This window comes from Mus caroli, unplaced genomic scaffold (genome assembly GCF_978045245.1).
Source record: "Mus caroli unplaced genomic scaffold, Mus_caroli_1 scaffold_2, whole genome shotgun sequence".
NCBI classification, from domain to species: domain Eukaryota; kingdom Metazoa; phylum Chordata; class Mammalia; order Rodentia; family Muridae; genus Mus; species Mus caroli.
Window position 1 is genome coordinate 167,228 of NW_028227257.1, and position 267,469 is coordinate 434,696.

A 267,469-nucleotide genomic window follows, 5' to 3' on the forward strand; every position below is an offset into this window, starting at 1 on the left:
AGGGTCATTCTTATTCAAGCCATCATGCATGCATACATAGAAATATATGCACTTATATACATATAAACACCCACATAAGTATAAATACACATAAATATACATGGTAAAGATTATATATAGTTCACATATACTCATTGGTTTTCTTGGGGAAACAAAGAAACATCTATTCACCCCTAACAGAGAGGTCACTAACAGGCCAAAGAAATGACTCCATCCAAGTCCATCCTGGTAAACCAATGAGTTTATGAAGTTTACTTGCAGTAATATGGGTAACTCAAAAGCAGTTATATCACCAAGAAGTCCCCAGGCACCTTATAGGCAGCTACATCATTGAAGATTTTTGTGAGTTTCATGTAGGTGGTCAAAACTGCTCTGGTGTAAGATGGTAATACTCATGTTTAACCCAGAGGAAACCACACACACACACACACACACACACACACACACACAAGTCCTGGGTTTGCTGCAGGAGGCTGGACCTGATGACTGCATATAGTAATAGAATAGTACATTAGATATGCTGGAAGCTAACTGAAGGAGCCATGTTGGAATGTGGTGCTTTAGGAGCCTCAAGCCAAGAATCCTGCATGACCTTCACTACCTGTCCTTACCGCTCATATACCTAGAGCCCTGAAGATGTCTACTCCCAACTACAGACACACACACACACACACACACACACACAGGACCTCTCTGAGACTAGAAAGAAGAGGGAAAGTTGACCAAGCAGACCATTCCAACCCCAGAAGAAAAGACTGGGTATGGGAGAGGCTGCTAAAAGAAGGTCTAGAGCTGGCTGTGAGGGATCACCAGGAAGTTTCACCCAGGATCTAAGCATTCAAAATAGGTCCTTTCTGATCCATAGAACAGTAGTGGTAAACCTGTTTCACAAAGATCACTTGACATTAAAATTTTGTACAGATGAATACTCATTAGACAGCTTCCAGGTTGATAAAAAAAAAAACACAGTAGACACCATGATGTGTTGATGAATATTAGTATAGTCAGGTGATTTCCTCCTGAACTTCACATGTTGCCTGTCTCTGCACACCCCACTCAGAGATAACCCACAGTTCTTCAGGAAAGGCTTTTATATATTCTGGACCTAGGAGTTCTCCATAAACTGCACTAACCTCCCCTGATGAGAAGACCTACTGGGTGGCCCCCACCAACAGACTCCTATAAGTTTCCTACCCTATCCATCAATTGGAATATTCAGGGTCTGAAGGCTCAGACAGTGACTAAACTGAGGATTAAGGTAATAGCACAGCAAAAGAGAGACTCCAACATTACCACCCACCTTTTGTCATTGGTACAGAAATAAAGCAAAAGCCTCAGGGAAGCAGCATGTAATGAAGTCCACATTTAGAGTATCCATTGTTTTACCACCAGTGACTCCTGGACTAACTGCTGGTCATCACAGGAATGAATTGGCAGCTGGTTCCATCAGCACCTATATGCAAACCCCACTAATGCAGAGCTAAACAGAGTAGAGCAGGTTGCTAGAGAAAAGGTACAAGAATAACTTCAAGAATACAGCAGAGGGAATACACAGGACTATGGGAGAAAGGGTAGGCAAACTTCCTTCCACTCTTGCCCTTCTGGTAGTGACTCAGTCATATCGCTAGAGGTCTCAAAATCCCTTGCTATAAAGAAAGAACTTTTGCTTTCAGAAACAGAATGCTTTGAATGTGGACCTGAAGTGGGCTTACAGGCACCACCATGGAGTTCCTGATCTGCATCTACATAAATGCAATGTCTGTTTAGAAATAAGGCATTACCTGCTGGTTTGCAGGAAGTAGTATAATGCATAGTAGTGTAGTGGCATGAAGTGCTTTTTTTGGCTATTACCTAGCCCCTGGAAGGCAACAACCAGGCAATATCCCAACAAATCATCAGTATGTTTCAATGTGGTGACTTGATCTATTGAATGTGGTCAGGTTAGTGGGCTTTTCTGAGACCCCTGGCAATATGACTGAGTCATCACCAGAATCAGGCCCTACCTCTCACTGGTGCATATAATCTCAGGCTCTGATCCACTTCAACCAAAGCACACTTGCAGAATCAAAGATGCTAGATGTCCTGAAACTTTATACCAAGAACATAATGGCCCAAGCCTCCAGTAGAACCCATCCACAGACCCATGGAATTGTGTGGCACACCAGTTCCACATACAGGCCTGAAGCCATACAGCACCCTGGTCAAACAACAGTAGCTCAGATCTGACCTGAGCTACTGTACTCTCCTATGACCATGCTCTTGCTTTGAGCTTCCTCCAGTCTACATGACCTAGAAATTCTAAATCACAAGCTGTAACTGCATTAGACTTCAAATTTAAAAAAAAAAATAGTTTACAAACTTCCACACTCTGCTACCTGTGATCTGAAATTTCAGTGCCTCAGGCTGGCGTTGAACAGACGAAAAGCAGGATAGGACTCTTTTCTCCACCCATAACCACCTCACTTTATTCAGGTAGGGGAAGACCTCTACCTTTCTGGGTAGAACTCGTGGCCTCCTCAACAACCATCCAGGACTTCAAGGACCTCACAACACATCATACTCTTTGCCAAGCTAGCTGCTATCAGCCACATGTGACCAGATACTTTACACTTCCATACACAAGGTGGGCTCTCACTGACCTGTTCCAAGTTCTACTTGTTTCTGGGCTATCAGACCCAAGCCCTCTTTGCATAGTACACAACACAATCAAAAGAGTACCTCTTGATGTTCATGTTTAGTTTTCTTAACTAACACGGGTCCCTGGGAGTTCCTGGAATGTTGACCCTACTCCTGAAATATCTACTGGATGAATGCAGTATCCTGCTGTCTCCTAACACCAACTCTTAATCTCAGGTCACTCTATCCTGCCCACAGAACCTTTACTTAACATTCTCCAGAGCCTGACATCCAGTCTGTTTTCCTCTGTGTACACCAGATCATGGCCCTATTCTTTGATCATTTCTACCAATCAAGGTCAAGTTTCAGCTTTGGTACTCAACCTTTGCTCTCCCATCACCACCAGACATTTATATGTGGCTTTCCCATTAAATGTCTCTGACACCTATTCCTGCCACTCAGTGTGGGGAGGACACTTTATCACTAGTATGACATGGAACATATGGGTTCCATAAAGAACATAAAATCACCCCACCAGGAATGGTGTGTGTCCCTAGCCTCCTGCATTTTGTTCATCAGTGTTCTCCTTTGGGGATCTTGGGGCTTCTGGAATAATGACCATTGGCCACCTGCAGATATGGGAAGCCCTTACTACCTCATTTCCTAAGTACCAATCAGTTTGAAGGTCACACTGTTCTGCCAATTATATTGTGCCCAGTTGCTGTTGTTCTATTCTGCTCCTGGAAACTGTATAAAAACTCACCGAATGAGCAGCCCAGGGTCGCCTCTCTTTTGGGTGCAGGAGAGCTCCAGCACACTGGAACAATAAAATCCTCTTGCCTTGCATCAATCTCTGGCTCCTTCAGATCCACTCTGGGGGTCTCCCAGTTGCTAAGGCTCATCAGAGTCTTACAGTACCACCCCTGAGCTGGTGGAACAGGGATGTATAAGAATGCAGGCTGAGGGGGCTGGAGAGATGGCTCAGCGGTTAAGAGCACTGACTGCTCTTCCAGAGGTCCTGAGTTCAATTCCCAGCAACACCATGGTGGCTCACAACCATCTGTAATGGGATCTGATGCCCTCTTCTGGTGTGTCTGAAGACAGCTACAGTGTACTCATGTAAAATAAATAAATAAATCTAAAAAAAAAAAAAAAAAACAAAGAGAGAGAGAGAAAGCAAACTGAAATCATCATCAGAGAGGCTTCCTCTGGCAGCTGATGGGAGTATATGCAGAGACTCACAGCCAAAATTAGGAGGAGAGAGCCAAAATTGGAGATCTCCATTAGCTCCCTCCCTTCAGAGCTCAGGGAGGCCCTCAGAAGGGATGCGGGAAGAATTGTAGGAGCCAGAGGGGTTGAGGATACCAGGAGAATACATCTCACAGAATCAACTGAGCAGAGCTCATAGGGGCTCACAGAGACTGAATCAACAATCATGAAGCTTATATGAGCCTGTGCTAGGTCCTCTGCATATCTGCTATTGTCATTAGCTTGGTGATTTTGTGGGACTCTTAACAGTGGGAGTGGGGAAGTTCTTTCGCCTGTTCTTAGGACCTTTTCCTCCTATTGGGTTGCCTCCCCAAGCCGTGATATGAGAGGGTTTGTGCTTAGTCTTATAGTAACTTGCTATGCTGTGTTCAGTTGATATCCTCGGGTGCCTGATCTTTTCTGAAGGAGAAATGGAGGAGTGGATATATTGGAGAGAAGAAGTTGAGGAGAAACTAGAAGGAGTGGAGGGAGGGGAAACTGCGTTCAGGATGAGAGGAAATTTTTTTTTTGTAGAGTATTATTTATGATTCACACTTCCTCTATCATAACCTGGGTCAAAAATGGAAACATCACTTGCTTCCTCTTATACATAACAGCTTTATGATAATACAATTTGATTTAACTCACTCACAGAAAGTTAGTTGGAAAAGAATGTGGATAATTATATTATTTTCTTTCAGCTTTTTACACTGTAAAGCATTCCAGAAAGATTTTAAATAAATATTGAAGAAGGAAAATATCATATTTGGTAAAGTAACTGGGAAGAGTTGACAGGTCGAGAGGAAATTTTTGAAAAATGGAAAAAAGAAAAGAAAAAAAGAAAGCAGGTTGTTTAAAATTGATGAGGAACAAGCCAGTAAGCAGCAAATATTCCATGGACTCTGCACCAGTTCCATTCTCCAGGTTCCTGCTCAGTTGGAGTTCCTGCCTTGGCTTCCCTCAGTGAACTGTAACTCTGGATATGTAGGCCAAATAAACCCTTTTGTTACCAAGTTGCTTTTGGTCATGGTGTTTCATCACTGTAAAAGTAACCCCTATTAAGAAATCATCTGCCGGGTGTGGTGGCGCACGCCTTTAATCCCAGCACTCGGGAGGCAGAGGCAGGCAGATTTCTGAGTTCGAGGCCAGCCTGGTCTACAAAGTGAGTGCCAGGACAGCCAGGGCTATACAGAGAAACCCTGTCTCAAAAAACCTAAAAAAAAAAAAAAAAAAAAAAAGAAATCATCTGTCCATCATTGGAACAAATGAGTGGTTAAATCAAAACTGCTCTAGTGCCTTTCATGGCTTCAGACAATATTGGACAAGATCAAAGGAAGGATTTAAAAAAAAAAAAAAAGCACTAAACTCTTCATAAATGAAGAAGACGTCATGCAATGAGAGTGTCTCCAAAGAGACTCAGGAAACAGATCTTTGAAAGTCTAGGGAAGTGAAAAGAGGCCATCCAGAAGTCCCTCACAAAGAGCTTCTTTGCAGAATCAGCAGTGCACCTGCCCTTGCACCTATGTAAGAAACTACCAGAAACCTTTCCTACAGAACAACCTAAGGGGCACTCGTGGAGGGACCCAGGGGCCAGGGTGTGATCTCCCATCCTCAGGCTGGAGATGATACAGTGCAAGAGCTGTCTCAGAGGTCTGAGAGGGGGCAGCAGAGACTGGGCCTCATCATACTTTCTCAGGCATCCTCAGAAGTATGCTATGTGTTCTAGGATTAATCAAGGTGCCTAGAGGCCACAAAACCAAGGGTTAGGCTGTGCACTATTCAGCACTCCAAACTTGTACCTGGTACTCTAACTAGGATTTACTACCAACATCTAACCCTTGCTTCCTCCTCTGATCTGGCCTAAGTCCAAGTCTCAGGTGGAAGCTGGCATACATCCCTGGTCCCTTGCAACATTCCTAGTCTCAGGACTGTCTTTGGGCATCCTTCCTGAACTACCTCATAGAACCCTGTGGTGGTTTGAATAGGTATGTCCCCATAGATTTACGTGTTTGACTGGTTAGTCATAGGGAGTGGCACTATTAGGAGGCGTGGCCTTATTGGGGAGGTGTGTCCTTGTTAGAGGAAGTATGTCATTGTGGAGGTGGGGCGTTGAGGTCTTAAATGCTCATGGTGAAACAGGAAACAGAACTCTCAGCTCCTTCTCTAGAACCATGTCTGCCTGGATGCTGCCGTGCTTCCTACCATGGTAATAATGAACTAAGCCTCTGAAACTGTAAGCTAGCCCCAGTTAAATGCTTTTCTTTATAAGAGTTGCCTTGGCCATAGTGTCTCTTCACAGCAATAAAACCCAAACTAAGACAACCCCTTAGAGAAGATAAGGCCTTGGAAGCACCTGGGGGGTGGAGAACAAAGTGAGTAGAAATAGGATAGATAAGGGGGACATCCCTGGCAGCCCCTTCCAGGATGGAGGGGAACCCAGCTGAGGAAAGAGATGTGGAGAGATGGGGACACGAGTGTAAGTAGCATCTACTTGTTCACCACTCCTCTCTAATTGCTTTAAAACTATACAAATTGAACTGAATGAAAGGGAGGAAGGATTTAAGCTGCCCAACCTCAACCCAATCAAAAGCCAAGGCATAGGGATTCCCCTCTGCCACCTGGAACCTCAATTTAAGTACCTCTGACTTGGCCCAGGACCAGCCCAGCTCCCTGCCAGATTAGGGTTGAGACTGGCAAACACGCTAAAAGGGGGAAAGCTGGCACCATGGTATGATGGTTTAAATATGCTTGCTCCATAGGAAGTGGTACTATTAGGAGTTAGGGTCTTGTTAGAATAGATGTGGCCTTATTGGAGGAAGTGTGTCACTGTGGGCTTTGAAGTCTCCTCGTGCTCAAGCTACCATGTGTCAAATCAATTGGTGCTGGCTCACAGTTTCAGAGGTTTAGTCCATTATTGTCATGGTCGGAAACATGGTAGAGTGAAGGCAGGCATGGTGCTGGAGAAGGAGCTGATAGTTCTACATCTTGATCCAAAGGCAGCAGAAAGAGACTGTGTCACAATGTGCATAGGAGGCCTCAAAGCCCACCCTCAGAATGACACACTTCCTCCAATAAGGCCACACCTCCTACTAGTGCCACTCCCTATGTTCAAGCATTCAAACACATAAATCTATAGGGACATTCCTATTCAAAGCACCTCAACATATATGAATGTACGTGTATATATATATCACACATACAATCATGTCTATGTGCATGTAAATTTGCATTTGTTCATATTCACACAAACATATCACACATACACACACATGAGTGAACAACACATACCATTCATGCATGCATGTACACAATTAATGTACAAATATATTTATAGTACACCTGTGTACATACATGTACATCTACATGAGTGCATAAAACACACACATGAATGCAACACTGTTCAATGCACATACACATGGTGTGATGGTTTGTATATGCTCAGCCTAGGGAGTAGCACTATTAGAAAGTGTGATTTTGTTGAAATAGGTGTGTCACTGTGAGCATGGGCTTTAAGACCTTCATCCTAGCTGCCCGGAAGCCAGTATTCAGATGAAGATATAGAACTCTCAGCTCCTCCTGCACCACACCTGCTTGGAAGCTGCCATCCTCCTGCCTTGATGATAATGAACTGAAACTCTGAACATGTTAGGTAGCCCCAATTAAATGTTGTCCTTATAAGACTTGACTTGGTCATGGTATGGTGTCTGTTCACAGCAACACATACAACATGTATTGCCTGTTCATATCTTTGTGAACCGTTTATTTGCATACATACATACATAATACACATTGCTAATACACATGCATGCTCATGTACATTAACCTAAACTCATGCATGCACACACATACACATTCACACACTGCCTAACAAACTAAAGATTGTTGTTTCACAAGAGCAGACATAAGGTCAAATGAAAAGGTAAGACAAAAGAACAAGAGAATTAGTGAAAACATGGGCTTCACTGGGAAAAAGATCTAATGTCTGTTTACAGGCTGGGTAGTTAGATTCCAGAAAGGCAGAATTGGTAAGGGAACTGATTTTTTTTTTCTTTTTTGTCATTGTTAGGGATAATTAGGGAAATAAGATGAATAGTGGATAAAAGAATGTCAGGTGATAAACATCTTTCATGGTCAACTGTCACTGGGAGTCAGTTGGGCAAAAAGACGAGAATATTTTTTTAAATGAGCTATTTTATTTATGGAAACCAAATTACTTTAGTTTCAATAATTATCACTGTTAAACCAAAATGAGGAAGCTTCACAAAATGGTGTAGCCCTGGCTAACAGCAGCATGCCCTGAAGCCAGTCTGCTACAAGGACATTAGAGAGAAATGCAGAGAGAATGAAGATGTAAAGATTATAGGCTTCTCTCATGAAATTTCCTCCTTGTAGAGTAATGGATGGGAAGACAACAAACAATGGGGGAATGGGGACAGTACAGGTAGTACAGGGAAAGTGAGGCAAGGATACCCAGGGCTGTAAGACTTGGGGGCCAGAGAGCCAAATTCAGAAGAGCCCAACAGGGCATCCTGGGCTAAGCCTGGAGGACACCTGCTGGGAAAGCAAAACAGCAGGAAAGCGAAATGGGAGAGGTAAATGGATAATGAGCTGATTGGCAAACTAGTAAACAGCAATTGCTTGATGAAAAATGTTTGCAGTGCAATTAGCAGCTGTTCCATAAATAAAGTTTCCTGTGTTTGTTGTGAACTGGTTGAGTCACACGAAATGGTTCTCTATGATTGAGCAGCTTCTAATGTTGCTTAAGAATTGTCTCTGATGCATGAGTCAATATCTTTGCTTTGTCTGTTGTCTTAAGATCACTGACACTGTCCTGGCTCTATAACAAAGCCTTGAAGCCTGGGCTGAGGCTCTGAATGCTCTTGGATCACATATGACCTCTGATGACTTACCCAAATATATGTGCCTATGGTGTTTGTTGCTCAGGTGCCTGTTCTCTTGTGGGCTGAGCATTCACAGTTCACCTTTGACTCATCTGCACCCAAATGGACCCAAGTCAGACTACACTGTTTCACTCAGGAGCCAGGAGCCACAATCACACTCCAACAAAAGCCTAATAGAGCTCTAGTATGTCATGACTAAACCACACACTTCTGATTTCCTAATGAACATAAATATATGCATATGTCCATTCATTCATTTATTTTTAAGTTTTTAAAAATTATTTTTGTGAATTCACATGCACCATGGCAAACAGCAGCCCTTGGGGGACATCAAATACTCTAACTCTGGAGTTACAGGCAGTTATTGGCCACCATGTGGGTGCTAGGAATCAAACCTGGGTCCTTTGCAAAGCAGCAACTGCTCCTAACTGATGAGTCAGTTCTCCAGCCCTTCATTCATTCACTTCTCTTTAATCACTGTTCTTCCAAACAATGGTTCATTCTTCCCAGACTAGGTGGTTTGAAAGAAAATGGCTGCATAGACCATAGGAGTGGCCCTGTTAGAAGATGTGACCTTGTTGGAGTAGGAGTGGCCTTGTTACAGGAAGTGTGTCCTGGTCATAGGCTTTGAGGTCCAAAATGCTCAAGCAAGGCCTAGTGTGACTTTATCTTCCTGCTGCCTGCTGATCCAGATATAGAATTCTCAGCTTCTTCTCCAGCATCATGTCTGCCTGTGTGCCACCATGCTTCCTGCCAAGATGATAATGAACTAAACCTCTGAAACTGTAAGCCAGCTCCCACTAAATGTTTTTCTTTATAAGAGTTGTCATGGTCATGGTGTCTCTTCACAGCAATAGAAACCCTAACCAAGACACTGGCCACCTGTATTAAACCACCTGTGACAGTATGGTCACTCTAGAAGACACATCTAAACTTTTGCATTGCAATATAATGCTGTCACCTCCACAGTTCACCCTTAAAAACACACGTTATTGGGTTGGTGAGATGGCTCAGTGGGTAAGAGCACCCGACTGCTCTTCCAAAGGTCCAGAGTTCAAATCCCAGCAACCACATGGTGGCTCACAACCATCCGTAACGAGATCTGGCGCCCTCTTCTGGAGTGTCTGAAGACAGCTACAGTGTACTTACATATAATAAATAAATAAATCTTAAAAAAAAAAAAACACACACGTTATAAAAGAAAATCACCAAAAAATTACAAAATGTTTTAAGTGAGTTTAAACTTTTATGTTGGGCCACATTTCTGTCTATCTTCTATTGCATATAGTCTGTGGGCTTTAAGCTAGACACACCCACAAATCTAAAGTGATCCTATACTCTCACTGTCATGGGTTCAATTTTGTAATTCAACTGCTCAAACCTAAAGAGCACAGTTTTTGAATTTTGGTTTCTTTTTAAAAACAGAAATATTATAAGAATATATTTTCATTTTAATCCCAAGTGTGGGATATGGAGCTGCTTCAGACTATTTACCACAGGTGACTATGATTTGCCTTACGCTCCAATTGGGGTGTGATTTTTGCCAGCTGCAGACAGTTTCTGCAATTGTGTGATGTTTGGCATTCTGCGGACTTTTCAGAGGATATATAAATGATAGGGCCAGGAGAGGTGGGTTGGGTTGTTGGTTGGTGTTGGTCAGTGTGATCAGTGTTAGTTGGAGATTTGTTACGTTGTGTGTGCAAAGAAGAAACAACAAGAAGAAATTAGATATTCTGATGGTGAAAATCAAAATTACCTGAAGGAGCTCGATGCCCTAATTAGCAAGAGGTAGTCTAACAATAACATTGTCCCCTTTCCAAACCCTGACTTTATTCAGGGATCTCTTTTCTTTCCTCTTCATCCTTTTTTTCTCCCCTATCTAGTGTTAGAGGGTTGAAAGGGTAGAAGAAAAGGGCTGGAGAAAGGTGGAAGAAAGAAGAACCCACAAAGTAGCAAAAGACTGACTTCAGACGCCCCCATTTTTTGTCACCTAAGTATATTCTGTCTCCTGATACCAGGTACTCAAACCAAGTCTTCCAGAACTTGATATGGTCATCAAATTGCCATAGCCTGTGTTTATTTTTACTTTTTAATTGGTGTGATAAAACACCAAGACGAAGCCAACTTATAGAAAGTAGGGTTTACTGGGGGCTTATGGTTCCAAAGAGATAGAAGTCTGTCACCATCATGGAAGGGAAGAATGGCAACAAACAAATATGGTAACTAAAGCTAAAAGCTGAGAGCTGAGGGCTCACATCTCAAATCACAAACAGGAAGCAGAGAGCACAAACTCAAAATGGCACAGTCTTTATGCTCTCAAGTCCCACCCCCAATGACATACTTCCCCCAGCAAGACCACACCTCCTAAGGCTCCTCAAACAGTGCCACCAAGAACTTCCAAGGTGAGTGGACAAAGAGCAGGAGATGCTCATTCTGGGCTCTGACTCCCTAGTGGCTCTAGAATATTCTACACGACAGTGGGCCTTGCACTCTTCGACATTCAGAGAAAACTCCCCGAACAATCATAAACACTGGAATTGTCTGCTTCTACATGTAACCTGGCTCCAGAAGGGTCACCTCTTTGAGGAGAGATACACACAGCACATAGGACTCCCTAAATCTTCACTCTATGGAAAACTCATCTTAACCTTCCTGCTCATCTCTGTCTGTTTGGGGTTTTCTCATTTATTGGTGAACATTTTCTCCCTTATTCAGAAACTAGTTTTATGTTAACACATTCAGCTGTGACTTCTCTTTCCTTCTATTGTAACCTTTTTCTACTTAATCTCTGAGCCCTGCTACTCTGACTTGCCCTTCTAGTGGCTCCTGAGTCTTCCTGGGAAACCACTCTTCTTGTGACATCCTCAAAGCACTCAGTTGCTTTACATTTTAAGTGTTTTAAATATTTTCAGAATTTGTTTGTATCATCAAGGAGACAAGGCAGTGTTGCAAACTTAGAAAACAGAAGAATTCCCAGGCCTGGCATTTCACATATCTGTCCACATATCTCTCTGGAAGCTGAAGCACCTATCCACATATGTTTTCTCTCACACCAAGCAGAAGTACTCAAGGCACAGAGAATGGAAAGGAAAGAAGACATAGGGCTCTTTGATCAGATCTCAGTTATGGCAAAGTGAAAAAGACCTTTTAAATTTTTTGTTTTGTTTTGTGAAATTGGGGGTTAAAAGGGAAAGTATCAGCTCAAGACGCCCAAGACCAAGTTCTCAGCACAAAGATTTATTTCCTCAGAGACACAGAGGATACGGAATAAGAAACAAAGACAGGAGATAGAGGATCAAGGAAAGGGGGAAGAGGACAAGGAAGATGGAGGAGGGGTATTTGTCTCCTACTGACAAAGGACTTCCTCTAGATAGAGAGGAAACAGGCACATAAAAGTATAAGGGGAAACCCCATTGTGGTGACTTGAATATGCTTGGCCCAAGAAGTGGCACTATTAGGAGGTGTGGTCTTATTGGAAGAAGTGTGTCACTGTGGGGGTGGCAAAGAGAGCTTCCTCCTAGCTGCCTGAGAGACAATCGTCTCCTGACTACCTTCGGATCAAGATGTAGAACTCTTGGCTCCTTCTCCAACACTGTGCCTGGATGCTGCCATGCTTCCTACCAGGATGATAATAGACTGAACCTCTGAAGCTGTAAGCCAGCCCCAATTAAATGTTGTTCTTTGTAAGAGTTGCTGTGGTCATGGTGTGTCTTCTCAGCAACGGAAACCCTTAACTAAGACACCCATTGATTGGAGATGTTAATTAGGTGAGTCAAAAGGGGCTTTTGATTGCTGGACTTTAATACTTTGATGGCTGGACCTTTGTCTTCAGCCTCAGGAGGAAATGGACAAATAAGAAAATAAACCTTGGTAGCTAGCTTTAAAAATGGAATCTAATGGTTTTTAGCAAGGTAGCAGGAATCTCAGAGAAGGGCAAGGCCTGCCAGAGCCATGCTCACCATGCTGGAGCTGGCCAACATCCCTTCAGCTGTTGAACTTGGGGTCTTTTGTTTTGTTTTTTGTGTATTTGTTCATGTGCTTGTTTTTGAACCTGGGGTCTTATGGGTGCTAGGTAAGTGCTCTACAGCTGAGTTCCAAACCCAACCCTCTTTTTACTTCTTATTCTGAGTCTCATTAAGTTGTTCAGGTTGGCTTTAAGTTCACTCTATAACCCAAGCAGGTTTTTACTTTCAATTTTCCCAAATAACTAGAACCACAGACATACATCCCTAAGCCCTACTCCTTCAGTCTGTTAAATACCACAAATATCTGTTATATATGAAGACCCAAGGACAGTGCTCAGCTGACTTAAAAATAAGTCGAAGCTCAACACTTCTCAGGCCAAGCCACGCCCCTCCCTCGTTTTGTCCACTTCTCTACCTGTTCTCAATCCACAACCAGCTGATAGTCCTCACCCTACCCCACCCCCACTTGTCTTCCTCTTTCCTCTTGCAGTATTTTCTGACTCCCATAAGTAGGTATCTCAAAATAAAACTTTGAGAGAGAAACAAATATTCAAAGTTTACAAATATCTCTGGACAATATGAATGTTTCCTTCCTAGATTACATTTGTAAGTAGGAAAATACACTTTAAAGGTTTTTTACATTAAGAAAAAAAAAGCTATACTTTCTAAGCACAGGGCCACCTTTCTCCCCTCTGCCTAGCATTTTTTGTAGTGCCCTGGATAAGGACAGTAGTTTTAGGAGTCAGGAGGCAGCCACTACCTCCTCATCTGGCCAATTCCTAGGCCCAGCCATGGATTTAAGTCAGGCACCACGTTGGAGGGTCTCCAGGCATGGTGTCCATAGAGCCCTTTAATTTCTTCCTAGGTAAAGTTTCTACCCTGCAAAGCAACATTTTAATTTAAATTTTGATTCTAAGTTCATTCAGGAGTTGCTCCAAGCAGAGATTTCATTAAGACTTTAATACATTTTATTGGAGGTACCCCATCAAGAAAGGTAATGGAACAATTGTACTTTCTCTATTTCCAAGATTTCAACTGAAGCCGAGAAAACCAACCATAAAAATGTAATGCTGTTGTGTTGCAGAGTAAAATTGCCTTACTTGAAGAAATTTGGGACCAGGCTAGAAAGGGGAACCAGAGCTTCTGTTTGCTGTTCTGTCCTCACTCAGCTTCCTGAGTTTGGGTCTTGGAAGGTAGTTTGCACTTTGACTTGGACTCAGAGGGCAACTGCTGGCCTTTTAGGCCCCATTGGGAACAGAAACACATAGCACAGTCACCTACCATGTTGCCAGAGTGAGAACCTAAAAGAAGGTTTGTTATCCAGATAAACCAGGTGGTATCTGCAAGCATGAGATTACATCAGGTCATCTTACCCCAAAGGGCTCTCTAGCCCTGTACATCGTATTCCTATATTCAACTGGCACACTGCACAGCCTGCAGGCCATTCAATACATTGGAGAGTGTCCTTTCTAGGTACCTCAGTTGATCTTAGTCTCTTCCAGGTATCTGGGCTGGTATTTGCTTCTTCCAGGCAGCTGGTCTAGTAGTCAGTCTTTGCAGCTCAGCTTTGTTAGTGTTCTTTGCAGCTTGGCTATCCTTCCTCTGAAAAGGTCTCAGCTTTTATTGCTTACTCTGGTAGGGAGAAGCCTAAGGAATCTGTTCAGTTTCAGAGACTTTCTGAAGCTATTTTGAGTTGTTTACCTTCCTGTTTAAGGAGCTTCTAGAAGGATGGAATATTTCAATCTTGATCAGCGGAAGCTGTTACACAACACATGGACAACATGCAAATTTATAATGTGTTCCATATTTGCAATGACTTATTGTTATACCAATAGATTAGTGCATCTCTCAAAACCCCATCAGAGAAGCTACTTTTTGTCACAGATGACAATTAGCACAGAGACCCACAACATGTCAAATGAAGATTATAACACAGAATGCTCAGCCCTAAATGGACTATATTGCAATCCTTTCCTTCGAAGTCTTAGGGATCATTTAGGAGATCAGGCAGAAAGACTGTAAGCCCAGAGATGGTAGATGACTACAACATCACAGTGTTTTCTGAACACAACAGGGTAGTTGTATATATGAACACACAGCAGTTGTGACAGCTTGCACAAGACCTGCACAAACTCAAGCCAGATAAAACCCCAGTCCATAGAAGGGGAGGTGAGATTACCTTCTACACAACAAATTTCCACTTCTACCTGAGGAATTATTAGCAATTGATAGCTGTTAGGAGAGGTAGGGTCTATTTCCTTTAAAGGTACAACTCCTGTTAGTAGACCATGTTCCAGTAGATGGCCACACACTCAAGAGTATATAATTAGAACAAATTAGGCTCAATAGGTTTAAAAGGAAAAAAAAATGACGACATGAAGTTGGGTGGAAGGGGAAGTAGATCTGGAAGGAGTTGGAAGAGGAGTGAATGATCAAAATACATGGTATAACATTCTCAAATAATTAATTTTTTAAGTTAAAAAATTTGATCAGGGCTGGAGAGGTGGCTCAGCCCTTAAGGGCTAGAACTGTTTTTGCAGATGACCAGTGTTCAACTCCAAGCATCTACACTAAATGACTCAGAACTGTCTGTAACTCCAACCCCAGGAGGTCCAATGTCTTCTTTTGGCCTTGGTGGGCATTGCACTCACGAGCACAAATCTATACACAGACACATATATACACACAATCAAAACATTAAAATTAAAATTAACTGCTGGATAAGTGGTTTAGTAGTTAAGAACACTTGCCTCTTGCAAAAGACCAAGGTTCAGTTCCCAGCTCCAAAAGGTTGCTTACAACAGGCATTGACTCCAATTCCAATGGTCTGGCACCCTCTTCTGGCCTCTACAGGCACCAGGCATGCTTGCAACACACACTCATATACATGTGTCATGGCAAAACACTCTAACACATAAAAATTTAATTTTAACAATTAATTTTGAAACTTATGTTTTGGTGTTGTTTCATGTTGAATTTTATCTAAAGGTATGGCATAAACACTAATGGACAGATAAATAGTTGGTAAATGATAGATGGTAGGTGTGATGTGTGGATGGTGGATGTAATAGATGTTAGACTGATAGATGATAGATAGATAGATAGATGATAGGTAGAGTAGATAGATAGATAGATGTTTCGTTGGATGAATGGATGGATGCATATATGCATGGATGGATGATGGATGCATAGCTGTATGGATATATGGATGCAAGGTTACATGGATGGATTCATGGATAGATATGTGAATGAATAGATGCTTGGGATGATGGTTATTCTTGTTCAAGAACTTGACTACATCTAGAAGTAACTAAAATGCAAATGGAAATTGTTTTTCTTTTTTTTTACATTTTTATTAGATATTTTCTTCATTTACATTTCAAATGCTATCCCAAAAGTCCCCTATACCCTCCCCCTGCCCTGTTCCCCTACCCATCCACTCCCATTTCTTGGCCCTGGTGTTACCCTGTATTGGGGCATATAAAGTTTGCAATACCAAAAGGCTTCTCTTCCCAGGGATAGCCGACTAGGCCATCTTCTGATACATATGCAGCTAGAGACATGAGCTCTGGGGGTACTGGTTAGTTCATATTGTTGTTCCACCTATCGGGTTGCAGACCCCTTCAGCTCCTTGGGTACTTTCTCTAGCTCCACCATAGGGGGCCCTGTGTTCCATCCAATAGGTGACTGTAAGCATCCACTTCTGTATTTGCCAGGCACTGCATAGCCTCACAAGAGACAGCTATATCAGGGTCCTTTCAGCAAAATCTTGCTAGCATATGCAATAGTGTCTGCGTTTGGTGGCTGATTATGGGATGGATCCCCAGGTGGGGCAGTCTCTGGATGGTCCATCCTTTCGTCTCAGCTCCAAACTTTGTCTCTGTAACTCCTTCCATGGGTATTTTGTTCGCTATTCTAAGGAGGAATGAAGTAGCCATGTATTGGTCTTCCTTCTTCTTGATTTTCTAGTGTTTTGCAAATTGTATCTTGGGTATTCTAAGTTTCTAGGCTAATATCCACTTATCAGTGAGTGCATATCAAGTGAGTTCTTTTGTGATTGGGTTACCTCACTCAGGATAATATCCCCCAGATACATCCATTTGCCTAAGAATTTTTCTTTTTTCTTTTCTTTTCTTTTTTGAAACAGGATTTCTGTGTAGTCCTGACTGTTCTGGAACTCACTCTGTAGTAGACCAGGTTGGCATCAAATTCAGAGAGCTTGTCTCTGCCTCAGAATGATAGGATTAAAGGCATAAGCCATCACTTCCCTGTAATCCAGATCTTTTGAAGTAAGAAGATACAGCTTTAATCTGGGCCACATCATTTGATGTGATGACAGCCTATATAAAAGACATGGAAGATAAAAGTTTGCTCTCTCTTTGCCTGCTTGCCTTTGCTCTCACTAGCAAGTCCATTCCTTAACTGGCTTTAGGATCTACTTTGGGATTTCAGCATCTACTGAAGACCAGCTGAGACAAGCTTTGTAGACTGGATGACTACTGAATTCTTGGACCATCCATTGGTAGACAACCATAGTTGAACTAGCTGGACCACAGCCTGTAAGGCATTCTAACAAATCATATTTTTCATTTATTCTATAAGTTTGTTCCTTTAGAAAGCTCTGACTAATATAGATTTTGGTACCAGAAGTGGTTTCTAGAGCAACAGAAATATAAAGGTGAATATTTTAAAATATCTGGAATAGGCATTCCGATTTACCAACACCTATAGTTACTGAAGCCCCTCTTGAAAGCTCAAAGAGTACTGAAAGTCCATGGTGTGGACTATTTTACAAACTGAAGGAGACAAATGCACTGGATTTTCCTGATTCACCAATTATGAGTGGCAATAGATTTAATGATTCTGTATACAAAACTTTCAACAATTTGTGGGGGGAAAAATAAGGGAAATGCAGATGCTGGTTGCTTGTTCCTAGCATCTCTGGATAAACTGACAAAGGAAAAGAATGAGCTCTGTGATAATATTACCCAACATCTAACATCTCAGCATACAGTGGAGGAGAACAATGAATTTAGTGATAAAATTGACTGGCTTCATGTGCACATAAACAGTCTAAAGGTTTCTAAGTGTGCCCTGGAAGAGAGTCTTCTCTCCAGCAGCCACAGAGCCCAAGTTGCAGAAAATCAAATCGAAGTCCTCATTATAAGGTTGGCTGAATTATGACAAAAATTCAAGTCCCAGCCTCAGAGGGTGTCAGTGATTAAAGTAAGGGCATTAATTGGTAGAGTGGGATCCTGTAACTTGGGATAGGGATGCATGGGAGGAACCTACTGAAGCCGAGAACTTTGAACTCTCAGATTCTCAAGGGTTTATCTCACCTGAAGAAGTAGTCTCTGCCCTTCGAAAATGAACTCAGACCTCAACTCCTGGAAAGATTGTCTTTTCCACCTTTAACTGAGGAAATTAATTGTTCATTGTATGCTAAACCAGCAGTGGCTTTGTCTAAAGGAAATGTCAGGCAAGACAATACTGATGTCCCTCAGAGCCACCAATAGCAGTCTCTAAACCTATTAGAGAGTGTGGTCCACAGGGAGGTGGGCTACAATACTAAAGAGTTTAATGAGTTTTCTAATTCATTCAATCAGAAGTCTAGAAAATATGTGTGGGAATGGATTTTAAAGATGTGGGATAATGATGGAAGGACCATAAACCTGAATCAGGCTGAGTCTGTTGATATAGGCTCTTTGAATGAAGACTCTAGGTTTTATATGAAAAGTAGCACAGCTGGGTTTTGGTTTTTTGTTTGTTTGGGGGGGGGCGGTGTTTTTCTCTCTGTATAGCCCTGGCTGTCCTGGAACTCACTCTGTAGACCAGGCTGGCCTCGAACTCAGAAATCCGCCTGCCTTTGCCTCCCAAGTGCTGGGATTAAAGGCGTGCACCACCACGCCTGACTTTTTTTTTTTTTTTTAGGAGTCAAAAGTTTGAATGATTAGCTGAAACATTTGTCAAAAGATGGCCTGCTGACAAAGAGTTGGAGATGCCTGGTATTCCTCGGCTTAGTGTTGATGAAAGGATTTTAAGGCTCAGGGAAATTGCAGTGCTGTGTAAAACCTAATTCTCAACAATGGGAAGGCCCAGGAGTTATGACCTTCATTAACCCTATAAAATGAAAAATGATGAGGAAGGCACCAGCACATTTGAAGACTTTTGTTGTTGCCCTTTTCTTTGTGCCAGACCTTAAAGGTTGGCGCCGCTGCTGCTAAATGCAGTGGGCCAGGTGGCAGCACTAAATTGCCAAAGGCAAGTTAATCATAGTTATCATAATGGGCACCATATACAAAGCCATGTTCATAATGGTCTGACCCATAATGATCAGCACAGGCAAAGTGAATGATATGGTGATCTGACTTGTATGGACCTTTGGTACTGGCTAATTCAATCATGGTGTTTCCAGGCATGAAACAGATAAGAAGCCTAAAGCATTTTTGTTTGATATGTATAAGCAGAAAAAAAAAATCTCAAACAAATAAAAAAAAGAGAGGCTCTATTGGATTGTGGCAGAACAGAATCTCAGTCCATGAACCAATTCCAGTCTTGAGCCAGTTTGCAGACCCAGAAACTTTTGAATGAAGGGCAGCCAGGTTCCCCTGCCACCAGAGGAAGGACCTTAATAAAATACCTAAAAGTTTTACTGTTAGCCTTTCTCCAGTCTTTCCCTAGAGGGACTTACAGCCTCTTACAAGATTAACTGTGTGCTGGAGAAAAAGAAACAATCAGGAGCCGGGCGGTGGTGACGCACGCCTTTAATCCCAGCACTTGGGAGACAGAGACAGGTGGATTTCTGAGTTCGAGTCCAACCTGGTCTACAGAGTGAGTTCCAGGACAGCCAGGGTTGTCTCGAAAAACCAAAAAAAAAGAAACAATCAGACTTTCCAGGGTCTATTGGATACTGGTTCTGAATTGACACTGATTCCAGCAGATCCCAAGAAACATTGTGGACCTCCAGTTTAAGTAGGGGGTTATGTCAGGTGATTAATGGAGTTTTGGCTGAAGTCTGACTCATAGTAGATTTTGTGGGTCCCAAACTCATCCATTTCCTCAATCCCAGAATGTATAGTTGGGATAGTTATTCTTAGAAATTGGCAGAATTATTTTTTTCTTTTCTATTGTTTTGTTTTGTTGTTTTGTTTTGTTTTGAAACTCACTCTGTAGACCAGGCTGGCCTCAAACTCTTAGAGATCTATCTGTTTCAGCACTTAGGAGTGCTGGGATTAAAGGCATGCACCACCCTGGCCCAGCTGGCTGAATTCTGATATTGGTTCCCAGACCTATGGACTAAGAGCTATTGTGTTTGAAAACACTAAATGGATGCCTTTAAAGTTGTCTCTGCAAGAAAAACAGTGAATCAAAAACAGTATCACATCCCTGGAGGAATTGCAGAAATTAGTGCTACCATCAAGGGCTTAAAATATGGTCCCCTTTAACTCTCCTGTCTAGCCAGTGAGATGGCCCATGGAGAATAATGGTTGACTACCAAAAACTCAATCAGGTAGTGACTCTAATTGCAGCTATTCTATCAGATGTGGTGTTCTTACTCCAGCAGATTAACACATCTCCTGGTGCACGGCTTTCAGCTATTAATCTAGTAAATACCTTTATCTTAGTACCCGTCCATAAGGACCCCCAAAAGCAATTTGCTTTCAGTTGGCAAGCCCAGCAGTATACCTTTAAAGTTTTACCTCAAGAATATATTAACTCCTCAGCTCTGTGTCATAACTTAGAAGAGATCTTAATCATGTTTATTCCACAAAATATCACACTGGTGCACTATATTGATGACATTATACTGAATGGACCAAGTAAGCAGGAGGTAGCAACCACTTTGGACTCTTTGATAACACACATGTGCATCAGAGGATAGGAAATAAATCCAATTCAAGGGCCTTCTACCTCAGTGAAATTCTTATGTATAAAGTAGGATGTGCACAGCAGCAATCTATTATCAAATGAAAATGGCATCTATGTGCTTGTGTCCATGCAGGTCTACAAGTACAAGTCAGTTGCATGAAGAAGTTGTGTAAATGTCTCTGCTGTGTCAACTGCCGCCAGGCACACACATGGGAGCGTTCCCTACGATGAGTTGACTCAAGAAGAGAAGATTAGGGCCTTGTTTACTGATGATTTTTTTTCTGCTTGTTTCCCTGGTTACCTCTTTGGGGAGACTGTTAAAGTAGCAATGAAGGCCTATTAAGAAAAAACTCTGGGGCTGAAGACGTAGTTCAGCAGTTTAGAGCACTGGCTGCTCTTCCAATTCCCCCAAACCACATGGTAGTTCACAACCATCTGTAATGGGGTCTGATGTCCTCTTCTGGCACACAGGTGTACGTGCAGATAGAGCACTCATGTGTAAGATAGATAGATAGATAGATCTTTATTAGAAAGAAAGAAAGAAAGAAAGAAAGAAAGAAAGAAGAAAAGAGAAAAAAATTCTTGGTCAAGAGAATAGAATTTATGGCCTGAGTACAGACCTAACATTCCAGTGCAGCTAGGCCAATCTTTTGTCCAAGAGACTAGCACTAGAAAGGTGAGTTCACTTTAGACCATGCTAATGAATTAGATAGAATAATTAATTATTTGTACTTGGGCTTAACTCTGACTTACTGTATCAACTATTACTAAACAGATACTCCCTCACTACTGCAGCTTCTTATCACAGGATAGAACAAAAAAAGAGAGCCAACATCTTAATGATTTTGAAGGAAAAAAAAAGTTTAAAAATAAGAGGAGAGATTTGTAAGAAATATTAAGCATGAGTTTTTTTCTATCAAACACTATAAACTTGTGTTTAGGACAAATAATTCAAATTTTTTGTATTCTCCACCTTGTAAGACTATTTTTATGAAAATGTTTTAATACACCACCACCCCCCAGACACACACACAGAGTAAACCTTTGTTTACACAAAATCCCCTGTTGACTTAGATGGCCTGGAGCAATGAGTCCTCCACCCCTAGTGACCCCTTTTCTCTTCCTTAGCTTCCTATGTGCCAATTCTTGAAGACTAGCCAATCAATTAAGACTGTATGGTCAGACACCAGCCAATGGGGGAAAAACATAGTCACCACCTGAGTTAGAATGAAAACTGGGTACACTTCCTGTCTTGATGTGTTCAGTCTCCCAAGCACACCATTTTGATCAAGAATAAAGTGTTGCTTTGTCCAGATACTTTGAAGTAGTGGTCTTTCTTTGTGGCTCTGAACTTATTTCTAACAGTACTCACCTGCATGTCCACATGCACACTCTGAGCGAAGCCAGACCCTTGAAAATACCTAGCCAGTCCCTGACCACCTTGCCAGTACTGTCCACAGTAATGACCACAACTGCCCCTACCTGTATATAGAATACAATCCTCCAACTCGTCATCTGACTCTACACCAGCTACCCTGACTACCCTTTAGTGTGCATAAAGATCCCCAGGGACATTCCCTACAGCTGAGTGCAGTGGGCAGTCTTCGGTGAAACCCTCCACAGTAAAAAGGTAAAGCCCTGGGAAACAGGCATTAGGCAAAGGTGAGAGCAGCCACCTGCCACTAACCCAAGGTGGGGATCATTTCCTGGCATCTGCCTTGGCTCTGGGCCAGGGTGGGAGGAAATGCCACCGCTGGAAGATTGCGCTGAAAGATTGCCCCTGAGTTGCTGTGCTCATTTCCTCCCACCATTTCTCTCTGATTGGAGGTCTTCAGGCAGGGGAGGGAGGAAGACTGTAAGCACTTACCTTAATTGCATTAAACAATCCTAGCATTGAATATAAGTGCTGAGGCCTGGGGGAGTAATATGCTCCTTCCAGTTAGCACTAAGTCATCCTGGAAGCTTAACAGGCAGATTCCCAGAGCAGGGACTGGCCACCTATACAAGCACACATCAGGGTAGGAAGCAGACAACCACCAGCTTTAATCTCCAGCTTTGATAGAGGAGACCTGAAAACCAGAGAGAGGCCTCAAAGTCCACCAAACCAGGAGGTCTTGCCTCCTGCGTTTTGAACTTGAAGCTGTCCATAGCCTCATGACTCAGGACAAACATCACCCCACCCTCTGGTCTCCCTGTCCTCTTCAATCCCTAAGAAAGGATCCTGCAAAGACTCCTGTTCCTCACTCTTGCCCCATAGAACTTCTGGTCTGAAGCCCTGACAGGAAGCCCCGCCACCCACGGTTCTCCAAAAGCTCTTAATGTGTATATACATAGGAAACTTCTTCTCAACAGACAGTGCCACATAATTCTGTTCCTGTCTCCTACTCAGGGGCGTTCAGCTGCCAACTCTATTTACAGCTTTATTCCTAAGAATTGATGAACTGGTCATCACCCAAGGACCAGCAGAAATCCCTACCCAAATAGCCCATCCCCCCTAGCCCTGAGCTCACAAGACTTAGACCATTGGCACAAAGCATCAAACTACAAGGGGACCCAACCTCTTCCTGGGCAGCTGAGTTCTGGCAGAGTAGAGACTGTGTACATCCCAGAACCTATTCACAAGAAAGGGCTCCCCTGCTCCCCTGCTTTACAAATAGTTTTTCTCAGTTTCCTTAAGAAAATGGCAGCAGGTAGTGGTGGTGGCTCACACCTTTAATCCCAGCACTCGAGAGGCCTCTGCATTCCCACTCAGGTGGATCTCTGAGTTCCAAGCCAGCCTGGTCTACAGAGTGAATTCCAGTACAGCCAGGGCAATGCAGAGAAACCTTGTCTAGAAAAAAAAAAAAAAAATAACAAACAAAACAAAGAGAAAAAGAGACAGACATACAGACAGACACGGGGGCCACACATATGTACGTGATCAAGTATACCTGTACTTGTTAACTTTCAAACCTGATACAAACAGCTGAGGTGCCTGTTCAACATAGCAAAGCAGACCTGTCAGGTTCTCCTAGCATCCTTCAGTCCTTACTTGTTACAGGATATGGTTGGCATATGCTTCCCTCTACCCTGAACTTTCCAGCCCAGGCTGAGCTGCCTGTCCCCCAAGAGGTTCTTCTCTATATAATCAAGACATTTTGGTTATCCACCTCTTTTCTACCTTGCTCTCTTGGCTGTTGTTCCTGATTCCTCTCTCTCCTCCCCTTCCTCTTCTCCCTTTCCTCGGGGTCATGGGCATGACTTTAGGGTCATGACCACTCTGGACTCTCCCAAATGTGTCTGGGACACATGCCTCTGGCTCTGCTCTACTACTTACCTGTAATAAACTTTCTCCTCCACTATACCCCATAGCAGTCATATCCTTCCCTTTCCTTTTTAGTTTTTTATTTTTTAACTACTATAACAGAACAGATTAAAAACTATAGAGAAAAGAAAAATACATTTATAAAGGAAAGACACATTATCTCTACTCCATTTCCCCACGCTCAGAAAATAAAACATTCCTCTACCAACTTCTGCCTTGATTTGCTTCTGTAGAAGTAGTCAGACCTCCAGGGGTCTGGTCACAGTAGATGGAGGTTGACTGCCACATCTACATAAAATGACAATAAGGACAAAGCCCTACAATTGAGCTTTCCTGTTGCTGACTGCTATCTATGTTCCTAGCTTACACAAACAGCCAGGTTGCACACCCTCTTCTTCCTCTTATCCTGGGAAGACTTCTCCTGAGCCCAGAGACAAACATATACACGCATGAGACCCAGATGCAAGCCTACCGTATCCATACCCATAACCCACCATATACCCGACCACCCCATCCTCCCAACCCTGCCCCAGCACTTCCAGAAAGTCTGGTTGTCACTGAAAGGCATTTCCCCACCCCCACCCTGTACAGCTGACACCTGTCTCCCTCCGCGGCCTTTCCCCTCACACCCAACAGGCTGCAAAGACCAATTCATTTCTTAAAGTGAAAATCCTTTCATGAAGCAAAGCTTTCCTCTGGGACAATGCCCTGCCAAGCGGAACAAAGCAGCTCTCTTAGCCCAAGTGTAAAGGCTATACAGACAGCTGCCAAGCTGCAGAGGTCACAGGTGAGGTGTGACTAGAGAGGAAAGGGGCATCTGGGGTCTCCACACATGTGGACCCGTGCCAGGATGACTGGCACCCACAGCAGCCTCGGGCTGTGACAGCTTAGATCCTACATTTTATAACCCTCAATACCCAATCCACATCATTCCCAGCCCCAGCCCTTCTTCTCGTACCACAGGGCCCTCGTGACCATACTTGTTCCTCCTTTTATCCCCACTTCCAAGAGAACAGGCTTGGTGAGGAGCCAGGGCACTCCCTAAGCCAGGCTCAGGAAGAAAGAAGTCTGGGAGGGACTTTTATACTGGGCTGACTACTAGTGAGGTGAAAGAGTTGGCTAATGAGAGTTAGGAGTCTGGTGGAAGATGAGAGAGGGTTCTATACTCTCAAGAATGCATTCTAATACTAGTCCACTCCCCTCCTGGACTAGAGGGAAGATATCCTAGAATAACAAGCTCTGGAAAAGGGTGGGGAGTGAGGTATTTAGTGTGTGTAAAGTTGAGCAAGAAGAGATGTAAAGAACCTCTGCCTTTGCCAGTAATGATGACGACAGGGAGCACTGGCCAGTTCCTTGCTGACAAGATTCACAGGGAGGAAAACTCAGGACACAAACTAGATGACAGAAGATCTAACCACCCCCTTTTGCCAGGGGAAGAATCCAAAATCAGTCAAGCCCGACACAGGTCTGAAACTGTCACATCTCTGGTTTCCTAACTCTGAACAGACCCAATACCTCTGTTTTATCCCACAAGCACTCCCCAACTCATTAAATTCAACTTAATAAAGACTTTCCTCATAGTTGCTAACCATGTCTGTTGGTTGACCTCAGGGGCCTCAGTCTCTGTAAGTGAAATGCTCCTCCAGAAATACCTACTAACCAGTGCTGATCCACCTTTTAGTGCAGTATACACAAGGAAGAATCCATGACTGCTCCCACCTGGTATTCCTTAACATAGTCAGGCTCAGTAACCTCAAAGCACTCAGGGTCATGGTTCATACTCCTATCCTGACCCAGCCCAGAAAAAAACATGGAACAAAAAGACTTGGGAGAGAAACTCACAGAAGAAGCTGACCTGTGGATATGGAGTGATAGCTTTGTACCCCAGAAGGCACTGGGCATATCCTCAATGGACAGTCACATCCCCGGAGGCTAAAAACAAACTACCCCATCTTCCCCAACCAACCACCGTATGTATATGTACAAAGAAAAAAATATCCCAACTCAAACTGGAAGCTCATCTTCAACACAATAACTGCTATAAAAGCACAGCCAGAGAGACAGCCCTGCTGTTTGTGAGTAGGACTGAATGAGCAGTTCCCACTTAGAGAGAAAACAGTCAAGGAGTACAGCAGAGATCTTGGCTTCCAGTAGTTTTCCTGAGTACCACAGAGAAGGGGCCAGGAGCCAGTGTAGGAGCAAGTGCCTTTCTCCGTGGCCTCTCATGGCTGGTAAAAGACAAAAACAAAATAGGTTGTCTATGGTCAACATTTGGCTTCATATGAAGACCAGCAGTCCTCCAGTCCAATATTTATACAAGAATACACACAGACTCCTTTGGATATAGTACAGAGCTACCCTCAGAAACCCCACGCAAGCAGACACATGGGCCCACACATACATGCAATGTACATACCATGTGCATGCTTATAAGTAGGCAGTGGTAGCTTATGTCTTTAATCCCAGCACTAGGGAGGCAGAGGCAGGAATATCTCTCTATTTGAAGCCACCTGGTCTACAGAACAAGTTTTAGGACAGCCAAGGTTATACACAGAGAAACTCTGCCCATTCCCCCCACCCCCAGGGGAAAAAAAAAAGAAGGAGGAGAAGGAGGCATGAGATCCACCAAGATGCACATATAAAGACAAAGGTACACAGGTTCCTAGCGCCTGCAGACAAAATCACAAATACCCTATAGAGCCCAGAAGCCCCTGTGTGTGTCTTCTCAATAGATAGACACACACATGAACAAAAACACATCTCTCAGCTACCCATTTGTGACTTATTTGAGTGATTAATAACAAGCAAAATACTAACATAACACACACACACACACAGGGGATGGTGGAACAGGTACAAAGAGCATGGGAATGGAATCCCAGACCACCAACTGCAGGCACTGTAGTTCAGCACTGGATGGGGAAGGGGGGTGCTTGCTTCCAGGACCTTCAGTCAAGCAGTAGCACCCAGCTTTCTCCACTCCTCTCCCTGCTCATTTGTGTTATAACCAGGCCTACATGGGAAGCCAACAGACTGAGGTACCAAGAATGCAAGTGGGTCTTGGAAACCACCCTCCCAGCTGACCAAGACTGGCTGAAACCTCTTCTGAAAGAAAGGAATCACACCCTTCATCTCACAGCTGCCTATACACTGAGAGCCCACCAAGGCCATCATCTTCCAGCTACAAGGCACTGGACAGAGGACAGGCCAGTGGAATACCTAGGAAAGCAGATTTTTACACAGCACGATGGAGAATGAGAACTTGACTCCTGAAGGGAAGAACGTTTAGATCCAAAGTATCCAGTAAAGCATCTAAAAGGTACATCTACAAATAGGCAACAGCACTGCTTCCTTCCGCTTATTGTACATTGGGGGTGGTAGGTGGGGTTGCTCTGGGTCACTTAGTATCCTAGGGGTGCATCTGCTCTCATATGAGCAGAACCTGGAAATGGGGCTACATCCAGGAAGCTGAAGGAGAACTCTGCCCCACCAGGCTCTCTCCGACCCAAGGGCTAGGGTAGTAGGAATGGCCCCAGAGAACTTGAGGTGGCCACTGTTGTAGCATTTCTGACTGTTTCTTTCCCAGAAACCAACCCAGATATCAGTCTCTAAGCCCTACCATGATGCAGGTTGCTGAGTACCCAGAGTCCTCCAACAGCTAAAGTTACTAACAACTTCCTCACTACCACGAGCACATACTTGTCCAAGGATAATAATACAGCCCAATGCCACCTACTCTGAGCCACTATGTGGAGCCACTGTGCTCCACATGCTCCCGCCAGCTCCTGCCAACATAACCTGCCAATAGATACTCTGTGATCTGTGCTATGGGCCTAATTGTTAAATTGGCTATCATTTATGTGATCCTGAAGTCACCAAAGGTGAAAAGAGTAACTAATGTGTTTGTCCTGAGCCTAACTATTGCCGATGGGCTCTTTGTGCTGACGTTCCCACTAGTATCACTGAGTACCTGCTACAGCACTTTTTGGAGAGCCATTCTGCAAACTGGTGCTGACCACTGACTACTACATCTTCTCCAGCATCTACTTTCTTGTTGGGATGCGTATGGACTGCCACTTAGCGGTACTGGCCACTGTGCAATCTTGCCAATTGCCTAGGCACACCTAGAGGGAGCAAAAGTTGTGACACCCAGTTGTGGGCTAAGTTTCCTGAGACCAGAGTGGGCCTGGTTTCAGGCCAGTCACTCATATACACTGGTTCTTGGCTTTGCAATGCCATTGTGCATCATCTGCATGTCATATGTAGACCTGCCGTGCAGACTTTATACCATGAAACTCCACTCTAGCATGAAAGTTCTAGGCAAAGCCAAGAGGAAGATAACTGTCCTGGTTTCCACTGTTTCCAACTGTGTTGGCCATGTGCTCTCTTTGCTGGATGCCCTTTCACCTGGCCTCTGTGGTAGCCCTGACTACAGGCATGCCCTACATATCCCTGGTTATTGGTATCTCCTATGCTGTCACCAGCCTCAGCTATGTCAACTCATGCTTCGATCCTTTTATGAACTCATTCCTGAATGACAACTTCCACAAGAATTTCTGTACCATAATCCTGCTTCAGGAGGCCTGAGCATTCTTGCCATTTACCACCTCCAAGAGCAGTGGTTGACCAAGCCAGGGAACATTCTGTCTCTTCACACTTATCCCTGTGTTCTCCATACAGATACATATAAACCACCATGGCATTCCCTTTCTGTTCCTCTGCTTCCTACACATCCCTAAGGAAACAATAGCGGGCAATCTGATCCTGGTAGCAAGCACCCTAAGTCTGACCACCCACAGAGGATGGACACAAAGATAGCCCCCCCCCAGGGCTAATACTTTATGTGTCCTGGCACAGGAACCTTTGTAGAACTGACAGGTTATAAAAGGACAGGCACTTCAGCAGTAAAACCAAATATTGTCATGACCCAGAACTCTGACACTTTCATGGCATATGCCATCCTTCTGTCCACCAAGTACTTGAGCTTGACAGAGCACTCGGACCTTCATCTAAGCCAGACGATAATGGCTGTTCATAACTCTAGTCAGCCCTTATGTCATTCTCCCAGTATCTCCCTCAACCTATTGCCTATTGTTGTGCAACAAAAACATAGAAGCTAAGAGATAAGAAGTGTTTAGCTTCTGAGGATCCAAAACTGGGTGGCTTATTCAAGTGCTCCGGCTCAACTTCCCAGGAGACTTCAGGCAGAACACTGGTAAGGTCTAGGTCCTTTGGAAACTAGACAATGGCTGGGGTCTCTTTCGAGAAATCCTGCTCCCACGGCTGCTGGCAAGACACGGATGCTCTCTACAAGCTTCTAGAGTACTCTCACAGGAACCAAAGGATCTGAAAGTCAAGAGGAAAACTTGGCAAAGAGCTGTGTGATCTAGTCTCCAAATCCACTCCCAACCCTGACACAGGCTGAATATTAGAGAGGAATGGTTGAGGACAGCCTAGAATGGGCACTTTCTAAACCACAACCCACACCCACAGCTCTGCTGAGATCAAGCTGTGCCTGCTTCACTGTATAGTCATACTTCAGCAAGGCCTAATTAGTACACACTGCTCCTGAGTAAGAGAACCCCTTCAGGACAAGAGCCCCTTATAAATGGATGCAACAAAACACCTCGCTTTCCAGAACCGTGTTCAGGCCCCAGAGAGTGGCAAAAGCAGGTGTGCTTGGCAAAAAATGTGTGAAGGAGGAACACAGTGAGTGGAAGATGAGTGGGTGTGAAGATCATGAGGGCAACACATTGGTGAGTGAACCAGGCTGTGAAAGAGATAGGCACCCTTGGGATAGCCTATCAGCTATTGTTTGCTAGAGCTGACCACAACAGAGGAGGTACCAGCCAAATTTTCTCTGAAGATTCCAAACTCTTGTCCCCTTCGATGCTCTAGTGGCAAAATCATTTAGTAAGTAGTACTTATACAGACCTTTATTCCCACCCACAGCCCAGCAAAGGGAATGGCCTCCCTCTCCTGTCATTCCTCAAGGCTAGCCAACTAGACCAAGGGTGTTTCTCACCAGGATCCTGTTGGAACTAGCTCTGGTTTTCTCCATGAACTCAGGAGTCTGACTTACTCCACAAAGACCCCACACTCTGTCTCCTGCTGCCAAGGAGATCCTAACCTACCTTAGTATCCAAATCTTCCTGCTGTTTCTCACAGCTGGTCAGGGATCTTGACTGGGCCTACATTAGGGCCACAGTGCCCTCTGGTGGGAAGTGCCTAAAGCAGCTGATGAAGCCTGCCTTTTCTGAGGTAAAAAGACCCTTGGGACCTATCTGATCCTATACATCCTGCCCTTCAAATAACCCCAGGAGGAAGGCTGCACGGTTCCCTTTGCACAGAGAAGGAAAATCAGATTCAGAGAAACGAGACTTGATCAAGCCTGGTAGCAAACAGAAATAGTTAGGGGTGAGGCTGTATTACACAGAATGGGGAGAGAATGGAGAAGGTACATAGTCCTGGAGAGCCAGGGAGGTATATTCATCTCTAAGGCTCCCCTAATGGCCAGCCTCCTTAAAGACAATGGCCAGGGTCAGCAGCCCAGAATCCCACTACCTATCAGAAACATACAATCTCCTAAGGACTATAATTTCATCAAGGAGGGAAATTTTTCCTTGATGCTGAATTTTGTTTGTTTGTTTTTGTTTTTCAAGACAGTGTTTCTCTGTATAGCCCTGGCTGGCCTGGAACTCACTTTGTAGACCAGGCTAGCCTCAAACTCTGATGCTGAATTTCTGTTTGAAACTAATGTGTTTGCTAAGAACTACTGGTGTGCTTGTATAAACACACACACATTCACACTCACATTTTGAAATCCTATCCCCCAATGTGATGGTGTTATGAGGTGACTTTGCTATGGGAATAGGTTGTGAGGTTGAAACCCTACAACCTCATTATTACTATTAATATGACATATGCAGCTCTGAAGTCATCTTTCTATAAAGTAAGGATGCAACAAAAACACAATCTCATAGAATCCAATCCATCACACCTGCATGAACTGTATCTTTTAAGCCTGTGAGAAATTCATATCTATTTCTTATAAACTGAGAGACTAAAACAAAACAAAAAAACAAATGGACAATGTCATTAAAACGTGTATAAAACCAAGCATTGGCTCACTAACCCAGTACTGGAAGCAAGGTTTGGCACATAAGACCCTCTTCAAAGCCCCCCTGACAAGGGCCATCTGCCTGAGAGTCAACTTGAGCCAGATTGGGCCTACACAGACAAGAGCCAGGAGGTAGATCTCTATATTATAGGGTCACTCTGCCACCAGAGAAGGGTTCTCTGCTCTGTTATCACCATCCTTTTATCCTTTTAGATTTGCTCAAATGGCGAGAGTCTGCAAAGAAAAGCTGTGGAAAAAAAAGGCATTTACCCACTGTCCCCGAGGGTAGGAAGAAAAGATGGTCATTGTCTTGGGAGAAGGAAAGGCAGCAGCCTCTGCAACCTAGGAAATAATTTCCCTCCCATAAACTAAGAGGCACCTTAAAGTCCCTCTGCCAAGGGCAGAACAGATTTCAAAACCCATTAGCCTAGTCCTATGCCTCATCCCAGTGCATATCAATACCCAGGAAGTTACTCTTATGTAGCTGGAGTCAGAAAGACTTATTCTACGGGCAGTACTGGTCACTGGTAAGTGTTTATTATGAGCACTCCTTCATTACCCGAGAGGCAGGTTCAGGGCTAGCTACATGCATGGAAATGACATTTGTTGCATTCTTAAATACATAAAGATATACAAATTCACAAAGTTTCTAGCATTAGCAAGAAAACACTAGAGCTAATGGCTCCTGCACAAGTGTCATTGAAAGAACCCTGGTCTCCCCAGAAAGATTGTTAAGGCCAGGTCTCTCTGAGACAGGAACCAGCCTGGGTTCTGCATGGCATGAAACCACCTAACCAAGGTCTCTGTGTAAGATCAGATTCTATCCAAGGTTGCTGGTATTTTTATATCTGACCCATAGAAAGGGCATTTACAAAGCCTCTTCTTCTGTGAACCAACAAATATATCTCCAAGGTATTGACTCTTCTTCCAATGTCCCCAAAACCATAATAGTCCTTGCAGATTGGCTCAAATGAGCCATTTTAGGCTCCAGCTCTCATACCAGCTCTTCATTTGATGCCAAGCCCAGGCCTTGCTCGGATATTTCCTAACCCTATAAATGAAGCAGGTGGTCATTGTGGGTATAGAATAGAATACATCCTGACTCCAGTCTTCCCAGGCTACAAGTGTGCTTCTAGCAGTACAACTGCTGACCTCTACTGTCAAATAAAAGCGCGACTGCTGGAGAGCTGAGGGAGGCTGTGGAGAATAAGGGGAGAGCATAGTCTCGTGCTCTGCCCTGCCCATACTGAGCAGCCAAGACACATACCCAAGACCAGCATGTGGTGCCTCCATGCTGTGAGCAGTCTACAGAGGCCACAGAATTTTCTCCTGATTACTTCCCACAAAGTTAGAAGCAGGGCTTGCCAAGCAGTCTGTAGAATAAGAGTTCACAGTGGTTTTGGAGGGAAAGAGCCTTAGGGAAGCTCTGTGTCTTGACCCCCTGCTAGCCTCTTGCTGAGAAGATGGTCCAGGTTGGTAGAGTAGGCAGTGGCAGTACCAGATGAAGTGTGAAGTCCCCTTCATATACTCCATAGTACAGCATGAAAAGAATTGTCAGGGAACAGTCATCCAAGAACCCACTGATGCTCACCCACCTCAGGTAATCTGAATGCATCAGTGGAGTCAGAACTAGATGCTCCAAGGCAACTCCAAGCTTAAGGGCCAGGCAACACTGGGTATGATCACCAGTTCTGTGAATACACTGATAGGCTGAGGGCAATAGCACACAACAGGTAGTCATAATACTGACTACGTGACAACTACAATACCTCAGGCTGAGCCCACCTAGAGCCAAGGGCAGCAGGGAGAAGCCAGAGAAGAGTCAAGTGAACCATGAATACCTACATGGGTTCACCAGGCATGTCCACTGTGTTGTAGATGTTTCCATGCAGTTCCTTTGGTTCTCTCTGGTCCTATACCAGGGAGGAAACTTAATCTGACAGAGGCCATGGAGGCCACCTTGATGCTTTGACCTGTCCCATGGTGCTAAAAGGTCTTCCTCTAGGACTGAGCATCCTGAACCAAAAGAAAAGCCATTCAAGGCCCCAGACGCTCAAGGTTCAGGGTCAACCTAGAGAGCAGTGACCTGTGTGAGCTCCGTGTTGGGTGTAGATGGGCTCTGTGGGCTGACAGGCACCATGGGCAGGTCCACGCCTAGTCATGCCGGCCGTGGTACTGTCTCAGAGGTCTTGCAACCAAGGCCTACATCCTTAGCAATGCTGCGCACACGATCAGAAACCTGCATCTCCCGGTGCAGGGCAGAAGCACAGCAGAACTTTCTAAAGCAGGCCTTGAAGTTCTCATCCAAGAAAGCATAGAGAATGGGATTGAGACAACTGTTGACATAGCCCAGGGCTGTGCAGAAGCGCAGAATGGCTACTGCAGTCTCACTACCTGGCTGAACACCCAGTCCTTGAACCAGGACAAAGACCTGCACAGGTGTCCAGCAGCCCACAAACACAGCCACAACTACCAGTACCAGTCGTGTGATACGCCGCAGGTTCCGGTCCTTCTCTCGGGAGCCTGAAAGCAGCCGGACACCACGAAGTCGTCGAATCATGAGGCTGTAGCAGACAGAGATGATCAGAACCGGGATGATGAAGGAAAAAAGGAAGATGCAGATGGCAAATACAGGGCCCCAATAGTCCTGAGGGGCAGGGATCTCCACCAGGCACTCGATCTCTGCAGAAGAGAAATGAGGTCAGAGAGGCCGGCAAGAACCACGGGGAACTGATTGGTCAGGGAGGAGGACTGCCCACTGACCTTCATCCTCCACTTGTGCTGAGCCCATGATGGCAACAGGAACACCAACCACCGAAGCCAGGGCCCATATGGCCACATTAACGGCCTGGGCTTTACTGGATGTCCGAACATCAAGGGCACGGATAGGGTGGCAGATAGCTACATATCGGTCTACACTCATGGCAGTCAAAGTGAAAGTGCTGGTAAACATGTTGTAGTAGTCGATAGCAATAACCGTCTTGCACAGTGCATTCCCAAATGGCCAGAAGCCCAGAAGGATGTCTGTGCCCTGGAAGGGCAGTGTCAGCAAGACCAGAGTATCAGCCAGTGCCAGATTAAATATGTAAATGTTGGTAGCAGTCTTCATCTTGGTGTGCCTGTAGAGGACAAGGAGAAGAAACGCTCCATTTGGCCATTTTGTCTAGACTTGGCTGCAAAAGGACCACCAAGAGGGTCATCATCTTTGAATCTCTCAACCCCAGAATCTCCAAAGAAGCTTATTAAATGGCAGATCCTGCACTACACCCAAGGTCCACTGAGCCTAGGACTTTAACAAGCTCCTCCATGTGATTATGACATCTACACGAAGGTTCCAAGTATATGACAGGACTATCCTGGAAAAGTTGGGGGCATGGAAGAGTACCTGAGTACATATCTAACCTGAATGTGAATTTGTGGAAGGAATCAAGAGAGAGAGATGCTGTCTTCTTTCCTTAGTCTCTCTTAAGACTCCTCTCAGAGGTTTTTCAGGGCACTGCCTGTAAAGTTCATCAAAGATCTTCCAAGTGCACAATGTTGTCTAGCAATGAAAACAAAAAAATGATGGGCCAGCCAAATAGCTCAGCTGGTAAGGGCACTTATTACCAATTCTGATGACCTGAGTTCCATTTCCAGGACACATGTGGTAGAAGGAGAAACTTACATAGTAAAAAGAGAAAACCAACTTTCTCATCTGACCTACACATCCAGCAGAAACACTCATACCCATAAATAAACACAATATTTTTTATGCTAATAAAGAAAAAAGGAGATGTGCTAGTTAGGTTTGATTGTATCCAAGCACTGGGAACCATACTAGGAACATTATAAGTAATAAATATTAGTGGAATGAAATAATGTTTATGACAGTGGTAGGGAAGGGTGACTATAGTGATGATGATGAAAGTGATGGTGGTAATGGTGGTGGTTATAGTGGTTAGGGTGGTTATGGCGGTATGGTGGTGGTAGCACTAGAGATAACAGTAGTCCATGATGTTTAGTTGCTATCAGGGAATCTGGGATTAAGTTCTGTTTCTTAGACATTAATCCCAGAGACCTTAATTACAATAAATAACAATGTTAATGATAATGGTAGATATCTGAGCCAAGCTCTTCACATAGATTTTATCTCATTTGAGGTTTACCCAAAAGCAAAAATGCCATTTAATCTCTACGTGTGGAGAAGGAAGCCTAGACTCAGAGGAGCTAAGTAGCTTTCATAAGGCTTAGAACTGCTAAGGTGCAAAATGGGGCTCAGAGCATATTTTTCTGACTCCTGGCACACACCCAACTCAAACATGCCGTGTGTTGTCTCCTGAGCCAGTACAGCCACAGCAGTTCCTGAGACTAGTTCTCTGGGGGTGCTGGTGGAAAAGATGGCGTTCCTTCTCTACTCTACTGCAGTAAATGGCTCAAGAATTTTAATATCCCAAATGCAGAGGACAATATAGGAGAGAAATGCTGATGACAAGGAAAGGCAAGGCTCACAAACTGTCCCTGGTTGCTGCACATCTTGCCAAAGACATATCCTTTTAACCATGAGGCACATGGGTCATAGAATAGTTTCCCACAAGGGTCCTCTGCCAAAAGTCAATACTTGAAATGCTTTTCCAATCACATATCATATATATACACACGTCTGTGCACATGCACCTATATATGACTATATAATCCACATTTCCCATCTAACAAACAGAGAAAACAATTGTTCAGAAATACTAAGAGGACCATAATGAGGCAGGGAATGGACACTGTACTGCCCCTTCCTCCTCCACCAACACCACACCTACCATGATACCATCAAGGGACCCATGACTGCTCTCTTCAGAGTCATCTTTTTGAAAGAGGAAATATCAGTGAAGAACCTTGCTCTAGTTATCCACCACTCAAGGACCTCCCATGTCTTCCCAATGTCCAAAGAATTTGGCATCCCCATTCTGGCATTCAAGTCCTCACCTGCTGTCTCCAGTTCCCCTCAATGCCCTCCCAGCTGGAAAAAAACAGAGACCATCATTGCCACCACACATTTACCAATTGCATACTCCTTGCCCAGCTTTCTTGTCCATAGAACTGTACCTCACACTGCCCTCTTCCCTTCACCGTCGACGCTACCTCAGTCATCCAGTACTGCTGTCTTTGTAGTCCTCCAAATTTTCCCATTTCTGAGCACCAATAGAACATGGGCTCAGCTAAAGACATCCACCATGAGCAGGGATCCTAAAGGCCAATGAACAAGGGCTTCAGGCCCAGCACCAGCCCCTCTTCCTCTCTCTGAGAAATCTTAGGATCCTTTGTACCCATGGTTATTCACATAGACATCATGGCATGGATTTATCTGCAGTACCAAGCCTCCAGGTGGTAACACCTAGTCTGAGACAGATGGGGGCAGAACAGAAGTTGAACTTCAAGGGTGATCATGTCCCTTGAACAGAGAGGGAAGAAATTTGATGGAGCAAGCAGAAAATCCATGCTTGTTCGAATTCATCCAGAACAGCCTCCTGCCTCAGGTTCCCCCTTCACAGATTGATGGGGCCCAGCCTACCTGAGGATGACATACATGACGAGGCAGTTCCCCAGGAGCCCCCCGATGCACACAGCCAAGTAGAGCCCCACGATGGTGACCTTGAGTCCAAGGGGCAGGAAGGCACTGTGGCTAGCATTGAGGAGCAGGTGATGGGGTACGGTCTCATTTAGGAGAGACAGGTTCCCTTGAAAGTGGCTGCCATACAAGACCTCCCAGAATGGGGCAGGAAAGAGAGACTCCATGCTGTCACCCTGCAAAGCCACTCAGTACAGTTCCTGGAACAGGACACAGAAAGAAGTGACCACAGTGCTGGACACAGTCCACAGGCCTTAGAACAGCACAACTACACTAACAGGCACATGAGCACCTTGATGGGCATCCACACACAGACACATGAACACAGACAAAGGCATACACATGGGCACACGATGACACACACAGAGGCATGGGGGCACATTTACTCACAATGTTACCTCATATTAGGGTGATAGACTCCCACAGAAGCAACATGGAGGTAGCTACACAAGCATACATGTCCACCCACCAAGACTCAGGGGCTCAAGCCAGCCGAATACAAAAAAAATGCCCAAACCATCCTAAGGCACACTGGAGCACAAAAGACATGGAATTTACCCAGAAATGCCTAGGGCTCAGGCACTTCCCTACCTCCCAGTGCTCCCCCACCCCCAGCTCTGTCAGCAGCAGCAGGAGCCCTCACTAGAGCCCCTCTTACCTCCAACAGCACACACAACCTCTTCAGAAGCTGGGCCAAAATAGACCCTAATGCTTAGCAGAAAGGCAGGCAGGAGCACAATGAACTGAGTAATGCTTCTCACTCTAGCTTGGGGTCTGCTCCGGCTGGGAATGGCTCCTAGCTCCTGCTCGGAAGATAAGATATTGACTAGACGCAGCAGCCAGTGCGGCAGCCAGAAGGGGGAGGGGCAGAAGGCTGCGGCTGAGAGAAGGAGGGGCTGCGCAGGTTGGAGAAGGAAGCCAAAAAAAAAAAAAAAAAAAAAAAAAGATCGGCTCACACAAGACAGACACACTGAGGATCTGGGACACACAATGGGGACATCTATAAACACAAAAATGGAGACATGAACAGGAATTCAGACACACATACATGCACAGCCTTAGACACAAGAACACACTAAAGATGTATACAGAGAAATGCTCACCTAGAGGCAGATATGAGGAAAATGTTTTGTTTTGTTTTGTTTTGTTTTGTTTTGTTTTGTTTTGTTTTGTTTTGTTTTGTTTTGTTTTGTTTTGTTGGAGGGATGATGGGTTAGAGACAGGATTTCTCTGTGTAGCCTTGGCTGTCCTGGAACTCAAAGATATGTCTGCCTCTGCTTCTTGAGTGCTGGGATTAAGGCGTGCACCACCATCACTGGTAAATGTTGTTTTGTCCAGCTTAGCCCAGACCATATTTTGCCAGCTTTCCTGCCCAGAACTGTCCTCAGCCAGGTGTCCAGTAAAGCAGAGTACCACAGTAATAAACAGCAATACCCTGACCCAACTAATTCTCCAAGGAAAGGCTTTCTTGCAAGTAAGCAAGAGATTGTCTGGACTAAGGACCAAATACTGCCCTGAATCTACTATGTGCTATTTATACCTAATGTACACTAAGCCCAAGACAAAACTGAACCCAGGAACCCCCACTGCATGTAGCCATTACCACCCATATTATCCTCACAAATGAAAGCATCATGTCTCTGAAGTCTGAAGCTGCCTGTCAATATGTCATGGTAAAGGAAAGCCAGGTCTGCTGGTCACTTGGAGTTACACCACAGCTAACTCCCAGAATTAGATCTTAGAAAACACAGAGATAATAAGCTCCTCTTTCTTTGCCAGCACAAGGGTCACAGTCCACTGAGAAAAAAAGCCATAAGTTAAGGTCATGTAGGCTAGAGACCCTATGCTGAGTCTCTAGCCCTCATCAAATCATAGGCTTGCTTTTCCTGTCTGTACTGAATGAGAGCCAGATCTCCCACATACAGCCAGACCCTGCTCTTTCTCTAAAGGATGGGGACCTGGTTGCTAGGCAACTCACAGAAGTGTTGCTAGGATACCTGTCCAACCAGAAAAGGACAGAGCAGACAGACACCCCAGGACTCAGCATCCCAAGCTGTCTCCAAGGACTTGTCTCTCCATTCTCGGGGACACATGGACACTCAAGGAGACACATGAGGACACATTCCTGCAAATAAACAGAACATACACAGAGATACCCAGACAGGCGCAGTATAGAGACACAAGGGATATGTGCTCAGAGATTCACACAAGAATCACATATACAAAACTCACAAAGTGAATGCAGGCACAAAGAGAAAGATACAAACAGGATGTAAACTAGTGTGGGAACAGGCAGGCACAGAGCAAGGCCCCTAGATATATAGTACATAAGTATGCACTCTCTGTTACTGTCTCTGTCTCTCTGTCTCTGTCTGTCTGTCTGTCTGTCTGTCTGTCTGTCTGTCTCTCTCTCTCTCTCTCTCTCTCTCTCTCTCCCTCTCCCTCTTCCCTCCCACTCCACACAACCTCAGAGTTATCAACCAAGTTGTCTTTGTGCCTCTACAGAGCCTCTTTTCCTAATAGTCTTTACCTGCTTTCCAGTCCAGGCTCCAGATTTGGAAAGAGGATGCCATAAGCATTGTTTAAATGTAGGCAGAACAGAGCCACAGAATGTCCCTTCGTCTCATGACCTTGGGTTGGGTCCTGTGTGCTTCACCTTGCCCCACTGAATTGATCCCATACCCAAATCAGCTCTACTCTGACCTATCCTAAGAAGCTTTCCCTGCCACTGCCTCAGTCCCAGGAGTCCTTGGCTTAGCATTATGGCCTCAACTATGAATCAGCTACAATGTTGCCAAGTAAGACTGAGCTCTGGTCTCAACATATATCTGGAATTGTGTACCAATAGAATGTAGCTCAGAGTCCACATGCTCACATGCTGTCTCAGATGGAAGAATAATTTGGTTATTTGACAGGTGACATGGCCACAATGGGGCACTGGTCGTCCAGAGGAAACAGCTCAGGCATCTTGATTCCAAACAGAAACTCAGCAAGGATAAGTGGACTTTCCAGAGGGGAAGAAACAGGACAATACATAACATAAGTGACACAAAAAGTGTCAGCAAGAAACATGAGAGTAATATTGAAGATTCAGGCAACACAAACAACAATATGACTCATGTAGACAGTTCACTGTTGAAGCCACCAATGGCTGCACATGGGTATTAGAAGTGCCTAAGCAAGGTCCAAAACAATATTGTGTAGGTATGGCTGTCCTGTAAATTGTTATGTAGACTAGGCTGCCTGGCCTCAAACTCAGAGATCCACTTGTTTCTGCCTCCCAAGTGCTAGGATAAAAGGCATGTGCTACCAAACCCAGTTCAGTTACATACTTTCTTGCCTCAAGAGGAAAGAATTTGGCACACAGTTACAATAAAATCTGTATGTGTTGGGGTTAGGGGGTTCTATAATCTCCAAACAGTGAAAATAAAAACTTGGCTCATTATTAGGAACTATCTAGGATAGGCTAAAGGCATGCAAGCAATCTTTCTGGAGATGGCCCACTCTATTTGCATGGTCTGTGATCAAGGGCTTCTGGCTAACTTGACAGAGAAAGGAGCTCTAGCAATTAATCCTTTACTTAATTACCTGCTGCTAAACGGTATATGTTAATTTGTCAGATTTTTGCACTTATTTAAACATAAAGCAGTAAGAAAATGTTGACTTTTTAGTACAGAATTTTTAGAGTTAAGAGACCAGCACTTATTCAAGCACAGAGAATTATAAAGTAAGAGTTAAGTTTCCTACAAGGTTGGAGATCATCAGTTTTTTGGTCTTCCCACTTTAACCTGTTCCCCTAAGGCCTGGCAGGCTCCAGAAGTTCATCCTGACTTAGACAAACTGGACCAAACTTTAGGAGTCTGATGCCAGGCAACTTATTGCCAGCATATTCAATTGCAGTACAATTTTGGGACAAGTCTCCTGGTATAATACAATCCCCACTGCACAAGGAGGCATTATTACATTGAATCTCAATTCAAAGTACATGTGATTTCTTCCAGGAAGATGAGTTATAGAGATAAACTGCCTTAAGATCCTAGGGAAGGATTTGGTATGGAGTGGGTCATACAATAGTCTAGAGATCATTTGGCCTATTAGCCACCTCCAGTCCTGGATATGAAGCTTGGGGGCGACCCAAGCTATACAGATAATATAAGGCTCATTTAGACGACTAGCCATTTACTGTCCTGGTTGAGGGAGCTTGATATGACCTTACCTAACAAATAATATAGATCACCAGGCTATTAATCACCTCCAATTCCCAGATTTCTGAGAAGAAAAACAGGTTTTATGTCCTTTCCATTGAAAGGACAATTCTACATGCTTAACATTACTGGTTTGTGAATGAAAGGACCTTCATTCTTACAAGAAAAATCAGAGCTAGACCAAAATCCAACAGTATAAAGAGTTCAATACTTGATGTCTAGAATCCACTCATGACCCCCAAGTTTCCAAAGGATAATAGTACTTCTCTGACTCTGCCACCCACAGTACACACAGCTTATCTCACAGGCTCAGGCTAGCTCCACTCCAAACCTGCTGCTGTCCTTGGTGGTTGCCCCACAATCCTGGCATCTTCAAATGGCCGGAGTCTCTACTAGGCTGAACTCATACATGTAGCCTCTCTTGAGTTCTTTTCAGAGACTTAGCCTTGCCATACGGTATCAAGTCTCAGCCTCTCTCCATGACCCCATCACTGCTACTGAGGCTGTACCTTGTCCAGCACGCAGAGGCAGAGGCAGAGGCAGAGGCAGAGGCAGAGGCAGAGGCAGAGGCAGAGGCAGAGGCAGAGGCAGAGGCAGAGGCAGAGGCAGAGGCAGAGGCAGAGGCAGAGGCAGAGGCAGAGGCAGAGGCAGAGGCAGAGGCAGAGGCAGAGGCAGAGGCAGAGGCAGAGGCAGAGGCAGAGGCAGAGGCAGAGGCAGGCAGATCTCTACGTTTGAGGACAGCCTGGTCTACAGAACAAGTTTCAGGCTCTGTTCTGCCTACATTTAAACAATGCTTATGGCATCCTATTTCCAAATCTGGAGCCTGGACTGGAAAGCAGGTAAAGACTATTAGGAAAAGAGGCTCTGTAGAGGCACAGAGACAACTTGGTTGATAACTCTGAGGTTGTGTGCCAGCTTTGCCTGGAGTGGGAAGGAGGAAAAAGGGAAGGAGGAAGAGGGAGAGAGAGAGAGAAACGGAGGGAGAAAGAGAGAGAGACAGAGAGACAGAGAGACAGAGAGAGAGACTAATTCTAAATGACTCTTCTTAGAACAAGGAGAAAATTAACATCTTAAAGACAGTGTAACTTAATTCTTACACGTTAAAGACAGAGAATCTAACACAATTTTTGATAAGGCATAAGGCTCAACTAGACACCGAGTAAAAACATGAAGTCAACCGGGCAGTGGTAGCACAAGCCTTTAATCCCAGCACTTGGGAGGCAGAAGCAGGCAGATTTCTGAGTTCGAGGTCAGCCTGGTCTACAAAGTGAGTTCCAGGACAGCCAGGGCTACACAGAGAAACCCTGTCTCGAAAAAAACAAAACAAAAAAACAAAAACCAAACAAACAAAAAATCATGAAGTCAAAATGTGAAGACATGTCGTTTAAGAATGGTTACTTCCTGTATGGGAGCAGATAGCAGAGTGGGGAGTTGCCTTTACTGACAATAAGATGGAAGTGTCTTTCTCAATGTGATCTTAGACCAAAGCTTTTTATTCTTTTAGTTAATAGTGAGGCTAAATTATATTTTTCCATGCTGTGAATCTAAGAGAAAGAGAAAAAAGGAAGGAAATAAAAGACTAGATACCTGAGAGAGACACCATCTATCTGCCCAGTGTCAATCCTATCCGGTGTAAAGTTTAAAGGCACAGACACATACAGCAGTTGGGGTTTTTGTTTGTTTTTGTGTTTGTTTGGGTTTTTTTTGTTTTTATTTTGTTTTGTATTTTGAGACAAGGTTTCTGTGTAACCCTGGCTGTCCTGGAACTCATTTTACAGACCAGGGTGGTCTCAAACTCAGAGATCCACCTGCCTCTGCCTTCTGAGTACTGGGATTAAAGGTGGGTTTTTAACCTCTCATGAAATGAAAACGCATTAAGTCTAAATTCACTTATTTTGACCTTAAAAGTTGTAGAAGTTAGCTGAGTGGCAGTGCCGCATGCCTTTAGTCCCAGCACTCAGAAGGCAGAAGCAGGCGGATCTCTGAACTTGAGGCCAGTCTGGTTTATATATCCTGTTCTGTCCCAGAACATCCAGAACTACATAATGGAGAGTCCCTCTCTCAAACAAAATATAATAATAAAAATAACAATGATGTAATATAACATGATACATATGATAAAGGCAAAGACGACAGAAAGAAGAAAAAGAGCAAAAAGCATTTTTAACATTTCAGGGTTCTTTCTGTTCCCAGTGCAGCATGGCTCATGGTCCCAAGAGACATAGCTCTAAAACATTAGCTGCTGAATAAATAAACTGGCATGTTCCTCCTTATCCGTCCACTGGTTCCCACAAGCTAAGAGAATGTCTATCTCTGATCACTTCTGTAAGTGATGTAGATGTAAGTGTGCCTTGACAGGAGAGAAAGTTAAAAAGATTTGCATGCAGCATTTCATTAAGATTGATGGCAAAGCAGGACTGATCTAATCTATCCTGCTGAAGAAGTATTTGTCTAGGGTTAAGAGTCAGGTTTGGGAATGCCAGAGGAGTGATTAAACAGCTAATGAATTTGGTAGTTTGGATGAGAATAACCCCCATAATCTTATATGTTTACTAGTCTGGTTCCCAGTTGATGGTCTGTTTAGGATTGGAAGATATAGTCTAGTTGTAGGAGGAATGATACTGGGGGTGGAAGTTTCAAAAGTCCATGCCAGACCCAGTCTTACTCTTACTGCCTGCAACATGCAGATTAGATGTGTATTCTTAGCCACTATTCCAGCAACATTCCTGCCTGCTACCATGTTCTCTGCCATGATGATCATGAACTAACCCTCAGAAATTATAATTAAACTCCCAATTAAATGCTTTCTTCTATAAGCCACCTCAGTCATTCATGGTGTCTCGTCATAGTTATAGTAGCCCTAGCTAAGACCATGAATTACTAAAATTATACATATATAATTTCAAGTTGAGAGACAGTATAGAAGCAGCAATGCCATTCCTAATGTGTGTTGGACTTAAAACTTACTGCTTTGAGGGAGTAGTTCTCTCACTGTGTCTCAGAGCACCTCAGGGCCTCTAGAGGATCAACCTTTATGATGATGTTCTCTGAAAAAGCCATGAATTGTTCCACCTGAACCAAAAATAAGTTATAGAAAGTCTAGAAAATGTCTATCTGTGACACTTATCAAACATTAAGTGTATCTCTGGCCAGAAAAACAGAAATTAAGAAACTCAAAGTGACATACAAACTATCTGGGACAGATCAGTCGCTGATAGTCTAATGCACTCACCAACAATACTTTAAGATGAACTTCAGCATGAACTCTCAAAATGATAGTGATGAGGAGACAGAAACATGACTCCATACAGTCAGCGTTAGCAACCTGAGGAGTTTCCCTAGACTTCTAGGGATCTCAGCTAAGACCCAACCAGCAGCATTGACTTTAATACTGAAAAGGACTACTCAGTATAATAAAGATATTTTAGCACAAACAGGATTATTAAGGGGGGGGGAGCTGCCGGTAGAGAAAATGAAGAGTTGCTACTTTTGCAGGACCTGAGTTCAGTTCCTAGCACCCGTAGCAAGCCGCTTACATCTAACTATACTTCCAGCTCTAGGGTTTCCAACACCTTCTTCTGGCCTCCAGAGGCCCACAAATACGCGTGGCAAATGGGGTGGGAGGAGATGACAGAAACAGGCAGAGACAGATACAGGCACAGAAATACAGAGAGACACAGAGAAGAGAAAGAAAAAGGAAAGCATAATTTTAAAAACTAAATACAATAGACTTCAAAATTTAAGAAGAGGGGCAGAGAAAGAAAATATACCTAAGGGTGTGTATGGGCTTCCAGAAGGAAAATAGTTTTTACAAATGTAACGTCTTTATTTTTGTGTGTTTGTCTGTGTACCCTGTGTGTCTGGTGCCTACAGAAACCAGAAGAGAGCATTGGATTCCCTATCACTGAAGTTATAGACACTTGTAAGCTACCATATAGATGCTAGGAGCCAAACCTGAGTGTTCTGGAAGAGCAGCCAGTGCTCTTGACCACTAAACCATCTCTCCAGCTCCACAAAGGGAATTTTTTTTACTTTTACTTTTTATTTTTTATTTTTTATTTTTTAGGTTTACTTTTAATTATGATATGTTTGTGTCTGTGTATAGGTATGTATACATGAGTGCAGGTGCTCTCAAAGTCAGAGGCTTCAGATTACCTAAAACTGGAGTTACAGACAGTTGTAAACCATTCAACCTAGGTGATGGGAACCAAACTCAGTTCCTCACATAAAGAAAAGTTTATGTTCTGAAACTCTCAGTCATCTCTCTAGTCCCCAGGAATTTTTTTTTTAAGACAGGGTCTTATTTTGTAGCCCCGGCTGGCCTGGAACTCAGGATCCACCTGCCTCTGCCTCCTAAGTACTGGAGTTAAAGATGTCTGCCACCACACCTAGCAGAAATGGGAATTTTTAATATAACATGGGAGCTCTTTTCTCTCTACCCATAATAATATTTTCCTTAACAGGAAAGGTCAGAGAAAGATATAAGAAAGGAGTTGTTCTAGGAATTTAACTTTAGTTTTGACACAACAAAATTATTTTAAAATTAATTTCTACTTATTTATTTTGGGGCTTCCTGGTGGTGGTGCTGGTGGTGGTGATGCATGTTTGTTTGTTTGTTTGTTTGTTTATTTGTTTGTTTGAAAGTCTCACTATGTAGCCTTGGCTGGCCTAGAACTCCTATGAAAACCAGGCTGGCTTCAAACCCACAGAGATCAGAGTGCCTCTGCCTGCTGAGTTCTGGGATTAAAGTGCCAGTACTGGCCTGCTTTTTCCCCTACACCCTTTTATTAACACTTGCTAGTTCAATTAACATACTTACAAAACATAAAGCCAGTTGGAATCTGGTTTTCTTCAACACTTCCTCCCTTCATTAAACTGATATGGAAGGAGTGTCAAGGGGAAAACAGACTGAATGCTAGCAAATTACCAGAGGTCAGAAAACAAACAAAAAAGTGGTTGGAAACCAAAACGCTTTCAAAGCAAGCAAACAAAATGGGTAGCCTGGAGCAGCAGTTCTCTGCCTTCCTGATGCCGAGGCACCTCCCATATGATTATGTCATTGCTACTTCATAACTGTCATTTTGCTGCTGTTATGAATTGTAATATAACTATCTGATATAGTGGATAAAGGTTGTTGGATGTTGAGAACTTCTGAGTTAACTAGCTGTCACTAAGGAAAAGAGTTGTTTTGGGGCCAGGCAGTGGTGGTGCACGCCTTTAATCCCAGCACTTGGGAGGCAGAGGCAGGTGGATTTCTGAGTTCGAGGCCAGCCTGGTCTACAAAGTGAGTTCCAGGACAGCCAGGGCTACACAGAGAAACCCTGTCTCAAAAAAAAAAAAAAAAAAAAAACCAAAAAAAGTTAGCCAGTAGATGGCAGTACACCCACAGGAACATACTGGCAACACTGAGTGGACTTGGTGAGTTTTAAAAGGAGAGTGAGGAGTTAGAGGAAATAGGAGGTAGATTTATAAAAATTCATTATATGTGTATTAAATTCTCAAAAAATAAAAATGAAAATCTTAAACCAAATGCTTTGAGAAAATCGAACAAGTAAGATCCTAAACAACCAATTCAGGATAAATAATAAATGAATTATTGGCCAAACCAAAGAAGCTCTGAGCCTCAGAAAGAATTCACCAAAATCTACCTGAAGAAATAATGTCAATGGTTTGGACACACAAAGGTTTCCATATTGGTACCTAGTTCTAAAGCAGGTGACTCTTCCCACGAAAAGTGACTCACTCTTGGGGTCCCACATTTGGGTACTGTAACTGTCCATGCAAAAGCACAGCTCTAACCTCAAACAGAATAGGATATAGTTTACACTGTATGAGCGACCAGGACTCAGGAGTACAGATTTGTGTTACCCAAAATTCCATGTCCCAACCAATAACAGTTTCATGAAATTTCTATAGTAACAGAACCAAAACAGGTCATAAATCAGGCACTTTTCAAATGGTAGGAATATCACACAGGCAGTTACAGCAAAACAGGGAAACACCTCAGATGCTATCTTAATGGCAGTCTTAGCTTTTGGGTGGGTGGAAGCTAGTTGTCTGTTGATATTTTCCAAACGGTTTCACCTGTTAGTCACAAAGTTGTTCGGTCAGACACAGAGGTAACAAGGAATGACTATCAAGTTAGCCCAAGAGAACTTATGCTCTTCTATACCTACAACCCAAACCTCTCCGCAGTTGTTGACACTCTCATCAATTAATCAGCAGAAGGATCACTGGAAGGTGCTGGGATTCAAGAGCATTGGCTTACAGTTTTCCAACCCCACAAAGGCAGAGGAAAAGTTGTAGTCCCTTCCTAAAACAGAATTTTCTCTTGCTCCCTGTGTGACCCCATTTCACCCCTCCATGGGAACTGGAAAACCCCTCACACACGTCTCCCTAGCATAGGCCCTGGGAGGGTGAGAAGGTCCAGGACTCTGTCTTAAACGATGAAGCCATAGGAACAGTGGCATTCCCAATTGAGTATTATATATCCAGGAAGTCTGCTCGGAGGAGGTGGCCTTTTGGTGAGCCTCCCCAATTCTGTTTTTTCTGAGACCAGGACCTTCCTCCTAAACAGCTGTCACCCCAAAGACCTACACAGGGAAGAAGGAACCAGAAATGACTTCTTGGGGGTGCTTTGGAATGCAAATGCTTGGGAATTGGAAGAGAATCTTCATCCCACTCAGCTGTGGGGTTGAGAAGGCAAACTTGGGGACTGGGTGTTGTAGAGTCATAAATGGACCTACAACCAAGAGCCAGAGCAAGCTTCCAAAAACAGTGGGAACAGTGAAATCTGGAAACTGATTTCCACAATGGCTATGTTAATTTGCCCACACCAACAGTCAATAAGGATTCTTTTCTCTCCATAGCCCCTCCAACCTTTGTTGTTAGATAAGTTGAAGATAGCCATTCTGACTGGCAGGAAGAGGTATCCCAAGGTAGCTTTATATGCATTTCAATGATGACTAAGAATATTAAATACTTTCTAAAATAGTATTTAAATATTTAAGTATTTAAATAGTTACCAAACATTTGTGTTTATTTTTTTTAACTGTCTATTCAAATCATTTGCCCATTTGTTGACTGATAGTTTTTTCTTTAGCATTTAATGTCTGCTTTTTGTTTTTAGTTTTTTTCCACTGTCCTGAAACTCACTCTGCAGACCAGTCCTGCCTTGAACTAATACAGATCTGCCTGCCTCTGCTGTGATTAGAGGAGGGTACCGCCACTGCCTAGTAATTCTTTATAAATCCTGAGTATCAGCCGCCTGACTTCCTCCTATTCTGTGCGCTGTCTGCTCTGCTGATTTTTTTCCCTTTTCTGTACGGTAACTTTCTATTTTCATGGAGTCTCATCTGTTGATTCTTAAAGTTAGTTCTCATGTTGTTGGTATTCTATTTAGAAAGTTCGTGGTTACCCCAATATTTCAAGTTTTAGATTAAGATCTTTTGTATGAGGTGAAGAACCTTTTTACTCTTCTGTAGGTAGAAATCCAGCTTTGCCAGCACCATTTGTGGGCTAGTCTACTTTCTCTCCAGTGTATGTTTTTGCCTCCTTTGTCAAAAATTAAGTCAGCACAGCTATCTCATTGTATTTCAGGTCCCCTATTCCATTCAATTGATTTGCCTGCATAGTTTTCGTGCCAGTACCAGACTATCCTGATGACTACAATTTGAAGTCAGGTACTATAATACTGCCTATAGTGTCCTTATGCCTTAGAATTGCTTTGTTTATTCGTGGTCTTTGTGGTTCCACATGAGTTCTTGTATTGCTTTTTTCTAAATCTGCAAAATATATCAGAATTTTAATAGGTATCACATTAAATCTGAAATTCATTTTGGTAGTATAGCCATGCTCACATTATTAATTCTATCAATCCAGAAGTGTGGAATGTCTTTCTGTAATCTATTATCTTTCGTGATTTCTCTTTTCTGTTATCTTTTTTTAAATTTATTTTTGTGTATGGTTGTTTTGCTTGCATATATGCCTTTGCACACCACATGCATGTATTGCTTGCTGAGGCCAGAAGAAGTTGTCAGATACCTTGGAACTGAGTTCCATGTGGTTGCTAGGAATTGAACCAAGGACCTCCAGAGGAGCAGTCCATGTCTATCTCAGGGTTTTACTGCTCTAAACAGACACCATGACCAAGGCAAGTCTTATAAGGACAGCATTTAATTGGGGCTGGCTTACAGGTTCAGAGGTTTAGTCCATCAAGGTAGGAGCATGGCATCGTCCTGAGAGTTTTACATCTTCATCTGAAGGCCACTAAGAGAAGACTAGTTTAGGGTCTTAAAGCCCACATCCATGGTGACACACCTACTCCAACAAGGCCACACCCCCTAACAGTGCCACTCCCTAGGCCAAGCCATACAAACCATCACAATGTCCTTAATCACAGAGTCATTTCTCTAGCTCGCTATTTCAATATCTGAACGTATTTGTTGTCGAAGGCTTTACTGCTTTGGCTAGATATATTCCTAAATACTTAACTTTTGGTGTTATTTTGAATGAATTATTTCTCCTGATTTTTTTTCTCTGAGAAAACTCTGGTGATATAAATGCTTTGTTTTATTTTTTATTATTTTGTTATGTATGTGGGTGTTTTGCCTGCATGTATCCCTGTGCACTCTGTGCATGCCTGGTGCCCATGGAAGCCCAAAGAGGGTGTCAGATCCCCTGGAGCTGGAGTTATAGATGGTTATAAATTGCCATGTGTGCTGGGAATTGAACCCAGGTCCCAGGTTCCTTTGGAAAAGCAGCCAGTGCTCTTAACTACTGAGCCATTTCTGTACCCCTACTGCTTTTTGTTTATTTTTTTTATGAGTTTTGTATCCTGCAACTTTATTGTAAGTGTCCAATAGTTTTCCAGCAGACTAAGTGGGATCTTTTAAGTAAAGAATTGTGCCATCTGGATGAACCTAGGCCTCCCCACACATATGTAGCAGATGTGCAGCTTGGTTTTTGTGTGAGTCCCAAACAACTGGAGTGGGGCTATCCTAAAAGCTGTTGCCTATATGTGGGATATATTCTTCTAGCTAGGCTGCCTTGTCTGGCCTTAGTGGAAGAGGAAGAACTCAGCCTTGATGAGACTTTAAGTGCCAAGGCAGGGGGGTGGGGGCCAGGATGTCCCCACCAGCTCAGAGAAGGAGAGGGGAGTGGAGGAAGGATTGTGGGAAGGGATGACCAGGAAGGGGCAGTGAGTGGGATGTAAAGTGAATAAGCAAAACACAAATAAATTATTTTTCAAAGTATTTTTTAATGTGCCCCCACCCCCCAAAAAAGCGGGGTGTGGTGGCGCACTCCTTTAATCCCAGCACTCGGGAGGCAGAGGCAGGCAGATTTCTGAGTTCGAGGCCAGCCTAGTCTACAGAGTGAACAGCCAGGGCTATAGAGAGAAACCCTGTCTCGAAAAACCAAAAAAAAAAAAAATAAAATAAAATAATAAATAAAAAAAATAAAATAAATTTAAAAACTTAAAAAATTGTGCCATCTACAAAAAAAAAAAGGATAGTTTGATTTCTTACTTCCCTATTTTTACCCCCTTTATCTTTCTCTTGTATACTTACTTTAGCTAAGACTTTGAGCACTATATCAAATAAGAAAAGGGGAGTAGTTGGGTAGCAGTGGCTCACACCTTTAATCCCAGCACTCAGGAGGCAGAGGCAGGAAGATCCCACATCTATACACCTCAGTGAACTTCTATACAGTTAGAATAGCCATTTGAAATAGAAACTGTAGCTTCACATTAGATTTTACTCTTTCGATATTGAATATATTTTTATGCATGTATCCACCACCAAACCTGAAAAACAATTAGCTGTATATCCTCTTTTATAACTTGTGTCCCTTACTTGTATTTAGTTCTTTATCTTCTAATATTTAGCCTTTCTTGTTTTCTTTTTTACATATTGTACTATAGCCATAAGTACATCTGTTTACATACATACACACACACACACACACACACAGAGGCCAAATTCTACACATGAAGAAGTGTTTTCTTAAAAATCAGGAAAGACACATGGCTACTCATTTATTCCATCTTTTTTTTTTTCTTCTTCTTTTCGAGACAGGGTTTCTCTGTGTAGCTATGACTGTCCTAGAACTTATTTTGCAGACCAGGCTGGCCTGGAACTCACAGAGATCTTCCTGCCTCTCCCTCCTGAGTGCTGGGATTAAAGGTGTGAGCCACTGCTACCCAACTACTCCCCTTTTCTTATTTGATATAGTGCTCAAAGTCTTAGCTAAAGTAAGTATACAAGAGAAAGATAAAGGGGTAAAAATAGGGAAGTAAGAAATCAAACTATCCTTTTTTTTTTGTAGATGGCACAATTTTTTAAGTTTTTAAATTTATTTTATTTCTTTTATTTATTTATTTATTTATTTTTATTTATTTATTTTTTTTTTTTGGTTTTTCGAGACAGGGTTTCTCTCTATAGCCCTGGCTGTTCACTCTGTAGACTAGGCTGGCCTCGAACTCAGAAATCTGCCTGCCTCTGCCTCCCGAGTGCTGGGATTAAAGGAGTGTGCCACCACGCCCTGCTTTTTTTTGGGGGGGCACAATTAAAAAATACTTTAAAAAATAATTTATTTGTGTTTTGCTTATTCACTTTACATCCCACTCACTGCCCCTTCCTGGTCATCCCTTCCCACAATCCTTCCTCCACTCCCCTCTCCTTCTCTGAGCTGGTGGGGACATCCTGGCCCCCACCCCCCTGCCTTGGCACTTAAAGTCTCATCAAGGCTAAGTTCTTCCTCTTCCACTAAGGCCAGACAAGGCAGCCTAGCTAGAAGAATATATCCCACATATAGGCAACAGCTTTTAGGATAGCCCCACTCCAGTTGTTTGGGACTCACACAAAAACCAAGCTGCACATCTGCTACATATGTGTGGGGAGGCCTAGGTTCATCCAGATGGCACAATTCTTTACTTAAAAGATCCCACTTAGTCTGCTGGAAAACTATTGGATGTAATGAACACTTACAATAAAGTTGCAGGATACAAAACTCATAAAAAAAAAAAACACAAAGCTTTAAAAAAAAAAAAAACTCTTGTGGTTTACAGAGATGTCAGTCTCTGTGGTCTTTGTGAGTGAGAGCCTTTTGGCAGACTCCAACAACGCACACCTTTAATCCCAGCACTCTGGAAGCAGAAGCAGGTAGATCACTGAGTTCAAGGCCAGCTTGGTCTACAGATAGATTTCCAGGATAGCCAAAGCTACACAGAGAAACCCTGTTTCTAAATAAATAAATATTAAACTACTGTAGTTATTTTTTTAAATCACTAAATTGAATGCACTGTAGATTATAGAACTCTAAGGCCTGCCATCCAAGTTTAGAGACAGGGTTTACCAAAACTTAAGTAGCAAGATTTAAGTCTCATTTTGGTAAACCTCTAGACCCCTGAGATCCCAAACTTGCTCCAGAGTTGATGAAAGGGGGTTCTGAGTTCCTACAAGGGCTTATGGTGGGCCTTAGCCACAAAGGTATTTTGTAGGAGCTATGCCCAGAAAGCTAGCTCCAAAGAGCATCTACAGCCAAAACCCAGCCCCCAAAATTGGGACAGTGAATCTGAGACTCAGAGTCACCTGGAAGGAAACATGGGAGAAGACCTGAGGCAGGATACAACACACTCATGACCCTAATCCCTGCACCTTAATGCTTGCATAGGGGCTTATTGGGGAGAGGGCGGGGCTTCAGGTTGCTAGGCAACATAGTCACTAAGCCCAAAGACTTCCCACCGAAACGGCAGAAAGTATGAGGCTGTGAGGACCTGGGATGGGGAGGCCTAAATGTTGAGCTGGTAGGTGGGCAAGTGGTTAGACAAATTTGGGGAAGAGCACTCACTCACAGGAAGTCAGGAGCTTCAACTAGGTTGAGAATGGTTGCTAGGGTTGGTTTCCTTTCCCCCTCTGAGCCATTCCTCTTTTGTCTCTTCTTCCCTGGGTTCTGCCCCCATGTCTTTGCCCATAAGGAGATAGGCCAGGAGAACATAGGCTTGTCTTCCCTGTGCACATATGTACACACAGATCCAAATTCAAATATACCTACAACACCATTCACATACACACTCCGACAGACATGTGTAAACACAAACACAAGATGAGGTTCTCTGCCCAAGGTATCATGAAGGGCCATGCCCTTAACCCTACCCCAACCAAAGACTAGGGATCAGGGAACAGGATCAGACCAGTCTCTGATGCTACAGAGTTAGGGAACGCTGAATGACCCATGACCATAGTGATGTGGATTGTGGAGCAACAATAGTAGGTAGGACAGTCCGTCGTCAGGTTTTATAGTCCTAAATTGGGTATACTCCTAAAACTGGAGAGGATCAGAAAGTCGTGACCTATTGCAGATATACACAGGGTCAGCTACCAGTTTAGGAATATGAGTTAGGTGGCTACAGGAAGTCCCATAGATACAGAGCTGGAGCCATAGTGTTCCCCTAAGTGGCGGGACATCCCCTTTTCTTCCACAGACCGGACCATGACGACCCTGGGAGTAAAGGGTGCACGGGAGCGGGCCAAAAGGAGTGCATATGGAGCTGGAGCTGGAGCTGGAGCTGGAGCTGGAGCTGGAGCTGGAGCTGGAGCTGGAGCTGGAGCTGGAGCTGGAGCTGGAGCTGGAGAGAAGAACAGGAAGGGCCCCAGGACTACAGAGCCTCTGAAGACAGGCTGGGCATTGACTCAGCAGAGGCTGGTAGCCTTGTCCCCTACACTACGCCAAGGCCACCTGCTCTTTGGCGACTTTCTTGACGATATAGGCAAGGTGGCCTCCATGTTTCCACGCGAGTCGGTAGAGTTACCCTACGACATGCCTGACCCGCGCACCTGGTCACAGGCATTAAACCTACCATCTGAGCATCAAAATCGGTTTCTGGGCCTTATTAAGGCCGCGGAAGCCCGGGGCCGAGTCCATGCCCTGCGGTTGCGCTACACCCGAATGCGGGTAGGAAGAAGGGAGAGGACCCAGTGCATCTTCTAAAGAGGGCCCACCCTGCGGGTGGAGGGAGGTACTCCTCTAGCATGCTCGCAGGGTTGCTCAGTAAACTTGGTTCCCAGGCAGAGGAAATCTCTTTGCTGATCCAGAAGCAGAGCTCTGCGCGCGCCGCCATCCGACTGGAACTGTTCCTACCACCCCAACTGAAGCCCACAAAGATCCCTGATCCTCTGGACCGACATGAGGTGTGGGGAACCCCGGAGACGGGTGGGAGGGTTCCGTGCCTCGCCACACATTGGCTCCAGCCTCTCTCTCTGCAGCGGAGGCGTGTTGAGACAATCCTGGAAGAGGAGGTAGATGGCAACATTTTCCCCCGATGACTGAGACCTTGGCGTTCAGAGACCCTACGGTTACAGTGGCTCCCCACCCTCTCATATAAAGTTCTCTTCCAAGGGTTCTCTGGTATTTCCCCCTCTTTTCCCCCTGGGCACCCACAGGAAAAGACAAACATGGATGCTGCCTCTTCTTCAGCGACAGCCACAGAAGCAAGGAGATGTTGGTGGGTGGGCATTCCTTTCTCCCAACAGCCTGCAACTGGTGCCCTTCAGGGCCATTAGATGTGGGAGGTTACTAGTGTGGAAAAGCATAGGGATGAGCCTGCCTAGACACCAGCACCCCCGGAAATCTGGGCTGTCTCCAAAGTTAGGGTCATTCCATCTGAGGACTGGGGTGGCATTCTGGGAGGGGGAAATGAGTGCAAAGCCAAAACTGGCCTTTGGAGAGTCCAGTTGTGCCCAGATGACCAACAGGTTGAAAATGGGGTGCTCTCTCCAAGGTCCCTGGATGGTGGGACAGAAAACTCACCCACTCCCTTTCACCGGAAACAGCCTCCTGTGCCCACTCATCCACCAGACACAGAAAGAAAGCTACCCATCCCATTCTGACCACTGGACTCTGAAAAGCCCCTCATTTCTGGGCAGCTCATCTTCCTCCTCTCCACAGCACTGGTTCTTTGCAGAACCTGTGGCCTCTTGGCCTCTTGGCTCCCAGTACTTGTCCTCCTTTCCAGCCCCTCTCCATCAGGCTGCACAGAGGTGGAAGCTTCAGGGAGATAAACAATTGCCTGCTCCTGCATGGGGGCTCCCACTAGCTCTGCATGAAACAGAGAATAGGAGGGAGGAAGAGATCAAAACTGTGGTCCAGAAGGCTCTTACTTGCTGATGGCCAGTTCTCAGGGCTCTGTTTCCTCAGCTGGTCTTCTCCCCCTGCACATGACCCTTCTCACTCTCTGGCCTGTTGCTGCCCTAGGCCTTGATCCAAGCCCAGACTGCAGCATTCACAAATCAACAGGAGCTCTCAGGAGGAGGGGAGGAGATTTCTGACAGTGGGAAAGACCACAGAGGCAGGGAAATGGTAGGTTTGTACACAGGTATGGACAGGGAAAAGGAGACAGTCTCTTCATCCAGCAATGATGGTTCCTCTCACACACAGATGTAGATCTCTAATGACCATCAATTATACCACATGATAGCCAGTGCTGGGCTCCTCTGGCCAAGCTCTAAACCCCAGAATTTTGTCTCTTAGAGATTTGCAAAGTGAAAATTTTCATCTACTTTGTAAAGTCATACCACTGTTTCACCCCTTCTGACTGTGTTTCTTCCTGAGGGTTACTGGAATGCCTAAGGTCACTGCAGTCAGTGTCCCACACAGCGAGTAATCCACATAAGTACTTCAGAACAGAGGGCTGAGAACAAAGACAAAGCACTCCAATGACACAGGAGTGCCATACCAAATATCAGACCAACTTAAGAGCCCTCTGGATCTGTACACCAGTGAGGGACTAGGTGTACAGCTAGGAAAGCCGGCATAGGATCCCTCTGTCCGAAGGAAATCTTGCAGGAATACAAAACCTGTGCCCCACGCACCATCAGGTGGGGCTTGTGAGGACCTAGGGGCACTGCTCTCAAGCAGAGTTTATTGGGCTCCAGTTCAATCCCCGCTGGCATCGCGTGTTCAGTGCTCCTGCTCTCCTTCCTGGATTTAGAGGCATTCTCTGTGCTTAGGGAAAGATGTTAATTGTGTGGTGAGCAGATGTAAGGTGGCAGAGAACAGGTAGACAGGCAGGTAAAAGGAATTAAGAGGAAAGCATACTGATTTCTACCCACGGTCATGCCCACACCAAACACTGCAGAATCAGGTTTGGTTTGTGGCCTCCATCAGTTACTCATCCATGACTACTGGGCTGCCATGTTCTGATCTGTGTACACCTTAGGAATATTATCTAAACTAAAGTAACTTCCTGTTCAGATGTGCTTAGCCTCTACCTTACTTAGGAAGCTGCCAGCGTGGCAGCCAAAAGGGTTCTGTGGTCAATTCATAAAGCCCCCCTCAGAGCCTGGGAGTCTCTCACCCATTGTTCTCTCTTCATCCTGGACCCCTCAGCATCATGGCAGCATCCTGTCTCCTCACCTTTCACCCCATCCCTTTCTTGCCTGTCTCCCATTCTAATCCACTGCAGTCAGTTCAGTTAGTCTGCCTCTGCCTCTGCCCCACTGCCTGAAGAACTCTCCTTTGCATCCCTGACTTAATATGTATGATGTCGTATGTGAGCATTAACAACTTGTGTGACTGTGTGTCCAGTGCTGGAACCACAAGCCCCAACGGACCACTCTAAACACTGGCCCAAAGCATGCTGGGATAATGAACTAACTCAATTTTGTACCCAATGACAAAGGATCTGAAGAGTTGACCAAAGAGCATGGCCATTTGTGGTAAAGGCTATCTTGGAGCAGTTTGAGAGTTCAGAAGGGACTCAACCAGGCCCCAGAAACATTCGGGGTGATTTGATATAAGAACCTGCTTTAAGCTGCAGTCCCTGAACCTCCCTTTCGGGCAAAGTTCGAATGCAGAGTGACAGACTCTTAATGCTACGTTACAGACTAGCCTCAGAAAGGCGAAGAGTCGGACCAGACGGGGCAGTACCACAGGCCAGTCCTTCCCACGGGCCTCTTCTAATCCAGGCGAGCCAAGTAGCACACAGGGCTCAGCTCTGGTGTCCAACATAAAGGCTGGGAAAACCCAGCTAACAAGAATGGAGCGTCGGCTCAATCCACTCTCTGTACGACTCACCCCTCAGGGTCACCATGCCACGCTACCGCGGGACGACACGCCAGCCGCGGGTGGGGCACAGGAGCGGGCGCGGGGCGGGGCACTGCGGGCGAGCAAGCGCTGGGGCTCGAGGAAGTCCCGGCCCCTCTCTTTGGGGAAGTACCGCGGAGGCGCCTGCGCACTGCGCCCCCTCCCCGGTGACCAGCGGGACTTCGGAGCGCGCGGGCGGCGTGACTCGGGGACGCGGCGGTGAGTGCGGCGCTGGACCGTGGACGGGCCCTGGCGATATAGATGCCGGCTCTGTTCCCGGACTTCAGTGACCGGTCCACGTGGATCTAGGTCGCAGTAGGACCAGAGCCCACCCCTTGCGCGTGGGGGAGGGAGAGCCGCAGCAAGGTTCCCCTTTTTCTTCAGCTCAGAGCGTTGAGAAGTGATTGCTCAAAGGTGGGGGCCGGAAGAACCCAGGTTTCCGCGTCTCCTGCCTGCTAGCTTGGTGGGGAGGGGCCAGACGAGACTCCGATCTGCCACCTTACCCACCCTTCGAGTTGGGTCCGCTAGTCAGTTGGCCCGGCGAGCCATAAGGGTGAATGCTGCATCCTCGGCCCCATCTGAGCGGGGACTCCGTGAGCCTTTCTACCTCAAGAGTGCCCCGGAGTACGTCTTGCTGTCTGACTTAAATCCCTACTGCTTTAGAGCACGCCCCTTCGGCAGCCAGGGTGGGGCCCAGACCGAACCTGGCCCTCCCGCCCCCATCTGCCTTTAGGTCGCTGGTGAGTTGGGCGCCATGGCGAATTCCTTAAGAAAGGGGTGGGGGCGCCAGAGACAGCAAGAGAGACCGTGAAGGGGAGACCAGCCTTCCAGACGACCCCACCTGCAGAAAAGCAGGAACTGGGTGGGGGCCTATCATTCCACAGGTGGGCTTGGGCAGCTGGGTTCGCCATGGTGAGAGGCCGGCCCTGCCATGGAGGTATAGGTAGGACAATGACAGTGTTGGATGGAAGTGAGAACGGATCCTGTCAGCCCTCCTCCCAAAGGTTATGACTTTTTTTTTCTGGAATTTATTTTTTTGGTCTGGGTGGGCTTGGGCATTCTTTTTGCTTCTGTAGGGCAAAATGGGCAGCCATTCACCAGGGAATTTCTATCCCCAGAGACCAGATTTGCTGAATCTGGCCTCTTAGCATAGACTTGGGAGGCCAATACCTGGGAGGCTTGGGGAGGAAAGAAGCCCTCCAATAGCTGCATGTGGGGCAGGACAACCCTGATTCAGACTCTAGGCTCTCCTTGCCGAGAAAGGAGGCAGTAGTGAAGAGCACCCTGGACGACATGGGTAGTCCCAACTGACCTTTGATGAGTGCAAGGAGCTAGGAAAAAGGGCAGGGCACCCAGCGTGCAGGCCCCATGTCCAGTCAGCTGACTGGAGATGGACCCCATGAGGGATGATGATCTCTACAGGGTGACAGGTGAGGGATGATTTTGAACAGCATGGAGACCTCAGGCTACCCCACCCCTTTTCCCTAGAAACTCAACTGCTGGAAAGTACAACCCAAGCTACTTGTGTGTCCTGACTTGCTAGCTTGGAGACTTGAGAACCCATCATCTCAGAAAGCCTCAGGTGGTGAAGCTGCCCAGTATACAGAGATTAGACAGAAAGAGGACTCAAAGGCCTCTTCTGAATGAAGGGCTACAGGAGGGTAAATTTCATTGAGAAAATGTGTGCCCCAGGCTGATGAGAGGAAGGTAGATAAAGCAGAGGCTTAAAGCATGGATGGCTTCCACCTGGACAGAAGTGGGCACAGGTCGAGGAGAGAGGAAACATTCAAAACTGCCTCCAAGGTACTGATTGGATGTTATCTGGGGAACACTGGAATTTGAAGTCAGTTTTCAGTGGCCTAAGAGATTCCTAGAACCCCTATGAAGGTATGGTCCAACATCAAGAATGATAAACCATAGGAAATTCCACTGAAGAGCCCAGGGCTCCAGCTAAGCAGTTTATCCTCCTACAATGCCACACGAGCTTCTTATCCTAGGGAGATAGATGGAAAGCGGGGTGAGAGTGGGAGTGTCTGAGGCAGCTAAGGACCAAAGAAAGAACCTTGTTCCCCAAGTACACACCTCTCATCAGTGCATACCCCATTTCTCACACTTCCAGGAGTCTTGTTCTGAGTCCTGGCCAAGTATTCAGTACTTCAGGCCTAGCACCCTGCAGTCATCTGGGTAGCATCTCTACCCAGCTCCCTAGAGGAAGGGAGTAGTCAGAATATCTGATACCCTCCATACCGACTTGTAGCTCCAGTCCCCTTGGGAGGGGCCAGGAGCCGGAAATCAAGAAAGAGGAACCCAAGTTTCCGGCTTCTCAGGGACTGAACAGATAGGGGTGTCTTAGAACCTTCTATGGAAGGCCCAGCTGCAGTAGCCCTGTCTCTGACTCGGGATTCTCCACATGGTGTAAGTAATCAGGCTTGGGGGAGAAGGCTGGGGCAGGACTCTGACCACGCCCTGAGGTGGGTGCATAGGTTATAAGGTGGGCCAGCATCACAGGCCCTCAGTCAGAATTCCAACCTCCTTCTTAGATCTGCCAGGATCCTATGCTGCGGTGAGGGTCCAGAGCTGGCACCACAGAATCTGGGCAACCCCCTCCACTCACCCATGCCCACCCCACATGAGGCTGAGAAACAGGTAGGCACCACCCACTTCTTGGGTTCCTGGACCCCTGGTGCTCAAGATATAACCTTGGGGACACAGGCAGTTGGGCACACGGGCAGAGACAGAGGGCCCAGTGAATTCTAGAGTGGAGGTTGAGGCAGCCCTCTCTTCCTCAGCACACAGGGCCAGAGGAGGCAGACAGGCCTCCCTCGATGTCCAGCCATGACGCAGCCCCCTCAGGACCTCCCAGTCGCAATCCCTGCTGCTTATGCTGGTGCTGCTGCTGTAGCTGTTCCTGGTATGTGGACCTTGGGGATACAGATTGCCCTGAGAAGACTTCAGGGTATTTGGGAAGGGGAACATGGCTCATGGGGAGCAAAGCCAAAGTATGTAGTCCTGGGGGTACATGGTTCATGAAGCACAGAACGGGTATGTAGTCCTGGGAGCAGCTCATATAGAGAAGTACAGAAGCATGGGTGGCATTTAGGGCTCATTCCTGGTCCCGTTCCCCAGACCTCCAGAGGCATCCAACAAACTACTGAGCCCCTGCCACAGCATCACCCTGCCCAGAGGCTGCTGGGCCTTGTGGGCTCATGGTAGTACCCAGATCCTCTAGGGTGCTTTGCATGGCTCTTACATGTATATTTGCCTGAATATGTCTGTGTGCTGCAGATAGACCTGGTGCCTGAAGAGCCAGAAGAAGGTGTCGGAATGAAATTACAAAGAGTTGAGAGCTAATATGTGGGTCCTGAAAATCCAACCAAGGGCCTAGGGAAGATCAGCCAATACTCTGAGCCGATCTCTCCAGCCCTCTAACGCGCAGTGTGCTGGGGGCATGTTATATTGCAAGAGCAAGCAAGTGGCAATCATATGGTGTCCATGCACTCACCATATGCCTGCTTATGCCACTGAGAGCTGCCCAGATCCTAGACTGTGTGTGTAGTAGGGACACATTTGAGAAGAGATTTAGATAAGGGAACAGCTGGCCCTAGGCAGAAAGGTATTTGAGATCTGGGAATGTCTGCTGGCAGGAATACAGAAGGTGGTAGAAGTTTGACCATCTTACAGCAATCTGGCCCGGCATAGACAGAGGGACCCAAAGTGGGGTCTGTTAAACAGCGAGCCGAGCCACCAGGGCTGTGTATAGATAGGCAAGACACAAGGAATGATGTGAATGGCAGGGCTCGCTGAACGCTTGAGCTGTGTTGTTGCTGAGAGAGAAGCCAGGCCTGGTGGGAACTGAATTCTCACCATAACTTTGGGAATGAGATATACACTCACTGTGCCTGCTGAGCACAGACTGACAGGGAGACGAGTCCCTTGGAAGCAGGGTTCAGGATCCAGGACCACATGGGTACAGACACCCTGGGGAGGCTCTTACATCAGCCAGAGCCATTGTTGATATTAGGTCTGCAGTCTGGATTTTTCAGTGGCCGCAGGAGTGAACTGGAACTAGGTTGAGGAGTATGGTTATACCTACCCAAAGAAAGGGAGGGGTGCCAGGAGCCTGCAGAGTCTGACTGCTGACCAGGAAAGAGGGCACAGTGGTAACCAGAACAGCAATCTGCATAAGCCACTTCAGTGGGGGTGGTGGTGGGGGATGGGACAAGAGGATGTGAAGAAGGTTCACTCTAGGAGCTTCCTTCCTTGTAACAGACTTACTGGTGCTAGGCACCCACATGCAAAAGCATACATATAGCTTAGTGGTAGGTAGAGAACCCAAATGCAGAAGGTAGAGCCACTTTTTCTTTGCACTAGGAACCAAGAACGGCAACGAGCTTGGCAGGTTTCTCGGGAAAGCAAGCTGCAACCCCTCCCCAGCTGTGAAGTCTGGTGAGTACGGCCACCATTGTGTAGGCATGCATGTATGTGTACTTGTGTGCATGTCTCAGGCCTGACATGGTCTGGCCCTAATGCCTGCAGCACTCCACCAAGCCCTGAGGAAGTACAGAGCTGGGCACAGTCCTTTGACAAGTTGATGCATAGCCCCACGGGCCGCAGTGTATTCCGGGCATTCCTGCGCACAGAATACAGTGAAGAGAACATGCTCTTCTGGCTGGCTTGTGAGGAGTTGAAAGCAGAGGCCAACCAACATGTGGTGGATGAGAAGGCGCGACTTATCTATGAGGACTACGTGTCCATCCTGTCCCCCAAGGAGGTGGGCCAGATGCAGGGATGAGTGGGGGTGACCTGGGGAGGGCACCGCCCCTCCCCCCTGACCTTGGTGCCTGCCACACAGGTAAGCCTGGACTCCCGTGTGCGAGAAGGCATCAATAGGAAGATGCAAGAGCCATCGCCACACACATTTGATGATGCACAGCTGCAGATCTACACCCTCATGCACCGGGACTCGTACCCTCGCTTCCTTACCTCCCCCACCTACCGCTCTCTATTACTCCAGGGAGCCCCACAGTCCTCTGAGGCCTAGGTCATTTGTCACACAGATGTTCTACTCCCATGGGCAGCCTAGGGGCTGGCCCTGTCCAACTTGGCTGGAAATAGATTCAGTCCCAGTGGCAACTGCAGGGTTCTACTCTGTCCTACCCTGCTCCTACTGCCCAGGAAATGTTCTCATGGAGAACACCCTTTATGCCCACAGGTTTATAGCAGGAGAACTGTTACTCCCTGAGAACCAGATGTAGGACCTCAGAGTCAGACTCATATGAAGAGCCCATTTATATTTTATATATCAATTAACTTTAAAGTTGGAAATATGTCCTTACTGTATTATCAAAAAAAGAGAGACCTTTCACATTCATGTGTACTCCTCTACATTCCAAAGACATGAAATTGTATTCTGTATTTTTAAAAAACAGAAGCCTCTGTTTATCCCACAACTGGGGTAGGAGGCTGAAGAAAAGGATCACCTACCAAACCTACAGTGTGCAGACTCTACAGTGTGCCACAGGTACTACTGCAGGCCCTGCTCAAGGTATGGCTCTAGGAACCAGCCTCAACTCTACAGTGTGTCAGCATCCAACAAAGGCTTGAGATGCAAGTAAAGATTGTGGGAGCAAAGCTGTTGTTATGGTCTTTCCAAAGAAGCTAGTCACAGTGTCATCTTAATCTTACTGGTCCAATAAAACCAAAGCTCCTACTACTTTGTTCTTCCAAGTTGCTAGAAGCTTCAGCAATTTGAAGCTAGAACTGACCTCAGCTCAGAGACCATCGTCCCCCATGAGTAAGCAAAGTGAAGGCAACTGGGTCCTTAGGCTGCCACGCCTGGTGAGAATGGGTGAACACAGGGCAAGTTCTTGCACCAGCACACATCCAGCATGGTGGGACATATACAAGCATTAGCAATATTCTAGAATCATATGAACAAGTAATCTCTCCAAACATTAGGGAAGCTCTTATCTATAATACTGCCTCACACCAGCTTAGCTCAAGTGTTGTCTGAGCCCAGGGAGGAGAGATCTACAGCAGTGGAAGGACAGGACCCAGCTGAAGCCTTGTGTTTAGCCCATTAGGAGCAAGAAAACATTTAATAATGAGGTAAAGAGGGCAAAAAGTGCACACCAGGTGGGCTGGAACGGGGCGTGCCACCTTCAGGGTATCTCCAGAGAAGCTGTGTCCACCAAGAACATTGAAGGAAGGACAGTGTTAGCCATGGCCAGGGTTACGTCAGAAGGGCTCAGCAGAACTGAAGGAAAGCAGAGAAATGTCTGGCCAAAGCCCCACATGACCCGCTAGGGCAGAAATAGGATAGGCTCCATCCCAGACTCCCAAGCGGCTAGCCGAGTACAGTGCACCACCCCCACCCCCCACCCCTGTTCCTACTTCAGGCCCAATATGCATCAAGACAGGACTGGAAGCAAGCATTCGGGGCCCACCCACCTACCTTCCATCGATTCCCACACTCGTTGCAGACAACATAGGTAGTCATGGGCTCATCGGAGCTACGGGTCTGCACCTGTATAGGGTGGGTGGCTGAATCCCTGGCTTTGCTGCCCTGATCTGGGCAGTACTGGTCTTATACCCCCTGATTTCTATTGATGATTTGAAATTGCCCAGTGACCTACATCAACCTTCTAGAACTAGACCTATGGAGGAGGTGGATTATCATAACAGAGGCCTTTGTGGCCCTGAACAATTGTGCTCAGTAGAGTCTAGAATGTTGGATAAGTGCAGGATTCCCAACAGGAGGGTCTATAAAGTAAAAGGATCAGCAGAGATGCCAGTGGCCTTGGCTATATTGGAGACCCAACAGCAAACATTATTCCACAAGCCCTAGAGTTGTCTACCAGAGAGATCATCTTAATTTAGTCCCTTCTTCCCAAGCCCCCTTAGAGTCCATATAGCATTCCCAGAGTGCCTCAGCTTCCACCTCCATAGCAGGATCTGAAGGTCCCATAGCTACTGACAAACAGTATATTATACTCCTATCCCTACATGCTGGGCATGGCCAAGCTACCTAGCCTTTGCACAGAGCCTCAGACCAAAAGTAGGGACATGGGTGGTATCCAAGAAGAGGATGGGCGGCCCCCAACCTGCGTGTAGGTGCAGTTCTTCTTCCTGCACTTGTTGCAGGTAAACAGGTCGGTCTGCGTGCCACCTGTACGGGCCATCTGGTGCTCACGGATGGCCTCCTTAGTCATGGCCTTTCGGATCTCCTTCAGCTCATCACTGGCCATCTCCTGATAAAAAGGGCAAAGTTTTCAACCGACAGCTCTGCAGAAGCAGTCTGCCCCAGCCCTTCCAGTGGCGCTCACCTCTGACGTCATCACAGCTATCTGCTGGGGTGTGATGGCACCACACAACACATTCCGCCGTAGGCCAGGGTTCTTGGCATCTTTCAGGTTAGAGATTCGGCTCCGCACACGGTTCTTGTACTTCATGTCAGTGTTTCCCACGTCCAGGAAGATGCGTGCAGGTGTTTAAGGACCCACCTGAGGTTTCTGAGCTCCAACCCCCTCCTGGGAGTCATATGGGGAATGTTCTTCCCAGGCTCATGGAGATGAATCTACCCACTCAAGACCTGTGGGGGACCCAAGGGCCTGTGGTGCTCTGCCTTCTCTAGGCCCATTCCTGTTTGAGACCCAGATCTATCTAATAGGTAGTCATAGCCCATTTATGGTCCAGGAAAGGTCAAGGGACCACCCAGAAAGGGCACTGGGTAGCCTACCAGTTGTGTCCAATAGCTACAGGAGACGTACAACTCAGTGGAATGTAGACTCTATCAGAAGCCCTTGACCCTATATACCCTGTACAAAGGATATACTCCTCGATCTGAGATGACAGATGCTCACAGTTCACACCAACGGCCACGTGGTCGTCTGTAAGAGGGAACCCTTACTTGTTTCCCCCACTGTCTTTTTCCATCTGCCACCCCTCGAAGCTAAATAGAACACTTGCATTCCTGGGAGACAGTTCCCAAGACGCAGATGTTGTGGTGACCCCAAAAACCTTAGCCTCTTTGCTAGGTCACCGTGAGCTAAAAAGAAAAGCTGCCTCTCCAGCAGCTCTGAGGCAGACAGAGGCCCAGGCCACCTCGTGGGTCAAAATCCAGATCTTGTAACACTCACGGTCAGTTTGCAGGGCCAAAGTCAGCATCTCTCGGCATTTGTTTCGTACAGCATCACAGGTGATGGGCACTTGGGGAAATGTAGTGATCCTCGGAGTGGATGGGGTCCTAGGTGGGTCTGGCTTCTTGCAGCTAAAGAGACAAAGCCTGCTGGACTCAGATTGAACCTGCTGAGCTCAGTTGCACATCTCCAGTAGCTGATGATACTTCTGGATGGTCCCTGACCTTTCCTAGGCCACAGGTGATCCCCAGAAAAGCAAATATAGATACCATGCTGACCTCCGAAGTCTATTTGCTCTATCCTGACAGACCTCCAACTAGGCTCAGTGACTTCATCTATCCCTAGTTCAGCCTAGAATGCCTGTGTGTTATGTCTCATCAGAGTAGAGCATTGGCCAGAAGGTCTACAGTGAGTACAGATCACTCCCTAAGTGGACGTCAGCTCCTCCACAGTCAGTGTCTGAGCAACACTCCATGCTCAAAATGGGATGAGATATTCTTGCTACCTCCAGAGTGCTTCCTAAGAGGCCCAAGACATGGGCCATGCTGTGAATCTCTCTCTACTAATGGCAGAATTAGGCAGATAATTCTAGTTGCCGGGAGTAAAGATGAGATGGGAGGTCACCCAAAGTCCAGGCTTACTGTTACAGGTAGCCCCACTCAACACAAATGAAATTGGGCAAGATTTCCTCACATCTGGGCCCAACACAAGACTTGCCCAAAATTCATGCTGTGCCCACCAGACTCTTTCCTCACACCACCCCTGGAAATCAGCAGCATCAGGTGACTTTCTGAAGCAAAATCAACTATACTATTCAGCTCAGGATATAACATATCAGGAATGCTACACTGGAGTCCAGAGCTTAGCCTGTCATTGCCTCAGCCCAGGCTAAAGTAGTCTCTCATCTATAGTCTGTTACTACTAGTGCTCCTAGTCTCCATGGTAACTGGGCTGTCCTGACCACCTTTAAAGCAATGGTGTTGCCACAGGAATGTGGAGATGAGAGCTGGGCTCACCTCTAGCTCCAGATAGCATTTGCATAAAGGGACCCATTCACTAGTCCTGATGAGTAGCAAAAAGATAGGGTTTGAGGAAGTAGGCAAGGGGCTCTGGGGCTGGGCCAGCTCTGTTGGATAAGAGCTACTTAATGAAGGTCTCAGTGATGCCAGTGACAGGCAGACACAGCCAGACATCTCAGATGGGCATGAAGGAAACTGAACAGTGGGACAGTATCCAGCATGAAGCTGACAAACCTTGTAAAACTCACCCTGGAGAGGGACCTTCCCTCAGGGCAGTAACCAGGCAAATGCACACCAGCCTCCTCTTCCCAGTGAGGAAACTGAGTCAAGAGGCATAAATGTATGTACCTGCCTTCAGGTTTGCTACCTGAGATCTGTAGTCCTTGAGGCATCCTTTGAGGATGATGTAGGCAAAGGTGTGCCCCTCCCTTGATTCCTGGATTTGCCATCAGAAACATCTGCCATTATCAGAAAACAGATGGTGTAGACTGGTCAGAAGCAGGCAGCCAGGTAAGGGCCCAGCCTCAGCTTGGCCATTATCCTTTTTGCTTAAAGCTACTTGACAGGCAAGGTGCCAAGAGGCTACAGGACCTTCCTACTGGTCCCCAGCAAGTCCACCAGCCTCTTTAGGACAACACCCCCCCAAAAAAAGCAAGCTGCTGTAGGATTCATCAAGGCCCAACCAGGCAAAAAAACAAGCATATGCCTCATACAAGGCTCCTTCTGAAAACATGGGCAGAACTTTGCCCAAAGCCTCAACTAGGTACCAGGGGACCAGGGCATGTGACTGTAAAGAGGAACAGGCCCTGGGTTGTCTCACAGAAGTAGACTGAACACAGAAGACTGCCTTCCTAATCAATAGGACCATCTCTGCAGCCTAGTAGTCCACTGTCCCCAGAAACAGTTGCTGTCTGCCTAGCTACTCTCTTGCATAGGTAGCGGTCCCATTCCCCTCCCCCTTCAGCTGGAGCATCCTGCCTGGACCTCCTTTTCTGTTGGCTTCCTGCAGCCTGAAAACCTCCTCTGCAGCATATACCCTTGTCTCAATGATCATGCCTCCCAGGCCATCACCTCCCCCATCACAACAGATGACATCCATCTTCCATCATCTTCATCCACATCCAGCCCAGGGATGAGTCCTTTCTGATCTATGTCTGTCATATCCCACCATATATAGTTTCAATCAGGGTAGCAGAGCCAGCACTCCTATGCTGTGCTGACCAGCAAGAGCTTCCCTTTACATTCTGAGACTCACCCAAGAGCTTCTTCCAGGACTTGATGAGGGACTTGGCAAGTGCAATGAGCTCCTCGTCTGAACTCTGCTTGCGCAGAGCATTGACAGACATCCCAACACGGGTGGACTGCAAGACAAGTGGCCTGAGTCAGAGGTGGAGGGGCCTGTTCCAGAGGTGGATCCTCACCAAGGACTCTTGACTCCCACAGTGGACAGCTGGGGAATGGCAGGGACAGAAAACATCTCTCCCAATGGCTATTTGGGACCCAGGGACCTACCTCCCACCTCTCTTATCACCAGAGAGAATCAGAAATCCTCTCCTTAGAACAGTTGTTTGTGCCAATTAAGCCATGTGGGAGTTAATATAGGGAGCCCTGTTAGGACAGGAAGTGCTTACCTGGAGCAAGTGCAATGTAATAGGCATATTCTTCAGCTCCCGCAGCAAATCCATAGCTCCCTCCTGAAAGGAAACAGGATGTTCATAAAGGACTTTAAACCTTAGTGGATGCTGGGTAGTGGTGGTACATGTCTTTAACCCCAGGATTCAGGATGCAGAGGCTGGTGAATCTCTGAGTTCAAGGCCAGCCTGGCCTACAGAGTGAGGCCAGGAGTTCCAGGATGGCCAAGATTACACAGAAACCACTTGTCAGGGGGCATAGTGGACAATCCCACTTCTTTGTCATCACAAGGGGGCAACTTACATGTCAGAAAGAAGCCACTCCTCTACCCTGAGATTCCCAGAGCACTGCATACCTGTTCCTACATCACAACAGGGGCTTTTTACTGCTCCTGCCACTAGGGCAGGCATAGAGGCAAACAGCTCAACAGCGCTCTCCTCAAAGATCAGGGGGTTTCTCACCCTGCATCTATGGTGATCTCCAGACATCATGGTAACTAACCACAGGAGGACAATGAACAAACTACAAGAGAAAAAAAATGCCCCAATTCCTGCTCAACATGGAAGGACATTCACAAGTATAGCACAGGTTCTTTAACCTTGGTCCATCTATGCTGTGGTGGGAGAGCAGCCTCTCCTCAAAGTGCCGACCCATCAGGGCAGCACTACTCCTGGGTACTGTAACAGACAACCCTGGCTGCCTTCCTCTGCCCTAGCTTTCCCCCAGCATCTACAGGCAGGCTGCACCTCCAGAGTAGGCAGGCTCTTCCTGTTCCTGCCTTAAAACCTTCTACTTAAACTCTCAGGAATCTCTACTCCAGCCACAGATTTCCAAAGTCACAGCACCATAGCCAACAAGGTTTATCAGAGGCACAATTATTGCTAATTGAAAACTATCAAACCTGGTGACACAGGCCTTATCATCTCAGACACTTAGGAGGCTGGGGCAGGAGGATCAAAAGTTCAAAGCTTACCTGAGTTTCAGAGTGAATTCAAGATTAGCATGAGCATCTTAATGAGACCTTGTCTTAAAACAAAGTAAAGAGAGGTCTGTGTAAACACAGCTGTCATAAAGCACTCACTTGGTAAGTTTAAGGCCCTGGGTTCAATACCCACTATCAAAGGGGTGGGCAGGTGAGTTGACTCATCAGGTAACGTTGCCAACAAGCTGTACAACCTAAGTTCAATCTCCAGAGCCCAAATGGTGGAAGGAGATAACCAATTTCCAGGGGTTGTGCTCATATTTACACACACACCGAGATAACAAATGTAAAATAAGTAATTTAAATATACAAAGGGAAGTTTTTCTTAAAGCCAGCACCTACAAATCCCATAGTCTCACTTTTTATCTCTTTTCCAAACTGGCCACCACCCTCCTCCTAGGTACTGTAACAGAAAACCCTGATTTTCTTCCTCTGCCTAAGCTCTTCAAGGATAGGCAGGCTCCTCTGGTTCCTACCTTAAACCTCTCACTCTGCTTAAGGCTGCTCTTCTCTCTACCACTTCCAGGTTGTATTCAAACACCTCCTTCCTACAACTGAGACAGCCTTTTCTTCTAACACCCAACACTATTGTGTTTGCTGCCCTCCAAGTTTCCACTATGAGCTCATTTGTCTTTATATGCCACAAAGAGGCAGAGAAAAACCAACTCATCCAGCAGTGGTAGGGGCTGGGGCTGACCCTTCAATCTGTGTGACTTATCTGCTCAGGCTGCAGCCTTGTTTCATAGCCCTAAGTTAGTAAGCTGCACACCAATCAGCCCTGAGGTGGCTGACTTTCCTAAGAAGACCTGATCCTTGGAGCCAGGGGCATGCATCCACAACAGCCCTGCACTCCCATAATGAAAACCCAGACAAACCACCAGCTGTTCCAAGGAGCCTCTCAGACTGCTGGAACCTCTGCAGGTTCCCTTCTCAACTGTACAGTCCTATCTGTGGCCTTCCATCCTTACTGGGTCTCCCTATGAATTCCCATCCTATCTCTGCCACCCTCATTTCCAAGTTTGTCATTTGTGCTTTAACACTCTTACCGGAAAGAAGCTCCAGCAAGCCTCTGCAGCCCAGGTGATTGCAAAGTGGGTTCTGTTTCCAGTATAAAGGCTTATGTAGGCACTTAACCTACTTCCTGCTTTAGACCCCAGCCCTCCAACACCTAGAGCAATCCTGCTCATCCCCAAAAGCTGTCCTGCAGCCTTCTACTTCAAGCACAGTCCTGGGGAGGCTGTACAGACTCATGACTCAGCCACTATCTGGGCTGCCCTAGGAGCGGTGCTGCGGATGCTCTGGAGTCACTCAGTCTTAAAGCCACCTCCTAGTCCCTTCCCACCCACGGAAGGCAAGATTGCAGGTGCCATCATCCCCTAAGGATGCTCCTCAAAGGCTACGCGCAGGTGACCATGGTCGGAAGGCAGGCTGGACTGCCAAGCCCACACTGGCCTGGGGTCTCAACGCCACAGGCTCAACTGTCTGCGCAAACCGACTTGCTGTTGCCTGAGGCCTGACTAAGCAGGGTTAAAATTTATTAAGAGAAACCTGGTGCTGAAGGGTGGGGGGCAGACAGGGGAGACAACGGCTGGGCCAGGGACGCCCGCGGCCACCGCTGGGCGACGAACAGAGGGTAGCTTTCGGTCAACGCGGCGTCCATTGCGAAGCGGCAGTCCCAGGACAGGGTGGAGGGCGGGCCTGGGCAAGGGGTCTCGACTGACTGGGCTAGGTATCACTCTGCCCGAGGGTAGGCTCAGACGGTCTCCGCGGAGCGGGGCCCCAGGGTCCTGGCGGCCCGCGCCCCTCACCGCGTTCTTCCTGGTCACCATTTTGTCCAGCCTCCGGGCGATACGAGCAATCTCTTCCTCCTTGCCCATCACTACCTCTGTGGCGGCGGGTTGCGCCGGTTGCGCCGCCCGGCCTCACCTCGGCCACCTCGGCCGCCGCCGCCGTCGCCTAGATCCGCGGTCCAAACCTCCGCCTGGCGGCCGCGTGCCGCAGAATAAAAACGAGTCCCCGCCCCCGGGACCACAACTCCCAGACGACTGCGCGGCCTACGGCCTGCGGCCTGATTGCCCGCTGGAAAAGGTAGTTCCGCAGGTGCCTCCGCCGGACCACGGCCCCAGGAGCCCATCAAATGCCAGGGAGAGGGAGGACCTAGAGGAGGGAGGAGGACAACCCTACTGCGCTCTGGTCTTTATCTCAACCCATCTGAGCCGCTTGCCCTGGCGGCCCGTCGCGCCGTCACTAATGCACTTAGATCGCCTCCACTTCCGAGAGCCTCTCAGCTCACTCCACACACTTCACTTGGTACCAAGCCGAGTTTGGGGGCTTTCTTGCCGCTGCGCAGGTGGCCCGGGACTCTGAAACGGTTTCTCCGCAAGAATTCAGGCTTTAGCCAAGCAATGGAGGCTCATGCCTTTTTAATCCCAGCACTCGAGAGGTAGAGAGTCAAGCAGATCCCTGTGAGTTCAAGGTCGGCCTGGTCTCTACAGAGCTAGTTCCAATACATGCAGGGTTACACAGAGAAACCCTGTCTCGGGGATGGGGGGAACTATTCAGGTTCTGAAGTCAACCTAACGGTATAAATCCCAAGTTCTGCACATTGCTCTACGTCTCAGTCTCCCAACCTGTGAAGTGACAATGACAGAGGCTGCGATCAGGAGCCTACGATTCATATTTTACACTGAGAACAGGGCAGGGTACTGAGGCAATCCGCTACTGAGGCATTACCTCAGGAAGACTCTAACCACGTCCAGGGAAGGGAGAATGGTACTCTGCTCTTCTTCTGTCCTATAGATGGTGGCAGGTGTGCTGGTACTAAAAGTCAATCTGAATTTTTTGTACCCAGGAGGCCAGAGTGCAAATGACATACACAAATGACCTAAGCTGACCGTTTTAATCAGTTATGACATCTTTACCATAAGAAAAAGGCATGGAACTTCTTGAAGGCAACAAAGCTTTTCCAGAGGTGCAGTGATGGCTGAACCCAGCTCTCTAGTTTCATACCACCTCTCATTCTGCCCTTTACTGGGAGCTGTGCCCTTGCTCTAAGCTAAACCCCCCCAAAAAAAAATCTGGGAAAGGGAACCCTGTGCTTGAGTACTGAATTAATGCTTTCAGGACCCTACCCCAAGACAGACAGTAAGAGAACCACAGGGCCTTCAGCCATGCTGTGTTTGGCTGATGACTTGACCCTATCAAGGGACAGCCTACTGAGTAGTCCCAGCTCTGACTGGTCCCAATGATGAGCAACAGCAGCCTGTAGGTGGCAGGAGCCACCCACAGATCTGCTCAAGAACAGGCTCTTTCCTGAGTAAAATCCAGTAGATCACCAGCAGGGGAGCTATGTCACAAGAAGCCAGATCAAAGGTGTGTTCAATCCGGAGGGGTCCTCACTTGTGGGGTTGGTACTCACCAGCCAGATATTTCCACATTTCAGCCTTAGAAAATTCCAACCTTAGAAAGCGCAGTTGATAGTATTTTGTTTAGCATGTAGGAAGCCCTGGGTTCAATCCACCGTACTGCATACAAACCAGGCATCACAGGTACGTGCCTGTTCTCTCAGCACTTGGGTGGTAGAGACAGGAAGGCCAGGAGTTAAAGGTTATCTTCAGATATGTATATGAGAGACATGTTTCAGAAACAAAAAGTCCTGATCCCAGATCCTACAAGAGCTCCAAATCGAACCTTCTGGCCCTTGATCAGAAAAGTCACCTCCCACCCCAGATTCTTCCCCACCCCACCCCACCCCCATACACCTTGCTGACTTTCAGAGCTTTATCTTCAGTGGAACCTCCCCACCAAACATCTAGACCATAGATTCACCCAGGTGTTCGCTCCAGTGTGCTGTTGTCCTCTATCCTAGCCTTCTGAAGGTGGTGGAGGACACACCTGCCTGGGTTTGGAGATAAGTTTCTTGGACAATGTGATACCAGGTGGGAAAGAAGGCTTCTGGGAGACAGCCTTACCTACCTATATTGTCCAATCTACTACTGGGGGCTTTCCCAAGTTCCCAGAACACCTAGATGAGGTATCCTAACAATTCACCAACGGCTTTTGTACCCAGCCTTCCTGGGGCGCACACTCCCAATATTTCTTAAGAGTCTGCCCCTGAAGTGGATCTCCGACTTCAAGAGTCCTCAGTGAGCAACATAGCCCTATCCTAGGGACCCTGGGATAGAGATATCCCAGCTTGAAGGTCTGAAAAGGACAGGCAATGATCTAATGAGATAGGATCATGGGACATCCCCAGGGTCTGCCCCACCAGGCCAACTGCACCTTTGACCCAAAGCCTGCCCTACCCCCTTCCTCAGTTCAGGAAACATCGGAAGCCCAAGCCATTTATTTTTCTATTTGTGATCCCTGCCCCCCATCTATGTCTGCCCAGAGCTGGCCCTGACCCCAGTGGTGGCCTGAATGCTTCCCCTCTGGCCAAGGCAGGGCGGTGGTGGGTGGGAAGACTCACACTGCCAAGCTCACACGGAGCCTAAGCTCCAGGAGGTCCTATATCCTTGTCACCATATGATAGTCCCTCCCCTGCATGCAGTTCTCAGGTCTTCTGCCCATCTTGGGGGTTGCAGATCTTCACCATAGGGCTCTGTGGATCTACAACCACAGCCAATCCCACTTTAGGCCCTCCTTGGACACTGGCTTCTGTGGTCAGACAAGGCAGGGACCAGTGACAGATAAAAGGGTCTCCAGTATTATGAGGTAGAAAGTGGAAGAAAGAAAGAAAGAAAGAAAGAAAGAAAGAAAGAAAGAAAGAAAGAAAGAAAGAAAGAAAGAAAGAAAGAAAGAAAGAAAGAAAGAAAGTGTAGATGGATACGAGCTCTCTGAGCCTCTCAGTCTCCTAGACTACAGAATGGGAAGAGCCATAAGCTTATGGAAATGTCTGCTTGGAAAGTCCCCCACCAGCCCACAGCCTGGCCAGGACCCAGCTTCCTCCCCCAGAGGCAGTGTTAGGGAGGCAGGAGACATCCCCTAGAGGCCAGTGAGGCCTTAGCTGCAGGCTTGCTCTAACAATGTGCTTCCCTGACACAATTCCCAGAAATGCTGCCCCCCTCCCCTGCCAGCCCGCCAGCCTGGCGGCCACTCCACCCTCCTACCCTGAGGAGCCCCAGGCAGCCAGGAGGTCAGAGGCAATGGATGAAGCATAGAGGTCTGACTCAGAGGCAGCAAACCTGTGGAATTGTCCCGCCATCCTGCAAAGACCAGCCTGGACCAAGTCAGTCATAGCTAAGCTGCTGCAGAAGGAAAGCTATGCTGGACCTGTAGGATGCTAAGTCACTGAAAAGTATTCCCAGATCTCATTCAGAGGAGAAAGCAAAATCCTTCCAGGCTCCACTGGGCCTCTTGGCCCTCATGCTTCACTCCTGCCCTTCCATACATACACCTGCTCCCTTTTTTTCTTCAGTGGCTTTAAACAGCTCCCCATCGGTGTAGGTAGCATGCTACTTGGATGGTTTCTTCACGGTTCTTTCAGGTTTGAGCTCAAAAACCACTCATAAAAAAATAGATACTGATATAGCCCCATTTTCATGCCCAGTAGTCTTGATATTGGCTTATTTGAGGATTTATTGATTTTTAACCTTTCTACTTCAGAATGGAAACATCTTACAGCAAGGATTGGGGTTGTTTGTTCTTTTCCAATTTCCTATCTCAGAAGACAATCTGGTGCCAGCAGGGGGCTCAGTACCAAAATAATGAATTCTGTCTCTGAACAAAGGAGAGTGGAAGTCCCTAAACATGGCCAGCTGGGTCCCCACCAAAGCTACTTGTCAACAGTCAGGAAAAGAAAAAGGAGAAAAAACAAAGACGAAAACAAAACATAGGAAGCTGGGTGTGATATTAAACCTACAATCCCACAACTCAGAAGTCAGCCCGAGTTACACAGAAGAGTTCCAGAGTCATCTTAATTTGTTTTCTTTGTTTTTGTTTTTGAAACAAGGCCTCTACATAGTCCTGGCTAACTCACTTCATATACCAGGCAGGCAACCATGCCCAATCCAGTAAACATTTTTTTAAAAAAGAAGGAAAATACCCAGGCAGTGGTGGTGTATGCCTTTAATCCCAGCACTTGAAAGATAGAGGCAGGTGGATCTCTATGAGTATCAGGCCAGCCTGATCTACAGAGCTAGTTCCAGGACAGCCAGAGGTACCCTTTTTCGAAAAACTAAAAAAGAGGAGGAAAAGAAAAAGAAAGGAAGAAAAAGAAGAGAGGGAGAAGAATGGGGAAGGAGAAAAAGGAAATAGATGTTTTTCTCTGCTTTAGTGTCCTTTTATCTTCATTTCCCAATCTGTCAAAGCAGGGAGGGGCCAGCCTAACAGGGCAGGGCATTCGGGATGGATACCTCGCTCCAGTAAACTAAGAGACCCGCGATTGCCTGCAGTTAGCCCACCTTATAGGCAAAGTACCACCAAGGGGACCGACACACTCATGAGAACAAAGACAGTAACATCCACAGACCCAAGCCAGGCACCAAGGGGAGAAAAAAAGTAACTATTTATGTAAAGACCGGCAGTCCTGCGGTGTGGGGGCGGGGCCGTGGGTGAGGCCAACGGAATGGGCGAGAGTACCGGCCAGCAGGGGTTGGGGAAACTGGACAGAATGTCTGGCGCCTCCTCGGCCCAGTAGGTTCTCTCTGGCCCGAAGGCCAGCCTTCCTTCCTGAGCGGCTGTTTCCTGGCTCCGCCCTGTTGTCGCCACGGAAACCCATGAGTAGCCCAGCAGCCCAGCCAGGTTCCCATGGAGTCCCTGCAGAGCAGGAGCCCTGTGTTGCTGCAGAGACCCAGACACTGTAGGTGACTACTTTGAAGGACACAAGTTAACCATGCAGCCATCCTGGACCAGAACACTTCAAAATGTAGAACAGCAGCCCCATCCCTCTCTCTGACAGCCCACCCGGGTCTCATCCAGTCACTCTAAAAGTGGACAGTGCCTGTGATAAGACCCTGAAAACCCACATGCTCACCACAGTATTATAACTCTGAAATTCTGAAATATCCTTCAAAATATATCTGACCTCTGGCCCACCCACAGAAGCTCCTCCGTTGCATATTGGTTGCTCCCAAATCTGCATAGCACTCTGGTCTGCCATTATCCATGGTGACCCTGCAGTAATAGGTTGATTTGCTTCCCCCGTTCCTACTGTTCCCACCCAGCCCTCCTGGCCAAAGGGCACAGAATGAATGAGAGTCAGGCCATCTCTACACAACCACACGAGTGAGCATCATTCTTTAACCTACAACAGCTACCACTTGGGCTGTACATGCCACCCCTCCAATAGCCTAACATTCATCCAACGTTCCCATTCCCACCATGCTCTGGGTGGGACCCTTTGGCTCCATGACTGGGAACTAGACCTGTGAACTTTACCAAGAAACCAACATTTGAAACTGCTTCTACACATTTATGCACCCATTCATATTGCTTGCTGCATGTACCCATAAAACCAAGGCAGCCCCTGTCTCTAAATATGCCCTTTCCCAAAAGAAAGGTTTCAGAAACCTAGCAGAATGCATCATCCTAGGACTGAGAACAAAGAGCTGAAGGATTTGTTAGGCTAGGGCCTAGCTCATCTAAACCAAACCTGAGAGTCACATACTCCTGATAGTCTAAGGCATCAGACTCTGCCAAAGGCTGTGACCCCAGGATAGAAGTAAAGGTTGACCCTAGCTTCATATTCCCCAAAATCCAGCCACCAGAGCCTGGGAGGCCAGAGAGATTTGGAGCCAAGAATGGGGTACAGAAAGGAAGGCCTGAACCAGAAGAAGCAAAGAAGAGCCATCCACCTGGAGCTCCACTGCCCTCAGACAGGGACCCCACCCCACCCTTTGGGAGTGGGAGGGTCCAAGCCCTGCAGGACTATGTAATTGGTCCCAGCCTCACTGTTGTGCTGCAGCCAGAGCTGTCTGGTGGGAGCCTGGGAGGTCTGTGCCCAGTCAGTACTTGGGAGGTCTCACCACCCCCAGGCGGAGCAGAGCCAAGCCAATCCCCCACCATAGCCACCAAGGGGACCTACCCAGAATCCTTTGCAGGCCTCACAGAGACCTGGGGTCCAGGAAGGCTAAGGAAGGGGAGTAGGTATAGGCAGGGAAGATAGGAGCATAGGGTCCACTAAGCTAGCCCCATACTGGCAGGAAAGGTTTGCCCTATGATTCCAACTTTCTGGGGGCTGGGGCTATAGACAAGCTCCTGTCATGAGTAAGTGTCCGTCTGAGCCAAGTAGAGCCAAGCAGACTGAAGTGGAGTTCCAGCAGCAGAATTTCCTTCCTCGCTTTGGTCAAAGCTAGGGCTGCTCATCTAACAAAGAAGCCTTGGGGATCCAACCCTTCCTTGAATGCTGAGGACATTTTTTTTCCTGAGTAGGATTTCCAGTCCTCAACCCCTGAGTTCCTATTCCTTTATAGGAAAGTCCATCGTGTCTAACTCCCAAGGACTTAGCCAGCCTCTAGCACTAGGAACTACCTCACCCCACACCCTGGGAACCTGACACAGACACACATGTAGACCACACACAGACACAGACATTCACATGGAATGTCACTCTGCTAACATAGCTGGCCACACCCACAGCAGCCCTGTACAGCCTTGGGGAATCTCTCCAGCCCTGGGGCTCTAGGGTCAGGGCCACCCTGCTGGCAGACTGAAGTCACCTCCCCCATTGTTGTCCCATCTGGAAGGAGGGTGGGAGTTGCCAGCATCACTGTTGCCAAGCAGTGGGCAGTGAGGGTTAGCCTGACCCTACAGAGAAAAGGGAGCATTCAGCAGGCTCTTGCTCAGCTAGCTCACAGGATATAACAGCCTGACATCTGAGCCACAGCTTGATTGACTAAGAGGAGGGTCATTAGCTGATGCCAGGAGGGGTGACTGCAGGAGTGTCATGGAGGGGAACAATGAGGTAATGCTGAATACTCTGTTTGGAGCAGGAGGCTGATTCTGAGCTATCACAGAACTCCAAGCCCGCCCCAATATTCAGGGCTATGGCAAAAGACTCTGAAGTTCCTTTTCTAGAGCCCCAGTGAGCATCATCTCAAAATAGCTACTTCCCTGGTTAAGTCAGGCTCTGGGGACCTCAGCCTGTACTCACAGCTATGGAGTAAAGGTCATTTTTGATGAAAAGTGATGGAAGTGAGGCTATATCAGTGAGCTCTGGTCCCTTTGTTTGTGGTACTGAAGAAGGAAAATAGGACCTTTTGCATGCCAGACAAGTTCTGTACCACTGACCCATGCTCCAGCCGTTACCTCTAGCTCTTTGTGTCCATTCTCAAGATGAAAATCTTCACATAGCTCTTCATGTCCTCACCATCCTCCTGTACCAGTTGTTCAGACTACCTACCTACCTAGACCTGGCCACTGGCAAGGTCCTGAAAGCATTTCACCTTGGTGTCCACATCACTGCCTGCCTTCTGAGAAATTACTGAGTTGTTCCAATGCTTCCACACTACTCAGAATTCATGCCACTACAGCAGGTACAGGGCCTCTAATGTGCCTTTTATTACCCTATCTACATGACAAAATATCAGGTAGTGATGATATTCCTCATCCTTTAGTCTGAGGAGCTCTGGGGAACACTGGGATCTCTCCATGGCAAGAGTGTTCAGAAACAAAGGGACAACTCAGGAGCAGCACATGGTTCCGTAGGACTTGTATGTGTGAGCATCCCCAGAAGCCACACAGGCTCTCTCCTTCAATGCTCAAGGTGGGCTATCCTGACATGACAGGGAAGGTTGCAGAGTGCTCAGGGTACGTGTAGATGGAGTTTCTGACTTGTCACGAACAGCTGTCAAGGGCGTTGGGTTTTCCTCTATGAAGTTACACTTGGCAGTGCAAAGGGGGCAGCTCTCAGGAGAAAGCCATCAGTTTCCAGGGCCCAGATCCTTCCCTAGTAAAGAGGTTGAACAGATAAAAAGAGAAAATGAATGAGGGCTCCTTTAGAAAACTTCCAGTTTTCCTCTGCCTCACCTGCTCAGGCCCTTGTCTTTTCCTTGTCTGGCCCGGGGAAGGGGAACAGCAGCCCACACACAGATTCTGAGGCACAGGGACTGGCTATGTCCTGTGTCCACCAGTTTACCTTTTCCTTGTGGGCCAGGGCCAGTTCTTCTGCTTTGTCCCAGAGTTTGGGTATGGGAGAGAGAGAAAAGACACATCGTTTCTTCAGCCTCAACGACAAAATTAGGGAAAGGTGTTGGAACTACCTAGCTTAGCTCAGCATCTGGGAGGGTAAACCCACAAGAAGAAGCAAGAACATCGCCAAATCCCATTCCTTTTCCCGAGGTACACAATGAAAGTAACCTCCCTAGAACTTGATGCTAAAATAAATCTTCCTTCATCCAATCTAAAGCCGCTGCCCACGGGTCTGTTTCTGTGGATGGGGTGCCAGAGCGGCTCTGAAACCTGAAAACCCTGGAGGACCACTCCTTCTGAGACCTAGCCCACACCAGCAGTCCTCTCCCACACGGGGGTCTCTTCTTTTGAGACAGTGGGCGCAGATGGGGGGATCTGCGCTGGGGAGGCCTCAGCTGGATCTTGCGGGGAAGAAAAAAGGGAGCCACCGCGGAGGGGGGCAGCCCCGCCCCGGTCCTCCAGCTCTGCTGCGGATTGGCCCGATGTCTCTATATCTGGGATGCCTTCCTGGCACGAAGCTACCACGTCCCCAGTGTCTCCACCCGACGTCCATCAGACCTCCGTACTTGGCTTCGCAGTGCCCGCCACTGTCTCCTGCGCTCCCGCGCCGCGTTCCGCCCAGGCCTTGCCCAGCTGGAATGCAGAGATCGCCGCCCGGCTACGGCGCACAGGACGACCCGCCCTCCCGCCGCGACTGTGCATGGGCCCCCGGACTCGGGGCCGCTGCTGAGGCGCGCGGCCTCCCTGTCACCAACGTCTCGCCCACCTCGCCCGCCTCTCCGTCCAGCCTTCCGCGGAGCCCACCGCGCAGCCCCGAATCAGGGCGCTATGGCTTTGGCCGCGGAGAGCGCCAAACTGCCGACGAGTTGCGCATTCGGCGGCCCATGAACGCCTTCATGGTGTGGGCGAAGGACGAGCGCAAGCGACTGGCGCAACAAAATCCGGATCTGCACAACGCAGTGCTGAGCAAGATGCTGGGTGAGAGCCTCGAATGCTTAGAGGGGCGGCGAGGGAGGGGACTTGGGAGAGGGTCGGAATTCGGGATTTCATGGCTGGTCGCTGGGGTCTATGCCATGTTTCACGCCGCGCGCCCAAGGCGCACGATGGTTTGGCTAGTCGTGCGCCCGACGCTGGTTCACTAACAGGCTCCCTTCGCCTACAGGCAAAGCGTGGAAGGAGCTGAACACGGCGGAGAAGCGGCCCTTCGTGGAAGAGGCCGAACGGCTGCGTGTGCAGCACTTGCGCGACCATCCCAACTACAAGTACCGGCCTCGCCGCAAAAAACAGGCGCGCAAGGTCCGGAGGCTGGAGCCCGGCCTCTTGCTCCCCGGCCTCGTGCAGCCGTCTGCGCCGCCCGAGGCCTTCGCTGCAGCATCAGGGTCAGCTCGCTCCTTCCGCGAGCTACCCACTCTGGGTGCGGAGTTCGATGGCTTGGGGCTACCCACGCCCGAGCGCTCGCCTCTGGACGGCCTGGAGCCTGGCGAGGCCTCCTTCTTCCCACCGCCTTTGGCGCCCGAGGACTGTGCTCTGCGGGCTTTCCGGGCGCCCTATGCCCCTGAGCTGGCACGGGACCCGAGCTTCTGCTACGGGGCGCCCCTGGCTGAAGCGCTCAGGACAGCGCCGCCTGCCGCGCCACTCGCAGGCCTCTACTATGGCACCCTGGGCACTCCGGGCCCGTTTCCCAATCCTCTGTCACCACCACCTGAGGCCCCATCTCTTGAGGGCACAGAGCAACTGGAGCCTACCGCCGACCTTTGGGCCGATGTGGACCTCACCGAATTTGACCAGTATCTCAATTGCAGCCGGACTCGACCGGATGCCACTACACTCCCCTACCACGTGGCACTGGCCAAACTAGGTCCGCGCGCCATGTCCTGTCCAGAGGAGAGCAGCCTCATTTCTGCGCTGTCTGATGCCAGCAGCGCGGTCTATTACAGTGCTTGCATCTCAGGCTAGACACTGTCCTTACCCTCCACCGCTTCTGCATGTGGCCAAGTGGCAGAGTTGCCTGCTCCCTTCCTTTCGCATATGTATGTTAGGGTATGCAACAGCCTTTAGAGCTGGTGGCCTAAAGATGCCACTTCTGTCGCCTCCTCATTTACACACCTCCTTCTGGGGGTTCCTGTGCTTTGGGCCTTCCCTAGGAACCTCAGGCCCTGGACGTGCTAGCTGCCTCTGCCAGGGTTGTTTTTGAATCATCTAATTCTTTTCTGCTATGTATTTTCTAGAATGAGACTGTATTTTTTACTTTGCCTTTATATATATATATACATATATAATACAATATATTTAATTTTTAATTAAACTTTTTTCTTTAAAAGGGTTTCAATGATCACTAGCATCCATGCATAAGGAACGATGTTTCCTGTAAACACAAGCAGAGATTTACTTTGCTTTTGCCTTAGCCACACCACTGCCCTCCATCCTTACAGTGGGGCTCCCAGATATCATCAGCTCCCAGCCCGAGTTGCAGTTTTTCTTCTGCAAACCTAAGCACTGCCCAGGACAGTATTTTTCATTTGGGGAGAACTGTAGGGCTGACACCTGTATAGACAGATACATTACCAGATCCCAGCAGATAGTTGCTAAGAGGGGCAGCACCACGTCACACTTGCTCTGCTTCCCCAGGGGACCCGACTTAAGCATAGGGTTAGTGAACAAGGCAGTGCTCAGACCTCATAAGAATCACATACCTCAAATAGTGATGTGAGGAGAGCTGCACTCGGGGCCCTATTCTCTATAGACAGAGGTCAGAGATGTATAAAAGTCCCCTTAAGTTCCCTAGCTTGAGCTTTATTACAGAGGCAGTGATTGGGCTGCTTCCAGGAGGACTGAGGCCCTCTCTCAGGACCATCTATTTTTCAAAGTCCCTTACTAGACAAACATGCATCTAGAAAGGGATGGCAAACTCACCCTGGAAATAACCCCGGCACACACATACAAACACTGACTATCTAGCTAGTCCCCTTAATCCCACTTCTGAAGGAGGAGTCTGTCCTGCCCTGGATTTCCATATAGTCTTCAATGGCGGCTGATCCCAAGATTCACCCACATGGAGTGCGAAACACCTAGCATAACTATGAAGCTGCAAATATATGGCTTTCCATGAAGGTAGTCATGTATGACTTACCTGCAAAAAACCAAAAACAACAACAACAACAAAAACCTAGGGCTAGATGTTCATGTGGGTCCATGCACAGGAAGCCAGCTTCCCAATATGATTAGGGAGAGGTACACAAGAAGTGGGGATTTCTTAGGAGTGTTCAGCCTCTGAGGCAAGATGATATCATCTCTACACTGACCAATATGAATTACAAACAGAGGTAGAAGATGGGTCTGACCAGGCCTGCTACCTGAATTCATGGGAACAGTCCCCAAGTGTTTAACTATTTAGACTCGGGTATTTTTCTGTCAACTTATGGACATACCAAGAAGTATACGTCAGCTAGCCCAGAGACAACTAAAGCAACATTCTCGGGTCCAGGGCACTTCCTCAGTTCTAGGTTCTATACTATTCTGTACTTACATCCTCTTCTCCCCTTGGTAGGTAGAGTGGAACCCCAACGAGTGTGGGTGTGGTTCCACTCTCTCTATGAAGAGAAGATAGATCAGTGTGCTCTCTAAAAGCCCCCTTTCCCAGTTGTCATGGAAAAAGGCTAGTAAGGGTCCAGTTTGGAGCAAGATCAAATTTACAAGTTCCAAAGGGTGGAGACTACCCCACAGCAGCGTCAGACATGAGAGATCACACCACCAAAGGCAACAGTGGGTTGATAATAGGCTCTGTGTACCTGTGTGTGTTGGGGGAGTTCCTATTATTTTTGCCTGAGAAGACGTTCCTCACCATCCCCCAAGGATGAACCCTCCCACCCTTTCAGGTAGAACCATAGCATAAGGCCACACTCCTAATTCCTCATCCTATCTACCTCTTTCCCAAAAGGTCTGAGCCTCTGTCCCCCACCCCTTTTCATCCTTTCATCAGTCTAGTCTGTCCCTGGAGTGGCATGGGTAATATGCTAAATGATTCCCAGCAGAGAAGCAGGGCTAAGAACAGGTAAGGGTCTCCCCAGCAAATACAATCATTACTTTGAATATTTTTGAGGAAACTGTCATATACCACATAAAGATTCTTGCCCCAATAAGGTCAAGATGGGGCAGGCAGAGGGGTGGGCATGTCCACTTAAGGTCTCAGCCTCCCCAGCTCCCAACTCAGCCGCACTCCAGAAAGCCTTATCACCTAGCACCTCCTAGCTTCTTCTCTGCCCAGGAGTTCCTCCAACTTGAATTTGGTTAAAAAACAAAAACAAAAACGGGGCCCCACTTGCCTTCTGCTCTCACACTTGGAAGAAGAGCACTTAAGAAGCACTCTGCTCTCTCCTACACAAAACCTCCAGTGCAAAGTTCAGTGATTTGCAAATATTCAGAGTTGGGAACCATTACCATGGAATTTCAGAACCTTTCCATCACCCTCACAGATACTTCCCTGCCCCTAGAAACAATAAGCAGGTTTCTATCTTAGGAATTTAGCTATTTAAAAATGTTTAATTTCTTTTAAATTTTGTTTAATTTTATCTTACGGGTACGAGTGTTTTGCCTACATGTATGTATGTATACCATATGCATATAGTGTCTCTGGAGGCCAGAAGAGGGCATCAGATTCCATGAAACTGGAATTAAAGTATCATCATGTGGGAACTAGGAACTGTACCTGAGTCCCCTGCAAGAACAAGAACTCTTAACCACTGAGCAATCCTTCCAGTCCCATTTTATTTATTTATTTTGTGTGCAAGTGTGTAAGTGTGCAGGCATGCACATGCCATGGCATATGTGTGGAGGTCGGAAGAAAGACAGAGTAAGTCAGTTCTCTTCTTTTGCTATATGGATCCTGGGGCTCAAACTTAAGGCCTTCATAAATTTCATACACACTAGTCCTCCCATCTAAAGATTCACCCTTTAAAATTATTTATTTACAATTTTGTGTATGGGTGTTTTGCTTACACACTTGGTGCCTTTGGAGGCCAGAAAAGGGTGTTGGATCTCCTGGAATTGCCGTTACAGATGGTTGTAAGCTGCTATGTGGGTGCTTCCTTTAAAGATTCATTAGTGTGCTGTGGTGTTGGGGGGTCGCTTATGTATGTGTGGGCAGGTACCTATGGACGCCAGAGGCATCAGATCCCCCTTGGAGCTAGAGTTACAGGCAGTTGTAAGCTATCCAGCATGCATGGTGCTGGGAACTGAACTCAGGTCCTCTGTATGAGCAATGTGCTCTCTAATCACCAAGCCAATTCTCCAGCAAAAAAATAATTATTTTAGAAGCCGGGCGTGGTGGTGCACGCCTTTGATCCCAACACTCGGGAGGCAGAGGCAGGAGGATTTCAGTTTGAGACCAGCCTGGTCTACAAAGTGAGTTCCAGGACAGCCAGGGCTATACAGAAAAACCCTGTCTCGAAAAAACAACAACAAAAAAAAAAACCAACAAAAAAAATTTTTTTTTTAAACAGAATTCTCCCTACTCTTAAGGCAGTGGCTACCCAGCAAGTGAAGGCCAGACCCAATGGGAAAAGTATGTAAAAATAAAATCTAATCACAGATGTTTAGTGTCTTATTTAATAAAAGAATTTTTAAAATATTACTTTAAAAGCCAGATATTTTTATTTATTTTTAATTTGTGAACATGTGAGGGGATGTGTGCACATGATTGCAGGTACCCACAGAGACCAGAGGCATCAGATGCACCTGGAGCGGAACTTACAGGCAGTTGTCAGCCACTCAGGGTGGGTTCTGGGAATTGAACTCTGGTCTTCTACAAGAGTGTTATGTATTCTGTTTGTTTGTTTGGTTGGTTGGTTGGTTGGTTGGTTTTTCGAGACAGAGTTTCTCTGTATAGCCCTGGCTTTCCTGGAACTCACTTTGTAGACCAGGCTGGCCTTGAACTCAGAAATCCACCTGCCTCTGCCTCCCGAGTGCTGGGATTAAAGGCGTGCAACACCACGCCCGGTGTGTCATGTATTCTTAACCACTAAGCCATCTCTCTAGCCCCATGAGCCAGTTTTTGTGGTTATTGTTTGTTTTGGTAAATTTAATTAAGAATAGATTAATAGGGCTGGTGAGATGGCTCAGTGGTTAAGAACACTGACTGCTCTTCCGAAGGTCCTGAGTTCAAATCCCAGCAACCACATGGTGGCTCACAACTATCTGTAATGAGATCTGATGCCCTCTTCTGATGTGTCTGAAGACAGCTACTGTGTACTTACATATAACAATAAATAAATCATTAAAAAATAGATTAATAGTTAAGAAAACTCTTATTGTTGTAAACAGAGAACCCAGAATTAATTTTATCTCAGGGTATTAAACTTTATCCTGAAAAAGTTTTACTAACCTTTATCTTATAATCAACTTAGTTATAGCTATGTCTACATCCTTTCATTTTAATTCTCAATTCTACAACATACGTTAGCCTTCTAGCTTTGTTCTTGTCTATTTTCATTTTGGAACAATCTTTACCTTATTATTCAAAATCCTTTCACATCCAAAAGCAGTTCTTCTCTTTTGTCTTCTTTTACTGAAAATATATTTTATGCCTGTAACCTTTATATTTCCTTCACTTGATAATTCTTTAATGTCTCATTATAACAACTGTGAGAATTATAAATTTAGAAATCTCTTTTTAATGAGATAGTTATATTTCCAATTAAAACTAGAAGCTTTACCTAAGACGTATCTTGTATGTGGGGGTGTGATTACTTGCTTGCTTGGAGACTGAAGCTCACTGTATATCCCTGGCTGACTTGGAACTGGCTATGTAAACCAGGTGGTCTTGAACTCAGTGACCTGTTTCTGCTTCCTGAGTGCTGGGATTAAACCACCATGCCCAGTGTGTGTGTGTGTGTGTGTGTGTGTGTGTGTGTGTGTGTGCCACATGTATGTGAGTGCCTATAGAGGACAGAAGTGTCAGACCTCTGGGGCTGGAGTTACTGGCAGTTACAAGTCACCTGAAAGGTGTGCTAGGAATTAAACTTGAGTCCTCTGGAACTGCAGTAAGTGCTCTTAATTTCTGAGCCATCTCTATAGACCAGGATTTACTTTTTAAAAAAAAAATTGTTTATGTATGTATGTATGTATGTATGTATGTATGTATGTATGTATTTAATGTACACTGTAGCTGTCTTCAGACACACCAGAAGAGGGAATCAGATTCCATTACAGATGGTTGTGAGACACCATGTGGTTGCTGGGAACTGAACTCAGGACCTCTGGAAGAGTGGTCTTAACTGCCCCAGGATTTACTTAAAAAAAAAAAAAAAAGAAAAGAAAAGAAAAAGATTTATTTATTTTTATGTGTATGTGTGCATACCTACATGAGTATATGTGTACCAAGTGTATGCATATAGGGACCCTTGGAGGCCAGAGGGTGGCAAATCCCCTGGAGCTGGAGTTACAAGCAGTTGTGAACTGCTTGATGTGGGTGACTGGGAACTGAACCCAGATCCTCTGGAGAGCAGTAAATGCCCTGAACTGCAAAGCCATCTCCCCAGTCCCCAGGATTCACTTCATAATTTTTTTGTTTTGTATTTGTTTTGTTTGTTTGTTTGTTTGTTTGAGACAGGTTTTCTCTGTGTAGCTTTAGTTATCCTAGAACTCATTCAGTTGACCAAGCTGGCCTTGAACTCAGAGATTCACCTTCTGTCCCCTGAATGCTGGGATTAAAGGCTTCTGCCACCTCCACCAGCTAGAAGTATAAATTAAAGACATTTTAATGAAAATGCTCTAATAGAAGTTTATAACATAGTATCTTTTAACCAAGCAATTTCCAGTGCGGCCAAGGCTACACAGAGAAACCCTGTCTCGAAGAACCAACCAACCAACCAACCAAACAAACAAACAAACAAAAGAGTACTTTTAATTTATATTTCTCAACAATAGGTTAAGAAATACACACCCACATGCTACAGCAGCTGCTCGTAACTGGTTCCTTTTGTGTGTTTTCTTGTCTTCTTTCTTTCTCTTCCTTTTGACAGGGTCTCTCTGTCACCTGGCTGTTTTGGAATTTCCTGTGTAGACCAAGCCAGCCTCACACAGAGTTCTGCCTGCTTCTATTTTCCAAGTGCTGGGATTAAGAGCATGTACCAGCATGCCTGGTGCCAAACTAAGATTCTGTGGGGCTTGGTCCTTCAGCCACTACCCAGACTAAAATCTTCTGCTCTAGGATAGGACAGGAACTCACTGAGGAGGGAAGAGTGTACATAGAGGGTAGTTGTTTCTAAGGACCTGAGAGCAGGACCTAGTTGCACACTAGGTCTATAGTGCTTTTCAGGTCTCCTGGCTCCTGTTCCCAGGGGTTCTTCCTCCAGAACCACACAGTTTTTTCACAACCCCCGCTCATGGCTTCATTCCTTCTCTTGGATTTGACCACCTACAACTTTACTTTTTTGTACCACAGACCTGGCTTCTACCACTGTTGCCTCTGGGGATATGCCACACATGACCCTGGCCCCTACAGCTTTACCACATCTCCCAGAAATCTGCTCCCACTTCTCTACCTCATCCTGTATCTATGCCCTGTCCTCCATGACTTCATCCCATCTCCTATAGCCCCCTCCCCTGAAACTCCACCCTCTGTTCCATGACCCTAGCCCCCACCACCTTGTCCAGTCTCCCACACCCCTGTCTGCCCTCCAGAAAACAGGAAGCGTTGGGAGTCGCAGCTCTGGGAGTAAGTGCAGGAAGCTGGGCTTATCTTGCTCTGCAGCCCTGACCCCTGGCCTTGTGCCGGGTAGGGGGCGCCAGGGGCAGTCCAAGGACAGAGCCTGCTCACCTGGCTCCCTCTCTCTTGAGCCATAAACTGTCACAACTGGACTGGTATGCAACAAGGCCTAGCCAGTGTACCATTAAGCTTCCCAGGGTACAACAGACTGATGTGTGCTCCACAGACAGCAGTAGAAATCCCATCTACACAGCAAGGAGGTGACCCAGGTTCTAGGGCCTCAGGATGTCCCACTTCCCCCACAACAGGCACTGCACAGCTGCCAAGGGCCTGACCTTCCCATTTCCACCCAAACAAGAACTCACTTCCCATGGCAGGTGTTACCTCTTTGCTGCTTATTCCAGAGTCTAACAAAGCAGTGTGTGTGTGTGTGTGTGTGTGTGTGTGTGTCTGTGTGTCTGTGTGTGTCTGTGTCTGTGTGTCTGTGTGTTTTTCTCTGAGTTTACAAAGCTAAGTCTTCCTGGGGAGAGGGCAGGGATGTCTTTTGCACCCCCACTCCCAGGTCTTGAAGGCCACTGGCAGGGACAATGGACCTCAACACCTGCCTCACTCTTTCCCCCCACCCCCGCCCCAGTAATATGTGCTTCCTGGAGTAGAGGGCCTTGTTTATTTCCAGTTAGCTGCAGCTGAAACAGGCAGCCTTCTTGAACATCTGCAGGTTTTAGGACCCCACACGCAAGTATCCAGAGGCCCGCAAGGCCAGGCCCTCTCCAGGTCTGGGAGCAGATGTTTCCTCCTCCTTCACAGCCCTGTCCATGGGGCTGCCAAGCCTCCCAGGAGCCCAGCTTTTTGTTTTCCCCCAATAACTCCTTGAGTAGAAGGGGCAATCATTTAATTCCAAGCAGTTGCAAAGCTGAATCTCCCTTTACTTCCACCACAGGATTTAACAGTGTAGTATCTCCCAGTGGAGCGGCCTAAGAATCATAACTTGAACCAGGTCTGGGCCTACTTATTGTCTCCCATTAAAGAATTGTGTGTGATACAGCACTGTTAATTAGGAAAAATATGCAATACTTTATAAATTTATGTGTCTTCTTTGTACAGTGGCCACGCTAATCTTCTGTGTATCATTCCAGTTTTGGTATATGTACTGCCAAAGTGAGCCCAGCTTTAGAAATGTAGCTGAGTTTAGAGCTCTACCTGTTTAGCTGTGGCTCTGTGCTCACAGGACACACAGACACAGAAGACATGTTTATCCTTATTACGCCCTTCACTCAGTTCTGCCACATTTCTAGGCTGATGAGGAAGGTAGCAGGATAGGGATGTAGTGTCCTAACACAGAAGTCACTCACTCCCTGCTGCATCATGGGAGGTGGGGGAGGGTTGTTAACACACAAGTGGCAAACTCAAGATTAACTTAGGGATTTGCAAAGCCAAGAACTAGCTTGTCATTCATAGCTGTTGCCCAAGTTCCAGATGTTCTTTCAAAGGCTCCTAGTCGTGGGAGGCCGTGGTATCCAGTCTCCCTTCAAAGCCTGCCAGGCCCCTTCTTCCAGGATTACATATGGAGGCCTGGCTCCTGGGCTGCAGGAAATTGCACAGGCCTGGCCAGTGCCTTGGGGGTCCCATCTGTAATTCTCACACAGCCCTTCCTTCTGGGCCATAGCCCCACCTCCCTGGAAAGCCAAGCATTGAAAAGGCTTGTGTGGGACAGGATAATAGCAGCAGTCTCCAGCCTCATGTCTGGGCCTCAGCATCTCCAAGGTCTGTTCTAGCTGGTCCGCAGCTAGCAAACAACTGTGGGGCAGCTTCTGTGCTAAGAATATGGTATGTATGCACAAGGATATGCCTTGTCCTCAACTACAAAGCAGCCCAAGAAGCCTCCTTTTAGGTCCCTGGGCTGGTCTCAGTAGCACTTGACTTGCCCTTTAGCTCCAAGCCTTTCTGAGGGCTCTTGAGGACTCCTGTGGGTGTCCTTGTCCTGCAAGAGGACAGTCATTCCTCTGTGGTTGGTGACTACAGGCTGATGCTTTCAGGACTCCTGCAGAGGGTCATGGGTGCAGGATTCAAGTAGTCTCTCATGTGTAGTCTGGTACAGGGCTTAGGCATCAACATTTATTCCCTGAAACTAGGCCCCTGCTTTACCTCCAGTCCCAGGAGGCTGTAGTTTGTTTGATCTTTCCTCAGCTGAGGAGCAGAAGGTGGGAATCAGGACACTCTGTTGGCTATCTCCCTGCCTGCCACCTGCCCCATACCTGATTTCTCTAAACAGTAGGATGGGACAACAAGATGGGGAGTAGTTGTGAGTGGGGAGTAGCTGTGAGTGGGAAGTAGCTGAGGGATACTTACTAGAACTGAAGTAATTTCCCAATAGGATCTAAAGTCGGGGCAAGGATAAGTACAGATTGCTTTGAAAAATGGGTCCATGGGAACTTCATGGAGGGCTGTCCATACTGACATTCAGGGCTCAGTGCCCGGGCTGTTACTAACCTTCTTCAGATCCCACTTGACCACTCTTTAGTTAAAGTTCCGCTGCCCTATGGCTTATATTTCAACAAAATCAGACCTTTTTCTCTACACTGGACATTGGCTATACCCTAGCATACCAATAGAGCTCACCAATATAAGTCCAAGTCCACAGCCATCACCTCTCTTCCACTGGTATTTCCCAGCACAAGATGACCAACCACTCAGGCCCTAGGGCCAGGACCCTGCAATGGCCCAGGCTTCCCTCAACCCCTCACAACAGCTGACATATACATAGTACGCACTATGCACACATGGGGGAGAATCATTTTAGATTTGACTTTGCTGAAGGTCTTTGTACTTAGGCCCTCTCTAGTACACCCCACCTTGTACTTGTCTACACTGCCTCTTACCCCATAAAGAAGAATCAAAATGTTCTATATTTGTGCTCTATCATGGCTTTGAGACCATTCGAAATCTGAATCAAAGAATAGAATGTATACTGATGTCCACAAAGCTCCATTTCCCTCCTGTACACTATACTCTGGGTCTAAACCTGACCCCACTGACCCCAGCTCCTCCAGCACATGATTGTTGTATAATCAAGGAAGGAGCTATGGTCTCTCCATCTCTCAGCTTTCTCAACCGAAAAGAAACAAAAGGTCCCATTGGGCAGATCACACCTGCACCTAGGAATGGAGGCATGAAGAACTTCAGTGCTATTTCTTGCTCTTGTAGATTAGACTGCCTTTTTTGTCCCTTGTTTGTCTGTCTGAAAGGTACAGAGAAAGATAATCTTTGAAGTTTTTGGGATCCATATCCTATTATGAGGCAAGGACGAGGGGGGGATTGGGGGGGTGAGGACATTGCCTCTTTCTGCTCAGGGATAGAATTGTGGCAGAGCAGACACCCAGGTTTATGTAGGTATTGGGGTCGGCCCAGTTAGTTCAACAGACAAGACTAAGGCAGTATGTGGAGTCATCCCACCCCCATCCCACCCTGACCATCCCCCAGTGGCAGCAGGAAATGGCTTAGTCTAGTTTGTGGCCAGGGCAGCAAGGCTGGCTTCCTCTAAGTCCTGTTTCCTTTATCCGGTTGTTTTGCTCTGAATCCACCAAGCTCAGCCTTCCCCTCCTCTCCATTTCCACCCTCTCCTCCGGTCCAGAGTTGGGCAGGACGGATGCATGACGTTTTAAAATCCCTAACCAGGTTGTCGGGTGGGGGCAGGAGGCTTCATTGCCTCCCACACTACTCGAGGACCGAGGACCGTGCCAACGTCCCACCCACGCCCCCTGCTGTATGAGGGAGATACAGCCATTGCCACTGTGAAGTACAAGCCCCACCCTTACTGAAGTGCAGATCCCTGGATAGACCAGGACCCACAACCAGTCAGGCAAAGACAAGAAGCATCAGATCACATCACTAGCTCCATTTATTGGGGCCTCAATGGGTGTATACACATCCTGGACCTTTGAGTGCAGGCAATCTGAGCTGAGAGGGTGCTATCAAATCAGTTTGTTTTCAATCTTCTGTGACAAGTGGGAGTGAGAACAGGGACAGTGCTAGAATTCGCCCGTAGCCATGGCACTTAGCGCAAAGAGCTTTTCCCAGCAGGTGGCGACAGCGTATAGGGCACGTAGCAGGAGCCGCCTCCGACTGCTGCGCAGCTGTACCGCGTGCTTCCTTGGCTGCTGGATCTGCTAGTAGAGACCAGCTGTGAGTCAGTGCATACAGATTCTGCACCCTTGCCTTCATCTCACAGCTCATGTTTAGCCACGAGGGAAGTGGGTTGTCATCAGATCAGTTGGCCCTAATTGAGTCCAAAGCCTCAGGCCATTGGTATACCATAGCTCTTAGGGGAGGGGAGATTGAGGACGCATACCCTGTAGGATGTTCGGCAGTGTCTGCGCATCACTGCCTCGGTGCGCACTGCCACTGTCCATGCCGCTTTCTCTAATGCATTGTGGGGTACTCCAGCCACACTCCCAAGAAGGGTCTGACCCAAGGACTCAATAGACAGTAGGATGCTACTCTCCTGAGTTGGAAAGGAAGGAAAGCCAGAGCAGGGGAGGGACATGGGGGTGGGGCCTGAGGAGTAAACAAATAGTTGTTTGGGGGAACCTTCCCCATACCTTTTGGGCATTACAGGAGGTCCCTGGCTGTCCCTGACCTCCACCAGCTCCAGTCAGGTTTTTCTGAATGAAGCGGTGGTGTCGGGATCCAGGCTCTGTGTGTTGGACACCCAGCCCAGCCCACTGCATTGCAGTCTGCAAATCCTGGAAGATGACGGCTTGGTAGTGGCGGAGTACCTCCTGGACACTGCAAGACTGGGACCCAGGCCAGCCCAGGGCAGATCCAAGAAACGCCAGAAGCAGTGGTAGTATGTAGAAAGCAGGCTTTGGGTGCACCTGGAGAAGACACCAGGTTAGGGCTGAGAGCATAGGCCTCCCTGCACAAGAAGTGGCCCCATAGACACTCGGAGTGACCACAAAGGGTGTTCCCTCATGTTTGAGATGCTGGGAGATAGAAAATCTCATCAGAACCTCTGGCCATGGCTTATGATAAACTTGGGCAGTCCTAGAGAAGGAGACAAACCAAACACATCCATGATACGATAGCCATGTTCTGTGAACATTTGTGGAGTGTGGAGTGGGGCATGGGGAAATTTTCACTGAGCCCCAAAGGGACTAGGAAGGTGACAGAGAACAGGTCCAGAGACAAGGGATGGCATTATGGTCTACATTGGAGAGGAAGAAAAGTGAGCACCTACAGTACCATGGATGTGTAAGAGCTCCCTTATTTTGTACAGGAAGTGGAGTAGGGGAGGGCATACAGCAAGAAGTGATCCCTCATACAGCTTCACCCCTGACCATGCTCAGACCCATACCTACTAGTCATAGCCCACTCCTATCCCCTGGTTTTCAGTCTCTTGGCTGTTCTCTCGTACATACATCTCAAGTCCTTTGGGAGAACAAGAAGGGATCTAGGGGTAAACCACTTTGCTTTTATGCTGTATGAGAACTCCAATCACAACCAGTCACAGAAAGCCAAAACTATGGCAAAAACAATGGCTCAGAACTCCAAAATACGCTCCCAATGAGAAGGGAAGGCTGGGGGCAGGGGGGGGGGCGGCACTCAGAGACAGCAAGAGAAAAAGCAAAGCCTGCCAACAAGTTTCCTCCCACCCTGAATGGAAAGGACTGATGCTGGGGAAAGCTCACAAATTAGGACACTGAAGGTCCCCAGAACCCCAGTTCCTTCAAATGGACTAGTTCCCAAATCTGCCTCTAGGCTCCCAGCTGGAGTTAGGCAGTCTACTTGAGCTGGAAAATTAATCTGGTGAGGCCAGCGAAATGACAGGACTCAGCTTCCCAGCCCTGGCAGGAGAGCTGAACTGAGCATACCACAAACTCCCACATAGAGATGGGTGGGGTTTGGGGCTTCTGCCTGGGATAACAGCAAACCGAAGAACTCTCTTGCAAGTCACTGAGTACCATGGCCAATGGAGGAATATTGAGAACAGCCCATCAGACCACATTAAGAACAAGAGCCAATTAGGCCAGCCAGTGAGACTGCTAGTGTATCTAGCACCAACATGGGACTGGTTGGCTGCTTAGGGAGTCCCTACAACTCAGGTTTAACTCAGTGTAAGAGAAAAAGGGTTCTGGGAAAGTCAGAACATAAGACCTGCAATGGTCATTTTATGGGGTACCATTATAAACATCTGGGGGTTTCCATGAGGCTCAGGGAAAAAGACACATACCCCCCTCTGTTATGCCCACGTCCAGCCCCTTGACCCAAGGCCCCAGATGCTCACCATAGGCCTCTCAGGGTCTGGCCCACCCTTACTCCCTCTAGCAGGCCACACACATTTGATCCTGGGGTCCTCTGGGTCTTTGGGTGGCCAATGAAATAGGCAACTGGCAGCCACAAAAGGTCCTCTACTGGCCGATGGGTCCTCCCTAGATAGAGCTGAGGGGCAGGTGGAGAGGCTTTTGAAGTTGGCTCCTCCAGCAAAGGGAGGGAGCGACAAGGGAGGGTAGGAAAAGTTCAGTAACCCAGCCCGGCCCCTAGCCCCTCCCCAACCCCTCCCCAATCCCAATTAACCTGACCCTGGAGCATAGCAGCTGCTTGTTGCAGCAGATCCAGGGCTTCTCTGGGTCTTAGATTGAGTTTCCAAACCCTCAGAGACCCCTACTCTGTCTCAATGGGCAGAGAGAACAATAGTCTCTCCTGATAGGCAAGCTAGCCCCAATCCATATTCAGACAGACTTGTCCCAGCAAGTTTGGAACTTGGGACTTCCCAGACTTCCATCACTGGCCCCACTTCATCCCTCCAAACCTTGGGGTTATCCAGGAGTAAGAGGCCCAGTCCAGTCCCAGGGCTGCTGTTTCCCTTTAGCATAACAGCAGCCTCTGGAACACAACTCATCTTTGCTGAGCAAAGCTCAACTTCTTCCAGCAGAAGCAAAGCAATGGCGTGGGCTGAGGAGATAGCCCAGCAGGGTAAGGCAGCAAGCTGCCAAGCCTTGTGTGATCCCAGGGGCATCCTCTGACCTCCACAGGCAAATTGTGGCATACATGAACCCAATAAATAAATGTGATACACAAGGAGTTGGGGACCACCTCAGTAACAAAAATATCCTCCATTCTCACAGACAGGAAAGATAACCTTGACACTATAGGCTATCCAGACTTTTTTCACAGCCCTACAGAAAACTTAACCCAAGTATACTCTTCTGTAACTGCTCCACTGCATTCATTCAGTCAAAAGAAGAAACCACTACAGCTTGATGCTGTAGTCAAGTTCTTTGCCCTTCATCTGTGAAGGAACTACTGGGTATGGTCCCTCATCAAAGGAAACCCCATGGATATCTCCATAGAAATGCCCATGCAACTCTCTTAAGATACTCCTCGGTACAGAAGCAAGAAGTACTTCCCCAAATCAGCACACAAGTAGCCTGTTAAGCATCAATCAATCAGCAGGTTCTGCTCCTGTCCTCGACTGCAAAAGAATGAGCTCACACCTTCCAAGTTAAGCAAAGGTGCCTGCCAGTCGCATTTTACCTCAGGTGACTACGAAATAATGGGGACTTCTACAAGCCTTTCAATCTTTTATAGCTTGGTCCCCATGTGACCTTCAGCCTCTTGTATCACAGATCTGTGACAGAGCCCATATTTTCCATATAGCCTGTACTCTTAACATCTCCACAAAAATCTCAGCAAGCCCTCAATACCCAGCTATGCTTTTATCTGGAGCCCATAAGCACTTTCAGGAGGCTCCATCCAAACCAGACTAGACTTGACCATCATTCATGGGGAATAGACGCCAAGGACAAAACAGAAAAACAAGTGAGGCCCTAGCCCCAACATAACTCTATAAAAACCTTTAATGAGTAAAAGACAGTGTAGGGTTTGTGCCCATTGTCCATGTGTTGCTCCTATTGTCACCCCTCCTATCAGAAGGTATTTTTGATGCCGGCGGCCACCAGCACTAGGATTTCCCCAATCTTCCTCTGCCAGTTGGTGATATCCTTGGACACAGCACACCACAGCTCTCCATGTCGGGGCTCTGCATTCTCACAGCGTTTCCTCACCTCCTCCTGTTGCTCCTGGGGAGACAAAAGGGTGCTTTAGGTGGGTTCCTTGTGAGGTTTACGTCTTGTGAGGTACAGGTCTTGCCTGTCTCCTTGTAGATCTGGCCCCAGCAGATTTTAAGCCATCTCCTTCTCTTGTGGAACATGCCCTCAAAGTCAGTGCATCTCTGTGTTGAATCGTGTCATACTCCCTATTTTTTGATTCCCACAAGTTGCCAGGTACACTCTCTGAACTAGGTACTTCCTGGATTCAACGTGGTCTAGCCACTACTTCCAATGAGGACCCCAGGACACCCTGGTCCCCCTGCCTTATAAGCATGGTTCCAATGAAGCTCAACAGGGGAGGGGCTCCTAGTCTTGGCCACTTCCTGCCTCCCCTTCCCCAGGGATTAGATGGAGCTTTCTACTGTCTCAGGAATAGCTAGGGAAGCAGGCAGATTATCACTGCACACCAGTGTGCTAGTGTAGCCTCACCTCAGTTCCATGCTGCAGTTCAAATTTGTAGAAGAAGGCCCAGGCATCCCCCAGATCTGAGTCAATCTTCACAGTGCGATGGAACCACTCCCGAGCCTTGGTGATCTTCCTTTCACTCCAGAACAACCTGTTGTGGGAGAAGTACTTAGAGCAAGGGACATAGAATAGTGTCTACCATGCTTGGGAGTCATTCTATGTAGGTGATCAGCTGTACCCTGCTCCTGGTAAGACCAACAAGCCTAGAAATATGTTATAGAAAAGGTCTGAGTCATGGTTCAGGGCTCCCTGGAGGTCATTCCAGATCCTTCACTGATCCACAGTGTTGTTTAGAACATTTATACACAGTGAGATCTTAATTTCTTCTTTTTATTTTTTGTTTTTTTAAGATAGGGTTTCTCTATGTAACCATCTTGGCTGTCCTGGGATTCATACTATAGACCAGTCTGGTCTGGAAGTCACAGAGATCTGCTTGTCTCTGCTTCCTGAGTGCTGGGGTTAAAGGCATGCACCACCACCTCCACCAGGCTAGATCTTAACTTCTTAAAACTATCTGGGCCAAATGAAATGTGAAACTAACCTTGACAAACATTAATTAAGGCAGATTTAAAAAACAAAACCTGAAAACTCAGACTGCTCCTTAATAAGACACCAACCCTACACTATTAACCTCCCTTGTCTATCCCTCGTAGCAACCTAAGCAAACACAAAGATCAGCTTCCACAGGTCAGTTCTGGGGACCTGGGACACTCAGACCATAGCACATGATTGTTGTACCTGACACTCACAGACACTTGAATAGAAATCCGAAGGTTAAGTCTGGCAGGAAGCCAAGAACTGGACTGTTAGAGACTAACTTAGAAGTGAGGCTTTAATCCCAGCACCCAGGAAGCAAAGACAGGTGGATCTCTGAGTTCAAGGCCTGTCGGTATACATAGAGAAACCCTGTCCCAGAAAAATAAAACAACAACAAAAAAGAAACCAACATAGGGTCGCATGGTACCCCCCCACCCCCACATAGTTACTGTAGTATAGCAGGGTGTACAATGGGGAAGGTGGCATGGAATGCTGTGGGGATCACTCTGGCAGGGCCAGGACTTGGGACTGTATTCACTTGGTCTTAGTGTGGCAGCTGGTGCACAGCTAACCTTTCCACTGCAGGCAGCTGTGTGGGCTGCTTTCAGGACCAAAATTTCATGCTGATAACTTGATTGTTTTTTAAGCCATATAGTACTCTTAATTGCTCATTGTTAGATAAACTGTAATTTAAAGAACATAAACTCAAGATAGGAGGCACATGGAACACTGGCTTGAGAACAGCAATGAGTGAATTATTTACTTTAATAAAGCCCTTTGTACGGTTTATGGCTGCTCTGGCTGAGAGCATACAGAAGTTACTCTGGGAAAGGGAAGCCTAAGCTAGCAAGGCTGGGACCTAAAACCTCGGCCATCTGCTAGGGCTACAGACACTATAGAGGTGTCAGGTAGCAATGTGAAGGTAGCTGCACCAGAATCTGAACACTCAATGCCACTCAAACAAAACCAAATTGGTCTAAGGCTCTGTCTCCACCAGTGGCACAGTCCTGTGCTGGGAGGTGATTAAATCACTTGATGACATTGCAGTTCATATGAACCATGGATAATCATTTCTGTACTCCAGGACAATGGATTACAGCAGGTTATTCCCAGGGTCACTGAGCTGAAAGGGTCTGAGTTCTGCTAACACAATGAAAGTGCAAGCCTCTTGGTTTTCTGGGCAGTGATGGTGATACCTTTAGTCCCACCAGTTCAGAGGCAGAGGCAGGCAGATCTCTGAGTTTGAGACTAGCCTGATCGACAAAGTGAGTTCCAGGACAGTCAGGATACACAGAGAAACCCTGTCTCAACAAACAAACATCCAGCCAACCAACCAAACAAAAACCTCTCAGATAAAGCCCCGTCAGTCAAACGGGCTTGGCTTAATACTTAAATTCTGTGTGGACCAATATCAACAAATCTGTCTTGCATGTAATCCAGGCCCCATGTGGTACTGAAACAAAGGCAACAGTCCCATCAGAAGCCTGGGGCTGAGGATGAGCCAAAGAACCCAGGAGGCTGAGAAGAGGGAGTGACCAGACAGATGTCTAGACAGCACCTCAAGGCCTCTAGCAACAGAGTGCTGCCCAGAACACTGGAGCAGGAGTTCTGGCAGCTGAGGCCCGTGTAGCTCATCCTGTGCAAAAAAGTCAGAATAGCCAGGTAAATAGGCTGTCAAAACTATACCAGAACCCCATGTTATCCCAAAAGAACAATTACTCACTTAGCCACAGCTAAAAGCACATGGGGGTCATGTTCACACTTCTTCAGGGCATCCACACTCTTGGTCTTTCTCTGGGGCCTTGCCTCAAGGAAGACAGCTTCAGACCACAGGATACCTGAAATTCACAAGCAAATATCTACCCCTCAGCCTCACTTCTGGCTTGAGAAATGCACCCTCTTCTTTAGGATTGCCCAAAAAGGGTATACTCAGGGCAACCACAAGGGTCTCAAACATCTACCCAGTAATCTGAATTATACCAGCCTCGCCAGAACAGAATCGGATAGCTTTCATTCTTACTGAGTCAGCAAACAGGCAATGGGCAATGATAATCTGAAAGCACTGTCACATACTGCTGTTAAAAATAAAGAAAGCAGGGGCTGGAGAGATGGCTCAATGGTTAAGAGCATCATACTGCTCCAGAGGTTGTGAGTTCAATTCCCAACAACCACATAGTGGCTCACAACCATCTGTAGTGAGATCTGATGCCCTCTTCTGGTATGTCTGAAGACAGCTACAGCGTACTCATATAAATAAAAATAAATAAATCTTTAAAAAATAAAATAAGCCGGGCGTGGTGGCGCACGCCTTTAGTCCCAGCACTTGGGAGGCAGAGGCAGGCGGATTTCTGAGTTCGAGGCCAGCCTGGTCTACAGAGTGAGTGCCAGGACAGCCAGGGCTACACAGAGAAACCCTGTCTCGAAAAAACCAAAAAAAAAAAAAAATAATAAAAAAAAATAAAAAATAAAATAAAATAAAATAAAGAAAGCAGCCAGGTGGGATGGTGCACACCTTTGATCCCAGCACTTTGAAGACAGAGGCAGGAGGATCTCTATGAGTTTGAGGCCAGCCTGGTCTATAAAGTAAGTTCCAGGACAATACTCAGGACTGTTACACAGAGAAAACCTGTCTCGAGAGAGAGGGGAGAGGGAAGAAGGGACAGGGGAGAGGGGAGAGGGGAGAGGGGAGAGAAGGGGAGAGGAGGAGAGGGGAGGGGAGGGGAGAGGGGAGAAGGTGTACCTGCTAGTTCCCACAGAGGCTAGATGAGGTTATTGGTAAGTCTAGCAAAAAAATCAAAACAAAAACCAAAACAAGAAAACTACCACTACTAGCAGAAGAAAACTTAGCAAGGCAGATGGTAGATGACACTACTGTCTGACTACATTTCTTATATACCATATGTAAGAAAAATAATCAAAGTTAAAACTTGGCTTAAGAGAGTGGAGAGATGACTCCGAAGTTGAGCACACTGACTGCTCTTCCAGAGGTCCCAGCAACCACATGGTGGCTCACAACCATCTGTAATGGGATCCAACGTCATCTTCTGGCACACAGGTGTACATGCAGATAGAGTATACATCTTTTTTTAAAAATAAATTTTTCTAAAGATTTATTTATTATATGTAAGTATACTGTAGCAGTCTTCAGACACACCAGAAGAGGGCATCAGATCCCATTACAGATGGTTGTGAGCCACCATATGGTTGCTGGGATTTGAACTCAGGGCCTTCAGAAGTACAGTCAGTGCTCTTAACCGCTGAGCCATCTCTCCAGCCCCCATTTACATAAATCTTAAAAAAAAAAAAACCACAAGTGCCGGGCGTGGTGGTGCACGCCTTTAATCCCAGCACTTGGGAGGCAGAGGCAGGCGAATTTCTGAGTTCGAGGCCAGCCTGGTCTGCAAAGTGAGTACCAGGACAGCCAGGGCTACACAGAGAAACCCTGTCTCAAAAAACCAAAAAAAAAAAAAAAAAAAAACCACAAAAAACCAAAAAACTTAGAAAAATGGTAGTGCCTCAGAACATGAAATCAAACTGTCCTATACTAGAACTGAGGGTTTAGTCTGAAGTCTTTGTAACCACATCAGCAAAGCTAGACTAAAATGGGACATACAGGATGTGTCTTCCAGGAGTCCCTGAAAGTCAACTGATCCCACCCCACAGAAGATTTCCTCTGTGCCATACGACACGCATGGCCAGGAGTCCTTACCAGAGTTAGGACACTCCTGCAGCGCCTTGGCCATGAGGGTATTGGCAATGTTCTTCAGCCCTGCCCGGTATTCCAGCCGCACTGACTCCAACCTAGGAAAACAGGCCCAGGGATGGGACATCCCCATCTATCATAGCACAACCAACTACTTCAACTGGCCTTCTGCCAGAGAGACCCTTTTAAAAGGCTTTTGCATTTTTACTTTATTATTATTGTCATGCTACCACACATAGGAGGAAATCAGAGGACCACTTTTGGAAACACTGGGTTCCATTAAACTAAACGCAGATTGTCAAGTTTGCTCAGCAAGTGCTTCTTCCCCACTGCCTGTAAAGGAAGGCTCTTGTCTCCTAGAAGGAGGTTAGAATTCCATTCTCTACATGAATGGTAGCACTGGTGTCCACAGTCTGTTAGAAGGCAGCATTCCCATCTAAGATCCCAGACTCCACAGGATTCAGATACAAGTGAAGACAAGGGAACAAACGCAGACCATACATGATCACCACATGGCAGGCACCTAAGAATGACCTCCCCTCCCCCAGCAGTGTCCTCTCTCATCTCTGTCTAACCCCTAGCTGGACTCTGCATCCATTACCCACACCTCATCATGTGGCCCAACCTGGCATAACTCACTAGCCTTCTCCATTGATCTCCCAGGTACTAGGGAATATTAGTACCACCATACTCAGCTCCCTCTGGCAAGTTTCTTCATGTTACTCAAGGCCTTCCTGTTACCTCTTTTATAGTCCACTTTCTCAGTTCCCTTCCCTGACATCTCAGAACATGTCACCAAAAGTGCACTTACCATCTAGACCCAGCTCTCCCAAGCAGGACTATGACCCTCATAAAAGCTGTCACCTATTATTGAGTCCACAGGAGCCTGGGTAAAATGAAGAAGGAGCTGAGGAGCCTCTAAAGGGGGAACTGAGGTGATTACCGAGAACTCACCATAGCCCAGGGTTCTTTGGGTTTTTCAGACGAGATTTCTCTAAAATGGCCCGAGCACGTGTCAGCTGCCCAATCTTTTCCTCTAGTCGGGAAAGCAAGAGCCATAGCGGTGTGGAATGAGGACATTTCTTCAGCTGTGACCAAAAAATTGTACAAAATAAGTGTTCAGAGGGCATCTACAAAAGACTGAGACCTGTGGTCAGCTCCTAGGAGCACTTTAGGGCTGTTAAGACATGTGCTTCATACTTGACATGGCTCTGTAGTGTGCACATGCAAACAGGTATGCATCGGGTTACTGTGTGCAATTGTGTTGTATACAGGTACGGTAAAGGATGCCTGTAGGACTCTGAATATGTGTCATGCACATGCGTACGCAGGATGTGCACTTCGTACACAATGTGCTCACTGTACGACTTTTGATGTACTGAACGAACCCTATACATCCCAAACACAGGGTGTGCAACTTTGTAGGAAAAAAACACAGTACCCACAGTGACAGGAAGAACAAAGGCTCAATTCCAAGCACAAAGTTCTATCCCCGACCACTGGCCCTCCACTTCTTTCCCAGCGTGGGAATGACTGCTGCCATGTCATGCTGCCAGGTTCCCTGGGATACCTTGACAGAGGCTCACCCCCTGGTTGTAGGCCTCCCGGGCCTTCTCCATCAGTTCTCCCTGCTCTTCAATCTGCCCCTTCATCATCCAGAGCTTGGGGAAATCTTCATAGTGCCTCAGAGCCTCTTCACACAGCTCCTGCGCCGCAGAGATGTTCCCCAGAACCCACTCCAGCTTCACAGACTTCATGAATACCTGCAAAGCAGAGCAGCACTGTCACATGAGGGACACTTCCCATCACATGCTTGAAGTCACAGACATCTTCACACATCTGTCCTGGGCCTCATCAGTTTTTGTATTAGCTCTTCTGCAAATACAAAAGGTATAGATAAATAAAGGGATGCATGTTAAAGCCAATACCAAGACAGGGCTGGGGTCTAAGCTGTGCCACTCATCTCTCTCCTTCCAAATGCCATGCGGGAGCCAAGAGGCACCCCGCCAACTCTCCCTAACCCACCAGTCACCACTCACACGGGCAGTGGGTGCACTGCTCCGAGCCTTGGCCAGTAGCCTCCGGGCTCGCTCGTATTCATTGTTCTCTGACTCCAGCTTCACAGCCGCCAGCCAGATCTCTTCGCTGTTGGGGTTGGCCTGGAGAACAAACACAGCTGCATCAGAAAGGCTCAGCACAGAAGTGACCAAGGCTAGATCATGCTTAATCAAAAACAGGCAGCCTCAAAACTGAGCTGGTCCTCTCCCTGATGCAGGACTAGTATTAGTACACTCCTGCATAAGCTACAAACTAGGGGATGAATGTGTAGACCTCAGCCAGGACCCAAGCTTACCTGAAGGGATAACAAAACAAAAACAACAAAAAACCCAAAACTTCACATTTGTTTTTACTCTTGTACAGATGAAGCAACAATGCTAGAGCTGTAGAGCCGCCCTCTCTAGAATCCATCTAAATTCTACATAGCCTCTAAAATGCATGCCTTGTGTCAGGAGCTGCTCTATCTAACTTAATCCCTTCCCCTTGGCTAGCCACACCACGTGGTCAGGGTAGAAAGATGTTCAAGGTGCAGATAATGACGTGTAAAGGGCTCCCAAAGGCATGGGCCAAGCCACAAAAACACACAGTCCAGGAGACATAAAAGTGGTGCACTCAGAACTTGTATCCACCCTCCTCTGGGACTTCTGCTACATGGCCATGGTGCCTACTTTATGGGAAAGGAGAACCAACCATCTTAGAGCTCTGGCATGCAACTAGACGAGAAAACATCAATCACTCTGCACAGCACTACCACTTGCTCCTCTGTCCTTTCCAAGTGACAGCTGGAGCAAAAGATTGACCCAAGTTAGCTCTTTTTCTGGTGTTTCTGTTGTTTCACAAGAACAAACTTTATAATCCCAGCACTTGGAAGGCAGAGGCAGGCGGATTTCTGAGTTCGAGGACAGCCTGGTCTACAAAGTGAGTTCCAGGACAGCCAAGGCTACACAGAGAAACCCTGTCTCGAAAAACCAAAAAAAAAACCAAACTTTACTGTGACCTTAGGCTATGATACTAGACTGATATTTATATAGTCCCCTATAACATTAAAAAAAATCTAACACCTATGTTATGATAAAATATTAGGATTTTTTTTGATAGAAGTATTTTTCAAATGTTACATGTTGACTGGGGAGATATCTCAGTGGGTAAAGTGCTTACTGGGCAATGTCAGTGGTTAAACGTCAGGCATGGCAATGCACATGTGTAACCCCGTGCTGGAGAGTGAAGACAGACAGGTTCTAAAGACAGCTGATGTGAGATAAACCAAACTGGCTCTAAGCTTGGGGCTCAGTGAAGGATCCTGCCCTTAAAATAAACATCAAGAGGAAGGCAATAGAGGAAGACACTCTAGGCTGACCTCTAGTGCGTACACACACACACCCACACACATACACACAGTCACCATGCCTGCCACATACACACGATACATGTTGTAACAGCAGACCTAGTCAGTCCAGGTAAGTATGACTGTTGTAATTTGGTCCCACTCTCAAAGAGGTACTAAATACCCTGGCAGCTTATGTTTTGCCCTTGTACTCTGGAATACTTGGCCTACAGTCATACTAAGTATGACTAAGAGGTCAGTGTTCCTGGTTGGGGTGTTCTTCATGCTTTGACTCCATAGATCAGGCCATGCATATAATTTAGTGTCTCTAGACTAGACCATGGCATATCCTAAAAAATATGTATAAAATAAATTCTGAGGCTACAGTAGCACCAAATCTGAGTTTGTGTTCATGGCCCCTTCCAGGGCAGGTATCCTTCACCTACCTGAAAGGCCAGGGCCAGGATGCTCCTTGCTGCAGGTACATCCCCTGCCAGCCACTTTGACTTGGCACCCATGAGCCATAGCACCTCTGCCTTGGGGCAGTGGGCTACAGCCCTCTGCAAGAGTGCTTCCAGAGATTCCCTGAAAGACAGAGGACATGGTCACTAGAGCCAGGGCCATAAATCAGGGCATACAGCTACTAAGATGCTGAAAAGACAGTTACCACTCCAAAGTTCGGCACTATTAATGATTTACGAGATTTTACGATGGGGAGAGTGTGGGGAAATCTTTCCTTCCAACAAAGAATCTAAAATCAACTACTGAAGAGTGCTCTATAAAGCAAAGCATTGTTTAAACAGCAGAGCCTTTTATAGCCATGTATCCTGGGCACTGATAACTTGGCAGTCTGGTGACAGTGAAGGCCTTTTTATCTTGAAGCTCAGAGGATACCCTGGATACACTAATAAAGATTAAGGTCCCTAACCCTGTCTCCCTCCCCCAAAAAAGGTCTCATTGCGAGTGATTTAAGGATATTACTGAGCTAGAATATTTGTCAGCCTTGGATACTGGGTATGAAGTCTCTGGGTCACTTCTGGCCACCACTACCTGTGGGTCACAGCACCTTCACTGATGAACCCCACATGCCCTCATGTTCACAAGCAAACCAAAGGATATGCAAAACCGTATCATACAGAAACGCCACCATGTTCCCCAGAGCCCTGGGCCCAAGTCTTGATGACTTTCCTCATCAGTCTGAGAGCTAGCCGCAAAGAAAGAATAGGTTGTGGGAGGGAGCTAACCATTGAAACATGTGAGTAAGCAGCAGCATACACTAAGGCCACGAGTCATGACTATACCAAGTGACATTCTACAGAGTGAATCCTAAGGGTCCTTTCAGAAAGTCCTCACATCCCCTAAGGAGTTAACTCAGAAATACCAAGGCAGCTGGCAGAGTAAGGAAAAGGCCCTGTGGAAATTAACATCAAATAACATCAGAAAAAAAACAAGGCTCAAAGTCACAGCTGCAACCTTGGTGAAACCAGCAAGGTCTGTGTCCACCCAAATAGGGAAAAGCTGAGGACCCATAAGAGGATGATATAGGGTACCCAGGGACATGAGCCCAAAACCCTAGAGAGTTACACATTTAAAACAAGAAATTACAATGCCTAATTTAATCAGCATTTACAGCCAATAAGGCAGACCCAAAGATTTTTCCAATTAAAGGGTACAATTAAAGGAAATTGTCAAGGACCTCCTTCTGTGTACAAAAACCAGCCAAACCCCAGAAAGCTAGAGCAACGTAAATGAAAAACAGACTGCATGCCCCTGACACTGTACCGCCCTCTGCTAAAGGCAGTGCCCCAGCATTAACAGCCTGCATTGGAAACTCTTAGACCCAAGGGGCACTAGTAAAGAACAGGCTTCCAAGATGCCTTGGTTTCTCAACTATAAAATAGTGATAATCCAATCACTGAAGGGCTATAAAGAATGAGGCAGTTTCAAAGTCCCAAGGGCCACAAAATTGTAACCTGATCACAACCACAGAGAAACAGACCCAAAATGGTGTCATGCAGGAAAGTGAGGTTTGAATCCAGCACCATGCAAATAGGAAGTGGAAACTGACTACATACCTGGTACCATGATTCTTCTCAAAGTATGCAGCTCGTAACCACACACTTTTCTTGCTGGGGAAGACTTGTAGGGCATAAGCATATATGGCTCGCGCACACTCCAGGGCATTGTGGGCCACACACTAGAGCAGAAAGACACCACGAGGAAGGTTACTCAGGGCTGCCATCAAGCAGATAGAAATACTTTTTCAAGCCTCGTGCAATTCTCAGTAATGCTGTCTGGTGGCAAATATGCTGTGGCACTGATCTAATTAAGCTACAATCTAAGACAGACACCTGGGGGTGGGGACACAAAATGTTGAGAAAGCCCAGAAGGCAGCCTACTGGGCCTGGCATGCAAGGACAGCTGGTAAGAGGAGTACCAGTTCTTACCTGAAGGATAACACATGCCCACAAATGCACATGTGCAGGGCTATGGCTAAGGCTGTGTGTGTATGCACATACACTAGGCTACACTACACACACACAAACACATGTGTGTTGTGTTTATGTTTATGTGTGTATCACATGCTGATTCTTAAGGAATACTATTTATTTTCCACTAAAAAGGTTAAGCTATTCAAAACCTGTATAAGACAAATCAACACAAAGAGGTTAGGAGCCCACCAATCTAGTAGAAATCACAGGAGACACCATTCGGCTCTGCTTCCTTTAGTCTCCCCACCCCCATCCTATCCTCCAACACCAGGATTTAAACCCAATGCTAGGGCCCTGTAATGACAAGCACTCTACCACCAAGCTACATTCTTCACCCTTTGTTATTTTGAAACAGTTTCTCTCAGTTATCAGACTGGCCTTGAAACTGCAATCTCAGGTTTCTAAGGAGCTGTTTAACAGGGCTGCACCATTAGGCCTAGATCCTCTAAATTTTTTTTTCTATGTTCAAGTGATTTTAGGGGTTGGAGAGATGACTCAGTGGTTAAGAGTACTTGCTATTCTTACAGAGGATACAAGTCTGGTTGCCAACACTTAAATCAGGGAGTTCACCAGTAAGTCCAGCTCCAGGGGATTGGTGCCCTCTTCTGGCCTTTGCAGGTATCTGCAAACATGCAGCACATGTACACATACATGTATTTTAGTGGCTTAAATAAAAATGGACTCCATAGGCCCATAGGGAGTGGCACTATTAGGAAATGTGGCATTGTTGGAGTAGGTGTGGCTTTGTTACAGGTGGTATGCCACTAGGGGGTGGGCTTTGAGGTCTCAGAAGCTCAAGCCTGGCCAAGGTATTACTGTTTGTTATTTTCGGCTGCCTGCAGATCCAGATGTACAACTCTCAGCTCTTCCTGTCTGCTACTCAGAGCCATGCTTCCCACCATGACAATAACGGATTAAACCTCAGAAACTATAAGCCAGCCAGGCAGTGGTGGCGCATGGATTTAATCCCAGCACTTGGAAGGCAGAGGCAGTCGGATTTCTGAGTTTGAGGCCAGCCTGGTCTACAGAGCGAGTTCCAGGACAGCCAGGGAGGGCTACACAGAGAAACCCTGTCTCAAAAAAAAAAAAAAAAAAAAAAAAGAAAAGAAAAGAAAAAGAAAAAATAAATAAACTGAACTGAAATGGAGTCTGAGGCAAGAAGATCCTAAGTTTGAGACCAGCCTAGGTTACACAGCAAGATCTTTTCTCAAAAACCCAAATTTAAAACCTGGGGATGTAAAGCCTGTGGCAGAGATCTTGTTGCAGCCGGTCATGGGGTCTTGGGCTCAGTCTTGAACAACACCTAAGAGACACACTGGTTCACACCTGGAACTCTAGCACTTGGGGGGTAAAGGAATGAGGATCAGAAGTCCAAGGTCATCTTCAGTTACACACAAAGTGTAAGACTCCGCCACATGAGAAGTTACTTCAAAAAATAAAAGTGGGACTGCATAGTAATGAAGAACGTTCATCTGGGTGACAATGATTCATCGCTAGCCATGCTGCTTCTTTGTGGAGATCTCTCTCTCTCTCTCTCTCTCTCTCTCTCTCTCTCTCTCTCTCTCTCTCTCTCTCTCTCTCTCGATAGGGTTTGTCAGCAGTTAAGAGCACTGACTGTGCTCAGAGGACTCAGCACAACCTTCTGTAACTCTAGTTTCAGGGGATTTGATGTTCTCTTCTGGCCTCTGTGAGCACTGGAGACACACACGGTTCACATGAAGCTAAACCACTCATTTACATTAAATGCACAAATAAACAAATAAATAAATGTTTTAAAGAGCCCAAAACCAAATCAAAACAGAAAATCACCACTTGGCATATACCATAGAAACAGAGGCTCTTGCCTGTAAACTTTGCACTTGGGAGATTAAAGAAGGATTCCTGTCAGTTTGAGGTCAGCCTGTGCTATACAATGAGACTATCTAAAACAAAGAAATATAGAAAAAAAAAAAAAGAACAAATAACAAAAACAACCATTATTAACAGATCCTTAAACTAGTAAGTTAATGCTTGAAGGATACCAACATAATTTCAAAATGCTTCCTCAAAAAACACTCACAAAGGAAACAACAGTTAGCTTACGATAAAGTCCTAACAGTTGCTGCCTGGGACAGCTGGTCAGAGTGAACACTTCTGTATCTCTGTAGAACACAACAGAGCCAGAACTCAACAAGTGTATATATATATATATATATATATATATACACTTTGTATGAAGGAAGACCTGACACTATACTGCTAAAGATGAACCTCAATCAAGCCACAAGCAAATATAATAAACAGCCAGGTCAAAATGTATTCCATAAAACCATTGGCCCCAAATACTCAAAAATCTAGATTTGGGTAGGAGATGTAGCTTAATGGTAGAGGGCCCGACCAATATACCCAAGTCCCTGGTTCCACAATAGCATCAGATATCAAACCAACTAAATAAATAATAAAAAGGAGATTCATGAAACAAAGACAGATTGAAGCCTTTTTAAGGTCTTTCTCGGGTTAAGGTTGACCTGAGGCTGGCCCTGGCTGTCTTGGGTGCTGGGATTAAAAGGGTGAGCCACCATCATCTGGATTAAATAGACATAATATCTATAATATGTATTATATATTATATACATTTTTAAAAGGAGAACACCTAGGAAGTTGGTAAGATTCAAGAAGATCCACTATGAATGACAATGCTCCAGCCTCACTTCCTGATCCTGACACTGTGTGTGTGCTAAGGAACCCACAGCAGTGGTGTGTAGAGTGTAGGGAAATGATGCAAGTGTGCAAAAGTGTGAAGGGTGATAAGGCACATAGGTAAAGTGTGTAAGTATGAGGAATAAGGATAAAGGGCATATACAAACTCTAATTCTGTAATATTCCTAGGCATTTGATTTTTTTTTTTTTTTTTTTTTTTGAGACAAGGTTTCTCTGTGTACCCCAGGCTGTTGTAGAACATGGTCCATAGATCAGGCTGGCCTCAAACTCAGAGATCCACCTGCCTCTGCCTCCCAATTGAAATTATTTTTATTTTAAAATAAAAAGCCAACTGTGGTGGTATTGCATATGGAAAGATACTACCTACTTTTAAGGCAGAAGCATAATAACCATAGTCTAAAGCTAGCCTGCAATACTGAGGAGGACCTTGTCTCAAAATTAATGAAAAAAAATGAATAAATAAATAAATAAATAAATAAAAAGATGGGCATGGAACCAATACCTTTAATCCAATCACTTAAGAGGAGGAGGCAAGCAGATTTCCCTGAGTTTGAGGCCAGCCTTGTTTACATAGAGAGTTACAAGCCACCAGAGCTACACTGTGAGACCTTGTTTCAAAAACAAACAATTAATAAATAAAAGGTTCAAACTGTTTAACTACTGCTTAGCCTGTTGCTTCTTTGTAATATACTCAATAAATTGTTTTTTTTTTTTTTTTTCCAAAATTACTAGAAAAGGAAGGAAGGAAAGGAAGGAGGGAAGGAGGGAGGGAACGCCATACCTGTTTGAAACAACTTTTTACTTGTTTTGTTATGTTTTGTTTGAGATAAGGTCTACGGAATCCTGGCTGACCTGGAACATGCTATGTAGCCAGATTGGCCTCAAACTCACAAGATCACCTTCTCTGCCTCCTGAGTGCCCTGTTTTTGTTTATTTGTTTTGTGGTTTTTGTTGTTTTGTTTTGTTTTGACTGGCTATCCTGGAACTCATTTTGTACACCAGGTTGGCCTCAAACTCACTCACAGAGATCTGCTTGCCTCCTGTGTGCTGGGTTAGAGTCGTGGGCCAACCACCATTCCTCCTATTTTAATATCCTAAACATGTTTATAAACGTATTCCTATAGTTTCCCTCTGGGAAATGGAAAACTACTTTGAGAACATAATTTCAAAGAGGCAGCAACTCTATGCAAAATGTTTCCTGAAATGCAATCTGTAGAGGAAGCAGAAGTGGGAGAAACCCTGGTGCCAGCTGAGCAGGTTGTGATTGCAGCAGCCACACCCCTGCAATAGCTGCTCCTCCACTTAGTGAGCACTCAGACTTACACTCATGATTATAGAACTCTGCTACCTTTCACTGTAACTCCATCTAAAGTAAGTGCATCAGAACAAGATGTAATCCCAGCAATGAGGAGGATGAAACAGGAAGCTCTCCAGCCTAAGGACAACCTGGGCTACAGAGTGAGGCCCTGTTTCAAAAACAGACAAAAAATACAAATAAAATCAAGCACATCAGAAAAACTTTTAAGAAGACAGAAGAGAAGGAGGGGGAAAAAGATATGGAAAATAACCTACGCATTAATGGGGCCACTGTTCCTGACAAGGCTACAGGCTGGAAAGCAAGCAAGGAAGCTTACACTGTCAGCGTCTTCCATCCAGGTGTGTTTGCGATCTTCCTCCTCAATCCCAATACCAATTACAGCGCGCATGACAGCCTGGCACGTGGCCACACTCCCTGCCCTGTCACACTCCTCAGCATCCTGAAGGAGAAACAGACATTTTGTTTGGATTTTTTTAGTAAAATGAGTGTTATTCCTGAATGGTGACTACATACCTACTATCTTGGGCATATACTCTGGCAAACCTGAATAGCATCTGCCATAGTGTTTCTTCATCGATGCTCCTGTCCCAATTTCTCTGCAGTTAAGTCCTCAATTAATATGCATGACTGAGTGAAACCACATTTATACATACAGTACATTTTAAGCAAGATCCAGTGATACACCACTTGCCTAGAGCCTTATTCAGGGCTCTGGGTTCAATTCCTAAACTGTGGAAAAAATTATTTTAAAGATGTTGGAGGGGGATGGGGGGTGGGGGCTGGTAAGAAGGTAAAGACATTTGCTATGAACTCCTGGTAACCTGAATTTAATCCCTAGGAGAGATCCAACTCCCAAAAGTTGTCTTCTGATTTCTACACTATAGCACATGCCCCAAAAACATTAAAAACAAGGCCGCAAAGTGGCACATACTTTGAGCTAAAGAAACTTTGAAAGGAGTGGGAGTAAAAGACAAGTTAAAAAATATTTATACCCTTTGGACTAGAACTCACAACTTACATTTAAAAAAAAAAAAAAAGAGGAATACTTAGGCCTATATAAGAACTGTTAGTGGGCTGGGCAGTGGTGGGGCACACCTTTGATCCCAGTACTTGCAAGGCTGGGGCAGGCGGATTTCTGAGTTCAAGGCCAGCCTGGTCTACAGAGTGAGTTCCAGGACAGCCAGGGCTACACAGAAAAACCCTGTCTCGAAAAACTAAAAAAACAAAAACAAAAGAAAAAACTGTTAATGGGAGTTCTGCAAGCGAGATTAGGTAAAAACCTGGATTAAAGCAGATGGCCAATCACAGGAAGAGTCCACTGGGACAGGTCAGCATGCAGCAAGGCACTTCTAATTTTAGGAAAGCAGATTTGGGACACAGAGAGAAGACATATCTGTCTTCGGGTTTTACTGCTGTGAAAAGACACTGTGGCCAAGGCAAGTTTTATAAGGGCAACATTTAATTGGAGCTGTAAGTCCATTCTCATCAAGGTGGGAACATGGCAGCAACCAGGCATGGTGAAGGAGGAGTTGAGAGCTCCACATCTTCATCTGAAGGCTGCTAGTGGAAGACTGAATTCCAGGCAGCTAGGATGAAGGTCTTAAAGTCCACACCCACAGCACCACATCTATTCCAAAAAAGGCCACACCTTCTAATAGTGCCACTCCCTGGGCCGAGCATATACAAGCCATTACAATATCTATATCCAATTTTTTCTCCATAAAAAAAAAGTTCTACATGGTAAGACAGAGGAATGTGTTACTAAAAGTTGGGTATAATAAAGTATCTTTCTTGTACATCAATTAGGAATTAAACTAGTGATCCAACAGACAAATGTTGTAAAGGACGAAGACATACAGTTTACCAGAAAACAAAATACAACAAATTTAAATATCTGAAAAGAAACTATAAGCTATTCTCTTCTGTAAGATGCTAAACTGTTTCCAGGGACATTTTCAGATCAGTATGGTATCTGATCCTTTCATTAGACAGCACTGTAATTGCCAAGTGTGAGGAGATTGAGACCGCCAGTGTCAGAGGTTAGAGTTGTACAGGGCAGGAGCTTTGACAATCAGACTCCAGATCCTCCATCCTGTTCAGAATCAAACTGTGAAATTTTGTGTGTATGTATGTAGGCCGGGACCGAAGAGAGGTATCTAACCAAACAGTAGACATAAAATAGTTTTAAAAAGTTAAGAACTAGTCCAGGAATGAGCCAAAGCTTATGGCCAACACATTTAATAATAAGTTAGTAAGTCCCAGAGTCATTGCTCTTGGGAACTAAATGGCCAGGGGGAAGAAGAGTTTATAATTTTTTAACCTATTGAGGACCTGAGTTCAAATTCTCTCCAAGTACCCACATAAAAAGCTAAGCATGTCTGGGCATGTGAGTGCAAGCCTTTAATCTTTAATCTTAGCACTCCAAATGCAGAGGCAGACAGTTCTCTAAATCAGAAGCCAGTCTAGTGTACTCGGTGCTACCAGCATTCAACACACACTTTTCCTTTTTTTTCCCCCCTGATGGCTTTTTGTGTACTCTGGTTTGCTTTAGCCAGGGTAGAAACTTATAAAAGCCATGAGGAGCCAGCCAGTAAGCACCCTTTGAAGGCCTCTGCATCGTTCCCTGCCACCAGGTTTCTGCCCCGTTTGAGTTTCTGCCCTGATTTCTTTTGATGATGAACAGTGATATGAAGTGTAAGCCAAATAAACCCTTTCCTCCCGAGTTGCTTTGGTCATGGTGTTTAATCACAGCAATATTAACTCTAACGACTGCAAAAGGATGCTAGTCATCCATGTCTCATTCAGCACAAGACAACTCAAGGGACTGGCTCTGGCAAGAGCACAGCACATGGAGCTCACTCACAATGAGCCCGTGTGGGAACTCTCCAGTGCTGCCCTGTATCTTATGTAGAAGAGGAAGGAATGACTCGGTAATTAGAAGCACTGGCTACTCTTTAGAGGACCTGGGTTCGACTCCCAACACTTACATGGCAGCGTATCTATCTGTAGCTCTTCTGAGCACAAATATGCAAGCAATCAAACACCTATATAAATAAAATTTCCAAGAATTGTTATTTACTTACTTACTTATTCAAAAGAGTCTTGTCTGGCCTTAAACTTCCAATCCTCCTGCCTTCACTTCCTGAGTGCTGGTACATGTATCCACTACCCAGCCTGACTGTTTAGAACAGAACCCTGAGTGAAAGCTTACCTGGATCCACTGTTCGCGGTTGATCTCTACACCATTGGCCCGAAGGGAGGTGATGGCTCGGTCAATGATCTTTTCCACCATCTGAGTGTTCCCGTTGGCCTCCTCCAGCTTGGCAGCTGTGATCCAGATGTGCCGATCTGTAGGAATGTTCTCACGTGCTTTATTTAAGACCTTGCGAGCATTTTCGTAAGTTTCTAGTCTTGCCAAAGCAAGCCATAGCTACACAAAAAAGAGCCATCAGGGAAAAAAAAAAAAAAAGGAGAATGTGTTGAATGCTGGTGGCACCTAGTGTCTTCTAGAGTGGACAGCAAGGCAGTCTCAATGGCCCACAGCACTTCTGCAAAGTGCTTTCTGAAAGCTTAAGAAGAGCCTATATCATTCATAGGAGCCCTTTTCACTACATCAACTGTGTAGGTATACTTCTGACACTGGTTAACACAAAAGGTTGATGGGACTCTTTAAATGTGCAGGGTGCCAAACTAGGGGCTAGGCCAAAGGTGAGCAAGACAGATTCACAGACAGTTGTATGATGAAACTTAGCCTTCTGGAATTCTCATGCCTCAAAGCTACTGACTGCAACATTCCACCCCTAAAGTGTGCACTCACTCTTTATTTTAGTGTGAGTATGAATGTGCGTGTATGTGTGCCAGAGTATAGTTCATAACATAGTTTTCTGAAGCTATCAGGGATGAGCAAAGAAGACTCGGTTCTGTCTATCTCTGTCTGTCTACCACATGCACTGTGCACCACTCACTTGTACTTTGCACCATGGCAACTGAAGCTACCTGTTACCTTATTTGGCAGCTATTGTAGGACGCCATTTCAGGCTTCATATTGTCCTCTACTGCCAGGAATTATAGTTTAAATAAGCAGCATACATATGCAGTCTTAGTTAGGCACTGGACTTAGGCCTTCTACAGTGGGGTGGTGGGCCTGAGCCCAGCAGACTCACCTCTACACTGGTGGGACAGCACTCTACTGCTCGGCTCAGCATGATTCTAGCATCTTCAGGCTCTTCAAGCTCAACAGCTGCTTTCCACAATCGAACAGAGTTTGGAACATGCTCAAGTGCTGGAAAAGGTCAAATAACAAGAGTGTCAGGAAAGTACTGCCAGATGGATAAGAAATGCCCCCCTCCATGCCCCTACCCCTACCCCCTGATAATCAAGGGCTACAGACATGCCCATTTTGTGAGTTCTTTGATGTTGGGACAGACATAAAGCCAGACAGGAGACATTTTGATGTAGGATAGTTCTGCTATTGTTTGAGAGCTTTGTTCCTCTAAGCCTTTGTGCCACCCAGCAGGGCAGGCAGTCTTTGCAATGTTCCTTCCATTCTCAGAGCCAGAGCAGACCGGCTGCTCCACTGCATACAAACTAAGCCTTAGGTGTACATCACTATGCTGACTAGAGCTAGCAAGTAGGAGCACCATGCACTTGAGATGTACAAGCCAGAAAAATGGGAGACATTCTATACAAACCCAAAGGGCCTACCTTTGGAGGAATTTTATAGGTTCTCAAGGTCTGGGGCACATTAGGACTTCCCTTCTATGATGAACCCAGTACCTCTTTTCAGTAGGTACTTCTACTGAAAGTTAACACCTGGCCTGGAGCAAGTAGAGGTCTTGAGTTTAATTCCCAGCAACCACATGATGGCTCACAACCATCTGTACAGTTACAGTGTACTCATATACATTAGATAATTTAAAAAAAAAAGTTAACAGCTAGTCTCAGAGCCTGAACCCTAGAAGTGTACCCTCGGCCAATTGCTAAGTACTCTAGATTTTGCCACATGGTGAGACCTAAAAGGACAGACAACTCAACCGTGAATCTAGCTTCTTCTGACTCCACAGATCCGACTCCACAGATCCAACACCACTAGAATTAATTGTGCCAATCCTCAGCACAGAAGAAAGCTACACTCTCCTGCCACATCTGCTCACCTACTGAGGAAGATGATCCCAGCAGGGAACTAGGACTGGTTAAGACTGCAAACATACCTGACCATGCCTCAGGAGGGGGCAGATGTAGAGCTTCATCAGGATGGAAACAGAAAAGATGGGGTGGAGCAAAGGCAAGGACAGCATAGATCCCAGTAGGATCCACAGGCAGACACTTCCCACAACTAGAAGCTAATGACTTGTCTGCTACCCTATGAGCAGATATATGGTTCTAGAAAAGCCTTAGGACCGAAGGACTGAGAAGAAAAAAGTCTTGTCCTAGGAGTAAATTCACTGAGTCAACTGAGAGATAGCCCATTAAGACATACAGTGTGGTGGTCTGGATGAAAATGCCCCCATAGATTCATAGAGATTACATTACTGGAGGTATGGCCTTGTTGGAGTTAGTGTTTCACCGGGGGTGGGCTTTGAGGTTTCAGAAGCTCAAGTCAGGCCTAGTAGCTCACAGTCTCTTTCCATTGCCTGCAGATCCAGATGTAGAACTCACAGCTCCTTCTCTAACACCATGTCTGCCTGAATGCCATCGTGCTTCCGTCCATGAAGATAATGGACTAAACTGAACTGTAAGCCAGCCCCAACTAAATGTTTTCCTTTATAAGAGTGGCTGTGATCAGGCAGGGCATGGTGGTATATGCCTTCAATCCCAGCACTCAGAAGGCAGAGGCAAATGCCTGGTCTACAAAAAGTGAGTCCAGGACTGCCAGGGCTCTGTTACACAGAGAAGCTGTGTTTCAGGAGGGAGTTAGGGGGTTGCCATGGTCATGGTGTCTCTTTCTAGCAATAAAACCCTAACTAAGACAGATTCATACAGGACAGGCCTTCTATCTATTTTTCACTTTAGTCAGCCTGGTGGCCAGGCAGAATAGCTGGATAATTTCCCAAAGCTCTTAAGAGCACCAGAAGACAAAAAGGCCTTTAAGTCAAGTGCTCAACCTAACATGAAGTGCCACCACATGCATATGTCAACTTATACAGCAGAGCACACAGGTCTCTGAATGTATAGTGCTGTCTGAGACGTTCCCATAGTCTTCACATCCTACTTTTACTTCTCCAAACCTCACCATCAAAAGGCCTAGTCCAGAAGCAGAAAAATTCAGTCAAGCTGTGAGACCAGCACTGACTCCTGTGGTACAATCAGGTTGTCAACCATACTCTGGGGAGGCCATTTTCCAGGTCAGATGATCTTGAGTCTTAATTTAGCCCTTCTATTTGCAAGGATAAAGTTAAGAACCCACAAGGCAAAAACAAAAAGACTATACATTTGAGACTAGCCTGGGCCACATGTAAGACATAGCTACATGTCTTTAAAAGAGAGAGAACACAAAAGAATGAAGGAAGGGAGGGAGGGAGGGAGGGAGGGGAGGGGAGGGGAGGGGAGGGGAGAAGGAAGGAAGGAAGGAAGGAAGGAAGGAAGGAAGGAAGGAAGGAAGGAAGGAAGGAAGGAAGGGAGGGAGGGAAGGAAGGAAGGAAAGAAGGAAGGAGGGAGAGAGAAAAAGAAAAGAAGGAAGGAAGGAAGGAAGGAAGGAAGGAAGGAAGGAAGGAAGGAGAGAGAGAGAGAGAGAGACTATAGTCAAAAGAAGCAAAAAAGGACCAACTTATCCCAGAACTTGGGGGGCAGAGGCAGGCGAATTTCCGAGTTCAAGGCCAGCCTGGTCTACAAAGTGAGTTCCAGGACAGCCATGGCTACACAGAGAAACCCTGTCTCGAATAAAAACAAAAAACAACCCCCCAAAAAACAAAACAAAACAAAACAAAACAAACAAACAAAAAAAGGTCTAGGTCACTGGATCACTAATCCAGATAGAGAGATAACCCTTGATCCCTACACAAGAGGGAAAAGGAAATCCTAAGTCCAGTATCGTACATTTGCCCCTCGTGTGCATGTGGTAACAGTGGTGTTTCTACCACTTCTTCCTCTTCCTTTGTGCACTTTACAATTCCATTTCCAGAGCACAGGCTATCCTGGAAGGGCCACAGAGTCGCAAACCTGTCCTGAGTAAGGAAAACTTGGATGACAGTGAGTGCTGAGCTCACGCACTATAGAAAGGTAACGCGTGCCCCCCAATCAGCGTGAGATCATCCCTACTAAGAAAGTCCAAGGGCAAAGGCAACCAGCCCAGGGAAAAGGACTAGCACATTTCCAGCTCCTTAACTATGCTCACAAAAAGTCTGAGCAGAGGAGGAGTGAAACTGCTCTCCAAGAGAACAAAACATCAGAAAGCAAGGCCACTACCTCCAAGGGACAGTCTGAGGAGCACCTCCCAGAGACGCTTACCTTTCCGAAGAACACGCTTCTTTGCTCGAATGTCTGTTTCTAGCTCTGCTGCTCTGATGTAAATCCTAACAGACTGCGGGAGATGACGGACAGCTTGTGCCACCACAGCCTTGGCTGTGTCCCCAGGCTGTAACCTAGCTGCTTCTAGCCAGACATCTTCACTCTGGGGGAAAGAGAGCAATAAGAACATGGACAGCTATGCCTGCCTGGGAAGTTCTTCTCATTTGTGCCTAAAGTTCAAACAATTCCACAGAGGGTTTCTTTTATTATCAGAAATTACCTAGTCCACACAGGAAAGCACATACCATTCAGTTGGTTTTATAGCACTTTTTGATCTCATCTTAATCATCCCACACAAAACCTGTGTTTTGTTTTGGATTTACTTATTCTTATTTTATATATACCGGTGTTTTGCTTGGATGCATATCCAGAAGAAGGCATCAGATCCCCCAGAATTGGATTTATAGGCAGTTGTGAGCTGCCATATGGTGTCTGGCAATCAAGTCTAGGCCCTCTAAAAGCGCAGCCAGAGCTCTAAACTGCTGAGCCGTCTGTCCTGAGTCAACATCTAGGTTTTCTATATTATGTGGCCTGAGAAGCTGCCAGGTTTATCACTTTTAGTGATGTTAACCCTGCCATTATAAAGGTAAGTCAGTCTCTGCTCCACACAAAAGCAATCCAGAACTTCCTTTCCCTCTGTTTATAACCTCACACTGGCTCTATTTTTCCAGTGTAGATACCATGCCCGGCAAAAAATAGAGGGTTTCCTGGGAGCATAAATCATGCAGCTGTCCAGAGAAATATGCTACAGCTTCACCTTGGGGCACATCTCTGTCCCTTTCATAATAAGGTTTCGAGCCACTTGTAACTTTCCAGTGACTTCTTCCAGGCGAGCTGATGCAATCCAAGCTGGTGGGTGATGAGGGTTTGTTTCTCGAACAGATTTGAGAAGTAGTCGTGCTTTCTTGATGTCACTGTAAATATTAGAAGGCACAAAACATCAGGCCACACTATCAGAGGTGTGGCAAGAGCCAGGGAGAAGGCTGCTCCACGCATAAATTGTTAAGGAAAACATGCTGAAGTCATAAAATCCAAAACAGCTCTACTCTTTTGGTGGGGGTGGGGAGGGGGACCAAGCAAACAAACTGAGGTCTGACTATCCAGACAGGAAACATGAAACCATTAACAAGCTGCTTTCTAGTTCATCATAGGCATTGACCTTATTATTTATAAAATATTTAAATACATAGTAAAGGAAAATATACTTTTACATTTCTCAGAACATCCATGTCATATTTTGACTGTATATTCTTTTTTTAAAAACTCCACAACAACACAGTAAGCAGAGTTCCCACTTCACCCATCAGTCCTGTGGCACACTCACTTTATGTCCCCGCCATGGGTTGGGATCATGGAATTTAGATCTGTCAGGTAGCCTTTGGGGTCCACAACAGTCTGCCCACTCACTGAGTCAGATACCTGCGAGACAGGTAAAGGTGCGAATCAGCTAGACATCACCAGTAATGTTTAAAACAATAAACTATTAACAACCCCAAAGGCCCTCCCATCATATCTCACCAAGAGTAAGTAGTCAGGAGGAAAACAACCTTCTTGTAACTCAAACAACAGTTAGTGATTAGAAAAATGTCTTCTACATGAAAAGTATAGAAATCGTCTACAAGGATTAATATTGCAATATTAATTTCAGCATCACTGAAAGTGATAAACCAGGCAGCTTGTCAGGCCACATAATATAGAACACCTAGAGGCTGAATCCAGAGAGATGGCTCAGCAGTTCAGAGCATGTAAGAATGACTCCCATAGGCTCATATGCAAATACTTGGTCCCCAGTAGGTGAAACAATTTGGAAAGGTTTAGGGGGTGTGCCCTGTTAGAGGGGATGTATCACTGGAGGTGGGATTTGAGGTTTCAAAAGACTTGGCCACTCTAGTAGTGTGTGTCTCTCTTCTAAGAAATGAAATGAGAAGAGAAAATAAAATAAAAGTAACCAAGACACAGAGAGATCCTAAAAGTCCCAGGGGGAAAGAAAACTCAAGTAAACATTAAAAAAAAAAAAAAAAGAAAAAAAAAAGTCTTTTCAAGATTGACTCAAGTAAAAAGTTGGTAATTTCAACTTTTTTAAAATTTCAATTCAGCAGTTCATTGTACTATTCTTTTTTTCTTTTCTTTTTCTTTTTCTTTTTTTTGAGACAGGATTTCTTTGTGTATCCCTGGTTGTCCTGGGACTCATTCTGTAGCCCAGGCTGGCCTCCACCTGCCTCTGCCTCCCTGAGTGCTGGAATTATTCATTCTACTACTCTAATTGTGAGTTTTTACATTTCCATGATAAGCCATGTCTGACAGCACCAGGCAGTAATCCCAGCTACCTGGCAGGCTGCGGCAGGAATAACCAAAGTTTAAAGCCTATCTGACTACATGATGAGCTCAAGGCCAGCCTAGACTGGGAGCTGCTGAGTATTAGTTCCAAAATTAAAAACCACAAAGAAGCTGGGCATGGTGATGCATGGCTTTAATCCTAGCACTCTGGAGGCAGAAGATAGTGGACCTCTGTTAATTCGAGGCCAGCTTGGTCTACAAAGTGAATTCCAGGAGAGCCAGGGCTATTACACAGAGAAACCCTATCTAAAACAAAAATAAACAAACAAAAAATCTATTAACAGCCAGCCTGGGTACACACCTTTAATACCAGCACTCAAGAGGCAGAGGCAGGCAGAGCTCTAGTCTACACATCAAGTAGTAGCAGCCAACTAGTGAGACTCTGACTCAAAACAAAACAAAAAGTATAAAAAAGGCCTGGAGACTGAAGAGGTGGCTCACAGCAAGCATAAAGACCCAAATTAAGGGCTGGAGAGATGGCTCAGCAGTTAAGAGCACTGATTGCTCTTCTGAAAGGTCCTGAGTTCAATTCCCAGAAACCACATGATGGCTCACAAACATCTGTAATGGAATCTGATGCACTCTTCTGGTGTCTGAAGACAGCTACAGTGTGCTTCTCTAAATAATGATAAATAAATAATATTTTTTTAAAAAGACCCGAATTAAAATCCCCAGTAGTCATGTGTTACAAACAAACAAAACAAAACAAAACCCTATGCATGATCACGGGTATGTGTAATGCAGCACTTGGAGGAATCCTGGGAGTTCGCCAGCCGGTCAGTCTTGCCACAACAGAGAGCTCTCAGGCGTCAGGTGTGAGGCAGGACACCTAACAGCCTCCCTCTGCTCAAGTTTTCCTACTCTAACTCCATGGGTATAGGCTCTTCCCTGAGCACTCTCCCCCCCACCCGCCCCATCTTTGTTTGGGTTTTATTGCTGTGAAGAGACATCATGACCTTATAAGAGTTTATAAGAAACTCTTATAAAGGAAAACATTAATTGAGGCTGGCTTATAGTTTCATATCTTCATGGCAGGGAGCATGGCAGCATGCAGGCAGGCATGGTGCTGGAGAAGGAGCTGACAGTTCTACATCTTGATCCAAGGCAGTAGCAGGAGACTGCATCACACTAGCCAGACTTGAGCTTCACAGACCTCAAAACCTGCCCCCACAATGGCACACTTCCTTCAGCAAGGCCACACCACCTAATAGTGCCACTCCATATGTGCCATTCCTGTTCATATCAGCACCCACCCACCCACCCACCTACACACACACATACACACACACCAAAGGTTTAGTAGTTCAGAAGTAGAATATTTGCCCAACTAGCGTATGCACAGCCCTGTGTTTGATCTCCAGAACTGAAAAAACAGAAACAAACAAAAAGCAATGACAAGTAACAATAAAAGTATAAATAGCTATAATAATTTGATTTTTAAAGTTCTCAGGGTTAGGGATTAGTTTGGCAGGAAAATGTTTGCCCAGTATGTATAAGACATGGATTTAATCCTCAGTACCTTAAAAAAATTGCAAGGAGGACAAGGTGGACATACCTACAATATATCAGCACTTACAAGGCAAAGGCAAGAAGACTATGAGTTCAAGACCACCTGTACTTCATAGTAAGTCCAAAGTCAGTCTGGGCTAACAGTGAGACCTATCTAAAAAAAAACCTCAAAGAGGGATGCAAGGGCAGGACAAATGTAGATCAAACAGTAGAATGCTTGCCTATCAAAAACCTCCCTGGAGGGGCCGGGCGTGGTGGCGCACGCCTTTAATCCCAGCACTTGGGAGGCAGAGGCAGGCGGATTTCTGAGTTCGAGGCCAGCCTGGGCTACAGAGTGAGTTCCAGGACAGCCACGACTACACAGAGAAACCCTGTCTCGAAAAACCAAAAAAAAAAAAAACCTCCCTGGGTTTGATCTCTAGCATCATATAAAGCAAGTTGTAACCTCAGTACTAGGGAGATGGAGACAGGAAGATCCAAAGTACAGGGCCATACTGAACTACACACTGAATTCAAATTTACCCTGGATGAAACCCTGTTTCAAAAGAACAACAACAACAACAAAAACAGGGAGACTGGAGAGAAGGCTCAGTGGTTAAGAGAACTTATTGCTCTCGCAGAGAACCAGGGTTTGGTTTCCAGCATCACATAGTTGCTCATAAACACCTGCAACTCCAGTTCCAGGGACCCAATGCCCTCTTGTGAATCTGAACACCACAAAGCACATACATGTTGCACAAACATGTATTTAAACATGCAAGCAAAACCACTCATAAACATAAAATGGAATATAAAAAAATAAAAAGGACAAACACTAGGCAAACAAGGGCAAACATCTTGAATATCTATTTCTCTAAATCGTAACTACATAAAAGAACAGCCAACATTACTAATCATTAGGAATATGCAAATAAAATTACTACTTCACACTCATTACAATGGCTATTTTGGGAACCAGGAAAAATGGTTTAATTGGTAAGTGTTTGCCACCAAAGTATGAGGGCCTGAGCAGTGCCCATGAGAGCTGGGTACAGAAGTACCTGCTTGTAACTACAGTGCTAGGTAGATGGCAACAGGAAGATCTTCTGGGACCTGCAGGCCAGTCAGTCTAGTGGAAGTGGCTAGCTCTAGCTTCAGTAAGAGACCCTGTCTCAAAAAAGAAGTGGGATGAAGGCTGGGAAATAGCTCAGCATGTAAGAGAACTCGCTGCCTTGCAGAGGATACAGATTCAGTTCCCAGCACCCACATGGTGGCTCACAAGTACACGCTGTAATTAAGATCTTATCCCCTCTTCTAGCCTTCATGGGCAACACATATATATGGTGCATAGATATACATCCAGGCAAGATGTACATAAAATGCATAAAATGAAAATAAATCTTAAAAAAAAAAGTCTGCTTAGTTGCGGTAGGAAGGCACTGTGTGTTATCTCCAACTACCTGGAGCAGTCCACAAATTCTGAGAAAGAACAAAACCAAAGAGAAAGAGCTAGAGGTGGGGGGTCTTTCCTCACCCACTGCAAGGGGCAAAAATTATGCCTTTAAAAATGTTTTTAAGCCGGGCGGTGGTGGCGCATGCCTTTAATCCCAGCACTCGGGAGGCAGAGACAAGTGGATTTCTGAGTTCGAGGCCAGCCTAGCCTGGTCTACAAAGTGAGTTCCAGGACAGCCAGGGCTATACAGAGAAACCCTGTCTCGAAAAAACAAAACAAAACAAAACAAAACAAAAAAAAAACCAGTTTTTAAAAGACAAGATCTCACACTATAACCAGGCTGGATTCAGGCTCAAGGTGATAGTCCTGCCTCAGCTTCCTAAGTACTGAAATTACAGGTGTACCACCACACCTTTCAACACTCTTAAGAAAAGACAGAATAACAGCACAAAACACAGAAAAAGGGGAAGGGAGAAGAATTACTTTTCTAGTGACTGGGCATGGTAGTGCGTGCCTAGAATCCCAGCACTTGGAAGATCACAGTAGAAGGATCAGGTCATCCTTGGCTACAAGTGTGAAAGCCGCTAGGCTACATGAGACTGTCTTCCTTTCCTCCAAAAAGCCAGGTACAGTAGCTTATAACTATAATTCCAGCACTTGGCAGTCAGAGGCAAGAAAATTACTACAAGTTCAAGACTAGCCTGGTCTACATAGTTTCAGGCCAATTACATGCCAAATCCTGTCTCAAAATAAAACAACAAAAATACCAAGAAGAACATGGCAGGAGCATTCTGTTTTATACAGCCCTGGCTTTGGTATTATTTGCCAATTAAAAAAAGAAAGAAAGAAAGAAAGAAAGAAAGAAAGAAAGAAAGAACAAATAAGGCTAAGGTAAGAGAATAAAAGACACCCAAAGCTGATGTCTGGCTTCCATACATAAGCACATACAGACATGCATAAACCCACATAAACATGTACTGCATCACACACACTCACAGAGAGACAGACAGACAGAAAGAATATTGAGCTAGAGAGAAGGCTCAGCAGTTAAAAGTGCTTTCTGCTCCTCCAGAGGACCTGAGTTCAGTTCCCAGAGCCCATGTCAGGAGACTCATAACAGCCTATTAATTCCAAGACCAAGAGGATCGGATGCTTCTGGCATCCACGGCACCTGTACACATATAGCATACACACAACACACACAAAAAAACATAGACACATGAATAAAAATAAACATAAAATAAAAATTGTGGAAAATGAGGAGAATCTAGAATCCTTACGCAGTTAAGAGCTGTGAAATAATGCAACTACTACTACTATGGAAGCCAGTGTCACTGTTCCTAAAAAATTTAAACAAGGCTATCATTATGCCGCAATTACACTTCTGAGAATATACCCATAAAAACTGAAAACAAGGTCTGAAACAAGTATTCGTATGATCATGTTCAAGAGCAGCATTACTCTCAAGAACCAAAAGTCAGAAACAAAGCATGTGTCCACTGAGAGGTTGATAAATAATACATGAATATACGTTCATACACACGATTAAATATTATTCAGCCTTAAAAAGGAAAAAATTTCTAATACATGCTAAACATGATCCAGGAAGACAAAGAGCCAAAAGCAAAGTAAATGAAAATATATGGGGGCTGTGGAGATGGCTCAGTGGTTAAGAACACTGACAGCCGGGCGTGGAGGTGCACGCCTTTAATCCCAGCACTCGGGAGGCAGAGGCAGGTGGATTTCTGAGTTCGAGGCCAGTCTGGTCTACAAAGTGAGTTCCAGGACAGCCAGAGCTACCTAGAGAAACTCTGTATTGAAAAATCCAAAAATAAATAAATAGAATTTTAAAAAAGTAATAAATAGAATTTAAAAAAAGTACCTATAATGAGTCCATCTAAGTTATAGAAAGCAGAATGGAGGTTGTCAAGGATTAGGGTAGAGGTAGACTGTTAAGTGTTTAACATAAATAGTTTTAGGGGGTCTGAGGAAATGGTTCAGTGGTTAAGAGCACTGACTGCTCTTCCAAAGGTCTTGAGTTCAATTCCCAGCATCATGGACATGGTAGCTCAAAACCATCTGCAATGGAATCTGATGCCTTCTTCTGGTGTGTCTGAAAACTGCTACAGTGTACCCATATAAATAAAATAAATAAATCTTAAAAAAATTTTCAGTTTGAGATGGCAAAGAGTTTTGGAGGTGGATGGTAGTGATGCTTGCATAATACATCGATAAACATAAAAATGACTAAAATGTCCAGGCATCATGATTATATCTATATATAATATATGTATATTATATTGGCATATTATATCTGTAGCCCCACTAAGGCAAGAGGCTCACTTAAACAGCATAAGAGGACAGCCTAACCACAGGCATATTAAGGCCCTGTCTTACATAAACATGCAAAATGGTTAAAATGGTAAATTATGGTGCTGGGGTACAGTTCAGTAAGTATATTGCTTATCTAGCAGGAGTGAAGCTCTGGGTTCTACCCTAACAATTATTTTTAACAAGGGTAGAGAGGGACATAAAGAAGATAAAACCTGTCAGGCATAGTCCCAGTAATCCCCAGTCAGAGGCAGATGGACCTGTGATTTAAAGCCCAACCTGGTTACACAGTGAGTACTCGGCCAGGGCTACACAGTGAGAAAAAAAATTTTTTAAAGAGAAAGAAGAAAAAAAAAAAAAAAAAAAAAAGGAGGATGTAAAGTTATCACGGTACATATTTTTTCTGTTTTGGGTTTGTTTTTTTGTTTTTGTTTGTTTTTTGTGAAGGTTTTTTGTATTTGATTTTTTTTTTTCCCCAAACAAGCCCTGGCTATCCTGGAACTTACTCCGTAAAACTAAGCTGGCCTCAAACTCAAAGATCTGCCTGCCTGTCTTCAGAGGGGAGTGTGTTCCTCCACTACCTGGCTCTGTTTGTTTTTGGTTTGGTTTGGTTTGAGTTTGGAGATAATAGTTCTGAGGTAGAACACTTGCCTAGTATAATCAAGGCCCTGGGTTCCATCCTTGGCACCACAAGAAAAGAAAAGAAGAAATGAAACAGAATAGCATTAATTGCTTCTCACTGCTCTTACAACAGCTCTGGGGGAAAAACAATAAACCAAAGGCAACAAAATGACACTGATATTAAATACAAATCTAACTGGAAAATCTACTGTCACAATAAAGATGTTTCTCAGACCCTCAGAACTAACAAGGCTGGAGAGATGTTACACTGCTCTTCCCGAACCCAGACTTTTGATTCACAGAATCCACATGCTGGCTTTCTTTAACTCTGATTCCAGGGAATCCAATGCCCTCTTCTGGCAGCTGTAGACACTGCACACACACAGTATACAAGACATACAATACAGGCAAAACACCCATACACATAAAATAAAAATAAACAAATCTTTAGAAAAAAATTGACAAACTGGAAGTCCACTGAGTTCAGAGATGGACAGTGTACTTTAAACAGGCAGATGTAACAAACAGAATCCAGCTGTGCCAGGTGCCATAGATATCATCAGCAGGTCCAGGACAGGAGTGTAGAACAAGGAAGGCAATATTCAAAGTAAAAATTTCACTTCAAAGATATTACAAAAATGCTGACTTAAATGTGCTGCATAGAAGTCTATGAATTCGAGACACATTAAGAGTTAAGAGAAAAAAAAAAGGAAAAACCACCCAGAATTTCTCTGAAGATCAATTACTGAGACCATGCATGGCATCAGTCAACTGTGATCCTAGCACACAGAGGCTGAAACAGGAGTTTGAGAATAAACTTGGGAGGAAGACACAGGAACTCTGTGAATTCAAAGTCAGCCTAGTTTACATAGAAAGTTCCAGGCCAGCCTGAGGCTACACAGTAAAAAAACGCTGCCTCAGGAAAGAAAAGAAAAGAATCCGACATCTTAGCGAGGCTGCTGTGGTCCGCACGACTCTCTGAGCTTCGCCATGCCGCCCAAAGACGACAAGAAAAAGAAAGATGCCGGAAAGTCGGCCAAAAAGGATAAAGATCCAGTAAATAAATCTGGTGGCAAGGCCAAGAAGAAGAAGTGGTCCAAAGGCAAAGTTCGGGACAAGTTGAACAATCTTGTCCTGTTCGACAAAGTGACATACAAGCTCTGTAAGGAGGTTCCGAACTATAAGCTTATTACTCCAGCCGTGGTCTCCGAGAGACTGAAGATTCGTGGCTCCTTGGCCAGGGCAGCCCTTCAGGAGCTCCTTAGTAAAGGACTTATCAAGCTGGTTTCAAAGCACAGAGCCCAAGTAATTTACACCAGAAACACAAAGGGTGGAGATGCTCCAGCTGCTGGCGAAGATGCATGAACAGGTTCAATCAGCTGTACATTTGGGAAAATAAAACTTTATTGAATCAAAAAAAAAAAAAAGAAAGAAAAGAAAAAAAGAGAAGAAGAGCAGAGTAGAGCAGAGCAAGGGCCAGGGCCAGAGATGCAGCTCAGTCATAGCATGCTCACCTAGAATATAAAAAAAGTCCATCTCTCCAATAGCACACACAAAAAAACCCATTAAATCACACTGCATATTTTACAAGGTAAAATAAGCATACACAAGTTAACATAAAAGGTGCAATCACGCCTTTAATCCCAGCACTTGGGAGGCAGAGGCAGGCGGATTTCTGAGTTCGAGGCCAGCCTGGTCTACAAAGTGAGTTCCAGGACTGCCAGGGCTATACAGAGAAACCCTGTCTCGAAAAACCAAAAAAAAAAAAAGGTGCAATCAATAAGCTATTGAGTTTTTTATTATAAAATACTTGCTGTTATAAATTTTCAAAAATACAGTAACAAAGGGTTAGAAATTTAGTTTAGTAGTAGAACACTTTGCCTAGCAAGTATAGAGCCCTGAATTCATTCCCAGTGTTTACACGAGTTAAGCTTTATCAACAGAGCATATGGACTTTGTTGGGAACACACTCATCCCCTATAATGGCCGTATACCACCAAGGGACAGACTAGCAGGACAAACGGGGCTGGACCTTTATTTGTTTTGCTGTGTATGTTGGCATGCCCTACAGAGAATCACACAAATACTCACCTGTAGAAAGAATCTCACCTACTCTATGACAGGGCACAGTATCATTTCATGACAAAACACAAAGATAAAATTTACACATTTCTGTTTTTAATTATTGAGTGTTTTGTTGCACACGCTAGGTAAGTGACTAACAACTGAGCAACATCCCCCAAATATTTTGCTTTTTCCCCATTTCAGTATAAGAAAAGATGCATGACGAATTCTCACCTGGCTAAGCCTCATGTCCATCAGGGTATTCCTTGCCTGGCCAATCTTCCTCATGTCCAGCTCCCCTGTACCAGGTGTCATCAATCCAGGTGTCATTCCACCTGGGTATGGAGTGTTCAGGCCTCCCGGGTAGGGTGTGTTCAGACCTCCAAATTGCTAGGGTGTGGATAAGACACTGGTTTGAACTGTCATACTGAAGATCCCCACCCACCTCGTCTCTATGTCCTAATGGGGCATGGCTACACTGACTCTTGCCACAGCACAGTTAGCTACAAAAGCAATCAACACTCACCCTTCTCACCACCCCCTCATCCAGACTGAAGAAGCCCCATTTGCCTCTGTTCATACACTCACAGTCTGTCGGGGATCCACGGAAGTATGGTTCTCTCCAGTCTGTAAATGTTTGGCAAAGAAACTATCAGGAACAGGAGTCAACTTCTCATAACGTGGGTTCCGTTGACGTTTGTTTCTGGCATCGCCAACTTCTGGGATGCTCAGCCACTCTTCTTCTGTGACTTCTGCCAGCTTCCTCTGGAGATACATAGATCCCGAACATTAGTCATTGTTAGATTTCACACTTGCTCTCCCCAAGCCTCTGGCCTATTGTGCCTTAGAAAAGACAGAAATGCTTTTTCCATTAAAAAAAAACTTTATAGCCAGGCAGTGGTGGCGCATACCTTTAATCCCACCGCTTGGGACGCAGGGGCAGGCGGATTTCTGAGTTCAAGGCCAGCCTGGTCTACAGAGTGAGTACCAGGACAGCCAAGGCTACACAGAGAAACCCTGTCTTGAAAAACCAAAAAAAAAGAAAAAGAAAAACAACTTTATTCTTTATTGCATGTAATGTATATGTACGTGTGCACATGCACACACGAGGATACATAGCAAGAGCTTTTACCTACTGAGCCGCACTGATAGCCCTGGTTTTCCACTTACTTTAGAGAAATCAATTCATTGGATTGGCACTATTTTACCAAAAAGTAAATTATCAGATCAAAGTCTAATAGATAGTTTGGAAAGAATATGCCTAAATGAAGAGAAATTTAATAAAGACTGTTTTCCTACCTTTAACAGTAGAAAATGGGATTTCTTTTTTTTTTTTGGCTTTATTTTTATTTTTTATTTTTTTGTTATTTTTTTTTTTGATTTATTTATTTATTATATGTAAGTACACTGTAGCTGTCTTCAGACACTCTAGAAGAGGGAGTCAGATCTCGTTACGGATGGTTGTGAGCCACCATGTGGTTGCTGGGATTTGAACTCTGGACCTTTGGAAGAGCAGTCGGGTGCTCTTACCCACTGAGCCATCTCACCAGCCCTATTTTTATTTTTTTATTTTTATTTTTTTGGTTTTTTTCGAAACAAGGTTTCTCTGTATAACCCTGGCTGTCTTGAACTCACTTTGTAGACCAGGCTGGCCTCACACTCAGAAATCCACCTGCCTCTGCCTCCCGAGTGCTGGGATTAAAGGCGTGCACCACCAATGCCCAGCTGGCTTTATTTTTTTAAAGATTTATTTTTTATTATTATACATAAGTACATTGTAGCTGTCTTCAGACACCAGAAGAGGGCGTCAGATCTCATTATGGGTGGTTGTGAGCCACCATGTGGGTTGCTGGGATTTGAACTCAGGGCCTTTGGAAGAGCAGTCAGTGCTCTTACCTGCTGAGCCATCTTGCCAGCCCTATTTTATTTTTTAATGTATTTAACAGATGATCAAACTGATACTGAAGCGCAAACTTCCCTTAGGCAATTAAAGTAAAGAGCATCATTAGTAAAGGCTCCATAGCATTGCACCAGAGCAGTTCTGCCTTCTGCTGCTTAGGTGAAGGCCTGGAAGCCAGTAATGCTAGCCCACCTGCTCACCTTAAGGTCTGAAAATTGCTGCTGGATTTTGGGACGTTCCATTCGGTATTTCTCAATCTCTTCTTTCTCCCTTTGCTCTCTAGAAAATAAAACATGTACCTGCATTAGAAATATCACATGTAGGCTTAGGGCACTTGTTCCCATAGAGAACCCAGGGTTATTTTCCCAGGACCTACGTGGTAGCTCACAGCCAGCCATCCACTGCTCCAGTTCTAAGGGGTCCAATGAATGCCTGTTTTTGACATCTATGGGCACTAGGAAGGCACTTAGAACATATACATACATGTAGGCAAAAAAAAGTCATATATATAAAATAAATAAATCTTAAAAATGAAACCCATTAAAGAAAGAAAATTATTTATTGCAAAACAAAGTTAGTTTGCTGTATATCTTAATTAAATAACCAAAAACAATTCCACACTTTTAACAGCTAACTAGAATGTATTTTAGGCAACAATAGATACAGTAGCAAATCTAGTTGTTCAATTATTTACCAAAGAAAACAGGCAAAAACTAAATAAACTCTTAGTTTAAGGTCAGCATGGTCTACAGAGCGAATTATAGGAAACCAGGACTGCACAAAGAAACCCTGTCTTGAAAAGCCAAAAAAAAAAAAAAAGAAAGGAAAAAAAAAAAAGAAAAGCTGAGGACATATAGCTGAGGTGTATGGGGGAAGCATACAGTTAATTCACTAGTAAAGTATCTGCATAGCACACACAAGGTACAGGTTTCTGAAAGACAAAACAACCTAAAAGCTGGGCATTGAGGCACACACCTTTATTCCAAGCACCTGGGAGGCAGTGGCAGGTGTATCTTTGTGAGTTCAAGATCAGCATGGTTTACATAGTAAGTTCCAGGGCAGCCAGAATTATAGGCTAAGACCCTGTCTGGGGATGGAGACACAGTTCCCAGGTTTCAGTCTCTGCATACTCCCTCAAAAAAGGTAACACACTGCTGGACATGGTGGTGTGCACACTAAAGAGGCAGAGGAAGACAGATCCCTGTCAGTTCCAGGCCAGCCAAGCTACACAATAAGACCCTGTCTCAAAAGCAAGAAAGAAAAAAAAAAAAAAAAGGTGTAGAGACAATGTTATTGTGCCCTGTGTAAAGATTATCCTTGTATTATTTAAATGCTGATTTATGTGGCCCCATGTCTAGTTGCAATCCTTATTCCAAGAATCTCCTATCTCAAAGTTGTGTAAACATTGCCCCCTAGTTATACCCTGTTTGGTAAATACAGAACTGATCAGCCAATGACTGAGCAGGGGAGAGAATGGGGGTGGACGAGAGGAGGAGAAAGGAAATGGGGATCCAGCCAGGGATCCAGAAGACACCATGAGAAAACAGCTGGAGCAGAGAAAACCATAAAATGCAAGCACCTCAGGGATTTTGGCTGGGAGGTGGTCAGATCAGTTTACAGGATTAAAAAGATTAAGACTGCCGGGCGTGGTGGCGCACGCCTTTAATCCCAGCACTCGGGAGGCAGAGGCAGGCGGATTTCTGAGTTCGAGGCCAGCCTGGTCTACAAAGTGAGCTCCAGGACAGCCAGAGCTATAAAGAGAAACCCTGTCTCGAAAAACCAAAAAAAAAAAAAAAAAAAAAGATTAAGACTGTTCAGTGGTTGTGCCTTAAAGTTTTAAATAAATAAAATAGTCCAGTCTAAATTATTTGGGAGCTAGCTGAGTTAGGCAAAAACTGCAACAGTTATAAATCTGCACTAACAAAAAGTAATCCTGATCACAAATGTCCCAACTCTGCTGCTCTGCTGCAGCTTCTCACTCTGAGGCTGTCCTAGCTCTGAGGCTGCCCTAGCTCTGAGGCTGCCCTAGCTCTGAGGCTGCCCTAGCTCTGAGGCTGCCCTAGCTCTGAGGCTGCCCTAGCTCTGAGGCTGTCCAGCTCTGAGGCTGTCTTGCAAACACCCAGCATTTACGCAGGTACGGCTGTTACAAACTAAGGTCCAAGTAGCCTCCAAAGTCAACATACAGACTACTATTGCAACTTTCCTCCCAGCCCCAAATAAAACACAACAACAAAAAAGTTATTTTGATAAACACAGTACAGAACAGCATACCTTCTCTCTTTTCTTCTTTCATCCATCCTTTTATCCAGAGCTGCATAAATAGCATCTGCTTCCTCATCATCTTTTTCATAGGGCCCACTTGAGAAGAGGCTCCCAGCATAGCCATTAAACTAAGAACCAAACAACACATTTAAAGGATCAGCCTTCCCACCAACACAGAAAGCATGCAAAACACTCACACGTAAAATAACTAAATCTTAAAAAAAAAAAAAGACAGAAGGGCTATACCAGTTACAGGAAACTAAGCATACTTGTTCACTTCTGCTGCTATAATAAAATATCCTGCTTTAAAAAAAAAAAAAAAAAAAAAAAAAAAAAAAAAAACCAACTTAGGAAAGAAAGGGTTTATATGACTTATTTGACTTACAATTCCAGGAAAATCACAGAGGGAAAGGTTCAGAGAGCTGATCACAGCACACCCATATTCAAAGGCAGAAAATAAACACAACCTTGCTTCCATCAGCACAACTAGCTTTCTTCACCCTTATATAAATTCAGGGCCCATGAAATATTGCCACCTACATTTTGGGTGGGTTTTCTTACCTCAATCAATAATCAAGACAAACGCCAATAGACAGGCCCACAGGACAGCCTGATCCTGATAATTTCTTTATTGAGACTTTCTTCCCAGGTGATTCTAGATTATGCCAAACTGATAGTTAAAGTAAAATCTGTACCTTAGTTAATAATACAGTGTCAATATTTATTCTAGGATTCCATAATTTATTAAAATTTGTAAGATGAGACAAAGCTTGAAAAAGCATCTAAGAACTTCCTTTTAGAAACAGATTTCACCGTGCAGCTCTGGCTGGCCTAGAACTTGCTATGTAGAACTTGCTGGCCTTGAGTTGTACCTGCTTCTGTACCCTGAGTGCTGGGCTTAAAGGCACAGGTCACTATGCCCAATAGTTTAATTACTTTTAGTATTTTATATATTCTGAGACACAATCACACTTTGCATCACTGACTGGCCTGGAATACTCTGTGTAGACCAAGATAGCCTCAAACTCACAGAGATTCACCTCCCTCTGCCTCCTGACTACTGAAATTAAAAGCACACACAATCACAACTGCCCTATTTTTATTTAGGTGTGTTGTGTGCGGGTGCCTGCAAATGTGCAGATGACCAGAAACACTGATTCCCCTGGAAATAGAGTTAGAAATAACGTGAGCAGTTTGATCTTGGTGCTGGGAACTGAACTACAGTCCTTTGGAAGAGAAGCAGTACTCTTAACCACTGAACCATCTCTCTGGCCTTTACTAATTTTTTAAGATACTATTTTCCCAAGATCCTGCAAGTTAAGTCTCCTGAAAGATGTCAGTTGCGTTTACCAAGCAACAAAGAAGTTCAACAGCAAAGTTAAAGCAGCACTTGCACCATCCCTGAAGAGCATCAAACACCAACAAGCGGTGCTCTGAACCCACAAGTGCATCTCCTTACAAGAGAGACAAAAGCAGCACACAGCTCTTTACTGCTCTCTCACACACATTGTTAAAGATGGAAAACAAAGCTGGGCGGTGGTGGCACACGCCTTTATTCCCAGCACTTGGGAGGCAGAGGCAGGCGGATTTCTGAGTTCGGGGCCAGCCTGTTTACCATGTGTTTACCATGTCACAGCAACAGAAAGCAAACTAGGTAAGAAATGGGTACCAGAAGAGCAGGACTGCTGATGTAATAAACTTAATCATGTTGTTTAGGTGAAGGACTGTGGAAATAAATGTGAAGAACTTTGGGCTGGAAAAGCCATTAAATGCTCAGAGCTCAATGAGCTGTTCTGTGGAAATTTTGAACAGTGGTTCAAGAAATGCAAATGTTTGGAGGCCTGGCTTTTGAAATTCTGAGTGAAACAAAGACTCTATAAAGGACAGTTATGTCACATTATGTATGGATCTATGGAAGTCAAATCTGCACTTCACTGGGACAATCAATGTTGATCACCAGGGCCTGATGAACACTAGCTGTGACCAGCATCAAGGTGAAATCATCTAGAAAGCATTTCTTCAGGGTCAGCCTGCAGAAGCTGCTGCAGAGAGAGCTACCGCTGCATCTTAAGCTGGCAGCCAGACTTGGTAATGTGTATGATGGCACTTGTTTTGTTTGCATGAAAGCAGCACAACTGAAGAAGTCATGAGAATAAACTCAGTCTTTGCACCATGTGATAGTGTCAGGAGAGGCCACTGTGAAAGTGTATCCTCAGTTGCCTTAGAGACCCCAAGATATTGAAGATGCCAGGTGAGATGACCACCAAGAAAGAATATGGCAGAGGTGAAGTAGAGTCATCTTGAGGCAACCAGATAAACCATGTGTGCCACATATGGCAAAACTGGAGAAGTGCAATTGTCCAAGGTTTTTTGAAGCCCAGGAGATCATGAGTGATTCTATATGCTGGATATTTAACTACAGAGCATGGGTATACACTACTGGGTTTTGTTTTATTTAAATCTGATAGTTAACTATGCCCTGGCTCTTCCTTTATAATAGGGTAAAGGTTTATCCATATTGTCTCAGCTGAAGCCATCTTTGGTTTCTACTCCCTGCCCTGAAAAGTCCCATGGGCAAATATCCAACCCCGTTCTAGAAACTCAGGGTCGAAATGCCCCAGCTAACTGCATACGCTTGGCTCTTGTTAAATTGCTTGTTTGCTTCCCTCTGCAACTGCCAACCATGATGTAGTTTGCTTCCCTCTGCAACTGCCAACCATGATGTAGTTTTTTCTGTGTCCTTCATCTTTAAAAACTCCCTGTAATATGCACTTGGGGCTGCTCTGTGTTCTTCTCCAGGCAATCACTAGTGAGCTTAATACAGAACAGACTCTCAATTAAAACTCTGCTCTCTGGGTTACCCCATAACACTTTGGGGATTAAAAACAAATACATAACTTATTTTCCATTTTACAAAGCTCACAGTTAAAGAGACATTGAACTTTTTAAAGTGTTGGCAAATTTAAAGACTGTGGGATTTTTAAAGTTGTATTTTAATGTATATTTAAATTTGATATGAAAGTGGAACACAGAGATTACTAGGAGTTAAAAAATTTAACTTGGGGAGGGGGGGGGCTGGAGAGATGATGACTCAGTGGTCAAGAGCACTGACTGCTCTTCCAGAGGTCCTGAGTTCAATTCCCAGCAACCACATGGTGGCTCACAACCATCTGCAATGAGGTCCGATGCCCTCTTCTGGTCTGTCTAAAGAGAGCAATGGTGAATACATGAAATAAATAAATCTTTTTTTTTTTTTTTTGCAGGAGTGAGTTTTATTTTGTTTTGTTTGAAATAAATAAATCTTTAAAAAAAAAATTTTTAACCAGCCGGGCGTTGGTGGCGCACGCCTTTAATCCCAGCACTCGGGAGGCAGAGGCAGACATATTTCTGAGTTCGAGGCCAGCCTGGTCTACAGAGTGAGTTACAAGACAGCCAGAGCTACACAGAGAAACCCTGTCTCGAAAAAAAAATTTTTTTAACTGGGAATGTGGGTGAGAAGAAACAGGAAAGAAGTTGGTAGGGGTGGGTTAACCAAGACTAAAGATGTATGGAAAACCACTACTTTGGAAACCATAATTTGTTTTTAAAGGAGTTTGAACACAAGTAGTCTGCAGAAATAGATGTGGCGGTTTGAATAAAAATAGTCCCCGTAGGTCACAAGGAGTGGCACTATTAGGAGATGTGGCCTTGTTAAAGGACTGTATCACTGTCTCTTCCTGTTGCCTGTGGGTCCAGGCAGATGTAGACCTCTCCAGTACCATGTCAGGCTTCGTGCCATCAGGCTTCTAGCCATGATGATAATGGACTGAACCTCTGAAACTCTAAGCCAGCCCCAATGAAACGCTTGCCTTTATGAGAGTTGTTATGACCATGGTGTCTCTTCACAGCCATAGAAAACCTAGCTAAGAAACATGGGTCATTAACTGAAAATCTCAGACCAGATGTGGGATGTGGCAGCAGAATTTTAGTAGAGCCATTATATCTGGTATGAATTCTGGAGTGATGGCACCTAGGTTTAGAAGTAGCCTTTTGTAAATATTGATTGCCATCTGAAGTGCATAACTTAGTCCTATGACATACCTGGCAAACCAGGAAGTCTCCTATGGATAAAAACTCCCTCAGACAACTTCTAGATCAGATAAGAGGTTTTAGTATTTGGAAATTGACTTGCTAAAGGTACCTTTTGTGTAACAATAAAGAGGCTCTGCAATGGAGTCCAGAGTTCAGTCCTTCAGAGGCTGATCCCCTGCTGTTGAGAAGCCTGAAATTCAGCCTGCAATGTCTCTTTCTTGGATAGATGGTTCCAGAACACAGGATGCCTCCCAGTGAATTACCGGTCAAGGAAGCCCCAAAGGGTCCCTTTAAAACAACACAAACTGTTGCATTGTTCTTGGTTGCCCTCCATAGCAAGATGGTAGACCCTACTGCTGAAGACTCAACACACTTTGGTTGCTGGACATAGAAAATTCCAGAAAAACTGGAATTGACCTGAAACTTTTTTTTACTGCTGGCTGGCTTTTGTAGGGCTGAAAGGTGTCATGCAGGCCACTTAGGAAGAAATGTCACTAATGGCCTTATATCCAACAGTTAATCTTGAATGCAATAATACAGGTCTTCCAAGCAAAATGTACCCATGGGTGCAATAGAGGCGGGGTTAACTAAGTGCTTGAGGCCTGCTCCACTGTAATATTTTCATACATGAGTCTATAAATCTCCCAAGTCTATGGCTTGGGAGGTCACAGGCTGTAGGGAGAAACCTACTTCTGTTGCTTTACTAAATAGAAATGTCAAATTGGAGGACTGGAGAGATGGCTCAGCGGTTAAGAGCGCTGACTGCTCTCCCGAAGGTCCTGAGTTCAATTCCCAGCAACCACATGGTGGCTCACAACCATCTGTAATGGGATCTGATGCCCTCTTCTGGGGTGTCTGAAGACAGCTACAGTGTACTTACATATAATAAATAGATAGATAGATAGATAAGATAAGATAAGATAAGATAGATTTTTTTTAAAAAAATGTCAAATTGCTTTCTACTTATGTTTATATCCATAGATCCAGGCTACTCCTAATCTTTACCAAAATAGTCTTCTGCAGTGAATGAAAAAGAAAACCTAACAAATTGTCATAGTGCTAAGAATAAATTATAGTAAGTGCTCATTCCTAAAATATATCATCCACCCCTTCAAAACTAGAGATAATCACTGATGAGAGGTTAAAAGTTATCTAAGGGGGCTGGAGAGATGGCTCAGTGGTTAAGAGCACTGATTGCTCTTCTGAAGGTCGTGAGTTCGATTCCCAGGAGCCACATGGTGGCTCACAACCATCCATAACAAGATCTGGCACCCTCTTCTGGAGTGTCTGAAGACAGCTACAGTGTACTTACATATAATAAATAGATAAATCTTTAAAAAAAAAATAAAAATAAAATAAAATAAAAAGTTATCTAAGATTCGAGGCCAGCCTGGTCTACAGAGTGAATTCCAGGACAGCCAGGGGAACACAGAGAAACCCTGTCTCGAAAAACCAAAAAAAAAAAAAAAAAAAAGGTATCTAAGAGCAAGGGATGGGTGGGGTGCTGTGAAATGCTATCTTCTGGGTATGACATAGCTAGTGCACTGGGGAACAAGACAAAGTTAACATCAGTCAATATTCCAACAGGTTGCACTTAGTGGGTTGACTCAGTGGGTACCAAAAAAAAGAAGAGATCATGAAGATGAGAAAGAGACCTGTTGGGAAGTACTAGGGTTGAGGTGGACCAGAAGCAGATAGGATCAAAATACACTGTATACACACGTGAAGTTGTCAAATAATAAACAAAACATATTCTAAAAAAACTTCAGTTTTTTAGAGATTAGAGAGATAGCTTATCAGTTAAGAACACATAACTCCTCTTTCAGAGGACTCTAGCGCAGTACCCAGCACTCTCGTTGGGAGAGTCACAAACACCTCTAACCCATGCCCTGGGAGATCCAGCGGCTCTGCCTACCTCAGGCCATGCATTCATGTGCACACAGTCCATGCATTCATGTGCACACAGTCCATGCATTCATGTGCACCCAGGCCATGCATTCATGTGCACCCAGGCCATGCATTCGTGTGCACTCAGGCCATTCATTCATGTGCACACAGGCCATGGATTCATGTGCACTCAGGCCATGCATTCGTGTGCACTCAGGCCATGCATTCATGTGCACACAGTCCATGCATTCATGTGCACCCAGGCCATGCATTCGTGTGCACTCAGGCCATGCATTCATGTGCACACAGTCCATGCATTCATGTGCACTCAGGCCATGCATTCGTGTGCACTCAGGCCATGCATTCATGTGCACCCAGGCCATGCATTCGTGTGCACTCAGGCCATGCATTCATGTGCACACAGGCTATGCATTCATGTGCACTCAGGCCATACATTCGTGTGCACACATACTCATCCACATAACTTAAAAATAATAAAAGTAAACCTTTAAAAACTATTTTCAAAATCACCTCATCGTAGTTGGTATCATTCAGATCTTCATCATCATCATCAGCCGCCTGATTTTTCTTCATCTGGTCCCCCACAGTTCTCTTCCCTGGTGGGGCATGGCGATCATCCACAGGATCGTTTGCATCCCGAGCAGGCCCGATGTCTGATCGGGTGGTGAAGCCAGTGGCACTAGGGGAAGCCCAGAGACATCATTATTTAAGTGACCCCGATCCCATGCTCTCTTTTGATCATCATTTAGTAACATCACTTCTCACACTTCTGAGAACTTCCAGAGATTATAGAACCAATGAACTGGATGCCTACACATTCCTAGTCTTCTTTGTTTGCTAAACTTTTAACCTATAATGAGTAGGTCAGAGACAGTTTCCCTTCATTCCAAGGTGTCTTCATTTCCTCTTCACATATACACACTATACAGGCCTATAGAAGTCTGAGTCTCAGCTGGGCGGTGGTGGCACACACCTTTATTCCCAGCACTTGGAAGGCAGAGGCAGGCAGATCTCTGAGTTCGCGGCCAGCCTGGTCTACAGAGTGAGTTCCAGGACAGCCAGGGCTACACAGAGAAATCCTGTTTTGGAAAACAACGAAAACAACAACAACCACCAAAAAAAAAAAAAAAAAAAGAAGAAATCTGAGTCTCCCCAGTTCTCACCTCACGTTTCTAACCGTCTGTTGAGCATGAACTCCACTTATACCCAGACCCAAACTGAGTTTCTTCTTTATGCACTCAGCAGCTGTTCCAATGATCAGCCATGAACAGACACATTCCATATCAAGCACTATCTTATTGTCTGTCTCCCATCTGAGTTCTCTCCATCCTGTCTGCCCCAACTACTACTGACAAAGTACCACTGCCATGGCTGGAAATCCATTTACTATTCCTATCTCCAACCTAAACCTACTCAACTCTCAACTTCAACTCTCAATCTGCCAGGTGATTCTTTTCAAAATGTACTTCAGAAAACTATAGGAGCTGCTGCAGGATATTTAATCAAACTGTGAACCCCAAGATTGTGTTACATTGTTAGTTGTGGTATGGCTCAGCCTTAGCACACTTTACTCTAAGAGCTTTCTGCTTGAATTTTGTTAATAGGATTAAATAAAGTCAACCAAAGGTCAAGAGAGATAAAGATTAGACTTGACCAAGAGAGGCCTCCTGAATAAGGAGAGGTTCATCAGACAGCTTGGTCATTCAGTCCAAACTAACTTAAAGAGACTAACAAATACATTTCATTTGATCAGGCGTGAAAAAAATAAAAATTAAAAAAATAATATTTTCAAATGATAATTTACCAAAGGCACACCTGCCTTACTGGCATGAAATGAAAAATGAGTTTTCCTAAACCATGTGTTTTAATTTCATGTTAGAAGGTTAGACTGTAGATTGACACATGGCCCATGCCATCTTAAACATTAGCTTTTGAGTTATTTTTGTTGTTTGGTATATAAAAAACAGTTAAGAGATTTAAAGTGTTTTGAGTAAATTAGGAGGGTGACTACAGTTCAAATTTGGGAGTGATTTGGAGCTAAGATAAAATATTTGAGTAGAGCAGTGGTAGCCCATGCCTTTAATCCCAGCAGATCTCTATAAACTAGTTAGCTGTTTCCTAAGTTCAGGAGTTAAGGTGAGCAAGGTGGTGGGAGTACATGCCTTTAATCCTACCACCCAGAGATCAAACTACAGATACAGCTCCTAACTGGTGTGCTTGCACACTAGAGAAATCACATACCATGTTTACAAATTATTATTATAAAAACCCTCGGGCTGGTGAGATGGCTCAGTGGGTAAGAGCACCCGACTGCTCTTCCGAAGGTCCGAGGTTCAAATCCCAGCAACCACATGGTGGCTCACAACCATCCGTAACGAGATCTGGCGCCCTCTTCTGGAGTGTCTGAAGACAGCTGCAGTGTACTTACATATAATAAAAATAAATAAATCTTTAAAAAAAAAAAAAAAAACCCTCTATGCAGTTACTAGAAAGAAAGCTGCTTCCATTGGGACAGAAACAAAGAGCAACTTTTGCAACTGCCAGTAAGCGCATCTCCATGCATGCAATCCTGACCAATATTGAACCAGATGATACCCTAATTATGGAGGTCATATTTATTGGTAAGTTGTTAACTGGGACTCTTCATAAAGCAAAGAGTCCACTAACATCTGCCTGTCAGCTTCTACTGCTAATGTTCTCCATATACAAAGAATAAATATTCTCTCTTTTTGAGAAACCTGCACATTTTACGAGGCACAGAGAACTTTATGCTCAGTCACTGCCAACCACCCATTGTAAGGTCACCTCTTAACAATGACTGGATCCATTCAAAGGCAGAGTCCTTTGCAGGCTCCAGAAAGGTATTACAGCAAAACTGATATCTCTCTGAACTCCTTCATAACCAGGATGTGGTAATAAAGGAGGCTGTGCCTTCCTGCACTGAGGAAATAGCTCAGCTGCCTAAACTGCTCCCCCCTTTCCCTCAAAGAGGCATCTATTAAACTGTGGGGACAATAGAATGCTCACAACATTTGCCTAACACAAGGTTTACTGATGGTTCATCACCCACTAATAGAAAGCGGGAGCCTATAGACTGCCGTATGTGATGGCCAATACTGAGGAAGGAACGACAAAAATCAGTAGAGCACTATTGGGTATTGTCATGGTCTAACCCCACCCCCACCTCCAGAACAGCTGTAGCCATTTTGTTCCATGCCTGGCAGCTATTTCATATTGTCACCAGTCATTAACACAGAGAAGTGACTTGACTCAGAATAAGGACATGCTGACCATATACCCTATTTTGTTCTGTATATTCTAAATGTTCTGTATGAAGTTTGGTAATCCTAAGAAATTCCACAAAGTTTTATGTAGGACCCATCAAATCAAAGGTCAATATGAACTATTATGTCTAATCAGACAGCAGGCAGCACTTCATAAACCTAGGTATGAACTCATTGTGTTTTTTGTGTTTTTTTTTCCTTTATAAGCTGACTGAAAAAGATATCCATTGTCATAGTTTGGACTGGTCATGGGAGGAAGGGATGAATTGAAAGGGCAAAACATAGCAAAACTTAGCAAAGACATCAAATTTTATGTAGCTCGCACAGACAAGACTGATAAAATGTCTAAAATAATCAAATAGAAGACAAAATAACATAATGCCTAATTAAAACTAGAATATTAAAATTTGCAAAGGAACAACAAATTTAGAAAAAAAAATCAGGGCTGGTGAGATGGCTCAGTGGGTAAGAGCACCTGACTGCTCTTCCAAAGGTCCAGAGTTCAATTCCCAGCAACCACATGGTGGCTCACAACCATCTGTAACGAGATCTGGTGCCCTCTTCTGGAGTGTCTGAAGACAGCTATAGTGTACTTACATATAATAAATAAATAAATCTTTAAAAAATAAAAAAAAAGAAAAAGAAATCAGCAAGACTGATAGATTATACATTAGAAAAACTTGAAAGTTTACCCCAAATATTAAAAAACAAGGGGAAATGGAGAACCAAACTAAACCAGGATCCAACCATATTAGAATAATTAGAATTCACAGCCAGGCAATGGTTCACACCTTTAGTCCCAGCACTTGGGTGGCAGAGGCAGCCACGTAAGAATTACAATGATTTAAATTTAAAAGCTACTTGCAAAAGGCTGGCTGAAATTCAAAGTGATTGTCCTTTGTGATCTAAAAATAAATATGCTTAAAACTTGCATTTATATATAAAGGGAAAGGGGACTATGTCTATTTATTTACGCATACAAAGATATCTTTAATTTCAATTGTTCAAAAAAATTTCTTTACCTTCAACTGAAAAAATCATACTTTTTCTGTTGCCAAAACACATTTTGCCCCAAGAAAGATATAACCAGCCAAAATGGAACCCCCAGAAGAATAAAAGCATCCAACTAAGGAAACGGGGGATGACCAGGCAAGTGAAACATCTGAAGAAAAAGGACGGATCATCAAGAGAAAATGTCCCAAGAAAAAGAGTAATAAATTGGCCAAGTGATATTGCCTACCTCCAGCTGACCAGCCTAAAATCCTGGCTTGGAGCCCCAGACTAACGCTGGCATCCATGCTGCTCGCTGTCTTGACCCAGCCGCTGCCCCTTCCTGCTAGATAACAATCACCAAAAGCCTGTCGGGGATGGACAGCCCGGGCAGGCTCTCCCTTTTCTTCCAGCTCCCAAATGCTTGTCTTTGCTGCTCTCTACAGGCTGAAGAGTGAATCTCTTATAAGTATCATGTGTCAATAAAAAAGCTTATGGACAATAAGCTGAGGCAGAAAACATGAGGTGGGACAACCAGCAGAGATAGAGAGAATTCTGGGAAATAATGAAGTGCAGGAGGTTCACTCCAAAAGGCTGAGGAGACAGACATAAACCAGCTCATGGCTGAACTCAAGTAAGAATAAACGTAATAAATTAAGAGGTAGTTGGAGGGCTGGAGAGATGGCTCAGCAGTTAAGAGCTAACTGCTCTTCCAGAGGTAATGAGTTCCATTCTGAGCAACCACACGGTGGCTCACAACCATCTGTAATGGGTATTCTGGTGTGTGTCTGAAGATAGCTACAGTGAACTCATATAAATAAAATAAATTTTTAAAAAAAGAGCTAATTAGAGAACAAGCCGAGAGCCGGGCGTGGTGGCGCGCGCCTTTAATCCCAGCACTCGGGAGGCAGAGGCAGGCGGATTTCTGAGTTCGAGGCCAGCCTGGTCTACAAAGTGAGTGCCAGGACAGCCAGGGCTACACAGAGAAACCCTGTCTCGAAAAACCAAAAAAAAAAAAAAGAGAACAAGCCGAAGCTTATTTACTAATAGACAATTAGTCTCAGAGACATTATTTCTGAGAATTAAGTGGTCGGAAAAACACTAGTTTTACAAATGATGCTCAACATGGCATGTAATCCAAACCTTTTAATTTCCTACTCTGCTACTAAACAGAGTCATTGTCATAGGAACTCATGAGAATGGTGGGAAACTGAAAGTTTCAGATGGTGTCCACTATAGGGCATAGAATTCAAGCTTAGCAAAGTCCTTGGTGACAGACAATGAACTAAAACATCAGGCAAGAACTTACAGGAATCCAAACTTAAAATGAGCCAAGGGGCTGCCAGGTTTCAGAGCAGATCCTGGTTCTGGTTTTTTAAATGGTTGCTTAGCAACTGCAGTTTCTCAGGAGGCCAGATAAGGTTGCAGCAAATGTTTGGGGGTGGGGGGGAGTGGGGAGTTGGAGAGATGATCAGTGATTAAAAGCAGTGACTCTCAGAAGAAGCCCCTGTAGAGTAGAAAAAACAGATCTTTTCCCCCACAAACACTTCCCAAAGCAGTTTCGAGTCAAGCTGGAGGCTAAGAGAGATCAAGGGAGGACAAAGCTGAAGGAGCTGGTGCTGGCCAGACATGTGCTGGGTTCAAGAACAACTTCCCAAGGCAGGATCCAAGAGACAAAATTCTCAGTTACACGTGGAAGGCAGAACATCTCTCCCACATCTCTCCTAGTGAACTAAGAGTCAGAGGCAGGGCAAAGGACAGTGGGGTAAGCAGAAGCAAAACACAGACTGAAAGACAAGAGGAAACCCAAAACAAAAATAACTTCTGACCAGGTTAAAAAAAATGGTTAAAGTTATGTTTTAAGAATAAAAAAGGAAGACTAGATGTGAAAAACTGTAGACAGGTAAAATGAGTTTAAAATTAATAAAATTAATTTTTTATTATTAATCCATAAGTTTTTTATACCTTAAGGACAGCTTTACAGATACAAGAAAAGATGAAAAGTGGATACAGGGTAAGAAGAAAAATTAGAACAAGCAAAGGAGAAATATGAAAAGTAGACAGGCCTTAGAATAAAAATTAGAAAAATTTATAAACAAAATTAAGGAAGATACTAAGATAGAAAAAGAAGAAATAATGGTAAAGGTCAGAAAAGTCAGGCAAAGGTTGTTAGAACACCAACCTCAGCTTATCCTATTAGTGTGCAACAAATGCCAACAGACAATGGCCACCTAAGAGAGAATTCAGATGGCATCACATAGAAAACAGATTTAAAAAAATTTTAAGGATGTAACTATAATAGGAAAAAGAATATCCAAAGGTTTTAAGAAAAGCCAAACTGTCAAATATTTTAATTGTGGCAAACAAGGTCATTTAAAGAGGGATTGTAGGCAAGGAGTTCCTAGAAACTGTTTTTCTACAGATAATCCAAACAGAAGGGCCCAGTCTTCTGCAATAAGGCAGCACTAGACTCACTGGCGTAGATCAACAAGAGACAAACAAGGTAATCCTTTGTCAAGAAATGGCCCAAGAGATCTCAATATCAAATTCAAGTTGTCCATCTCAGGTCAACAGTGGACCTGAGAAACTCACCAACACAACTCAACAGCACTGGTAGAAACATTAATAACCCAGATATCAAAACCAGAGCAGCTTCAATAGATAAAATAAAAAACTCAAGAAATCAAAGGATGTAAGAGACAAGTGCTTTATAAATAAAAAGGGACCAAAAAATAAAATAAAGCCGGTGGTGGTGGTGCATGTCTTTAATCCCAGAACTTGGGAGGCAGAGGCAGGCAGATTTCTAAGTTCAAGGCCAGCCTGGTCTACAGAGTTCCAGGACAGCCAGGACTACACGGAGAAACTCTGTCTCGAAAAACAAAAACAAAAATAAAAATAAATCAATAAATAAAATATACTCCCAGAGATAATCCATTAATCTATTACCATAGATTATTATTTTATGAAATATATATTATTTAATCTGTTGTCATTAGTCTATTCTAATTATAGATGAAAAAACAGCTTCAAAATGGCTAGCTAGATAGTCCAGCATCATAAGACTGTTCTAATCAGTTTTTTTGTTAAGTCCCAAACTTTCTCAGCATAAAGAGACTGGACAAATGTTACAGCTTGCTTTCTTTGTTTTTTTGTTTCTTTGGGCTTTTTTTTTTGGTTTTTTCGAGACAGGGCTTTTCCTGTAGCCCTGGCTGTCCTGGAACTCACTCTGTAGACCAGGCTGGCCTCTGACTCAGAAATCCACCTGCCTCTGCCTCCCGAGTGCTGGGATTAAAGGCGTGCACCACCACTGTCCAGCTACAGCTAGCTTTTTTTTTTTTTTTTAAGATTTATTTATTATATGTAAGTACACTGTAGCTGCCTTCAGACACTCCATAAGAAGGAGTCAGATCTCATTACAGATGGTTGTGAGCCACCATATGGTTGCTGGGATTTGAACTCAGGACCTTCGGAGGAGCAGTCAGTGCTCTTAACCACTGAGCCATCTCTCCAGCCCCAGCTAGCTTTCTTAAGACTTGACTGTTTTACCAATTTTCTTTTGGCCTCATAAGAAATGATACCTCACCCAGCAGGTAGATGAATTCAGGTTAGAATCGAGGGGAGATCTGAGCTGGAACACTGAGGAGACAGACGTAAACCTCAGGGAGCCAAACTCAAAAGAGAATAAAGAGGAGATTCACCCAGGACTTGGACACATGAAGCTGAGGACAAGTAATGGACCATGTGGAAGACACAGAATAGGTTGAATGGGTTAAGTAAGTTATGAGTTAGTCAGGGAATGAGCCAAAGCTTATGGGTTAAGCACTTATTAATAAATAATTAGTCTCAAAGTTATTGTTCTGGGAACAGGGGCAGAAAAGAGGGAAAACATTTATTTTTTTACATATAGGAATAAGATATTTGGTTACAACATATTATGTTTCAACTCAGTTTAAGAAATTGTTACCTATGGGGTTCTTAAAACTTTAATGTTAAGTTCTAGTACTTTTAAAATATGCTATTATAAACTGTTAAGGATAAGTAAGAAATGTGAGTTAGTAGTCAGACAATCAAACTCACGGTCATGTTAGATAGTAGTCTAGTTTATTACAGAAATGTTTTCAAAGTTAAAAGTATAGTAAATAGCTAGAAACAATTTATATATTCTATATAGTCTTCAAAAACCTCAGAGATCTACAAAATATGGCATTTAAAGACGTTTTATTATTAAAAGATCTTTTTTGACAAGACAGGCGCCTGCTCCTGGCAGCACCCCCATTGTACTTCAAAGATTATATGGCGTAACTGCAGACCAACTATTATCCAAACTAGACAAATGACGCAGGGACATCAACCACCAAGCTCTGCAAAGACAAGGTAGGCAAGTCCTTCATATTTCCGAGTTCACAGTCTGTCATACAGTGGGCCAGAAGGCTGAATGAAGATGCTGCTCCTAGGACTCAGAGAAATCTGTGGGTGACTGTCCAGTCAGCCACCAACCTCTGTCACTTCAACAGTTCTTGAAGCTGCTTGCCTGCACGTCCTGCATAGCTAGGTAAGTTTCATTTCCTTCTCAGATCTACAATGGTGTTGAAGACTAGCTAGTCTCACAACTACGCTTAAACTGTTTAGGATTTCAGAAAAGGTTTTAAAATCTAAGAAGATGCTGGGCGTGGTGGTGCACGCCTTTAATCCCATCACTCAGGAGGTAAAGGCAGGTGGATTTCTGAGTTCGAGGCCAGCCTGGTCTACAGAGTGAGTTCCAGGACAGCCAAGGCTACACAGAGAAATCCTATCTCAACCCCCCCACCCCAAAAAATTTTTTTAAAAAATCAAAGAAGATATTCTTAGGTTTATAAATGCAAGTTTTGATAGAAAATTATTTAAGTACAGAATTCTAACTCACCAAGATAGGATATAGTAGAGTACTTTCTCCAGAGTTGTCAAATACAAATGGACTAGATATTGTGAATGTAATTCTTATCTGATGATTTAATAATTGTTCTTATTGTATACAATTTATTGATGTAAGAGAAAGAGCCTTTTATTGGACTAAAAAGGGAAAATGTAGCGAGAACCTCTTATAAGCATCATCTGTCAATAAAAAAGCTTATGGGCAATGAGCTAAGGCAGAAAACAGGAGGTGGTACTTTCACCAGGGAGAGGAAGAATTCTGTAAAACAGTCAGAGAGGGGGATATTCACCCTGGAATGCTGAGGAGTTAGATGTAAACAAACACACAGCTGAAGTCAAGTTAGAATATTAGAATATAAGGGGGATTCAACCGGAATGCTGAGGAAATGGACATAAACCAGCCAGAACCCAGGTTAGAATAAACAGGATAAAAAAGAGCGAGTCGGGAAACAAGCCAAAGCTTACGGCCTAGGCATTCACTAATAAGTAGTTCATCTTAGAGTCATTATTTCTGGGAATTAAGTGGTCGGGAGTAAAAACCCTTTTTACAACTGGCAGATGGTCTTTATGTAGTCCCAATTCAATTAAAATTTAAAGCTGCATTGGACTTGAAATGTGGCACTCTCTTTCTCTGAATCTAACAAATGCTTGTTAAAGAAAAATCCAAAACCTCCTCACATCACAAGACTCACCTACTATGGGACAGGAAAACAACAAGCAAGGGACTAGTCTATTGTCACCAATCTCTCTCAAGCTTTCGGTTTTCATCTGACTCACTAAAATGTTTCTTAAACTACAAACATTATCTTCCAGAACTACTGTGTGTATGTATGTATATATATATATATATACACAAAGTTTGTCTTGATACTAGTAGTCATACAGAGTACTAATTCTAGAAATAAGCTCCATCTAGCTTCCTGTATGTGTTTTCAGGTTTGAGTCTGAAGCAGATAACCAGGAACGAAGTTTGTGTATCTGATAAATTGTGGTCCTCAAACCTTTCAAAGATCTGCTGAATATAGCATTTTAAACATTTAAGTTTGCTACAATGAACTGTGACCATTCCAAACAATAACTTTTAAGGTCTCCAAAAAGATGGGCCCTACAACAATGAATCCACCTGGATTGTGGTAATGCTAACCACTGAGCAAAACTGTCCCATGCCTCTTCTACCACCAAGTTCTGTGCAAACAGTGGATACCTTTGGGTTACCAAGCCAGGATTACCACTAAGCTGACAAACACCACTCAAAAATCAGCTTTGGACTACAAAATTGCTGAGGACATTCAAATTGCTCAGTTCATATGAGACTGAAACAAACATTTTACAGAACTTTGAACTCAAAATACTTAATCCTAAGACTGCCAAATTCAAACAAGCTGGACACTGTGGAAAGCTTGGTAGAAATAGCTTCATTATTGTCAATAGTTTTGATGTATTAGAGTTAAAACCTTTCCTTTTCATTTAGACAAAAAGGGGTAAATGTTGCAGGATATTTGTCACACTATGAACTGAATTATGCTATTAACGGGAAAAACCTGATTCTCATGTGGTGTGGCTCAGTCTTAGCACACCCTTTAATCCAAGAGCTTTCTGCTTGAATAGTGTAAACAAGATTAAATAAAGTCAACCATTGGTCAAGAAGCAGAGCAAGCAACCAATTGACAAGAAGTGAATCTAGGATTACTGAGGGGAAAACAAAAAACAAAAAAACAGAGAATAAGAGAGAACCAGGAGAACAGATAGAGTGATGCACAGGAAGTAGAAGGGAGGGACATTCAGTTTGAAAGGTTTTTTTTGAGAAGGCAAGAGAGGGGGATTTCTTCTCAGGTACTGGCTGAGGAAGATCAGCTGAGTACTTTTTCTGGCTCTCTGAACTAGCAGGCTTTCACCCCAGCATCTGACTCCTGATTCTTCATTGGTAAAATGAAGAATCTGAGATATTGTTTTTTAAAAACTAACAACAGGGAACTCTAGCCTAATGTTAAAGTCCCTGTGACTTCCAGCTCTTCTTCTTGCAATTTCCACTCTTCTGGGTTTTTTTTTTTTTTTTTTTTTTTTTAAATCTAGCCCCACTGGGCTTGACCTTGTTCTTTTTGCATTTATTTTTATTTATGTGTATGTGTGTGAAGCTGTGTATTTATCAACACCACATGCATGCAGGTGGCTGTGGAGGGTATCAGGTCCCCTGAAACTGGAGTTATACGCAAGTTGTGAGTCTCCTGACAGGGGTCATAGGAATCAAACTCAAGTCCTTTACAAAAGCAGTAAGTGCTCTTAACTGCTAAGAAATCTCTCTAGTCCCTTTTATATTTTTTAAAGAGGTTGGGCAAGACGTTGGAATCAAACCCAGGGCTTTGTCAGAACTGCTCAGCTACATCTTCAGCTGCCCTTTTAAACTGTTTATTTCTTTATTTAGTGTGTGCGTGTGACCTGACATATTTGTAGAAGTCAGAAGACAATTTCAGAGAATCAGTTCTCTCCTCCTACCTTGTGAATTCTGGGAACTCAAACTCAGGGTTGACAGAGCCTTTACCCTCTGAGCCACTTTACCAGCCACCTACTTGCCTTTTTATGTGCCTATACCAAATTCCACTTTTTCCTTTACTCCCCCCAAATCTGACACTTTGTAAACCCAACTAAAATGCCACACTGCTGAATATCTCTTGACTTCTGTTCTACTTTTTGTGTTTATTTATACAAATACCGAACTTGTCCTGTGAACTGCAAGTCTTCTGAAAATGGCTGTGAATGCCTCCCTTCTCCTACCATTACCAAGGAAGACTTATGTTTCCCTAATCAAATGCATAAAAAAGTAGGAAAAATACTATTCATCTACCTAACATCTTAAGATTAGTGGCACTGCCATCTCTGTCCAGACGGCTGAGAACTTGAACAGGTGACCTATAGCCACACATCCTAGAGAAAAATGTTTTAAGGGAAGAAAGGTATAGCACACTCTTACTGTATACATCAAAGACTCAACTGCTTCTTATGGCCAATTCGCTTACGGATATTACTTCAGACACCAAGACACTGAGATTCAGACCCCTCAGTCATATCTTAGAATGGCAGTCAGGCCTCATGAACCTACATATTTTGACACATACATACATACCCACTTTGTCGGAAAGGCATTATGCCAAATTACCTAGTTGTGGCGGTGAAAGTTAACCTTGTTTTTGAGACAAGGTTCCCTTAATAATTCTAGCTGTCCTAAAACTCGCTATGTAGCCCTGGCTGTTTTGTAATTCGCTATGTAGACGAGGCTGGTCTCTAACTTAAAAACGAAGGCCTCTGCCCCTGCCCCATCCCATCCCACCCACCCCCCACAACAATGCTGGGGTTAGAGACGTGCGCCACTAGCTCCAGCCCCTGGTTTTTTGTTTTATTTTGAGACGCGGTCTCTCTAGCTCTAGTGGCTGCTAGCCCAGAATCGTTCTCAAATAGGCCAAGAGCGAGCTGTGTTCCAGGGCACCAGGCACCCTACCCGGGGCAAAATCCCCCCCACTGCCTTACCCCCTGCCCAGCCCGGGTACGTAGCCCAGCGGCGCAGGCATGCCCAGGAACGGCTTCTTCTTCTTGTTCATGGCGGTGTTATTGACCGAAACACAGAAAAGCAGGGGAGCAAGTATGCGGCAGAAGACTCGGAGTCCTCCGGGTGTCGCAGCAGTAAGAGATGCGTCCACTACGTCACCGGCGCACCGGAAGTAGAGAGCGGGGTCACGGAAAGCCCCGCCCACCTAGATCTTCGGGCGGAAGTCAAAAGATGTGTGTTTGCAAAGTCTTTCCGGCCAAGGCTGTGTGCAGTGTTTGCTGCGGGAAGACGCGCGTGCGCGTGACGGTATTCGGTATCGCGCCACAAGGACGTGGGTTCGATTGTCAAGCCAGCCTTGACGCGGAGCCGGAGCGCATTAGTCCTGTTCAGGAGCGTTCTGGTGCAGGCAAAGCTGCGAAGCCGCTTAGTTCATCCACCATAACCACTTCAGACTAACCTTACTGTACTGAACCGTATGCGGTCACCTACGGTCCAGACTACGCCATCAGATCCGGGACCACCCCCCACCCCCGCGCGCCTTTGGAGAACAGATGTATAGTGCACTCAACAGTGTGTGGGCCAGCGTCACAGGCTTGGGGGTGATTGTGTGCCCAGTGGCTTGAGTGGACTCACACCACTCTGCACAGATACTGTGTGCAGCTCCTTCCGAAACACAATGCCAGTCCCACCTGTTGTGTAATAATAGCTTCAGGCCGTGAATTAGGCTGCACAGGGCATTAACCCCAAGCTATAAAAAGTTGCTTAGCCTCAGCGATGTCTACCTGCAGAAACAGTATGCCAGGGGAACGGGAAACAACTCTGCTCCGAGTTAAACCACAAAAATAGCTGTAAACTCCTGGTAGCTACTCTGTGTGTATGTCCCAGCCCTCAGTGTTTAAATAAAGCAGTCTCAGCCCGTTGAGACTGCCTCTCAGCCTCACTCATCTTTCACCTCCTGCACCTGGGGAGAGCACCAGACTCTAGGGCCGACAGGAAAAACTGCAAGTTGTGCAGCTTGGACTCTGTGCTGGACCAGACAACCAGGTCTCTGCAGCCAATGCCTTTCAGTGAGGTACTAAAGCAGTCCTGGCTCCCTAGACAGGCTTTTAGGGAGGAGCAGGATTGAGTCTGTGAACACTGACCCACAGGGAACTGAGCCTGACAGAGGGGCTTCACAGAGATGAGGAGTATTGCCTGAAGTTCAAAGCAAAGAGGTCCGTAAATGAGAGTCAGCAAATACTCCAGTAAAGAATGAACTAGTAGCTGGGCGTGGTGGCACACGCCTTTAATCCCAGCACTCCGGAGGCAGAGGCAGGTGGATTTCTGAGTTCGAGGCCAGCCTGGTCTACAAAGTGAGTTCCAGGACAGCCAGGGCTATACAGAGAAACCCTGTCTCGAAAAACCAAAAAGGAAAAAAAAAAAAAAAAAAAAAAGAAAGAAAGAAAGAAAGAAAAAGAAAGAAAAAGAATGAGCTAGTAGCTGACTCAGACAGAAGATACAGACACCAACAGCCAAGCAGTGGATTGAGCTTGAGGATTATGGAAGAACAGGGGAAAGGATTGTAGGTCCTGAAGGGGATAGGAACTCCACAGGAAGACCAAAAGAGTCAACTAACCTGGACCCTTGGAGCTCTCAGAGTCTGAACCATCAACCAAGGAACATACACCAGCTGAACCTAGGCTTCCCCACTCATGCATGGCAGATATGTGGCTTGACCTTCATGTGAGTCCTAAGCAACTGGATCAAGGGCTATCTCTACGTGGAATATGTTCTACTAGCTGGGCTGCCTTGTCTGGCCTCAGTGGGAGAAGCACCTAGCCTCACAGAGACTTGAAGAGTGTGTGTGTGTGTGTGTGTCCGGGGCGGGGGGGCCCACCTGCCCAGAGGAGAAGGGGAGGGGGAAAGATTGAGGGAGGGGGTAGTCAGGAGGGGGCAATGAGCAGGATGTAAAGTGAATAAGTTAAAAAAAATTAATCTCAAATATACATGCATATGTGTACATATATACATATATATTTATTATATATATGCATATATATATGTGGAACGAGTTAGTGAAAATGGAAATATAGCTCGGTGGTTAAGAGAATGTCTCATTGTTGCAGAGGACATGGATTTACCCATGTGGCAGCTCAGCAGCTCACAACTGTCCATAACCCCAGTGTCAGGAAAACCGATATCCTCCTCTGGACACCAGGTATGTATGTAGTGCACAGGTAAACACTCGGGCAAAACACTCATAAAATTAAAAAAAAAAAAAAAGGGAATGGGCAAATTAGGACACACAGGTGTTTGGGAGAGAATGATGTGGCCCTTGGCCAGCCTGAGTAGGTAAAAGCGCACAGGTATGATTATCCCCACCACCACCAGACCGAGGGGACCTCGCCTGCCAACTGCAAAGGCCCTCCAGCGGGTTGCAAGAGAGGCTGGTCCACGGAGTCCTTCCCAGGTGCGCAAGGACGCCTTTCGCTCTGGCGGACATCCTCGGCATACGCAGCCCCGCGCGCCGCCGATACACCTCCGAGCTCCCGGAGCGCGCCTTGCGCCCAGGGCTGGGCGGCAGGTGCTTTGCCGCGCAGACTCCCCGGCCGCGGGGACCGGCTTGGGCTTGGCCGGCTGCGGCGGGTGGGAACGCGGTGCGCGTTGCCCACCGGCCACACTGGCTGCCTGGTGCTCCGCGAGGGGCGTGTGCCCGAGCCGCACATCCGCGGGCTCCATGTTCACCGAGCTGCGGTCCAAGCTGAGCCCCCCGCGAGCTCGCGCCGGGGCTGTGCGTCCGGGCTTCGGGGAGCGTCCGGATGTGGACGGTGAGCTGGGATGGACCCAGGCGCAGGAATATCGTGAGCAGCGGGCTGAGAGCGGGAAGGGTACCGGGGCCCAAGGAGAGCACCGGGGCTAGACTCAAAGGGTTTCCGGGTGCGGCCGCTTCGGGGAGGAAGTCTTTACTAGAGTCCAAGGGCCTTTGTCCAGCGTTATGGGGCGGGAGGGCGGCGGTTATTCTCAGGCCTTGACTTGGAGTGGGGATGACTGGCAGGAGATTCTTCACAGAGATGACACCACCACACTCCTGTCACCCTTTACTTCACATAGAGAAAAACCCTCCCCAAGCCCTAACGTTGGGGTTGGAGACAAGGCGAGGCGTATAATTCCGAGGTTGAGGTTGGGAACGACAGACTCTGGCCCAGTACAGGGAGGAAATAGGCGGGGCCTGAGCGGCCTTGGCAGGTGCGGTTATAGCCAAGACGTCCGACTGGTTTCCCTCATGAGGAGCCTTCTAGCCCTAGACCAGGGAAGGCCCTGCAAAGCCCTCAGACCACAGTGCCAATTCCTTGAACCTTGCCCCATTAGAATAAATCTTATGGTACTACAGGCTACCTCAGAATAGGGGCCACACACTTATTAAGCCCACCTTCTTTCTTCTGTTGACTTGCAGGTACCACATAGAGTTATATACAGTACTTATGGATGCTTTCGGTGCATCAAGACATTGGTCATCCCCAGACTCATGTGATTACCATAAATGACCCTAAAACTAACTTAGCAAGTGCAATGAATTAGTGGGAGAAGGATTGTGTTAACTAGTCCATGCCTAGCTGGTATCCTATTCACACTAGTTGTCCTGGGGTAGGCCCTGCGGAAGCCACACAGAAAAGAAATCTGGCATGTGCCTGGCAAGTGCTTCTTGTCAGCTTTCCCATAGTTCAAACTTTTTGTCAGTGAGTCATAGTTAGACACTATTAAAGACAAAGATCTGTGCACACCCTGGTCCTGTATGGCATGTAGGAGGCTTGCCTGTCAGCCCAAGCCAAGGGCAAAGCAAGTCAGGGCAGCCCTAGAGATGCTGCTCGACTGGCCTGGCTATGGCGAGGATCATCCTCCAATCTCAGTACCTTGGGGCCAGAGTGTGGCCTATCAGCTGATAAAGGGAAAGGCAAGACCAGCTTATCTTCCTAAAGTTCTCAAGACAACTCTTGCAAAAATAAAAAAAAAAAAAAAAGTTTTGGTCCCAGGGGCTCACGATTCCCCCTACAGGAGAAATTATTACTCCCCTCATTGGTAGAGAGAAGATTTAATTGTCAGGGAGCTGAGTCACAGGGGAGGAGCTTGCCCCTGACCACTCTGTATGCACATCCCTGCATACAGCCTCTGCCCATTTCAGCTTCTGCCAGACTCTCCTAGAGCACACAGTATCAGCTGAGAACATACCCTGCCACCTGCCTCGGACACCAGGCACCAGCCTCACGTGGCATGACTCCCGCAGCCAGAGGGCATCCAGCAGCAGGCCAATCAAGCTCCTTCAACAGCCGGGCTCAGAGATCCCCCAGGTGCCTACCTATCCCACCTAAATCCTTGGCCTTGCTCTCAGTTTTATTATCTTCACTCAACTAACCTTACCTCCCCACCTGCAGGCCCGGCTCTACTCTGATCACTATGGCTTGTACCATACAAGCCCTTCGCTGGGTGGCCTGACAAGGCCAGTGGTCTTGTGGAGCCAGCAAGACGTTTGCAAGTGGCTCAAGAAGCATTGTCCTCACAACTACCTCGTCTACGTCGAGGCCTTCTCCCAGCATGCCATCACTGGTATAGTGGGGTCACTGGTTAGGGAGAAACAGAATGCTCAAGACGTAGTCAGCCTTGTCTTCTGTATCCTCCTGAGTTCAGCCTTGTGTGTGTGTGTGTTGCTTCTCTGATTGGCCTCTATCTTTTAATCAATCCTGTCTTTCTTTCTACCTTTCTTCCTTTAAGAATCTCTGAATCTCTGCTCTACTTTCTTTTTTTTGTTTGTTTGTTTTTTGTTTGTTTGTTTTTTGTTTTGTTTTGTTTTTGAGACAGGGTTTCTCTGTTTAGTCCTGGCTGTCCTGGAACTCACTTTGTAGACCAGGCTGGCCTCGAACTCAGAAATCCGCCTGCCTCTGCCTCCCGAGTGCTGGGATTAAAGGCGTGCGCCACCACGCCCGGCTCTGCTCCACTTTCTTGGTCATGTTTGTTTGTTTGTTTTATCCTGATAGAGTCTTATGCTTTGCTTCTGTTTGCCTCACTGCCTTTTTCCTTCTCTCTCCCTAGGCCGAGCTCTGCTTCGACTGAATGCAGATAAGCTGCAGAGAATGGGGTTGACCCAAGAGGCTCAGAGGCAGGAGGTGCTGCAGCAGGTGCTCCACCTGCAGGTTCGTGAGGAGGGGCGGAGCCTGCAGCTGCTCAGCCAAGGTTAGTATCAGGAACCAGGTTTAGAGGGAGGGACTAGGCTGAAGGTGGAGGGTGACTTTTCTCGACACAAAAGGGTGGCTGGAGGCATCCAGTAAGGACCATTCTTGGATGTGCCAAAACTCAACTTTTCCTCCTATCCATCGTACAGCTTCCTTCGGAAACATGTCCTAGCTGCTGCCTATACTTGGACCCCAGACCCCAACACTGTGACCAGAGCCCACAGCCAAGAATGAGTCAGAATTGGCCCTACAGCCCCTTTGGATCCTGCAGGATACCCTAGTGGCTAAACCTAGCCCAGTGATCAGGGAGGAGCAAGACTTCCACCTCCAGGTGTCTCTGGAGAGGCACTACAGGTTCTGCCCTGTGGCTGGGTGGGTGGTTGCTGCCTGCTTATAGACCCTTCTTCTGAGATCCAAGCCCAGGTTCCATCCCCTGGTGCTGCTGGCAGCAAACAGGGTAGCTGCCTGGAACTAGAGTGGGGTTTGAATGTCCCCAGACTCCCAGGGAGTCTGTTTATTTATTCTCCCTCCAACATGTGACCATCCCCCATCTGAGTCATGAGTCTTCCCCTTAAATCTTAGTTCTGTGTCTTTCCTGGGCACCCCCAGATCAGCCACACAGTGGGACAAGCTGTCTTGGTTCTCTTTCAAGTATATCTGTCCCCTAGCTCTCTCAGAGTACAGCAGGCCCAACCTGCTGTCCATACTAATGGTGATCAATCATCATGCCATGTGCTTCACTCGGTGATTATGAAACGTCAGTATACCCTACCCACTCGTTAGAAGTGAGGTTGAGAGGGGTCCAAGAGGCTCAAGCTGCAAAGCCAGTAAGTGGCATGGATTCCAGTGCTGTACAGGTGACTCTATGCTCAGCCCACCAGTTCAGCAATGTTCTCAATCTTACCTTTGAAGAAGTCATGCTTTTAAACAGCTTCCCTATTCCCTGGCTCTTAGAGACCATATTGAAGAATGTGTGTTTGTATCTGTCTGTCTGTCTGTCTGTCTGTCTGTCTGTCTTCATGTGCACCTCTGTGGCTTTCCCAAGAAAACCTGTTCTCAACCAAGAAAATCATGTAGGGCAGTTCTTTCATGTGTCACCAGACACCTGGACAACCCCTCCTTGGATATTTGGGGGCTGTTGCTGCCAGGAAGGAGGACAAGGAGGATGACCCTGGCAGCTCACTCTCACTTTGCTCTCTACCAACGTTCCCAGGGAACTCTAAAATCTCAGGGACAGTTGAGGCTCAGCCTCCAGTCCCCTCTGTGTGCCAAGAGCTGGCCTCGATTCAAGGTTGCTCATTACAGTTAATTTGAGCCATTGGCCTGGCATCTTCCATCCTGTATGCCCTCCATCCATGGAAGGGGGCTCCCTTATTGTGTTTGCCTGACTCTAGAATCCCCAGTCCTGGTGCCTGCAGCCAGAGGGCCCTCTCTGCCCCCCCTCTCTCTGTCTTTTCTTCCCTATGCCCCTGTCCTGTCTTCCTTGGTTTTTGGTCACTTTTTTATACTCTGACCAAAAAAAAAAAAAATCAGAAATAAATCTGGTTCTCAAATGCCATCAGTGTTGGATCTCTGGGGAGCAAAAGGGTGTCTAGGACAGTGCCTGCAGATAGAACACCACTAGAGGGCAGTGGTGTTGCATCCTGAGAAAGCTACCTGGTAATTCCAGGACATCAGAACAAACAAGATGTCTCAAGTAAAAAAATAAAAAAATAAAGCATCCTTGTCGCAGCAGAGAGAGAGAGAGAGAGAGAGAGAGAGAGAGAGAGAGAGAGAGAGAGAGAGAAACTTAAAAAATAAAATGGGATATCATCCCAGTTTGGGACATAGCAACCCTGACACACTCAAAACAACAGTTTGGACACATGGCACATGGAATGAGGCTTTCTGGAGTTGATCTAGTAGTGGATATTTGCTGATTCATGGTCTGGGAGTATAGCTCAGTGATACTGGACATGGCTTGTGTCCCAAATCCAGCAAAGAAACAAACAGGTGTTCTAAAAGTAGAGAAGAGTTCTTCCTTATCTATTCAGCTTTGTGGTGGCTGTCTGGTATTCCTGAGCTAGAGGCTATATCACAAATCTATTTCTGTGATCATTCTCATCTACCTCTCAAATATCCTCTTTAAATTTAGGGTTCACTTAGTCCAGATAGATCTCAGAAATGTCAGTCACATCTACAAAGACCCCTTTTCCAAATAAACCATCACTACAGTTTAACATGATTATTTGTTGGGGCTTACTCTTCAGCCATACCCTGACATCCATAGCACATGAATCACATACTCTGAACACAGTAACCAGACATACAATAGGAACATTGAGGTATAGGCCACAAACATAGTGACACAACACCCAGACATGCTTAAATATGTACAAACACACTTGCACAATTGGCCAATGATCTGTACAAAGATTTATAACATCCCCATATGCACAGACATAATTACCCAAGTGCATAAATACAATGCATAATCACTAACACTAAACATGACATACCACATGGTGCATATAAGTGCATTGTAAAATGTCTTGACACTTAGATACACACATAAAGAAAAATTACAGGGAGGTGGGGCTAGAGAGAGAGAGAACACAGTTGCTGCTCTTGCAGAATTGAGTTTCCAGCACCCTCTTCAGGCAGTTCACAGCTTCGGGGAATGTAGTGCCCTCACCTACATCACGATGCCTATATATGACTACCACCTGATAACACATGGTCACTTAGACATGTAATAACCTATGGGCATTGGTATATCACACTTGTGAAAACTCAGACTTACACAGGGAAAGCTGACAGCCTTGAACACACCTCAGTGTGCACACTGATCCCCACCAGCATTCTGATGTTCCACATCCTGGGAGATTCACAAAAGGTAAAAGACTTTAATCCCAGCATATGGGAGGCAGAGACGGGCAGATCTCTGAGTTTGATGCTGGCCTGGTCTACAAAGGGCTACATAGTGAAAAGTTGTTAAAAAAAAAAAAAAAAAAAAAAAACAGTGGGGGGCTGGAGAGATGGCTCAGTGGTTAAGAGTGCAGACTGCTCTTCCGGAGGTCCTGAGTTCAATTCCCAGCAACCACATGGTGGCTCACAACCATGTGTAATGGGATCTGATTCTGATGTGTCTGAAGACAGCTACAATGTACTCACATACATGACATAAATCTTTAAAAAAAAAAAAAAAAAAAAAGCCGGGCGTGGTGGCGCACGCCTTTAATCCCAGCACTCGGGAGGCAGAGGCAGGCGGATTTCTGAGTTCGAGGCCAGCCTGGTCTACAAAGTGAGTGCCAGGAAAGCCACGGCTACACAGAGAAACCCTGTCTCGAAAAACCAAAAAAAAAACAAAACAAAACAAAAAAAAAAAAACAAAACAAACAAAACAGTGGGCATGGCTGAGGACAGATAACAGTATTATGACTCAAATGAAAGCTGAATTTTTCCCTTCCCTATTGAGTGCTCCTGTGGAGCCCCTGGCTTTGCACTCTACCTCCTTATCAGCCAGTTGGCCCTTCCTAGTCTGTCAAAGGGGTGTTTTATTTCTCTGCCTCATTTATTTCCAAGTTGTGTGGGCTGAGCTGTCATCCTCCCACCCACCCCTTAGAGCTTACACCAGCAGCCCAGGCTCGGGGCCAGAGAAGGTAGATACTGGTGTTGGTCTAGGACCACACTGTTCACAAAGAAGGGAGAAGTTGATTCAATAGCCAGTGACCGCAATAAGGCCTATCGGTCTTCGTGTCTAGATTGACTAAGATGGCCTAAGGGACAGATAGAGGCTGAGGTGCGCCCTGACATCCTACGGATGTCCCATAACCCCTCATAGGATCTACTTCAGCCAGCGCAACCACACCGGTTGCTTAATCCGTCAGGCAGGATTTGCGGTAGTGTCCAGAGTTCCTGACATGCCTCAGTTTACTGGACTGTCCACAAGCGACTCTTGCCCAAGGCACGCGTGACCGATGGCTCGGCCCTGGAGGCCAGGACCACCTGGGCTACGGATCGCGCAGCCCGGAGCGGCGGACCGGCCCCACCGGCCCCTTCCCCGCAGCGGCGGCCGCGTGAATACCGCGAGAGTTCGCCCCCCTCCCCCCCGCAGTAAAACTGTCAAAGGTAGGAGGGGCGGGAGCGCGCATGTGCGCAGCACGGCGCGGAGTGTGCGCCGCCCGGACCCCGCGCCCCGCGCCCCGCGCCCCGGCCCGGCTCTGGCTCCGGCCTGGCCCGGCCGCACCCCTTGGGCGCTGCAGGTAAGCGCCGGCCCTGCCCGCTTTACCGCGGCCCCGGCGCCACCCGCGCCCCGCACCAGCCCTGTGCCCAGCCCGCCTCCCCGCCGCGCCCGGACCCGCGCCGCGCCCCGCTCCCCGCGTCGGCGCCGTCCTCCCGCCTCCTCCTCCAGAAAAAGTCGCCATTTTGGTTCACTGCCTTCGCCCCCCCGCGGTCGGCGCTTCCGGGCCAGGCTGCAGCCCGCGTCCGGCCTCAGGTGACAGGTGGGTGGCCACGGGCCTCCAGGTGCGCCTCTTGGCTGCGCTCGCCGGGGGCCGGGCGGAGTGGCCTGCGTCGGCCGCAGCGCCCTCCTCCCTGGAGGCTACAAGGGAGATCGCAGGGACCCCAGGTGGAGGAGGGGTTTTCTTCCTACTCCGGCGGCCAGGCCTTACCCCTAACTCTGAAAGACTAGAAGGTTGCAGCAGGCCGTATAACCCGGACCTCAAATGTAATCGGGGTTCTGGATAATTCATTTCCTTATGAAGCTGCAAAACGAGGACATCCAGAGAACTTTAGTTGACTTCAGACCCCCTCCCCTCCCCTAGGCCCAGGATGGGGGTGTTGTCTTTTGCAGTGGACGGTGATTGACCTTAGACCTCCTGGATAACGCAGCCCCTACACATCCCCTCTGATTTGAGTTGATCAAAAACTGTTAGGAGAGGGCTCACCTGCTTGAACCTTGCTCTTTGGTACCGCCCCCTTCTGTGGCTTTGGGTGTCTCTGAGAGGCCTCAACATGCTATGCTTAGAGCCTTCCTCGGTTTTCAGGGTATGTGATGCTGCAAGCAGAACAGTCCCCAGAGGCCCAACCCCAGGGCAGCAGCATGCATACTCTATAGCCTCTGCTTGCCAGTATTGACTATAACTTGTTTAGCTGAAGTGGCTTCCTAGGCAGGGAACCTAGAAGCTATTGAAAATAGGAAGAAATGGTGGCTGTCTAGGCTGTGGTGGCTGAGGGGCTGACGTGGTGTGTTCATCTGGGTGGAGGGGCCCTGTCTGCACAGAAGGCTGAGAAAGCAGACAGGTAGGATGGCTCAGCATGGGACCAAAGTGTATTTCTAGTGGATCTTCACTTTACCAACCAGGGGGATGAGTGCATGTGGTGGGGACATGGGCCTTCAGCACCCATATTGGCTTCTTTGCCTAGAGAGAGGTCTTCAAGGGCTCTTATCTGAGTAGGTTAGTATTGTGTATCTGGATGGTAGGGGCCAGGACTCTGAGGAGAAGTTATCCCTGAGGTGTGGTGATGTGGCTGCCTGTGAGCCAGCAACCATTACTAGTATTAATTGTCCCCTATGAGGAATATTATCAGTCTTCTTCAATTGCGGACCCTCCGAAGACAGGCTGATCCTCAGCAACCTTTGGTATTGTGTGTCTAGATGAGGCTGTAGATGAGGGTGTCAAATGTAGTAAGAGTCTTGACTCGCCGGGCGTGGTGGCGCACGCCTTTAGTCCTAGCACTCGGGAGGCAGAGGCAGGCGGATTTCTGAGTTCGAGGCCAGCCTGGTCTACAGAGTGAGTTCCAGGACAGCCAGGGCTATACAGAGAAAGCCTGTCTAGAAAAACCAAAAAAAAAAAAAAAGAGTCTTGACTCTTTCTACACTTCTCATGCCTTCTGGGTTATTTAGAAAGACCTTGTCTGGGCAAACCCCCTTCTCTAAGTTAGAAGCTTCCATTACTTGCTTATTGATGTAATCAATATAGAAGGTCAGGGCTAGAGAGACATATTGAGGGTCTCTAGGATAACCCCAGTGAAAGTCCTAGGTTGAGCCTGTTCGTCTCATAGGTCTGTGTACTTACTCTGCAGAGATGACTGAGTCCTTCTGTGTTGGAGGAGGCCGTCGGCTTCAAGGATCCAGCAAAAGTGGACCTGGAAAGGGAGGCAGCCGGAAGGAGGCCCAACTTCCCTTGTTGCAGGACCCACCAAAGCTAGGTGAGGAGCTAAGGCAGAAATCAGTTCTAGAGGATGCAGATAGCCAGTGGTAGAGTTACCTCCTTGGGTATCCTGAGGACTTTTGTGGGGTGGAGATTGTCAGCCTTATTGTAGCCAGGGTCTTGTCCTGGGTTAACTCCAGCTGCTGGGCCTTTATCTGGGTGAGCCAAGACTCAGTCTGGGCCGCCGCCCTTGGGGGTCGGTGATATTGGGCAGCCACTGAGCCTTACTGTCTCCTGTACTATAGGGATGCCAGTGGTCCACAGTGGACATACAGTGCCTAGCCAGGCCCCACTCTGCTTTGACCCCGGAAACTCAGCCAGTGACAAGACAGAAGGGAAGAAAAAAGGGAGGCCGAAAGCCGAGAACCAAGCTCTCCGAGATATTCCTGTGAGCTCCCTGAGGGTTAGAGTGGGGTCCATTCTATTTAGTCTGTGAAGGCCACTTCCATGCCCTTAGCAGCCCTCCATACATCCTGTGCCAATTTGTTTGAGCATGTACCCTAAGGCCCTTGTGTCTGTTACAAAGTCCCAGTGGGCTGTGATAGTCATCAGCATAGGTCTGCAGCATGGCTTGAATTCCTGGCCTGCTCTTGAGGTTGAAGGGCTTATTTGGCTTGGGGGAGCTTTAAGTCTGGGTAGCTACAGGTCAGCAGCTTGGCCTTTTCCTCTGCCCAGCTCTCTCTGATGAACCAGTGGAAAGATGAATTCAAGGCACACTCAAGGGTGAAGTGTCCAAACTCAGGGTGCTGGCTAGAGTTCCCCAGCATCTATGGGCTCAAGTACCACTATCAGCGGTGCCAAGGGGTAAGGGGCTGTGGGTCAGGGAAGAGGAGGCCTGGGGGTGCATCTGGGCAGAGGCCCCCGGGGCCCCATCCCACACCTGCCCTCCCTGCCCAGGGTGCTATCTCAGATAGGCTGGCCTTCCCTTGCCCCTTCTGCGAGGCCGCATTCACCTCCAAGACCCAGCTGGAGAAGCACCGGATATGGAATCACATGGACCACCCCCTACCTGCCCCCAAGCCTGGCCCAGTCAGCCGGCCGGTCACCATCAGCCGGCCTGTTGGGGTCAGCAAGCCCATCGGAGTGAGCAAACCTGTTACTGTTGGCAAACCAGTGGGAGTCAGCAAGCCCATTGGCATCAGTAAGCCAGTCACAGTCAGTAGGCCTATACCAGTCACCAAACCTGTCACAGTCAGTAGGCCCATGCAAGTCTCTAGGCCTGTGCCAGTCACCAAGCCCATCCCAATCACCAAACCTGTGCCACTCACCAAACATATGCCAGTTACCAAGCTTGTGACAGTTTCAAAACCTGTGCCACTCACCAAGCCAGTACCAGTCAGCAGGCCCATTGTGGTCAGCAAGCCTGTGCCGGTCAGCAGGCCCATCGCCATCAGCAGACACATACCACCCTGCAAAATGGTGTTGCTGTCCAAATCTGAGAACAAAACACTTCGTGCTACAGGCAAGAACAGCAGTAAGAAAAGGTATGGGAAGTCATTTGAGATGGTGAGTTGTCAGCTGTGCCTGGAGTGGGTGAGGTTTGCCTGGATCTCACCTTGCCTGCCACTTGCAGGGCTGCAGACAGTTTGGACACCTGCCCCATCCTGCCCAAGCAGGCAAGGCCAGAGAATGGAGCGTATGGCCCATCCAGCATGGACCAGAGTGTGACCTTCCCACTGAGTACAGATCCTAGCGGCAGCAGGCCCCTGATGGGCAAAGAGGCACTGCGGCCTATAGGCCCAGTGTCCCAGCCCGAGGAAGACCCTGAGCGCACAAAGCACAGTAAGATAAGAGCCCCGGGGAGACTGGCCATGATGGGCTCTGGCCTTTCAATGACTGTGTGACCAGGGTCTTGGCACTTATTTTCTCTCCCCTGAGTCAGGAAGGAAACAGAAAACACCGAAGAAATTCACAGGGGAGCAGCCATCTATCTCAGGGACCTTTGGGCTCAAAGGTAAGAACCCAGCTAGCTGAACACTTCTGGAACTGAGGGTATCAATCAGTAGTTGGCCCATATATCTTATCCATCCTGTGTGTGCACACAGGCCTGGCCAAAGCTGAAGACAAGGCTCGAGTTCATCGCTCCAAGAAGCAAGAGGGATCAGGCTCTGAGGAAGTGCGGAAGAAGGTGCTGGCCACCCCTGTCACTGTCAGCAAGGAGGCACCAACTCCTGTGGCCCACCCAGCCCCAGGTGGGGGCTGCCTGGCAGGACCCAGGACAGGTCTCCATGGTGGGCTGGATCCTGTAGCAAAGGCATGGGGGATGCCCCTGGAGTCCAGGGCATTCAGGAGCCCCACAAGCCTGAGGCCTGGCCCTGCCTCACAGGTGGCCCTGAGGAGCAGTGGCAGCGAGCCATCCATGAACGGGGGGAGGCTGTCTGCCCCACCTGCAATGTGGTTACCCGGAAGACCCTCGTGGGACTCAAAAAGCACATGGAAGTATGTCACAAGGTAAGCCTCCTGTCTCTCTACCCCAAGGGCACTGGGGAGAGAGGATCCCTTGCCTAGATGGGTTTCTCATAGTTAGGCCATGACTGCAGTTGCAGGAAGCACTCAAATGTCAGCACTGCCGAAAACAATTCAAGTCCAAGGCTGGCCTCAACTACCACACCATGGCTGAACACAGTGCCAAGGTATGCTGCCTGACCACCAGCTCCCTGTCTAGCCCTGACTGCTGACCTCTCTACTGTTGCTCCTCTATGCCTGATTTTGGATCTATGGCCCTAACTCCTGGCTGGCATCAGGTCTGAGGCTTGCTCTGTCTCCAGCCCACGGATGCTGAGGCCTCTGAAGGGGGAGAACAGGAGGAGCGGGAGAGGCTTCGAAAGGTGCTGAAGCAGATGGGAAGGCTGCGCTGCCCCCAAGAGGTCAGTGTTGGCCCATGTGGGGGTGTTCAAGACTTGGGAACCTGGCTGATTTCTTACCTGGTTTCTGACCTGGATCCCCAGGGCTGTGGGGCCGCCTTCTCCAGCCTCATGGGTTATCAATACCACCAGCGGCGCTGTGGGAAGCCACCCTGTGAGGTAGACAGTCCCTCCTTCCCCTGTACCCACTGTGGCAAGACTTACCGATCCAAGGCTGGCCATGACTATCATGTGCGTTCAGAGCACACAGCCCCGGTGAGTGGCCTACAATCTACCTTGTCCTTGTTCTAAGAGACTATATTGTGCCCTACATGTGTTGGTTTTTTTGGGGGGGGGGATTTCGAGACAGGGTTTCTCTGTGTAACCCTGACTGTCCTGGAACTCACTTTGTAGAACAGGCTGGCCTGGAACTCAAAAATCCGTCTGCCTCTGCCTCCTGCTGGGATTAAAAGCATGTGCCACCATGCCCGGCCTACATGTGTTTTCAAGTCCATGTGTTCCCTGATAGATGCAATCCATGCCTTTAGTGATCTAAGTCTTAGGAGGAAGGATGGGGCCTGGTGCCCCTGTGTTCTGTTTCTGTTGTGGTGTCTACAGCTGCATTCTGAGTTCCCAAACCACATGGTGTACAACTCATGCCACCTCTAACTCCTGGTCTCTGGATATCATCCTTCTCTTACACTGGCTTATACTGGCCTCTGCCTATCCTTACCATCTAGCCTCCTGAGGAGCCCACAGACAAGATCCCTGAGGCTGAGGACCTGCTTGGGGTAGAACGGACCCCAAGTGGTCGCATCCGACGTACATCGGCCCAGGTTGCCGTGTTCCATCTACAGGAGATTGCAGAGGATGAACTGGCCCGTGACTGGACCAAACGACGCATGAAGGATGACCTTGTGCCTGAGACTGCACGGGTGAGTGGCCCACCAGAATCTTGACCCTTGGTCATTCCCTAATTGCTCCCCCAACCTCTCGGTCTCTGATCAGGACAGACCTGGTTTGATTCCCCTATGGCAGCCCAGTTTTTGTGACCTTGGCCATCTATTAACCCTATCTGTGAAGGGGTAGTGAGCCCACTGCAGAAGCACGTTGCATTGTCAGAGCATGGGCCTGAGCATGCAGCTTACCTGGTGCTGTGCCTGGTCTTGCAGCTCAACTACACTCGGCCAGGTCTCCCCACACTTAACCCTCAGCTGCTGGAAGCATGGAAGAACGAAGTCAAGGAGAAGGGCCATGTGAACTGTCCCAATGATGTAAGCTGGGACTAGCAGGTAGTGGGAGGTGGGACATTGGGGCTCCAGGACAGAGGGCTTAGGTTTGGGCCTTCAGGCAACAGTAGAGGTTAAAACAGTGAATGTCCTATTAAGAAGTAACCATCTTCAGTGTGATTAGCCTATCTTTGACCCTGAGGTTCTGTAGGGTCTTCACATAAATACCATGTCAACAAAGGGGACTTCAACCTGGGGACCCATATTACCAACCCTGCCCAAAATCCAGGACTTCAGAGACCTGCCCTCAGAGAAGCCCAGAGTGCTCTGAGGAGGTTGAGGTGGGATGCCCCTTGTGTAGTGTCGTGGGAGGGCTTTCTCCACAGCTGTCTCCTGCCTGCAGTGCTGTGAAGCCATCTACTCCAGTGTGTCCGGCCTCAAGGCCCATCTTGCCAGCTGCAGCAAGGTCAGTTCTAGAATTATTACCATGGCTTACAGGAGTGGAGGGCACTGGGCACCCAGTTTTCTCTTGCCAAGGGTTAACCTGCATCAGTGTAAGATCACCTACCCTGACCACTACATAACCCAAAGAGTAGTAGGTGCTCAACAGGTGGCCCAGAATCCCTCTCTGTTCCAAGTCCTGCCCTGGAGTGTTTTTGACTTACATGGTGTAAGTGTTCATCCTGACCTGAGCAGAGAGCACGTTTGGCTTGGGTTGTGGACATTCACCAAACACTATGTCCTATCATTCAGTACCTGCCTCATCCCGTTCTCCTCTTATTTCCTACTCCCGTAGAAGGGGTAGCTTAATAATCCTATTGCAGAGTAGTTTCAGTCCCTAAACGCACCATTGACATACATCCTAGAAGACAGTGAGTACAGCTGTCTTCTCTCCAGCTGATCTTAGTCTTTTAGCAGCAGGATAAGGGCTTGGACCAGATGTGGGTGCTTTGAATCTTCTGAAGGTGGGTACTGGACCACTGTGCATTGCAGGGGGACCACCTGGTGGGGAAGTACCGCTGCTTGCTGTGTCCCAAAGAGTTCAGCTCTGAGAGCGGCGTGAAGTACCACATCCTTAAGACCCACGGAGAGGTAAGAGGGCCATGTCCATCTCCTTTTAGGGTATGGGAGTTATCATCTCATCTCCTGGGCCTGCAGGGCTGGAGGCTGGCCTTAGGGATGGGTAGTAGAGAACAAGTGCCTGAGACGGTGTAACCGAGAAATCTGCTGTTTTCTTCTCTAAATAGGGTCCACTTCCCCTGAAGTGTCAAGAGTGTGGGGTGATTAATCTTTTAAAAAAAAAAAAAAAAGACTAGTCTGGGGTGCCCCAGTTTTGATACCAGCCTTAGCAGGGAAAACCCTGTCTTCAGCCACTTCCTAGTGGTTGTATGCCCAGCCAAAACAATAATTTTGATGGGTGGGAAAAAGGATTCAGTGATTAAGAGTACCTCTAGCTCTTCCAGAGAATCAGAGTTTGTTTCCCAGCACCAATGTCAGGAGGCTCCCTGGCCTCCAAACCTCCCCGAATGCACATGTATGAACACACATGCAGTCACGAATGCCAAGAAAACATTAATAAAAGGATTTTTTGTTTGGTTGGTTGGTTGGTTTTTGTTTAGTTGGTTGTTTTTAATAAAGAAAATGAGTTAGATCTATAGCTTTAGACCAAAGTTCTCAGTCTTTATTGCAAGTTTTCTTGCCCTAGAATTGGTTCCGGACCTCAGCTGACCCGTCTTCCAAACACAAGAGCCAGGACTCCTTGATGCCTAGGAAAGAGAAGAAGAAAAGTCTGTCAGGAGGAAAGAAGCGGGGCCGTAAACCCAAGGAACGGTCCTCCGAGGAGCCAGCATCTAAGCTCCCCCCTAACAGGGATGACTGGCCCCCAGGAGGCAGAGACAGGGGGTCCCGGAGCTCCACTGGGAAGAAGGCTGGAGCTGGGAAGGCACCTGAAAAGTGAGCCTAGTGGGCAGGGCCTACCCATCATGCCCTGCATTGTCCAGATTAGGGGAGCCAGTTCTAGACTGGTCTTCCACCTCCAACACACACCCCCATCTGTCCAGAGGGTTGGCAAACCACTCTGCTCTCCCTGAAAGTGGTCCTTCCCCTGTTTAGGCTGCCTCAACAAGGCTAGATGGGGCTCCCCGGGAGTGCCAGGGCAGCAGCAAAAGTGCAATAGGCTGGAGGACCCAGCCGTTCCTACAAGGACATTCATGGACCTGGCAGGAGCCTTGGCACCATGGGGCATGAAGTGTGCTTAAACAGTCAAATGGTCCCAGTTTCCACCTTCCTCTGGCCCAGTAGGATCCCCAATCTGACTCTTTCAAGGCTCAGACATTCCTGGTGACCCATAGTTGTGGACTGATGAGGCACCTGAGCAGTCTGGCTGCCATAACTTGGGCCTCGCCTCCACCCAACACTGGAACTCCAGTACTCCCAGCTACCTCCCAGGACAGACCCTGTCTACTGCCATGCTGCCCTGACAGCCACCCACTCATCTGTCCTTTTGCATCCACCTCTGACCCCCTTGCTTCTGTTCTCTACCTCTCTGGGCCTGCTTCCTCCTCTGTCATCCCTGTGTGTTTCAGGCCTCTCCTCACTTGACTGGCGTGATCATGGTGGAGTATGTAACCTTCCAGGCAAGGAAAGAGCTCTGTGTGTTCTACCTTCAGGGAGGCCCAGACTAGGATGTTTCACCTCCAGCCTTTAGTTTCTAATCATGTGGTTAGCGCCCTTAGGGGTGCCTCCCTGGGGCCACAGCCATGTGAAGCAGAGGCTGGCCAGAAGGAGCTTAGCTCAGGAGTAGTACTTAGGAGAGACTGCAAATGTCTGCTCTGCTAGGTGGGCCTATAAGCCAAGTTCTGTGGAAGGCCTCCTTTTCCTTTTTATTTTATCTGCCCTTGGGATCTTGTGGCAGTCAGTCATTTAATACAGAAATGGAAGGATAGTGAAAGATGGGGTCTCAGCCAGTGTAGCAACTCTAGGCTGGGCCTCACTCCTTTCTTTAGGGGCCCTGAGGCTAACAGGGTCTGCAGGTTGGACAAGGCCAGGAAGAGAGATCTGGCCTCCTTCCTGGTTCTACCTTCTAACCCTATCCCCATCTCCCAACCCTGCTGTGAGCCACACCAGGAGAAGGCTGGAGGGGGTTGGAACGAGCTTTTTATAGTGTTGGTAGGGGTGGACTGAGGTCTCTGCTTCTGATCCTGGATGATGTGAATTTTGATATTTGCCTCTGTGTGTCTCCTGGATGTTGTTGATGCCAGTCTTGTTGCTGTGACAAGTAGCAACCTTTTTTAAAAATTCTGGTTTTTTTTTTTTTTTTTTTTTTTTTTATACAAAACTCAACAATCTTAATGTCATGGTGCTAAGGGTTTCCTGGTGCCGAAGGTATTGCTGTGGTACTAACTAGCACCTGCCCCCCAGCCTCAGCAGGGAGCGTTTCCAAGAAGGCCAGCTCCAGGGAGATTTGGGGTGAAGTCCTTGTACACATGTATTTAGAAAGGCTCAGACTCTGGGCAAGGTAACCATGGCCTGGTGTGTTGTAGGCGTTGAATGGACTCTCCAATTACTACACACTTTGCCATGGTCAGAGGTGGCTACAGAGGTGGGTATGATCCAGTGTCAAAGGGTAGGCTGGGGCTTTGGAGTGGTTGTGTGCAGCTGTGGAAGGGAAGCGGGCCAAAGTGCACTTTTCACAACACCTCTGTGGGGTGTGACCATCCACCCCAGCCTCTCAGGTACTTGGCACTTGTAGGGAGAAGTAGGACCTGGGTTTGCTGGGGGCTGAGTTTCCAGGATGTACCAGAAAGCCCATAGACAGCCTTGCTATGGGACTCGGCTGTTCTGGGTAACTTGATGTTAGCACTTTAACTCAGTCTTTGGGGTCAGTTTTGGGGCAGCTGTCAAAAGCTGCAGTTGGATAGGTACCAGCCTGTGGTGACTGGTAAGTAGCAAGCTAGACTGTAAAGCTCTTCCATGGTGGCAGGGCTCATCGGTCTGCCCACCTCCCTACTATGGCCCAAAGGTAACCACCAGCCTACACAGATCCTCAGTAAGAGGGACCATCATGGCAGAGCTACAGAAGGTGGGTGGGCATAGACTTAGAGGGCCAAACCAACCCTGGGTCCTTGGCAAAATGCAAAAGTCAGGGTCTCTACAGATCTACCTCTGGCTCAGCGCTTGCCCTGCCCTAAAAAACAGAAGTGCCAAGGGCAGACATTTCATGCAGAACCAGGGTGCACTTTATGTTCCTGCACAGGCAGATGATGGTGCCTCCTGGAGGCTTTGGGACCTTCCTGTCCCTATGGTGGTTCTGAAGGGAGAGCTGTTCCCCTGTTGGGTGAAACCCAGGTCCCTTGCCCTGGAGACCTGGTTTCCCAGGTCACCCCACATACCTGACTGCAGCGCCTCCTAAACTTTGGGTTCCTTGGTTTGGTTATAATGCAGTTCTCATTACACAAGTGCATTTCTGGCTATCACTTGTAACCATAGATATACATGCATATATATTCTATCTACAAAGTGTTTTATTTGCAAGATGTTTTGAGGTGAGCTTTGGTCCTGCCCGCCTTGTGATCATCTGTCCCCATCCTCATCCCCTGGCCCGGAGTGGTGCGGTGGTGGGCCATCAACTATGTATTAAAGTCACTGTATCAAATAAATGTTTATTGATTTTTTTTTCCAGGGATTTTGTGCGTCTGAGTTTGTATTGAGGCAAAGGTCATTCTCGGGGCTTGCCGCACGGCCTTGTGGGGATTGTAGTCCGCAGCGTGCCTGCCTCCTGGTGCGCCTCCCCGGCCTCCGCCAGGTTCGGAACGCCATGGCTGCGCCGCCGGCCTCAATGAGCGCCGCCCCTTCGCCCCTGCAGTCCGCTGTGGCCCCAGATGTGCCTGGCCGCTCGGCCGAGCAGAATGAAACGGCGTGCGAGGACCGGTAGGCGCGGGCCTGAATAAGGCAGGGGCCGCGCTTGCCTCTTGGGAGGGGTCGGAGCACGGCTTGCATCTCTTCCTAAAGCCGGGACGGCTCCGGGCATCTCCATAGATGGGCAGCTTGATCTCCACAGCCTTGTGGATCATGGACAGGTTTCGGCGGCTCTCCAGCGCCTTGGGGCCTCCTGGGCTATGTGTCGGCCACCCCTTGCCAGGGAGAGGGAGGTGGCAGGCGACCTGGAGGGCCCCAGCGGACGGAAGGCGGAACTGGCCCAAGCCCCAGCTTTTGGAGGCACTGAGAGTGGAAACCTGTTTGACCTCTTTAGCCTGGGTTTCTGTCCCTAGTGGGTGCGCACTTGGCTCTGGGCTCCCAGCTGGGCGGTAGGCGTGTTCGATCTTCTGAGTTAGTCGAAACTGAGCGCAAAGTTGCACCTGGCGGCCAGTGGTGCTTGTGAATGTAAGATGGGGTGGTGATCGCCACCTGCCCGAGAGTTTGGGGCCTTTGAGACTTTCGAGGCTTTCAGGAGAATGGAAGGGGAGATAAGGGTCCTTGTAGGAAGTAGGAGACTTAAGGGTCCTTGTCTTCACTTGGCCTGATCATCACTTGTAGCAACTCTAGGTCATGGCCGCCAGGGGGCAGTGGCCATGCTTGGAAACTGCTTGTGGCACCTCTTCCGGTCTGTATGAGCCAGTTGAAGGCCAAATGTCTTCCGGCTTTGCAGGCCACAGTGCACCACCGGAGAAGCTGTAACCCCGGACGCCTTTAGAACGTGAGGTGCTGGCAGTGGATAAGATGAATCCCAGCTAGTTCACACACTCCAGACATTCTGACTAGGAGTCAAACTTTGTGATGCTTTCTAGTTCAGTGTCTCGATTTAACCAGAAGCAAAGAGGCCGTGGCCAAATACCTCCTCAGAAGGTTCCTGAGGAAACACCTTGAGAAGATACAAACTGCCCTGGTGCCTCAGGCATTGGCAGCAGTAGGGGAGGGAGTCGCTGGTAGACGTAAAGCCCAGCTTGAGGTTTCTCCTACTGCCTTTCCCAGCACCTGGCTCCATATCTGCCTGCCCCTGAGGCTTTTTCCTTGGAGTCGGCTGACCTTAGCCGGCACCGCCATTGGCTTTCATGTCGATATGCAAAGTGGAGATTGATTTGGGATTAGAGAGTGGAGAGAAGTTAATAGGTACTCACCCAGAGCCTTGGGGGGCAGGTTGGCAAGTGAGGCCATGAAAACCTTTAATTCCCCCAGTCCTATGTCTACCTTGTGAAAATGGCTTTGATGACTCTCTGAACCGCCTCCTGCCTCTTGCTGGGATGGGTTGCTTGACTAGATTTAACCATAGCAGAGGGATCTTGAGACCTTTCTTAGTTCTTTGGTGGTCCAAGTGATGAGCCTTCCTCTCTTCAGTCTCTGCTGTAGACCTTTCATTCTGGTTTCTAAGATATGGGGGATGCAAATTACAGGGCAGCTCTAACTTCCATGGAGTTTCCTTATCCATGAGGCACCGGCTTAGGTTCTCAATAGCCTCTATTTCTCTGATAAGGATACATACAGGTCTGCAGCAACTCCCTGGTGAGTGACGTTTGAGCCATAGATGACAGAGCTGTTACCTAAGGGATAGCCAGGGGGAAATGAAAACTGAGCAGCAGCTTCCAGCACCACCTACCTCAGACAGCCCTGAGGCCTAGAATGGAGCCCTGAAAGAAGAAAACCTCAAAGATGGAAGTTAAGGAGTGTAGTAGCCAGGTAGCCTGGTGTATCCTAGGTAAAGATGAAGTTCCGGGGTCAGGGTGTGGTATTTTGGAGCCAAGTCTAGTGAATCAATAGGTGGGACAGGTCTATTCTGTTAGCAGTAACAAATCTGGAATTAAGTAAGCCTTCCCTTTTTGAGACCAGCACGATGTTAGCTTCCCACAGACCTGTGGCGTTTTTGCTACCCACTGATCCTGACCTGCTGGGGTACCCACGGAACATGTCAGGATCCTCTGTTGTGCTTAGCCAGCCAAACTTAGAGAACTGATTCCCTAGGACTCCTTAACTCTGCACCCCTGCCCAGAACAATATTAGCCTCCCAGAGCAATCCTGGGGCATATCCAGCCAACCATATCTAAGAGTAGAGTCAGAGGGACAGACAAACTATAAACACATACATGCACATGCAAACATAGATTGGCTCTTCCTGCTCCTGGTGTCTGGGGATGTAGACATACCCACAAGTTACCTAGGTAGTGAGAAGAGCTGCCTCCAAGGCAGCTCCCAGAGTGGCTCCTTTTCAGATGCATGAAGTCCACTTGGAAGCTTCCTTCTCTGAGCCCTGCCAGACTTAGTGCTGTAGGCCAGCCAGGTAGGATGAGGTTGCAATGAGGCCAGCCCACCCCTTGATGAGAACCCCAAAGCCAGCAAAACCTCTCTGATTAGATCTTAAGTCAATAAAGGGATTTCAGCTGAGGCTGGGACCTGATCTTCCCTTTCCATGCTGTGGGCAGGGAGGTTGCTGTGTCCCCTGCTGACTGATGAGGCCAAGGTGGCCATCGGGCTTGCTGGAGCCCGTGTGAGGTGGGGTGGAACAGTTATTCTTGGATGTGCTAGGGTAGAATTTCAGATTTGTTTATCCTTGTAGGAGGCACCTTGGGGCTAGGGGAGGGGCACCCAGCTCAGCACTGACATTCAGATCACCTGGCCTGGTGGGGCCTCAGATTTCCTTGTCGTGCTGTGTATGCATTGGGAGGTAGAACTGTGTTTCTTCCAGAAAATTTGGGGAGAGGTACTTGTGGTTCCCAGCAAGTCCAGGTCAATGTGCAAGCAGCTAACACTGAAGTACACTCACAGCAACTGGCCTGGGGATTGTGCAGGCCAGAGTCAGTACTATTAATATCTGGGCATGAGCCCTGACTGGGTGATCCTCTTATGTGTGTGTGTGTGGCCTTAGCCTCTGAGACTAGCATTGAGTGTATTTCCTTAGTGCAGTAGGGCTCCCGGGGCCTCGTAGTTGCTGTGCCCCATTCCCTGTATATAGCAACCTACTTCTGCAAGGTAGGGGTCCAACCCCACCTAGCTCTTCAACTGGGCTGCCTATAGGAGTGATTCCACCCATGGAAGACCAGTTCAGGTGGCTAGAACTCCCAAACTGTCTTTAGAGACAACTGTAATTCTAAGAGGTAGTGATACTCTAACTGCTAGAACCTATACCACACATACCTGGGTCATCCCACTGTCCAGGGACATCCACCTCTGAGCCCTCTGTGCTTACCTGCATCTTTGGCTATGAGCAGTCCCCCAGCTTACCCTGGCATCAGGATCTCAGGGTGCTGGACTCTTGGAGCAGAAAGCAGGTGAGTTGCCGCAGAGTCCCTGCTGATGAAAACCCCACTTCCCAATGGAACTGACCACATCTGACTTGTGTGTGATGTGTGTCCATGGATATCTGAAAACAAACAAGCTGGCAGGTGCTCCTGGGAGCTCTTTCGGCTGCAGATGTGGCTGGCGCTGGCTTGGGGCTGTGGGTTCTGATAGCATCTTGCATTCACTGTGGCTCTTTAATACTGTTCGTACAGATGAAGTCGTCATTGTGGCCAGAAGCCCCTTTGTCTGTAGATAAGAAATGAAGTATTTTGTGCAACTTTCCCATCAAGGGGCACCTTTTGTGAGAAATGGGTGCTGCCTTATTTCTGGCTGTAGGAGATAGCTGTTAACTTTGGGGAGGGCAGGGGAGTTGGGCTTGGTACAGACACAGCCTGATAGCCCAGTCAGGGTGAGGCAGATTTCTGGCAAAGTCCTCCCTGATCTATTTGCAACTGGGCACTCTTCCCATCAGCAGCACATGCTTTGGGAGGAATCTTCACGGAGCTGGGAAAGAGTCACTGATAGGGAAGTAAAATTCTCCCAGAGAAGCTGCTACTGTGAGAATCAGGGGGATCGGGAAAACAGCCCCTGCCTGTCGGGTCATCTGTCCAGTTTCTGTCGGAGTGTGTCTTAGCTTTGTGTGCACTTGTTTTTACCATTGGTGGCTAGGAGCTTTATCAGGTTGCTCTGCCCTCTTCCAAGTCAGATGTTCTACATTGGAGTAGTTTCCCCCCAAAAGCATTCCCTGGGGAGAGGAAGAAGAGGCTCAGTGGGAAGACAGATGTCCTGAATTTGTTTTTGTTGTTGTTTTGCTTTTGTTTGTTTGATTATTCTTTGTTTACCGTGGCCTCCTAGAACTACCCTGTGTATTGTGGTCATGCTGCCTCTAGGGACCAAGGCAAGACCCAGTCTGAAACCCTGGGAAGTCTCTGGTTCTCCCTCTAATGGGGGCGGGGGGAGTGTGTGTCTAGCTTTTGCCTGATGGAAAGGGTAGCCCAGTGGATAAGCTTCACAGATCCATTTGTTTACTGTAGACAGATTAGTATACCCAGGTGAGCAACTACCTACCCTCTGCCCAGGGATCTGGGGACCTTTCTGTGTGTGTTTGACTGAGCCATTCAGGCAAGCTTGAGTTGAGATGCAGGTAACATCCCTCAGGCAGCCTATCATTTCTTGACCTGTGTCCCTCACATGCTATCTGTTCTTCAGACCCCTGACTGGCAGACTCAGATCTCAGCACTCAGCTTATTTATGCCAAGCTCATGCTCTCAGCTCCTGCACTTGTCTCCAGAGCAGTGGCAGTGAGGCTGAACTTAATAGAGTGACTAATTATTCCCAATGCTCACGCTCTGAGCTCTGGTAAAGATGAATGATGTAGAAACAAGCAGGCTTATTGTCTCTGTCCCCAAGGGTGAATTCTGTGTGTTTTCTTGGTTGGATACAGATGGATTCTTTTCATGATACCCACTTGTGTTGTCATACACTACATCCTTCAGAGCTGCCGGTATGACCAGTCACATGTTAGGCAGTCTTTCCAATGCCTTCCCCTACTCACGGGCACACACCCACACTCTTCCTGCTAATAGGAAGGGTTATCCAGCTGAGACCATCATTGTTCCCAAACTGGGCCATCCCAGAGGCAGAAAGTTTGTCTTGAGCCATATCCTGATACATCAGCCCTGGAAACTAGGATATGGAGAGCTATGAGGCAGCAGCAAGAACATGGCAAGAAACAGAGCTTCCAGATAAGACCAAAGCCCAGCTTCCATTTTGATAAGAGAGCCTATACTTGTAAAATATCCAAATGTGACAGTTTCCTGTCCCAAATTGTAGTCTCCAGGGAAATTATGATTCTTATACTGGCATGTTTGCTTTCAGGTTTTTTGAATGCATTCCTTTCTCACAGACACTGGCGTGAATGGGCATCTGGGTGAGCATCTTTTGGGGTTAACTGGAGATCAGACCCTAGATTTGTTTTCTAAGCTATGTCCTCAGTCCCTAAGTGAGCATCCTTCATCTACTGGCTTTTATGTAAACTAAACCATATGTCAGCATAGTGTACTTTTCTTACCCAAGAGTGCCCTGGGGATACGTGTTCCAGTCTGGGCCGACCAGTCTACCTCATTCACCTCAGGCTAACCTTTTATTCCATACAGTGGTTTGTTTGTTTGTTTGTTTGTTTGTGGTACTGTAGACTATACCAGCCACTGTAGGGGCATTCCACACAGAGCTAGCCTGGCATATCCACCTGCCATTTCTATAGGCACCCCCTCCTACCCACTAAACACTGTCCTGTACAGTCAGTGGCTACAGTTCAATTTAATCCTACACAGGTGAGCCGTAGCTTGCTAGGACACTGACCTGAGAGCTTCTTGAGAAGTTTGAAAGCTGAGACTAGGATGATGTGATCTGCCCAGGCTTCTTTTCAAGCGGTTTTCTTTCAGAAATTGCCTCTATTAAGCATTAAGTCTCATTCTCTTAGCACTTTTGCATCAGGGTGTACCTCAGACAAACAGCAGGTAATAGGAAGATGACGCAGAACATTGAACTTCGGTAGAAGTTGCTCATTCTCAGATTTGAAGGCTATGGCTGGAAATGGCACCCCTTTAGGAATGCAGACCCACTGAAATGTCAGCATGGTTCTGAGTGCCCACTAGCATGAGTGGTAGGCTATAAGTGTGCACAGGTACAGATCTGATTTGACCTTCTTGGGTTAAATTTCCCTCTTATATCCTCTTTTGGTCTCATGTCATGATCTTAAACCACTACCACATGCACATGTGTGTGTGCACATACACACATTGCCAAGACAGGAGGGGTCATACTGAGAAGAAGTAAATTCTTCATAGGATTCCAGCCTTCCTTATTGCCTTTTTTTTTTTTCCATTTTTTTCGAGACAGGGTTTCTCTGTATAGCCCTGGCTGTCCTGGAACTCACTCTGTAGACCAGGCTGTCCTCGAACTCAGAAATCCACCTGCCTCTGCCTCCCAAGTGCTGGGATTAAAGGCATGTGCCACCACTGCCCAGCCCCTTATTGCTTTCTATCTTACATTGCTTGACAGGGTATCAAGCCAGAGAGTCCCCCAAAACATACATCTTTCTACTGGCATGTGGCCCGTATACTGCACTTTCACCTCCTGGGACAACCAGGGGTAGGGCAGCGGTGGCTGGACTACCTAAGGAGTGTGCTGTGCTGGACACAGCACATCCTCCTGTGTCCTCCTGCCATCTTGCCATTAATTGCTGTCCCTTGTTCTTGCTGTGTGAACAGTCTGAGATCTTGTGCCCCAGTTAACCCCATGGAACAGGTAAAGGCAGGTTTCTTGGACACACTCTCCCCAGTTGAGCCTATATTGTGCCTGTCCCACTTTGGTCTGACCAGAGAGGTTGAAAACTGTTGACTGAGGCTAAGCACATTCCTCTTTACAGCAGCAATGCAGGGACCTTGGACAGACTTCTCCCACCAGTGGGTACTGGGCGCTCACCCCGGAAGCGCACCACCAGCCAGTGCAAGTCAGAGCCACCCCTGCTTCGCACAAGCAAACGTACCATCTACACAGCTGGGCGGCCACCATGGTACAATGAACATGGTACACAGTCCAAGGAGGCCTTTGCCATTGGTGAGAGTGGTATGGGAAGGCACCTTGGGGATCTGTCTGCATGGCCAGCCCAACTGCAACAGTTTGCAAGGTACCCTTCCACTCCACAGGCTTAGGAGGTGGCAGTGCATCTGGGAAGACCACTGTGGCCAGAATGATCATTGAGGCGCTAGATGTGCCCTGGGTGGTCCTGTTGTCCATGGACTCCTTCTATAAGGTGAGGCCCTGCTCATCTACCCCCAGAGCATCTCCTCCCTGTGACTGCTTTGCCTCTACAAACGTAGGCCTGTGGTCAGCAGCAGGCTTCATCATGCCCCTCTACCCGCAGGTTCTGACGCAGCAGCAGCAGGAACAGGCTGCCTGTAACAATTTCAACTTTGACCACCCTGATGCCTTTGACTTTGATCTCATCATTTCCACCCTTAAGAAGCTAAAGCAGGGCAGGAGCGTCCAAGTACCCATCTATGATTTCACTACCCATAGCCGGAAAAAGGACTGGGTAGGTCCATGGTGTGGGGGAGAGGTTGCAGGGGTCTGAGCTGGACATTAAAACTCTCTGGGTTCCTTTACAGAAAACACTGTATGGGGCGAATGTCATCATCTTTGAGGGTATCATGGCCTTTGCTGATAAGACACTGCTGGAGGTGAGAGCTTACCGGGAGCACCCACACAAGCATCCCCATAAACATTCTCTTAGTAATACGCTGCCCCATCCCCACAGCCTCTGTGATTTGAGATTTCTCCCTATTGGGCAGTTCTGGATGCACCCCACCTGGTGTATACTAGGCATTTACAGCTGTTCTTTACCATTAGCTGACTACTACAGTGGGTGTGGCTTCTGGGGACAGTGGTCTCCTCTCCTACCTGCAGGGAGGGAGCTGTACTTCTATCTCCCCTGCTTTTTTTTTTTTTTTTTAAAGATTTATTTATTTATTACATGTAAGTACACTGTAGCTGTCTTCATACACTCTAGAAGAGAGAGTCAGATCTCGTTACAGATGGTTGTGAGCCACCATGTGGTTGCTGGGATTAGAACTCTGGACCTTCGGAAGAGCAGTCGGGTGCTCTTACCCACTGAGCCATCTCACCAGCCCCTCCCCTGTTCTTGATATTTTTTCCTTGCTAAAGAACAAACAAGGACTTAAAGCCAGGGAGTTTAAGGGACTTTGCTGCAAGACCTCCAGGATATACTTGAATGTGACTCTGGTCCAGGCCAAGAGGACTCTTACCATCTCCATGTGGCAGCTCCAATCTCTAGATGGCTCCTCAGGACCACCTATCCCATGCTGACTGCAGGAGACCATACCCAGAGCTCACAAAGCCCCACTCCCCCAGTGTTCATGGGAGGTATAACAAGTGAAGTCATATATACATCACACTGCCAAGTACCATCCCTGCCTGACTTGTCAGTTGTGCCCCTGACTAGTAGTATCCCATACCTACACATGCATCCCAATGAACACTTCCTATGAATGCTTCCTACATGCACTGACAATTAAACCAATGGATGCCTTGGGGGGGAGCTAGCCCCAAGGATCATGGCCCATAGCCCATGAGCTGACCATGTTGCCACTCTGGCTGTATCGATCCTGGCTTCTGTTTGATAGTACCCCTGGTGCCTGCCTCAGCCCCGTGCACTGGCTTCTCATCCCACATCCAGCTCCTGGACATGAAGATCTTTGTGGACACAGACTCTGATATCCGACTGGTTCGGCGGCTGCGCAGGGACATCAGCGAGCGAGGCCGGGACATTGAGGGTGTCATTAAGCAGTACAACAAGTTTGTGAAACCTGCATTTGATCAGTATATCCAGCCTACCATGCGCCTGGCAGATATTGTGGTGCCCAGAGGTGAGCCTGCCAGCCCTTGTTTTTCTGCCAGTGGGGCAGAAGGGCTTCCAGGCTTCTGAGTTATCTTTTCCCCCTCCAGGGAGTGGGAACACAGTAGCCATTGACCTGATTGTGCAGCATGTTCACAGCCAGCTGGAAGAGGTTAGTTAGCCAGGTAGCACTCAAAGTCCCTGTCTGTTGTCTCCCAACAGAAGCTTGCTTACCCTACCCCCACACGTTCTCTGTCCGCTGCAGGTACTGACACTCAAGTGTCCTGAGCCTGCTCCCTAAGCTTATTATCTGGCCCAGCCCTCTGCAATAGGCAAGGGGACTCGGCCATGCTTGGAAGGCTACACTCCTGTCCCTCCCAACCCTGTGGTAGTAACAAGGGTGACCCACTATCCATTGGTATAGGATTATGGGTTTCAGCACTGAGTCCTATGTCTTCTCTTTCTTAGTGGGTCACTGTACAAGGGACATTTTCACACTATAGGTCCCACATTACATGGTTTATGGCTGGGTTCTGGGGTCACTACTACTACTACAGGCCCAGACTCACAGGTCCCAGGCCACCTGACCCCCACGTTTGAGGTCCTTAGAAGCTTGCCTCCTCTTGCAGTTTGCAGACCCTGAGCCATCTCCACATGGGGCTGAGGAGTGTCCATCACTGGGGGTGGGGGTAGCCTGGCTGCTTGGCCTGGTCACTGATGCGTCACCCATTCCCTTATGTCTCCCTGTGTTGCTGCCACAGCGCGAACTCAGCGTCAGGTAAGACTCCACAACAGTCTGCACAGATGGAGGCATTTCCAACATCTACATAGAGCTCCGGGCCAGCGGTCACCTAGCCAAGCAGGCAGGCAGTCCTTACCCGGGGTAGAATAGCTCAGGCCTGCTGCTGCTCCCCTTGGTGGCAAATACGAACTCCAAGGTACAAAGACATTAAAGAATTTTCCCAGGCTTATGTATTACTTGTGCTGGCCAGATGTTCATGGAGGCTCCTTCCCCATACAGCCTATCTTGGGCTCCAGCCACAGAGAGCACAGCAGTTCTCCTGGGCCAGCACCGGCATGCATGTTCCTAGGCAGGGACCACATTGATATGTTCCTGCAATCATAAGGCCTGTGTCCACATCTAGGCTGCTGTATCTTAAGCTGAACTATCCCATGGGTCATAGGCTCAGTTGACTCTGAGAGGTGGGGAGTGAAGGCTTGGCTCTGTCTTCTCCACCCTGCCTACCCAGGCCCTGCCCTGTCCTAGCTTAGTCTTCAACCGACAGCACACCTCAAGCAGAAGTAATGCTGGCAGTGCGGCAGAAAGAAGAAGGGATAGACTGAGCTGTACCACTATCCTGCTGATCAAGGCCTGGGCAGGAGCCATAGGCAGCACCAAGTTCCTACCCTTCTCCCAGGCTTTCCTCAGAGTTGGGAAGATCTATTGGAGCCACTGTGGAAGCCCTCACGATCCTACTGGATAACCCAGGAGTTCTGAGCCAGTGTTGAAAATGCCTCCAGGGTCATCTTCATAGCCCTGCTTCCTGTCCTTGCATGAGTCTCCACTTGACCTCACCAAGATCAGGGTACCACAGACCTGTGCCAGGGCTCTTTTAAAGTGTCAATTCTGAGAAAAATTTCTAGACATGGCCAGCTCCACTTTCCATTTTCTGGCTAGCCAAGGAAGTGGTGACTAGTGAGTGCCCACCTCAGTCTCCTTCAACTCCAGGAAGCTACTGGTGAGCAGGAGGGAAAAGCAGCTGGGTGTGGGTGGTGCTCCACCCTCAGGTGCCAAGGCTGTCAGTGCCAAGACTGCTGCCAGCCTCCTGCCTCAAGTCTTTAGCCAGTTGGTAGCCACAGGGCACCTTCTGTAGGGACTTGGCTGCTCTCCCCACTAAGTGTTTTTCTCTCTGTTCTTTTCCACTTTGTAAACCTGTTTCCTGCCTTGTCCCCTCCCTGAACACGCTCTTCACCTGGCGAGCAGAGGAAGCTGCGTTGGGATATGTGAGCAGAGCAAGCTATGGTTGTGCTGCACGGTGTGCTGCCCTGCACCCTGCGCTGCTCCTGCACCCGGTGCTTCCATGACCCCTCCCTTCCATGATCACTGTCCCTACCTCAACCCCCTAATCAGCCCTCCCTCCTTCTACCGTGCCCCTTCCCTTTCCTGGCTTAGTTCTTTGGTGGGGCAGCCTTTGGCACTGAGCCCTCCCTGCTTTGCCCTCCCTCCTGAGAGGGACTGCATACTAGCTGGGGGATGGGCCTGAGTGAAGCTTGACCCTATGGCTTACTTGTTGCTTGGGGATAAGAGATCCATCTGGAGCTGAAACCTGTTCCCACAGCAAGCTCTCTTCCCTGTGTCTGGCCTTTCTTTATCTAAGCCTAAGAGGAGACACCTCACGCCTCACTCCCCACCCCCGATGTCTGTGTTTAATGTTGAGAATCGAACAATCTTACTTTTCAGTCACATTTCAGGTGCCAAGGCGTCTTTCATGGGTCAGCCATAGCCAGCAGACAGCTCCCACCCTGCACATGCCCCGGCCCCCACAGTAATGTTCAGTTGTTTTCTGTAGTATCAAGGGACTTTTGGGTAAGATATGCCAATACATTTGTATCCCTAGGGCCGCGTTGGCCTCCGCTCACCAGTGCCATCCCCTCCCCCAGACACTGAGTGTCCTCAAGAGTACACCGCAGGTCCGAGGCATGCACACCATCATCAGGTAACAGTCCGCCTGTGGAGTGCTACTCCTAACCCTGATCCACTCCATCCCCAGGTTCTGTCCCATCCTTTTCTAAGCCTGCTTGTTCTACCACCAGGGACAAGGAGACTAGCCGGGATGAATTCATCTTCTACTCCAAAAGACTGATGCGGCTGCTTATTGAACATGCACTGTCCTTCCTACCCTTTCAGGTGTGGGTTTGTAGGGAAATGGGTAGAAGGTGTCCCACTCTTCCACGTGTGGGCTAATGATGAGGGAGGGGGACTAGGCTCTGGCTGTTCACAGACACCCCAACTCACCATACAGGACTGCACTGTACAGACTCCACAGGGGCAGGACTACGTGGGAAAGTGCTACGCTGGAAAACAGGTGCCCATGGATAGATAGGGATGAGCTATCAGTAGCTGCGTGGGTAAGAGGCTCTGGGATAGAGGCATCCAGCTTGCAGCTTACTGAGCCTCCCTTCCCCACTAGATCACTGGCGTGTCGATTCTGCGTGCAGGAGAAACCATGGAGCCTGCACTGCGTGCCGTGTGCAAGGATGTGCGCATCGGCACTATCCTCATCCAGACCAACCAGCTCACAGGGGAGCCTGAGGTGTCCAGCCGGGAGGGCTGGGGGTTCACAGTAATGACCAACACGGGGAGGGGGACCAGAAAATTGATGTGGGAGCCCTACTCTGCCCTTACTACTCTGCCCTTACTATCAACTGTAGCTCCATTACCTGAGGCTTCCCAAGGATATCAGTGATGATCATGTGATCCTGATGGACTGCACAGTATCCACAGGTGCTGCGGCCATGATGGCTGTACGTGTACTCCTGGTAAGTAGACCTGGATGGACGGCCGGCAGATTCCCTTGGCGTTGGGACTTATCCTGTCCCCATGTCGCACAGGACCATGATGTGCCTGAGGACAAGATCTTTTTGCTGTCCCTGCTCATGGCAGAGATGGGTGTGCACTCTGTGGCCTACGCTTTCCCACGCGTGAGAATCATCACCACAGCTGTGGACAAGCGTGTCAATGACCTTTTCCGTATCATCCCAGGCATTGGTGAGTCCATTGTAGCCCAGGGAGCATGGCTGATGACCCAGGGGGACCCAGTCACACAAAGCCATTTCTTGTTTCAGGGAACTTTGGTGATCGCTACTTTGGGACAGATGCAGTCCCTGATGGCAGTGATGATGAGGAGGCAGCCACTGTGGGTTAGTTCCCTGTCCGAGCTACTCATATTTCTACCCAGCCTTCTGTCTCCTGGTCTGGAATTGCAGGGACAACACATTAACTTATTTTGAGTTTAAAAATAAAAATAATCAGTTTACACATTTTATAAAATAAATAAAGTTTTAGAAAATGATCGTGTGGCAGAATGTACCTTGGGTGGGCTCTGTTGAGGCAGTCTCCCCAAGGTATCTGAGGGTGAGGTAAAAGGTCCAGCAGGACAAGGCATTCTCTGCCTTGCACTGTACTTTCCTTACAGTCAAAGCTTGTTCACTTATTGTCTGATAGAGATAAGGGAAGAAGTGGGGCCTCCAGATGAACCACACAGCTTACCTGACAGACCTGGACCCAGAGACAAGGATACATACTTAAGGCTCTGAGTTAGCCTCTGTGACCACTTCCTTCCAACCACATTTGTACTACCAAGGGACCCAGCAGGAGCTGGTGTGTGGGCAGCTATGGCAAGGATTGAGTAGTAGAAGAAGACTAGCTCCAAGATGGCCAGAGCCTCAGAATTTCAGAACCAAAGTTTCATGTTCATCCCTGCCTTGCTGCTACTGAATTCTAGAGGTTAAGGCAAGCTTCTCTGGCAGCTGCCAGGCAGCTTTACTAACGTGACGGTTCTGTCCCAATGAGATGACAGGACGTGTACATGGACAGCTACTGGATATGAGCTATGGGTCTCTGGCCTGTGTCAGGTAGCCCAGGAACCTAAAACAAGCTCCCCTAAACCCCATTCAAGCCTACTGTGGGCCTTTTTCCTGCTTGTCATGGAACAACTTGTCATGAGATGGGGCCAAGGAGTAGTTGGGTGGAAGTCAGCCCACAATGGTGGGAGCTGAGTTGTTTACCCAAGGAGCAGCCAGGCACTAGAGGGAGACAGAGAACCAAAGTAGAGGTCAGGAAGACCTTCTCTATAACCTCGTAAGTGGACCCTCTCCTACATCTCTACCCAGTGGCTCACTCATTCCTGCACTTTTATGCTGGGAAACTGAAGAATACTATTCCTCCCAGCCAGGTTTTCCCAGATGAGGAATTTAGGAATACTATGAGAAGCTGGGTAGGAACCAGGAAGGTTGCACCCAAGTCCAACCAGGATGATTGGTTCCCTAAGAACAAATCAAACACACACACACACACACACTTACATACCAACACTACCTACACATGTAGTACATGCATCCACACAGCAGACGGGACATACCAGAGACATGCATATATTAAGTGTGGTGATAAAGCTCTAGGATGGGATGGGCCATATTGCTCTACCACACTAGGTATCAAGCTCCTAGAGAAAGGTAGATTCTTTGTCTTTTTGACGGTTAGTGGGGCCCAGAGAATAGCCTAGAGCAGGAGACCTAAATTTCAAGGCCCCGACTAGATATCTTCATCTACATGAGATATGCTATTAGGAAATCTCAAATTTGAGTATTTTGGAGGTAGACTAGGACCTGCTAAGACAAGGCTACAGGTAAAGAGAGTTCTTAGGCTTATTTTCTAACTAGAGTCATATGGATATAAGAAGTGGGTACCTTTCTAAACAGCTAGGGGGAAAATGCCCCTGAGACCAGGGTACACAAGCACTAAGTCCTCATGGGAACAAGCTGAGCCTGGGTGAGAATGCCCAAGGAGTACACTCAGGGTTATGACTTGATGTTCAGAGACAGAAAGCCTTTGTACCTTTAAATGTCTAGGTCCATCTTGGACCATTGCAGACTAGGGTGATGTGTGCCATGGAGCCAGGTTAAGTTATGAACAGTGAATACAGAGGCAGGCAGATGGACTCAGAGCCTGCCTGGCTGGCAGTGGGTATGGATGCTGCATATAGACCTGAAGTGCCCCCCTCACACTCACCCAGACGTCACTGAGGTACTCAGATGGGCTAAAAAGGCCAGTTTCTATAAATGTTTCTAGGACTGTCCAATCAGAAAATAATGTCTGTAAGGTTATTCTCAGGATTGTTAGCCTGTGAGGTGCCACCCTTTCCTGATCTTAACAGTTTCAGGGTGACATGTCCTTGCCTGGAAAGACAGGAAGCCGAGAGCTTGGAGCAGTCCAGGTCTGCCGAGTTAGTAGAGGACTCCGACACAGGTACAAAGTGTTTATGCTCTGTCAGCTGGAGTCGGGAAGCAGTAGACAAAGATGGCTGTGCCTGGGCAATGAGGTATGTCATATGTTGGGTGCTCCACAAGTCCTGCAACAAGAGCATTCCAGGTAGGACATCTGCAGGTTAGTTTTGCACACCAGATGAGGAGAGGCAGTCAGAGATAATTCTGGACACTAAAGGTTTGGTTTATGGTTTTTTTTTTTTTTTTTTTTTTGGGGGGGGGAGGCTGGCAGAGAAGAGTCTCACGTTGTAGTGTTGGATGGCCTGGAACCCACTGTAAAGACTAGGCTGCCTCAAACTTACAGAGATATGATTTCTTCTTCTGCCTCCCAAGTTCTAGAATTAGAAGTATGCACCATCATGCCCTAAGGCTGTAAAGTGTTGAGGCTCTCCACAGTCAAATTCAGAGCTGGAGGTCAGGGTGGTGGTGGTGGTGGTGTTTTGTTTTTCTGGTTCCGGTTTTTTGAGACAGGGTTTCTCTGTGTCGTCCTGGCTGTCCTGGAATTGGCCCAGCTGGTGTTCAGGTTTAAGGGAGGAGGCCCTGGCTGATGGGCAGTGAACTGTGGTTTTTGGTTTGAGTATGCTTTGATTCAGAAAGAAAGAGGCAACTAGAATATGGAAAATGATATTTGACTGGGCCCAGGGACACATAGGGCTAGAAGCAATGGTTACTTTAGCAGTGAAATATGGGGGCATTTGGGGGAACAACCTTGTGGCAGAATTCTTTGGGCTCTCACACCAGCCAACTTCCAATTGGAGGCAAAGACCTGCCTTGGACCAGTTCTGCTTACATAGAATTACATGTTGTGAACTTCAAATATGGCTAGAGACAGAAAAATATTTGTCCCTCAATCTGTTGATCTGAGGCACTTCCAGGAAGCTTGGGATCTGGGATTTATGCTTACCAGTACAGTTCACTGCTATTAAGCTCTGAAGCTACCTAAGCTTGGGCCTACAGAGCTACAGCATGCATGCAGATAGCAGAAAAACTGCTGCCCACCTGAAGGCTGCATACAGTCTGTGGGCCCAGCTATCTGCATCCTCCCAGGACTTGCAGTGGCTCTTCTCTGCATTCATTCCTCTTGTGGATTCTCTGGAGGTGCTTGCCATGGTGGTTGGCTGATCAAGTGTAAGTAGCTAGGGGAATTGAGATCTGTAGTAATAATTCTGGAATATTGGATTCTTGTAAAAACACAGAAATATGTTGTTTTAATCCCAGGTATCGAGTATGGGGTTGCTTCAGATTGTCCACAGCAGCTGACTATGATTTGTCTCATGCTCTAGTAGAGGTGTGATTTTTGCCAGCTACAAATAGTTTCTGCAATTGTGTGACATTTGGAATTCTGAGGATTTTTTTTTCCGGAGGGTATATAGATGCCAGGGCTGGAGGGGTGGAAGGTTTTTAACTGGTTGTTGTTGGTCACAGTAGACATGCATGAAGGAGGAAGAGGAGGAAGAGGAGGAGAAATATAGATAACCTGACCAAGATGATCAAACTTGCCCCAAGGACCTCTATGCTCCCAATCAGTATGAAGTAATCTAACAATAATTTCACCCCTTTTCCAACCCCTGACTTTATTTAGGGATATCTTTCCTTTCCTGTCTATCCTTTTCCCCACTCTTATTTAGTGTTAAGATATTGAAAGGGTGGAAGAAAATGGGTAGAGAAGAACAGAAGAAAGAACCCATAAAATAGCAAAAGACAAGCTACAAGTGGTACCCAACATGGGACTAGGCAGAATGGGAGATTTTATTTCAAATGCTGTAGAGAAAATGGCAGGAGACAAAGAAATGTTTTTTTTTTTTTTTTTTTAAAGATTTATTGTTTTATGTGAGCACAATGTCACTCTCTTCAGACACACCAGAAGAGGGCATCAGATCTCACTATAGATGGTTGTGAGCCACCATGTGGTTGCTGGAAATTGAACTCAGGACCTCTGGAAGAGCAGCCAGTGCTCTTAACCACTGACCCATCTCTCCAGCCCCAGGTTTCTTTTCTTTCTTTCTTTCTTTCTTTCTTTCTTTCTTTTTTGTTTTTTTTTGTTTTTTTTTTGTTTTTTTTTTTTTTTTTTTTTTTTTAGCAAAAATTTTATGTTGGCTGCTACTACTCAGGTATCTTCTGCTTTGCTCTCAGAGGAGATTTTGTTTTGACTTTTTCGTATATTATGCTTTAAAAAGGGATGGAAGACTGGCTGAGCAATTGGGAAAATTGCAGGTGAAAATGGAGGGGCCTGAGAAACAAAACAAGGCTGAAATGGGAAAAGAAAGGGGTCACTTTGCTTTCTCATTTCTGAAAGGGTTGCAGAGTTGACTGTGCAACTGAAAACATTGTGGGTGGAGGTGGAAGCTCTTAGGAAGCAAGGAGCACCAGAAAGAGAAAACAAAAAGGTTCAGTCCCAGTGACTAAGCAAGAGAGTGGGAGTTTCCTGCGGGAGGAAAAGGGTAAAGAAACTGCACCGGAGGATGATTGGGTCAGAGAAAAGCAGAAAAGCAGGAAGGACAATTTGATGAAACAGCCTGTTTTGAGAATCCAACCACATAACCAGTGTGTGTGTGTGTGTGTGGGGGGGGGGGTGTCTGGGGTTATGAGATCACCACCATCAGCTTTCCCAGGAGTCATACAGCATATGCCTGCTTATGGTGTGGAACAAGGTTATGACGATAGTGTATAGTGTCCTATAGAAATGATAGATGTAGCTGGGCGTGGTGGCGCATGCCTTTAATCCCAGCACTCAGGAGGCAGAGGCAGGCAGAGTTCTGAGTTCGAGGCCAGCCTGGTCTACAAAGTGAGTTCCAGGACAGCCAGGGCTATACAGAGAAACCCTGTCTCAACAAACAAACAAACAAACAAACAACCCCCCCCCAAAAAAGAAAAGAAATGATAGATGTAAGGCATTTAAAAGAGGTTGTGATGTCATAAGGAATGTACTTACTTTATGTGAAACAAATTCTAAATAACTGGGCTACTAAAATAGAATTATTCACCCTCCCTGGAAGGGATTGGTTATAGCTGTGCTAGAGGTCTGCAGTTGCAATGGTTATCATAGTAGAGGGAAGAAGCCACAAATATTGAACAGTGAAATAAAGTGAGGGGAATTAATATAGCAAGAAACCAATTACTGGGTGAAGGGTGGTACTCTGATATACACGAACAGATTCGATTAGATGATGCTACTATAGAACAATGTTGTTTAATGGCTTTAAGGACTTAGGACAAAATTGGAGTCCAGGAAAAAGTCCACCTCATTTAAAAGTTTATACAAGACTCTGGAGAAGTCTTCATTTTTTTTTTTTTAACAAAAATTAGTCTCAACAGTGAACAAAGCTGTATTAGACCCTGATACAAGACAGTGTTGATAGAGACCTTTGTGTATGAAAATGCAAATATCAAATGTAAAAAAGTTATTAGACCATTAAAAGTGTGGGCAATGCCTATGGATGACCAATATGGGTTCTAACATGTACCACGCTAATATGATGATAGGTCAAGCTATAGCTAGAGGCCTCTGATTTAAAAATTCCTGGTGCTTCAATTATGGGAAAAATTATGGGTCATTTGCATGGACTGGGACCAAGCCACTAAAGGTCTCCAGTCTCAAAATGTCTGGAGCTTTAATTGTGGGAAATATTTCCAAAAATTGGCAACAAAAGGCATCTCTAAGGCCAATAGTTTTTGTAAATATAAACCAGAAAGAAGGCTTAGGCTTCCAGGGTTGTGCAGGTGATATGGCAAAAGTTGCCATTGGACCAATGACTGTAGGTCCAAGATAGTCAAGGTAATTTCTTACCATTGGAAATGGACTTTGGGGGCCTGGTTCAAGGCCCTGCAGTAAAAAGTTCATCTCTTGTCAGCCAGGAAATAACATTCAGACCAAAAAAACCTCAACTAAGTATGGTAGATCTGAACTGAACGCACGCTGCTGCAAGCAGTGGTGCTGTTTGTAGAGGATTGGTCTGGTGCTGCTTGTAGTCAAATCCTAAATTCTTTTTTTTTTTTTTTTTTTTTTTTTGGTTTTTCGAGACAGGGTTTCTCTGTGTAGCCTTGGCTGTCCTGGAACTCACTTTGTAGACCAGGTTGGCCTCGAACTCAGAAATCCGCCTGCCTCTGCCTCCCGAGTGCTGGGATTAAAGGCGTGCGCCACCACGCCCGGCCAAATCCTAAATTCTGTACCCCAAGATCTGGTTGCTCCTAGGTGATCAAATACTTATGCGTATACCAGTCTTTGTTGTGTAAACCTTGCTCCACAATTTAAAACAATTATTTAAATAGAACTGGTGACAGCCAATTATTTGGAGGAATAGAGAGAGGTGGGATTTGCGATCCTGGGCTGGGGTGTGTGTAGAAGGTAGACCATGAGGAGGAAGAGGAGGAGGAAAGAAGAGAAGAGAGGAGCTCAGAAGATGGAAGAGAAGAGCAGGCTTCCATGAGCTGTGATGCACCAGCAACAGGTGCCAGAGTGAGATGCCTCCCTAGGAGGCCAGAGTGCCGGAGCAGAAATAACCCAGAGAATTTCAAGCAAGTATGTGGAAAGGGCAGTTGAGGTAGTAGCTGGACTAGTGTTAGGGATTTAGAGGTCCATCAAACTCATAGAGGCCTCTTGTTTTCTCCATCTTCTCTGAGCTCCTCTCTCTCCTTCTCTTCATGGTCTACTTGCTACCTCCACCCCAGTGACTAAAACTCCACCTCTCTCTATCCTCCCCGCCCCCAGTAACTGGCTGTCACCAGTTTTATTTAAGCAATAGTTTTAAATTGTGGAGCAAGTTTTACACAGCAAAGGCTGGTATACGTGAGGATTTGCTAGTCTTGGAGCAACCAGATCTTGGGGTACAGAATTTAGCATCTGAATACAATCAGCACTAAACCAACCCCTACACCTCTAGACTTTGCCATAGGTAAACATCTTACTCTATCCTCCAAAGCTCAATGTTATAAAATAACTACTGGGGTTTATGGTTCTTTGTACTCAGGGACAGTAAAAATGATCTTGGAAAGATTTACCAAGGATTCATTGTGCATCCAAGAATTATAGATGAAGATTTCAAAGGAGAAATTAAAGTTATGGCTTATGTAAAAAGAGAGATGCAATTTAACACGTGATAGGACTGCTCCGTAGCTATTGTTTCCCTACATCAAAGGCAATGCTGCTCTAGTAAAAATAACATGAGAGGGACTGGAGAGATGACTCAGTGGTTAAGAGCGTTGACTACTCTTCCAGAGGTCCTAAGTTCAACTCCCAGCAGCCACACAACTATCTATCTGTAATGGGATCCGATGCCCTCTTCTGGTGTGTCTGAAGACAGCTACAGTGTACTCATATGTAAAAATAAATAAATGAATAAATAAATAAATAAATAAATAAATAAATCTTAAAAATAAAAAAAGAAAGAGCATGATAGTTAGAAGTACTGGAAAATGTGTGTTCTGGCAAGCAGTCATTAATGATCAGAGACCAAAATTTAAATTGCAATTAAATGGTATTGAAAAAGAAGGTGCTGGGCCCTGGTGGTGCACGTCTTTAATCCCAGCACTTGGGAGGCAGAGGCAGACGGATTTCTGAGTTCAAGGCCAGCCTGGTTTACAGAGTGAGTTCCAGGACAGCCAGGGCTACACAGAGAAACCCTGTCTCGGAAAGAAAGAAAGAAAGAAAGAAAGAAAGAAAGAAAGAAAGAAAGAAAGAAAGAAAGAAAGAAAGAAAGAAAGGAAGGAAGGAAGAAAGGAAGGAAAAAAGAAAGAAAGAAAGAAAGAAAGAAAGAAAGAAAGAAAGAAAGAAAGAAAGAAGAAAGAAAGAAAGAAAGAAAGAAAGAAAGAGAGAGAAGGTTAGATGGATATAGGAGTCAATATATCATTTCACAAAAATCTTGGAATTCAGAATGGCCACTTCAAAAGGTTTATACCCAGTTTCTAGGAATTAGAAAATTATCTCAGATAAAATGAAGTGTGCAATGGGTTTAAGGTGTGGGACCAGATCAAAAATGAAAGTTAAAGCTTTATGTGGCTGGCATACCCATAAATTTATGGGGAAGGGATCATCTTACAACAGTGGGTACTCAGATTAATATTCCTGCAATCTCAGAGACAGCTCATGATGACATAAGAGATGACTGGTGAAGGTGTTGATATATGTCATCAAAAACACCTCCAGACTGTGACAACTGTTCAAACACAGGACATAGCTGGACTTGAGTTCCCAAATCTGTAAGAGGGACCATTGTTGAAATACTTACCTTAGGTCTTAAGGCCCTACCCTTAAAATGGTTGACTGACAAGCCTGTGTGGATAGACCAATGGCTCTTAACTTGATCAGCTGGTACAAGAGGAGCAGCTGGAGACTCATCATATGGAAGACTCTACCAGCCCATGGAATTCCCCTGTATTAAAAAAGAACTTATAATTTTCTTTATAAAAGAGAAATCAGGAAAGTAGAGAATGTTGACAGATTTAAGAGTAGTGAATACAGTCGGGAGGCAGAGGCAGGTGGATTTCTGAGTTCGAGGCCAGCCTGGGCTACAGAGTGAGTTCCAGGACAGCCACGACTACACAGAGAAACCCTGTCTCGAAAAACAAAAACAAAAACAAAAACAAAAACAAAAACAAAAAAGAGTAGTGAATACAGTAATTTAACTAATGGGTCTGTTACAGCCTTTACATCTTTATCACCTAAGGCACTGTTTATGGTAGCAATTGATTTAAAAAATTGCTTCTGTACCATCCCCTTGCATGAGCAGGATAGGGAAAGGTTTGCTTTCACCATAACTACTTAAAATAATGGTCAACTTGTAAGAAGGTATCAGTGGAAAGTTCTTCCACATGGAATGTTAAAACAGTTCAACTTTATATCAATATTTTGTGCAACAACTGCAAGAAATAATTCATATGCAGTCTCCTCAATCTGTTATTTTTATCATCACATGGGCGACATTTTGTTGGCTGATGAAGCTATTTTAGAGAAAATGTTAAGGAAATTCAAAGAATTTTGCTATGTTGGGGGTTAAAGATTGTTCCTGAAAAACTACAGCGAGGAGATTCTATTAACTATTTGGGTTATAAAATATGTCAACAAAAAATTCAACCACAAAAGGTACCAATCAGAAGAAATCAGTTATAAACTCTTTTTTTTTTTTTTTTTCGAGACAGGGTTTCTCTGTGTAGTCCTGGCTGTCCTGGAACTCACTTTGTAGACCAGGCTGGCCTCGAACTCAGAAATCTGCCTGCCTCTGCCTTCCAGGTGCTAGGATTAAAGGCGTGCGCCACCACGCCTGGCAGTTATAAACTCTTAATGATTTTCAAAAATTAATGGAAGACATTAATTGGCTTTAGCCTACTCAAGAGTTTCAAATGTTACAAGAAGATCCAGGCTCAAACAGTTCAAGATGGTTAACAGCTGAAGCAGAGAGAATTAACCCTGGTAGAAAAGAGATTGTAAGATGTATATGTTGACTGCATAGATTCCAAACTTGATTGTATTTTGGTTATTTTGTCTTCAATTCATTTTTCTCCTGCACTCATTATGCTAAGGGAAGGTAGTATTATGGAATGGATTTTTTTAGCACATAAAAGTAAAAAAAAAAAAAAAGTAAAGGCTTATATAGAAAAAGATTCTGATTTAATTATAAAAGGTAGACTAAGACTACATCAATTGTCAGGAACAGATCTGACAGAAATCGTAGTACCTTTTACTAATGCTGAGAATATGTTATTATGGGTAACCAGTGAAGGTTGGCAAAGAGCTCATAACAACTATTTGGGAGAAATGAACAAATATCCTAAAAGCAAGTGTCTTCTGTTTATAAAAAGAATTAATTGGATTCTCCCACATATTGTAAAAGGAACACCAGTTCCTGAAGCACCTACATTCTATACTGAGAAAGGCAGACTATAAGTCACACAAAATAAGCAGAGTAATTCACAGCCCATATACTTCAGTTAAAAAAATCAGAGGTAGCCGGGCGTGGTGGCGCACGCCTTTAATCCCAGCACTCGGGAGGCAGAGGCAGGCGGATTTCTGAGTTCGAGGCCAGCCTGGTCTACAAAGTGAGTGCCAGGACAGCCAGGGCTACACAGAGAAACCCTGTCTCGAAAAACCAAAAAAAAAAAAAAAAAATCAGAGGTATACCCAGTTCTTATCTCTTACTGAATTACTTACTATAATTACTATCAGTATGCAGAAAGACATCTTTTGCATGTAGAATTAATTAATTCTTGATAACTCAGAATTAACCTTGTTATTTTTGCAACTGCGACAGGTAATCCAAAATAGAAACTTATCTATTATACATCACACACATTTGATCTCATACAGGCTTACTAGGTCTATTGGCACTAAGAAATGAAAAAAATCGCCGGGCGTGGTGGCGCACGCCTTTAATCCCAGCACTCGGGAGGCAGAGGCAGGCGGATTTCTGAGTTCGAGGCCAGCCTGGTCTACAAAGTGAGTTCCAGGACAGCCAGGGCTATACAGAGAAACCCTGTCTCGAAAAACCTTAAAAAAAAAAAAAAAAATGAAAAAAATCAACCAGTTATTAATAGGAAATGTGTTAGAAGCCTCGAAATTCCCATGCTGACAGTAAACATGGTTTACTATTTAAAGAAAAAAAATTCACCTGACAACAGGCCAAGGAAATTATATGAAAATATCCTACTTGTTCTTTTTATAAGCAAACTCCATTGCCCACTGGAAGTAACCTTAGGGGTAACCCCACCCCCCAAAAAAGGCAAATGGATGTTTAAGTTTGCATATTTTGGAAAACTAAAGTTTGTACACCATACCATTGATACATATTCAGGCTTTCAATGGGCAACTGCTTTGAGCCCTGAAAAGGATGATTCTGTAATTACACATGTACTGGATGTAATAGCTATTATGTGGGTATCTGTACAAATTAGGACTGACAATGCCCCAGTCTCCAGTATAGTGAAGCAATTCCTTGTGCATTATAATGTAACTTATAATACATATAAATAGGCCAATCCTACAAAACAAGCAGTGGTAGAAAGATCTAATCACACCTTTTAAAATGCTTATAAAGGGCTGGAGAGATGGCTCAGCGGTTAAGAGCATCAACTGCTCTTTCAAAGGTCCTGAGTTCAATTCCCAGCAACCACATGGTGGCTCACAACCATCTGTAATGGGATCTGATGCCCTCTTCTAGTGTGTCTGAAGACAGTTAACAGTGTACTCATATACATAAAATAAATGTCTCGAAAAACCAAAAAAATAAAAAAATAAAAAAATAATAAAAAAAAAAAGAAAGAAAGAAAAAGCAAAAGCCGGGTAGTGGTGGCGCACGTCTTTAATCCCAGCACTCAGGAGGCAGAGGCAGGCAGAGTTCTGAGTTCGAGGCCAGCCTGGTCTACAGAGTGAGTTCCAGGACAGCCAGGGCTATACAGAGAATCCCTGTCTTGAAAAACCAAACCAAGAAAAAAAAAAAAGCTTGTAAAACAAAAAGGAAAATAAAAACCCACATGGATAGACTAGTGCTCTGTTAACTTTAAATTTTCTGAATGTTAATGAAAAAGGAACAGCAGCAACCCAGAGACACTGAGTTATAGAAAAAAATGTGGAATTAAATCAGTCTACATACTTAAAGGCTGTGTTAATATCAGAAGGGGAGCCCACAGAAATTTTGCACTGGGGGCACATATGTGCTAATATTTCCACAGGAAATGAAAAGTTGAGGATACCATCAAAACTGATAAAGGTTACAATTGAGCAGGAGAGGTCTCCTAAAAACCTTAGCTATTGACAGGAAAAATGTTTATATCATTGTAAACGTCTGTTTATAATTTCCTGCTATATCAGGCATAATTCTTAGCTAAAAACAGGAGGAGGAAAATGCAGTGACATTTCTGGGATTTTGGTTTAAGAAACAGAAATATAAGAATTTTTAATTTTAATTCTTGGTGTGGGATATGAGGTTGCTTCAGATTGTCCACAGCAGCTGACTAGGATTTGCCTCATGCTCTGGCAGAGGCATGGTTTTGCCTACTGCAGATATAGCTTCTGCAATCCTGTGACATTTGGAATTCTGGGGACTTTTCAGAGGGTATATAAACGCTAGGGCCTGGAGAGATGGAGAGTTGTTGGTTGCAAAACCATGCTTCTGCTAGAGCATGAGGCAAATCACAGGCAGCTGCTGTGGGCAGTCTGAGGTAGCCCCATGTCCCACACCTGGGACTAAAATGGACACGTTCTTGTAATTTATGGTTCTGTTTTTATGGATCCAACACTAGCAAACAAGGCACTAAGAAGAGAACAAGTAGATAGACATACTAGGGGTCACCAAAGGGAGAATACAAACTGGGCTTCATTATTTCATTTTATTTCTTTATGGGAAATCTGAACCAAATTGCTTAGTTTTCAGTCTGAAGGGGAAGTTCTAAGGTGTTTATTCTTAATACTCTTAGGATGTTTTTCACCAGCCAAAACATTTGTTTTTTGAAGCCTTGAGGTTTTTTTTTTTAAATTGTTTTTAATCATGTGTATATGTATCTACATGTGGGTATAATATGGACATGAATGCAGGTGCCTGCAGAGGCCAGAGGTGTTAGATCTCCAGGAGCTGTAATTACAGTTGTGAGCTGCCTGATGTGGGTGCTGGGACATGAAATCCAGTCCTCTGGAAGAGCACCAAGTTCTATTAACCACTGAGTATCTCTCTAGTTCATGTACATGCTTTTGAAACAGGGTTGTTATATAGCCTTGGCTGGCCAGGGACATGTTATGTAAACCAGACTGGATGCTCAAACTAGCAGCAATCTTTCTGCCTCTCTCCTTTGAGTGCTAGAATTACAGGTATTCACCACCATGTACAGCTTTTTCAAAACAAAGATTAGTTTCACAGGAATATATATATATATATACATACACACACCAAGGCCTTGTCTCAAAAAACAAGCACACACTGGCTTCAACTAAATAGCCTTTCAAGAGTTTTCTCAGACTGGAAATGTAGCTCAATGGCTAAACGCCTACCTAGTATGTGTGAGGCCCTAAATTAAATTTCTAGTACTATGAACAGAAGTCAGAGGAGGGAGGAAAATCAATCTGTGTAGCCCCATGTTAAGATGAAGGGTAAGAGGCTGAAGAAATAGCTCATCAGTCAAGGCACTGGCTGCTTTTCTAGAGACCAGGGTTTGAGTCCCAGCATCTATTCATGCTTTACAACCATTTTATAACTTCAGTCTCAGGAGAACCATCCTTCAGCCTCCACAGGCACTGTAAGCACATGGTATACATATGCATACAAACAAACTCACACATACACATACAAATTAAAAAGACAAGCCAGGTAGTGGTTGTGCACACCTTTAATCCCAGCATTCAAGAGGTAGAGGCAGGCAGATCTCTGAGTTGGAGGTCAGCGTGGTGTACAGAGCAAGTTCCAGAACAGCCAGGGATACACAGAGAAACTCTGTCTCCAAAATGTAATGGTTGGGTTCCCTACACAGCGAGTTCCAGGCCAGCCAGGGGTACAGAGTGAGGCAGCAAGGAAGGGAGGAAACGAAAAAAGTGATCAAGGACACAAAAGGTTCCATCCATCAGACAGGGTGCAGATCAGACGAGGAGGGACCTGCTCAGACCTGAGGGACTTCGTGGTCAAGGTGTCTTCTTGCACTCTAATAGAAGTGTCTGGGGCTCAGCCTCAGGCTGGTATTTCTGTAAATAGGGACCTCGTTCCAGTCTTCAAAATGGCACCCCAGGAACACATGGATTCTGTAGTAGCCCAGGACTGAACCCTCATCACAGTAGTGGGGGAAACACAGACACCAAACAAAAGGACGTGAGAACTTGAACTGATTATCCTAGGCCACACTTGTTTTTACTCTGCCATCAGGTGTGCATGCATGAGTGTGTACAGAGAAACTCACAACTCCCCCGCCCCGCTCTGGGACCATGACATCTGGAGGGCCAGATGGTTAAGACATAGCAGGATGGATCCTACCAAGAAATGCTGGAGCATAAACTGGGCCAATAACAGCTAGGAGCTGTTCTTTTACCAGTCATTACACACCCAGGAAGACTATATAGACCACATCTCTCAGAAATATAAATGGCCAGGACAAACGGTAGACAAAGATGAAGCTACCTAGTTGAGTAAGAGCTGAGCTATCTAGAAGCCCTCTACATTATGCATTCCTCATAAGCTTTGAATTCAGGACAGAAACATGTTGTGTGGTCAAGGTCTCACTCTCAGAATCACCAAGTGTCACATATGCGAGAACCAGTTTCATGCAGTCCCCACCATGTGCTACCCCAGATCTTGTTCACAGTGCACTGGAAATAGGGCCAGCCCAAATACTCACTACAAAAGTATGAGCAACTATATATGAAGAACAGCAGGGAAGCTTCTAGAAGCTACAAGCAGAAGCTAGAGATGTGTCAAGCCAGGAAGATGAAGAAATAGCGGATGAAGTCATAATCTAGTGGCTTGGTTTGTCCATTAAGACCAGAGGGCATGGTTACTTGCTCTGGAGTAAAAAGCTAGAACTGTTAGGCAAGAATTCAACCACTAAGGGGCCAGACACACTGTGAGGGCTCCAGAAACCCTTGGCTTAGACTATTTAACAGGTCTGTCCATGTCCCACCTCCCACAAGGTCCATGTAGCCTAGGCTGTCCTGGAACTTGCTATGTAGACTAGCAGACCAGGCTGGCCTACAAGTCACAGAAATCCACTTGCCTTAGCAGGAATTAAAGATGCAAGGGACTAACAGGTGCTTTCCATCATTCTAGTCAGGAGATTCAGAAATGAGGTATCAGAACTGAGAGGGAGGGGTGCTCACAGCTGGACCAGGAAATGAGGGTCAGCCCAAAAGGGACCCAGCAGGGGTCAACATCAGGTGCCATTTCAGTGCCAAATTCACAAATAACATTTGGCAGGAAATCACTAATAAGACACTTATCTGGGCCGGGCGTGGTGGCGCACGCCTTTAGTCCCAGCACTCGGGAGGCAGAGGCAGGCAGATTTCTTAGTTCGAGGCCAGCCTGGTCTACAAAGTGAGTGCCAGGACAGCCAGGGCTACACAGAGAAACCCTGTCTCGAAAAAACCAAAAAAAAAAAAAAAAAAAAAAGACACTTATCTGGTCTGCAGTGAAAACTATTATACAACAGCTATCTTTATTTTAGGTCAACATTTAGATAGCTCACCATGCGGAACCACCACAGCTTTCAGCTTGGCCCTTGGAGGAACATCAGTCAGCCTGAACTGACAGCAGCTTGTACCCTGCTGTAAACCAGTCTTTAGCAGTGGGTAAATCTAAGACAGGTTTTACCTGCTCTTGCTTTGGGCTCTCTTTCCCCAACTTGGAATTGAGACACTTTCCTAGAGAACATATCAAGAGCACACCCTATGGGGCACTGGCCCAGGCCCTTCCTTGGCAGCAGAGATCCTAACTAGCCTGTCCTTTACACGCACCCAGATTACTGACTTTTACCTGGTACTCATAAAACTGGTCTTAGTTTTCAAGAGAGAGGAGTTTCTAGTCATGTCCTAGACCCTCATATCCTTGAGGGTCAGGCGACCTTCACATGGTTCCCAGGGATATATTTGGTATGGTCATCCTTTTATCCATATAGAGCTGAAGCCAATGCTTGCCAGGGCTTATGCATTCAGGTTCATGTATCTATGTACACAATAAACTTAGGGTTTCCTTTTGTGTTTTGCAAGGAGACCCTACCCCTGCCCAACACTTCAAGAAACCACAGCTGTTTTGGAGCTGACTTTTATTGTACTTGTTGCTTTGCCACCAAACAGAGGCATGACAGGCCTGCTGTGTGATATATACATATACACATATGTACACACACTGACACACACCACAACCCACACTCACAGCATGTGGTAACACACACTGTGCTTGTAAGGACAGTAAAGACATAGATTTTGCCACTTCCATAGGAGGATAATTCAATCAAACTAAAAAGGAACAAGCCAGTGCTGGGACACATGGGTTCACAGCTCAAAATACTGGAAAAAGAATAAGATCAGTCACGGGTTTACACTGTTCACAACTGTCCCTCAATAAAAGGTGCACTGAAGGCCAAAGTAGGATGCTCGCGGCCCACCGGTTCTCTGTACTACAGCACCCACACCCTCCAGGGGCAGCTTGAATGATTATGTCACTCTCTCTGGAGACGACCAGCTGCAGCACTGGCACCTCCTTTAACAAGGCTCACCTGTAACAGACACCATGGGTCAGCAGGACAATGGGTACTGACTGATATTAAATCTTGACATCTGAAGAGACTGGCTTTATGAATCAGGAACAAATCCAGCAAGTAACTTGGGAAAAAAGTTGCCTAACCACAGTAAGCACTGGTTTCTTTCTTTTGTTTTTTTCTTAAGACAGGATTTCTTTGTGTGTAGTCCTGGCTGTCCTGGAACTAGTTCTGTAGACCAGGCTCAGTGAGCCACCTGCCTCTGCTTCCCAAGTGCTGGGACTGAAGGCATCTGCCACCATCACCCAGCCTGGTTTTTCCCCATTGGATACTGGCTGTGTTAACTGAACATTAGAAGGGTAGGAAAGGTCATAAACATTGCACAGAATCATCTAAAGTAATCTTAAAATACAGTCAAAAGGAAGACAAGGAAAGACATCACTGGGCACAAACAGAAATCTACACTCCAGCAGCCTTGGTAGATGGGTCCCCCAGGGTCTCTCCTGACTACTTTCTGTAGGTCAGAAGTGGTACCCACTGCACAGGATGAACTTCCATGCACAGATTCCAGCACTCTCTTGGCAACACACCACAGTACCATCTACATTGCCTGCCAGTATAGGAGTTAGGGGAGTGTGTGTATCTATTTAATATTTATATTTGGACAAGAACAGTCAGACTGATCCTGAGACTCACCAGTTCTTAGCTTAGGGCAAATGAAATCAAGGAGACCTTAGATCAGCATAGTAAAACCCTGCAAGGGAGTCTGCACAGGGACAGGTTAGGGAACTTACTGGCCGTGGCAATCACTATTATCACTTTGAAACTGTTCTACATATGGAGGGTTTCAAGTTCAACATGATTTACTTAGCTTTACGAATTCCAAAAGACACTAGGTTCAAAACTTCTGTGCTCTCACCCTGACAGCACCACAAGTCCCAGTTCAGGACCTAGCTCGCTAGGATGTGAGGGAAAGGGCCACAGAGCTACATGCAGGAGGGATGTGCCACCAGACTGCAACTGATCATCTACAAGTCTGGACCTGGTTCCTGGTCACTGTAGAAAAAGGGGTCCAGCACCCCAGGTTGACCAGTGACTTCTTTTTCCTTTGTTCCAAATATGGGCCAAGTAATGGATTTCTCATTCTTCTTTTAGGTTGTTTTATTTGAGTCACAGTCTTACTGTGTAAGCCCAGACTGGCCTACAACTCAAGCTCCTCCTACCTCAGCCTCCCTAGTGCTGGGGCTATAGGCGTGCCCCACTACATCTAGACACAGGTCTGATGTTTACAGACTACTTTTAACTGACTATGTTAGTGGATATCCCTAAAATCCTTTAAAGAACGAAACTAACAAATCCATGGGAGGATCTTGGCTCATGTAGTTCTGTTGTAGGGTCAACTGGGAACCCTGGCATCAGTGTCTCCCAGGACCTGGATGGGTTCCCTCCATCACTGCCATGTTTGTCCTCACAGTGCTGCCTCTTCTTGTAACTTCCTGACAACCTGATCTGGTCCTGAAGGCCCTGGTGAGCTGGGGCCAGGAGGTGGACGGGGTGGGCTTCAGAAACACGTGATGGTTTGTCTGGGCCACTGAGCCACCACATGAGCCTTCTCCTTCTTCATCTGTTCTGGGAATGCAGATGGGCAGCAGCAGCCAACGGGAAGGTTCTGGAGGAGCCTGGCTCATTGAAGTCTGATACAACTATCTAGCTAACTGTAAAAGGGTAGGATGGCCCCAAATCACTGGTAACCACATTTTTCAACTCCACCCACCATGGTACCCTAGAACCAAGACTGGAATACTGACTGGAGAGAGGTTCACAAAGGAATCCTGTGGCCGGGAGCTGGCCTCCCAGGTTGAGTGACTACTACCATAGCTTCCCTAGAAGCCAACCCTTCTGAGCCAGGAGCACCAGGGTCCAGCCACCTGCTCCAGGAACCCAACACTCCAGCTGCCAGAGGCATTGATGGTGACAGGTGGAAGCGAAGGCAAGCAGGGGATGGGGCACTGGCAAGCACAGGGAGGAGGTTCTGGAGCCTGGGCACTCAGACTCTGCATAAGCAGCTGCATGCCACCCACAACTGGACTCAAGAGACTTTCTGACTATGACTAAGTGGCAGGTGCTGCCATTTGTGGTTCTTAAAAGTCCAAAAAAGATTAAAAGGTTGGCTTGAAGGAATGTGGAAGATGACCCAGGAATGAGGGAAGGAGGCTGTGGCCCCGTCAATCCAGCTTTTGACCTGGAAAGGTGCAGAACAGAGACAAATGATTTCCCACACACCAGCAAGAGACATGCCTCCAATGATAGGATTTCAGTCCACAAGGCCAGGAGACCCAAGATAGTGACATTACATAGAGTGTGCTCCCACTTTCAGAAGGGGCATACCTGCACTCTCCATAGCAGATCTAACAGGAAAACTGTCACGAGGCCGAGTGAGATGATGCAGAGACCCTATGAAAGCTTCCCAACACGAACACCGTGCAAACGACTGATGCTGGTGGTGCCTGGAAGACGGGGCCCAGTTCCCTCCTTTGCAGGTGAAATCAGAGCCCTGTCTGCAGCCTTGAGGATGAGATCAGAGCCATGGACTAGACCATATCACAGGACACAGAGGCCAACAAGGAGATGTAGCTCCAGGTGCTTACCTGACTCCTGTAAGCACAAGGAGACAGCTGAACCTTCACTGGACCCACTTGGCTGAAAACCCAAAAAAGCACTACCATCCAGTTAATTCAGCCCAGCTGCAGCACGTCCACAACACAGACATTGAACATAACCCATACATGCTATTAAAAAAAGGATAAAACAGAAGAAGACCGTAGCTACACTGCTTTAAATACTGCATGCTACGCACTTCATGTATCAAGGATTGACAGATGGGTGGACTTAGAGGAGGTGGGAGTGGCCCTGACAGCAGGTCAGGTTGACGGCTGCCTTCCCATCTCAGTGACTACAGTTCATGATTCTAAGGTTGCAGTGGCCAGATGCTGATTCATCCTCTAATCACAGCCTCTCCTGAATTTAGTTGAACCCGTCGGTGTGATAGCTGGGGTGGGAGTCAGCTGTCAGCTGGGTGGTCTCTGTGGCGGATGCTGGCTGTATGACGATCGGTGTGTCTGTAGCCTCTGAAAAGTAAGCAGACAACCTCATCGCACAAGGGCAGCAGCAGTATTGTGTACCCATCGACATGGTCCTTGCATCACATCATTCAGCCACCTGGACAGACACTCAGGGGAGAGGCTACTTGCTGACCTCCACCCAACACACTTTCCTCAGTGGTCTCAGGTAATACCAGCCCCCGGCCCTCCCCACCTGCCTGCCTCCCACCCCACCTTCGGTCCCTCAGATCTACGGCTACCAGTTCATGGGCAGGAACAGCTCCCTGCACCTGCTTTACCTCAAGTGTCCACGTTCACACCTCAACAGTCCCAGATGCCACCACAAACACTCTCGGCACAGTGTCAGTGCCCTCCTGTTTGACAAGACAGTTGACACCGTTCAGGGCCAGTGCTGGCTCCACCCCACACACTCACAAGGCCCTGGGCTGCACACTCACCCCTTTCATCAGACTGCAGCTGTGCCTCCAAGTCTTCAGGGGATACGTAGAATTCTGTCTCCTCACCCTCAGGTGCTTTGGGCTTGCATTTCCCACAGCAGCAGTTAAAGCAACAGCACAAACAGCAGCAGCAGTAGCAGCAGGTGAGGAGGCCACAAACAACAAACAGCGCCTGGGAGAGAGAATACTGACTGGCACTATGGGGCCTCAAGGGCCCACAAGCCATACCACAAGACCCTCCCTGGAGAAGATAGGTCAAGAGCTGCAGTGTATACAACTAATGCTAAGGTTATCTTTCAGGAAAAGGCTGTAGATGAGAAAACTTGCAGGGTGAAAACAGGAGAAGCAGAAGTAATAAAAAGTAATTTCTGCCGGGCGTGGTGGCGCACGCCTTTAATCCCAGCACTCGGGAGGCAGAGGCAGGTGGATTTCTGAGTTTGAGGCCAGCCTGGTCTACAAAGTGAGTTCCAGGACAGCCAGAGCTACACAGAGAAACCCTGTCTCGAAAAACCAAAAAAAAAAAAAAAAAAAAAAGTAATTTCTAAAGATGGGATTGAACACAAGCCATGAGGCTCTCCTCCCTAGAAACAGAAGTGTGACTTCCCCTTTTCTCTTCTAGTTCTTTTGTATTCAAATGTCAGCTAGAATCTAAGCATGCTTTCTGTTTTGAAGTCCAAAGCATGGTACTTTCGACTTCCTTACTTTCTCTGAAGCCCCACTCCCAGTGCAGCGACCCTCCACACCAAACTCAAATGGCATGGTTCTCTTCTTCAGTTTCCACTTATAAATATCTCTAATGGACTCTAAAACTATAAAGATTGAAGACTAATCAGTAAAAACCTAAAATCACAAAATCAGGCTACCTATACCTAAGAACTACAGGATAATTTACTCTGACTTTGTATAAGGCTGACAGATGAGGGGAGCAAAAACAGCTATTAAATAAACAAATGGTGTTAAGTCAAGAGTTTCTAAAGTAAGACTTTTTTTTTCTTCTTGAGACAGGGTTTCTCTGTGTAGCCCTGGCTGGCCTCGAACTCAGAAATCCACCTGCCTCTGCCTCCTGAGTGCTGGGATTAAAGGCATGCGCCACCACACCTGGCTAAAGTAAGATTTTTTTCGCCCCCAGAGCTGAGGACCGAACCCATCCCCAACCCTTTAAGATTTTAAGTCTCCCATGCTAACTAAAAGCCTGCGCACACATATCTCAATCTTTTCAGTAGGTTGGTACCATGCATCAGAGGCTATCACGTTGATGTAAACGGTTGTGCTCCATGTATGCTGTGTACTGTGCTCACCATGAAGAGGCCAGTACAACAGCGGAAGAGCACGGAAGACAGCCCCAGGCCAGAAAGCACATCAAAGGACTGAAGGAACAGGTCTTTCAACATCTGTAGTCCTATTATGAACTAGAATTCTCAATGCCTCCAGTGTGGCAGCTCACCTTGGCCCACCAGCTGGAGAGTACGAAGTAGGTGTTGACGTTCTCCTCCCCAAACTGCTCTGCCACATAGAGCCCCAGCGAGCCATACTTGTCATAAATGTTTCTTTTCGTGGCGTCTGTCAGGATGGCGTGTGCGTTGTTAATCTCCTTAAACTTGTCTGCAGCCTCTGGGTTATCAGGGTTCTTGTCAGGGTGATACTTCAGGGCCAGCTTCCTGTAACCAAAACCATTTCCTGGCTATACCTTGGTCTTACATTTCTCATTTGTCCACCAGAGTCCAGGGGAAGAGATACTTACCGGTTAACATCTCATTTGTCAACTTTCCAGAGATCTGGCTCATCTGAGTCAAAAGAAGTCTCTAATTGCTTTAGGATAATCCTTTCTACCAGGAAATACCCACAAAGGTGAGTCCTGGGTACTAAGAAAGGTAGAGCACAGCTTATAGCACTCACTCTTGCCAACCCCCAGTGTCCTGGCATACTAATTGCACATTTGAAGAATAAGGTGATGGCAGAGAAAAGTATAATATTGATAATTTAGAACAATACAAGTAACAGACCCCAAGACTATCTGATGTGAAAATACCCTTTCTGGGTAACTATATCATACTACACCTCAGAGAAACACTCTTCAAGTCCAGTCAAACAGCAATGACAAGATTTAAAAAAAAAAAAAAAATCCCATCACTGTTTTAAAATATAGCTTTTAGCACTTTAAAGGCTGTCTATGCCCAGGGTTCAAACCTTGATCCTGTGATGGTCTGGGGAGAGTTGGCAATATCTTTTAAGTGTGTTTACTTTTTGGTGCTAGAGAAGATCAGTGTAACTTTTTTTGTTGAGAAAGGGTCTGTCTACATAATCCTGGCTATTCTAGAATTCACTACATAGACCAGGCTGGCCTCACTCACAGATATCCTTCTGTCTCTGCATCCCAAGTCTGAGGATTAAACTATGAACATGAGGATAAAATGCAACTGTTAAAGAGACTGTTATGAAAAAGGTATGCCAAGGTTCTTGTTAAATTATACAAGAAGCCAGATGAGGATCTCTGTTCTTACAGGTTAACATGCCTGCTTACCGATAGGACTTTTTAATGTCATCTGAGGTTGCATTCTTGTCCAGTCCAAGAACATGGTATAATGATTCCCCGGAAGTAGAGAGTGAGCGCTGCCTCTGGTCGGCCATGTTAGGTTAGTCTACAAGAGAAGATAAAGGAAAATATGGAGAAAATGATAAAACCTGGGTCTGTGAGACGTGATAAGGGCACTGCTGTCATGCCAGACAAGTTAAACTTGACTCCCAGAACTCATCTGGTAGAAGAGAACAAAAACCTAAAAGTTATCCTCTGAGCTCAAATGAGCTGTGGTTTATGTTCCTTTCCCATTCCACAAGTAAATATGTGGGTGCTGGTATCTATAATACGCATGAAATGTTGCAACTATTTAAATGGTTCAGAAAACTAAAGATGTGTTAAAGTTTAAAGGGAAAAAAGCAAAAGATTGTGCTGGATGTGGGGTATATGCCCATAATCCCAGCTCTGTGGAAGGCTGAGGCCAAGGGATCCGAAGTTAGAGACTAACTACACTCACCCACATTCCTTCCCCCAAAAGTCCTGTTTTAGAAAACCCACACTTATAGAAACGGAAGGAAATAATAAAATATGGACAACAACAACAACAAAACTCCAAATCAGTCATGATGAAAATATTTCATGAGCTTTTCAGAAGACCTTCAGCAGCTGCCAAGAAAACCCTGAAACCCAGAATACGTGTTTAAAAGTTACCTGGGCATTTTTATTTTCACTAAGCACTTATTTTAGCTGGTGTTACACATGGATGCCATGAATGCAACTTCGGTCCTCTCTGCAACAACAGTATAAACAACTACTGAGCCTTTTCTCCAGCCCCAACTTTATCCATCTTTTAGTATAACCCCTTATGTGTAACCTTCAAAGTATTTTTTCTGAGGCACCAAACTGAGACTACCTGTAATCTCTGAAACCAAGCTAACAGCTATAACCTGGTGCAGACCCATTCAGGCCCTGTGCTTGCTATTTCAGTCTGTGAGCCTATGTGAGCTCTACTTAGCTGATTCAGTCCACCATGTTCTCTTGGTGTATTCCAACCCCTCTGACTCCTACAGTCTTTACTCCCTCTCTTCCTCAGGGATGCTTCATCTCTGAAGAAAGGACCCAATGGAGACCTCCAATCCAGACTCTCTCATTGCATAATGTGGGTCTCTGCGCTCGCTCTGTCTGATAATGACTGGACAAGGCACTAATCTATGAGTACAGCAGAATATCATTATGAATCATTTCATCTGCACTCCTCACCCAAGACAAGCAAACAAAAAGCAAACATTAATACATGCATGCATTCATTCACTCTGTTTTATTTTGAAACAGGGTTCCCCTGTGCAGTCCTTGTAGTGCTAGACTGCCTTTGGAGACCAGGTTGGCCTCAGACTCAAGAGATCCACCTGCTTATCTCTGCCTTCTAAGTGTTGGGATTAAAGACATGTGCCACCACCACCTAGCTTAAATAAATAGATAGATAAATAAATAATATTTAAAGGAAGATGGCTCAGTGGTTAAAGAATGTTTACTATTCTTCCAGAGAACCCATGTACAATTCCTACCATCCATATTGCGTAGCTAATAGCTGCCTAACTCCAGGTGGCCTCTCAGGACACACACCCACCCCCACCCCACATATTTACACAGAGATATGTACATAAATAAAAGTAGTGGATTTAGCTTAATGGCAGACTATTATTAGCCTAGCACGTGTTCAATCTCTAGTGCTGCAAAAACCAACCAATCAAAACTAAACAACAACCACATATGGTTCATTCCTACTCAACACTGTTATCCAGAGCAACTAGACAGGTGGAAGAAAGCAAGCTTATAAAACAGAAGAGGAAATTCAATGTTGTCCCTGTTTGCAGATATGATTTAAATACTTTCCCTCTTCCATGTAGATCCTAAAAATCAAAATCAAGATGGTCATCAGGCTTTGGCAAATGTCTTTGCTCACTGAGCCATCCAGCTGGTTTCAAAATAATTTTATTTTTAAATCATTACTACTGGGTGTTTGTTTATTTTCAAGACAGGGTCTCTCTCTGTATCCCTAGCTATCCTGGAACTCACTCTGTAGACCAAACTGGCCTTGAACTGAGAGATCTGCCTGAGTGCTGGGATTGAAGGCATGTGCCACTACTGGCTACCTCATAATTTTATATACAGAAACATAAAAATCAGACACAAAAATCTACATTAATAAAAAAGTCAGTAGCATTTTTATATATTAATAACAAACTTGGTAAGGAAGTTAAAAAAAACCCTAGTACAACAAAGCCTTGGGTTCAATCCCTTGGTGGGAGCAAAAAAAAAAAAAAAAAAACCAAACAAAAAAACCACAGATGAAAGAAACTAAAGAGAATATATTATATGCAAACATGGAAAAATGTCTTAAGTTCATTGACTGGAAACATTGCAATCTCTGTAGCTGTCCTCAGATGCACTGGAAGAGGGCGTCAGACCTCATTTCAGGTGGTTGTGAGCCACCATGTGGTTTGCTGGGATTTGATCTCTAGACCTTCGGAAGAGCAGTCGGGTGCTCTTACCCACTGAGCCATCTCGCCAGCCCCCATTGCAATCTCAAAAGCAGTCATCGTAGAAAAAAAGCAATTCTAAATTCACACAGAATCACAGAAGACCCTGAGTTGTCAAAGCAACCTGAATAGAAAGATCAAACCTACAGATATCACATTGTCTAATAAGACAAACTACAAGTCAGGTGACGGAGATGCACAACAACCAGGAGGATCCCTCAGTTCAAGGCCAGCTTGGTCTATAAAGAGAAACACTGTCTCAAAAAAAACCAAACCAAAACGCACAAAGCTAGGGTAACCAAAATAGCAATATACTGGCCTATATAAAAATCAATACAGAGACCACCAACAAATAGGGGATAGAAATAAATCTATACATCACACTGACTTTGACAAAAGAAAAGTTTATTTTGGTTTAGTTTCAGGGGATACACTACTATGACCAGGAAGGCATGGCAGTGGAGCATGAGGTGGCTAGTCACACATAGTGAGGAAGCAGACAATAAACGCTGATCTCTTTCAGCCTGAGATCCCAGCCTATGGGATGGTGCTTAACTACATTTAGGTATACCTTCCCTTCTGTAAATTAAACCTTTCAGCAAACACCCTCAAAGATATACCCAGAGTATGTTTCCACTGTGATAATAAATCCAGAAAACTGTCAATGAAGTTTAACCACCGAAGCTGTAAAAAACATACCAGAAGGACAGCAGTTTTCAGAAAACTGTGCTAGGAAAACTGGATGCCAATATATAGAAGAATCCCTATTTTCAAAATCCTCAAATCCAGTTTCTCACCATATATAAAAAAACAACTCAAAATAAATCAGACATAATAAGGTCTATAATTAAGAAACTACTAGAAGGCCTAGAGAGACGGCTCAGTGAGTAGTGTTTGCTGTACAACATGAGATCTTCAGCAACCATATAAAAAGGATCTCAGCAGTACACAACCCAGCAGCCAGTCTAGCCAAACAGCATATCTAATAAGAGACTAATTCCCAGACATCCCAACATCAACCTTTGGTCTCTGTATGTTTCTGCCAAGTGTGTGTGCATATACTTCTACTATAAGAAAATACAGCCGGGCATGGTGGCGCACACCTTTAATCTCAATGCTTGGGAGGCAGAGGCAGGCGGATTTCTGAGTTTGAGGCCAGACTGGTCCACACAGAAAAACCCTATCTTAAAAAAAGAAAAGAAAAACAAACCAAAAACAAACAGGGCCTCACTACATAACCTGGATGGCCTAAACTTGCTTTTTAGATCAATTTCTTCCACTTCCCCATGTACCAGGTTAAAAGTATCCACCTCTACATCTAGTTTGAATAGATTTATCACCTTTTATTTATGTATGTGCATTTGTGCATGCTTCTGAGTTCATGAGTAGTAATTATAAACATTTATCAGCTTTTTTATGTGATCGCCTAAAATGGTACGTAGATTCTTTGACTGGACTTGACCTTATATAACTACACATTCTCTCATTTCCCAGATGGTGGCACTGTAGTTATTAACAGCTCCTGGGCCTTGGCACATCACTGCTCTTTAGTAGGTCCTAAATTCTGAGGGGAAAAAATTGAACCTAGAATTCTATTGCTAACCAAGTGTCAGGCAACGGTGGGAGTTGGAGAAAAGTACTTGGTTTGTCCCATATAAAACCAGCATTTGAGGAAGTCCTTCAAGAAACTGAGGAAAGAAACAAGAGCAGAAGACACAACAGACTGAGAGTAAAACAGCTGACCTGCTCCAGGAAGCAGGAGCTGGCAAGAGCCGACTCACCCAAAGCAGCAGGAAGCCACACTTCACAGCGTCAAAGTTTTAATACCATAAATCATTACAGAAATGGGACTGATGTAAGGATACTATACTCATGGTGAGTGAAAATTCTCAACAACAAAAACTACAATGTAAAAAAAAAAAAAAAAAACTACATGGAAATGCTACAAATACAAGTTAGACATAAAAAACTCATCAGACTTCGCTTCCCAGTAGGATGCAGGCCACAGAGCGAGCAGATTCAGTGTGAGGAACAGAAAGGAAGAACGATGTTAAACTGAAGCAGGGCATAGTGCTGCATGACTATAAAACCTGAGCCTAAGACCAATGCAAAAGCAGGACTATGGGCCTGGGTGAGGCATAAACTTCGTCTCAAAACAAAATGTAATGTAAAATAAATGATGGCAAAGCCTTGGTGCCCAATGAGAAAACCAGAAAACCCAACCGGAGTTTATTAACATAACCAGAGTCCAAGAGAAAATAAGGCCAACAAAACTTGGTTGAAAATAGTGGTCCAGGGCTGGTGAGATGGCTCAGTGGGTAAGAGCACCCGACTGCTCTTCCAAAGGTCTAGAGTTCAAATCCCAGCAACCACATGGTGGCTCACAACCATCCGTAACGAGATCTGGCGTCCTCTTCTGGAGTGTCTGAAGACAGCTACAGTGTACTTACATATAATAAATAAATAAATCTTAAAAAAAAAGAAAAAGAAAAAAGAAAATAGTGGTCCAAGCCGGGCAGTGGTGGCACACACCTTTAATACCAGCACTTGGGAGGCAGAGGCAGGCGGATTTCTGAGTTCCAGGCCAGCCTGGTCTACAGAGTGAGTTCCAGGACAGACAGGGCTACACAAAGAAACCTTGTCTCGGAAAAAACTCAAAAAACAAACAAACAAACAAACAAAACAAAAACAAAAACAAAAAACTCCAAAAAAAGAAAGAAAAAAAAAAGAAAATAGTGGTCCAGGGCAGCGACATCAAGCCAGCCAGGGATACACAGATAAGAAACTGCAGATTTTTATGGATGAAGGTTTATTAGAACTGATAGCTCATAGCTACAGTCCATCATTTCAGGAAAGTCACAGCAGTAGGTGCCCGAGGCAGCTATTCATACTACAAATGCAGACAAGTAGGGAGACTTGAGTATCTATGCTCAGCTCACTTTCTCCTGTTTAAAGTAGAAGATAGGATCCCCACCTAGAAAATGGCATTCACTCCAGTAAACTAATCAGTATAATCTCTCACAGGCATGCCCAGAAGCTAAATAATCCCTCACAGGTGTGCATCAAGGCACCTCCTTAATTTCAAAATCTAAATTCCAAGATAAAATAGCAGACTTACCATCTTTTTTTTTTTTTTTTTTTTTTTTTTTTTTTTTTTTTTTTTTTTTGGTTTTTCGAGACAGGGTTTCTCTGTGTAGCTCTGGCTGTCCTGGCACTCACTTTGTAGACCAGGCTGGCCTCGAACTCAGAAATCCGCCTGCCTCTGCCTCCCGAGTGCTGGGATTAAAGGCGTGCGCCACCACGCCTGGCCAGACTTACCATCTTTATCATTTCAATGATATGATACAGCAACATTAATCACAGCCACATTGCTATACAACAGCTATATTATAAATCCTATTTTAATTAATTAATTAAGCAAGGCACTGTGTCTCAAACCTTTATAATCCCAGCACTGGAGAGGCAGAAGCAGAATATCTTTATGAGTTCCAGGCTAGCCAGGGATATACAGTGCTACCCTGTAGAAGGAAGGGAAGGAGAAAGCACAACCATTAAAAACAAACAAAAAAAAAAAAAAAAGGAAGAAAGAAAAGAGAAATTCTAAAAAAAAAAAAAAAAAAAAAAAAAAAAAAAAAAAAAAAAAAAAAAAAAAGCCGGGCATGGTGATGCACTCCTTGGGAGGCGGAGGCACCTGGATTTCTGAGTTCGAGGCCAGCCTGGTCTACAGAGTGAGTTCCAGGACAGCCATGGCTACACAGAGAAACCCTGTCTCGAAAAACCAAAAAAAAAAAAAAAATTACTTTATGTATATATAAGTGCACTGTTGCTGTTTTCAGACACACCAGAAGAGGGCATCAGATCCCATTACAGATGGTTGTGAGCCACCAACCATGTGGTTGCTGGGAATTGAACTCAAATCTCTTTAGCCTGAAAAGAGAAATTCTTAAACTTTCTTAAATTTATCAATGATGCCCTTCCCCCTAGTTTTTCTTCAAGAAATCCCTCTAAAATAGCAGTTCTCAACCTGTGGGTCCCAACTTTTTGGGAGTCAGCACTTTGGGCTCACCTGAGACTGTCAGAAAACAGGTATTTACGTTACAATCCGAAACGGTAGCAGCAAACTGTTCTGCTATGAAACAGCAACAAAAGAATGCTATGGTTTATGAGGAGCTGTAGTAAAGGGCCAGCTATAGAAATGGGTGGAAATGCCTCTTCCTGGTGAGAGAAAGGGCAGGGGTGGGGCTAGTCACAGGATGGGAAGTAGAAGCCAGACACTGATTGAGAGAACACACAAAGAAATCCAAGCACAGACAAACTTTGGATCAGATAAAAAAATGTTTAAAATTACACTTTAATGCTAAAAAGGGTAAGAGACTGAGTATAAAAATTCATAGACATGCCGGACGTGGTGGTGCACGCCTTTAATCCCGGCACTCGGGAGGCAGAGGCAGGCGGATTTCTGAGTTTGAGGCCAACCTGGTCTACAGAGTGAGTTCCGGGACAGCCAGGGTTACACAGAGATACCCTGTCTCAAAAAAAAAAAAACAAAAAACCAAAACCAAAACAAAACAAAAAACCAAAAAATTCATAGACATAATTTGAAATTGACAAATTTAAAGAAATAAGACATAAAGATGGAAAGTAGAATAACAGAGCTTCTGGATATACAATAATGACTGAAAGATAGAAACAAAAAAAGAAAGAGATAAATCACCTAAGATAAAAAACATTACAAATTCTGGTTATTACCACATTGGTAATCCTAATCATAGTGGCTTTCTGTGCCTTCTCAAAGAAAAGGGCTTCAGAGATACAAGAAAAAGAAAATGAAAAGTGGAGACAGGCCTTAGAATGAAAATTTTAAAAATCTGTAAATAAAAATAAGGAAAATACTAAGATAGTAGAGATACAAGGAAAAGAGAAATATGAAAAATGGGGACAGGCCTAAGAGAAATGAGACAAAACTGTAAATAAAAAAATGGGAAATAAACTAAGGTAAGAGACAGAATAGGGCCAGAGTCTACTGCAACATCATATAATGAAAACCCGGGGGCTGGAGAGATGGCTCAGTGGGTAAGAGCACCCGACTGCTCTTCTGAAGGTCAGGAGTTCAAATCCCAGCAACCACATGGTGGCTCACAACTATTCCTAACGAAATCTGACTCCCTCTTCTGGAGTGTCTGAGGACAGCTACAGTGTACTTACATATAATAAATAAATTAAAAAAAAAAAAAAAACCTGGAAAGCCACCCAAAGGTTGTTAGAAAACAAACCTTAGTTTATCAGTTAGTCTGTAAGTGCCAATAGATAGTGGCCACCCTAAAGAAGAATATGAGTGGCACTCCATAGATGTCCTGGATTTGAAAAAAATTAAAAGAAGGTGCCACCAATTATAGAATGTATCCACTGCTTCTGAAACAGGTATTAAATTCTCAGGTGACTCAAAATAGTATTATTCCCAGGTATGACAAGAGCAATGTTAGAACCTGGTCCACAACTATAATGGAGTTCACGGTGGAGAGAAGAGGCTAAGGACACACAACAGAGACACAGGGTCAGAGGTTAGTCAATATTTCTCAAGATCAGCTACTTGGTGAAGGAACATATCCTGAGGTACACATAAGTCATATATGGGGAAGCAGCCTTTGGCACTATGTCACATGACAGCTTGGGACAGGGTGAAGAAACAGGAAAAGGACTTGAAATGCTTACTCGGATTATGCAAGGTCCAAGAGAAACATTCACTGACTTTTTATGAAGCCTGACTTCAGCTATAGATAGAAGGGGATCATATCCACAACCAAGAAAAGCACTGAATCTTTAGCTTTCAAAAATGCTAACACCAGCCGGGCACGAAGGCGCACATCTTTAATCCCAGCACTTGGGAGGGAGAGGCAGGTGGATTTCTGAGTTCAAGGTCAGCCTGGTCTACAAAGTGAGTTCCAGGACAGCCAGGGCTACACAGAAAAACCCTGTCTCGAAAAAACAAAACAAAACAAAACAAAAAAGGTAATATTGAATGCAAGAAGGCGATGAGGTCATTAAAGATCAGCATCAAGAGATCATTGGAGGAGCTGGAGAGATGGCTCAGTGGTTAAGAGCACCAACTGCTCTTCTGAAGGTCCTGAGTTCAATTCCCAGCAGCCACATGGTGGCTCACAACCATCTGTAATGGGATCTGATGCCCTCTTCTGGGGTGTCTGAAGGCAGCTACAGTGTACTTACATATAATAAATACATACACAAATAAAAAAAAAAAAGAGAGATCATTGGATTAGAATTACAGTTGATATTTGATCTCATTCATATGATATGACTTCATTAGACCTGATCAAAAAAGGTTTTGAAAAAAAATCCAAAACACCAGATGTTTTAATTGTAGTAAGAAGGGTCATTTCAAAGGGACTGACTGTAAGCAAGGTTTTCCTAGAAATGATAGATATATATTTTTTCCCTAGAGAAGGACTAAGCAGCTTTAGAGCTGTGCTGGAAGCAAGTTCTGATGAAACAGCTACTCAGGTAGTCTGAGGTTGGATGAAGCACGATACTGGAATAAATATATCTCAGCATTCTTTAGGGTTAATCTTGTCAGGGCCGCTTTAACTTCATTAGTGTCTGTAAACATACAAACTTTAACAAGTAATACACATTTCTGCATTAACATTGAGATGTATGGGATGCAGAATCAACTAAAGATGATTTTCTGCTTTCTGATCAAGCAGGTAAGGCTTCTTTTATAAGTTAGTTTGAACGGTATAACCAAACTAATGTCTCTCTCCAAGGTCGCCAAACAAATGGACTGGACATTGTGACTGTAATTCTTACCTGATAGTTTTTATAATTGTTCTTATTAATATAGTTTCTTATGTTAGAGAAAGAGCCTTTTATTGACCAAAAGGGGGAGATATAGAATCTCTTGTGTATTCTGTGGAAGAATCACCTGTCAATAAAAAGCTGATGGCCAATGAGCTTAGCAGGATTAGAAGGTAAACCATCGGCAGAGAGAGAGATGATATTCCAGAAGACTCAAGGGCAGGAGATTTTTCTCTGGACTTGGAAGAGATGGAAACATGAAACTGAAGAGAGGTAACCAGCCATGTGGCAGACAGGATATGATAAATGGGCTATATGAGTTACATGCTAATCAGGGAACAAGCCAAAACTTATGGCCTAGGCATTTATTCATAAATAATTAAGTCTCATAGTCCGTATTCCAGGAAAAGAGAGGGGATAGAAAAGCTCATGGCTATAAGGGGGTGCAAAACAACTATGAGGCAAACCCTGTGAATCATATCCCAAAGTTTTAGGTTACGGGCCTTCACAGATTAAAATCTAAAATTCATGCTGTAGTATCTGAAAATCAGCTTCCAATTACAGTGTGAGGTAGCCTTTCTGCTTGGTCACAAAACAACCAGGAACCTATCTGACTGTATGAAGAAAACAATCAGTCCCTAAGGGAATGGGGTCTGGGCTATACAAAAGAAAAAGTGAGCTGAGTACAAGCATGTGTTAATCCATGCGCTCTGCTCTTGACTGTGCACATGGTTAGCAGCTTCAAGTTCCTGCCACCATGATTTCTGAAAAATGTGGACTACAACCTTGACTTGTGAGCTAAATAAACCCCTTCTTCCTTAAGTTGTTCTTGCTAGGATATTTTACCACAGCAACAGGAAACAAAACTAAGATATGCAACATTCAAATCTTTAATTACAAATAACATATACACTTATAAAAATACTTATGTTTGTTAGGGTGGTAGTATACACTGTAATCTCAGCACCTGAAGGGATGCTAAGGCTGAGTAGAGTCCCAAGATCAATGCCAACCTAGGCTACTTAGCAAAGCTCTGTATCAAAATACAAGACAATTGTCTTAGGGTTTTACAGCTGTCAAAAGACACCATGACCAAGGCAATCTTAAAAGGACAGCATTTAATTGGGGCTGGCTTACAGGTTTAGAGGTTCAGTCCATTATCATCAAGGCGGGAACATAGCAGCATCCAGGCAGGCACGGTACAGGAGGAGCTGAGAGTTCAACATTTTCAACTGAAGGTTGCTAGTGGAAGACTGACTTCCAGGAATCTAGGATGAGGGTCTTAAAGCCCATGCCCACAGCGACACACCTATTCCAACAAGGCCACATGTCCAAATAGTGCCACTCCCTGGGCAAAGCATATTCAAACCATGAAATTCACTCCCTGACCCCCATAGGCTTGTTTAAACACATGAGTCTATGGGGGGGGGCATATCTAGCCATAGCATAATTTAAAAAGTACATTTAGTCCAACTTCCAAAGACCCTATAGTCTATAGCAGTATCAACAATGTTAAAAGTCCGAAGTTCAAAGTCTCCTCTGAGATCCATCTAATAACTTAATTGTAATTCATGAATCAAGACAGGAAACCAGCTGGGCAAACTCCAAACTCTCCATCTCTGAGTCTGATGTCAAAGCAGTTTTCAGATCTCCAACTCCTTTTTCATCTTTGTCGACTGCAATAAACTTCTTTCTTGGGCTGGTTCCACTCTGTTAGCAGCATTCTCAGGAAATATCCTATAGCTTTGGCATTTAGAAAATCTTGGGGTCTCCAAGGCAACTTCAATATTACAGCTTCTTGTTTCAATGTCTGGGATCCACACATGATCTTCTGGGCTCCTCCAAAGGGCTGATGTCACATCTCCAGCTCTGCCCTCTGTAGGACTCTAAGATCAGGTTGACTCCACTCCACTGCTGCTGCTGTTCATGGTGATCATCTCATGGCACTGGCATCTCCAATACACTGGGATCTTCCACTGCAACTACACTACACCAATAGCCTGACAGAGGCTCTCTTCATGGTGCCAAGCCTCAAATCCTTTGCATGAACCTTCAGTCCTAGGCCATCAACTACAACTGAAGCTGCACCTTCACCAATGGCCTCCCATGGCCTCTCACAGTGCTGAGCCTCAGCTGCTCTTCATGACCCCTCATGTCTTCAAAACCAGTACCCACTGGGTGACTCTTACTCTACTAAGTACAGCTGCAGCATGAGGTGCAACCTTGGCTATCTCTGGAACACAGCTTCTTTCTGCTCTCAGATTTCACTTCGGTGATTCTAGTCTCTTCTTAATCACCACTACTTTTTTAGTTCCAACTAACCAGCATCAATTGTCCCAATAATCCCTTCTATTCTGGACTCTAAAGCCAGAACCACATGGCCAAAGCTGCTGAGTTCTGCTGCTTGTAGGAACTGGAACATGGCCCACTTGTTCTATTACATTGTCACTAGCTTTCTGTTTTCCAATTCCTTCACTGCCTAAGCTTGGCTGTCCTGGATCTTGCTCTGTAGATTGACCTTGAACTAAAGAGATATGGATGCCTGTCTCCTGGGATTAAAGGTGTATACCACCAAGCCTGGGTCTAAATTTAGCTGGGTAGGATCTTCCCCCAAAGTCCCACTCCCTTAATCTGCTCTCTCCTAGAACACAGGATTCAGCTCCATTTCACTTCCTGGTGCCCCTTTAATACTTAGCAATATATTTTCCATTTTTCCTTTCTAAGACTGCTATGCTCTTCATGAGACTTAACCAAAGAACAAAGTCCCCGATGGGCTTTTTTGAGACATCCTCTGTCAATGCAATTAGCATAAATCTCTTTACCTTAGTCTCAGGTAGACTCTTCAGACAAGGGCAAAAAGCAGCCACATTCTTCACCAAAATACCACAACAGTTTCTACGCCAAATACTGAAATTCTTATCCTCTGAAACCTCTTAAACCAGGTCTGCACAGTTCAAATTACTTTCAGCAACAAAGACTTCCATATTCCTACTAGAATAGCCCATCAAGCCCCATTTAAAACATTCTAATGCTTTCCAAATCCAAAATCCCCAAATCCACACTGTTCCAAACAATAGCATGGTCAGGCTTATTAGAGCAATACCCCACTCCTGGTACCAACTTCTGTCTTAGGGTTTTGATGATGTAAACAGACACCATGACCAAGGAAACTCTTATAAGGACAACATTTCATTGGTGCTAGCTTACAGGTTCAGAGTTTCAATCCATTATCATTAAGGCGGGAACATAGCAGCATCCAGGCAGGCATAGTACAAGAGGAGCTCAGAGTTCTACACTTTCATCTAAAGGCTGCTAGTGGAAGACTGATTTCCAGGCATCTCGGGCGAGGGTCTTAGAGCCCACGACACACCTATTCTAACAAGGCCACACCTTCTAGTAGTACCAAGCATATTCAAACCATGACAACAACATAACAAACTAAAAATTCTATTAGAACAGTATAAGACTACTACATCTTTTTAAAAATTCTGAGATATATGATCAAATGCTGCCTTTCTTTATCTTATTCATTTTGGGATGTTGGAAATGCCACATTAAATATAAAAGAAAGGTTAAGACACACTTTCAGTAATGAAAAGCAAGAGTGTACAAGAATTCATAAAATACCATAGATGACACAAAGTGTTTTAATGGACTACATTCTGAGATAAAACGTATTGAAGTGACATCAGTTCTGCCCTTATCCTAGCCTGAGGCTGGATCTTCAGAGAAACTCATGTTGGATACTTAGCTACCCAGTATATTCCACTTTCTTTTTTCAAAGAAGCAAATGAACATGCCTGATTGCTTGCAACTACTGTCAGAAACCAAGTGATCACATCCCATCCAGCATGTAACCTAGAATCAGGTATAACAACAAAAACCATGATAAACTGAAGAGATGTGCCAAATTTCAAAGTGGCATTACAACACTCCATATTCCAAACAGACATGCTGTAATTGAGATTTAACCAATTAAGCTGTCTCTGTGTAACCACTTACAAAGTTGCCAGGTAGAGCTCTCTGAACTTTACTGATTCAGAATGCTGCCCATTCATAATCACCTCTTTGATCAAAATCTACTCAACCCAGTTTGTCTATGGTTTCATTTCAATAGTCTAGTGTCAGGAGTGGGTCCAGGAGGAAAGTCCTCAAACCCCCAGTCCCAGAGCCAAGTGAAGGTACTGACCAAAAAGCACTATGTCCATGGCTAAAAGCAAACAGGATCATGGGTGAGTTCCCTCTCTAAATCGAGCAACACAAATTTGTGTTTTGAGCTTGTTTACTTAAGTGATTTTTTTTTTAAATTGAACTGCATCCAAGATTAAATAGCACATAGCTGGAGGCCTCAGGAATATGCCTTTTTCAAAAGGGATTTCTGCACTGCTGAGTTTGAAAACTGATACATGTAACCTTAATACTTAGGAGGCTGAGGCAGGAAGAGCAAGAATTCTAAGCCATCCTTGGTTATGTAGTGAGATTCCTACTGAACCTTTCCCTTTCTAGCACGGGGAAGGAAATCTAAAGTTGAGGGAGGCTAAGGTAAACCTGTACAAACAAGTTCTTAGGCATTGGAAAACAAACTAGAAAGATTTTGCCTCCAGTTTTTTACTGCTCAGAGACTAAAAATAACTAAGACAACTGACTACTACAGGAAAACAACTGCTTCCAGCAGTTGGGATTCAAAGATTTGCCAAAGGATAGACTGATGATATGTCAGTCATTTGTAACAGCTGCCTTCCTTGTGTTCACTGGACACAACGTTCCTTAAAAGGTCAAAGGGTAAGATTTCAACTAGGTCATCAAAGAAACAGTGAGGGAAGCTCCACATTCAAATACAAAAGGAAGGTGAAGACACACTTTCCAGTTACCAAAGGTAATGTAATGAAAAGTAGGAGGTTACAAGACTATATTGTTTAAAGAAAGCAATTTTTGAGCTAGAGAGATGATGGCCCAGCAGTTAAGAACATTTATTGTTCTTCCAGAAGACCTAGGTTTGATTCCCAGCACCACAAGGCAGCTAGCTCACAAGCTCTGATAACTACAGCTCTAGGGGATCTGATGCCCTCTTCTGGACTCTGAAGGAACCAAGCACACATATGATACAGGCAAAACACCCATCCTTACACATAAAATACAATTTACTTAAAGAAAAAGTAATTTTGTCTCCAAATAAATGTCTGTATTTTTAATTTGAAAAGAGAAAATGAATATAAAAATAATTAACAATAGCCTATGAATGACAACGCTGCAGGAGATTTATCTACAGGAGATAAACTCAGTGAGCTGAGAGGTTAAGAGCACGCATTGCTTTTGCAGAGAACCATGGTTCAGTTTCTAGCACCCATATGGTGGGTCACGATCAGTAACCCAAGCTCAAGGGGATCAACACATACATGCATGTAGGCAAAACACTGACACATACAAAATTCAATCTAAAATGATTTTACAATAAGGCAAATTTTTCCCCCCAAGACAGGGTTCTCTCTATAGTCCTAGAACTCACTTTGTAGACCAGGCTGGCCTTGAACTCAGAAATCCACCTGCCTCTGCCTCCCAAATGCTGGGATTAAAGGCGTGCACTACCATCACCCAGCTTTCAATGAGGCAATTTTTAAAATGTACTTCTCAAATCTTTAATGATTTCAACTGGTTATTAAATGAACAAGGACTATTATTCACAGTGACTTGTGATTTGCTTTAAATGTTCTAAATTCTAGGATTTTGTTTTTTGGGTTTTTTGATGAACTTCTCAAAATGTTTCTATCTAGGCCTTACTATATAGTCCAAGCTGGTCTCAAACACTCAAATCTTCCACCTTGGCCTCTTGGATGGGTGAGTTGTGGGCATGTGTCACATATCCAGTCTCAAAAATCAAAATTTTGGGGCTGGAGAGATGGCTCAGTGGTTAAAAGTACTGACTGCTCTTTCGAAGGTCCTGAGTTCAAATCCCAGCAACCACATGGTGGCTCACAACCATCTGTAATGAGATCTGATGCCCTCTTCTGGTGCATCTGAAGACAGCTACAGTGTACTTATTCCTCAGGTGGATCCTTAGAAAATTTCAAAAGGATACTTAGAAATGTATTATTCTGCCATGCTTCCTGCCATGACGATAATGGACTAAACCTCTGAAATTGTAAGCTAGCCCCAATTAAATGGTTTCCTTTTTAAGAGTTGTCTTGGTCATGTTGTCTTCTTACAGCAACAGAAACCTAACTAAGACACACTTGTAATCCCAGACATGAAGTAACAGGCAGCAATAGTGAGAAAGCAAAGTCAGTGTGGGTGTAACAGACCCTGTCTCAGAAAGGGGTATCAAGACCATTAGAGAAAATAAAAACAAACAACAAACTCACACCTGCTCAAAGTACAGAGAAGAACTAACTAAAGATGGGGTTTCCAGCCCAGCTTATACACCTATAATCCACTCCTGTGCCTAAGACACAAGAAACATCTGAGGAAAGGGAGTGGAAAGATCCTAAGAACCTGAAGACACAAAATCTGTTGAGTTTATCTCCTAGAAGTGACAGAGGAACCACCTTCTTCACCCATGATACCTCAACAATAATGCTGCCTTAACACCACCAAGAAGAAGGAGGAGATTGCATGGGGCCCATCCCCAGACAAAAAACTAAGATAACTAAGGAACGTTGAGACAGGGAGAAATCATCTTTCCCAGGGATGAGCCCTGTAAGTGGTTATCTGCTACTAAGTGGTCAGCCCTGAAATCCTATATGGAACAAGTATCCTGAACAGACTGTGCAAGCTGTATTTATATATATATATTTTGTGTGTGTAACAGTAACAAAGAGAAAAAGGCCATAAATTCACGAGGGAGTAAGGTATGGGTGTGGGAGAGACTGAAGGAAATAAAAGGGAAAAAGATTGCATGTTTTTTACTTTGAAAACAAAGACTGAAGGAAATAAAAGGGAAAAAGATTGCATGCTTTTTACTTTGAAAACAAAGACTGAAGGAAATAAAAGGGAAAAAGATTGCATGTTTTTTACTTTGAAAACAATCTAGTGAGGGGTTGACTGCAAGCTGTGCAGGGAGCTCCATGGGTGCAACTTCCATGAGTTATCATTCATGACGAGGCAGGTTTCCTAGAGACACAGCTGCCTTTAGTAACCATGATCCTTGTGTTCTTTGAGGAAGGATGATCAGCCTGAAGAGTCTGAGAATGAGGAAGTGGCTCTTTTCACCATAGAGGTTGCTGTCATGATGTGATGCTGAATATGTGACTAATATTTTGCTACCAGTTTGAAAGCAAAGCCAACACATCAAGCAAGAAGACCAAGAGAAAGAGAAACAGACCCTAATATCATAGTTAGGGCCGTTTCAACTCTGCACTTTACACAATACATGTCCTCTATTGTATTACTAATGTGTTTTTTAGTCAGGTTCACTATCCAGCCCAGCCTCGCTTTGAACTCACAATCTTTTGTGCTTCAATCTCCTAAATCCTTAGATTACAGGAGTGTGTTGCTGCTTAGATTGGCCGTATAACCTAATAATCTAATTTAGAGGTTTGAGAAAGCAGAAAAGGATTGTCCCATTTGCAGACAAAAAAAAAAAAAAAAAAAACACATTTAGGGTGACTTAATACAAAAAAAATTAAAACATATTAACGGACAGGACAAGAATTTCTAAAACTTATCCAGATATGCCTACTGGAAGTGAAGGCAAGAAGAAGAGTTCAAAGTCTTCCTCAGGCTACATAGCAAGCTTAAAATCAGGTTAGGAAAGAACAAGACCCTGTCTCAAAAAATATAAATAAAGAAAAAAAAGCACAAAAAGGAAGCAAAGTTATTGATGGGTAAGTGCTTTATTTTTATTTTATGTGCACTGGTGCTTTGCCTGTATGTATGTCAGTGTGAAGATGCCATATATTGGAGTTGCAGAAAGTTGTGAGCGGCCATGTGGGTGCTGGGAATTGAACTCAGGACCTTTGGAAGAGCAGTCAGTGCTCTTAACTGTGAAGCCATTTCTCCAGCCCCAAATAACTGCTTTAAAATTGCTTTTAAAAAGTGCGGTTTGATGGGCTGGAGAGATGGCTCCGCAGTTAAGAGCACTGACTGCTCTTCCAAAGGTCCTGAGTTCAAATCCCAGCAACCACATGGTGGCTCACAACCATCCAAAATGATATCTGATGCCCTCTTCTGGTGTGTTTGAGGACAGCTACAGTGTACTTATTTATAATAATAAATAAATCTTTAAAAAAAAAGAGGGGGGGAGGGCTGAGGGTGCCTGGAAAAATGGCTCAGCAGTCAAGAGCACTAGCTGCTCTTCCAGAGGACAGTGATTTGATTCCCAGGACCTACATGTTGACTCACAGTTGTATGGAGTCTTGTTGCTGGCCTACACTGGCATCAGGCACACAAAGCAGGGCATAGACATAACATCCAAAACCACAAAATAATAAACTAAAATTACTAAAGTGGTTTGTACAAAACATTTGGCTTCTCAAACTCTTAGTTCTAATAATATAATGAATCATAAGTGATACATTTCTGACACCTGCTAGATAAATTAGACACTTAAGAGAGATTTCACCCAAATGCAACCTTCAGGACATGTCTTTTGTTTCTACAGAAGCTTTCTTATGCTGGAAGGAAGGGCAAAGCTGTAATAGGAACTAAAAGGCTTTAAGGAAAGGCTTTTTTAAAGGTTAAAAGGTATCCCCTTATGAGGTGCACCCAAGTCAAGTCTCAGGGTGCTGCTGGGCTGAAAAAAAGGCAAAAGAGTTACTACATCAGGCACTAAAGACAAAATAGCATCGAACAGGTTTACCCTTACATTTGCCCAAATATCAAAAGGAAATAAAATTTGATAACTTATATTAAAAAATAACATATATATTCTAACAGACTTTGTCAAAGAAAAATCACAATAAAATGCATCCTATTTAACAGAGAAACTCAATAGGCCTGTTGACTCCTTCCTGTATTAAGAGAAAATAAAGGCAGGCAGCAGCACCTTTTTCCTCCACAGAATTCAGGTCACTCCTGTTCCCACTCTCACCTCACCTTCACTTAGGAAGTCAGATGAGCAGCCTGCAGCCGTAGACCTCTAGGCCCCTGACTCAGAACCTGCCCCTTAGGGTTAGTTCAGATCTGTAATACCACGGGATATCTGATTGTGCTCTTCACTGGAACATATCTGGATGAAACTGAACAGTCATTCAGGCAGCTTTCTCTAAGATGGCCACACTTCTTTCCCAAGACAGCCAGAATGGGACACACCTGCTAGCATCACCGAGCAAATCCTCATTCCATACTCTCGACTCACCAGGATTGTAACCTTATAGCCAATAGGCAAGCATTCCTTAGAACACATAAAAGAAGTCTGCATATTTTATCTTATAAAGCACCAAAGTTAATATTTAGCAACTAAACTGACAAAATCACCAACAACTCGTGATAATGAGTAAGCTTCACTTACACAAATTCAAGGAATACCGACTGGGAATTCATACTATCTCACAAAATCTAAAACTACTAGTTGGGTTCAAAATATCTAGAAATAAAGTTCTCTGATGCAAACTAAATGTCACTTGTGAAAAACATATAGTGATTATGGAATGAAATAAAAGAACACATACAAATTAGTGGAGAGGAAACTTATGGAAGAATTTTCAGTGATCTCTCCCAAACCTAGCCTTATTCTTTTTTGGATTTGTTTTATTTTGTTGAGACAAAGCTTCTCTGTACAACAGCTGTGTACTCTCTGGCTGTCCTGGAACCTGCTTTGTAGACCAGACTGGCCTCAAACTTACAAAGATCTAGTGCCTCTGCTGGGATTAAAGGCAGCCATAAGATACTTTGTTTCTGTCATTTTGATATAAAATTTCAATGTTTGTGAAACTCAAAATTTGAAGCAATTTTTACTTGTTAAAACACACACACACACACACACACACACACACACACACACAATCAAAAGCCTATACTGAGGGCTAGGATAGCTCAGTGGGTAAGAATATTTACTCTGCAAGCATGAAGTCATATTTGAATCTCCAAGACCCAACCCACTTTAAAAAGTCTGGCATAGTTTTATGTACCTGTAACCCCAGCACCAGGAGCAAAGTCAAACAGATCCTATAAATTTACTAGCCAGACAGTCTGAGGGAACTTCTGGGTCACAGAGGCTCAATGTAATAAGTAAGATCCATAGAAGAAGATACCCATATTCTGTTGTGGCCTTTGTATACACACAGGAGGGTACATTTATTTATATATGCTAGTCCATGTATCATACCCATATACCTCCACAACACACACGAAATTAAACAAAACCAAACATTATAACTATTATGGTGGTTTGAATGGTATGGCCCCCATAGACTCATGTGTTTGAATGCTTGGTCCATAGGGAGTGGCACTATAAGAAAGTATGGCTTTTTAAGAGGAATTGTGTCACTCTGGGGGTAGGCTATGAGGTTTCCTATGCTCAGGCTATGCCCAAGTGTGGCACACAGTCTCTCTTTGCTGCCTGTGTTATCAAGATGTCGAACTCTCAGCTCCATCTCCAGCACCATGTCTGCATGCATGCTGCCATGACAACGGAATAACCCCCTGCAACCATAAGTCAGCCCCAATTAAATGCTGTTCTTTATAAGAGTTGCCATGTTCAGGGTGTCTCTTCACAGCAGTAAAACCCTAACTAATACAATTATTAAATATCATATACTAAGAATAAAGAACACAAACTTTTCATTAATAAACGAATTCAAGTTAATGCAAAGTGTCAGGAGGAGCAAAACCCACACTAAAGGGTGTTGGGTAATCCAAACCTTACGTCTTCCTGTTTAGTTGCCAGTTATCAGATTAGCTGTTAATCCTTGTCAGGGTTGCCATCAGAGGCAGCCCTGGCACAGCAGCTCAGGCTCCAAGATTAATAATGTTTTAAGGGTAGGATTTTTACAAAATAAGGCCATCACCATTTTTAGCATCTTTGTCCTTTCTATTTAGGAAAACTATCAGTAAAATACCTTCTATTTATCATTTCTTTGCTTCCATAACAGGCAGATATGATAGAAAAATTTCTCCTCATTTTGTAGAGTGCAGAGAGAGACCCAGAGCCGGAAGGAGCTGTGGTGGTGTGAGCTCTAACCTTGTCCCCTTTCAGGAAGGAGAGTCTAGCAGATTCTGCTGATGTACGGATGAGGAAGTACAGCAAAACTGTAGATTTGCCTGACAAAAAGCTTTAAATTCATCACTTGGATTCTATAGTACAGAATAATAAGCCTCATTTTAGGAGTACAACTTTTTACTTCTTTGAGGTGTTGGCACATGATAGACAACCACTCTCCTCTTATCTGCACCTTCAGTCCTGATTATTAAATTTTTAAATGCTTAATATATCATACCTGAAAACTTCCAGGAGGCACCACTGGAATACTAGAGGTCCTCATAGGCAGAATTGATGCTTATGCTTCATTTCCATACAAACGGCTCCTAACCAGTTTCCCTATGATTTCGGGAGTTTATTTCTTTATTGCTGCTAGTTTGCTCACAGTATCACACACTTCAAATCCCACACCTTTCATTTGCTGCTAGTTTGCTCACAGTATCACACACTTCAAATCCCACACCTCATGCTTACCTCATGCTCTGTTTTCAGAAGCAAACTTCTAAAACTCTACCTTATCATAAGCCTCAGCTTCACTGCATATTATTTATTCAACAAGCACCTGTGAGCACCATGCACCTGGGCCTTAAAGACACAACTCTGGCAGATTATGGGATACTGTAAGGTGGTTAACAAACAGAAGAAATCCGGCTCAGAAGCCTTGGAAGCTCTAAGTCTGATTCATTAAGTTAGATAGTCAGCAAAGGAGGTTGTCAGGGTGGGTCTACAACTACACCCAGAAGCATCACTCTCTCCCATGTGCGCTTGGGTAAAAGTGGGTAGAACCATGAACTGAACTACACATTAACAGAACTGTTCTCGATAATACAGAGAAATCAAGACGCTGAGATAGCCCAGCAGTGAAGAACACTAGCTGCTTTTCTAGAAGTTCTGAGTTCAATTCCCGACAACCACCAGGTGGCTCACAGTCATCTATAAAGATCAAACGCCCTCTTCTGGCATGTGGGTGTATGAGCAGACAGCACACACCTACATTTAAAAAATGCATACATAAGTTTTTAAAAAAAATACAGAGAAATCTAGCTATTCTTCTAAACTTAGATGGGAATGAGGCAAAGGCATTACAAAGAACTATAGAGTCATTCAGTCACAAAGAAGTCTCTCCTGAGTTGTCACAGCACTAGATAATGAGCTTCCAGCTAAGGGCACCAGCAACTGCTAGATCTTACGCTGGGTGTGGTGGTAAAAGTCTATGATTCTAGCCCTTTGCCAGGCTGAAGCAGGAGTAACACAACTTGCAAGTTAGCTTGAACTATAGCAAGATCCTGTTCACAAAAACAACCTCTCCACAATGACTAAAGAATCAGAAGACTTCATATCACCTTCACCTCAAGTCCTGAGACAAGTAACCAAAGGCAAAATTTCTAAGAGCCTTTTTACTGAACCAGTAGCATATCTTTTAAAAACTTTTAGCTCTGAAAAATCACAAATCAAAAGTTACAGAGTTGGCTGTCGATCGTAGCGCACCCCTTTAGGCCCAGCACTTGGAAGGCAGAGGCAGGTGGATCTCAGTTCAAGGCCATGGTGCACACAGTCCATAGAGCAAGTATCAGGGCAAGCCAGAGAAACCTAGTCTTGAAAAACCAATCCTCCTCCTGCCCCCCCCCCAAAGTTGTAAAGTGATTTTACAGGAAAGTATAAGCCCTTTCTCTTAACTGACTGCCCCCCTCACACCCCCAATGGGCAGGGGAAAGTTGGTGGCTCTGTCCTTGAGGATACAGAAGCCTGGTGACTCTTAAGCGCTCAGTACTCACTAATTGGCTTCCTGGCGAAAGCGTAATAGCCCAGCTGCTCCTAAATTCATTTCCATTCATTCCGTAAGTATTTACTGGGCACATACTATCTGACTATCCTAAACCTTAACTTTAAAAAACAATGTTAAATATGTTAACACATTAAACGAAGAGTCAAGCGCTGTATAAAATTAAGCAAGCAGGGGAAAAGTCAAGCAGAGAGCCTAACAGTCGACAGTAGACTAGTTACAGCAGTACACAGTGGAATAACAGAAACATGAGAGTGGTCAAGAAAAAAAATGTCAAGGGTTGAGCACTTAAATTGGTTAGGAGACTAGCAAGGAGGCTGCTGGGGCAAAGAGATTGTGCGGCACGGAGCTTAAAGAATCCGAGGGCAGGTACCCTGCTCCCAAACCCGACCGCATTTGGAGGCTCCACTGGCTCCACACACACAGGGCCAGCCTAAGTATGAAAACACTGATACAGGTAACAGATTCGTAACACAAGTTAGAAACTGCGGAAAGTCCTGGCTTTTAATGTCACCTAACAGATCACGCTTTCCTTAAAGAAAGCAAATAAATGAACAAAATTATCCTACGATTAGAGTTTTGTCTTTAGGCAACCACGACAATATATGGGACAATATAATTCTTTGTGGTATTAAGTAGCGTTTTGATGTTTAAACAGACAAACCACTAGCAATTGTGACACACTGCCTATAAAGGATGAATGATCAGCTGAGCGTCCAACAAACGGCGACCCAATTTCCCCAAAGTCCAATCTGAAAACAAATTAAAGCTACCTTTTGCATTATTTTTCCGAAGATGCACTTAATGAATTCGGAGAAATCATCTCCTAGACACAAGGAAAAACAAGTCTTTAATCCAGCCATATAACACAAGTTGGAGCCTGAACGAATGAGTCCCTAATTCTCTCCCCAAAGAGCACGACACAAAATCGCCTCTTAAAATGTCGTTCCGAGGCATAAACTAGGCATTTTTATACGTCAAATGCCTTTGAAATTTACAACTATAAGGCAATTTCTGCGTCCCAGAATGTGAACAAGCCTCGGAGCCTTTACTGCCCACCTCCCTACACCAGTTTCTGCGTTCCGGGAGCCGCGGAGGCGGCCGCGCGTGCGAACCGGAGTTGGCCCGGAAAGCCTAGTCTCCGCGCCGCCCCGCCGTGCGCAAGGTCGAGCAGGGCCTAGCGGTGCCCAGGGCCGGGCTCGCCGCCGCTGCTGAGGGTCGCCGCCATTTCCGCTGCGGGCAGCTTTCACCTCCTTCTGCGGCGCCCTCGCCTCACTTCCCCTCCCCTTCGCCCGGCTCCGGCGGCTTGAACCCCGCGGCCCCACCTAATTTGAGAGCCTCTGGAGAGTGAGCTCACCTGTCGGCACGCCCGCCGGTCCACCGGTTCCGCGGCTCCGCTTTCCGTCCCGGGGCAGTGGTGGGCAGCCGGCCGGCCTACTGCTCGGCCTGAGGATCCCGGGCGGCGACAGCCGTAGCAGCGGCAGAGGACGGCGGAAGCAACACTGGCGGCAGCAAGAACGCGCACGCTTACGCACTGGCACGCGCGCCCCCGGAAAAAGACGTGTGTTCTGGCAGGTCAGAGCCGGCTGCGCAAGCGCCTAGAACCCAACACTGAGGCCCCGCCCATAGTCGGAGCCAATGTGGCAGCGCCGCACGAAAGCTCCGGAGCTCCGGTAGAACCCGGTCCCCGAAAGGTTGTGCCCCAGTTGACGATCACCGGGAAGGGTTAAGGTGGTGGGCGGAGCCTGCAGCTGCTAAGCCGGAAGCTACAGCCCGGGAGCAGAGGCAGGGCCTAGGCTTGCGGGTTGGCCTCTGGAAGACAGGCAAGTGGCGCTCCGCGAGTAAAACTGCTCCTCTTGCAGTTGTTTGCTCATTGCTTCACATAAGCCTCAAAAAAATTTATTACTACTTACCAAAAAACTAGAGAGGGAGACCTTCATCTTCGTCTCAAGGTACTGTCTTGGGAGTGACATTTTCGTTCATCCCTGGAGACCACCCAGAAAACTTTCCTGCCTGTCTTCCCAGTCACTGAAAAACCAACCGCCATTATTTAGCGATCCTTTAGGAATCGTCTGCAATGATATGCGTGGACGGTTAAGGACTTTTTTTCCCACTCTGTCTCATACAATCCATGTTCACCCTGTTCTCTTACTAAGAAACCTGGTGACCCTTGCCTACTACGCTGTAACAAACAATTTCAAGTGCTGTGCTTTTTTATTCCAGAGCTACCAATCTTCAGTCTTCCTGGCCAGTGTTCCTACAGCTTTACTTTCATTCTTGCCTACCCACCATTTTTTCTCTTATAATTTTTTTTGGATTATAATTACATCATTTTCCCCCTGCCTCGCTCCAACCCTCTCATATTAACACACACACACACTCACACTTTCAAATTCATAGCCTCTTCTTTGTTGTGATACAGCTCCTAAATATATAAATACAGCCTATTCAGTCTGTATGTTAAGTAGGTATATGTTTTCAAGGCTGATCATTTGCTATGGGAAAACCAATTTCTATGCTCTTCCCTAAAACAGATTATTTCTCCAGCTCTCAGAATTCCTTAGTTACCTAGGATTGAGGCCCTGTGTGCTTTCTCCCTTACACCATGCTTAGCTGATGATGTCCTTGTTCAGGTCATAGTTAGGTAGCCATGTTGGTTAGATGTTACTTCATGGACGTAGCTTCTCTGACATTTTAAGGAGATAAATCTTAGAGCGAACTGTCTGGCCCTCTGGTTGTTGCAGTTTTTCCTCCCCTTCTTCCACAATGATCTCTGAGCCTTAAGTTCAGGACTTGTGTTGGAGTTCTATCTGTGGGGACTGGGCTCCACCAATCTGCACTCTGATCAGTTTCAATTTCTGTAATGATCTCTATCTGGAGAAGATGCTTTCCTTGATGAAGGGTGAGAACTACACTTAACCTATAGGTGTAAGGATGAATATTTAGGATGTAATTAGGGATTATGCTGGTTTAGCAACGTGATCCATGACTTCACTAGCCCCAGATAGTTGCCTAGGTTTCCAGGATCAGGCGTGATTTCCCTCTTATTGAGCAGGCATTAAGTCCAATTAAACAGCTGTTGGTAGACCAACAAGATATATGTACCACTATTACTGTCTTCAAGTCAGCTTTCAAAAACAAAGCAGATAATACTTAAGGCCTCCCATAATGCATTAAATAAATTCCAATCTTTTCTAACAGTGTCTTCTCCCTTCTTCTTATACCTTTTTGCACGCTAGCTGAATTTGAATTGGCACATGTTCTAGGCCCAGATTGTTAGCAGATAGCTCAAGAAACTTAGTAAGTTGTGCAACATCAAGTAGCCAAAAACAAACAAACAAACAAAACAAAACAAAACCCAATAAGCAGAAAGGCCAGGTTATCTATTGACTGAAGAAGGAAAGCTAGCTATAGAGATGCATGCCTGTCATCCTAGCAGAGACAGAAGGTTCTGAATCTAAGGTAAGAGCTATATAATGATCTTTGAGAGGGAGAACATGAGCAAACGATTCCACAGTTGGAAGAGATAATGGAATTGACCTGGAACCAACTGAAGACAGAAGCTATGAAGCCGTGTTGGGAATTTGCAAAGATGAATCAGACCTTAAATGATTACCTCCATATCTAGGATATTTTTTAGTCTCCAAATACATAAGTTTTACATATTGAGATGCCTATAGTAATGTCATTTATAATAATGGCCAAGGGGTGGTGGCAGACAATTTATTCTCAGCACTTGGGAAGCAGATGCAGGTAGATCTCTGTGAGTTCAAGGCCAGCCTGGTCTACAGAGCAAGTTCCAGGACAGCCAGGGGTACACAGAAAAACTACGTGTCAACAAAATAAAAAAAAAAGGAGAAAGAGAAAACTTATAAGTAAATATGGAAAACTGCCCAACTGTACAAATAAGCACATTCAAATGAAATATAGTCATTAAACTACACACAATAACTATAGGCAAAGAATGGCTACAACACATACACACAATGCTTCTGACAGTTCTTCACAGTAAACTGCAAAAGCATGTTTTAAAAAAAAACATACAAATGCTCACAAATTAGCAAGCTTGTTTGTTTATAACCTAAATGTAACCTTGATTTATAGACAGGGTTTTTTAGTGTAGCCCTTGCTGTCTTTGAACTCTCTTCATAGACCAGGCTGGCCTCACACTCACAGACACCCACCTGCCTCTGCGTCCTAAGTGCTGAAGGTGTATATGCCACTATGCCAAGCTAGTATGTCAACCTTTAAGAGACTGTATGACAGGAATTCTGGTGGCAGTTACATATTTGAGGGGTTTTCAGGTTTTGCCTTTGATGCTAAGCTTTATCTTGTCCCTTTATATCAATTAGGCAGATTCCACCATCCTCAGTTGGAGTCTTCCCTAGTACAAACCCTCCAACATGCCCTGGCTCTACCTGTTCAGCTTGCTCCAGTCTACAGTACTGAGACCTTCATCACACCTCATGTGATGAGTACCAGAGTTGTGAGGAAGAACACATCTTCTTTAAGGAGTACAGTCCTGAGGCCTGGGTCCATGAACACAGTCATGGACCCACAAAGCCCAGTAGGCAACCTCTCATCCACAGAGCATGTTATAGTATTTGCTTAATGACTGGAGCATAGTGAATTGCCTTCCAATATCATCTAGTGCAAATATTGACTTTCTAGCCCAGATGTAGTTGTTGCCCTGTGGTCGAGGCTTGCCCAGTGCGAGGGCCATTCCCCATCCCACCCATACCACTTAGCCCTTCTAATCTGGCCCACAACTCCAACTTACCCTGTTCGATACGCACTTAAGGGTCTTCAATTACTCATTATTTCACATGGCCCCTCATCTGCAGAATAAGAGCATACCTCCTAAGGATTGTTGTACCATGGGGTAACAGTCTTCTCTCAGTGGGTCTGATGCTGGTCTTCCTAATGCCTTCTTCTGCCAGGTGAGCTCCTGGCATAGCTTCATAGCAAAAGTCAGCAAAACTAGATGTTTACTGGGACAAAAAGGCCTCTTCAGTGTAGCCAATCTTGATAATGGACTGTAAACCCCTACATTGCACGCCTGGTATATATTCTTGGTCTTATCCAGAGATACAGCTTCTATACAATTCCCTCCTTTTTTATATGCACACTAAAGACTTGTAATTTATACATGATTGTCTCCTGCTTGTCCCCATTCAAAGCAAGGAATCATATGCATTTACTCTGATCTCTTGTCATTATCCTAAAAGACAGACCAAACAAATGGATGTGGATTTTCCTCCAAAGGAATGCTTTATTGCAAGTTGCCTTCTAATATTTGTAGGAAGATACATCAGTGACCTACACTCCTGTAATGTGTTCCCTCACACAGCTATTGTTTTTAACCCTGGAAAAGACGACACCAATGGTGTGCTCTTCTTCAGTTCCCCATTTATTCGCTGTTCCTTGCTTTGTGTGGTAGAGTATTCTAAGGGTGTCCAAAGAAACCAGGAGTACTTGATAATCAAGACACCTCACACTGTGTCAAACCAGAAACTAAAATGGACAAATCCCACCTCACCCTAGGAGTGCAGAGATGTGTACAAACAGATAAAGTCTTTGCCCTGCTAAGAGCCATTAAGGCACAGTGCTGCCCCTCTCTCCAAATCATGACTCTCAACACACAGGGCCCTGGTATTGAGAGGCTGCAGAATGTGGCAATTAGAAGCAGGAGGAAAGAACTTAGAAATCTTTGAAGCTCCTGAGAAAAGATAACAGCAGAGTTCTGGCTGAACCAAAACCACATCCCCTACCCGATCTGTAAGGTTGGTTCATTTATTCTCCTTGTAATAAACAGGCAGAGACTATGGACCAGAGCCCTGCCCACTGTCAGTAAAGCAACACTGTGCAGAGCACATCCCATTCAGGTGCTAAAGATAAAGGCTTTTTTTTTTCTTCTTTCAGCTCTCTTGACCTACAGCACAAGAGCCCTGTGGGTCAGAGTGGAAAGCTATTGGAAAATGCCACTCCTTAAGAGAATCAAGTTTTGCACACCAGGAGAAAGTATTAAAGAAAGAAAATGTAATAACTGGTACTGGCAGGAGTATGAGATGGGCTAGAATAAAATTCTACATTGTATCATAACCCATTAAAGAACCTTCATTTATTTAGATATATAAAAAGACTATAAACAAAGCATAAGGCAATGTAAGGCTTGAGTTTCAGCTTGAATTCAAAGAAATAATATTCAACAATGAGGCTAAAGCTGTCTTGCCTCACTTTTTTTTCCTATTTAATTTTTGAAAAGGCTATCACATTTAAAAAATAGTAAATCTGCTTCTGCCAAAGCCAGGTTGTTAGTGTAAGAATGAAGCAGGTGCTATGTTTCCTTTCTAGGGTCTCAGAAAATAGGCAACTCTCTCAGTCTGTATGACAACTGCAACCATGCGATATTACCTAGGTGAGTGTATTCCTCCTGAGCTAGGGGAGGAGGTCAGGAAGGAAATACTGTTCACTCAATACTCACACTTCTCCCCTCAGCACTCTGCTGAGACCTTCAAAGGGAGCAGGGCTCCTGTTCAGCGCTCCTCAGGCCTCAGTGCCCCGCCACCCTGTCCATTTCCTGTGGCCCTTGAAAGGATGGCACAGTGGTCTGCTTCATCTACGAACTTTAGTGTAAAACATTTATGTACAAGACTGTTCTCTAATTCATGCCAAGGCAGCCACATCTGCATGAACATGGGTATGACTGTCTTCAAAACCAGCTCTTCACTGTCTCTGACTGGTTGCTCTGTCATGCAGAGTTGCAGCTGTGATGATGAGGGTGTGCTTCTGTACTCTGTGGCTGGCAAGCTAGGACAGGCTTAGAAAGGTGCATGATCCGGCAATGTCTGGTCACCACTTCCAGGTGAGGAAGGGAGGTTATCGCTGCCATTCTCTCTGCCACCCACAACCTTAGACTATAGAGAAAACAGAGAAAGTAAGTCAGTCTAAGACAAAACAGAAACAGAATAGGTCCAGGGCCATGCTCAACTCTCTGCACATGTCTATGAATCATGGATACTGGTCAGCAATGAGTCAATGACACAGTCTGGATAGGTTCTCCAAGAAATCACACATTTTGGCTGGGGGTGGGGGTAGGGGGTGGTGCATGCCTTTGATCCCAGCCCTTGGGAGGCAGAAGTAGGAGGATTTCTGAGTTCGAGGACAGCCAGGGCTACACAGAGAAACCCTGTCTCGAAAAACCAAAAAAGAATCACACATTTTGTTTAGAAAAGCACTCATACTGTGTGGTTCCATCAGAGTGATGACATTTTGTATATTAAGAAACATATTTCTGGGGGAGAAGACTAGAGAAATAGCTCACTGTTCAAGAGCACTTGTTGCTCTTGGAAAGGATCCAGGTTCAGTTCCCAACATCCACATAATGGCTCACAGCTATTCTTAACTCCAGTTCCTGTGCCTTTTTCTGATCTCTAAAGGACCAGACATATACACAGTACACATACATACTTGCAGGCAAAACACAAAGAAAAAAAAATTGGGACAGGTTATATTCTATATCCCTGGCTGTCCTGAACTCTCTATGTAGACCAGACTGGCTTAGAATTCAAAGATCTGCATGTCTCTGTCTCCCAACTGCTAGGATTAAACACTCTCCTTATATGTGCATGGTTGAATATAAAGACAATCTCTTATAAAAAGCCTATGGCCAATGAACCAAGGCAGGATAAATATAAGGTGGGAGAGTGGCGGGAAGAGAGATCTGGGAAACACTGAGAGGTGCAAAGGGTTTGCCTGAGAATGCTGAGGAGATTAACATAAGACAACGAGAGGAAGCCAGCCATGTGGCTGAACTGGGGTTAGAATAAAAGGGATAGTAAGTTAAGAGGAAGTCAGAGACAAGCCAAAGCTTACGGCCTAGGCATTTATTAATAAGTAGTTAGACTCAGTCATCATTCCAGGAATGGGCTGGGACGAAACTCAGAGTCATCATTTCAGGAATGGCTGGGACGAAAAACTTGGATTATTTTACAATTGTATGAATGCATGTGGAGACAAGAGGTTGACACTAGATATTTCGTCCCATTATTTTTTAAAGCAGTTTATCTCACTACAAACGTAGCTCTGTGACGTGGCTAGTCTACCTAGCCAGCTTGCCCTGGAGATATCCTGTCTCCCTGTCTCCAACTTCAAGGCACTGTAAGACTATAGGTAGGCTACCACACCTACCTGGGTTTTTCAGGCTAGGGATCTAGATTCCAAGAATGCTTAGCAGGAAAAAGTTCTTGCCACCAAGCCTGACTACCTGAGTTTGATCCCTAGGATCAACATGGTAAAAGAGAGACAAGCTTTCTTCTGACCTCCACATGTGTGCCATGGCACACACCCTCCCCCAAATCAATTTAAAAAGAGATAGAGTTGAATTTGAGTTCTGACTCTTATGCTGCAAGTGTTTTACACACTGAGCCATCTCTACAACCTAAGAAACATTCTTGAAAGAATAAAATTACAGAGATAAAGAATAGATTAGAGGCTGGCAGGGAAAAGAAGAAAGGTGGACATGACTGCAAAGAGGCCCTGATGAATAAGCATGCTATCTTAGCTCGGTGTGGTGGCACACACCTATAATTCTAGCACTCAAGCAAGTGAACTTGGTTAAAGGTGAGCCTGGTCTGCATAATGAATTCCAAGCCAGCCAGGGCTGCTATACAATGAGACCCTGTCTCAAAAATAAAAAATTAAAAACAAACAAAAACATGCTGTTTTTTGAGACTTCAAGTTCAGTAAGATGCCATCACCACAGAACAACAAGAGAGCTGCTGTTCTCTACATGAGGTTCTGCGGCAACAATAAAGATACAGCAGATCACACCCATGCTCCAAGAAAACATACAGATCAGGGATTGTTACCTTTATGGTCCCCACTCGGTCTTCAAATGACTTGAAGGTGGCTGAGTTCCTTTAAAGAGAGGAGGGAGATGTTGGTATGACGACCCGTTTTGTTACATTTCTCAGGTTGAAGACCTAGGGCTAAGAGTCTGTTCAGCTCCTAAATCTGATATAAAAATGTAATCTCACAAAAAGGAGTACGCTGGCCCTGCAGACTCCACACAGGATCTCATTTTGGGGTGCTTTCCTAGTTGGGTCCAGATGACATTTAAGAATACCACAAACCCCTGACTATAGCATGCAGGATCCTTGCTGCAATCTAAGTAGACAGCCCTGATTAAACTCAGAGGCAGCTTGTTGGGGGCATTAGCACTGAAAAATTAAGACACCCTTGGCTGACCCACTTCCAGAGTAAGAATGTGGTTCCCCATTATCACAAATTATTTCATCAAGTTCCTACATTTTAGGAAATCACTGGAGTCAACATATGTAGAGTACAAGTGAGCATCCCTTAAAAAACCACTTTCTTGATAATGTTATCTCCTCTGGTTTTTTGGTGTTGGGATTACGGAAAGTTCTAGAGCCTTTCAAGTCCTAGAGCCTCTTCAGATAAACCACATAAAATCACAGGCTAGGTAGTGGGTGGTGGGCATCTTTAATCCCAGCACTCAGAAGGCAGAGGCAGGCAGATCTCTGAGTTAGAGGCCAGCCTGGTCTACACGGTGAGCTCCAGGACTATAGAGAGAAACCCTGTCCTGAAAAAAATTTTTTTAAATTAAAAAAAAAATAAAATAAAAATAAAAAAGGAAATCACACAGTTTCAGAATAGTAGAGGGTAGGAAACAGAGGACAAAGGAGATCCTTACACAATAGAGATTCCCCAACAGGCTTCCTAACAAGGATGGACTTTCCTGAGGATTATGCCTGGCCAAACAGGTGAGAGACAAGAGACCACACTAGAGAGAGGTGTTCCTGTTGGGTTCTGAGAATGAGGTCTCCAGAGATCCATCTGTGGAGGGGCCGGGTGTATATACCAGCCTCTCTACCCACCCTCCTGAAACCTCAGACATCCAGAGCTAGCGCTTGTGAAGTATGGTTCCCTCTGGAGGCCCCAAAAGAAATTTCCTTCCCACAAGCTCTTTCTTGCTAGCTTACAAACAGTCATTAACTAAGAGAATGATTAGTTACCAGAAAATGAAGACATATAGATTGGGGGATATAGAAATACAAGGTGTGACTCGTATTGCTGCCCACCCCAACACAGAGACATAGCTAAACCAATGGAAATAAGCATACATTACCTCATGACAGGCATACTTATCGAGTGGCGGATGGAGTAGCTGCTGCTTGGAAGCATGATGAAAGCAGAGAAGGAAGCAAGAATTAGCCCATCTTGCCAGATCAGCCCACACTTGCCAGCTTAGCTCAAATGTACCCAGTTTCTCAGTGAGAAACAGCAGCAGCAGCAGCAGCAGCACTGTCGGTGAGCCACTGACCCTTCCCACACAAAGCCCGTCCTCCCAGCTCCACAGGTTTCCAATGATGCCACTGCTGAGCAGTGCGGCACTGACAAAGAGGAGCACCGGGAAACTGAAGCTTTGGTGCACACCTTTAGTCCCACCATGGGGGAGGCCGAGTTTGAATCTAGATTGGTCTACAAGACAAGTTACAGGCTAACGAGGAATACATAGTGAGCTATGTCTTAAAAAAAAAAAGAAAAAAGAAAAAAGAAAAAAGAAAAAAGAAAAAGAAAAAGAAAAAGAAAAAGAAAAAGAAAAAGAAAAAGAAAAAAACAACAACAACCAACAAAACAGAGAAACTGTATGAAGACCTAGGTCTAGGGTTTTGGAAATATTTGGTTCACAGTCTTCAGATGTCCACAGAAAGTTGAAATAATGTTCAACACCCAGGGTAAGTTAAATAAAAATATTTTTAAAGTCACATATTATTCTGGTTTGGCCACAGACCTCCCAGTGCCTACTACTAGGATATGGCAATATTGCGTGTGTCAGCATTAAGACTCCCGATAAGGGTTCTCAAATAATAAATCAGATACAACTCAGTCTGGGCCATAAGACTGTTTCTCACAAACAAGAAAATAGGGTCTGTACATGGTAAGATTAAGAACATAGGGATAGGGTTGGTGTTTCCTCCTATGTGAAAATGCTTATTTTCTGGCATAAACTTAGACATGTATTTGCCATATGAGGTTAGGTCTGTCACTTATTGCCCCAGGAATATGCAATCTAATCAGGCTCAGATGAGGCACTCAAAATGTACAGTCATACAGATCATGCCCTGTGAGCAAACAGCTGCCTACTGAGTACTTTACCGGAGGGAAAGGGTACTTCCACTGTACTGGTTTACCTACTGTCACCCAACAAAGCCTCCTACAGGCCTAGCAGAGTCCTCCCTGACCTAATACAGAGATATGTCCACAGGTCAGGTCCAAGGTCACCTTACCTAAAGGATTGTGAGAACGGATGAGCCCTGAAAGATAGCAGCAGGAGGAAAGAAGAAAGAGAGCATTATTAAGCAAGGGAGGCCAATGCCATACAAGACCCCCAACAGAAGCCCTAGATCCCTCTGCTCAAATTTCAAAAGGTTAAGTGGGGTTGGTGGGTGAAAAGGCACTCTGTGAATGCTTCTTTAGTGCTCAAACTTATAGGAACAGCAGAATATACAGCCCCATCCCAACTCCACAAAAGGCTGATTAGAAAGTGTAAGAAAACAACGTATGGTTCATGGCACTGTATTTCTGAGCATTGTCACATGTACAAAAATACACACTATTTCAAGTCAAAGCAAAGAAAGCAAAAAGAGGTCTAAAGAAACTACCTGAGGGCTGGTGAGATGGCTCAGTGGGTAAGAGCACCCGACTGCTCTTCCAAAGGTCCGAAGCTCAAATCCCAGCAACCACATGGTGACTCACAACCATCTGTAATGAGATCTGACTCCCTCTTCTGGAATGTCTGAAGACAGCTACAGTGTACTTACATATAATAAAAATAAATAAATCTTTCAAAAAAAAAAAAGAAACTACCTGAGATATAAGTAACCTAGTGAGCAAAGACTTGAGATATGATACAGTGAGCCAGCCAGGCTGGGCCAACACTTCATATCCATGAAGCACCTTGCATTCCCTGAAGCTGAACAAGAACCCAAGCAGCACAACACAACCTCAGACATACTCAGAGCTAGCACTAAGGCTGTATTACACCCACACCAACCTAGAACATGCAGGTCCAAGGACAGCTGCTAGCATGGCAACAAAGCAACCCCTCCACAGTGCAACCAGGCCCTCACCTCTAAATTCCTGGATGCTATGAATGTCCTCAAGCAGAGACTACTCCAAACACAGAAGAAACCACTGAAGAACACACTCTCCACTCTGTAGGTTTATGCAGGGTCACCAAGCCTATTTCCCCCTTCCCTCTCCCATCCCAAGTCCAGGTATATCAGAGTCCCCTAGAGCTCCAGTGGCTCCAGGACTGGTCCACCATGGACAGAATCATCCATCTACCCCTAAACTCATGCTATGAGCTTCCTGAGCCTAACAGGCGTTCTCGAGAACTAAGAATGCTCATCCATGAGCCTGATGGACCTGGGCCTCAGAAACCACTGTGATTATTTGTAAGAAGATATGGTTCTTCTGTGCAAGAGAGATCAGTTTACAACAAACACCAACAGATATATTCCTCCCTGGGGGATGATAACAATTGGACACGGTGACCACAACCATCCAACTGAAGAGATCCAGTCAATTCATCTGACCTTATTCTGGAAGCCCCATCAGTGTGGCTGGCCCACACATGTCAGAGCAGTGAAACCGAGCATTCTCACAGTGCTATGAGAGCAGCATTGCCACAGAGGCCCTGCTGACTGCCTGTCATAATCCCAAGACTACACACTGTGGGGGTCAATAGAAAATCTCAGTTCTCTGAAGAAAAAATGGAAACATTTTTTTTTTTTCTAACATGGAGGAGAAGAAACCAAACAGGATCAGACCTTATGCTTCCAAAGAAAGGTAGACTATATAAAAAAGAGCTCAATCAAGAAAACTCAACAGGCTGGGCATGGTAGCCAATACTCAATACTCAAGAGACAGAGGCAGGTGCATGTCAACACCTGTCAGGGCTGCCTACCCTGTCAGATTTCTACCCAGAATGGTCTGAATAAGCAAAAAAGGAGTAAAAGCTGGGTGTAGTACCTCTGAAAGCTGATACCATAGGATTACCATGAGTTCAAGACCTGCTTGGACTCCAGAATGAGGCAGTATCTAAAAAAGTCTACAAAAAGAATGTAACTTTAATCCCAGCAGAGGCAGAGACAAGTGGATCTCTGTGAACTTGAGGGGAGCCTGGTCTACAGAGGAAGGTCCAGAACAGTTGGGGCTACACAGAGAAATCCTGTCTCAAACAAAACAAAACCAAACAACAACAACAAAAAAACCCGCAAACATACACACACACACAGAGTGAACATCTGAAATGAGCAAGCAGCCCAATTTTTAAAGAATTTTAAAGAATTTTTAAAGAAATAAAAGAATGGGTAGTTCCTGGGAGCTAGCCAGGATACTAGTGGTATAACCAGTAATACCCACCCCCAAACATACCTACCTTAGGTTCAAGAAGCCCCATGCTGATCCTAGAGACAATATGTGGCCCAACCTAATGTACAACCTATCCCATCATGATTCCAAGTCCCAGGCTACATCACTGCTTTGTAAAACAGCTAGAGGGAAAAGAGACTAGTGACCTTTCTTTCCTTGAGGAATACATAAAGGGCCAAAGGCAGAAAACAGGAGTAGGAGGAATTCCCACAAACAAAGGTCTACAAGTATACTGGTCCAGGTTGTCATAGGTGTCTCTAGGTTGTGAGTCTGAATCCTTGACTTGAAGCAGGTTTCCCACTGCTTACCTCATGTCTCCAAGCTTCCTGCTGATGGCAGAGCCCATGGTGGACAGGGCAGCTGATGTTTTCTGTCCAGCCTGTGAAAGAGTTTCTTGAGTCTTCTTGTAGCTAGGAAAAAGACACACTACTTAGCCTGAACAGCAAGGGCAGCAACAGTTCATCATCACAATAAACCCAAAGTGTGGACAGCAATCAAAGCAAGCGAAGGGAGAAGTCTGGTAGGTAGTAAACACACACTAGCTCATTGGGGCATGTTCCCTCAGCCCCTACACTGGGGACCTACTTCAGTTCCTCAACTTAGTTCATCTAAACATAACCTGAGTCTTACCACTCTCCTGTTTTCTTATAGTTCTGTCGGCTCAGGAAGCCAAAACCTGCCAATTACAGAGAAAATAGACCACAGACATTCTGGGTCTGGTGGCACACTTAGGCAGGCAATACTGGAGCAGCAAAGACCAAAAGCGTTCTCAGCCCTTGATCAAGCCACTTCAAGCTCAAAGTTCCCCCTTCCTCTTCCCACATAGGAAAGTCTTCTGAGGCAAGAAAGCACAAACCCCAGTGCATCCATCCATGAAGGATGTCTGCAATGTGGATTAGTGCCTGTGTAGTGTTTTCTTTACACTAACAAGTCCTTTCATTTCCAGACTGTCTATACAGTATCCTTCCAGAACATGAACATCAATTCCTCATGCTCAATCCACCTCAGCCAAGACCACCAGTCCCATTAACAACTGCTGACAGGCCGGGCGGTGGTGGCACACGCCTTTAATCCCAGCACTCAGGAGGCAGAGACAGGCAGATTTCTGAGTTCAAAGCCAGCCTGGTCTACAGAGTGAGTTCCAGGACAGCCAGGGTTATACAGAGAAACCCTGTCTCGAAAACCCAAAACCAAACCAAACCAAACCAAAAAAAACCCAATTGCTGACAGACACATTGCCTGTTCTAGGTTCTTCTAAGACAGTGGTTCTCAACCTTCCTAATGCTGTGACTCTTTAACACAGTTCCCCACGTTGTGGTTAGTGACCCCCAACCATAAGATTATTTTCATTGCTACTTCATAACTGTACTTTTGCTACTGTTATGAATTATAATGTAACTTTATGATATGCATCATTTGACCCCCATTGGGGTTGTGATCCACAGGTTGAGAACCCCTGTTCTAAAAAGTCTAGTTCTTAAAGAGGAGTTGTGTAGGGCAGCACAGCACAGTGCTGGCTGTCGGTCTCTGCTTGCTGTCTCTGCACTTTGTGGCCTTAGCTTCTCCATTCACATATGCACATCACACTAAGATATGGCTCTATAACTGTAACATGAATGGGTTATCCCACCCATCAACATATTGATTCACAGGGATACTATGGAGTCCATCATAAGAATTTTGCTTCCGCTGGGCGTGGTGGCGCACGCCTTTAATCCCAGCACTTGGGAGGCAGAGGTAGGCGGATTTCTGAGTTCGAGGCCAGCCTGGTCTACAGAGTGAGTTCCAGGACGGCCAAGGCTACACAGAGAAACCCTATCTCAACCCCCCCCCCCAAAAAAAAAGGCACAACAGTCTAAAAAAAATGACAAAGACCATAACCAAAAAACCAAATCCCTCATTCGAAACCTTTAGGTCATAACTCCTCACTGGATGGAACTAGAGAACTGGAAACTGGGTCAAGAGTAGACAGATCCTCATGAGGCTACTTAGCATCACCATGGTAAGCTAAACAACTTCTCTCCAACATCCCTAGTAAAGCTTGAAGTGATTAATAGCTGGCTTTCCAAGCCCTTGCCATCCTTACTTCCTATGGGAGGCATGGTAAGAGCATCTGTCAGTCTGCAGTTAAAGGCAGATCCACAAAGGCCATAATGACCATAAAGGCCCTGCAGCTTCCTCCTAACCCTGCCCAAGCCCAAGCCACATGGTACTTTCTTACCAAAGCCAGGAAAGAGAGATTCCTATAAGAAGTACACTTTACTGAAAATCTTTTTCTAAAAAAAGTGTTTCTTTAAAACACAAATTCAAGGTAACTAAGAATAGCAGCATTTAGTTGTGGAAATTCAGGATAACTGATACCTAAAGAGGGAGGAGGGGGAGAACAGGAAAAAGACAGGGGTGGAGGGAAGAAAGAAAAAGAATAAACATACTCCAGTCAGTCAGTCAGTCATGATAGCACATTCCTATCATCCCAGCACTGGGAAGGCTAAAGTAGGAGGATAAAAAGTCTAAAGCCAGACTAAACTGCACAGAAAGGCCTTATTTCAAAAAAAGAAGAAAGGGAGAAGTGAGAGGGAGGGAAGGGAGGTAGGTAGATGGGTCATAAGGTCCTTATCACCCAGGTCCACAGACTCCATAAACTCCAGTGCTACAGGCCCACTGTGACAGCTTGTATAAGCATACTCCTTGGAAACCTGGGAATCACTACATGACACTAATGGAGAAGCTAAGTTCACAAGGTGATTGCTGGAAGACAGCAAGCAGAGACCGACGGCCAGCTAGTGAGCACTGTGTTGTGCTGCCCTAGACAGCTCCTCTTTAAGACTTTTTGTCTTTGTTTTTTCGAGACAGGGTTTCTCTGTATAGCCCTGGCTGTCCTGGAACTCACTCTGTAGACCAGGCTGGCCTCGAACTCAGAAATCCGCCTGTCTCTGCCTCCTGAGTGCTGGGATTAAAGGTGTGCACCACCACCGCCCGGCTACCTAAGACTTAACATTGGTTGTCAACCTGTAGATCATAACCCCTTTTGGGGTTCTAATGACCCTTTCATGGGGGTCACATATCAGATATTACAATTCATAACAGGAGCAACATTAGATCATGAAATCGCAATGAAAATAATCTTATGGTTGGGAGTCACCAACCACAATATCAGGAACGGTGCTAAAGGGTTGCAGCATTAGGACGGTTGAGAACCACTGTCCACTGTTGTAGAAGAACCTAGAGCAGGGAGTGTGTGTGTCAGCGATTGTGGCTGTGTTTTCCCTCACTTCCTTCTTCGGCTTACCAAAGGATACAGCTCCCCATCCACAGTAACAATTATCACAATGCCCACGCCTAGGAAATCTTGTTACACTGCAAAGCTAGAAGCTTCTGTCATCTTACCCTGATTAACACTAATTGTGCTGTTAACTGTAGCCCAAATAACTCAAAATGAAACATGAACCAACAAGTAAGGACAGAATTTGTGTGATACACTCAATACTCTTATTTCTAGTTACAGCTACCTATAACAAGAACTCAAGGTTTCAAGACCCACAGAGCATGGTGCTCCTTTACACACAAATGGCTATCTAAGGCCACAGGGCTCTCCACAGCATCTCAGCTATGTGAGTGCAGCACAACTTTCCCAGGGCTATGCACACAGAGCAGACAGTCACACCTAATGACCCTATATTGTTCCAGTCCTGCAGCATGCTACTAGCTGAAAGGAATCTACAAATTCATGGGTCAAAAAGGTCAAGAAGTTTGCACATATGGCATTCCTCTGTGAAAGTTCTGGATAGTAACTCGTGCTAGCAGTGTGTCTCCTGATCAAAAAAGGCACTAGCCAGGCAAAGGAATCAGAGCAAGTAGCATCTTTAGTCCTATCCCTAACCCCCCGGTATCTCGGTGCAGAAATGCCTCCCAGTTAGGAATCACTGCTAACAGCTCTTCCCCCCAAAATTGGGACAAAACCCTGGAAAAGACCTATGCCAAAAGAAGTGATTCCAATGGCTATCCCATTAGCTACATTTCTACACAAAGCCATAGGCTTTTCTGGGAAAAATCAAGATTCCATGTATTTTAACTGAGTTCTTTGAGAAACTATTCCAGAAGGCACAAACAGCTCTATACCCAGTAATTTCTCAAACACAATGAATAAACCTTTCCCCAAGACTATCTTCATTGAATCTGCACTATCAAAGGACTTCTCCCTTAAGCTTTGTAACTGTTGCAGTAACTTTACATTGTGTGAAAGTATGCCTCTGTATTTTCAATTGTTAATTCTGTACCCTGCAGAGAAATGACTGCTGACAGAATTTTGGTATTGACTTTTCCATGGCCTATCACCTGATTTTCAATTTTGTAAATATTCATCCTTCCTCACCTGCCTAAAGGCAATCTAATGATGTATCAGAGGTTGTGTTGCTGCTGATTGGTTGTAATAAAAAGAGCTTATGACCAATAGCTGGGAAGGAAATAGGGGACTGACTTCGGGGCAGAGAGAGTAAAGCAGGGAGATAAGAGCAGACACAGAGGGGAACAGACAGACAGTGGAACCAGAGAGGTATAGAGCTACCCACATGGAGGCTAGAATAATTGGGTTAAATTAGATGAGCTAGCTGGGAGACTGCCCCAGTGAAAGGCCTAAGCTTTAAACTATATAGAAGACTCTGTGTCACTATTTATACTGCTGGCAGGTCCAAGAGAGTCCCCTAAAAATAACCATGTCAGCATTTCCTACTAAAGGGAGACTATTCTGTGGCCGTCAAATCCTGCCAGAAACCATATCCAAGGTCTGAGTAAATCATGCATCAACCTGATAGATGACAAAAATATTATAATCTCATTAGTACACAGGTAAATTAACAGATCATTAACTAAACCGAGGATCCCAAAACAACACAAGTCACTACACTATAGCTTTGAGAGACATGTAGGACTGTCTACAAGTAACTCATGCTCTACTGATATTTTATGTGGTTGACAGTGTGGAACCTTCAGACCACAGAACTTCATGAGCCCAACAACATGTGCTGTCACTATCTCCACCCCAATTCAAGAATCTCTCATACCCCAATAGCTGGAACTGAATCTAAGGGTAGAAGACAGGAAGGCAAGTACAAAAATCCACCACTGTATGCCGGGCGGTGGTGGCGCACGCCTTTAATCCCAGCACTTGGAAGGCAGAGGCAGGTGGATTTCTGAGTTCGAGGCCAGCCTGGTCTACAGAGTGAGTTCCAGGACAGCCAGGGATACACAGAGAAACCCTGTCTCGAAAAACCAAAAAAAAAAAAAAAAAATTTCCACCACTGTCAAATAGCCAGCATCAACCACCATGTCACTGCTAAGTCAAGGTGCACAAAAGACATTGATGACACTGATAACTTTAAGCATGGTCTGTTGATTGAGTGGATTTCTCAAACTATTGTACCCCACCTTTCAGGCACTTAAAGTATACTTTTACTTATGCTTGGAAAGAGAATGATAGCCAGCAAGCACTGAAGGCGGTTTGTGCCCAGGACGCACAGTTTCCCGCCCCAGGGAGACAGAGAAGAGTGAGGAAGGACACTGACAGCGTGGGCGGGCAGGCACTCACAGGTCAGACTGCGTCACTTTCTCATTCCACTCTCCAAGTTTCTCAGACGTTTTCACATAGCTAGAAACAAAAAGTCTGTGGTGAATATTTGGAAGGATTTCAACCCAGGCTTCAGGATGCAGGTTCCAGAGAAGACAGAAACACCATCTGGCAATACTACTGCTCTGCAGTTCAGAGCCACTACCACAGCCATAGAGGCCTAGGGCTACCTAGGACTTTACAGGACAAAGATAACCATGCCCCTTCCCAAACACAACACAGGAGCACCTGGTCTTTCAATCGTGAAAGGCTCCTGAGAACAGCACAGACCATGGCCCCTGCATGCTCTGATCGTTACCAAGAAACTGGGCTCAAAGCTCCAAACATCCTAATATAGAGCATGGGGTTTCTACAGGTGAGATAATGTGATTCGACTTTTGCTTCTGTGATAAAAGGCTTCTAGAGGTATTTTCCAAAGGAATGCTGTATCAGAGGAGAAATATGGATACAAACATGGCAAACTCTTACCAAGTTCTGACACCTCAGTCACATGTGAGCCTGGTACCCACTTCTACACATACAGAAAAGTTATTCTAAGGACCTTATTGATGCTGTGACTAATTCTGACCCAGGGGAAAACTTTCTTCTTGTCACTTTCTACTTGGACACCTGGTTAAGTCCATCCACCTTTCAAACATATACAGATTCTCTCCATGAGTAAACATAGGCACAGTCCATAAGAACTCGAGTCTTCTGGTTAGCTATGTCCAGTGGGCTCATTCAATGCTGATTGTTGTATCTCATTCCCTAACACTTCTACACTCTCCCACGTAGAAAGAGGCATACCCCAAACAAACAATTTCTTAGACAAGGAAATATCCCCATCATGGGGCTGGTACCTACGCAGTAGAGACCTGCACATCATGCCAGCTCCTAGACAGGTTCTGCTTCAGCTCCCCTAATGTGGAGAGACCCAGCCTCCTTTTCAGCTCTCCACAGTGCCTCTCTTTGGCTGCCAGCACCTGGCGCAGAGTGACAATTTCTTCTTCCACCTATAAAAGAAGCAGGGCTAGGGATATAACTCAGTTGGTAGAGTGCTTGCTTTACATACATAAGGCCATGAGTTAGAATCTAGTACCACAAAAAATAAAAATGCAGTTGACAAAATGCTTTGACTACTCCTGGAAGTGACCAACAAATATCCGTGGCCATGCTGTAATGACATTTTCTCAGAAGTTTTCACTTAGAGAAACACAGTTTGGCTAGGTGGTGGTGACACATGCCTTTAATTCACTTGGGATGAAGAGGCAGACAGATATCTGTGATTTTGAGGCCAACCTGATCTACAGAGTTCCAGGACAGCCAGGATCACACAGAGAAATCCTGTCTTGAAAAACAAAACAGTTTGTCTTAAAAGAGCAATGGCAGCTGTTCCGCTTTTAACTGGAATCAGTACCTTAACCTCCAAAGACTTCTACCCCCGGCCTAGTGAGCAGCTCTTTAAGACTGCCAACCACTTCTCCATCATGCTTAAGTTTCAGGATAACCAAGTGAGCCAACCCTATCAGAGTTCGTCCATGAGCCTGGACATGAATGTGAGGATATAAGACTCTTTTCCAATTAGACACAGCAGGTAAAGCTGCTAGCAGCACAGACCCACAGGGGAATCCCCTATACAGTGAAAAGGAAGCAGAACTGACAGATGGACAGACACCCAGGTGAGAGAAAAGCATTTCTAATGGCAATTATGGTATTCCAGAAGTCAGCTCCAAGCTTTGGTAATAGCCAGCTACTCAAATCGAAAAGAAAATTTCATTTGTTCTTATGGCAGCTTGAGAATAAGAGATTCTGTTGTTGTTGTTGTTCTTTCTTTTTCATTTTTTAAGACAGGGTTTCTCTGTGTAGCCTTGGCTGTTCTATAACTCAGCCTGTAGACCAAGCTAACCTAGAAGATCCAAGAGGCTCAAAGACCCACCTGCCTGTGCCTCTCAAGTGCTGGGATGAAAGTTATGTATGACCACCCAGCTTTTAAATATATATATAATTTATGTGCATTGGTGTTTGCCTGTATGTATGTCTAAGTGAATGAGTCAGAAGCCCTGGACAGAAGTTAGTGATAGGTGTGAGCTGCTATATGGGTGCTAAGAATTGAATCTGGGTCCTCTGGAAGATCAGCCAGTGCTGTTATCCACTGAACCATCTCTCCAGCCCCAAGAAAGACTCTTGATAATAATGACCTGAACTTTTTAAAAAGTGACTTCTGGAAAGAACAATTTTGAAGCCTTCCCACTATGGAATGTGTTGTCAATAGTTATAGTACCAGTATAAATAGCTACACTGAAAAAGAACTTCTCAGTCAGCATGGTGGTACAGTAGTCCTATAGTCTCAGCTATTTAGGAGAATTTCTTAACCCCACATGAGGGTAAAATGCCTTATTAAAAAGACAATAAAAAGAAACAAAATTAAACATTGTGGCAGTTGCTTGTAATCCCAGCACTTGGAAGATAGAGAGAAGAAGGAGGATTATGAGTTAGAGCCAACCTAAAACAAATAAAACTAAAAAGATCCAATGGATAGATTAATGATATCTTAAAAATGACATTCAAACGTTAATACCAGCAAACAGCACATGTGTAAACATTATTGTATAGACAACCTCTTCATGCAGCACCTAGTGTTTCCAGACAGAGGTGGTGACATGCGATCAGACCCTGCCGCCTCCACCAGGTGACTCAGTCTACTTTTTAGAAATAGGCACATACAAAGAGATAGCCCAGTAGACACAGAAAGCAGCCCAACAACAGCTCTGTCATTGCATATGCTGTGTTCTACTCTCTGTACAACCCAGGACTCATGATCCTCTCTAGACAGAAAATAAAACCACAGTACCTTAGCAAGCTCAGCCCGAAGCTCTTCTTCCTCCCCCTCTGTCAGGCCTTCTACAGCTGGAGTCCTGTGGACCAAACCTGGGTCAACAGGGACGTCAGTCATAAAGTCAGACAGCACACCTTTGTTAGGAGAATTCAGGTTGATATCTGCCAGAGACAAGAATGAAGTCAGAAAGTGTCAAGTAAGAATGGAAGGAGATGGGTCACCAAAGGGGGACAGGAGAACATGAAAACTAGAAATATCTCTAAAAGTCTATGATGATGGTCTGCACAATGGACGGAGAACAGCTATTTCATGGGCACATGAGATGCAAACCCAGTATCACCTTGTGCTGCTAGAGTACAAGAAACACTAGCTAAGGCAGCCAAACCTTAGGATCTGTTTCACTTGTGAAAATACTACCTTTTACGGTAAGGAAACCCTGCTTTAAAAAAAGTAGTCCAGGGGGCTGGAGAGATGGCTTAGCAGAGGCCATGGAAGAATGCTGCTTTTACTGGGTTCCCTAGCCTGCTTCCTGATACCATCAGAACCACTTACACAGGGGTGACAGGGAGCTGTGTCCTCCCACATCAATCAATCAAGAAAAGGCCTACAGGCCTTTCCTTTGGAGGATTTTCCAATCCTTATTTTCTCAGTTAAGATTCCTTCTCCCAAAGGGCAGTGATGGAGCACACTTTTAATCCAGCACCTGGAAGGCAGAGGCAGGTGGATCTCTGTAAGTTCCAGGCTAGCCTAGTCTACAGAGCTAGTTCCAGGACAACAAAGGATATACAAAGAAACCCTATCTGGAAAAACAAAAAATTAATTTCAAATTTTTTTCCTACATGACTTTAATTTGTGTCAAGTTGACATAAAAACTAACCAGCACTCAGAATAACCAAGTTTTATGTGAACCTGGCTGGAAAATAAGCTATCTTTAATACTTGGTGATGATGCCAGTGGCTTCAAATTCATCCTCTCCCTCTTTCTCCTTTCCTTTTTATTGTGATGCCAGGCTAGAACACAACCTCACACATAATTGGGAAAGACCTTTCCCAACACTGTTGTGTAATAGTTTCCTCTGAGATTGAAACTTCCATCCAGCAGGGAAACCTTTAAGCAGAAAGGTAAACAACTCAAAATAGCTTCAGGAAATCCCCAAAACTAACTAGAATCACATTGTCCCTCCCAGTTGGAATCAACAATAAAAGCTGAGAGTCCCTCACAACTTGAAACTGAGCTGCAAAGACGACTCTCAGAAGAGAAAGGTTTCAAAGCCGAGTTTTGAGACCAGAAGAGCTGACCAGAAGAGCTGCCGGGAAGAAGCAGATACCAGGCCAGTTGCTTGGAAGAGGTAAACCTCTTTATAACTGAGGCTCCTCGAAAGGACACTTTCCAACCTGTTGAGCTGCCTGCAGGCTGTGTATTGTGTTCAAGGTTCTCAGCTTTGTCAACTATCACCCAGGTTGGGGTGGACTTTGCTGTTGCGGCCATCTTTGGGTCATTTCTGCTCCTGTAACTAACCCCTTGCCCACATCCCTGTAAATAACCCTAAAAAAGCACATTACTTCACTAAAGTAGACTTTGGTGATATCTGTACCTTTGGTCTGTTCTGAGTTCCCTATCTGGGATGAGTAGATAGATGTGTGTTGCATCTTCCAGGAAATTTTTTTTTTTTTTTTTGGTTTTTCGAGACAGGGTTTCTCTGTATAGTCTTGGCTGTCCTGGAACTCACTTTGTAGACCAGGTTGGCCTCGAACTCAGAAATCCGCCTGCCTCTGCCTCCCAAGTGCTGGGATTAAAGGCGTGCGATTAAAGGCATGCGCCACCACACCTGGCTTCCCAGGAAACATTTTGTCACACAACAATGACTGAGTCACATCCTTAGCAGTGTCATTCCAGGGATCAGAATCTACCACTTAAAGATGAAAATAAAACAGTAGATAGCCTTCTGAATTTGCAAATTCCCTTCAAGGTAGAAAAAAAAATCCAGAATGTATAAAAACCCAGAAATTCTAATGCTTAGGTAATGTGTTAGTGCAAGCCAAACAGTAGAAAGGTTTTTTTCAATTTAGCCAGTGTAGTTAAGCATCCCCAGTTGTACCACCTTCTCAAGATTTTAATCTCCTGAGCCTGAACCACACTTCTCCGTAGCAACTCCATACTGGCCTCAGGTGTCTGTTTTGGCAACAGATCTGGTGTTCTGGGTGTGCCCCTGACTCACTCAACCCTTCTCCCTTGAGACAACCTCTAAGTAGGCTACATTGGAGTTACCACCCAAGAGGCGCTGCTCTAAACACAAGGATAGTTGCACCGCCCCTTCCCCGTAGGGAGCCGCCCACAACGTCTCCGCAGGAGCCTAGCACCAGATGTGGTATCCCCTACGGCCCAACCAAAGATAAAGAATTGCAGAGCCAGCGAGAGGCAGACAGAGGGTGAAGCGCATTAAGGAGAAATGTCTGGAGTTATGAAACTCTAGGAACTGAGAGGGAGCCGAGGAACGCCGCTTCGCAGTGCTCCGAAGGGAGGCCGGGGAGCCAGGTCACACACAAGACCATCGAGAGCCTTGAGGTCAAGGGCCTCTTGGCCGAAGAGAAACAGCGGATTGGTTTGGCAGAGGCTGAGGGGGGCCGAGGGGCCGAGTCGCGACTCGGAGGGCGGGAATGCGGCACAGCCCCTGCCCATCCGCGGTGCGGGTACCTTGGCTAGCAGAGTCCATGTTCAGGCGGCAGCTGGGTGTAGCTGGCGTCGGTGCTGGGATCGCAGGTCCTACAGGAGCCCAGCCCCGAACTGCAAGCTGGCAGCTTCGTACACACGAGCCAGTGGAACTGTAGGGCCGCAGTCGCTTACGTAATCAGCGACGCGCCGCCTTCCTTCCGCTCGGGTTCGTACTCCGCCTTCTTCCCGCCCTCGGTGAAGTAGTGTCCAATAAGAACGTCCTCTGGCCCCACCTAAGACAAATCTTTCAATTTGATAGGTCAGACTGCAGCGAAGCAGGAAGCAATGCTTCTAGTCTGGTTCCACAGTAAAATTCTAGGGTGAAAAAGGGCAGAACAGCTGAAGCTTGAGGGATGGATGGTTCGGATTGTGTTGCAGTTCGCCGACTTCCCACCGTAACCTCGGCTGCCCACAAGACCTCTGACTTTGCACCTCGACAGGTCAAACTCAGGCCTGTGTACTCCCCAATCCCGTGTCAACCTCTCCCCAAAAGTAAATTCTTTTGGTTTTTGAGTCAGGTTGCTTTCAGCAAAGGACGACCTTGAGTTTACTGTGATCTTCCTGCATCCACCTACCTAGAGCTAGGATTACAGGAGCAAGCCATCACAGCTCATTTATACCGTATTGGGGATCGAGAACTCAGAGCTTAATGCATGCTGGGCAAACACTGTACCAATTAACTTGCTTTTTGCAGCCTCTTTATGGAGACTTTTTATTGTCTAGGGAGTGCACTAAAAGTGAAGAGAGCGCGATTCGTCCTCTTGCCCTGCAGGTGCCGCTCTCTCCAGCTGGATTCCTATACTAGTAGGCCAGCTGTTTGGGGGCTGCTGGAAGGCTTGTACTCTGGTACTGGAAGAGTTCACACCGCACTGAACACCTCAGGGACCTGTTGGACCCTCCAAATAACTGAAGCCCAGCCCAGTGTAAGCACTCCGGTATTTTCTCACTTTCTTTTCACAGCAACAGGTGAGCCAGCACTGGCGCCCCTCCCAGTTTACAGATGAGCAAACTGAGGCTAAAGTAAATTTCCAAAGATCACTCCAGAGCTTTGAGGTTCTTATGGTTTTAGTGTGTCAACACTGACAGGAGAACAAGAGTGCCCTCTGATTCCAAATGAGGAAGTCGTGACCATTGGGCAACTAACTCTCTGCTAAAAGCAAGCCTTCCAATTTCTTTTGGCCCTTAATGTTTTTCGGAAGAAAAAAAATCCTTAAAACAATATTCCCCCTCTTTCAGAATTGCCCCACCTACAAGATTGAATTTTCAGGGCTGGTTAGATGGCTCAGTGGTTAAGAGCATTGACTAATCTTCCTGAGTCCTAGGAACTGAGAGGGAGCCGAGGAACGCCGCTTCGCAGTGCTCGCAGGGAGGCCGGGGAGCCAGGTCACACACAAGACTATCGAGAGCCTTGAGGTCAAGGGCCTCTTGGCCGAAGAGAAACAGCGGATTGGTTTGGCAGAGGCTGAGGGGGGCCGAGGGGCCGACTCGGAAGGCGGGAATGCGGCACAGCCCCTGCCCATCCGCGGTGCGGGTACCTTGCAATCCCCAGCAATCACTTGGTGGCTCACAACCATCTGTAATGGGATCTGCTGCCCTCTTCTGGAGTGTCTGAAGACAGCTACAGTGTACTCATATACATAAAAGAGGTTAAATTTCCCTCTCCAGCTAGGCCCCAATGAGTACCAGTTCCTAGATGCTTCCCACTACCTGTTCCTTCTCTGGCTCTTCTCCCTGCATGTGTCTTCTTGCACAGGACTAGGTGCTTCATTGACTGTGACAGTATCCTGTTCAAGGCTGTCCTCTAATATATCTTCTCCATTTACCATTTTGCTTAACCCAGCCTGGTCAGCCCCTGCCCACAGGGCTGGAAACCACAAGAGCATTAGTCCCTTCTTCATGTAGTGAGTGACCACAGTACAGACAGTGGAAAGCTGAACACCTGACATTCATTTTGCATTCTTGAGCCATGAACAAGATCCAGACCTAGCTTAGGTCTGGCCCAAGATGACACCCAGTAACAAGTGGGTAACATTAACATCCAGTAACGATTCAGGATCTCTAGGACTCACGCCACTCTGTGCCCTGTTAATATAGGTCTGCAGTCCCTCTGTAAATCTCCCCTCCATAGAATACAGAAATGAGAAGGGGGTACCGCACAGCAGCATCTGCTGAGACCTGCTAGCAATGAGACCCTACAGTGCCAGTAGTCTCCTTTCACTGGGAACTACTTGAATCTTTCATTAGTGTTCTCTTCTCAGGAGATACCCTGTAGCCCAAGCCATGTGAAAGGCACATCTCTGTGACTCCACAGCCTCCCTTGATCAAATAACGCACATTACCATAAATTGGATCAGGTTCATCTTTACATTGCTTTTGAGAATTAGGCACAGACATTCAGATGTTTGCAAGGAAGAGAAAGGATGGAAGCAGGAAAGAACTGAAAGAAAGTGAAGGAAGCTATACTGCCCACTCTCCCAGACACCAAGATCCCCAGCACGGCCAGCTTTTCTGTAGAGATGTAAGGAGAGGAACAGTTCGGGGGAGCTAGAACATGTACAGATGCCCAAATGCATGAGTCACAGTAACAGTGGCTATAGTCTCCAGGGCAATTGGAAGTCCTCAGGCTCCAGTGGACTGCAGTGAGTTGCCTCCAGGTTCTTAAGGTGCCTGCGTGCCAAGAACAGTGCAAGCTGCCGGCGCCGCCGGGCACTCAGACCTTGGCCCACGAACCAAGGAAAGGAAGGTCCGTGTGGCCCCCAGGCCTCTGCATCGTCCAGCTCCTGGCATCTCTCACGATAAGAACGAAGTGTTGCTAAGCACCACTCATCATCAACGCGGTAGCGTGCATATAATGCAGTTTCTTGAGCCAAGTTGCTGGCACGTAGCCAGCGGGTTACCACGGTGCGGCCCTCACGAGCCATCACAGAGGGATATCTGTGCTGTAGAAGGCGCAACAGCAGCTCATTGCCACGGTTACCTTCCACATCCCCCTCAACTTGGCAAGATGGCATCGAGGGTATATGGTTCGAGGTGCTGACAACATCATCTTGTGTACGTCTGAGCAAGAGTACTGGGCCTGGGTAGCAGCACAGCTGCTCAGCAACATTGAGATTGAAGTGTTCCCGTACAGTGCGTACTACCAGCCCCTTCCAACTCTGGGGCATAACCTTCAGCGCTAGTGGCACAAGATCATCAAAGGTGGCATCCAGCACTAGTGCACCCAGTTCTGGGTAAGTCATGGTGGCCCAAGTGGCTGTGAAGCCTCCTATAGACCAGCCATAAACCACCACGTGTGACGGCGGGAAGTTCAAACGGTGCAGCGCATATTTGACCACTACATCCATTGCATTTGCATCATGTTGTGGGAAAGGTGCACCTGTGCTGCCTCCAAAGCCAGGGTGGTTCCAGCCTAGCACTGAGTATCCAGCCTCCAGAGGTGCGGACAGGCAGCCCATCTCATAGAAGCCAGCATTCCCTTCACAGCATATGACCAGGCAAAGGCCGCGGCCATGGCTGCCGGGATGCTGACGGCGATCCATGAACATGGTGTCAATCTCATTGCCGTCGCAGGCCACCAACTTGGCACGCCGCCCACGGTAGCGGTCCACTAGTCGCTCCTGGCCCTGCTGCAGTAGAGGCATTAATGCGCGCGTCATCAAGAACATAGAACCGGGGTATACAAGCCAGCGGCCCAGTGAGTGGGCCAGTGCATAGCTAGCAAGCTGGCTGGGCAGCTCACGGATCTGCTGGAGGAGACACTGCACTTGGCTCCGAGCTCCACGTGGAGGCCTTGTGAGTGTGTCGCCTCCCAGTGCAGCATCATGTAGCAGCCACACACCTGCAGCAGCTGCAGCACAGGTCAACGCACGTTGACTGCTATTACCAGTGCTTGGGGCATGCAGGTCATCCCAGCGGAAGTCTACCGGCCAGCTGCGGAAGTTGTAACTGTAGTTTGCTGTCAAGTAGATCTTGAACACATGCACTAGTGCCTTCACAAAGCAGATGACACACATGGGCACTGAAGATCTGAGCTGTTCCCTGAAGGCCCAGTCCTAGTTGTGGAATGATAGCTGGAGATGCAGGCCTGGGCCAGCCGGTGTCTGCAGAGGCAAGGGCCACGCACAGCACAGCACTCTGATGACATGCCTCCTCTTGGTAGGCCCCAATGGCCTTTGTGACCTGTGCCTTCCAGGGCTAAGGAAAAGCTGTATGGCTCAGTTTTGTGAGTCACTGTTGCTTGGAGAAGTGATGCTAGGGTGACAGGCTCACAAAGGCTTCTAAGGCTTCGAATATCTCTAGTTCTGCCCCACCCACCTAGGAAAGTGCCTTAGGACCTCACAGCAACTTCCTACCATGTTTCTACCACCTTGAGCAGCTCCCATCTCCTCCACTAAAGGTAGGCAACCAAAGAGGCCAGAAATAAATACCCTTGACTTCTTCCTTATTGGGGGAAAACAATAAAAGAAAAGGGGTTTCCCACACCTGGGCTAAACTTGTAGTTGGTAACACTCCCTTATCACCTCCTTGGACTTTGGGGTTCATTTGGGGTACATTTCCCAGAAAATATCTAGGTTAGAACAGAGCTGCTGTTAGAGTCAGAAGGTGTATTTACTCATAGCCTGACTCCTGTAGCCCTATACTTACCTTCCCTAAGAAGGAGATGTGGTAGGCTAGGAACATCTTTCCATAGCTCTTCACACACACACACACACACACACACACACACACCACTTCTCAATCATTTTTTCCCACTGGGCCAACAACAGCAATCACCTCCAGGTGGGTCCTACCTAGCTGTAGTTCCTCTTCTTTCAGCCCCTAGTTGAGTATCTCTCTCCCATTTGAACCAGCCCACAAACTGTATCTTCCCCTTTTTAGAGGGTTCTAGTGGGTGGGTGGGTTCCCTTTTTTCTCCTGCACTGAAGATGGCCAGCCTACCTGAGGGGGTCAAACAGCTGGAGAGCAGTATACTGCAGCACTTGGGAACTAATTGAGCAGTGGTCCAGACCTGAAACAAATTCTAAAAGCAATGAAATGCCAGATCCCCTGAGTCCGTGGGCTGGGCTTACTTGGCAGTCGGCAGGCTTTTAGGTAAGGTGGTTTCCAGGCTCTAGCAACCGGCCTCTGTTTTCCTGTTCTACTTTTCAATTAAGGAACTGACTGTCTCAAGCAGCTCCACGGCTTCGGACTCAGCTGAGGAATGCTGCTGTTCGTAGAGGAGACAGAGGAGACAGAGGAGACAGAGGAGACAGAGGAGGAGGACTATAGAGGTGGTTTGACTAGGTATGGCCTCCCCCATAGACTGGCATTTGAATGCCTGGCCCATGGGAGTGGCTCTATTAAGAGGCGTGGCCCTGCTGAGTAGGTGTGGCCTTGTTGGAGGAATTTTCAAGCTATGCCCAATGTGGCACACAGTCTCCTTCTGCTATCTGTGCATCAAGATGTAGGGCTTTGTTACCTTGTCTGCCTGTGTGCCACCATGCTTTCTGCCATGAGGATAATGGACTAAACCTCTGATTTGTAAGCCAACCCCAGCATCAAATGTTTTCCTTTAGTAGAGTTGCTGTGGTTATGGTGTCTTAGTCAGGGTTTCTATTTATGCACAAACATCATGACCAAGAAGCAAGTTGGGGCTGGGCAGTGGTGGCGCACGCCTTTAGTCCCAGCACTTGGGAGGCAGAAGTAGGCGGATTTCTGAGTTTGAGGCCAGCCTGGTCTACAGAGTGAGTTCCAGGACAGTCAGGGCTATACAAAGAAATCCTGTCTTGAGCCCCCCCCCAAAAAAGAAGCAAGTTGGGGAGGGAAGGATTTAGTCAGTTTACACTTCCACATTGCTGTTCATCACCAAAGGAAGTCAGGACTGGAACTCAAGCAGGTCAGGAAGCAGGAGCTGATGCAGAAGCCATGGAGGGATGTTACTGGCTTGTTTCTCCTGGCTTGTTCATGTTGCTTCCTTATAGAACCCAGGACTACCAGCTAGGCACCACCCACAATGGGCCCTGCCACCCTGGATCACTAATTGAGAAAATGCCTTACAGCCGGATCTCCTGGAGGTATTTCCTCAAGGGAGGCTCCTTTCTCTGTGATAACTCCAGCTTGTGTCAAGTTGACACACAAAACTAGCCGGTACAGTTTCTCTAAACAGCAATGATTTGACGCTATTTCTCACCCCATCTCAAACACAAAAAAATACCTAATGTCTGCCTAAAGTTGAACAAAACTGGGTCTCTGTGTGGGAATGGGTATAATGTGTGTGTTTATCTATTTGAGACAGGGTCTCACTATGTGGTTCAGACTGGCATGTATCATCTATGAGTGCTTGGATTTTAGTGTGGTCCCCATGACTTTACAACAGTACAGAGTATATACAGTATTTGCTAAAATACATGAGGTAGTTAACACTTTGTTGTAAAAATAGGCTTTATGTTTAATGGTTTTGCCCAATTATTGGCTCGTATAAGTGTTCTGAGTCTACTTAAAATAGGTTGGGCCGAGCTGTGGTGCTCAGTATGTTAGGTGTATTAAATACATTTTTATTAAATTTATTTGTGTGTGTGAGTGTGTGTATGTGTGTGTATGTGTGCATACACATGCTACTCCATACATGTAGAGGTCAGATGAAAACTATGGAAGTTGCTGCCCTTTTTTAACCGGGGTGCCAGGGATTGAAATTCAGATTGTCAAGCTTGAGCAGTGCCTTAGTTAGGGTTTTACTGCTGTGAACAGACACCATGACCAAGGCAAGTCTTATAAAAAACAGCATTTACTTGGGGCTGGCTTACAGGTTCAGAGGTTCAGTCCATTATCTTCAAGGTGGGAGAATGGCAGTATCCAGGCAGGCATGGTGCAGGCAGAGCTGAGAGTTCTACGTCTTCATTCAAAGGCTGATAGTGGAAGACTGACTTCCAGGCAACTAGGGTGAGGATCTTATACCCACACCCACAGTGACACACCCATTCCAGCCAGGTCACACTTATTCCAACAAGGCCACACCTTCAGATGGTGCCACTCCCTGGTCCAAAGATATACAAACCATCACAAGCAGCAAGCACCAGTACCTTATGAGCCTTCTTGCCAGCCCTTAAATACATTTATTTGTTTGTTTGTTTAGTATACATCATACAGCTTTCTGTCTGCATGTATGCCTACAGGACAGAAGAAGTCATCATATCTCATTATAGATGGTTGTGAGCCACCATGTGGTTGCTGAGAATTGAACTCAGGACCTTTGGAAGAGCAAACATTGCTCTTAACCTCTGAGACATCTCTCCAGGCCCCTTAAATACATTATTAATAAAAAATGTTGTTTTATAAGCCAGGCATGGTGGTGATCCATGTCTTTAATTCGAGCACTTGAGAGGCAGAGTCAGTTGGATCTCTGGATTAGAGGCCATCCTGATCAATAGAGAGCGTTCCAGAACAGCAGGGTTATAAAGAGAAATCTGGTCTCAAAAAAACAAATCAAAACAAAATGTTTTATCTTATATGAGTGTTTTGCCTGTATGTATGTATATATATATGTATGTATTATGTGTGAATGTATGTATGCATGCATGCAGGCAGGCAGGCCATGTGTATACCTAATACCTACAGAGGTCAGAAAAAGGCATTGGATCCCTTGGAATTGGAGTTACAGATGGCTGATGGTTGTCAGGCACCATGTGGATGCTGGAAACATCCTCTAAATCCTCTGCTGATGAACCATCTCTCTATAGCTACCATTAAATACTTCTTTCTTGAGACAGGGTCTCACTACATAGTCATGGGCAGTCTTAGACCTGGCTGGCCACCAACTCACACATTGGTGTTCATCTGTATCCCAGGGCTTGGGAGACTGAGACAGGAGGATGGCTAAAAGTTTAAGGCCAGTCTCATCTACATGGGGAGTTCCAGGCCAGCCAGGAATATACAGGGAGACCCTTGCCCCACCTCTCCCCTCAAAAAAAGGGAAAAAAGAATATTTACAACATAGATTTATGTAACAACATGTAACACCATCATATGATATGTCAAAGGATATCTGTTTTAAAATTACTTATCAGGGGGATTGAGAGATGGCTCAGCCGTTCAGAGCACTGACTGTTCTCCTTAGAGGTCCTGAGTTCAATTCCCAGCAACCATATGGTGGCTCACAACGATCTGTAATGGGAATCCAATGCCTTCTTCTGGAGTGTCTAAAGATAGTGACAGTGTACTCACATACATAAAATAAATAGATCTAGGGGACTGGAGAGATGGCTCAGCGGTCAAGAGCACTGACTGCTCTTCCAGAGGTCCTGAGTTCAATTCCCAGCAACCACATGGTGGCTCACAACCATCTGTAATGAGATCTGATGCTCTCTTCTGGTGTGTCTGAGGACAGCTACAGTGTACTCACATAAATAAAATAAACAAATCTTTATTTTAAAAAAAAAAAGACTGTCATGGCAGTAATCACAGGACTCTTTAAAAAAATAGATCTAAACAATGTTTATTTGGAATTTACATTTGGGGAAGCAGGGAAGTTAGTTTTTTGAGACAGAGTTTCTCTGTGTAGCTCTGGCTGTTCTGGTACTTATACTGTAGACCAGGCTGGCCTCAAACTCAAGAGATCTGCTTGTCTCTGCTTCCACTAAAGGTATATGCCAATCTAGGTTTGTTTTTCTAAATTTGGCAGTTCTGCCCCAGATGCATATACACCCAGCTCCAAGACCCAGATTCCAGTTTGATTTCTCTGTCACTGGTCAGATCTGAGGACTACGGTGTGACTTAGGGTTTGTCAACTTTCTTTCCTGAGATCCTGGGTTAGAGCAGTCCTAGAAAGAGCCCACTGGGCACCTTGCCTTTAGTCAAGTTGTTCACAGTGTCCTGAAGATATTTGTGGTACTTACACTCCTGAAATGACCACCTCTGGCTCTGTAGGGAAAGAAATTAGTTTAGGGATGAAGGTCAAAACTTTAAGGAAGATGGGCCATTCACTCTCCAGAAATTTCTCATAAACTAATGTTTATGAGGACCAAGGCATCAGGTTCATTTTGTGTGAGACACAGGAGTGACTTTTTTTTTTAAAGAAATGGTTTTAGAGCTTTATTGTAGAAAGGCAGAGAGAAAGAGAGAAGGTAAAAAGAGAGAGGCCGGCCATGGCCATGTGGAGAGTGGGAAAAGGAGGAGGAGAAGGAGAGCTAGAGATGAGAATAAGAGAGGTGAGAGCTTAAGAGCATAGGAGTGACTTCTATATCAAAAAGCAATGAGTGTCCCAGCCAGGTCCAAGCAACTGGTGAAGAAGATTCTTTGAGGTTTTGGAAGCTGCAGACTCTGCAGCGAAATTAGCCTCAGAGGCAGTGGCAATGGCAATGTCCTGAAAGATGGTCTACACCCACTGCCTTTTATTACTGGAAGTGATCTCCCAGCTTGATCTGCTCTGAGACTTTTGGAAACAGGATATTCTTCAGCCAAGCCCACCTGCCCTTAGTTTGCCCCTGTAAAAAGAAGGAAGCAATTGGGAGAGCCAGAGCCCAGATTTTGAAGGGCAAAGGTTAGTGAACTGGAGCCACTAATCCCCAGGGACTCCAGGCCTTAGTGTGTGTCTGGCCTGGTCCTTGACCCCATCCGTCCACAGGAGCCCAAGTGCCCCAAAACAACCAGCTCTGTTCAGAGAGGAAAGCATGTGACAAGAAGGGAGCTGTCCTCTATTGAAGAGCCCCCTAGACTGGACCAGCTGCAGCAGCAAGCAGGGTCCTTTTGCCTTCAGCCCTCTCTGTTTACAGTAGTGTAACAGGGTGGGGATGGGGGATGGGACTCTGTGTCCTGGCTTATCGGTTTATGGAAGAAGCCTTGCCACCCACTCCTTCCAAGGAGACATCTGAGTATGCACCATACCCCCACACTCCACCCCCACTGGGGCCTGCTAGTCCAGGACGTTCCCCTTCCCCCACTGAAGCAGTGCTTCCTCTCCGGCCAGTTCTGTTCACCTCCCTAGAGGCTCTTGATTTATGTTGTTGAGTCTGAAAAGCTAACCTTGGAGAAGGAAAGGAAAGAGAGAAAACCAGTCCCAGAGGCCAGAGGGGCTGGAGCCAGGATCAGAGTCCCTTGGAAGAGGATATTTAGTGCAGCTGACCACAGCAGCACCCTGGCTTTGGAAAAGCTGAAGCTGCCTTCAGGAAAAGCAGCTGAGTTTGCATAAATGCCTCTGCTCAGGAAATGGGGTGCAGGGAAGGTGGGGGTGGTTTGGAGCCCAAGGACAGGAGGGGACTCTTCCTGGCGGATATGGGGTCAAAAGAAGGGGCGGAAATGGCCAAGACAGCTGCTGAACATCTGGAGTCACAGAGAATTAATTATCAAGCGCCCTCAAGGACAGTGGGGTGGGTGGGGAGCTCTCTCCTTCCTGGCTCCTTGAAGAGCTGTCCCATTGTCTCCCTTTGACCCAGGATAAAGGACCCAGAGGGCTCTAACACCCATTCTGGGGTGATAAAGCCCTTCTGAACCTTCAGACATAGTAAAAGCCTGTAAGAATGGAGCACACACCCTTTAGGCAACATATCTTGAACATGAAGAGGTGAGGGCCTAAATCCTATCAGAGCCTGAAGGGGAGGGAGACTTACTAATCCTTACCCCTTACCCAGTACTGCTGCTGGTACCCCTATACCTGGCCTGAGAGGGTAGACTGGTGTCAGGACCTTGACAGTGGTGAGGAGAATGGCTATGCTGCTTCCCATAGATCTCTGGGTGGTATCAGATGTAGTCAGAGTTCTCTGGTCTCACCACCTCTTTCCTGAGCAAGGTGCGATCTACAGCCTTTCTACAGCCAGTGAGAGTGAACAGTCTTTCCATGGAAACTGATCCTGAGTTGGTCTTTGGGCTCTCAGATATACTTTGAAGGGTTGTTGTTTGGTCAGGGGGCAGTCTCCCTTCTGGTTTGGGAACCTCAAAAGAGAGACCTTAGGTATTCTACTATGGAAATATTCAGGTTTTGATGTAAAGTGAGTATTTATTATTGTTAGCCAAAATTTAACATTCTCATTCGGACCCCTAGACAGGGATCTTCTTCCTGTCCTTCTCCTTGAAATCCCAAGTTAGACACTCGGTCTGTCCTTTCTCTACAAGCCTGTATCCATACAAACCCTGCCCCACTCCTTTTCTCTTTTTAAAAGGATTTCATATATCCAAGATTGGTCCAGATCTTGCTATGTAGCTGAAGATAACCTTGAACAATTGATAACCCTGCTTCTACCTCCCAAGTGCTGGGATTATAGCTTATAGATCCGTACCTCCATACTTTTTATGCATTGAGGAGCAAACTCTGGTCAGGAAGCAAGCATTCCACCACCCAAGTCATACCTACAGCCTCTTATTTTGTTATTTCTGTGTACAGGAATAAATCTGACACACACTATAGCTTGCTTTTCTTGACAGTGTGTTATGGGCTTCACTGCTGCAGCAGCAAGTTACTGTAAAACTGTCTTGGGTGTCCTGCTAATGTGTCAGGTGTCCCCAACCAACTTCTAGAGCTTTTCCCTCGGCAAAAGTGGCTGCAACGTGCACAAGCAAATTGTTTTCCAAGGACCCTTGCTTTCAGATGCCATATGATTTGTTCAAACCCTTTTGCAAAAGTTCTTTTCAACCAGTGAGTCTTTCCTGCTCTGGAAGAGATCTTGTATCTGAAAGCTCTACACCACCTAGGGCAGCTCTGAGCTTTTACTGTGTATCTATCCTGTGTGTATAGATTTCATGACCACTGTTACGACCATTGACTAGAACAGCAGCAAAAGCCATTCTGCTCTGTCAATCAGAAACCCATTGGGAATCCTTCCCCTGTAGAGGACCTGGGTACCTTCCTGGTGATCAGATAGAAACTGTGGTCTGGACTTAAAGCCATGATCCCTGGGTCTTGAATAAAGCTGAGCTGAGGGTGGATGAAAGGTGGGTCACTGACTTTTTTTTTTTCTTTTGCACGTTTTTGGTTTGTTTTCAGTGATTGATTGATTGTGTGTGTGTGTGTGTTGGGGGGCAGGTTAAAAGACAATTTGTAGGAGTCAGTTCTATCCTACCACGTGGATTCTAGGAATTAAACTGAGGTTTAAAGCAAGCACCTTTATCTACTGAGCAATGTCGCCAGCCTGGCTAAACTGACTTAGCTATTTGGCCACTGGGGACCTAAAAACCAATAACAGGCTGGAAAACGATTTAGCTAAGATGATTCCAAAAAGAGATTTGCAAGGGGACTCAACTCGGTGAGGGGTGCCTAGATCCCCACAATGCAGTCTATTCTCATTTTTCCTGGCTTCTTGAACCATGAGAAAACTGGAGGGTACTGAAGCTTTTATAAATGCTACAGAAGGGGTAGTCCATGCCAAGAGCATAGAGAACTGAGGCATGACCTGAGGATCCTGCTCAGAGCCCTTCCTCTCACTACGCCTGTCACACTAGAGAGCTCCAATGGTAGAAAGTGGGGACTTGGCAGGGAGATTGAAGTCAACCTGCTCTGTAGTCATTCCTTGACCCAGAAACTCACTGAAAAGTAAGACAGCTATGCTTCAGAGTGATCTCTCAGAACAAAGTCTGGTCTGAAGCTGAACCCAGTCTGTACCCAGGTAGTGTGGGCAGAGGCACAGTGCTTCCTGGCTCAGATGCAGGCCTTGTGCTCTCCTACCTTGGACTTGCACCTCGAACCTCCCTGAGTGGTAGACTTAAAGCTGGCTTCTGCTGATAAGTGAGCATTCAGGACTGTGAGCTCAAGGGTGACCCCAGTCTGGGGAGTATATGGGCCTTATAGCCATCTGAGCATGGGGGTTGGGGGAAGGAGAAAGCCAGCTCAGAGCCAAGTGTCTGTTGAAATGAAGACAGACCTTGGTTAGGCAGAGCCATCATAGACCTACATCTGTGTCCTACATGATAGAGAAAAGACTATGACCAGGGCCTCTATCACCCTCTGGCACATTGTTGGGGGAGGGGGCTCACATATCCAGTTTGCTTTGAGCTGATCTAGGTTATGGCCCTCGCGGCTTCTTCTAAGTCACTTGCACAGATTAAAAATGGCAACTGTCCCGGAGCTGATCCCAGGGGACCCTGAAACCTGTCCCATCCCCCAGGCACTCTCTGTTCTCAGCATTATCCCCAGTCTAGGACAGCTGCTCCAGGGCTACAGCTCCCTCCACCCCATCCACCCAGACCCCAGGTGAGGTCAAGCTCACCATACCTGGACGGTAAAGGCCAGAATCCCAGGGCAAACCCAGACAGACAGGCCTTCTACTTAGTTTCCTCTCTTCCTCTCCTCTACGGAACCTACCTGTCATGGGTAGGAAAATAGAGAAAGGACAGACAGAAGGGACAAAGGAGAGGGAAGGAAATTGGCCTGGAGGGTAACCCCACCCTGGTTCCTGTGGCTTCTGTATCTGGGACTTCAGGGTTGAGCCACCCACATGTACACACATCACAAGAGGCACTTGGTGCAACACAGGATTTGTGGACCAAGAAAATGTTTGGGTCTTTACCCTGAACCCACAAAGGGCAGGCAGTGAGGCAGAGAGGGTAAAAGACAGAGGAGAGGCTCTGATGTTTACTACCCCAGACACAAATCACAAGGTTGTCTAATTTCACCACTATGAAACTGTTCTGAGCTGGGTCAAAACAGGGTGCATGTGCCTGTCCCTATTCTCCAGCTGCCCATAAGGCCTCAAGAAACCTTTGAAGTTCTAGAATGAGCACTTACAGGAAGTAAGTGGCATCCCATCCCTCTGTGCCAGACCCCTTACACTTCCCAGGTGTATCTGGGTATGAGAACCAGGGGAAAAGGGAGCATGCCTGCCATCCCTGGCCTAATCCCACCTCCAGTTTATTTTTCTCAGGTTCCAGTAGGGGCAGCAGTAGGTCAAAATATTAGTCCCTCTCTCTCAACTGAAAATAGCAGGTCTCTGGCCTTAGGAAACCCCCGGAGTGGGAGGTAGAAAGGAAGAAGAGCAAAGGAAGGGAGGCTTCTCAGGAAATGCCTGGGTGCTCTGACTGTGCTAGCAGAGACTCTTGGTCATTGGCTCAGCCCTTGGAAAGTCCCAGGCAGGGCCTTGTGGACCTGGGTGGGGACAGTGCCAGCAAGGCAGCAGGAGTTCCTTACCCAGGCGTCAGATGCCAGGGTGGGCTTCCTCTTCTGCCTGACTGTGTTTCTGCCATGGACGTCGTCAGGGCAAATGAAGGTAGCTCTTTATTGTGGTGATCCTTTCCCCCCACTCCCTTATTACTACCCTCTTTACTTCCATCTTCACTATCCAGAGAACAGTTTATTCAGCTGATATTTTAAT

General features: G+C 45.6%; 13 protein-coding genes, 1 non-coding gene and 1 pseudogene across 47 annotated transcripts; 8 read left to right on the top strand and 7 right to left on the bottom strand.

The window, feature by feature from the left end:
• Positions 1 to 25,228: 25,228 nt before the first annotated feature.
• Positions 25,229 to 28,490, top strand: Npbwr2 (neuropeptides B and W receptor 2). The gene is given in 6 exon segments (XM_021180089.2): positions 25,229 to 25,368; positions 27,712 to 27,845; positions 27,848 to 27,883; positions 27,886 to 28,026; positions 28,029 to 28,258; positions 28,260 to 28,490. Coding segments are annotated over 6 exon segments (912 nt in total).
• A 3,056-nt stretch (positions 28,491 to 31,546) lies between these two features.
• On the bottom strand, positions 31,547 to 37,464 carry Oprl1 (opioid related nociceptin receptor 1). Of its 3 annotated transcripts, none has more exons than XM_021185001.2 (4): positions 37,281 to 37,464; positions 36,566 to 36,822; positions 33,787 to 34,142; positions 31,547 to 33,705 (listed from the first exon to the last, which is right to left on the bottom strand). In XM_021185001.2, exons 2-4 carry the CDS (start codon positions 36,787 to 36,789, stop codon positions 33,182 to 33,184), a joined length of 1,104 nt encoding a protein of 367 aa, XP_021040660.1. In that variant the 5' UTR covers positions 36,790 to 36,822; positions 37,281 to 37,464; the 3' UTR covers positions 31,547 to 33,181. The 3 variants fall into 3 exon arrangements, with proteins under 3 accessions (XP_021040660.1, XP_085687472.1, XP_085687477.1); XM_085831346.1 differs by lacking the exon at positions 37,281 to 37,464 and adding an exon at positions 35,980 to 36,013 and having other exon boundaries at positions 36,566 to 36,811; XM_085831351.1 differs by lacking the exons at positions 36,566 to 36,822; positions 37,281 to 37,464 and adding an exon at positions 34,426 to 34,513.
• Positions 37,465 to 52,565: 15,101 nt separating this feature from the next.
• Lkaaear1 (LKAAEAR motif containing 1) lies at positions 52,566 to 54,219 on the top strand. The gene is made up of 3 exons (XM_085828730.1): positions 52,566 to 52,585; positions 53,312 to 53,781; positions 53,895 to 54,219. The coding sequence occupies exons 2-3, from the start codon at positions 53,320 to 53,322 to the stop codon at positions 54,150 to 54,152; spliced, it is 720 nt and encodes a 239-aa protein (XP_085684856.1). The 5' UTR covers positions 52,566 to 52,585; positions 53,312 to 53,319; the 3' UTR covers positions 54,153 to 54,219.
• A 2,782-nt stretch (positions 54,220 to 57,001) lies between these two features.
• On the top strand, positions 57,002 to 62,701 carry Rgs19 (regulator of G protein signaling 19). Of its 4 annotated transcripts, none has more exons than XM_021155389.2 (6): positions 57,002 to 57,129; positions 59,451 to 59,556; positions 59,700 to 59,821; positions 61,282 to 61,356; positions 61,447 to 61,681; positions 61,763 to 62,701. In XM_021155389.2, exons 2-6 carry the CDS (start codon positions 59,527 to 59,529, stop codon positions 61,949 to 61,951), a joined length of 651 nt encoding a protein of 216 aa, XP_021011048.1. In that variant the 5' UTR covers positions 57,002 to 57,129; positions 59,451 to 59,526; the 3' UTR covers positions 61,952 to 62,701. The 4 variants fall into 4 exon arrangements, with proteins under 4 accessions (XP_021011048.1, XP_021011050.1, XP_029330332.1 ...); XM_021155390.3 differs by lacking the exon at positions 57,002 to 57,129 and adding an exon at positions 57,139 to 57,650; XM_021155391.3 differs by lacking the exon at positions 59,451 to 59,556 and having other exon boundaries at positions 57,073 to 57,129.
• A 258-nt stretch (positions 62,702 to 62,959) lies between these two features.
• Positions 62,960 to 70,668, bottom strand: Tcea2 (transcription elongation factor A2). Of its 3 annotated transcripts, none has more exons than XM_085831360.1 (10): positions 70,490 to 70,668; positions 67,699 to 67,761; positions 67,323 to 67,428; positions 66,435 to 66,525; positions 65,049 to 65,179; positions 64,743 to 64,799; positions 64,236 to 64,390; positions 64,014 to 64,160; positions 63,365 to 63,436; positions 62,960 to 63,166 (listed from the first exon to the last, which is right to left on the bottom strand). In XM_085831360.1, exons 1-10 carry the CDS (start codon positions 70,556 to 70,558, stop codon positions 63,158 to 63,160), a joined length of 900 nt encoding a protein of 299 aa, XP_085687486.1. In that variant the 5' UTR covers positions 70,559 to 70,668; the 3' UTR covers positions 62,960 to 63,157. The 3 variants fall into 3 exon arrangements, with proteins under 3 accessions (XP_085687486.1, XP_021011169.1, XP_029330330.1); XM_021155510.3 differs by having other exon boundaries at positions 70,608 to 70,650; XM_029474470.2 differs by lacking the exon at positions 70,490 to 70,668 and adding an exon at positions 70,230 to 70,470.
• Positions 70,669 to 79,343: 8,675 nt separating this feature from the next.
• On the top strand, positions 79,344 to 81,123 carry Sox18 (SRY-box transcription factor 18). The gene is made up of 2 exons (XM_021156183.2): positions 79,344 to 79,787; positions 79,972 to 81,123. Exons 1-2 carry the CDS (start codon positions 79,448 to 79,450, stop codon positions 80,763 to 80,765), a joined length of 1,134 nt encoding a protein of 377 aa, XP_021011842.1. The 5' UTR covers positions 79,344 to 79,447; the 3' UTR covers positions 80,766 to 81,123.
• A 7,449-nt stretch (positions 81,124 to 88,572) lies between these two features.
• Positions 88,573 to 88,679, bottom strand: LOC115030423 (U6 spliceosomal RNA). The gene has a single exon (XR_003836028.1). It is a non-coding gene; the product is annotated as a U6 spliceosomal RNA (small nuclear RNA).
• A 2,862-nt stretch (positions 88,680 to 91,541) lies between these two features.
• Positions 91,542 to 93,476, bottom strand: CUNH20orf204 (chromosome unknown C20orf204 homolog). The gene is made up of 4 exons (XM_085834809.1): positions 93,444 to 93,476; positions 92,112 to 92,387; positions 91,862 to 92,014; positions 91,542 to 91,676 (listed from the first exon to the last, which is right to left on the bottom strand). Exons 1-4 carry the CDS (start codon positions 93,474 to 93,476, stop codon positions 91,542 to 91,544), a joined length of 597 nt encoding a protein of 198 aa, XP_085690935.1.
• A 1,875-nt stretch (positions 93,477 to 95,351) lies between these two features.
• Prpf6 (pre-mRNA processing factor 6) lies at positions 95,352 to 151,066 on the bottom strand. 2 transcript variants are annotated; one of them, XM_085831368.1, is made up of 21 exons: positions 150,867 to 151,066; positions 138,670 to 138,838; positions 132,190 to 132,308; positions 130,119 to 130,197; positions 128,607 to 128,783; positions 128,253 to 128,408; positions 119,049 to 119,143; positions 118,482 to 118,638; positions 117,665 to 117,827; positions 114,382 to 114,500; positions 113,430 to 113,648; positions 110,535 to 110,657; positions 105,784 to 105,905; positions 104,155 to 104,293; positions 102,366 to 102,485; positions 101,913 to 102,089; positions 101,281 to 101,414; positions 100,333 to 100,424; positions 98,347 to 98,461; positions 96,051 to 96,177; positions 95,352 to 95,591 (listed from the first exon to the last, which is right to left on the bottom strand). In XM_085831368.1, the coding sequence occupies exons 1-21, from the start codon at positions 150,935 to 150,937 to the stop codon at positions 95,439 to 95,441; spliced, it is 2,826 nt and encodes a 941-aa protein (XP_085687494.1). In that variant the 5' UTR covers positions 150,938 to 151,066; the 3' UTR covers positions 95,352 to 95,438. The 2 variants fall into 2 exon arrangements, with proteins under 2 accessions (XP_085687494.1, XP_085687498.1); XM_085831372.1 differs by lacking the exons at positions 132,190 to 132,308; positions 138,670 to 138,838; positions 150,867 to 151,066 and adding an exon at positions 130,295 to 130,393.
• Positions 126,899 to 127,382, top strand: LOC147005688 (small ribosomal subunit protein eS25 pseudogene; annotated as a pseudogene).
• Positions 151,067 to 153,457: 2,391 nt separating the features above from the next.
• Positions 153,458 to 157,645, top strand: Samd10 (sterile alpha motif domain containing 10). Of its 3 annotated transcripts, none has more exons than XM_021155431.3 (5): positions 153,458 to 153,725; positions 155,029 to 155,210; positions 155,295 to 155,466; positions 155,950 to 156,090; positions 156,239 to 157,645. In XM_021155431.3, exons 1-5 carry the CDS (start codon positions 153,602 to 153,604, stop codon positions 156,259 to 156,261), a joined length of 642 nt encoding a protein of 213 aa, XP_021011090.1. In that variant the 5' UTR covers positions 153,458 to 153,601; the 3' UTR covers positions 156,262 to 157,645. The 3 variants fall into 3 exon arrangements, with proteins under 3 accessions (XP_021011090.1, XP_021011091.1, XP_021011092.1); XM_021155432.3 differs by having other exon boundaries at positions 153,458 to 153,692; XM_021155433.3 differs by having other exon boundaries at positions 153,562 to 153,725; positions 155,045 to 155,210.
• A 2,622-nt stretch (positions 157,646 to 160,267) lies between these two features.
• Znf512b (zinc finger protein 512B) lies at positions 160,268 to 171,035 on the top strand. 10 transcript variants are annotated; one of them, XM_085831394.1, is made up of 17 exons: positions 160,277 to 160,573; positions 162,156 to 162,281; positions 162,529 to 162,671; positions 162,959 to 163,087; positions 163,181 to 163,767; positions 163,857 to 164,065; positions 164,166 to 164,237; positions 164,329 to 164,514; positions 164,610 to 164,734; positions 164,824 to 164,916; positions 165,052 to 165,150; positions 165,232 to 165,402; positions 165,867 to 166,061; positions 166,299 to 166,400; positions 166,759 to 166,821; positions 167,349 to 167,447; positions 168,061 to 171,035. In XM_085831394.1, the coding sequence occupies exons 2-17, from the start codon at positions 162,158 to 162,160 to the stop codon at positions 168,310 to 168,312; spliced, it is 2,649 nt and encodes an 882-aa protein (XP_085687520.1). In that variant the 5' UTR covers positions 160,277 to 160,573; positions 162,156 to 162,157; the 3' UTR covers positions 168,313 to 171,035. The 10 variants fall into 10 exon arrangements, with proteins under 10 accessions (XP_085687512.1, XP_085687527.1, XP_085687520.1 ...); XM_021157111.3 differs by having other exon boundaries at positions 160,278 to 160,573; positions 164,329 to 164,475; XM_085831386.1 differs by having other exon boundaries at positions 160,268 to 160,333; positions 162,959 to 163,767.
• Uckl1 (uridine-cytidine kinase 1 like 1) lies at positions 171,013 to 184,101 on the top strand. Of its 6 annotated transcripts, none has more exons than XM_021157115.3 (15): positions 171,013 to 171,284; positions 178,054 to 178,244; positions 178,334 to 178,440; positions 178,552 to 178,722; positions 178,796 to 178,867; positions 179,884 to 180,073; positions 180,153 to 180,214; positions 180,804 to 180,820; positions 182,661 to 182,759; positions 182,857 to 182,950; positions 183,066 to 183,128; positions 183,234 to 183,356; positions 183,475 to 183,582; positions 183,655 to 183,811; positions 183,889 to 184,101. In XM_021157115.3, exons 1-15 carry the CDS (start codon positions 171,013 to 171,015, stop codon positions 183,966 to 183,968), a joined length of 1,806 nt encoding a protein of 601 aa, XP_021012774.2. In that variant the 3' UTR covers positions 183,969 to 184,101. The 6 variants fall into 6 exon arrangements, with proteins under 6 accessions (XP_021012774.2, XP_029328513.2, XP_021012775.2 ...); XM_029472653.2 differs by lacking the exon at positions 180,804 to 180,820 and adding an exon at positions 182,027 to 182,046; XM_021157116.3 differs by having other exon boundaries at positions 178,057 to 178,244.
• A 15,691-nt stretch (positions 184,102 to 199,792) lies between these two features.
• On the bottom strand, positions 199,793 to 230,151 carry Dnajc5 (DnaJ heat shock protein family (Hsp40) member C5). Of its 2 annotated transcripts, XR_002377146.3 has the most exons (6): positions 229,946 to 230,151; positions 206,325 to 206,442; positions 205,248 to 205,461; positions 203,804 to 203,975; positions 203,645 to 203,719; positions 199,793 to 203,372 (listed from the first exon to the last, which is right to left on the bottom strand). XR_002377146.3 is itself a non-coding variant. In XM_021152876.3 (5 exons), exons 2-5 carry the CDS (start codon positions 206,429 to 206,431, stop codon positions 203,269 to 203,271), a joined length of 597 nt encoding a protein of 198 aa, XP_021008535.1. In that variant the 5' UTR covers positions 206,432 to 206,442; positions 229,946 to 230,146; the 3' UTR covers positions 199,793 to 203,268. The 2 variants fall into 2 exon arrangements, 1 of the variants encoding a protein (XP_021008535.1); XM_021152876.3 differs by lacking the exon at positions 203,645 to 203,719 and having other exon boundaries at positions 229,946 to 230,146.
• Positions 230,152 to 233,836: 3,685 nt separating this feature from the next.
• On the bottom strand, positions 233,837 to 257,344 carry Tpd52l2 (TPD52 like 2). Of its 9 annotated transcripts, XM_021155108.3 has the most exons (9): positions 253,182 to 253,345; positions 250,503 to 250,648; positions 248,516 to 248,664; positions 247,634 to 247,693; positions 242,358 to 242,459; positions 239,901 to 239,927; positions 238,739 to 238,780; positions 237,459 to 237,507; positions 233,837 to 235,505 (listed from the first exon to the last, which is right to left on the bottom strand). In XM_021155108.3, the coding sequence occupies exons 1-9, from the start codon at positions 253,198 to 253,200 to the stop codon at positions 235,410 to 235,412; spliced, it is 690 nt and encodes a 229-aa protein (XP_021010767.2). In that variant the 5' UTR covers positions 253,201 to 253,345; the 3' UTR covers positions 233,837 to 235,409. The 9 variants fall into 9 exon arrangements, with proteins under 9 accessions (XP_021010767.2, XP_021010784.2, XP_021010778.2 ...); XM_021155125.3 differs by lacking the exon at positions 247,634 to 247,693 and having other exon boundaries at positions 253,182 to 253,346; XM_021155119.2 differs by lacking the exon at positions 239,901 to 239,927.
• Positions 257,345 to 267,469: the final 10,125 nt, after the last annotated feature.

Coding starts and splice junctions, on each gene's coding strand:
- Oprl1 (XM_021185001.2), bottom strand. CDS start 36,789: ATGGAGTCTCTCTTTCCTGCCCCATTCTGGGAGGTCTTGTATGGCAGC. Junction 34,143..36,565: donor GTCATGTATGTCATCCTCAG/GTAGGCTGGGCC, acceptor TGTCCTCTACAG/GCACACCAAGATGAAGACTG. Junction 33,706..33,786: donor AGCACAAGTGGAGGATGAAG/GTCAGTGGGCAG, acceptor TCTCTTCTGCAG/AGATCGAGTGCCTGGTGGAG.
- Lkaaear1 (XM_085828730.1), top strand. CDS start 53,320: ATGACGACCCTGGGAGTAAAGGGTGCACGGGAGCGGGCCAAAAGGAGT. Junction 53,782..53,894: donor TGCGCTACACCCGAATGCGG/GTAGGAAGAAGG, acceptor CTTGGTTCCCAG/GCAGAGGAAATCTCTTTGCT.
- Rgs19 (XM_021155389.2), top strand. CDS start 59,527: ATGCCCACCCCACATGAGGCTGAGAAACAG. Junction 59,557..59,699: donor CACATGAGGCTGAGAAACAG/GTAGGCACCACC, acceptor TCTCTTCCTCAG/CACACAGGGCCAGAGGAGGC. Junction 61,682..61,762: donor CCATCCTGTCCCCCAAGGAG/GTGGGCCAGATG, acceptor CCTGCCACACAG/GTAAGCCTGGACTCCCGTGT.
- Tcea2 (XM_085831360.1), bottom strand. CDS start 70,558: ATGGGCAAGGAGGAAGAGATTGCTCGTATCGCCCGGAGGCTGGACAAA. Junction 67,762..70,489: donor TGGTGACCAGGAAGAACGCG/GTGAGGGGCGCG, acceptor GTTTCCTTTCAG/GAGGGAGCTATGGATTTGCT. Junction 64,391..64,742: donor GTCATCTCAGATCGAGGAGT/ATATCCTTTGTA, acceptor AAACACCTGCAC/GCATCTTCCTGGACGTGGGA.
- Sox18 (XM_021156183.2), top strand. CDS start 79,448: ATGCAGAGATCGCCGCCCGGCTACGGCGCACAGGACGACCCGCCCTCC. Junction 79,788..79,971: donor AGTGCTGAGCAAGATGCTGG/GTGAGAGCCTCG, acceptor CTTCGCCTACAG/GCAAAGCGTGGAAGGAGCTG.
- CUNH20orf204 (XM_085834809.1), bottom strand. CDS start 93,476: ATGGTACTCAGTGACTTGCAAGAGAGTTCTTCG. Junction 92,015..92,111: donor CCTCCTGTAATGCCCAAAAG/GTATGGGGAAGG, acceptor TTTCCAACTCAG/GAGAGTAGCATCCTACTGTC. Junction 91,677..91,861: donor ACTGCCGAACATCCTACAGG/GTATGCGTCCTC, acceptor CTCTACTAGCAG/ATCCAGCAGCCAAGGAAGCA.
- Prpf6 (XM_085831368.1), bottom strand. CDS start 150,937: ATGAACAAGAAGAAGAAGCCGTTCCTGGGCATGCCTGCGCCGCTGGGC. Junction 113,649..114,381: donor GCTGTCCCACCAGTGTAGAG/GTGAGTCTGCTG, acceptor TTTTTTGTGTAG/CTATGGCTTGCTTTGGCAAG. Junction 110,658..113,429: donor ACCGCGAACAGTGGATCCAG/GTAAGCTTTCAC, acceptor TTTCTCCTTCAG/GATGCTGAGGAGTGTGACAG.
- Samd10 (XM_021155431.3), top strand. CDS start 153,602: ATGTTCACCGAGCTGCGGTCCAAGCTGAGCCCCCCGCGAGCTCGCGCC. Junction 155,467..155,949: donor CTCCCAGCATGCCATCACTG/GTATAGTGGGGT, acceptor CTCTCTCCCTAG/GCCGAGCTCTGCTTCGACTG. Junction 156,091..156,238: donor CCTGCAGCTGCTCAGCCAAG/GTTAGTATCAGG, acceptor TCCATCGTACAG/CTTCCTTCGGAAACATGTCC.
- Znf512b (XM_085831386.1), top strand. CDS start 162,158: ATGACTGAGTCCTTCTGTGTTGGAGGAGGCCGTCGGCTTCAAGGATCC. Junction 162,672..162,958: donor AAGCTCTCCGAGATATTCCT/GTGAGCTCCCTG, acceptor TCCTCTGCCCAG/CTCTCTCTGATGAACCAGTG. Junction 164,238..164,328: donor AGGGACCTTTGGGCTCAAAG/GTAAGAACCCAG, acceptor GTGTGCACACAG/GCCTGGCCAAAGCTGAAGAC.
- Uckl1 (XM_029472653.2), top strand. CDS start 171,013: ATGTTTATTGATTTTTTTTTCCAGGGATTTTGTGCGTCTGAGTTTGTA. Junction 171,285..178,053: donor GAAACGGCGTGCGAGGACCG/GTAGGCGCGGGC, acceptor TCCTCTTTACAG/CAGCAATGCAGGGACCTTGG. Junction 183,129..183,233: donor AGTGCTACGCTGGAAAACAG/GTGCCCATGGAT, acceptor CTTCCCCACTAG/ATCACTGGCGTGTCGATTCT.
- Dnajc5 (XM_021152876.3), bottom strand. CDS start 206,431: ATGGCCGACCAGAGGCAGCGCTCACTCTCTACTTCCGGGGAATCATTA. Junction 205,462..206,324: donor GACATTAAAAAGTCCTATCG/GTAAGCAGGCAT, acceptor TTTTGGTTACAG/GAAGCTGGCCCTGAAGTATC. Junction 203,976..205,247: donor TCTCCAGCTGGTGGGCCAAG/GTGAGCTGCCAC, acceptor TCTCTCTCCCAG/GCGCTGTTTGTTGTTTGTGG.
- Tpd52l2 (XM_085831448.1), bottom strand. CDS start 257,212: ATGTGTGTCATCTGCTTTGTGAAGGCACTAGTGCATGTGTTCAAGATC. Junction 248,665..250,502: donor TTCGGGCTGAGCTTGCTAAG/GTACTGTGGTTT, acceptor CTTCTTTTATAG/GTGGAAGAAGAAATTGTCAC. Junction 247,694..248,515: donor GATGTGCAGGTCTCTACTGC/GTAGGTACCAGC, acceptor TTTTGTTTCTAG/CTATGTGAAAACGTCTGAGA.